The 245,398-nt window shown below is 40.9% G+C and overlaps 8 protein-coding genes and 1 long non-coding RNA gene across 28 annotated transcripts; 4 read left to right on the top strand and 5 right to left on the bottom strand.

The window, feature by feature from the left end:
* Positions 1 to 1,938: 1,938 nt before the first annotated feature.
* Positions 1,939 to 5,276, top strand: LOC119736402. The gene is made up of 2 exons (XM_038210422.1): positions 1,939 to 2,143; positions 3,150 to 5,276. The coding sequence occupies exons 1-2, from the start codon at positions 1,940 to 1,942 to the stop codon at positions 4,764 to 4,766; spliced, it is 1,821 nt and encodes a 606-aa protein (XP_038066350.1). The 5' UTR covers position 1,939; the 3' UTR covers positions 4,767 to 5,276.
* Positions 5,277 to 8,989: 3,713 nt separating this feature from the next.
* LOC119736924 lies at positions 8,990 to 12,114 on the top strand. Its single transcript, XM_038210951.1, has 3 exons — positions 8,990 to 9,275; positions 9,512 to 9,765; positions 10,432 to 12,114. The coding sequence occupies exons 1-3, from the start codon at positions 9,075 to 9,077 to the stop codon at positions 11,858 to 11,860; spliced, it is 1,884 nt and encodes a 627-aa protein (XP_038066879.1). The 5' UTR covers positions 8,990 to 9,074; the 3' UTR covers positions 11,861 to 12,114.
* Positions 12,115 to 14,910: 2,796 nt separating this feature from the next.
* Positions 14,911 to 18,271, top strand: LOC119736939. Its single transcript, XM_038210976.1, has 3 exons — positions 14,911 to 15,045; positions 15,476 to 15,700; positions 16,280 to 18,271. The coding sequence occupies exons 2-3, from the start codon at positions 15,497 to 15,499 to the stop codon at positions 17,924 to 17,926; spliced, it is 1,851 nt and encodes a 616-aa protein (XP_038066904.1). The 5' UTR covers positions 14,911 to 15,045; positions 15,476 to 15,496; the 3' UTR covers positions 17,927 to 18,271.
* A 4,574-nt stretch (positions 18,272 to 22,845) lies between these two features.
* On the bottom strand, positions 22,846 to 36,239 carry LOC119737614 (anoctamin-10-like). Its single transcript, XM_038212073.1, has 13 exons — positions 36,143 to 36,239; positions 33,255 to 33,551; positions 31,525 to 31,698; positions 30,715 to 30,843; positions 30,048 to 30,170; positions 28,944 to 29,516; positions 28,578 to 28,633; positions 28,192 to 28,266; positions 27,556 to 27,750; positions 27,018 to 27,209; positions 26,342 to 26,473; positions 25,806 to 25,922; positions 22,846 to 23,093 (listed from the first exon to the last, which is right to left on the bottom strand). Exons 2-13 carry the CDS (start codon positions 33,523 to 33,525, stop codon positions 22,989 to 22,991), a joined length of 2,142 nt encoding a protein of 713 aa, XP_038068001.1. The 5' UTR covers positions 33,526 to 33,551; positions 36,143 to 36,239; the 3' UTR covers positions 22,846 to 22,988.
* Positions 36,240 to 37,358: 1,119 nt separating this feature from the next.
* LOC119736608 lies at positions 37,359 to 46,273 on the top strand. Its single transcript, XM_038210624.1, has 11 exons — positions 37,359 to 37,543; positions 38,160 to 38,291; positions 38,844 to 38,997; positions 39,921 to 39,997; positions 40,565 to 40,674; positions 41,555 to 41,651; positions 42,589 to 42,671; positions 43,285 to 43,468; positions 44,353 to 45,360; positions 45,736 to 45,834; positions 46,065 to 46,273. Exons 1-11 carry the CDS (start codon positions 37,385 to 37,387, stop codon positions 46,197 to 46,199), a joined length of 2,238 nt encoding a protein of 745 aa, XP_038066552.1. The 5' UTR covers positions 37,359 to 37,384; the 3' UTR covers positions 46,200 to 46,273.
* A 2,015-nt stretch (positions 46,274 to 48,288) lies between these two features.
* Positions 48,289 to 98,887, bottom strand: LOC119737202 (maestro heat-like repeat-containing protein family member 1). 4 transcript variants are annotated; one of them, XM_038211382.1, is made up of 38 exons: positions 98,656 to 98,887; positions 97,084 to 97,229; positions 91,784 to 91,915; positions 91,476 to 91,532; positions 90,266 to 90,428; positions 88,241 to 88,339; positions 86,227 to 86,378; positions 85,735 to 85,875; positions 85,280 to 85,372; positions 84,557 to 84,746; positions 83,654 to 83,727; positions 82,710 to 82,841; positions 81,876 to 81,983; positions 80,976 to 81,161; positions 79,181 to 79,322; positions 78,988 to 79,046; positions 78,732 to 78,839; positions 77,847 to 77,966; positions 77,130 to 77,252; positions 76,164 to 76,181; positions 74,802 to 74,951; positions 73,121 to 73,323; positions 72,134 to 72,374; positions 71,225 to 71,335; positions 70,148 to 70,283; positions 69,512 to 69,624; positions 69,126 to 69,278; positions 68,217 to 68,371; positions 67,022 to 67,187; positions 65,477 to 65,691; positions 63,983 to 64,120; positions 63,066 to 63,180; positions 61,630 to 61,776; positions 60,709 to 60,897; positions 59,875 to 60,030; positions 58,679 to 58,813; positions 51,186 to 51,354; positions 48,289 to 50,781 (listed from the first exon to the last, which is right to left on the bottom strand). In XM_038211382.1, exons 1-38 carry the CDS (start codon positions 98,711 to 98,713, stop codon positions 50,699 to 50,701), a joined length of 5,076 nt encoding a protein of 1,691 aa, XP_038067310.1. In that variant the 5' UTR covers positions 98,714 to 98,887; the 3' UTR covers positions 48,289 to 50,698. The 4 variants fall into 4 exon arrangements, with proteins under 4 accessions (XP_038067310.1, XP_038067311.1, XP_038067312.1 ...); XM_038211383.1 differs by lacking the exon at positions 76,164 to 76,181 and having other exon boundaries at positions 98,656 to 98,886; XM_038211384.1 differs by lacking the exon at positions 91,476 to 91,532 and having other exon boundaries at positions 98,656 to 98,886.
* Positions 98,888 to 99,892: 1,005 nt separating this feature from the next.
* Positions 99,893 to 160,683, bottom strand: LOC119737766 (mucin-3A-like). Of its 6 annotated transcripts, XM_038212351.1 has the most exons (58): positions 160,408 to 160,682; positions 155,728 to 155,862; positions 154,974 to 155,351; positions 154,096 to 154,338; positions 152,694 to 152,948; positions 151,136 to 151,387; positions 150,232 to 150,483; positions 149,417 to 149,668; positions 148,031 to 148,282; positions 147,637 to 147,888; positions 147,249 to 147,500; positions 146,452 to 146,703; positions 145,781 to 146,032; positions 144,581 to 144,832; positions 143,491 to 143,742; positions 142,575 to 142,826; positions 141,574 to 141,825; positions 140,665 to 140,916; positions 138,845 to 139,096; positions 137,775 to 138,029; positions 136,853 to 137,104; positions 136,356 to 136,607; positions 135,413 to 135,664; positions 134,846 to 135,097; positions 133,763 to 134,014; positions 132,837 to 133,088; positions 132,049 to 132,300; positions 131,270 to 131,521; positions 129,830 to 130,081; positions 128,560 to 128,811; positions 127,669 to 127,920; positions 126,600 to 126,851; positions 125,264 to 125,515; positions 124,242 to 124,493; positions 123,598 to 123,849; positions 122,578 to 122,829; positions 121,411 to 121,665; positions 119,662 to 119,913; positions 118,837 to 118,950; positions 118,189 to 118,311; positions 117,911 to 118,033; positions 117,270 to 117,410; positions 116,054 to 116,176; positions 115,290 to 115,415; positions 114,494 to 114,628; positions 113,764 to 113,925; positions 112,733 to 112,888; positions 111,724 to 111,843; positions 110,861 to 111,106; positions 109,644 to 109,907; positions 108,525 to 108,779; positions 106,954 to 107,217; positions 106,105 to 106,380; positions 104,983 to 105,231; positions 104,318 to 104,410; positions 102,660 to 102,686; positions 101,714 to 101,827; positions 99,893 to 100,952 (listed from the first exon to the last, which is right to left on the bottom strand). In XM_038212351.1, exons 1-58 carry the CDS (start codon positions 160,466 to 160,468, stop codon positions 100,750 to 100,752), a joined length of 12,708 nt encoding a protein of 4,235 aa, XP_038068279.1. In that variant the 5' UTR covers positions 160,469 to 160,682; the 3' UTR covers positions 99,893 to 100,749. The 6 variants fall into 6 exon arrangements, with proteins under 6 accessions (XP_038068279.1, XP_038068280.1, XP_038068281.1 ...); XM_038212352.1 differs by lacking the exon at positions 104,318 to 104,410 and having other exon boundaries at positions 100,580 to 100,952; XM_038212353.1 differs by lacking the exon at positions 147,637 to 147,888 and having other exon boundaries at positions 100,580 to 100,952.
* Positions 160,684 to 174,090: 13,407 nt separating this feature from the next.
* LOC119737763 lies at positions 174,091 to 244,107 on the bottom strand. Of its 12 annotated transcripts, XM_038212338.1 has the most exons (56): positions 243,808 to 244,107; positions 238,062 to 238,181; positions 236,604 to 236,975; positions 235,168 to 235,410; positions 234,072 to 234,314; positions 232,666 to 232,923; positions 231,613 to 231,867; positions 230,527 to 230,781; positions 229,342 to 229,593; positions 228,281 to 228,535; positions 226,794 to 227,045; positions 226,411 to 226,665; positions 224,762 to 225,013; positions 224,051 to 224,305; positions 223,378 to 223,629; positions 221,196 to 221,450; positions 220,708 to 220,959; positions 219,991 to 220,245; positions 218,515 to 218,766; positions 217,268 to 217,522; positions 216,587 to 216,838; positions 215,623 to 215,877; positions 214,615 to 214,866; positions 213,167 to 213,421; positions 212,019 to 212,273; positions 210,628 to 210,882; positions 209,209 to 209,457; positions 208,169 to 208,423; positions 207,011 to 207,262; positions 206,349 to 206,462; positions 205,583 to 205,705; positions 204,720 to 204,839; positions 203,620 to 203,757; positions 203,021 to 203,143; positions 202,305 to 202,430; positions 201,589 to 201,723; positions 199,960 to 200,118; positions 199,229 to 199,291; positions 196,011 to 196,166; positions 195,387 to 195,506; positions 194,469 to 194,714; positions 192,901 to 193,161; positions 191,365 to 191,622; positions 190,510 to 190,770; positions 189,138 to 189,401; positions 188,376 to 188,630; positions 187,435 to 187,692; positions 186,461 to 186,718; positions 184,876 to 185,139; positions 184,113 to 184,364; positions 182,679 to 182,927; positions 181,025 to 181,108; positions 179,783 to 179,824; positions 179,366 to 179,476; positions 178,356 to 178,493; positions 174,091 to 175,564 (listed from the first exon to the last, which is right to left on the bottom strand). In XM_038212338.1, exons 1-56 carry the CDS (start codon positions 243,872 to 243,874, stop codon positions 175,365 to 175,367), a joined length of 11,913 nt encoding a protein of 3,970 aa, XP_038068266.1. In that variant the 5' UTR covers positions 243,875 to 244,107; the 3' UTR covers positions 174,091 to 175,364. The 12 variants fall into 12 exon arrangements, with proteins under 12 accessions (XP_038068266.1, XP_038068267.1, XP_038068272.1 ...); XM_038212339.1 differs by lacking the exon at positions 199,229 to 199,291; XM_038212344.1 differs by lacking the exons at positions 214,615 to 214,866; positions 215,623 to 215,877; positions 216,587 to 216,838; positions 217,268 to 217,522.
* Positions 175,902 to 177,284, bottom strand: LOC119737765. Its single transcript, XR_005272405.1, has 2 exons — positions 177,001 to 177,284; positions 175,902 to 176,809 (listed from the first exon to the last, which is right to left on the bottom strand). It is a non-coding gene; the product is annotated as an uncharacterized LOC119737765 (long non-coding RNA).
* Positions 244,108 to 245,398: the final 1,291 nt, after the last annotated feature.

The following is a 245,398-nucleotide window of genomic DNA, read 5'->3' as shown; positions in this document are numbered from 1 at the left end:
TTGGTAACATGAAATAACTTTAAAATATAACTATTAAATACAAGTAATATGAGAAGTTAAAAATAAATCTGGAAATTAAAAATGCTATAATAATGGAGGGTAATATATATGAATAAAAAAATGGGTAAATAAATATCTGCTAAATATGTAAATGAATTTAAATGAAAATAAAAAAGTAGCATAAATAAAATAATTCAGTAAGAAACACAATAAGTGATAAACAAGTAAGCAATGAAACATACAAACGAGTTGAAAAAAGCATCTTAACAAAGACAAGAACAATCAGATAAAACCATACAGAAAAAACATAACAGATACCGTACACATGCAAACAGACAAGCAAAGTTACAATTATACGAACAGTCTAATACATGTACAAACGTAACACACACACACACACACTAAAACATATTAACAAAAAACAAACAAACGACAAACAGCCCAACACCCCAACAAACAAACAAACAAACCAAAAGTTAATAAGAGAACTTTATACGAAAAAAAAATTAAATGATTCATGAAGGAAAGAAAACTGACTGGTATAATAGAAAACTGACTGGTATAATAGAAAACTGACTGGTATAATAGAAAACTGACTGGTATAATTTAATTAACATCACCAGATGCAAATTCTGTGAACACTTTCGACAGATTTAATGCCTTTTCATGCATACAGGTTTTAATGGATTTGGATGAATTCAATCATGAGCATATCTTTCCAACATTACTATTAAAACCGTAGACGTCTGTACTGGGCCGGGAATTTCCCTAAATGTGCAATAATTAAGATGACACTGGGGGAATTCCCTCGATGTGCAATACGGAAATTGAGTCGCAGAGGAGGTTGATCAGAACAAAGAAGTTCATTTTTGCACCAAATACCTGCGCGGTCACTCAGTGAGTACCAACAGGCTACACAGACCTTTTTTCAATTAAAAAAGGTGAGTAAACTGTGACTAATAGTACTCTTATGATACTTTTATTCGCAATATATGGATGTGAACTACATTATTCTTAAGAATCTTAACCCAAAAGTTTTATATGTAATAGCCTATATAGGCATGATAGGTGGAATAATGAAAGCATGAGTTGTGTTTCTCAAATGTTAAACCCGACTTGATGTCTAAAAAAAATTGGGATGCATTGTGTGATGGATGGCAAGCACAGAGTAGTACATATCGTCACCGTTTTCACGAAGGGGCGGGGCATGTCAAAATTGACATTTTTTTCGATTTCGAGTTTTTTCACTATTTTGCTTTAAAACATGGTACTTGAGCATTCTGACATGTTCCCGTAAGCAAAACATCATTAATTCCTGAATAACATTAATGACGTCAGGGGCAGGCATCTCGATAATGGCATTTTGCGATTTCACGAAGAGACGCGAACATGCCTGCCCCCGTGAACACGTACAAAACGTATTGCACGGAAAGTAGGTCAACGGAGATTTTCGGTTTCAGGAAGAGACGGGCATCTGTGTTACATTCTCAGCTACGCGCGCGTAATCAAACACGCGCCCCCTTCCCTATGGAAAAGCACATTAAACAAGAAGGGTGTTATGGAACAGTTGGATTTTCGATTTCACGAAGGGACGGGCATCTTTACTAATTAATTTCGGCTAATTAACCACTGTATTAATTATAAGTATTGGGTTCAAATTAAAGTTTACCTATCAAAGAATTACGTCAAGGTTTCCTTATTGCATAAAGTTGTTGCAAAGTAGTAGTTTTGCTGTTTTAAAAACGGAGAAACTTCTCTTGCGATTATCTCGAAAAAAAAATTTCTTCAAAATCCACATGCCCGTCCCTTCGTGAAACCGGTGACGATATATTTATACAATATTCAGATATTTCTGAAATTAACATTTAAAAAAATGTATGTATTATTAATTTGTTTCTATTATTAATAATTTTTGCAGTGATTACATTCAGAGATCACCATGGATGTACAGCCTGGACATTGCTGGCGTTGTGAGGAGAAAATTCTCCCAGAGCACACTGTGCCTTGCAGCCGATGCCCGATGGCCGTATACTGCTCCACTCAGTGCCAAGTAAAGGACAGCAATAGACACAGCACTGTGGAGTGCGAAATGTTCGAGGAGAAAATATGCAGCACCTGCGACAAACCTGGGAAAACACTGGTGGTAGGTTGCTGGTTGACATTTCATTTTTCTTTTTTGTAATAAAAAAAAAAGACCATGCAGGCAATAAAAGCTGGTCCCGAGCACCAATTCTATATGCTAAATCTAGACGTCCTTAGTGGTGCTAGCTGGAGTTACCCAGCTCTAAATTTTATCATTGGGTTGACAACCCAATGATAAAATTTAGGGATGGGTCAAAAACTCCAGGTATAGCGGTGCCATGTTTCAGCGCGCATGGGTTATTGGACTGGGCAGCAATTCACTACGAAGTGGGTACCCTTAACAAAACTCACCAACACTCCACAAAGGACGTCTTGGAAACTTTGTGTTAATTTCTGCTCGGGAAATTCCTAGAATCAAGTGTGCATTTGCATGCGTGCGTGACGTATGTCTGGTTTTTGCACGTATAGGCCTACTGCAGTTTTCTAAGCCACGTTTCTATACAGCTTGCAAGCAATCCTGTTAGTTTTGTTGGATTAAAAAAAAAATTGACTGCGTGGACAAAGCGATTGATTTTGCAGCAAAGAAACTGGGCCCAAGAAGGCTAAAAATCAGTTTGATCTTCATCGACTTGATTCAACCCAACTGTACGGTGGATCAGCACCTAGCGCCATGAATTGCACACGTATGGTACATTGCCTTACAGTTTTCAGAACAGCTATTTTGTTTCCACCGATGCGCATGGGCTGTTATGTCAAGCCCTGTTGCAATGTGAAATTTTCAAGATGCTTTGTGTGTGTGGTTCGTCAATCGAGTCAGGTTCGTACACGGTTCAAAGGATGTAGGCCGGTTCTCTTCACCAGCCTTCATCAAGTCTGTCACAAGTGTTGGTTGGTTGGTCAGTCAAATGGTCGGATGGTTGGTCGGTCGGTCTGTCGGTTGGTCAGTCAGTAAGTCAGACTGGATAGGTACAAAGAGGACATTAAGGGTCCTCTCGGATCGGCAAAAAGACATGAAAAGCTAAAACATGAAAAGCAAATTGTGTTAATGTTTTGTTCTGTTTCTGCAGTGTTCAGCATGCAACAATGCATGGTATTGCAATGCAGACTGTCAACGGCGTGACTTTCCATTGCACAAAACAACATGTCGGGAAGTTCTGTCCACCATCAAGGAAATATCGAAGTATCTGACCAGATTGGTAATAGGGTATGGCGATTATCCCGAATACTTTGGGAACACCATTGCGGTAGACTTCCTTCGACTTGGCAACAATGAATGGTCCGGAAAGAAAGTTGAGGAGCAACGGCGAGATAGGGACTACCGCGTCTTATCTGCTGGTTGCGGAGACCTGCGCAACACAGTGTTGACGGCTGCTTCCCTGCCCTCTGAGTACCAGGGAAAGCTTCATGTGACTCTTAATGATCTGGATCCATTTGTTCTTGCAAGGAACGTGCTGTTTCTCTTCATGTTGGTTCGTTTTGCAGACACTGACTACATTGCTTCTAGTTTGACGACCATCTGGTACTCACTCCATATTTCCAAGAGAGAGTTCGACTTGATCAAGACAAGCTTGGATGAACTCATTCAGATGAGTGCTCAGCAACTCAGTGATGCCACAAGAGGACTGGTGAGTGTCTTGGATGAAGAACTTAGATATCTTCGCCATGTTTGGAGAGGATGGCAATCACTGGAATGTCGAAGAGGCAATCCAGCCTCTATCAATCTCAGAAAACAAAGACAGAAAATGTTTGAGAACAGTGACAATTTTTTTAAGGTTGAACGCTCAGCATATTTGAGGTGTCTGAATGCAAATGATAGAAAGCAGATGGAAAAGTGGTTTGAGCATGGTCTGTTCCTACCTTGTGAGGCAAATCAAAGAGACATACCATTCGACAACCCTACACTTACTGCCCCAGAGGCAAGCAAGCTTATAGCACCCAACGGTTGCGTACAACTTCTGGAAAGATCTCCTGAGATGCCGAAAGAGGTCGACAAGTTACAATTCAAATACCTCATTAGTCCCAAAAGGATGCCCTTTGCAGTGTGGGACTGTTTGAGAGTAAGAGAGCACATCACCCCTGGATCCGACTCCTCTCCGATGGTGACGTACCACAAGTATGTGACAAACCTCCTCCAGAAAGGCAGGAGCCTCATCCGTCAAAAAAGGCTTCTCATCCATGTCTCCTTGGCCAACTATCTGGCCTTTCCTAAACATCATCAAACCCTGAAAATGCCCAGCTATGACCGAATCTTCACCTCCAACCTTGCTGACTATGATGGATTCGCTAAACTTCTTCAGATTTTCAAGCCACTGCTCAACGCCAGCAACAGCTACTCTGTCATCGTCACCGAGGTGATGGGATTCCGTGAAAATGCTGCACCTAACCCATGGGAACTTCAGAAAACAAAAGGAGAACAACACGAGACCTTGGATTACAGTGCCTTACACTGCTTTCTCCAGTATCTCCGTGCAGATATCATGGCAGGGGGGTTTCACATACCGGCACTCAAGGATGTACCATCGTTTGACAGTGTGAAGAAGTGTCAGGGCATGCGAATGCGCGACTTCCGGAAGGAACTGAACAAACTCGTTCCATTTCAGTATCGAGTGAATGAAAGGGACCTCACACTAGTGAACGCAGGTGGCAGAGCTGTAGAGTGGTTGCTTCCGAAGACTGAAAGTTAGACAGAAAATATACTTCACACACACACAAACTGTTTTGGAAGATCTAGGATTTTTTAAGAGGGAATTTGGACAAGCACTAGATGATGTTCGAGAGAGAAAACAGCTAGGCCTGAAGCAATGAAGTAAGATTTGAGAAACATTTTGATGTCATTTTAGGAATCTTAATTAAGGAAATTTGAAGTTGTTTCCAATGATATTTGAATAACTTAACATTTGTCAGATAGAAGGGGGGGGGCCGGGGCGATAGCCCAAACCAACCTCTTGGGGTAGCCCTAACCACCCCCCCCCTCCCGATCTGCCCTTGTGCTACTGTTTGCTGCATTGCATAAGGAATGTACTGCATTGTCGTCCATGTTCATAATGTTCAATACAAGTGAACGCACGTGTATATGCTCTGTATATTATGTTCGAGAGCCAACAGTCCAGAATCAATGAATTAAGATTTGCAAAACATTGTGATGTCATATCTGGAAACTTAGGATTTGCTTCTAGTAACATGTAAATAATTTAACATTGCAATGTTCATACAGAAAGGGAGTAGGGGAGGTGGGGGGGGGGGGGGGTGGAGCCCCAACCAACCCCCTTGGATTTGCCATTGCACTACTTTTGGTGCAGTTCAGATGAAGACTGTGTTGTATTATTATCCATGTTCATAATGCTCAATACATGTGAACCCACGACCTCCTGCTTACTATACTACAGACGAACCATCAAATATAAGTTGGTGAAGGGCAAACTCTAGCCCCATAAAAGTGGCCAATTTACTGGACTACCTCCGTAAATAAAGGCCACACTTGGAACATGTACCCGAACATGTAGAACTTTGTAAAATTTTGATTTTCACAATTAGGCTTTGTTTGTAGTTTATTTTTGCTTACGAAGCATACTGACTATATTTATAGGATAAAAAAAAAGTGCTGCATTTGTCAGACGTCTATTTTTCGTGTAATTTCCAGATTCGTTTGCACACAATTACGTATCAAAATTTCAACATGAAATTACACGTAAAATAGACATCTGAAAAAGGCAGCCCTTTTTTAAATATCCTATAAAGATGGCGAGTATGCTTCTAAAGCAAAATTCAATTACAAACAAAGCCTAAAAGTGAAAATCAAAATTTGACAAAGTTCTACATGTTTTTATACATGTTCCAAGTGTGGCCTTTATTTACCGAGGTATATCCAGTAAATTGGCCACATTTATGGGGCTAGGCAAAACCCAATATTGAATTTATATCTCCTTGCTCAGTGGCGCACCCAAGGGGTGGGGGGGGGGGGGGGGGCCCCTCGGGGGGCTTGAGCCCCCCCTCCCCCCAGGTTGTCAATTTTTTTAGGGGGGGGATTATTTTTTTTTAGTCCCACTATTTGACCTTGGTGATGTATGTGGCCTATTTTTCGAGTAGTATAAATAAATTTGGGGGTAAGTGGTGCCACCAACGTCAAAATAGTCCCCCCCCCAAAAAAAAAATTAAAAAATTGTGAGCCCCCCCCCCCAAAACCAAATGCTGGGTGCACCATTATTATCCTTGCTGCACAACTTGTAAATAATAACTGAGCAAATGCTGGCTAAGGCTTTAATTTGGACCTAGAATTGTCCTAAGGAAGTCGCAATGGTGGATTTTTCTTATTAGAAATAACTAGAAATAATAATAATTAGAAAGAATCCTTAACATTGGACACTGTATGCAGTCTCAACTTTCAGAAAAGTGATAAACAAACTAGCTGGAGTTACCCAGCCCTGAGTTTTATCATTGGGTTGTCTCCTAATAGACAACCCAATGATAAAACTCAGGGCTGGGTAACTCCAGCTATAAACAAACCAAACAAAACACCCCAAAATAACCAACATGCCCCTCCTGATTGTCAGCATGCAATAAACGGTATAATTCCTTGCAGAAAACAAATCACAACAACATCAGAATTTATCTTGGGACTCAAGGTAATGTGTAGTCTAAAACAACAAGTGTTGGCGAAATGAGACTTCAAAACATTTAAAGTCAGAAAAAGACCACGCATCAGGTACCTAAAATTAATACACCAAAATATTATATAGCTCCTTTTATTACCCTGTTAAAGGGAAGATACAACATTTGCAAACATCAAAAAAACAAAATGATCAACTTATCACAAAATACCTCACTGGGTTGTTAGGGAATGACAGTCTAAAGCATCCTGTAAAATCATGTCTCCTGGTGTGCTGACATTTTCAAGAAAATTTGTATTTTTCCAATATGCTGGTCGGCCGACCAGCGTTTGAGAAAACTGGCTTTTTTCAAAAACTGCTCCGAATTTTTCATAACAGTGTTCCGGCCGCATTTTCCTTGCAATTGATTACACACGTGAAGTGCCGTATAGTCTTCAATTGTGAAGTTGGCACTAAATTGGAATAAGAAGAGGGGTACACAAACCTGCCAGACTGATTCTCTGACCTTACAATCCTCAAAAGTCTATAAATTTCTCTGTTTCATCTTAAGTGGGTCAGGGAACCAGACTACAAGAACATGATTGGTTTTCTTGGTTTTTCCAGCATCTACAGGCCCAAAACGTGAAACAAGTCAGTTTAACAATATTTGCTAAAACAGACGAATCCTCCAAATCCATTTATTTCTGAAAATTGCAGCAAAAGCAAAGGCATGCACATCCCTTTAAATACAGTACGGTGTACATGCATGACCACTGTAACCGATGTATGAGTTTAGTGATTGATTGTGTAAATATTAGGACGTATACAAATGTTGCTTCTTCAAGCTTTTAGTCATAAATCCCCACTTACAAATTATTATGAGCTATAAAATGGAACAAATTATTTGTTCTTTTTTTAATTATTGACAATATATTTCTATATTGTAGGCAACATGTGTGACTAAAGTGAAAAACCTTGTTATTTAAAAGTAAACTAACAAATGTTCTCAAAATAATATTTTAAAAAAATGAAGAAAATTGGACGGTGTTGTAATTCTATAGAGTACAATAAGGCAAAAATATAAGCTTGTGTTAATCCAAAAAAAAAAAATTTCCGGTTTCTGGTATGGAGCTTGTCCAAAAAGTGGTGCGGCGACGCACCACTTCTTATAAGTTCTTATAAGTTGAGCACCTTCTGTAACTAATCTGTATATAAATTATCAATTAAAAGCCAATAAATGTATATATAGTGCACTGTACAGAATGGATTATTTGAATAATCATATTCTTTGAAGAAAAAAAATCCACTTTAATATTCCATGTGCGCTTCTACATTAGTTGTCATTTATCAATTCCTAAATGTAATTTGAAAAGTGATTCCAAACTCTATCAAATGAAATTGTGAGAACTCAAATTCTAGACGAGGTTAGCAAAGCTGGACCCCGAGAGTGCACAAAGTTGGAATGGATTTACTGGAAGTCTTTTTCGAGCATCTGGCGAACACACAACTGGGCTGGATTTAGCCTATTAAGAGGTAATCCAATTCAAAAGCACTGCCAGGATAGGCTCTCCACTGGCCAACAACAGTCTGTCAGTCAGTCGGGCTGTCTGTCTGTCCGTGAGGTACAAAGATGCAGGCTCAGGGAGGGACCACCAAAAATAAAATATAAACCAGTTGTGTACAGATTCAGCGCCCTCTCTTGAAGGAACTTATAGTTGATTCAACACAATGGGCTTATGATATTTAATGAACAGTTTGGTTATTAACTTACGAGTTAATCATTAATCCGCATTTGCTTGTACTGGGAATTCTCTAAATGTGCAATCAGATTGGGGAATTCCCTGGCTGGATGTGCAATACGATGATGTGCAATCTGCGAAATTAGTTCATACAAAGCAAGTTCATCAGAGCAAAGGCAGTTCATTTTTGCAGACCAAATAACACAGCAAGAATCACCAAACAATTCCTCTCACAAAAAGGTGAGTGAATTCTATACTCTTTGAAGATACACATGCACTTTGATTTGTAGTGGGACAGTGGACTACTTTTGTTTTGTTGATGCTAATAATATCTGTATTAATTTCAATACGATTTTGCACACACCCCTAGGGGGTGTGCAAAATTGTATTGAAATTGGAGGATTCAGGACTGCATGTTTAGGGATAGCTATGGCAATCACTAGTGCACCCCACGTATGTATGTTGGGGATTGTCACTTAAAGTTTGCCCGAGGGGTGGGGATTTTGTCACTTCAAAAGTGACAATCCCCACGTCTTGGGTGGGGCAGCTGGGGGGCGGGGAAACAATTGATAGGCGCATTACAGTTTAACAATTTTGATTTGTTTCTGTAATTGTGACCATTTATTGTTCATATTCTTTTTTGTAGTGACCAGTATACGCGTTCACCATGGATGTACAGCCTGGACATTGCTGGCGTTGTGAAAAAATTCTCCCAGAGCATACTGTGCCTTGCAGCCGATGCCCGATGGCCGTATACTGCTCCACACAGTGTCGAGACAGGGACAGTATCAGACACAGCGCTGTGGAGTGCGAAATGTTTGGGGAGAAACAGTGCAGTGCTTGCGGCAAAGCTGGGAAAACATTGCCGGTACGTACGTGCATGTGGACCATTTTAACCTTTTTTTCTTCCAATAACAAGACCAGGCAAGCCTTGTAGAATTGGTCACAGACTAGAGCAAAAATTCTATGCTAAATTGGTCGGTCTGTCAGTCGGTCGGTCAGTCAGACTGGATAGGTACAAAGAGGACTTTAAGTGGGTCCTCTTGGATCTGCAAAAATGACTAAAAATGAAAAGCTAATCACGTTTGTTTTCTGTTTCTGCAGTGTTCAGCGTGTAACAGTGCATGGTATTGCAATACAGACTGCCAACGGCGTGACTTTCCAGCACACTGGAAAAAATGTCGGGAAATTCTGACGTCCATCAAGCAAATAGCTTCGAAACTTAACAGATTGCAAGAATGGTTTAATTATGGGGATTATCCTGAATACTTTGGAAACACCATGGCAGTAGACTTCCTTCAACTTGACAACAATGAATGGTCCGGAAAGAACGTTGGAGATAAACAGCTAGATAAAAGGTGAGTCAAAAACGAAAGTGACCGAATTTGAAAAATATTTGTAATATATTTGGCTCACTCCATTTTATTAAAAAAAACATAGGGATAAAGTACATCTTATTGACTTTTAACTGTTAAAATTTCACGGAACTTATTCCCAAGTTATGTATATTTCAATTATAAAAATATCACAAAACTCGGCTGTCCACCACTGATCATTTACCGTTCTATGAACCCATTGAGTACATTGAAACATGGATGTCTCCCAACCTCCATAAAAGAACGAGAACTTGCAAAGGTAAAAATACAAAATAGCCATCAATATTTCAGGGAAAACATAATTTACTTGTTCGTCATATTCAAAAACACAAAATCTGACAGTAAATATAAGGTTTCAGTCTTGATTTCAATTTTTAACATCTCATTTATATTTAAATGCTTGTGTGTAATCTGTAATTCTCACTAAGCTTAATAGATTCCAATGGCATTCCAAAAATGGGTTCTTTTAGTAAAACATGTATAACTTCTGAAAATATAGATCAATTTCAGTAATTCTTTTTTGTCTTCAGATGAGTGGAAGAATATGCTCTTTAAAGACATGCTTGATTGGTGTATGAAATTCAATTGCCTTTTAAGAAAAACAAATCTTTATTCCGGCTCACTTTCTTTTTGACTCACCCTGTATAGAGAATATCATATCTTATCTGCTGGTTGCGGAGAGCTTCGCAACACAGTGTTGACGGCTGCTTCCCTACCCACCGAGTACCAGGGAAAGCTTCACGTGACTCTTAATGATCTGGATCCATTTGTGCTGGCACGGAACGTGTTGTTTCTCTTCATGTTGGTTCGCTTTGCAGACACTGACTACATCGCTTCCAGTTTGACGACCATCTGGTACTCACTCCATATTTCCAAGAGAGAGTATGACTTGATCAAGACAAGCTTGGATGAACTCATTCAGATGAGTGCTCAGCAACTCAGTGATGCCACACGAGGACTGGTGAGTGTCTTGGATGAAGAACTTAGATATCTGCGCGCTGTTTGGAGAGGATGGCAATCACTGGAATGTCGAAGAGACAATCGAGCCTCTATCAATCTCAGAAAACAAAGACAGAACATGTTCGAAAACAGCGACCCAATTGAGTATAAAGGTGAACGCTCAAGATATTTGAGGTGTCTGAATGCCAATGATAGAAAACAGATGGAAAAGTGGTTTGAGCATGGTCTGTTCCTACCTTGTGAGGCAAATCAAAGAGACATACCATTCGACAACCCTACACTTACTGCCCCGGAGGCAAGCAAGCTTATAGCACCCAACGGTTGCATACAACTTCTAGAAAGATCTCCTGAGATGCCGAAAGAGGTCGACAAGTTTCTATTCAAATACCTCATTACCCCATCGAGGAATCCTTTCATAGTATGGGACTGTTTGAGAGTAAGAGAGCACACCCCTGGATCCCACACCTCTCCGATGGTGATGTACCACAAGTATGTGACAAACCTCCTCCAGAAAGTCAAGAGCCTCATCCTTCAAGGGAGGCTCCTTATCCATGTTTCCTTGGCCAACTATCTGGACTTTCCTAAACATCATCAAACGTTGAACATGCCCAACTATGACCGAATCTTCACCTCCAACCTTGCCGACTTTTATGGATTTGCTAAACTCCTACAGATTTTCAAGCCACTGCTCAACGCCAGCAACAGCTTCTCTGTCCTTGTCACCGAAATTATGCAGTTCTATGCGAATGTTCCTGCAGCCAACCCAACCCAACTTCCAGAACCCCAAATTCAAAAATTGATTTGCGATTACTCCCAGGACTGGCAGACAACAGAAGCAGTGTGGGGCTGTCACATCTTCGAATATTACAACAGCACCCCTCACTTTCTACAGTATCTCCGTGCAGAAATCATGGCAGGGGGGTTTGGCATACCCGCACTCCAGGATGTACCATCATTTGAGAAAGTGAAGAAGCATCAGGGCTTGCGAATGCGCGACTTCCGGAAGGAACTGAACAAACTTGTTCCGTTTCAAAATCGATGTAATATAAGGGACCTCACAATGGCACATCCAGGTGTCAGAGCTGTAGAGTGGTTGCTTCCAAAGACTGAAAGTTAGATGGCAAAATGTACTTCACAAACACATTCTTTGCTTTGGAAGATCTAGGATTTTTCAAGGGGGAATTTGGACCCAAGTGATATTTACTTGCAATCGTGAACCCCATATTGTCCCACTTTTGTTTGTACTCTAACTTTTATGAAGACCTCCCATATTTTTTGTACACGATCGTCAAATGTGGACCTTTGGGAATTGTGGATCCTATTGTCCTCTATTGTTCAACGTCCCGGGCCCTTTTGAATGCTGAAAAAACTTGTACATGTACATACACTCTCTACATTATGTTCGAAGAGGCCTGAAGCCAGTGGCGTAGCCAGGAATTTTTCAGTGGGGGGGCGCTGGGGGGGGGGGCTGGAACATTTCATGGGGGGGGGGCGTCAAGCAGGGGCGTCAATCACTTCTCAAAAGTGGGGGAGGGGGGACATACCTTGATCATAACTGATGCAAGCGCGAAGCCCTTACGGCGTGGGGTTCGGGGCCCGCTTAAGGGCCCCGAAAAAAATTGGATTTTCGATGCTCTGTGGTGTGATCTGAGGCAATTTCTTACCACTTTAACCAATAATTATCTTAGCACAAAAGATAATAATTTAAACATAATTTTCGAGGTTTTCTCAGCTAAAGGCATAAGAAAATTTTGTGAACATTGTTTTTCGAGGTTGGAGTCATTGAATCAGCTACCAGAATTCTGAGCTATAGGCGTGGGGTTCGGGGCCCGCTTAAGGGCCCCGAAAAATTTTGGATTCTAAATGCTCTGTGGTGCTATCTGAGGCAATTTCTGACCACTTAAACCAATATTTTCTATGCAAAAGATACATTGTAGTACATAATAGGGCCCATGGCGTCATGTAGATCAATGATAATTTTTTTAGAAACTCAAAATCTCAGGGGGGGGGGGCGACTGGGGGGGGGGGGGGCGACAAGGTTTCATGGGGGGCGGTCGCTCCCCACCCCCCCCCCCCCCCCCCCACGCCCCCCCGGTGGCTACGCCACTGCCTGAAGCAATGTATGGAAATTTGCAAATAAACATTGTGATATCATTTCTGGAAAATTAATTAAGGAAATAAGAATTTTGTTTTCATTATTAAATATGTAAATAATTTGACATTTGTCAGATGGAAAGGGGGGAGGGTAGCCTCAACCAACCCCTTGGGGGTTTCCGTAACCACACACCCCCTTGGATCTGCCCTGGCACTACTGTTTGCTCCAGTGCATGAAGAATGTACTGCATTATTATCCGTGTTTAAACCTTGCCGCAAAACTTGTAAATTAACCGAGCAAATGCTGGCTTTGGATAGAAGTTTCCTAAGGAAGTCCCAACAGTGGGTTTTCTTATCAAAAGAATCCTTTCAATGGACTGTATATCATCTGTATGCAGTCTCAACTTTCAGAAAAGTGAAAAACAAACCAAACAAACCACCCAAAAAATAACATGCCCCTCCTGATTCCCAGAATGCATCGCAGTATTAAAACAGTATAATGTCACTTTTCAGAAAACAATCACAATATCAGAATTTATATTTGGACTCGAGGTAATGTTTAGCCTGAAACAACAAAACTTTGGCGAAATGAGACTTCAAAACATTTAGAGTCAGACAAAAGACCACATTTACAGAGATACCTTAAATTTATATACCAAAATATAGCTGCTTTTATTACCCTGTTAAATAAAACGTACGTATGACCACTGTAACCGATGTATGAGTTTTGTAAGTGACTGTGTAAATATTAGGACGTAAACAAATGTTGCTCTTTCAAGTTTTCAGTTATAAATCCCCACTTACAAATTATTATGAGCTATAAAATGGAACAAATTGTTTGGTTTTTTTTAATTATTTCTAAATGTAGGCAACATGTGTGACTAAAGCGAAAAACCTTGTTATTTAAAAGTAAACTAACAAATGTTTTCAAAATAATATTTTTAAAAGAAATTAAGAAAATTGGACGGTGTTGTAATTCTATAGAGTACAATTAGGCAAAAATATAAGCTCATGTTATTTAACATTTTAATCAAATCACAATATGAATCAATGTGTTTCATTGCCGGAGATCTCACATTTTGGGGGCAAATATGTTGTTCTGATCAGAAGCATTTTTGTCCATGAAACACAGCAAAGTAAATTTGTGATTTTTATAAACAATAGCTTAGGATTCTCGGTACCCCAAACCAATGGTTACCATTTAAGTGAAGTTTTGTTTTATATTTAGCAATGTTTCCTTGACATTGTAAATGTCGCTCAACTTATTGCTCAACTTCTGGTGGGGAAAAAAGGTTTCCGTTTTTTTTTTTTTAGTGTTCTATCAGTGTTCTTATACGTTTGGCACCTTCTGTAATAATCTGTAAATTAAAAGCCAATAAATGTATATACGAGTATTGTACAGATGGAATTGGAGTAATCATGTTTTCTGGCCTGCCCAACTATTCTTTGAACTTAAAAAATAATCCATCATAATATTCCATGCAGTTCTACATTTTGCTGTTTATCGTTTTCGAAATTGTGATTCCCGAGTCTATCAAAAGAATTTCTGAGAATTGCAAAATCTGAGAAATGGGGAAAAAGTTTGCAGGAAAGTTGCAGAAACAAGTCAAGGCGAGGTCAGCAAAACTGGTCCCAGAGTGCACAAAAGCCCCAATTATATTCAATTGATAGAATCAGTTGATCAGAATGTGTATTCACAGGAGCCTTTTTATGCATCTGGCATGTCAGGTATACTGGGCCAGATTTAGCTTATGATTGGGTAATCCTATACAATAGCACTGCCCGGTTCTCTTCATGGCCAACAACCAGGCTAATTTACAAGTGGCAGTCAGTCAGTCACGTGCTGGGACCAGCAAATATAAAATCTGAACCAGTTTTGTACTCGGGACACTGAGAATGATAAAAATAGGTCGACTGATAAGGCAAACGCAATACATGTAAAATTTACATCACCCCCACGCAAATTTTATGAACAAGCTAAAAAATAGTTGCTACACTTTGAATGCCCTCTCATGCATACATAATGGCATGTGGGCGCGGTGCTTGTAGGGGAAAGTCCCTGGATGTGCAATACACAGATGTGCAATCTGCTGTGAAGTTTCACTCACAAAGAAGGTTTGTCAGAACCAGGAGTGGGACGTTCACTTTTCAGCACCCAAATACCACAGTCAGCACCCTAACACAGACGTTCACCGTGACATAAAAAAGGTGAGTGAATTGTCACATATTTCTCTGAGGATATCGCAGTCGAACAGTGAACTACATTCTGTATTTTACTATACTGCGAAAATGATATTTGATATTTTTAATAACAGATTAGGGGTATGAAATAGCTTGGGAATAAACCCAAGCGCAAAGGACCTTCGATGACGCGAGCATTTGCATTTTGAACCTGACTTGATGTATTAAAAATTTGGGCTAAATTGTGAGATGGTTGGCCGCTGAGCACAGAGTACATATCAATTATATTCAATATTAGTAAAATAAATACAGATATTTTTCAAAATTAAAATTCAACAATTTGGTTTTAAGCTGGCGACTAGCTTGAGTAACTCCATGAAGCTCGTAATGCTCATTGGGAATTCGACATGAGCTGGAGTTACTCACGCTGGCTACCATATTGGGTTTTGTTTGGTAGTGACCAGTACATGTGACCACCATGGATGTACAGCCTGGACATTGCTGGCGTTGTGAGGAGAAAATTCTCCCAGAGCACACTGTGCCTTGCAGCCGATGCCCGATGGCCGTATACTGCTCCACACTGTGCCGAGACAAGGACAGCATCAGACACAGCGCTATGGAGTGCGAAATATACGGGGACAAAAAGTGCAGTGCTTGCGACAAACTTGGGAAATTACTGGAGGTAGGTCTGTATCTGTATCGGTATCATATAGTCGGCAAAGCATCCTGGGCGGGGAAACATCACACCAACTTGATGTGCATCTCGCGTGGGACTACGCCAAATTATATCACCCGGAATTTATTCTTTTCTATGTCCCAAATTTTTGTGAATTTCCTCCTTGAATAAGTTAAGTGACGTTGCACATGCTGCAGATGATGGCATTTCGTTCCAATCCTTAATAGTTCTTGGGAAGAAGCTGTTTTCGAATGCCCTGGTGCGAGTACGAATTTGCTTAAACTGCTGTGGGTTTGCTCTAGTTGCCCTTGCATTTGGAGTCAAGTAGTCTCTGCCGGTACATCAACTAGCCCCTTTATTTATTATCTTGTATATCATGATTAATCTGTTGGCTTTTCTTTGTGTCATGTCAGTTATAGTCAGTCAGTCCATTAAATAGGTACAAAGATAGACCCGTAAACACGGCGTTAATAATAACACCATGTTTACGGGTCTAGTACAAACAGGGAACTCTAGGCTGGTCCTATGGTACCTGCAAAAATGACTAAAACTTAAGAGCAAATCATGTTTGTTCTGTTTCTGCAGTGTTCAGCGTGTAACAGTGCGTGGTATTGCAATGCAGACTGCCAACGGCGTGACTTTCCATTGCACAAAACAACATGTCGGGGAATTCTTACTTCCATCAAGCAACTCTCTTCGAAGCTTTTCAGATTGAAAGGACAGTATGGTGATTTTCCCGAATACTTTGGGAACACTTTAGCAAGGGACTTCCTTCAACTTGACAACAACGAATGGTCCGGAAAGAGTGTTGAAGAGAAACTTGAGTTAGATAGGGACTATCATGTCTTATCTGCTGGTTGTGGAGACCTGCGCAGCACAGTGTTGACGGCTGCTTCCCTGCCAGCCGAGTACCAGGGAAAGCTTCACGTGACTCTTAATGATCGGGATCCATTTGTGCTGGCACGGAACGTGTTGTTTCTCTTCATGTTGGTTCGCTTTGCAGACACTGACTACATCTCTTCTAGTTTGACGACCATCTGGTACTCACTCCATATTTCAAAGAAAGAGTACGACTTGGTCAAGACAAGCTTGGATGAACTCATTCAGATGAGTGCTCAGCAACTCAGTGATGCCACAAGAGGACTGGTGAGTGTCTTGAATGAAGAACTTGGATATCTGGGCCATGTTTGGAGAGGATGGCAATCACTGGAATGTCGAAGAGGCAATCCAGCCTCTATCAATCTCAGACAACAAAGACAGGAAATGTTTGAAAACAGTGACCAAGAGTTGAAGGTTGAACGCTCAGTATATTTGACGTGTCTGAATGCGAATGATAGAAAACAGATGAAAAAGTGGTTTGCGCATGGTCTGTTTCTATCCTGTGAGGCCAATCAAAGAGACATACCATTCGACAACCCTACACTTACTGCCCAAGAGGCAAGTAAGCGTATAGCAGCCTATGGTTGTGTACAACTTCTACAAATATCTTCTGAGATGCCAAAATACCTTATTAGTTCCAAAAGGATGCCCTTTTCAGTATGGGACTGTTTGAGAGTAAGAGAGCACACTCCTGGATCCCACACCTCTCCGATGGTGATGTACCACAAGTACGTGACAAACCTCCTCCAGAAAGTCAAGAGTCTCATCCTTCAAGGAAGGCTCCTTAGCTATGTTTCCTTGGCCAACTGTCTGGACTTTCCTAATCATCATCAAGCCTTGAACATGCCCAGCTATGACCGAATCTTCACCTCCAACCTGGCTGACTTTCATGGATTTGCCAAGCTCCTTCAGATTTTCAAGCCACTGCTCAACACCAACAACAGCTTCTCTGTCATTGTCACCGAGATTGTGGGATTATATATAAATGTTCCGACGGCCGACCCATGGAAACTTCCAGAACCCCAATTTCAAAAAGTGATTTCCAATTACTCACGGGACTGGCCGACAACAAAAGCAGAATACCACTACATCTTCGAATATTACAACAGTACCCCTCCCTTTCTCCAGTTTCTCCGTGCAGATATCATGGCAGGGGAGTGTGGCACACCACCACTCCAAGACGCACCGTCGTTTGAGAGTGTGAAGAAGTGTCAGGGCATGCGAATGCGGGACTTCCGGAAGGAACTGAACAAACTTGTTCCGCTTCGGTGTCGATTGGATGTAAGGAACCTCTCATTAGTGAACGTAGGTTGCAGAGCTGTAGAGTGGTTGCTTCCAAAGACGGAAAGTTAGACAGCAAATTTACGTCACACACAAATTCTGCTTTGAAAGATCTATAGGATTTTTCATGAGTGAATCTGGACAATGTGTTAAAGTCAACACACGTACACTCTCTATATTATGTTCGTGAGCCAGCAGGCCTAAAGCAATGAATGGAGATTTGCATGACCTTTTGATGTCATTTCAGGAAACTTAATTAAGCAAATTTCGATTTGTTTAAACGTGTAATAATAGTAAAAAATACAACATTTATCAGATGGAAAGGGGCGCAGGGTAGGGAATATCCCAAATCCAACCCTTTGGGGTAGCCCTAACCACACCCCTGGATCGTGCACTACTCTTATGTTCCTGCATTGCGTGAGGAATGTACAACATTGTCATAAGATGCCCATAATGCTCAGTTAAGGAAAATACATGAGAAAGTGTAGATTCGTAATTTAAGAATTCTTGAGGCGCGAAGCACCAAGTGAATTCGTAAATTAAGAATCCACACTTGCGAGTGTATTCTTCGACTTAAACCATTGCGTCAAAAGAAGTAATGTCATTAACAGTCCAGTGAGTGGAGATGAAAAGACTTGCATATCTCGTGTCGAGTCGTGGCAATTTATAGGGTAATTTACAAGGGAGTTTATCGAGGCTCTTATAGGTAATCAAGCATTGTGGCGTGTTTAGCATGTGTATCGCCACACCCTTACAACCAAGTCATTTTGTGTGTAGACCTAATGTCAACATGAATAGTTCAGACGACGATTTTTTTCTGACTCAAAGTAGTTTTTGCAGTGAAGTGAGAATCTGACAGTGAAGATGCATTGGTAATTTTCGGAAGGAAACTTTTCATGCAGACGGAACTATTAATGCTCATTATGGAGAACAATTGTCCGTCACGTTCAAAGTGTGGATTCCGAATCCACACTTTGTGACCAGTGTAACAGATTTGTAGTTCCAAATCCATACTTTTACCAATAGTGTGACGTCATAGCAATAGTTTAAATACATGTGAACCCATGATGTCCTGTTATTGAAAATAACACTCTGAAAGAATCATAAAAAGGAACACTGTATACAGTTTCCTCTGTCAGAAAAGCGAAAAAGAAAAAAAGAAAAAAGAAAAAAGCAAACAAACAAACTAACAAACATGCCCCTCCCGATACCCAGAATGCATTGCAGTTAAACAATATGATGTCACTATGCCTCAAACCTTTCAGCCACTCAAATCTCAACATCAGAATTTGGACTCGAGGTAGGCCTATAGTCTAACTAAATTTTAATGAATTTTATCCTAAATGTATTAATCACTGTTATCCAATTAGTTTGGAGAGCCCCTCGACAGAAACTTGTTTCTTTTGGGTAATCCTGCGGGAGCTTTTTGGGTGTTGTTTTCTGTTATGTTTTCTGTTATGTTTACTACTCAGTGTTATTTGCACATGTAATTGTTTTGTCTGTAGTTCACTGGCAGTTTGTGATATCCCGGAAAATGAAATAAATAAATAAATAAATAACACAAAATGTGTTGGCAAAATGAGACTTCAAAAAGATTTAGAGTCAGAAAACGACGCACAGGTAGCTAGAATTAGTATACCAAAAAATATAGCTCCTTTATTACCCTGTTAAATTATACTTACTCTACATAACCACTGTAACAGATGTATGAGTTTAATAAGTAATAGTGTGTAAATATTAGAAAGCTTTCAGTTATGAATCCCTAACTTCCAAAAAATTATGAGTTATGGAACAAATTCAATGGTTCCTTTTTTAAAATTAATAACTATATCCCTAGCTGAACACTGTAGGCAACTTGTGTAACATAAATCCAAAAACTTTTTTTTGTTCAAAATATTTTTTTTTTCCAAAAAATGAAACAGACGAGATGTGTGTTGCATTGTAAAGAGTATAACAGGCAAAAATGTAAGCTAGTGTTATTTAACTTATTATCGATTCACAATACTAATCAATGTGAATTATTGAAAGATTTTTGAAACAATTTTAGCTAAAACAATTTAATTGAGCTGTCAAAAGTGTCAAATTGGAATGACAAGTATTAAGGCAGTAATATTCATATAAGATGTTGTTTGTCGAACGTGAAGGGTTTGTTTGGTCCAGCACAAAACTTTTCATTCTCACAAAATCATAATATATCCAATTTGACCTCATACTATTACTGTTAGTCAGTGTATACTGCAATCTACTTACTATAACTAATAACTAGTTAACCATTACTGTATCCGTTCACCTGGTTAATAGTTTAACTTTAAACCAGCCCTTGTTCTAGCCTTAATCTCCTTGCGTACGCAATCCTTGCATGACATAATTGCATGGCTGAGAGTTCAGACTGGTGTACAGACTAAAACAATTGTAGCAGAATGAAATAAACCCTGTACAAATGTATTTAACTAATAGTTAGATTAAATGCTTTTTAACATTTCATGAAAAATGCATAAACAAACCTTTGGACAAAAAAGGCCACTTCTTAAGAAAAAGGCAAGTAGTGTTAGCAGATTAAATACCCAATAAAGTATGTTACAAAAATAATACGTGAAAAGCCCATTTACCCAAGTAAAACAAATCCAGATTTATAAATTATCTATACCACACCCATAAATACCGTTTGCTCTAATTTGTATGATAATCTCTGAAAAATAGGGTTTAACTCAAAATACAATGTTAGCGAAACATTTCAACAATTATTTCTAGATGACCTACTAGATCTTGCCATTCTTCCAAGAATTGTTTTTCTCTCCAAACACGGCATTTAACAAAAAGTTGTTATTGAAGATACAATGAGTCTTGAATAAGGAAGTCTTAATTAATTTAAACTAATATTCATAGTACCAGTAATTAATATCAATACCTTACACCATATTAATAAAGTAATAATTATTTAACTTGAAAACAATATTAGAGAAAGTGTTTTGCTCCAATTTAAAAACTTTGAGGCACTTTGAGTAGAAAATTGGGAACAAAGCTTATTATTTCTAGTTACATGTACTGACTTTTAACATCAAACCCTGTAAATATAAACCCCACCTCACATTATCCTGAAAGACACTTTGAATGAAATAGTACAAAAGAATTGACCGAGGACATTTAAGGCAAGTATCCTGATGGTATAAAACATTTACCAGAATATGAAATGAAAGTATCAATTGATCCCAAATAAAGGCACTTCAGGGCAAGGGCGGATCCAGACCACAAGTTTGGGTTGGGGGCCCATAAAAAATATCGGTTCCCAAAAAGTGGGGTTCTAAAATATTTTTGGATTCTTGATGCTGTGGTGGGATCTGAGGCAATTTCTGACCACTTTAACCAATTTTTTTTCAGGAAAAGATGCTGGCGTACCCAGTGCCTGCCTTTATTGCGACGTCACTTAAAAAAAAAAATGGGCTTGTTTTTTTTTGGGGGGGGGGGGGGGGGGAGGGGGATGCCCCCCTACCCGATCTGCCCTTGCTTCAGGGACGTAACACTTTGTGTGCCCAAAACACAATACATGTAATACGAACAGGGTTGCTTATTGCTTGCACTAACAAAATCCTTGTTTTTTGTTCAGCTTCTTTTGGTTGTAAATACTTCTTTTTTTTTGCCTTTGTAATTTAAAACTCTCCTTTAATTTGAACATAGTTTCCAACTCAGAACAGGCCTGATTTCATGGTGATGCTTATTAATAGTAAGCAGAAAAGTTGAGTTTCCTGTAAGCTTGTTAAATTGCAAGGATAATTTCTGTGATTGCAGCACTTTTTCGAGCAAATGTTTCCTTTTGAGGTAAGCATTGTTTTGTGGCTTACTGCTTCCACCTTACTGTCTCTGTGCGATATATGGTGGCTCTGTAAGCAGATTGCTAAACGAAGACACGTCGTCTCTTCTAAGCAGTATTTCGTGCTTAGCAGCTTTGTGACTTTGGCTCATGTTCCCTTGAATGCTAACTTAAGCAAATAAGCCTATGAACTACGGCTCATAAAACATTAGTATTGCCTGTTGCATCATACTGTCCATTTTAGGCAGTGTTCCTGGTATGTGCGTACTTTGTGAAACATTATTTAATAAATCTAGTAAAAGATGTTTATAGTTTCAATGACTGGCAGTTTGTACGAAAGTGCAACATCAGCTGAAATGTTAATTTACAAACAATTGTACAAAAGTATAAAAATATATACGGTATTGTTTTTTTGTTCCAAATGTACTGTAGAAATGCTTTTTTTTTTAACAGTTTAGACCTGAAAATGAACACAATATGGGCAAGAAATCTATCTTCACAAACATCAGAATGTTATTTTGTATAGAAAAAGATACCAAACGGTTATTATGGAATGCAAATATGGTATGATTTGGAAACAAAATGTTCATTTACTGGACCTCAAACATCACTTTATCCTTGAGGTAATCTTTGCATTGTTTCATGCCATATCATACACTGGCTTATTTTTGTATCACAAAACCAAAACATTTTCCCAATATTGGGAGTCAAAATCTGTCTTTTAAGTTTGATACTTTACAATTTCTTCCTCGTCTTTGTGATCTCATTTTTACTGTCATTTTTTGTTGTAGTTACGAATAAAATTTGGAATGTTACTCCCATGAAAGAGAAATCTCCTCTTTATTATGTGTGTTTTCATTTTGTTAGTTCACTTCCCATCGTCCAGCTACACTCAACCAAAAAAGAAAGTCCCCCCTTCCAATACTTTTTTGAGCACCTCTCGCTCAAATAACGACTAATCAGTACAGAAATTCCTTAGCAATCCAGCCATACTCTTTATTTGGCGCAAAACAGTGATAGTGTGTACGAATTTATGCAAATTATGACAAATGATACCGAAAACAGTTGCACTTTTGTCCACATGCAAGTTGTGGTTCACACTCACCTTACACGTATCCAAAAGTGCAACTTTTTTTTCGGTACCATTTGTCATAAATTGCATAATTTTGTAAAAATTATCACTGTTTTGGGCCCAGTAGTTTTTAAATTAGACAAAAAAGTAGTAAGGAGGGACTTTTTTTGGTTGAGTGTATAATACTTCAAATACAAATGAACTGAAATGTCCCCTGTTTACATTGTGGGTATTCTGTTACCATGGTTACCGCATCAGGCAGTGGTTTCACCAACCTCTTCTACAGTGGTCATTTCCACGATCTTCTTTTCAGCCTCCAGTTGTTCGTTGTCCTTATCGGCGTTTCGTTTCTCGGCAAGCTTTAGTAATTAGGAAAAACAAAACAAAGGATGAATGTGATCTTTTGACAGACTCCCGAAGATGTGGGTGGGGAGGGGATGGGTGGGGTGGGGAGGGGATGGGTGGGGTGGGGATGGGTATGGGTGGGGTGGGATGAATAAGGTGGGGTAAGGAACAACAGAGTAAGGTTCTATGAGTTACATTTCCATGAAAAAAATTTAACCACTTTTGTAAGATAGTGTGCAATGAGTTGAATGATAGTGCCATCTAAGTCAAACGACATCAAACATTTTACGCGCCCTTTTCTCCGATGAAAATCTGGGTGAACATTTATAAGATTTCAAAAGATAGGTCACTGACATAGGGTTTACGAAAATTTCCAACTTTTTGAAGATGAATAATGAACTGTCCAACCAGTCTGGAAACAGAATGGACACTGAAATGGAATGAACACTAACGTATGAGACATTCGTGGCCAAGTTGTGGAAAGCCGAACCTTCAATGAACGGACATCTTTGTACATTAGAATGCTGCCATGATTAGATCCACAAACATGTCTGTTTTGGACTCCCAATATGAACAATTGGTGGCGCTGTACGGCCTACTCAGTGTGTGAAGGACGTTGTGCGTGCCCGCACCGGTTCACGTATATATGTCACGGAGTACACGCAACCAATTCTCATCTCAATAAGCACAAACATGTAACTTGTTTTGCATTGGCGCCAGGTGAACAGTGGCAATGGCGACCAAGTGTCCTCTCAATATCTCTCTTTGTAACCATCCATAGTGATTCATCAGTTGAGTTGTCAAATGTTCAGTATTGCAGTGTTTTTCATAGCAGCATTCTACTTTGTCTGAAATGTTCATGCTTGCGATTTGAAGTCTAAAATACTTACAACTCTTAAATCTCTCTGAAACAGATCGATGTATCAATAAGAATCAGAAACTAAAATTAGAGACCTGTAAAATTTAGAATATGTGACATAAGATGTTGGATATCAACAGGGGCGGATCCAATCCATTGTGTCAAAGCTACACAATGGGCCTTATTCACGAGTTGGCCATTTTTGTCGAGTTCCCTGAATGTATTTCATTAATTAAAGGGAAAATACAACGTTTGCAAACATCAAAAAATAAAACTACCAAATCATTTTGAAATACCTTGCTGGACTGTTAGTGAATGACAGTGTAAAGCATCCTGTAAAATCATGGCACCTGGTATACTGTCATTTTCAAGAAAAGTGCTATTTTTGTATCAATTTCCAACGCTGATCGGCCGATCAGCGTTGGAAAAAACTGGCTTTTTTCCAAATACTGGCCCCAATTGACCATCGCACTTGTTTGCAATCGATTACACACCTATGAACGGGTACAAGCCAGCTACACTGGTTCCCTGACCTTACAATTCCCCAATGTATGTAAACTGCTCTGTTTCTTCTTATATGGAGTCAGGGAACCAGACTACAGGAAAATGATTGTTTTTCTTGGTTTTTATAGCATTTTCGAACCCAAAACCTCAAAAAAGTCAGTGTAACTATATTTGCTATATATTTCCAACCCCCCAATTCCATCCATTTCTGAAAATTACATCAAAAGCAAATGATGTATATTCCCTTTAACTGTTGAATGGGGTGGCACCAGACTATTTATGCAGGCACAATGCAGCCTTATTTTACTGTCATTTATTTTTTAAATACGGCTTTAAACATTAGGGAATGTTTAATTACAAATTTTAAATTATTCATTGAAGCAGACTGGAATTTATTATATATTAACTTGCTTGCATTTCTCTTCGCAAGTTCCAAAAAGTAAGATTTTACTTAACTTTCAATTCAATATGGCCGACTTGTGAATAAGGCCCATCAAAGGTGGCAAGGGCCATTAGGCGATCGGCCAGGTTTTGGGAGTATACTCCAGGTTTCTAGTCATAGTGGTCATGATGTTGTCAGTAAAATATAATTGAGCATATTTTTTGATTAAATATATACACCATGTACATGTATTGTTGGTGTACCCTAACGTGGCGCGGCCCCCAACGTGGAGCACTTTGATTTTTCGCCCCTCGTGCCTTGTTACAGCAAAACTGTTACCTCAAATTTCACAAAAAGTGAAATTTCATCAAGCTCTTAACATTCCCGTTCATAAATCTTGAGTTTACCTACCCGCTACAAAGTTCTAGGGAAATTCTATTTTGGCGTGATTTTCCAATTTTTTTTTCGAAGTGCACAATGAACCCTTTTAAAATTTGGCCCCAAAATAAGAAAATTATTTCTGAAAAACTTGTAGTTGCGTATGTGAGTGGAGATAAAAAATAATTTATCAGAATTTATCAACTTTCTTAGACGTTAATGTGGGATTTTCCGAGATTTGTTCAAGTGCGCCACGTTAGGGAACACTCGACCCAATTTGTGCCCAATTTCCTGACGCCACCGTTTTTGAAATTCGGACTTAATTTCATGACACTAAAATTGTTCACAAAGGCTCAACAGCAAGCATTATTATAAAAGTAATACTACCAGTATTTAACTGAATAAATTTGAAGTTTTTCTACAAAGAGGTTTGGCAACACTGCATGAGGAAAGTCGGGGGAAACGTCGAAGTGCGCCACATTAGGGAACACCATTATATTACATACATGCACTAGTACTCCACACTGTGGGATAGATCAGCGGCTGATAAAGTTGTGTGACATAACCTGATATATCCTGAGTTTAGGATCAAGATTTACTCACCATTTGCAGGAACGCCTGTCTGGATTCAAACTCTTCGCGAGCCAGCTCTACTTCCATCCACTTTGGGAGATCAGGGATCAGGATTGCGATTGCAGCCTTCAGGCCCAGCAGAATGTGCTGGGGGAAAAAACACCCACAAATAACCCAGTCACAGTTTTGGAAGACTTCAATTAGGTTTTTTTAAAGTTTTTTTTTAGTCTTCCAACATAGATGCCAATTTTTTTTTTTTACTGAACTGCTTTTGATTGTATGGTCATTTTATATCTAAAAAAGTTGTTTTCTTTAGGCGTATGATATTGGTATCTGTGTCTTGAGGAAAGATACTTTACCACAATATTGTCTAGCTTGTTAGATTTAAAAAACTACTTTTCGGAATTTATTTTGATTGCATGGTCATTTTTTTTTTCTTCTCTCTTTTGAAATCTGTCTTCAATCACCTTTCTTTAAGCGCTTGATATTGCTACTTGCATGTTCCTAAGCAAGATAGTTTACCACAATGACAAATGTTCACAAATCTGCTTACAGAATCTGCTTACCTCAAATATGACAAACATCAGGATGTAGTGGGTGGTGGACATGTTGGGGAAGAAGGCCTTGACTTCAGGGGACATTGCCATCAGCGAAGTGTTAGTTAAAACTGCAATAATGCCCATGATCTCAAACACAACCTGTGAAAGAATAGAGGCCCAAACTTCACTAAGCACAGAAAATTCATGCTTAGCAGAAACAGGCAACCGGGCAAAATGTCATTGGATGTACATAGCCTGTCACTGGTCCCCACCTTTTTTATGTTTAGCACATATATTTTCTAAGCAGAAAAAAATGTTCTTAGCAAAAATCGGCTACCAGCTGAAATGTCATTGGATGTACATAGCCAGTGACTGGTCCTCACCTTTTTCATGCTTAGCACATAAATTTGCTAAGCAGAGGAAATATCTGCTAAGCAAAAATAGGCTATTGGTCGAAATGTCCTGGGATGCATAAGCTGTTACTGGTCCTCACTTTTTTTTTCACGCTTAGCACAAAACTTTTGAGAAATATTGTTTGCTTAGCGTAAAATTTGCCCGATGAAAAAAAAATTCATTTATTAACAAAACGAAACATTCCAAAGTGAGGAAATACCTTGTAACAAGCTTCAAGCTGAGATATCAGTTAATACAGATGTCTTTATAGAAGAATTGAAAACAAAATTGGAAAAAAATTCAATCATACCTGCCAAGTTCCAATATCTTCAGCTGACTGGCCAAATGGTCGCTGGCAGACGCGACTGATCTTGAAGGCGTCGGAGCGGATCTCAATGACGTTGTTGAACAAAGCCCACAGCGCGGCCAGAGGATAGACGGCGGAGAAGAGAAAGACGTAACCAAACTGAAGGAAAAGCTCCAGGTAGTCATCAAAAGTCCCCTGTGAAAGAAAGGTAAAAGTTAACCATGAACAAAGAAAATTGAGTAAAGCAGGATTCGAACCAGGGACCTCTGGAATATCTTTCCAATGCTCTACCAACTGCACTTACAAATTCTCCAACTAGTCATTAAATGTTCTCAATAACGAGCAAACTTAACCACTGTTTGATCGAACAAATAAAATTGACTTTAGCAGGATTCGAACCAGTGACCTCTGGTTAGTCAGCACTTTCCAATCCGCAGACAAACTGATATGCGAAAAAACTGTTTAAATTCACTTTGTGGGATCTGGTTGCATCCCCTCAACCCCCCCCCCCCCCCAAATTGTGCCCCACCCCTTTTCTTACAGGATAGACATCCATCTTGCTCTGCTCCTCAGCGAGTCCCTTCGCCGCTTCCACGTTGGCATCGTCGTCTTTCTTCTTCTCGGCTGCTTCCAGAATGTGGTCTCCCTTGCGCCAGAAGCGCAAGATGAGGTACGGCAGACCGGTCTCCAGAAACTGCTCGATGACTTGCTGCACGATCAGCAGGGTAGCCAGATACTGATAATGACAAACAAAAGACATTCATAAACATAAAACTTTGTTTATTTTATTTATTTGTTCGTTATTTTTATTCTAAATAATCCGCAAAGGGAAACCGATCAGGTCCATTATAATAACTTTTTCACAAAGTTGCACAAAGAAATTGACTGGAGCGGGGTTTGGACCTGCCACCTCCGGATTGCCGTTCCGGTGCTCTACCAAGTGAGCTACCCATGTAGTCGAATTCTTTGAAAAAAAATTATTTTCCTTTTCATTTTCTCTGGTAATGATACCAAAGATTCTTCACAAGGCACGATAGCTCAAAAGGCTGAGGAAACTTTATGGGAGACAAAGAAATGTTCAGTTTTAGACGTAGGAGGAACAACTTGGAAGGATATTGAAGGAGATAAAGTCGTATGTTTGAATTTTTCACTTCTGAAAAGAGTTTGAAAGTCTGACCTTTTTGAGTCGATCCATGTCCTGCTGGTAGAATGCAACGTAGAACAGGGCCATGAAACAGTTGGCAAAGTCAAACTGTTGAACAGAGGAAATTCAAGTTTAAATTACAAAGATCTTCAAAAGGCACGTTAAACTGATATATTTCTAGGGAATATTTCTAAATTTCTACAATTCAAATACTGATTTCTATTTTGTGAGATAAACACTCATCACCTCCCCCCCCCATTTTTTTTTTACAGTCACAGAAAATTGAATTGATCACATTTATGAGTTGATTGTCTTAAAGTGTTAAACACATCTCTGTCAGAAGAATTCACTAAATTTTGCCAAGTGAGTGATTTTTTTCATTAATTTAAAAGTAAAAGTTGTTTTTATTCTAAACTTACCACAATCAGCTTCATGATCAAGTTGTTCTCATAAGTTGAATTTAGGCGATGATTTTCTGTAAATGATAACAAACTGTTTTATTTTACAGTCACAAATGATTAATTTGTATGAAATAATTCTGTAAGAATTCATTTCTGTTCAAAACTGGTTTAGTTTCAAATAGTTTTATTGCTTGAGTTGCTAAACAAATTGAACTGAAGAAAAAGTTGTTTAATTTTTCAAATTTTTTAAAATTTCATAGTAAATGGTTTTTGGAAAAACAATTAATACCGGGGAGAGAATTTTCTGTGCTCGGTGGAAATATTGATACAAACAGAATTGAATCTCAAATCCTCAGAGAAATAGTTTTGAAACTGCCAACTCACCCCAGTCATTGAGGTACGACGCCAACTGCCGGTAGAATTTATTGATGAAGACAATGGCCACCGCGTAGATCGTGCTAGGCAGCAGGAAGACCAGACTACCCGGCATCTTGGTGATATCCATCCGCCCTTTAATGTAGTCCTCCAAAGTGAAGCTGGCAAGCATGATGCCAAACGCGAGGATCAGAAAGACGACAATCAAGGGCGCGGAGACGCCAAACTTCTTCAGGTTGCGCTTCCATTTCGGGTAGTGCGGCTCCTCGCGGCCCGTGATCCGGTTGCGATGTAGCGGCCCGTAGAACTCCGGCCGCGGTTCCTCGAATTTCACCATCCCGTAAGTGCCCCACGAGTAGGCCATCCCGGCGCACTTGCGCTTCCACGCCTCCAGGAAAAGGGTGGTCCAGATGAGGTTGAAGATCGCGAAGAGGGCGTAACCGTGGCTTGGTGGACCCAGGAACGTCGATAGGAGATATGATAGGAGACCTACTCCAGCCGGTAGCACCAAGGCAGCAGTGTAGAATCCAAGAAAGGAGAAGTAGATGGCCAGGGCTTCGCCAAAATACTCACGGATTCTCTCTGCATTTTCATATTTCAAAATGGGGAAAAAAATCAGTTTTTTCCCCTTCACATGTGATGTACATGTACTTCAAAAGTACTGCATACTTATGCCAATGTCGTGAAGCTGCTAAAGCATAGCAATTTGAAGGCAAAAATGTGCTCAGAATTTTTTTTAAAAAGGTTACCAGAAAAAATGACATGCAGTGTCTACTGCCTGTGGCTGGTTTTCAATCTATAAATTTGCCGGTCCGCTTAGTTCCTGCATGTAACTGGCCACATTTGTTTCAAATCTTTGTGGGAAAATAAATTCATAGCTTGCAAATACTGATTATTTACTAAGTAAATATGGCTTCATCCCCCCACCAAAAAAAAAAATAAAAAATAAAAACAATCTTAAAATGATTTTTCTTCTTTGCAGTTTCACATACAAGTATTCCTGTATCTCCAGAAAACTTTTTTTGACTTTCCAGAACTAAAATGCTGGGTTTGAAATTAGTCACATTTCCAAAAGGAAAAGGGACAAAGTTTTAAAAAACAATTCTGTCTTACCGATTGGCTGTCCATTCAGGCTATTGAAACTCTTGTACCATATCTTGGTGAGCGAGGAGAGTTCACTAGCAATGTGCAGCGGGTACAGATGGGTCACTATCTTGGCATCCATACACTTGGGAACTGCAACCAAAAACAACACCATCATCTACACACAGTACGTCGTATTATATATACACTTTATCTCTGACAGCCAGGCTACTGGGATTCAGATTGTGCAGAAATGCCTTAACCCTAACCCTCCTCAATCCTCCAAAATCCTTCTGGCGGTTTTGGAGGATTTTCAATGATTTGAGGCTGAATGGCACAAGTGTCGGTTGATTTTGGAGGATGAATTGTGTCAAGTTCGTATAATTTAGCCCTGTGTTATGCCCGATATCATCCGCACTGCTTCTGAATGTCATTGGCACTGCCTCAACCCATTAACAGTGATTGTTGGAGGATTTTGAAGGATTGAGGCGATGGTCACCCCTCCACTGAACAAATTCAAGAAATAACGGATGATGAGGATTGAGGCTGAATCCAATTTTTACTTGGAGGCTATAGAAGGATTTTGCAGGATTGAGGATGGTTCCTATTCAAAAGGGCCTAGGGGTTTAGCATTTTGTTCCTCAGATTAAACCAGTTACAGATTTCCATTCTGACATTCTTGCAGTCTTAGACTTACTGATTCGTTGCTTCTCGTACAGCACCAGGTTGTTAGTGCCTGGTATGTTGCTGGTGGTGGGGTTACGGATGTGCAGGAGTAAGTAATAGATGATGCGCTGGCAATCGCAAGTCGTCAAGAAATGCTGCTCTGTTAACATCAATACGAAAAAATTGTAAAAAGTTACAGGGCTGCAGTTTCAATCCTGGAAGAATCTTCTAATGACATAAATCATCTACAACCATTCTTGTATTGCAGAATCTTTGTATATCTTCTAGAAATCATAATTAAACGGAATGTACATCATTGGCTTTTGCTGTAAGTTACAGAAATGAACTATTTGAGGGGTAAGTATAATAGATCAAAATTATTACACTGACATGTTTGAGGTTTTGTGTTCGAAAATGCTGAGAAAAACCAAGAAAAACAAAAATGTTCAAGTAGTCTGGTTCCCTGACTCCACTAAAGATGAAATGGATAAATTTATAGATGCCAGAAAGTTGTAAGGTAAGACTGAAAAAAATTGTAAATTCGGAGAAGTAGTTGCAAGATAGTTAGGTTTTTCAGACGGTGGTCGGCCGACCACCGTTGGAAATTTGTACAAAAATACCACTTTTCTTGAAAATGACTTCACACCAGGTGCCATAATTTTGCAGGATGCTTAAGTAGTGTCATTTATCAACATCCTAGTAAGGTATTTCGTAAAAACGTGGTCGTTCTGTTTTTCGATGTGTGCAAATGTTGTATAGTCCCTTTAATATTACATTTCTTTTTTCAATTTTGTAATTATCAAGTTAGAATGTTGACAAGATATACTCATTCATTTCTTACCTTCGCAATCAAACTGTTCCGAGTGGACCCGAGTGAATTCGCGCACGGTGCCGTCCTTGCATTTCTTCTTCAGACAGGCTCTCTCGGCGCCCTCTAGCAAGCGTTCCCGCGACGCGCCAATCTCCAGGACCGTCCCTCCGCCGTTTTCGCTCACAGACTGCCTAGCTTTCAGACCTTGACATCGAATGTAGGTACATAAGATAAGAACATTCATCCTTAACTCCAAAGAAATTTTGCGCTTGGAAACTTCCTGAATCAAAACCAATGTTGCATTTTGTATACTTCAATCAACTGATCAATTAAACCCCAAAAGATACATCTGGTACCAGTCTCTGTTTCTATACATTCCCTTTATACATGCCACCAGTCTATGTTTTTCAAAAAGTTGGACATTTACCAGTCTAGTCTTAGGCTTCAAATTGAAATCACTTGGCTTCACTCTCAGGTGCGAAACGGTGAAGAAAGGTCTGCTTTCAAAATTGAATTGAGACCCCAAAATTGGCTGGTGAAATGCTGAGAACCTTATCTTTTAATATTTGCCTTGTTGAAATTTTTGAGAATTTTGTCGGCTAAAGAGTAGTAACCACTTAGCGCCGGGATTATTTTTCCGAAAATTTGGATTTTCACAAAAAGGCAACATTTTCCAGCCACTTTCTGATACACAGCTAAACACCACAAATACTGATTCGCAGCAGTCAATTCAACAGCATTTACACGATATATCTTGCCGAAACCTCATATGTTTCAATACTCCGCAGTGTGCACTGGAGTGTAAATTGCCGAACAGTAGGTCGTGCACAACGGCCAATTTAAGATCAAGACACTGTCTGCCTCCACAGACTTCACAGACTTTGTGTGAGCTTGTCTTACATACGCAGTGTGGACTTCCGAACAAAAGACGTCCACATAATGTAGGTAGCAGCGACGAAGTGTGGACTTGCCCACGTCCACACAGTGTTTCCCCATTTCTGGAAAACAGGTTTAGAGGCATTTTTGGGTTAGGTTTATCTGTAGCAGAATGAAGAGAAACACTAAAGGGAATCATTGAAAAAAAATTGGGTTGTAAGAGTTTTCACAGTTTGAGAAAAATGAGTTTTTCCACTGGTGTTCCTTAACTACACGAAAAGAAAGGAAAGTCCACACTAGGTATGTGAAACAAGTCTGTGTGTGTGTGTGTGTGTGTGTACAGGCATTACATTCACTGTGTGGACTTCCGAACAAAAGATGTCCACATAAACCAGGTAGAGGAGACACTGTGCGGACTTGGGCAAGTCCACACAGTGTTTCCCCATTTCTGGAAAACAGGTTTAGAGGCATTTTTGGGTTAGGTTTATCTGTAGTAGAATGAAGAGAAACACTAAAGGGAATCATAGAAAAAAAATTGGGTTGAAAGAGTTTTCACAGTTTGAGAAAGTCCACACTTGGTATGTAACGTAAACTTGGGTGTGTGTGTGTGTGTGTACAAAAGGCACGAGGGATTAGCGTGTTTAGACGTCACGCAGAGGCGAGTTGAGGCAATCTTGATGTTTTAACCCGTCAGCCGCGCCTGTGTATAAAAACAGCCAGTGTGTGTTATCAAGTCCTCCAATGCGAAAGTTGGTCTTGAATTTGTTTTGCATGATTTTCTGCACTCAGAGTCTCAGTCTGGGCTCAATCCTGTAACATCCTTAAAAAACACTTGTTGGATTTTGAACAGGTGGTAAGGTACGGGGGAAAAATGGCCAACTTACCCGCTCCGCCAGTCTCCGGTTGCGCCTCGATGCGCTCAATCAGCCACTTTCTTGTCTCCTCAGTCGTCTTCTCCGATATCTCCATGATAACCAGTGGCCTGAAGTGACCGCCCTGGTGTGTCAGGATATCGCCGTGGGGATCCTGGATGAAGTGGTGATGATGGTGGTGGTCTTCAGGCTCATCGTGGTGATGATCACCATCGCGGGGGTCAGCCTGGTGACTGTGGCCGTTGGCTTGGGCCACTGCTGCTTGGCGCTGGATGGCAGGCATGGTACTAGACTACAGAGCGTACATTACTCAAAATGAAAAGGAAAGACATAAGCTGAAAATTTGACTCACAATCAAATAAAAATGAAATTAAAATCATGACAAGTTCTTGCTCCTTTATGTGGCAATCTCGTGGAACGCATGCTTTACACTAATGGCTTATCCCACAGTAGCAAATGCAAACTCAGCAAAATAAGTTTCAATACTGGCCCACAACTTGGCGATCGTGTAGTGCCCCTGTTTAGTTTTGATCAAATTAGAGTCAAAGCTGTTTTTGAAATACTCAAAAATGTCCTTTTCAACCTAAAGCAGACTTCTCTCAATATAATGACACCTTTTTTTTTTTTACTTAGACATTTTCCGGTGACAAATTTTAGTTTGGCTCCAAGCCAACATTATCGTTGTAACTTTGTATTCACAGGATGGGAATCAGACCATTTTACAATTTCAGACTTTATTTCACTTTAAAAAAAATCCTCCAGAGCCACAAATCTGAAAAAGAAAATGTAAAAATACTCTGCAAAGTGCAATAAAATGTTTGAGACATGTTAAAATAATAAAAGAAAATATTCTTATTTTTTGGGGATGGGGGAAAAAACCTTAAAAATTTCGCAAGCAGGGATCGAACCTGGATCTATCTTCCGGCTCATGAGATCCGTTGCTTATCCACTAGGCCACTAATACATCTTATAATTTAATACATCTTATAATTCAGCCCTATCTTAGAGAGTACAGCGCTCTCTGTTGATAGGGATTGCCGCCGGCAATATATCCACTAGGCCTATCTTTTTAAAAAATGTTAGGCCCTAGGCCTATACCAGCCCTACTCCTAGAACTATGAGGCTCCACGTAGTGAGCCTCATAGTTCTGTCACGCCCCAACTATCGCATCGGTCCCAACTATAGTTGGGACTGTCCCAACTATAGTGCGGCAGTTGGGTCGGCCCAACTATAGTTAGGACTGGAGTTGCGCCGGATGCTTCATGCTTGATAGATCTTGTTGGATTAAATGTTCCGCGGCGCTGGCACCGTGTATTCGTCGTGTATGCATGCCGCAAGGCTGGCCGGTCACGTGGTACTACCTAGTTGGATGAGTTGTCCGGCTGCTGGGTTGATTGTCCAGCAACATTTTGCAAAATTCAAAGATTGCCATGGCCGGCCAACTAGTATAGATGGGCCCCACCCATAGCTAATGTCAAAGGTCCAAAGTAAAGTCGGACAGTATGTAACAGAGCTGTAGGGAATGTTTTATAGTCGCTGTCGTCGTACATCAATGTAAACTATAGTTGGGACCGCCAAATAAAAATATTGCGGTGGCCCAACTACAGATGGTCCCCACCCATAGATAATTTCATTGGTCCCAAGTAAGGTCAGATGTGTATTAGAGTTGTAGGGAATGTTTTATAATCGTACAACAATGTACACTATAGTTGGGACCGCAAAATAAAAAGATTGGAGTGGCCCAACTATAGATTCGCCCCATCAATAACTAATTTCAGTGGTCCCCAGTAAAGTCAGACGTGTATCAGAGCTGAAGGGAACGTTTTACAGTTGTACATCAATGTAAACTATAGTTGGGACACCGCAAAATAAAAAGATCGGAGTGGCCCAACTATAGATGGGCCAGCCCAACAATGGAACTTACAGTTGGGACCGTCCCAACTATAGTTGGGCCAGCCCAACTGTGGAACTACAGTTGGGACAGGCCCAACTATAGTTGGGACAGGCCCAACTATAGTTGGGACCGATGCGATAGTTGGGGCGTGACAGTTCTAGGAGTATACTAGCCCCATAAATGTGGCCTATTTACTGGACTGCCTCCGTAAACATAGGCCACACATCCACATGTACAAAAATCGTGTCGACGGAGCCAAATTTTGATTTTCACATTTAGGCTTAGTTTGTAGGGTTTTTTTGCTTTAGAAGCATACTCACCCTCTTTACAGGCTAATCAGAAAGTGCTGCCTTTTTCAGATGTCTAATTTTTGTGAAATTTCATGTTGAAATTTTGATACGCAAACGTGTAAAAATGAATCTGGAAATTTCACAAAAAATATACATCTGAAAAAGGCAGCACTTTCTGATTAGCCTATAAAGAGGGTGAGTATGCTTCTAAAGCAAAAAAAACCTACAAACTAAGCCTAAATGTGAAAATCAAAATTTGGCTCCGTCGACACGATTTTTGTACATGTGGATGTGTGGCCTATGTTTACGGAGGCAGTCCAGTAAATAGGCCACATTTATGGGGCTAGGAGTATACCAGCCCTAGGCCCTATTTTAGGGTATTATTACTATTTATAGGCCTATATTGTTTTTGGCGGCAATAACATATATCCCATGCAGAACAGTTGTCATAAAATGTTTTTAAAAAAATCATGCCTACAGAGAAATTATGTCATAAAGTTATTTCTGGCCAAAGCCCCCCCCCCCCCGCTCTAACTAACCCCGCCCCAACCACCGGCCACCGTCCGAGAGTGAAAGTTGTAACAATTACAAAAATGCAGGTAGATTTTAGACCCCTTGACAAAATAAAATCGTGCTTTCTTTAGAATGAATAACACAAAACCCGTTAACTTGTTAAGATTCTTGATAAAAAACTTCGAATCGTGTCTGCAAATTACCCAAAAAGTGCAGAAAAGGGCGAAACCACCATCCATACGCAACGACACAAAAGCAAGGCACACCTTCAAAATAATCACAGACCCGCCTACACAGTCATATCCTCATTATGATAAATAGTCATAAGTACAGTAACCAGACCTTAAAGTCTGCCTCCCTGACGCCATGCGTGAAAACCGCATAAAACCGGAAACGGGATACCAACTACAAACTTTAAACCCGCGAAAATTATCAGAAGTTTGACATCGTCGTCTGTACCACTGAAACTTTCAAAACTTTCACATTGAGGTAAATTAAAGACAAATTTAAAGGAGTATTTTTTTGAAGGATACTTGTTTTCAAATAGGTTTTTCTTTCGTTTGGTGAACGTTTTTGGAACTTATCATGAGCCAGAACGCTCAACTTAAGGCGGGGTTGCCGGTTTGCCGTTTGGGAACCAAATTTGAACTTCAGACTCGGAACGCGGAGGTCCACCTTATTCGATTGTTTCACCTTTTACGCTCCTTTCAGCTTTTTACATAAACAACGTAAAAATCTTCTCATTATACTAGCTAAATGACAATAGCTATGTCCATCTGTAAACAATCTTTCGGTGCATAAAAACTTTAAAAAGTGCTTAAAAAATGTTCGTAAATTTGGTTGCTGTTTTCTTATCTTTTGCGCAAGGCGCGCACGTCATTAATAACTCAGTGAATACAAAACTAAAAATGCGTGCGCAAAAAGTGATATTGAGTGCAGTTGTCTGGTGTTTTTATTTGCCAGTATGCCTATATAAAGAATATTGCATCCTGACGCCACTTTTTTCATCTTCATATATTATCAGTGAAGGTCGGTCATTACAAAAAAATGTTGAAAAGACATGAATCTCAGACTGAGAAACATTAACATTTCCAAATTTGTTAGAAAATACTTTGAAAATGCACTCGACTCTTCATAGATTTTGTACACAACCAAAGTAGAAGTGGCGTCTGGATGCTACCTTTTCCCTTTTCCCTTTTCAGTGCAAATAGTATGCAAAAACAAAAATTAGAAGAAAAGAAAATGCCAGAGAACAATACCTTGTATTCGTTCTTTCTTCTTGTTTGACAAAGGACATGTCTAACGTTAGTTCTTCATTTTTGTTTCATTCTCAGTGAACTTTACAAAGTTTACATAGTTTTTCCCCCCCCCCCCTACTTACATTTGTCATTTCCTCTAGTCTAGGTTCATGAAGGACCAAATAAACCCCCGAGTGACAAGGCATTATGGCCTCTAAATCAAGCGCATCCAGTATCTTCTTTGCATCTACACCCAACTTCAAGGATCTGTGCTCCGTCACACTTCAAGTTCAGGAAAATACCGAAGGAGGGATGACACCCAGTAAATATGTGGGCTCCCAGCCTCAAATTGTAAAATGCAGGCAAGTGTATATTTACATGTAGAGATTTTATCAACTTTTGGAGCTGTCCTCAAGATATTTTTCCTCTTTTTATATTGATCACTTAACTTTCATTTTTTTGGCAGATTTATTTTGATGTATATCTCTGGTATTCCTTCTAGTTTATTCTTCAAGTGGTACATGTATTTCTTTGATTGCATTTTCTTACATTGATGAAATAAATAACCAAAAAAAAGAGGAAAATATACACTAGTGTTGCTTATTTTGTTGATTTGAAAGAAGGAACCGTGTTCTTCACATCTGTAAAATTACTTTTATCTTTATGAACTGACACAGCAACGAATCACTAATGAAAAGAAAGTTTATGACAACGAAATATCCCAAATTTTGGCAACTTTTTGTGCATAAACTAATTGCAACATTGAGGTTTCTGCCTGATATGACATCACACTTTTGCTCATGAATATTGAAATTTGCATTAGCATCAAAACCAAAACGGCACCAAAATACCCTTGAAAATGGCAAAATGAACATTGAAAATAAGGTTAAAGGGACACAAAGGTGCATTTTCAAGGACTGCATTAAAAAAAAATTGCATTTCATGGGCCCTTTAAGAGAGTGATCATGTTTTTTGCAGAGAGTTGATATTCACTGAGCCAGGCGTTCTAGCTTCACCGTCCCTTCAGCAGGAGGGATACATCTACGCCGTCCTGCAGCAGTCGGTGTGGAAATCAGGTCGTCTGCAGGCTAGATGCCAAAAGATGGGACTCGTGGTAAGTTCGCAAGGAAAATCCAATCATGCATTTTATTGATACAACAAATTCTGGATCTCTGCCAGTACCTATAAAGTCTCTTGGTACCAATTTTATTAATTTCTTATAATGCTTTATTGGATGTTGTTCCGAAAAAGAAATAAAAAGTAAGAGATGCATTAAATTTAAATTGATGGTAGGGAAGGTAACAATTTCTGAAGACAAGATTTGAGAAATGATTAGAATTGTTTGGACTTTTGGGAAAATGTTTCACTAAAACGTAATAAATTCTTGAAAAAAGATTGTTCAAAAAACCTAGTTTAGACAGAGTTTTAGCTTTAAAAGACTATTTCAGATCCTCAATTACTAAAAAATTAAAATCAAATTAAATTGGGTTGATTTCTAATTTTCTTGACATTATTAGCTGTGGTGTTTAGAGAAAACTTTGAAAGTCCAAGTATTACTTTCACCTTTTCAAATTAATCAGGGAAAGTTTATATTTTTGAGTGCCGGCCAAAATACTGTATCTAGTAGTAATATTTTAATTTCCTTTGTGTGATTTTTTTTCCCCAGGTGAATAAACCAATGCGAGTCATAAGTCCCGTCTTCCAAGCCTGCTTAGCCTACACCATCAGGGCCAGAATGGCCCCACTGTGGAACAAAGCAGGCAACTGGTACATCCAAGGCAGAGATTTCCTGCTGAACTCTGGCAGGGTAGCGGCTGTAGGTAAGTACATCTCATTGTTGGAAAAAGCTCCAAATGTATCAGAAAAATCAAAGTTGTAAAATTTAAAATAGCAGTGCTAAATATTCATAAATTATAATCAACTTTGACTTTATTAAGTCAGTTTTGCTGAATTGTGACATTTCTGAGTTATCCTTTTCTGACTTAAACTTGAAATTAAATTATGAGTTAAACTTGATATTACTTGATTTATTGACTTTGCCTTTTAAATTATCAACTTGAAATTAATAACGTTATAACAAAATTATCAACTTTATTTTTAAAAAATCGGTGAATACCTGAACTGTATCAATTTAGACTCCTCTAGTGTGATATTTGAAAAAGGAAAATAGTGCATGTGTTGTAATTTCTCCTAACTTTGGTAGGGTGTCCGTATCTGTTATATGCAAATTATGAAAAAAGTGAAGTTTGGAAACTGCTGTAAAATTTCTAGTAATGATTTACAAAAAAGTAAACAAAATAGGTTAGATAAAAAAAGGTCTAAGTTGAAACGATATCAACAAATGAGTCTTATTGGTTGTGTGGAGTGCTGTGGCCTCGTGGTTAAGGGCACTGGATTCGTGGCCTGTGGGTAAAATTGCGGGTTATGGGTTCGAGTCCAGCCAGGGTCATGGTACGTGTGCCCTTGAGCAAGGCACTTTGTCACTCGTTGCTTCTCTCCACCCAGGAGTTAATGGGTACCTGTGAGGGCAGAGATGGTTATTGTGATTGAATAAGCTTGCTTGCACCTAACGGGCAGCATCGAGCTCAACACTCCCCAGGGAGCTGATATGGTATTTGGAATGTTTAATTGGCCCAATGATCAGGGGTAATAATAATACTGTAAACCCTGTGATTTTACTAATAAGAGCGTTCTTAAATGCCGATTATTATTGGTAAACCTGTATTGTTTGATGTTTCATTAGATTTGGAGCTGAACGTAACTGAAGCTGAGATTTGTCTTGTGCTGCGTCCCCTCATGGTGAAGCTACCACAGAGCTCAGTAAGTTTCTCCAGTGATTGTAAATTTCTGAAATAATTGTTTTAAATCTCAAGCTGGTTACACTAAGCTTTAAAATGTAAAAACCTTTAGCAGGGTTTCCAGCCACTCTGAAAATCAGGGGAAACTTCAAAAATGAGTTTCCAGGAGAAACTCAGGGAATTTGGGAAAAACACCCCAAAAATCAGGGAACAATCGGGGAATTTGACAGTGACCCAGAAGGGAAAGGTTTTCACCAGTTTGTACCATGTGTCCACGTTGTGTCCATTGACTGACTGGCTATGGTGGCATTTTAGAGTTTATGCAGTTTGAAGATTACCTCTCCAGACAGTAACAATTGGCTGAGCTGCACCACCTCTTGACTTCTAGCAACCTTGTTAAAGTGAAAATATTTCTAATGGAATTTGGAAATTTCTCAGAGAAATTTCAGGGGAAACTCAAGAAATTTTGTTTTTATAAAGAGTTGGGAACCCTGTATATAGAGTATGTCAGCTTTTCCTATTTTTTTTTGCTTTCATGCTTCTGAACTTATTTATTGCGCATTGTCTGTGTTTTAATTATTATTTCTAGCTGATTGATTTTGAAGTGTGCCAACCCATTCTGGACCAGTTCTTTCTCTCCGCGAACAACGTCATATCCGAGTACTCCATTGACAACAAGTGGTGTTATGTCTTGCCAAGGTAAGAAACAGCCCAACTGGGAATCGTTGGATCACTGCAAACATATTTGTGATTTTCCTGAAAAAAAAGATAGATATTTTGACTTTGTTCTTAACTTTTGATGGAATTTTGTATCCGTCAGCAAAAAAAAACACACACAAAAGTTATTGATCACAGCAACCTCCGTCTGTTGGATCAGATTCGAACCAGCCAGCCAACTCTGGCAAGCTCGGTGGTGGAGTACAGTGAAATCTCAATAAGTCAAACCTCAGGGTTATGGTCTCAAATTTAAAGTTAAGCAGAGTTTTGAGTTTGCAAATGGATTTTCTTTTCAAAAACAATTGACGGGAATAATTTCTTACTTGAGTTAGAAAGGTTTTCGAGTTTAATAGCAGGTTTTGACTTATCGAGCTTTTACTGAAGTTAAAGCGTCTGCACTAGTAAGCAGGAGGTTGTGGGTTCGAGTCCCACTTGTGAAGTTTCTCACAGGATGTCCAACAGCTCTGAATATACAAAAGTTATTCACAATATATTGCCCCCCCCCACCCCCCACCCCCCCCACCCGTCTGTGGAGTAGGCTACCAGCAGCAATCCGATCTGCTGATACCTTCAACATTTTTAAAACTTACTTGAAAACCCATCTTTCTAAGCATTACTATTGTATCACTTAAGTTAATTGTTAAGTTCTTAATTAGGCCTGCTTCTATGTTTTTAAACTTTTTTATCTGTATTTCTTAATAACCAGTGGATTTTTAATTGGACAGCGCTTTGTGATGTCTTTGTTACATGGAAAGCATTTTTTAAATTATTCATATTATTATTATTATACAGTGCTTGTGAAAGTATATTGTTGAAGGGCAATACCCGATATTGAAAGATTTTGTTCTCATTTTTGTTGTAGCCTCAAGAAAGGCAAAGTGGTTAGCATCAGTCATGAGATTCCATCCACCAGCCCCTTCAAGACTTACAAAGAAATCCGAAGATACTGGAAGAATGCGGTATGTCATCACACACGCAGTAATTGCCCAACAATCCTCATGCAAACTCCAACCATTTATACCCCTCATTATAACCCAAAACTTATCAGTTTTCTAAAGTTAAACCCATGGAGTAAAGCACGATTTGTCAACAGTGTCCAACTATCAGAAGAATAATTTTTTTTGGGTCTAATTATCTCTTCATCGGCAACTCAGGACTCTAGCCGGTTTTAAACGTACTGGCCAAGCACATGTTTATTCCCATTCATTATACCTTTCGGTCAAAAAGTCAGAACAAGTCAAACTTCCCAACGATTTTGTTCAATGATTTGACTTCATGTTTAGTGAAACACCCCTCTAGCTATGTTTATGGTATGTGCCTTACGCGAGTAGTACTAGAATTCTCCTGATATGGAGATTGGCGCAAGCGTGGCGTGTTCTGTGGCGCAGAATGCAGCGGTGCCGGTGTAGTGTGAATTTAGGACTATGAAATACGGAATCGTTGGCAGTATTGCGCATGCCTAAGTGAACATAATTAGGAGAGTGACTGGTCACATGTGAGGGTTCAACTAATAAAAGAGTAAAAGGAGTAAAAGAGATTTCATAGGAGTCCAAATTTCATGTGACACCGGAAAAAAAGCGTTTAAAACCAGTCGGTGTTTTATCAACCGTTTAAAACCACCCATGTGACAGGCTCTCCACCAATAGGAATAGGTGAGCTGTCTTAGGTATTTATGAATACTGTTTAATAAAAAATGGACAAATTAAAGGTCTATTAGATTGTGGGATAGGCATGGTCGGTGATTAAAAACTGGACTAATTAAAGAGAATAAACTAAATTGGGATTTTAACCTGCTGGTGCTGCCTCTCGATTGCCAGAAATCTGCATGAACAATTTAGCCCAAATCCTAGTATTAATTTTATATAAAAAAATTTACCTTTATTTGTGTATTGACAGTACGGCTACCGGCTTCCAGAAACTGATGTCGGAGTTCTCTACTACAACGTCTACTTCCCTGCCATTGGACCTACACTCTTCACGTATCCTTTATATGCTTCCTTCTGTAATAACCCAAAACATTCCTCCTGCCACAGCAACAGAAGATACCAGCATCCTTAAACACCTTGAGTTTTTATATTTGCATATCTAAAAACTATTTCCCTCGCTATTTATTCTGTATAGTTGTGCAAACAATTTGCCCATTATCATTCAGCCAAAACCAACACTACCTTTGAAAATGGAGCTTATTTATGGGCGCATGTGTTAAGAATTTGTTTTTTTTTATAAAAAAGAAATAAATGTCATGAATCTATTAAATATTGAGTTGATGTCATGGAACAGGTGAAAATATTTGTTCTGTAAATTGGAAACTATTTTTGAAAAATTTGCCTTTTGGGTATAAATTTAAAGTTCTGATATCAAGTTTTTACCGTTTACAGATCATGAGATGTAAATGTTGTATGTACTTCATTTTGTTATTAAATCAGTGCAAAATTACGAGGAAAAAACACTCAAATACTAAGTCTGTGCGATGCGATGTGAGGGTGCAGCCTAGCCTACACCAACTGGGGACTTAAGTAAGTCAACTAGTCAGACTTTCTTGTCTTTCTCTTTCTCTGTTGAAAAAAATTCTGTAACTTTCAAATAAACCAGCTACCCAGAGTTCTGCATTCGCAAGGACGAGCCCATACTACAAGCCCGCATCGACCCAGCCCCTATCCTGAATGCCTTCCTGACGGACTTACAGTACAAAGTCTCCTCAGTGTGCGGTACGGCCTTCGAGGTAACTCCTAAAGCCCAGTACATCAACACGGGACTGTTCCCGACAGGAAAGGAGGTAAGAAAAAACATTGCATCTTGATCAGAGTCAAAACTTTATACAGGGTGAGTAAAAAAAACCGAAACCCAAATATCGGGACCATTATTTTAGTGACGTTCTGCATGTAGCACTTTCAAAATATAGGATATGAAAGCCCAATTCATAAGCTTTCTTTTAGTGCAAGAATCATTCAAATCACTTATGTACTTTTCAAGTTACGGAATTTTAAACACAACCACCGTTTTAAGGTTCTGTCCACGAATCACAAAAAAGTTCAGTGTTCTTTCAGTAAAACGAAAACAAATCACATAGGGATGTATGTGAATTGTTTTCGTTTTGCTGAAAGAATGCACACCTTTTTTTGTGATCCGTGAACAACTTTAAAATGGTGGTTGTGTTTAAAATTCCGTAACTTGAAAAGTACATGAGTGATTTGAATGATTCTTGTACTGAAAGAAAGCTTAGGAATTGGACTTTCATATCCTAGCTTTTGAAAGTGCTACATGCAGAACTTTACTAAAACGTTAGTCCTGACATTTGGGTTTCAGGTTTTTTTTTACTCACCCTAAAGAGTCTTGACAAAATGAAATGAGAGAGGGCTCCATTTTTTTTTTTACAACAAACTATAATCAGGGACCAAACATTACTTTAGACTTGATAACTTGTGATTGACTTGTGACGGACAGCGATATGACAAAAATGTATGCACGGTCCTTTGGTAGGATGTAAATCCAATAAAACTGGACCCAATTTTACGGAGCTGCTAGGCAGAATATATTGCTTTAGGAAATTTATGGACTCAGCGAAATTACTTGAGAAACAGTCCAATTTGCACATCGTACACAATTTTTGCTTAACAAATGTTTTCTGTGCTATATAATTTTGTCATTTTCTGCCGTTAGGAAGCTAAGCTGTCCCAGTTGAACCTATCCAGCACACCCCCACCTACATCAGTGCGTCGCATCCCAAGCAGACCCATCTCCCTCCAAGGCTGCCCTGCTCCCAACAGTTTCACCCCTACTCCGTCCTTGTCCCAGCACACCCCGACTCCTAGCTACCGGTCGCCCACCTATCCCCTCTCTGGAACCGTGGGCGATTTCAACGCCTCCTTCTCCATCGCCGGTCGCGTGTCCATTCCCGCCGCGACCAACAGGGTTGCCCAAACGCCACAAACGGACGGCCAGTATGCTGCACATACAGGCTACACGTACCCAGGTCCTGTTTACAATAATGTAAACATTTTCAGCGTTTCAACTGCCTTGTCTCCACCAGCACGACAAACGTCCTTCAGACCAGTACTACCGAAGCAGGCTTTGAATAACTTTAGCTTCAGTGCCGCGAATATGTGGAATGACACAGCTTACTCCAACCCTGTCGTCAACAAGACGACATACAGTAGCATTCAATCAACCAATCAGTGCATTCCAGTGGCGACTATGATGGGCAGCAACCAATCAAATATGCAAATGCATCAACGTATAATTCCCAAGTTTGTACCTCAGCGTTCGCGGACGTCGCACAACATCCCTGCTTCCTCAACAAGTTCCCGATATGACGATCTCTCCCCGAGGATTGTACCATCGTTCCACCCCAGCAGGCAGGTCAACCAGCACCCTAAGACCCAAGTACGTCCATCAACTTTTACCGCATCCCTACAATGCACCTCTCTGGGTGCAGCAGGCCTGTCAACTCCCCCTCAGAAACCGCAGAACAGTCACCCAGACAGACCCAAGCCAACCAAGCCATCGTTTGCGCCGTCCTTTCCTCGCAAAGACTCCTCTCAAGCCGCTAAAGCACCCGCCGTCAAAAAGAAAGTACAGCAGACACTGGACGGTATTGTTGTAAAAGCTCCAAAACGTGCTGAACTACAGAAGCAAGACTGCGGCAAGACTGCAAAAAGAAAATCAAAGGTAACTTTTGTTATATATATCAGCAAGATTTGTGAGATTGTTTTTAAAATATGCCTCAATTTTTGTCGGAGCAGAACCTGTATGTACATATACTTCATGATACATTTTTAAAAGTGTCCATAATCAGTGGGTTTAAAAATTAATTTGACGTCGGATCCATTCGGTGAATCACAAGAAAAAAAAAAGTTTTAGAAGTTTTCAAAGATAACTTAAATCCCAAGTTTTGATTTTATTGTGACTTCAGTCATTTGGCTTAGTGCTGATCAAAACTCCTGCATGTACATGCATTTTATCACAGACAAAAAAAACAACAAATAGAATGTATAAAGATCCATCCCTGTGTTTGACGTTGACATGCTTGTTTTGTGTCTGTAGGATGACAACGGTAACGGCCCTCCAGCCAGCAAGAAGGCCAGGTCTAAACCTAAAGTACAGGAAGAGGTCAATGTACAGTCGCTTGCCATCAACGACCAAGTAAGTCCTTACAAAAATGTGCAGGAAAAAATTGAAATGTCAGAGATAGTTGTCATCAGTTGATGTAAAGATACTGTGGGAAAGCTAGATTTATTTTAAGAAATAAATATGATTTCTTTGGTTTAAAACTTGAAATCTGAAGAGATCAGTGTACATGATGTCTAGTTTTTGTTGTGAAATATTCTCAGATTTCTTTAAAAAACGGACTGACAATTCTTTTCTTCCAACAGCTATCCAAAGTGAATACCGTTACCCTGGCAACGTGGCTGAAAAACAAAGGAATTCCAGTCAAAGCCAAGGAGAAGAAATCCGACCTCATGCAGAAAGTGGCGAACTTCATCCACGCCAACTCCATTGAAGATTAGGACGACTCGCTTAGGAGTGCTGAATCGAGCGCGAGTTAACAGTGAGTGTTAAATGAGTCCAGTTCCATTAGGCCAAAAAAAAATAAGCCGGTCTCTGGTCAGTGCGCGCGTCGATTTTGATCATGCGCGTCGATGTTTTTTTTTCTTTTTTCATATTTTCCGCGGTAGCTACAGCAGCCCCCTCTGTTGCAGCACCGCCTCAAATTTTCGTACCAAGGAGCACCAATGAATGGGGAAGGGTACAAAGGCAAATGATGGAGGGCACCAAGGCAAATGATGGAAGACACCAATGTATATGAGGACAAAAATAAGCAAAATAATACCGACATTGTCTGTACATGGCGAGTAAATCACTCATGTACTTTTTGAGTTACAGAAAGGTGTGCGTTCTTACAGCAAAACAAAAACAATTCACACCATCCCTATGGGATTTGTTTTCATTTTGCTGAAAGAACACTTACCTTTTTGTGATCCATGGACAGAACTTTAAAACGGTGGTCGTGTTTAAAATTCCGTAACTTGAAAATTACATGGGTGATTGGAATGATTCTTGTACTAAAAGAAAGCTTATGAATTGGGCTTTCATATCCTAGATTTTGAAAGTGCTACATGCAGAACTTCACTAAAACAATGATCCCGACATTTGGTTTTTTTTTTTTTTACTCACTCTGTACAATCCAAGCTTGAAATTTTTTTTTTTTAAAGAAACCGCATCGCCGCATCCATTCCGGAACTTTGGTCTGACCAGAGACCAACAATTATGTTTTTTTGGCCTTACACATCTGTGTTGTAGTCGAGTCCATCACAAGTCCTCCAGTCCCAAATCAAGTCACAAGCTATTCAAATAAGTTGTGACAAAGGCACTCCGGTGTTGTCGTTTTCTCTTTAATTGTGACAGGACTAGTAATGGACTTTGTGATTTATTTGTGACCAGGCTTGTGATGGATTGGACTACAGCACTGCAATGAGGGGAAAATAACAGACCCTTTGCATAGAGCGCCCTCAGGGAGGACATGTCTCTGTTACTGCATTATACACATGTGTAGACACTTTGTAATTTCATTGTCACTGAATTTAAACAACAAAACCTGTCCTGAGTGTTGGCATTCCGTGCAAAAGTCTATCAACAACTGTTAATCAAAACAAATTATTTCATCTTAATATGGATGGAAATGATTGACTCCTAATTTTTTTTAAACTTCAACTGTGAAGAAAACGTCATTAGATATATGAGCAAGAGAAGTATTTTGATGTGTAGTCCCACTGTAGTGCAACTTTCCAAACGCCCAGATTTCTTTTTCCTCAATTCTTTCGTTCCTTAAAACTTTCTTCCCAATTTTTTTTGGATTTGCGCCATGGATTCTTCTTGAGTCATGTGTTACTGTTTTAAATAGGTTCCAAATTTTATACAAAAATCTTAAACGCAAGATTATTTTTTATGAACAATATTAATCAGTGATTAATTACACAGCACTGGAGTATATGAAGCAATGCATTGACCACACCAAGTTTCATGGACACATTTTTGTTCTATTGTTTATTTTTAATGCATGATCTTTTTTGGACATAGAAATCAGCACTAAGTAATGTTTTGACAGCAAATTATGTGACAATGCGGACAATGTACTAGTAAATGCACTTTGGGCAAAAGTATTTTAAGTTAAATTCACACCTTTTTTTTTTCAAGTGACAATTTACATGTATTATATGATTATTGTACGTCCAACAGCAGAGAAGCCAAATTTTATCAGCTGGCACATATTCTTAATTCGCAAAGCCCAGAATTAATTGACATTAATTAACTATGACATTGCGATGTAACTGAAATAATGTCCAACTTGTGCAAAATGTGATTTGTTTGATTTCTTGAACAAAATTTTATTGTTTGACTTAATAATGTAGTTATTATTTGGACAGATAAACTGTAAAGAAATTAGTATAAAAGAAACCCTAAAAGTTCCAATTTTGTCTAAAAACTTCTCTATTTAATAATGCTTTATATTTCAAGTTTTAACAAGTTTTGACCACTGCCTTTTGTTTCACGTTCTTAAGGAAAAGTAAGGTAGCTCTTAAATGCCACTTTCCTTTCCCATTTGATTCTGCCTAACACGGCTGCCCACCACTTATAGTTTTCTAACTGAAGAAGTTATAAACATGATCAAATGCCACATAATGCCACCTCTTCTATTTTTAATTACAAAGCTGCTTTGTCAAAATCAAAACAAGTTGAATTCTCATCAGAATGTTTTAATCATTTTTACATAATTTCATAGATTGCTTATCGCTTATTATGCAAGTTATAAAATCAAATTTCTTTTAACGTTCTACGATATAATTGAGATATCATATATTTGCATAATGTTGAGCAAAACAACTGTATTATATTGTTTGTCATAAACACAATTGTCAAATTATAAAATATTAAAATTTGAAGTGTTTTATGTTCCCATGTTCGGCAAAAGCAAAATAATTTGTTATCGTTTATTCCATGTTGTGTATCTTTAATTTAGTACAACAAAATTTAGAAATTCTCTATCCCAAAAAGGTATATCTTCTTTTAACAAATGGAATATATATTTTTCACCACCGCATTTAAAAATCAAACATATTCTGTGTAATATTTTCAAATGTTGACTGGTGTCATATTGAACAAGGAACTAAGGAATATTGTGCATTATAACACCTCAGCCACAGATTCTGCATCTTGATTGGCCGAGAGTGAGTCACATGGCATTCACTATTGTTACTTTTTTGCTGTGCACGGCCAAAAAGACTACACAACGGCTGAAACATTTATATGCATTAATCCTTGTTTTATATATAATACCAAGACACATTTTTAACTTTTTTATTGGAATCACTTTTCATTAAGTTCACTGATTGCACATTCACACATCGTAGTCATGTCCCCAAGGAATACACTACTGTGACACAGGCCTTGGCATCGAGGACACCCGACTATAGTACATCAAACTCCCTGCAGCTGAGGCTGCATCCACATTGCATGGCTACGGCTAGTCGTAGCACACGTGTCAATGGGAAGTGGCTTCATTTGCTTCCACAGCCACATGTATTATTGCAAGCCATAGCCATGTAATCCGGACGCAACATAGCTTAATCCCCATTTTGAAGAGTTCACGTTTAACATGTACTCCAATACGACGTCCGGTCAAAAATTTCTTCGATTTTCAATACGATTTAGGAATGTTAACATACTTAAGAAGTAAAATATAATATAAGAGAAAGATGTCATCTTTTGAGACAAAAACCATAAAACTAAAACTTCCCCACCACCCCAAAAAAGGAAAGTGAATCTGTCTAATTTTATCCCTCGTAATTTAGTATTTAAGTTTAAAAATGTTCAAGAAACATTTGCTTTTAAAGCAGACACACGTACAATGACCAAACACTACGATTACATGTTCACTGTGCAACACTGCGGCAGGTAGATACCATTAGTTTGCAACTGGATTCCCCTCGGGGGGAAGACACATAAATGACAGGGTTTTTTTAACCAATGAACGTTTCGTTTCTTCCCAGGAGAGAACCCTCGAACGTCGACAAAGTGACGTGGATTTGAGATTTGCTTGTCGGGTGTTTGTTCATGCACATGGGCCCCTGAACGTGTCTCAACCAAATTATTTTCTCATTTTGCTTAGTGTATTGCTGTTGATTACTTTATAGCAAAAAAATCACTCATTACTTTTTTGCTGTTTCTAATATTTAGTACTCTTTTCAAATTCCCGAAATATTGTTTTTCCAAATATCTATGTACATGAACAAAATTTAGAAATTTGACGATTGTTAATTTGAATGACCATGACAACTAAATAAACTTAGAAATGATGAATGAATCTTTACCATGGGTCATAAACCCTAACACATCCCTGCAGATATGTGCGATCACAAGACAGATTTGACCAGTTGGGCACGATTGACCGTCTGACCTTTGCCAGCCAGGTCAGAGTTCAAAGGTCATAAATTTGTACTCTGTGAGTAAGCCGACAGATTACATGTGATGACAATCGGAGCTTTGCCAGCTAGGTCAGAGTTCAAAGGTCATAAATTTGTACTCTGGGAGTAAGCCAACAGATTACACATGATTGAAAATCTGACCTTTGCCAGGCAGGTCAGAGTTCAAAGGTCATTAATGAGTATATTCAGGGAGCGAGTCAACAAGTACCACATGATTGACAATCTGACCTTTGCCAGGCAGGTCAGAGTTCAAAGGTCATTAATGAGTATATTCAGGGAGTGAGTCAACAAGTACCACGTGATTGACAATCTGACCTTTGCCAGGCAGGTCAGAGTTCAAAGGTCATTAATGAGTATATTCAGGGAGCGAGTCAACAAGTACCACGTGATTGACAATCTGACCTCTGCCAGACAGGTCAGAGTTCAAAGGTCATTAATAAGCATATTCAGGGAGTGAGTCAACAAGTACCACATGATTTACAATCTGACCTCTGCCAGACAGGTCAGAGTTCAAAGGTCACTGATTAGTACTCGGGGAGTAAGCTCATGGCTTCGGAGGCTTTTATCCTCACTGCTGCGTCCGGATCCTTCAACAGTAGGATAAGAGCTGTGGAGGTGAAGAGAGGAGAAAAAAAAGAAAAACATGAAATAGTGTCTAAAAAATGTCGCTCTAGAAATAGAGTCAATTCATTGTTGTTATAGGATAAATCTATACACCATTATCATGTTGTGGCCATCTTGATTTTTCCCCATTCAATTCAACGTAACCAAAGCGAGGCTGGAAGGATAAATAGTCTGGTTCCTTTTTGCACAAAAAAAATCATTCAGTACTGTTATTGGATACAGGGAACATGACTGAAATGGTGGCGGCATGATAAAGGTCTATAGGATAGCACTACTGGGCTCAGAATCGAGTCAGTGAGAAAATCGGTCAGTCGGTGAGATTAGTACACGGACACTTGGCTGGCCCTTTGAGACCAGCACAAAAAAGGGGCGGAGTGGTGTCCTTACCCCCACAGACGTGCTCCTTGGTGATGAGTGTGTGGCTAGCCTCGGGCAAGTTCCCCAGGAGGAAACCCACAAACATGGCCGCGTTGCCCCGGATGTCCGGCCACGAGCTCTTGAAGAAACCCACGTTGGCCATCACATAGAAGTTGACTTTCTGGAGGAAGTCCGAAATCTGACGGGGGGAAAAAAATGGACAGGAAAGATAATTTTCTGGAGAGAGAAAAAAAAAAAGCTGGGAGACATTACGTGGGAGTGAAGAAGCAGAAAATTGAACTAGCTTGCTCTCCGTGGACTTTTCAATTTCTTAATGAAATTGAAAACTAATCAAAGTAGTTGCTGATCCAGCACACTCCTGTTACCAAGCCAACAGAAGACGTCAACAATGTCAGTAACCTGCTAGTAACGAAAAGTAGTGGCTAAGCACAGAATATTCACTTAGCGAGAAAAAAATAACATGTTACCAGCCAATATTATCATGCAATGCATTCTGCTGGTGACTGGTAGTCCGCTGATGTTTTGCTGAGCAACCTTTTTGGGGACACTGTGGCTTGTCCACTCAGGGACTCCGGACTCTTATAAGAAAATAATTCAGAAAACTTGTGCAAACGGGCACTCAACTTTCTTTGGGGTGACAATTTAACAATGTACTTCTGTAAAAAAAAAAAAAAAAATACACAACGCACTTTATCACTCAATCACAGAATTAATGAAGCTTGCATAGTACTTGTTGCTAAATGCTTGCGTTCGCCGAAGCATAATGTAATTTACAAGAGATATCTTCAAGTTAACGTTAAAAAAAAAAATCAGCTTTCTGACGTCTTTGCCTCAACAACAATCGTTATAAAACTGAAAACTGGCAAAACAAAAGTCCAGATACAGCCTGCTTGCTTGATCTAAGTAAATCTGCTTGCTTGCCTTCGTTCACATTTTAAGGTAAGATTGCTTATATGCTTGCAATTTTATTTAAATAAATTTGATTAACAATGGTTGGTTAAAGGGAATGAACATCATTGGCTTTTGCTGTAATTTTCAGAAATGAACTATTTAAGGGGTTAGTATAATAGATCAAACATTGTTACACTGACATGTTTGAAGTTTTGTGTTCGAAAATGCTGGAAAAACCAAGAAAAACAAAAATGTTGAAGTAGTCTGGTTCCCTGACTCCACTACAGATAAAATGGATCAATTTATAGATTCAAGAACATGTACGCAATAGCAACCAAAATTTGGACTGAAAAAAAAGGGGTAAATTTGGAGCAGTAGTTGAAAATGGTTAGATTTTTCCAACGGTGGTCGGCCGACCACCGTTGGAAATGTATACAAAAATACCATTTTCTTGAAAATGACTTCACACCAGGTGCCATAATTTTACAGGATGCTTTAGACTGTCACTTACTAACATCCTAGTAAGGTATTTCGTTAAAACTTGGTAGTTTTATTTTTTGATGTTTGCAAATGTTATACTGTATATTCCCTTTAAGTCCATCAAGCCTTTGTCGTGAAGTGATGAAGAACCTCCAAAAATGAAACAAATGCTACAATCTTTTAACTAGATTGTTTTCATCGTTCAATTCTAATGGGGAATCATTTTGTGGAAAGTTTATTATCTTCAGTTGATTTTTTTTTTTCAACGATTGGAGTTTGGGTTTGGGAGATCTCTTGCATGGCATCAGTATATGCCAGGACAAACTGTTTGCATACCAGTTGTGACTTTCTTGAAAAGAGTTGACATGGCTGGGAGATTTGCAATCATTATTATAAATCTTTTCAAGCAGGATTCTAAAACAACTCGGTTGTCGACACTCAAAAAAAGAAAGCACCGGAGCTTAAACTTTACCAAATAATTGGGAGTAATGTTTTATTCGGTTTATATACTGAGTCCCCCACTACATGCAAGCAAATTGACCAAAAAAACCCCAAACCACTGGTTTTGAAGTAAGACATTCTGCACATGACTGTATGGAGTACTGGACACTCTCTCCAAGTCTATCCTATTGTGCACATTGGTATGATCCTTGCATGTGTACTGCTACCCATAGTCCCTATAACCATCTCAAAAGGAATAGTCTGTAATTTGTGCATTTTGTTCGTTTCAAGCAACAATAGTGCTCAAATTCTAAAGAAGGGTGCTGAACAGCTAACCTGATGAAGTTTCAGCTCAGCTTCAGCTATATATTTCGAGAAAAACAACATTCTAGGATCTCGATTTCAAATCAAAAGTTGCTGAATCATGTGTTGAATTGGGCCTGAATTCAGCGCCCGAAACACGTTCTCACTGAGCCGATTGCAGCTACGCGATGTCGCGCACCGATCCGACGAATTATAGCAACCGCGGGCGCGCGTGTGCGTCGTGCCAACGCTTGCACGCACTTCGCCTATTGAAAAAAACGGAAATTTCCAACGGTGCTTCTTAAGACGCACCGTTGGAAAGGCCTTCTTTCGTTGATTCTTTCAAAATGACAGCTTGCCAGAGAGAATAATTTCACTGGGAGTTTAGTCCCCTAACTATCTTTCAACCAAGTATGTTTTTCAACAATAAATATGCCAGTTATTTTTTGGATGGCTGCAAATGATGGACTCTGGCTTTAAGGTTTTAGTTCGCACTTCTAAACTGGCTAACATCCCTCTTTTCAGTCAGGGATGAATAGACAAGGAACTGTAGATTCCTTGCCAAGTCCACGTTAATAACTTTTCGATTTTAACCTTGCCTTTTACCATATTTTTTTATTTAATACTCCTTTTTTGTACAAAATGTTCACTTTGCATTTTTCAATTCGCTGCACAGATTTTTTTTTTTTATACATGGTGACGATTATGAATTTTTAATTGTTGCAAAAGTATAAAATATTTGTTTCATTTTATTTTTATTTTACTCTTATTTTAATATTATTAATATGTTTATTAGGCCCCCAAAAAAGTCTTCGGTTTCTGGTATGGAGCTTGCCCCAAAAGTGGTGTGGCAACCCTTTTTTTTAAATTTATTTTTTTTACTTTTTTTTCTTGAAATGTCGGCTGATGACTGCAAATGGTGCCCGACTAAATTTAGTGCAAAATGTATGGGAGAGAGGCCACATAAAGCTTATACTCGATCGTAACTCCATCTAAAAACACATTTAAATTGTGCAGTAGCAGGATTCCAGTCAAACCAGTTAGTTCGACGGTTTAAAGACATCATCATTTTTTTTAAAATTTTGCCGACGCGCGCGCGCATACCAGAAACCGGAGACTTTTTTGGGGGGGCTTTAGAATGTGCGTCTGAACTGGTAACAAGCTTACTTTGCTATCATTGTTTCAATAAGGAAAAATAAATTTGCATCCTCGGTTTGCATTCTCAAAATGCTAACGCACTTGCAGTTCAAGTCAATCAGTTAAATATGTGTTTGTTTTACTGCCCCTTCATTAGTGAGTACATAGATCCCATTTACAAAACGGAGATTTGATTTGGGACAAAATTGAGATTTGACCATGGGCGTCTCGAGAAGGTGGGGCAAGGGGGGGCGCTTGCCCCCCCCCCCCAAAAAAGGACAAAAAAAGAAGACGAGGTACAAAGTCACATTGATGTTAATTTAATGCATATTTAACAACATGGGCGTCTGCAGGGGTGTCAATGGGGGTGGGGTGGGCAAATGTACCCCCGCCCACCCTAAAAAAATGATGAATTGAGAATATGCTAGAGAAAGTACAAGGATTTTGGGAAATAATGTGCTTTGCCCCTCCCCCTAGAGAAAATCCTGGCGACGCCCATGGATTTGACTTGTACTTAACATTGATGTGTTTCATACTTTCATTAGAAACCCACCAGCATGGCCAATCCTACATTCAACGTCAGTTTGAATGTGAATGCAACAAAACATCAGAACCAACTCTGGCCGAGCAATTTGTCAACGTCGCAGCGCCCAATAACGTGACAACGACCCTGGTGTGGAGTTCGCCCGTAGTGATAGGTTTCATCGTGTCCCTGTCCGCCTTGACCTTGATCCTAATCTGGACCCTCAACCCGCTTTGTCTGGTCGCCATCTACCGCGCCATCAACATTCAACCCACCACCAAGATCTTCATGGCGTCTCTGATCATTGCTGATATCGGCGGCGGTTTGTTCGGCTTGATTCCCGTCACAGTCCTCCAAACTCTACGCTGTGAGGAATGTCTAAGCAGCGCCTATGTCATGCAGGATGTATTTGCGGCACTGAGTCTTCAGTCTCTGATGTTTCTAACTGCAGACCACTATTTTTCTATCGTTTGGTGCTTGCACTATCCTCGCTAAGCTTCTCGTTCTATCCAAGTGGTTCTTGGTCATCCTGACCGTCGCTTTGATTCACACATGCCGGCTCTCCCTTTGCACCTCTCAGCAACTGCAGATTGTCTTCTCTACCATCTTGATCCTGATTATGTTTGAACTGTGCGTGATTGTCATCATGTATCTCCACATTTTAGTGATCGCGCGACGCCACGCCCAACAGATCAGCACACAGGAGACAATAGTAACTGGGCAGAACCAGGGTCTGACCAAACACAAGATCAAGTCTTTAACCACCGTCATGATCGTTTTTGCTCTCTTCATCATCGGTTGGGGACCCGGCATGACTTTCATCATGTATAGCTACATCACAGGCACAACTTTTCAAGGCACCATACTACCCCACATCGTGGCTTTGCTCTACTATACAACAAACTGGATAGAGGTGGCTGTGTTTTGCGTCCGCAACCAAGATGTCAGAAGGACACTCTGCAAAGTCGTGGCAACTTTTTTCAACAAGCTACGGCTTAAGTGCTGTAATAGCACACCAGTTGTCCTAATCACTCCTACAAGATCGGAAGTAACAAGCCCCATGTAAATTAAAAGTGGATGGGTTGTATAGGTTCCGATTGCATAACGTCAAAGTGCCATGTGATCATCTGATGTGACCAGCCACCATTGCAGTAGGCAAGCGTTTGGTTAGCAATCACGTCGCACATTGTAAACTAGACAGTGGGGCTTTTTTTCGCGTAAAATAACCAGGAATTCTTTATCAAATGGCACAATGGTCACTACCTGAGCCGAGTACGGTTGTCAAAATTGTGCCGACCAAGCACTGGGTGCTACTACTGGGTGCTGGCTCCATGTTTTTTTTTCTCAGAGTTTTTGCCACCCATCACAGCTTTGAAGGCTTGCCTACTACCTACTGCAGGCAGCACTATACGACAATGGCAATGCTGACTTTGCAGTGGCCGGATGTAGGCTGGGTCACGTGGGTTAACGAGAGAGCCCTTAAAACATTAAAAATCCAAGTGTGGATTTCTTTTTAAGATTTGAGATTGTAAGGCTCAAAGGGAATACACAACATTTGCAAACATCAAAAAACAAAACTACCAAATTATGATGAAATACTGACTGGATTGTTAGTGAATCTAAAGCATCCTGTAAATCATGGCACCTGGCGTGCTGTCATTTTCAAGAAAATGACAATTTCCAACGCTGGTCAGCCGACCAGCATTGGAAAAAACTGGGTGTTTTTTTCAAATACTGTCCCCAATTTACCATATTTGTTAGTCTGCATTTTGTTTGCAATCGATTACACACCTATGAATGGGTACAAGCCATCTAGACTGGTTCCCTGACCTTACAATTCCCCATCTTAAGTGGGGTCAAGGAACCAGACTGCAGAAACATGATTGTTTTTCCAGCATCTCCGAACACAAAACTTGAAACAAGTCAGTGTAACAATATTTGCTATAAAATACAAACCCCCCAAATCCATCCATTTCTAAAAATTATGGCAAAAGCAAATGTTGAATATTCCCTTTAACTTACATTCCAACACAGACCTTAAACTGATGAAGGAAAACATGTCAAGCTTCGGAATTCCTTTCAAATTTTAACATTGGAGTTTCTCAATCTGGCAACAGTGTCACGAGCACCATTGTAATGTGAAAAAAAGTAGAAATACAGTGCACTCAAAAAATTAATATGTAAATTTGTGAATATTGAGAATAACAAAACAGGATACAAAAAAAGTGTGTTTGTTTTTTTTGTAGAATTGACTATAATATTGTTCTTGTACATTGGTAATTTGGGTGCAAAATTATTTTTCCACCAATGTCTTGAACCTTACCCTCCCAAATCAACCAAAATCAAACTGTTTGATGGGATCAGGGCTCCTGGAATCCAGCACTATTACCGTAATTTTCGGAATATAGGCCGCGCGGAGTATAAGCCGCAGCACGCAAAAATCTGCAAGTTAAAATTTGACGTCAGCATATTAGCCCACCGACGTATAAGCCGCACGGACCGCAGAGGTTTCAATTTTGTAAGGCCGCCAAATTCTTAAGTCAAAAAGCTCTGGACCAGTTCCATTTACACTACGAAAACTATAACAAGGGCCACAAAAGTTATATCAAAACATTTACGGTCGATACTCGAAACTACGAAATTGACGATGAGAAATAAACACCAATCACGAGTCAATCACGAGCCAATCACAAGTCATCACAAGTCAACCACAAGTCATCACAAGTCATCACAAGTCAATCACATATCAATCACAACTCACCCAGTCCATTGTGAACTCAAAAAGCTTTCAAAATAAATTGTGACCAATGCATTCTTTTGTAAATTATTCATCTTCTACTTCTTGTGATTAGACATGTGATTTACTTGCGACTGGACTTAAGACGAACTAGTAACTAGACTTGTGATTTACTTGTGACTGAATATGTGATTTACATGTGAATAATAGGGCTGTCCATTTTAGAATAATTCAGTATTCGATTCTACGTAACTGCATTCGACCGAATATTCGATTATTCAAAACTCGGCGGTCAAGTTCACTCATGCCAGCCGCAACTGCATGCATTACCTGTCAAAAGTTGCATGCAGAGCGCGCCGGTTACAATTTGCGTGGCAATCTATGTTAATCAATGGATTAAAAATGCTAAAAGGATGGGAACAATGAATCACTGTCAAAAAAAAGAAGAAGTTACTGTCAACATTAAAAAGTGGCATCTGACAACAAAGCGCAGCAACTTCACAGTTAATAACATCACAGTTGTGTGTGTACACACGTAGTTTTTTTTTTATCTGATACACCGTGCCCTCTGGAGACATGCACACAATAGGGAACAAAAGATTGTATATGTCTCCACAGGGCAATTTCTAAAGATGAATATGTCTCCACAAGGTTATCACGAAATGGATACATGGATTTTACCCAAAAGCTAGGAATTTCCAAGGTGGGTTGATCCGTCGCAAATGGAAGAGTTTTAGAAAAGGGATATTAAGTCTGAATTTCAGCCAAGGAAATTAATTCTGGTTAAAATAAGAGCATTTTAAAACTACACTTTCAAACTCGAAAACTTTACTACACAAGAACAAAGAAATGTCTCCACAAGGATACAGTATTTCAGTATGTGTGCTTTTGAATATTCGAACCAGCAAAATGCTATTTGAATATTTGGTTGTTGATCGAAAATATGAATATTCGGGACAGCCTTGGCGACTAAGGATTTGTCGGACTTACTATGACTTTGGAGAGATTGAACATAAACTCGCCGTAGTTCAGCGATCCCTCGTCCAGCAGGTGCTTCTGAAACATCTTGTTGAGGGACTCCGAGCCGATGAGGGGGCCGACCTCTCTCAGCGTAAACTTACAAGCCTGCGAATTACCACAAAAATACTGCAGGTAACACTTGCGCAACCCCCTGGTAAACTTTCTGTCCATGTTACGTACCTAACACTGTAAGCATAAATATCTTGTCAAATTGGCCTGGAAAGTCTTAATTTCTTTAAAAGCACAATCCTCAACAATGGGGTGGGAATGTACAAGTGAAAAATAGGACAAACAACTTGATGTTATTATCCTGCTTCATTTCCCAATCCCTTTCCCAAAAAATGACATCCTTGTGTAAAAATGTCTTTCTTATTAAAGGGAATATACAACATTTGCAAACATCAAAAAATAAAACTACCAAGTTTTTACGAAAAACCTTACTAGGATGTTGGTAAATGACAGTCTAAAGCATCCTGTAAAATTATGGCACCTGGTGTGAAGTCATTTTCAAGAAAATGGTATTTTCGTATACATTTCCAACGGTGGTAAAACCTAACTATTTTGCAACTACAGCTCCAACTTTACACTTTTTTCAGTCCAAATTTTGTTTGCTATTGGTTACATGTTCAGGAACGGGTGCAGGCCAGCTAGACTGGTTCCCTTACCTTACAATTTTCCGGCATCTATAAATTGATCCATTTTATCTTTAGTGGAGTCAAGGAACCAGACTACTTGAACATTTTTGTTTTTCTTGGTTTTTCTAGCATTTTCGAACACAAAACTTCAAACATGTCAGTTTAACAATATTTGATCTATTATACTAACCCCCTCAAATAGTTCATTTCTGAAAATTACAGCAAAAGCCAATGATGTACATTCCCTTTAACAAGGATTTGGCAGGTTTTTTTTAAGTATGGGCGTTTTTCCACAACCACATCCGGTACATTACATGTAGGTTAAAAGGTCAACAGCAAGGGCGCCCTCATAAGATTCTGAGAGAGCAAGGTATGGTAAAAATGTCCGCCACGAATGACTTTCTGCTGGCCGAAATTAATCCAAAAGCGGACGCACGGTAGAATGACCACAATGGAATGTTGACAATCACTCGCAGTGGCTTTCTCACAAAACTTTAAGTCCAGCAATGCGAACGTGATTTTAAAACTCACTTTCTTGACGTCTTCATCTTCGTCGTTGAGGTGGAGTAGGAGGCTGACAAAGTTGGTGTGGATCTGCTCCAGGAAGGGGGGCTTGGAGGGTCCGTCCCCAAACCGACTCAGGTTACCGAAGAGAGTGAAGGACACCGCTCTGACCGTGGCTCGATCCTGAAGGGCAGAGGGCAGTTAAACTGGTTCAATTAAACTGGTCTACCCAACTAGAGCAGTCATCAAGTTAAAGCTACAGTCCATCGTTTGCAGCTATCCAAAAAGTAACTGATGTAATTCTTGTTGAAAAACATACTTGGTTGAAAGATAGTGAGGGGACTAAACTCCCTGTGAAATTATTCTTTATGGCAAGCTGTCATTTTGAAGAAATCAACGAAAGAAGGCTTTTCCAACGATGCATCTTAAGATGCACCGTTGGAAATTTCCATTAGTGGTTCGTTTTGTTATTGGGTGAGGCGGCACAGGCGTTGACACAACACAAACGCACGCGCGGTTGCCATAATTTGTCACGGATCAGTGCGCCACAACGCGTTGCTGCATTCGGCTCAGTGAGAACGTGTCTCCGACACTGAATTCAGGCCCAATTCAAAACATGATTCAGCAACTTTTGATTTGAAATCGAGGTCCTAGATCGTTGTTTTTCTCAAAATATACAGCTGAGGCTGAGCTGAATTTTCATCAGGTTAGTTGTTCAGCACCCTTCTTTAGATTTTGAGCATTTTTGTTGCTTCAGACGAACAAAATGCACAAATTACAAATGATGGACTATACCTTTAAGAAAAGCAGCTAACTAAACTTGTTCTGAAAACTGGTTCAGAGATTGGTAGCAACTGTTACCTTTTCAAAGCAGGGCCTGATCCTGAGTGCAATGTTAACCAGGATGGGTCTGATGTTGGACTCGTCAATCTTGACCAGGATACGAGACAGGCCCGTCATAGACTCCAGGAGAATCTGATCGTCCGTGTCTTCCTTGTCGTCCATTCCGGCCATCATGGCCGACAGCACCGTGGTGCAATACTTCTGGGTCTGAACACCAAAAAGGAGAAAACCTCAGAATTATGGTGAAACTTCACTGTCACTCTTCCACTTTAGGGTCAATTAAAAATGTGCTGGATTTAATCCTAACCCTCCTTAATCTTCCTCAATCCTCCAGGCAGTTTTGGAGGATTTTGGAGGATTGAGGCTGAAATGGCAAAAAGGCGTTGATTGATTTAGGAGGATGCATTGCGTCCAGTTCGTAGGCAGTGTACCAAGCATTGTTTATGTTTAGCCATGCATAACTGAGCTATGCATTATCCTCGATATCATCCGCACTGCTTCTGAATGTCATCGGCACTGCCTCATCCCATTTACAGTGATTGTTGGAGGATTTTGAAGGATTGAGGCTGAATCCAAGTTTTACCTGGCAGCAATTGGAGGATTCTGCAGGATTGAGGATGGTTCCTAACCAACAGGGCCTAGGGGACTTTGGTTAATCAATGGGGCAGTTTATACTGTGCCCGTATATTCTGCATGGTAGAGCAATAAACCACTGAGCTTAGAAACATGAGCAATTTTTCCAAAATAACGAGCAATGAATCCGCTAATTTTTACTTGACAGCCCTGGACCCAATGTCGTGAACTGCTTAGCACAGAAATCAGCTAAGCACAAACAATATTTGCTTCACAAACACAGGTTACCAGCCATGATGCCACATGATATGCACTGCTTTTGACCGGTTCCCAACTCACTGGTGATCAGTATGTAGCATTTAATACCTGTTGCGGTCCCAGGCTGGCAACGTTGCCCATACCCCGGATGCACAGCATGCGCACGACGTGGCACGAGTCCACCATCCGACCCAGCAAGTTATTCATGATGTCCTCCACCAACTGCATGTCCCCGGCGCATTTCTGGTTCACCAACTACACGGCAAAAATAAAAAAATAAAAAAAATTGAAGATTAAACAACTTTTCACATTTAACTGTCCTTAGAGGGATATACGCTCCGTTCAGAAGTACCCCCTCACCAGCAAAGAAAGTACAGTTGGGGGTGACCGACCGACGCCATCTTGCCCAACTGCAATTTTGCCGCGATGCGCGGCCGTACCACTGCGTGTACATAGTACAAATCTCCTAGTGTACGTGCGTCACATGCAAGGAACGGTGCGCGTCAACCAGCTAAATGTCCCGCCCATGGGACGTCGTTGCTAGGTAAAAGGGCGCCCTCTTTCGTTGGCGCATGGAGCCCATAGGTGTTATGCAGTCTATGGAATATCCCCTTGCACAGCAAGGGTATATGATGTGTGCCGCAGATTGGGCGATTAATTATGCATAGCAAGACTGCGTCTTGACCTCGAGATTCTGACCATTCAGCGGGCGCCTTCTATCGGGTCACGATAACCCATTGTTGTATTACAAAAACATGGTAGCCAAATTGACCAATCGACAGCTTAGTCCACATTTCTGATTGAAATGACGTCACAATTTTTTATAGTTGACTCCGATTGGCTGGCGTGGGGGATAGCATACAATTTGCATGCTAGGATATATCAGACGTTCATTGTGAGGCTCTGTATATGTAATTGTTTGATACTCAGACTGGGGGTTATGCCCTTCCCCGAAATAGGAATTGTCTTCTTTTTTTTTTACCCTAAGTCCCTCGTGTATTCCAAATATTGTATTAAAATTGGGAGTTTGAGGACCGTTGGGGTTAATAATTAAACTAAAGGGGTGAACTCTATATTAAATCAATGCTGTTGTGTCTAACCACTTTCTGCATTTAGATTTGTTAAGATATATTAATTTAAAAAAACAAAAACAAAACAAAAACGGGGGGGGGGGGGGGGGGGGGCAGGAGAGTACCCCTAGTAAAATTGAGGTCTTTCAATCCGCATCCTAGCCCCCCTGTAAATAAACAACAAAACACAAAAAACAAACCACAAATAAATAACAAAACAAACAAACAAAACCACGGGGGTGGGGGGGGGGGGGGGTGGGGCAGGAGAGTACCCCTATAAAATTGAGGTCTTTCAATCCGCATCCTAGCCCCCCTGTAAATAAACAACAAAACACACCAAAAAACCACAAATAAATAACAAAAAAAACAAAAAAACAAAAAAACAAAAAAAATTAAAAATGAAAAACAAAAACAAAAATAGAAGATTAAACAATAGAAATGAAAAAAAAAGAAAATTGAAAAGCGCTTTCTTACTTCGGCTAAGAAAGCTGCAGTCACGACCCTCTGAGGCTCATACAGACTGGCTAGCGTTGGGATCAGACAGGAGACTATCTTGGAGATGTAGCCTGTCATGTGCTTGGCCATGCCCCTGTGGAAGAACATTGAGAAAGGAGGGATGAAATCTTATTGAATCACTCGGCAAATCGCAAGCCGAATCACAAGTCAAGGCACAAAATCTATCACAAGGCAAACCACGAGTCCAATCACAAAGTCTATCACAAGGCAAATCACAAGGCAAATCACAAGTCCATCACAAGTCAAATTTTGCACATCAGTTAACAAGTCCATTGCAAGTCAAATCACAAGTCAAATCACAAGTGAAAACACAAGTCCATCAAAAAGTCCCTTAAAAAGTCAAATAACAAATCAAGTAAACAGGTCCATCACAAGAGAAATAACAGTCCATCACAACGTCATATCAAAAGTCAAATCACAAGGCAACTCACAAGGCCAATTACAAGTCAAATCACAAGTCCATCACAAGATAGATCACAAGTCAGGTCATAAGGTCGTCACAAGTCAATCACAAGTCCATCACAAGTCAAATCACAAGTCCATCCCAAGTCTTATACTTCATCAATCACAAGTCAGAACACAAGTTCGTCACAAGTCAAATCACAAGTCTAATGATTCGTCAATCACAGGTCAAATCACAAGTCAGTCCAATAAAAAAAATTAAGGCCACAGCTAACGGGATGAACATCAACAAGGGAAGACCTTTGTCTCAGTTTATTCCAATACTTTGTGACTTGACTTGAAACCGAAGGGCCCGTGACTGACTTGCAAAGACTTCTGGTTTCCAACTTAAAACAGGTTTACTTGAGATCGTCATTTCTAAGTAAAATTACTGGCTCGATTAGATTTGGCAAAGTAACAAAATCTGAACTCACTGAGCCAGGATGGAGACCCCATCCTGGTACTTGTCGGTGTCCTGTAGCATGTCCCATACCCCCTCGCTCTCCAAGAACTGGATCAACTCTGACCCCTGACCTCGGAGGATCAGGGCCTTCAGAGCATTCACGGCAACCCTGTCAGGATAAACAAATAACAGTTCGATTCTTTGGACCCCGCTTGTGGAATTCCGTCAACTATGACATCAAAACAAATTCTTCAGAGACCTGCTTCAGAGTTCTTAGAAACACACTTTTTGATCTCCCAGAGTGTGGTATTGCTCCGGCAAAAATGTTGCAACCTGACGCCACTTTTTTCTTCATATATCATCTCAATGAAGGTCAGTCATTGCAAGAATGATGATAAGACATGAATCTGGGACTGAGAAACATTTCCAATTTTGTTAGGAACTACTTTCTTGACTTTCTTGAAATTTTCTTGACTCTCCATAGACTTTGTACACAGCCGCTGAAGTGGCGTCAGGTGGCAACATTTTTTCCATTGTTCCTTTTGTTTGTTTTTCTCATCGCCCCACTCCAACCAGCTGTTTTTATCTACAATTGTCCATCAATTTACCATGTGTTCATCTGTCTGTCTGTCAAGCTGTTTGTTCAACTGTTCCTGTATATGTTGGTTTGTCTGTCTTGCTTTAAACTCTTTTTCTTTCTTTTTTAATGTTTAGTGTCTCAATATATTGTGATTTACGTAAAGGCATGTCCCTACAAGCTTCAACTTCTCATAATCATACCTCCATTCAAATGTGATTTCTTCAAATAATATGTTTACCCTTATTTGGTTCGAAAGAAATGCCATTGAAATTGAAATTTGATTGAAATATTGGGTTTTGCCCATCACTTACATAATTATTTTTTAGTCTGTGATGTTGAGAGCTTAAAAGGAAAAAAAAAAGTTCGCTCGGGTGGGATGTGAATTTAGGACCTCAGCTGCAGTGACCGTTTAAAGGTACAGTCCATCATTTGCAGCTATCCAAGAAGTTACTGACATAATTATTATTGACAAGCTTACTTGGTTTAAAGATAGTAATGGCACTAAAACTCCCTGTGAAATTATTCTTTCTAGCAAGCTGTCATTTTGAAGAAATCAATCAAAGAAGGCCTTCCCAACGATGTGTTGGAAATTTCAGTAAGTAGTTTGTTTTTTTAATCGGCGGAACAACCGCAAGTGTTGACATGAGGCAAACACGCGCACGCTCATGTAGCTGCAATTTGCTCAATGAGAACGTGTCTGGGACGCTGAATTCAGGCCCAATTCAAAACATGACTCAGCAACTTTTGATTTAAAAATCAAGATCCTAGAATAGTGTTTTTCTCGAAATATACAGCATTCACTGAGCTGAAAGTTCATCAGGTCAGTTGTTCAGCACCCTTCTTTAGATTTTGAGCACTTGTGTTGCTTCAAACGAACATAATGCACAAATTACAAATGATGGACGCTACTTTTAAAAATAAAAAATGTACCCACTGGGTACTTACACGGAAGGCTTGATGGCAGCGTAGGCCTTGGTCATGGCTTTCTTGTCTTTCCCGCTTGCTCCGTCCTTCGTGACTGACTCCGGTGGGTTGGGGGGCCTGACCCCCACGCAGGAGCCCACGTAGATCAGCAAGGTGGCAAAGATGCGGTGAAACTGGTCACGCAGGGAAGCCTCTGTCTCTTCCACTGCAAGGATCTCAATCAAGGCATGGACGATCTGGAAGGAGGGGGGAGGAAGAGGCATGAAGTAAAATTTAAAATTAATGATTTTAAATGGAATATACATAATTTGCTTTTTCTGTAATTTTCGGAAATGGATGGATTGGGGGGGTTGGTAATATATAGCAAATATTGTTGCACTGACTTTTTGGGCGTTTTGGGTTCGTAGCTGCTATAAAAACTAAGAAAAACAATCATTTTCCTGTAGTCTGGTTCCCTGACTACATTTAAGATGAAACGGAGCAATTTACAGGCATGCAACTGGGAAATCACAAAAAAAGAGGAAATTCAAATTTTTTCCAGACTTTGTACAGTGTTTTTCTATTTTTAATGGCACACACGGGAAGTAAAAAAAGAGGAAATCAGCTGATCCGAGGAAAAGTTGCATGCCTGAATTTATAGATGTTGGGAAATCGTAAGGCTAGGGAACCAGTCTAGCTGGCTTGTACCTGTTCATAGGTGTGTAATCGATTGCAAACAAATGCGGACTAACTAAATATGGTCAATTGGGGCCAGTATTTGAAAAAAGCCAGGTTTTTTCCAATGCTGGTCGGCCGACCAGCGTTGGAAATTGATACGAAAATACCACTTTTGTTGAAAATGACAGTATACCAGGTGCCATGATTTTACAGGATGCTTTAGACTGTCATTCACTAACAGTCCAGCAAGGTTTTTCAAAAGAATTTGGTAGTTATATTTTTTGATGATTGCAAACGTTGTATTTTCCATTTAAAGGCACATATGATCATTTGCTTTTTTTGCATTTTGTTCTTTTCCAAAAACACCACCACTCAAAATACAAAGAGCAATGCAAAATCTAGCAATACAAAAGTTTTTCCAACTCGAACGAAACAACAAACGAAACAAAAAAAAAGGGCTCATGTTCTGTTATGGAATAATTAATTTACAAATTTCAAGTTATTTGCCGCCTGATTAAAGTTCAGTTCTTGCACAAACGACTGGTTCCTGCCTCCTGATCAGAATCAATATTTGGGACCGGGAGCCAGTCTACTGTTAATATGCAAATGTAACCTAACGTGAATTTTTGTTTCAGAAGGGTTGCCAATGCGCAAAATCTATTTTTATATAAAAACAAAATTCGAATTCAACATAAAAAATACAAAGAAAAAATTTGGTAGGAGAAAAAAAAATTGTTGAGACTTATGTGAGTGAAACATTGACAAGTCGAATTGATTCCAATATTTGGGATATTTATTACAATTTTTATAAGTCAAAAGTAGCTATTGTAACTGCCGATTTTGTCAGTTTTGTTGCCCTCTTGTGCAGACAGGGCGGGGGGGAGGGGGGCCTTAATAGATGGGTCTTACCGTCAGGGGAGAGACGTTTGCCGTCTTTGAGATGGTCTTCTTAGTCTTATGGTCGATCTTTTCTTCGTAGTGGACGTTCCTCGTCAGTGTATCCATGAAGCTGTCGAACAGATGCTTGAGTATGACGGGATCGCTGGCCAATGACTTCCAGCAGTCTTGTATGTGCCTGTGGGAGACAGATGGTTAAGTATATCATTTTTTTTCAAGAAACTGGAAAGGGTCCGGCATTTCATCAAATGGAGCTTAGCGGTTACACTTTAAAATAAAATCACCTCTTAAACTCCCCCCCCCCCATAAAAAAAATATCTTGGATCTCTTTAAAAGGAGAATTACATGATTTTGGTTCATTGTCAGAAACTAATCAAATCACTTCACTGTATTATTATTTTGACCCATTCCTCAAAAATATTTGCAAACATCAACAAATATAACTACCAAATTATTCTGAAAAACCTTGCTGGACTGTTAGTGAATGACAGTCTAAAGCATCCTGTAAAATCATGGCACCTGGTATACTGTCATTTTCAAGAAAAGTGGTATTTTAGTACGCTGGTCGGCCGACCAGCATTGGAAAAACTGGGGTTTTTTCCCAAGTACTGGCCCCAATTGACCATAATTAGTTAGTCCGCATTTGTTTGCAATCGATTACACACATATGAACGGGTACAAGCCGGGTAGACTGGTTCCCCGACCTTACAATTCCCCAACGTCTATAATATTGCTCCGTTTTATCTGAAATGGAGTCAGGGAACCCGACTACGGGAAACTGATGGTTTTTCTTGGTTTTTATAGCATCTACGAACCCAAAACGTCAAAAAAGTTAGTGTAACAATATTTGCTATATATTAGCAACCCTCCAAATGCATCCATTTATGAAAATTACAGCAAAAGCAAATGATGTATATTCCCTTTAATTTCAACCTTGTAACGGGATAAGGTACTGAAATGCTTTAATCAAAAAATTGTTGCTCCCAAGTCTTCTTTCAATTTCACATAAAATAACCTGATGAAGTAACTAAATTGCTCATTAAATGAAATCTTCAAGTTTTTGCAACAATGTGCAAGGAAGACATGCAGTTAATTCGTTCTGAACAGCCTAGACGTTTCTGTCATAATTTCAAAAACACAGAAGAAACGAAAAACAAAAACATAAAACAGTGAAAGATATAACCATGGAAGATAAAATCATCCTTACGCATCATAGGGCAGGGGATATTTCAGCAGAGTATCCACGACGTTGGAGAGGTGGTTGGACGCCAGTGTACGGACGGCTCGCAGGGTACCAGTACGCGTCTGCTGGTAACTAATGTTAATCAGCTTGAAATGAATAGCACCGATCATTTCATCCACCTAAAATAAAACCAAAAGACCAAACTGTGACAGATTTTGAGCAGAACTTGAAATTAGAGATTCTTTTATTGATTTTCAGTTTTACTCAAATTTGCGATCCTGAATATGCCTTAAATAAGGAAATAAATTAGTGCTTGACTGGTTTCAAACAAGTATTTTCTCCACATCAGGGCTCCTAGCCAGTTTTAAACGTACTTGTTTAATACCGGCCAAGCACATATTTATTCCCATTCATGAATACCTTTCGGTCAAAAAGTCAAAACAAGCCAAAAATTCACAAATTTCCAACAATTTTGTTCAACAAGTTCACGTCATGTTTTGTGAAACGCCCCTCTGCCCACGTCTATGGTATGTGCCTCGAGCGCGTACTGCTAAAAAATCTCCTGATATAGAAATTGGGGTGAACGCAGCGTGTACTGTCATCTGACAAAAACAAGGTCTTGTTTAGGCAGCTGGTCTGCACATTATCAATACTGTTTGTGGGGCGGGAACCAGCCTACCCTGCGAGAACGGAATTGTTGCCTGGCTGCCAATAATTCGATATTGTAAAGTAATATTTCAAAAACTAAACATCGGCCAATTTTTTCGGTTGATGTCTCATTCAAAAGTGCATCAATTTTGTATCGCTAGAAAAATAACAATTTAGAAAAGGACTTTATTTTTCGGATGAAACTAAACAAAATCACGGGGAACGCAACTTAAACAAAGACAGTGCATTCTGAAACACAAGTAGACATGAGTTGGATCAACTTACGTCAACTACAAGCTCCGTGCCTCTAGTCTTGAGCATGGTGTTGAGGACGACGCAAGCACCGCTAGAGCAATGGGATTGGACATCAAGGAGGCCCTCTATCAGCATATAGATGAAAGGTTTGAGCTGCTCTGAGGGGATTTTCTTGGCAAGGGCCTGGAAGAAAAAAGGAAGAAGGGAGAGGAAAAGTGGCGAGAAAGGTCAATGTGGTGAAACCACTGGAGCTATGCATCAGCACATTCAGGGGCATTATGTTGCTCTTGCTAATGAATATTTATGAGACTGACCTTGGGCCTACCTTAAAGAGGTCACTGACAGAGTTGCAGAGTATGGCGTCGGTCTTTGAAGCTCTGTATCATGAATATTCATGAGTGCCCCATTTGGCTTACCTTGGAGAGGTCATTGACTAGGCTGTAGAGTACATTAGGGTCAGTCTGTGCGGCTCTTTCCCTGATTACAGTCAGTGCTTCAATAACCGGATCCTGGAATGATGCAGTCTTGCCTGAAAAAAAGTAAAAAAATTATTTCGCTGTCGTAAAGTTTCTTGTTTCTTTAGTGATTCGTTGTTGTGTCAGTTCATGGCAGAAAACCAATGAGCAAACTTTTCTCGCAAATGTTTTCAATGGGCAAGTTTTTGGGTTCACAATTTCATAAAAAAACGCCTAATATGAACAGTGTCTTACTGAAATGACATCACGGCAACAGCGCCCTCAGCTGTCTGGAAAAGCATGGACCATTTTAAATGTTTAAAGAAGTGCACTTTTCAGTAAAATTAACCAAAAAGCGATGTCAGTTAGTTTTCGTACACTTAAGAGGATGTGAAAGTAGCACAAAATAAGTTCCTCAAAAATAGTCACTTCATGGGCCCTTTAAAGCACCCGCGGTAAGTAATTAGCATCACAGGATCTTTTTCACAATTCTGTGGGATTCTCATTTCTGTTGTTTCAAAATTTTAATTCAAATTTTCAAGGCCAAGGAAATAAAAGTTTTCATGAAAAAAAATTACGGAACGGATTGGTTGTTACCTTGATATAACAGATCGATGCGGAGGATAATCTGAATGGCTTGCACGGTGTTCTCTCTCACGGTGAGGTCCGGGTCCGAACAGCGGGGTACCAGTCGACCGATCAACGTCCCCATGTTGGTAAACGATCCGCTACCCTGTGTTTCAGAAACAGAGAATTTGAGACTTCTAAATGTCAAAAGACTTTACTAGTCTGTCCTCTCAGCAGTTGTTGGAGAAAAAAAGAACCTTGACAAACTCTAAGACAGTGCCCTGCAGTAAAGATGTGGAGTGCAAACAAATTAGGAGATTTTACTCATTGCACTTTTCTCTCGTTTGTTCAATCATTTTCATCTTAGGAATTGATCAGGGCAGAGTAAGAGATTGACCTGTGATGGCTTTGGTTGACTTGTGATAACATGTCATGACTTGTGATGATTGGTGACGATGGGTGATTGACTTGTTACGATTGGTGATTGATTTGTGACGATTGGTGATTGACTTGTGATGATTCGTGATTGATTTTTGACGATTGATGATTGACTTGTGATGATAGGTGATTGACTTGTGATGATTGGTGATTGACTTGTGATGCTTGGTGATTGACTTGTTACGATTGGTGATTGACTTGTGATGATTGGTGATTGACTTGTGATGCTTGGTGATTGACTTGTGATGATTGGTGATTGACTTGTGATGATTGGTGATTGACTTGTGATGATTGGTGATTGACTGGTGATGATTGGTGATTGACTTATGATGATTGGTGATTGACATATGATGATTGGTGATTGACTTGTGATGCTTGGTGATTGACTTGTGATGATTGACTTGTGATGATTGGTGATTGACTTGTGATGATTGGTGATTGACTTGTGACGATTAGTGATCGACTTGTAATGATTGGTAATTGACTTGTGATGATTGGTGATTGACTTATGATGATTAGTGATTGACTTGTGATGATTAGTGATTGACTTGTGATTATTGGTGATTGATTTGTGATGATTGGTGATTGACTAGTGGATTGACTTGCGATTGTCTCATGATGACTTGTGATTGACTACAAGTCATAATCAGAGTGACCAGAGGAACTTACTGCGCTCATGTCTGTCACATTATTCAGGTAGAATTTCAGCAAGATGAGCGTCGCGGTGACCGATCGTTGCCTCTCATGATCCTGCACCGACACCATCCATGGCTCTAGATGCTATTATCGAACAAATACAACAGACTGGGAGTTAGGCACTCTGTGACAACAAGAGTCTTGGAGGTCAAAAAGTATTGCTCTTATTAACCGTAAACCCCCTTGAGTGATTTACTAGGATCCTTCCTCACTCCTGCAAAATCCAACACCATATGGTATTGACTCAACACCCAAACTGTTGCACTCTGATCATGGTGGTATGCCTGACCCCATGTAAAGCAAAATCCGTTAACTAGTGCAGTACTCATTCAAATAGAATCAAACGAACCAAGCAGTTTGGTTTTGAAGGGTTGGGGTGGATAGGTTCTCTTACAGTCACAAACAGTCAAAAATCAATCCCCTGCCATGCCTTTTACACAGGCTAGTCACCAACAGTCAGATCATATTTCAAGCAAGCACTGTGACTTGTCAAACTCAGTCAACTGACACAAGCAGGCAAGTGGTAGGCACAGCTGGCTTATCAATCACCTACAGTCAAAGCATAGATGCATGAAGTTACATAAACAGTCACAGCCAGTCAATCCTGCTTTCTGTAGGCTGGAAGCTCTTAATAACTGTTGAAAATAGTCACTTGAATGATTTTGACTGCAAGGACTACTTGGCATAGAATGTATGTTTGCAAAGGATGGTTAAGGAGTGCATCAGAATTAGAAATTCATACATTAGAAACAGGAAAAACTGAATTTATTAAATGATCCTTTTGAAATTTTTTTTTACAACCTCGCATTGGTTGGATAAGAGTCAATGACGTCTTAATGACTACTCCTTGCATCTTAAAAAGTGGTATCAAGTTTTATTTACCTTGAAGACATTCAGGAATCCCTGCGGGGTCAGGTCCTTGCGTAGGATCTCCGACAGCAGATCATGCAGACTGCTGAACGACGTCTTGACCAGGGATTCGTTCTGTCGCACCTGCTCTTCCTTCACTTCTTCCTTGCCCTTGCCGGGTACCAGCAGCCCCACCGGTAACTTGAACATGCACTCCACGCTGACCTTGATCAGGTCGAAGGTGTCAGCGTCGTTCAGGTGGGGCTCCAGTTTACTGTCGCATTTAACATCAAGGAAGCAACAATACTATGATTTTCTTGAAAGGACTTCAGTTTTTATCATTATTTTATGTGAATTTTCTTCGTTTTCTTTAAGAGATACTGAGCACTGCTGCATGGCTACTCAAGATGTGCTTTTGTAACCTTTCCTTACTTTATACATGATTTATTTTTAAATCTCACAGATTTTAATGCCCCTTTAAATATGATCAAAAATAAATACTTTGACTTAAAGGTAGGAAATGTAATTTTTAAATCTTAATTTAAAATTTGTATTTTGTAAATGTTAATTTTGTATGGAAGTACATAAATACAAGTCACATGATTAAAAATCAAACTGAATGTTGGTACCACTTTTTCCAAAATTGCACTATCATCATTTGTTAAATAAACACCCACAAGGGTGGCATGGGTGGTAAGTGCGTGAAGCGCTCGCTCCGGCCCGGCTTGGACCACGTGTTGGTAGAGTTGTTTGTTGATTCTCCCCTGTACCACGTGAGTTTTTCTCTGGGAGCTCAGGTTTTCCTCCCTCTGCAAAAATCAACACTTTTGATCTCTGGGTGTGCTCCATGGTCAGACATGGGTCGCATGACGGCTGCCTAAGGCGCCTTTACAAGTTTACATGCATACGGTCGACCACAAAGCAGCTGCTTCCTTCACAATTCAGCTTCTCAGCTGCGAGTAAGGATGATTAGCCCACCCACTTTATTATCATTATTAAGGTGTTTTTTTTAAAGGATACACTAAGGTAGCACAGGACTGCATGGCAAGGCTCCTGGTCTCGTTATGTAACTCCTTAGTACTCTCTGTCTTCATGTAACTCAACATGTGGTTCAGTAGCTCCGTCTTCTTACTGAAGGAGTAGTTACGCTTGAGATGGTCTGGGTGGAGGGCCTTGCCGATCAGGTCTACCGCTCGGATGAGGTTCTGCTTGACTGCCGTGTCCTGGGGAGAAAGGGGAAAGTTCGGAGGATTCCACTTTCAAAGAAACCTTGGTTTCAACATTTGCTCTACAAACAGTACTTGTAAAGTCTGTCCAAGCCAATGGGCTTCATGCGCCAACAAAGAGGGCGCCCTTTTACCTAGCAACGACGTCCCATGGGCGGGACATTCAGCTGGTTGACACACAACGTTCCTTGTGTTTGACGCACGTACACCAGGGAATTTGTACTATGTACACGCAGTGGTACATGGTACGGCCGCGCGTCGCGGCAAAATTGCAGTTGGGCAAGATGGCGTCAGTCGGTCACCCCCAACTGTGCTTTCTTTGCCGGTGAGGGGGTACTTGTGAATGGAGCGGATACGATTTCCTGGGCATGAAACAACTGAAGATATTTGTATTCTTCCTGGATGGGATGCTAGTCCATCGCAGGTTAACCCTAAAGGGGCCGGGTTATTTTGACCATCTCTCAGCCGGGGGGGGGGGGGGGGGGGGGGGGGGGGGGGTGGATTCCCCCCCCCTAAGATCTCGGCCATCGAGTGACGAAAAATTTTGAAACTCGGCACATGCATAGAGCAACTCTTCCTAAACATACCCAAGAAATTTCATGACTATAGGTCAAAGGGTTTTGGATTTATGGCTAATTAATTATTCATATGTACGAATGGCAATTCTGCTCTGTCTACACGACGTATATGCAAAAATTCAGTTTTCACGGAAAATTTTTCGCTACGGGGCAACCCGTGGTCCGATTTTTATGTTTTTGGTATTAAAAGATGCGCAAGGCTCAAGGCTAAAAAGTCATAACAGCTCGGGTCGCGAAATTTTTTTTTTAGAGGCTATCAGGGAAAATGTTGAGGGGGGGGGGGGCCGGATTCCGCCCCCCCCCCCCCTCCGGCCCCTTTAGGGTTAATCCCCAGCTAATGCCGGTACCCATTTATACTCCTGGGCGGAGCGAGGCAACTGGGGGTGAAGTGGCTTGCCCAAGGACACAACATATGACCAGCAGCTGGATTCGAACCCCTGACCCTCTGATAATGAGTCACGATCCCCAACCACTAGGCCACACTCCCCACATCACCCTCAAAACCACTTCGATATTTGATGTTTCGACCATAGCAAAATAGATTTTGTTTTTTAAATTTCTATTTTGTCTAGAAATACACACATTATACAATTTTGGACGAGACACCGTCCCACAAAAAAAATGGACTTATGTTTTAGTTATGGATTAATTACCTTACAAATTTTGGCTTTATTTTCAACCGGACATTAACTAAGTTCCCACAGGGTAGACTGGTTCCTGACCCAAGTGAGAATTAATAATGTGAGGACTGGAACCAGCCTACTCCCAGTTGGGTGGGGGGGGGGGGTTCTACAACTCAAAACAAAAGCCTTCTTTCAGATGGCAGCAGACGCCGAAGCAAAGTTTTTTTTACTGGAAATGACTGACTCTGAATGTTTTTATTGTTCATTGCTTTACCTTGACATGTGCAAAGTGCGGGTTGATGTTCCTCAGGATGTTAGCCTCCACTCGAGACGCTATGATGTCGCTGGGAGCAAACAGTGTCAGGTAGCCATAGCAAAGCATGACGGTGCTCTTGATTCTCTCCACGTCCGCTTCAGTTTTATCCTGGAAAGGTGACCACAGAAATAAATGGCCAACTCAAGTTTTTAGATTAAAGCAGTCAACTGAACAGTGCGGTAGCAAACTTTGGAAGATATTAATATAGCTGGAAGAATTTAGTAAACAATACGTTAAAAAAAAGACTAAAAACAGCAAAATTACAGTAAACACAGCACACAATTGAGGAAGATAGATTAACAAGGACACCTTACCACAACACATATAACTAAACCTCTGGATTAGTGAAAAGGAGTAGTGATTTCACATGACCAAAAAAAAAACTGTGAGCTGTTCTTTGAAATGTGACCAGCTCCACAAAAAAGGGTATTAGGTCGCGCTGTGCATTATTGTGTAATGGCCCGCTCAGCGTTTCGTCAAAATGTGATTTTCATTTTTTGTCATGAATGACATCTTTAATATCTACAGTTTCAGGCTTCATTCACAGAAATGTTGATTTCCATGAACAAAGTGAAAAAAACCCAACCATTTTGTATGCATCGTTCTGTTGTTCTACAACAAAGCCTGCTATTTCAAAGCCTGTTTTCTCAGTTGTGTAATTTGAACTCCAATGAAGTAAATAATTTTTTGCGACATAATACCTTTTTTTTGTGGAGCCGGTCACAAATTTCATGAAGGTTTGATACCTTTCAAGTTTGGCGAATCATAACTTGGAAATCTTAATTCTTTAAGAATCACAACAATTAAATGGAAATTTCAGTTAAAAAAAACCACCAATATGGATATTACGGGCTACTTTGTTATTACAAAAATACAACAAATCATTGATGCAAATAACTGCAACAAAACTTAACTACACGGCATGTCTGAATTTGTGCCCAAAACAAATAAAGCTACACAACACTACTCCTCAAATTAATCGTGTTTTTAAGTTGAACAAAGACACTGACTTGGAGCGGGGTTTGAACCTGCGACCTCCGGATTGCCGTTCCGGTGCTCTACCAACTGAGCTGTTCAGCCGTATGTTGGCAGTTCCCAACTTTGTCAATGTCTTTGGGGCACTAGTCAGAAGGGTACTAGTCAAATTAAACTGACAACTCAACTACACCATTCAATATAAAATGCACTAGTGACTGTCGTAACGGTAACAAAAACGTGCCTGTGTTATTATGTGGAAAAGTGGCACTACTCTCAACACACTGTGTTTATTTTCACAGATTTGAAATCAAGACAAGCAAGGTGCACTGCTGAAGAACTTACTGAGAACAATCCCTGGCTCTTTGAGGAAATGATGAAGTGAGACGGACAAAGGACAAGAAAGATTTGAGAGATTAGAAATTTGAAAGGAAAAGAGCGATTTGGAATTTGAAAGGAAAACAAGCACAAAACAGCAACATTTGAAACTGGAGGTTCTGATGACTAACTGTCACACAAGTTCCAAATCTACGAAATTAACAAATATTTTAGCTTCTTTCTTAATCAAAATCAGATTTGAACCAAGCCCACCCCGGCAAGCTTAGTCATTGTTTGGTTGAGGCATCTGCACTTGTAATCAGGTCATGGGTTCGAGTCCCATCTGAGTAAGCTTGTGAATTTTTTTCTCAGAAATTCTCAGACAGAACTGAGTTAACGTTCTTGAAATTACATCATTGAAAGGTAAAAACCTACTATTTACAGCTTTTTGGCAACACAGGGTATTTAGTACTTTATATTCATAAACCAACAAAATTGTCATATTTATTCATTCCATTTTTTTCTCAGTTATCCTGGGTAGTTGATAAGTACCTCAGATGTGTTTGCCCAAGGTCCCTTTTTTTCTTTTCATTATATTTTGTTTTGGTAATTTATCATTATTTTTGTTATTATTATTTATTATTATTATTATTGGGAAGATTGACAACCACAACACCAATGGCCACTTAAGGTTATGAGAAACAAGAAAACAGATGGAAACAGGCAATTCAAGAGAGAAGTATCTGTTGATATCTCCATTTAAACTGAGATAGTTTACAAGAAAGGGGGAAAGCAAGATTCTGGCAGGGAGTTCCAAAAAGATGCAGTCGGAGGAAAGAACCTTGAGGAATACTTGGCTGTATACGCCCTTAGGAATAAAAAAAGTACATGGATTGAGAACTGCTTAGCAAATCATGTAAAGCGGGTATAAGTTCATGTTGGGGGAAGGTTTAGGCAAATCCTAGATTGAGATCTCCCCGAAACCACACCTACCTTGACCAGTCCGAAGAAACCGGTGGACTTGCGGGCCATGTCCATTTTGGTCACGCTCTCCAGTTTGGCCAGCGCAATGTCCAGGTGGGACGAGGCGCAGAATCCTAGACCATAGGCACAACCCTAAGGGGGAGACAGGGTGCAAGACATTGACCATCAATGTGAGCAGAGGCTAAATTTCATAGAGATGCCAAGCACAGAAATTTGCTAAGCACAGAAAATATATGCTTAGCAAAAACAGGTCACCAGCCAAAACTTCATGGGATGTGTTTTGATGTGACCGGTTCCCGACTGATTTCTGCTTAGCAGATTTATATGCTAAGCAATATTGCCTGCTTAGCAGATATGATATTGACCCCTGATCCTACAAAATGAGTCTTAAGGGCATTTTTTCCATTAGTTTTCACACGTATTTGATAACATATGGATATTATGTGGGTGAAGCGTTGACATTGCCTATGGACTTCCATTGTGCAAGAGTAGATCTGGCGACTTCTGACAAATTTTGTAGGGTGGGGTCACAAGTGTTATTTTTTTTTCCAAATTAGCCAATCAGAATCAGGATCTCAAGTAGCCGCAACCAATCACATCAATCGTCAGTATAATTTTCTCAGTACCTGTTAAAGACCTTTTACAAAACTTCAAGACGAGCGGTTTTGAGGTGGCCTAAGTTTCGCCGCTGCACGGAAATAAAAAGAACTTTGAGGAAAATCTTACTTCTCTCTCCAAGTGGTTGTTGTGACGGACCGATGAGAACATGATGTCCAGATGTTTCTGCACAAACTGCGTGTTTTTCACTTTTCTCATCACTACACCAAGACACTTGTACAAGAAGTTCTGGCGAAAGCAAAAAAAGAAGGAAAAAATGAAATTTTTCCTGTAACCTCCCAGATCATTCAAATCCACCAGTACAGAATATGAAATTGGAGATGAAACTGCTCAGACAAAAATGTACTCCATAATAAAAATCGAGATGTCATATGCAATGAAAATGCAGTTAAAGTGCAAACATATCAAATACTTTGTGGTCAAAAGGACCCATGTAAACCGGCCAAAAGAGCACAGCCAGATGACCTTGGACATAGAGATAAGAGCTCCCGGGCTCTGTGTATATACAGTAGCGCTGCCTATCACGTGTACAATAAACAGACCCTACGCACTGAACCATGAGCAACGGCAAACTTTATTGGAGATTAGATGAACAATTCTTTTGTAAATGAAAACATGCGAGCCTAAACCTCAACCGTGTGCAAGTACGTTGGCCGCCTGTATCGTATGCAGGCTCGGCAACAACAAAGACTTGTTTTTAAGACCACTTCAAAAAACAACGTTGTGCCGTCCGTGCGCCTAAATGTAATAAATTGAGAGCGTTAACGAGGTAAAAATCTATGCATTTCCACAGTTTTTCTTCTCTTTTTCCAGTTTATTTTGAAGGCCGGAAAAACCAGAATTTTGTGAGATAAAAAAAAAAAAAAAAAAGGAACTCAGGCTAAAACCGGGAAAGTTGCATCTCTGTGGCTTGCATCACTGTAGGAAGGTTACACACACAAAGCTAATAAAGTTAGGGTTGATGATCTAAAAGTAGACAGAAGCAAAGCTAACCTTTTCCTCAGGCATCTCTTGGTACAAAGGGATGTGATCTCCAAGGGCTGCTCCGATATCACAATGCCACTCCTCCTCCTCAACGACATCCAGAGTCTTAGACAGCAACTACACAAAGGAAAAACAAAATAGGTTGTCACAAAATTCCAAGAACATGCCAAACCTTAAACAAAGTAAGCTCTTCATAATCCAGTTCGACTGAAGAAGTCTTTTGGTCGTGAGCCATTTTAAAGGGAAGTCGGAATAAATGACATACCTTCAGGAGCAAATCTTCCCAGGATTTCTGGCTCCACTTGTCTTCGTCATCGAGATTTTCTGCAGCAAGAGACGAAACGAGTTTTGGTATGACACTATCCCTTATATCTACTACATCACGGTGAATTTAGCAAGCAGTCATCGAACCTTCCACCATGAAACTGCGAGTCAAGTGCTCCGCCCTCCGGCCTTACCTTCTATGTACTGAATGAGTTTGGGTATGACAGCATCCCACATGTCCACCACTGCGTCGTGAATGTTTGGCGACATCGCTAACATCAGCTTCAGGACGTGGATACCCCGCTTGCGTCCGTTGTCTGGTCGACCAGCCATGACCTAGAAAAACAAATCGAAGATTATTTCTAATTAACCCTTTAGTCACGGTCGCGCCTGAAACTGCCCGGCCTATTACTCATTGAAGCGCCCAAAAACTGCCCGAGCACTCTATAGGTTTATTGATTCTGCAGTGAATAAACACAATGTAATACAATGTAACACAGATGCTAGCTAATGGGTTATTCAATTGAATAAATGTACACAAAATCGGCTTTTCCGATTCAAATGAACTGTGATAAAGGCATTGCTTTTTAATTGTTCAGTTTGCAGAGTTGTAATGACTCGAGTCAATGACTCGACTTGAGTTTTTTTTGGTGACTCGACTCGACTCGAGTCCCTAAGGGTAAATGACTCGACTCGACTCGAGTCACTGCGAGCAAATGACTCGACTCGACTCGAGTCCCTCATCAGAAGACTCGACTCGACTCGAGCGAAGGCTAATAAGACTCGATCGAGTCCCAAAAATAAAAAGCGCAACTTTGCGAAAAGTATTTGCAATGGCTTACGGTGCAAAATGTATGCTCACTTTACTTTGCGAATAGCAGTCATGTACAAATATACAAGTGTCACAGACTCCCACCTCATGGTTCTAGAACGCACAAAATACTATCCAGGAACCAGATTTTCAAACACATTTTCTAATTCGCTGTTTCATCATTGGTTTTGGGCTATTTCTTATAAAGCTTTTGGATTATTGCGCTTGCTAAAGTTATGGCCTCCTTTTATAAATTTTGGTATACATAGTGTTCAAATAATCGTGACTCGAATTGACTCGAGCTAAATATTTGACTCGACTCGACTCGACTCGACCTTTTGACCTAATGACTCGACTCGATTCGAGTCACTTCTTTAAAATGACTCGACTCGAGTCACTTCTTTAAAATGACTCGACTCGACTCGAGTCACAAAAATCAGTGACTCGTTACAACTCTGTCAGTTTGATGCAAATTTGTTAAGGTAACGCGAACGTCACAATGAAACTTCAATTATTGACGTCATGAAGTTCACTTCACTTTCGCTTTCTCGAGAAGTATGAACAAGCCTTTACTGTGACAGGACTTGTGATAGGACTTGTAATGTACTCGTGACAGGACTTGTGACTAAACTACAACACTGGAATGTACTTCGCATCGTAAGTGTGAGCTAGTGCCTTCACCAAGTGTGTCCCTCACAATGGAGTAGGGTGTGCATTTACTGAAAAAAAAACACAGGTACCCGGGTACCCGTTAAAGACTCCCAACCCCAAAATCTAAATCTCGGAAGTTGTTTTTCACATTGTTCATTAACGTCCCCACGATAATACTACCACAATCGGTGCGTCAATACAGCAAGATACAAGTGCTCTTTATGTTTACGGTGTAAACTGCATTTTCGCAAGCGTCACAAGTGTGAATCTACTTTGTTTTCCATATGTCTAGCCTGGTTTTCAGTTTGAAAATTCCCCCAAAATGACATTCAAAATCTTTCTTTTTCATTTTATGAAAAGTTACTAATTATACAAAAATAATTTCATAATCTGGAACTGGTTCCTGACATAAGCGGTCGAGTAATCAGGTACCCAGTTCCGATAACCAACCCTACAATGCTCTCGTGAGTGATCGAATAGCGCCCTCTACCGTCCACACACGGGGTCCATTACGATAACCAACTTACCATTAGCCTAGCCACGAGAATGTTGGGTTTGGGCAGGCTGCTCAGTTCTTCGTACAGCAGCTTGTAGTCGTCCGTTTCTTCGTCGCGTTTCTTGGCTCCGATGAACGCGAGGCTCTGGCACAGCGTACCCATGGCGTCGGTGTACTGGGGCTGAACTATGAACTCTAACAGGAAGGGCCACAAAACCTGGGAAAGTAGGAACATTTTATTTTGGTGTTATTGTTATTTTAATTGTCCATTCAGTTTAGACAATAATAGCTTTTTGTCTTGCTATCTACTTTTTGTGCCATATGCTCCTACTGGCCCTGTAGTGACAAAAATGCAGACAAATTTTAAGTCGGTGCTTTTTGGCACAAATCTTTAATTTGAAGGTATGGTGTTTCAAAATCAAGGCTTTTCCTTGCTTTGGCTTTAGGAGATCTTAAGTCACGGACTTGAGAATGCTGGCTCAATATGGGTTTAAATCCCATTTTAGGAACATCAAAATCTTATGGTTTATTTGAAAATTTGAAATTGTAATAAAAAAAGCTGTGTAAAAAAAAACTTTGATTGAGCCCCGTTTGCTCGTTCCCAGGTTTGCAGCATTGCTAATGTAGCTAGCATCGTGACCTTGGGCATGATCCCTGGCTACATGGCATATATACAGGTTTATGGCTTCTGACTAGCGCCCTTGAACGAGGGCATTGACTATTGGAGAACCGCCAGCATGGGGCTGGATAGCTCAGTTGGCAGAGCACCGGAACGGCAAACCGGAGGTCGCAGGTTCAAACCCTGCTCCAGTCAATTCTTCATTCAACTTTGAAAAAAAAAAAAAAAGAATTGTAAGTGATTCTGGGTGTCGGAGATGAAACCAAAGCTGGAGAAGAAGCCGAAGTTTTGGAAATGGCATACGAGACTTACCGATTCCATGTCGACGACGGTGGTTGTAATGAGGTGTATGACGTTATCACACATGGCTCGCAATGCAGCACTGTTGACTGGATCGGGATCAACTTTTTCTTTTTTGCTCTGCAAAGTAAAGTGATAACAAAAATGGAACAAAAATTATATTCAAAGTTAGAGTAGATCTTTTGCAGCTATCCAAAGAGTAACTGAAAAAATAATTGTTGAAACGATTAAGCTTGATTTAAACGATTAAGCTTGATTTAAAAACAGTAATGGCACTAAACTCCCTATGAAATTATTCTTCCTAGCACGCCATCATCGTGAAGAAAACAATAAAAGAAGGCCATTTCTAAAAATGCGTCAAGCGACGCATTTTTGGAAATTTCCATTAGTAGTTGGTTTGTAATTCGACAAATCTGTGAATGGGTGCATGCAAGCGTTGGCACGACGCACACGCGCGCGGTTGCCGTTCAGAGTGTTCGGTTCAGTGTGTGACATCGTGTAACTGCAATTGGCTGAGAGCGTGTCCTGGATGCCGATTTCGGGGGCAATTCAAAACACGACTCGGCATCTTTAGATTTTGAGCACTTTTGTTGCTTCAAATGAAAAAATGCACAAATACAAATGACCAACCCTGCCTTTAACACCACAATACACACGTGTCAGTTTTTCAAAAGTTAACATTGGGTTCAGTTTACATTCACATTCAAAAACTGTTAGGATTGACTTTACCAAACTGAAATGTCCTTGCGGTATATGGGCTCCGTGCGCAAACATTAGAGAGGGCGCTTAGTTAAACCACTTTTGTGAACTAGAAAATGGCGGGAAAATTAAGGAATTAGAACTTACGGTTTGCACGACGTCATTGGGCTGCAGCGCACACTGCTTGACAACAAACTCTATCATGAGGTTACCGCCCTCCAATTCTAGGTAGCCATGGTGGGCCATCGCAATCACTACCTGGGCAAAGATCTTCTTCACCTGTTTATAACGATACCAAAAAAAACCCCAATTAATCAAAAGCAATCAACTAGTCTTTAAAAAAAAAAAAGTATGACTGACTGACTGACTGACTGACTTAGTCTACGAGTACAAATATTGTCCTGAACTGAAACATTTGGGTTCAGCTCAGCTGGACAAGCTGGATTTTCTTATATCTATTACTGGATTTTCTTAAATATTAAAAACAAAACGGTCCAAAGGGTTTCTTAAATCAATTCCACATAAATGTTATTAATTGTAATTTCTTTTAAATCTATCTGCATGTTAAAGTTCCACCTACCAAGAGGATTAACCCTAACCCCCAGGCACTTCTGGCTAGGAAGCATCCTCAATCCTGCAAAATCCTCCAATTGCCACAATGTAAAAACTGGATTCAGCTTCAATCCTCCAAAATCCATCAGTGGAGGGCCTGACCATTGCCACAATCCTTCAAAATCCTCCAACAATCACTGTTAATGGGTTGAGGTAGTGCCGATGACATTCAGAAGCAGTGCGGATGATATCAAGCATAATGCAGGGCTCAATTATGCATGACTGAACATAAACAATGCTGTGTGCAGCCTACGAACTCGACACCTACAAACTCGACACAATGCGTCCTCCAAAATCAGCCGACACTATTTTACCATTCGGCATCGATCTTCCGAAATCCAAAAATGCTTGGAGGATTTTGGAGGATTGAGGAGGATCAGGGTTAAGAAAGATCATAATTTGGTATATTTTAAGTCGTGTATTGCAACAAGTTTCACTATTTTATAAAAAGTAAGATAACGATGGAATGACAGACTAACCTTGTTGCTCTGATCTGCTAATATGATCCTCAGTCCTGACAGCACCAGAGACTTTTTGTTGTCCATATGAGGTCCTGCCATACGACAACAAAATTGACAATTTAGACCAATCAGTTCGACAAAAAAACAATATCCCAAGTTTTTGCTTGGTAATTTTCAAATCCAAACACGTTTGCTGTCCTCTTCTTTTACTTGTGGTTCCTTGGCTCAACTTGAGCAACACTCATGACTCTGTGCCACATGTCTTCTGATAATAAGAAATTGGCTGCCGTTTGTTAAAAAAAAGTTGTGACCTAAACTTGTCACAGACTTTGGATTGGCTACTCTCTTCTAATCTGTTGAAGCACAGTTTTACAACTCAAGAGCTAGGCTTCAACAATAACAACAGCCTGCTTCAACCTCCAACAATGGAAGCAAATACAGTGGAACGCTGCTATAACGAACATCGTGGGATCCACAGAAAGTGTTCGTAATAACAATCGTTCAGTATAGCGATTTTAAACTGTCGGTACCCTCTTTTGACCAATAGTGAAGTCACTGAACTGGCATTTCTCACATCCCGCCGCCGCACGAGGAGTTGTCACAAAACTTTAGCAACGGGTGGTTTTCCCTTTTATTCGCTCTTCACCAACACGATGTAACCATGGGTGGTTTGGATGTTCGGGAATTAAAAGTGGCCCAAACAGTGTTTAATACATGTACAACCGGTAGTTTTTTGTTAATCTGTTGACTTTTTGCAACAACGATGTTCGGTACGTTTTGTACATTAAAACTGGGAGCCAATTAGGAATATGTTCGGTATAGCCGAATGTTCGGTATAGCAGCGTTCCACTGTACACCTTTAATGTGATAAAAATCAAAGGCTGCGCAAACTGTGTTCGCAATATTGTCATTTGTTCCTACCATTAGAGTTAATGAGTTGCTTGAAGACTCCTAGTGTGCCGATGCGGATCCTTTCGTTGCCTTCTAGTTTCTGCAGGAGGTAGGCGACAACTCGATCTGAGAAGGAGCGAGCGACCACGGCAAAGCAGCGAAGCACCTCGTTGTGATTCTTCATCGTCAAGGGGTGGTTGAAATCAGGTGGGACGCACACCTACAAAACAGACGCAACCAAAGTTTCAGAGAGCACTTCTACAAATACTTTACTAGATTGTCTTTGAAGGACTTTGCAAAACAATCTCTTAAAATCAGCTCGGAAGAGGGTGGCACAGGTTAGGAATGGGGGATGGTGTATGGGATGGGGTTGGGGTGATGTTGAGATGGAGATGGGGGGTGGGGTGGGGATGGGAAGGGTGGGAATGGGGTGGGGTGGGGTTGGAATGGGGGTGGCGTAGGGTTGGAATGGGGTTGTGGTGCGGTTGTGATGGGGTGGGATGGGGTTGGGATGGGATGGGGGTGAGTGGGTTGGGACAGGGTGGGGTTGGGGATGGGGACAGTGTTGGGATGGGGATGGGGTTGGGACGGATGGGGGATGGGATATGGGATGAGATATAGGGTGGAGGATGGAGTAGGGGTGGCTGAGGTGGGGTGGGGACAGGGTTTGGGTGGGATAGGGGTGGGGAGAGAGACATGTCAATATGGTGGGTACCACACATCCCCTGGGTAGGGGTGTCTTCGTTGTCCTACCTGGGCATGTAGTGTGTTCAGTATCGTCTCCAGCTGAGCCTCAAGCATGGTGCTGCCATTAGCAACGGCCGACTCAAGAATCATACACAAACCCTTTCAGAAAAAAAACATAGGAGGAGTTAACAATAAATGGTAGAAAAACGACGTGGCGAATTCAACCTCAAGAATTGGGGCTTTTCAGATTCTGACAAATGCAGCGGTGGAGAAGTCCAGACAATGGCCCACCTGCTGACATGTGGTGGAGATACGTGCAATGTTGACGACCTCCGCGAGGGCAGTGATGTGGCAATAGCTGTGGCAAAGCGACGGCAGAACGTCGTCTGACACACGAGCGAACGAGTTAGAAAATCTATTTTGAATACAGTAAATCCTGACTCATATTTACAATAACTCTTCAACACTGCAAAATAAGGACAAGTGCCAAAAAGACAAAGAGAAAGAGAAATTGTAGAAACCTGAGTTATGAAGAATGGCTCTGGATGTTTCTTGTACATGTTCAGGATGGTGGGAATCAATTTAGGGACCTGCTCCTCTAAACGCTCCTGTAGGATGATCTTGGACATGTGGCCCAACGCCTCCACAACCATCAAACGAAGCTGCAAAAATACATACGAAAGGAATTATCATTATTTCAATGCACTGTTTTTATCATAATGTAGCCTGTGAGCCGAAGTATAGCGCCCTCAAGGGTGCTTGGGTATTGTACGTCATTTTTTCCTCTTGTTTCAACGTATTCGCGATTTGAATGATTCTTTTACTATAAAAAGAAAGCTTATTAATTGGGCTTACACATCCTAGATCTAAAAAGTGCTACATGCAGAACTTCTTTAATAAAAAAAACATAGAGGGCACCATTTGGGTCTCTTATTTTTTTAATCAACTGGTACTATTTATGACCTAAGGGAAGGAGTGGGTGGGGGGGGGGGGAGTTGCAAAATATTTCAAACCTTGGCTTCTTTTGACTGTTGCCAAGCGTTGAAAATGTGGTCAAAGGCAGTGAAGATCTGCGTGGAATAGGTTGCCTTGTTGATGGTGGAGTCGGGTGCATTCTCAATGTTGGCCACGTAGTCTTCGATACTCTCACTGAATCGAGCCAGTGCTGCAAAATGAAATGGAGGAAAGTCTTCAAATACATCCGTGTCAGTGGTGCTATGGGTCTGATGGCTATGCGGAAGAATCAAGGTGATGGATTTGGTGATATATTGTTGATGTACCCTAACGTGGCGTGGCCCCCAACATGGCGCACTTTGATTTTTCGCCTGTAGCGCCCAGCTAGAGCAAAAGTTTTAACTGAAATTTCACAGAAAGTGAAATTTCATCAAGTTCTAAACACTCCTGTTCATAAATCGCGAGTTTATTCACCCGTAAGAAATTTTGAAGAAAAATTTATTTTGGCGTGATTTTCCGATATTATTTGCAAGTGCAAAGTGAACCCTTTGAAAATGCCCCGAAAAATAAGAAAATAATTTTCTGACAAACATCTTGCTGGGTATGTAAGTAGAGATAATAATCATTTATCAGAATTTATCAAGTTTACAGAGATTCTTAAATGTTAAATGAAGATTTATTCAAGTGCACCACGTTAGGGAACACTCCGCCAATTTGTGCCCAATTTCCAGACGCCACCGTTTTTGAATTTTGGATTAAATTTTATGAAACTGAAATTGTTCACAGAGGTTAAATAGCAAGCATTAATAAGGTAAAAGTACTGGTATTTTACTGCATGAATTTGAGGTTTGTCAACAAAGAGGTTTGGCAACATTACACGAGGAAAGTCGGGTAAGCTTCGAAGTGCGCCACGTTAGGGAACACGACTATATGTCGAATAATAATAACCAGTTAACGTTGATAATCAGTTCTGTAGTTATTTTACAATTCAAGGCATGTCAGGAGGTTGGTTGACAAAAGCTGCTGGTTAGTTATAATTGCTAGCCGGTTTCTAGAGAAAATCTGATTGGGTGCATGTTGGTTGGTTGCAGTAAATTACTAGTTAGGCTAGTTAGTTTCTAGTCATCTACTGGTGGAGTTTGTTACTGGTTAATTTCACAGAGGTGCTAAGTACTGATCAATATGTTTCATAACAAAATACAGGTTAAAAACAAAAACATTGTGAAAATAATATTCTACATGAGACATGTTCTTGGCTAATTTTTCTCTTGCCACTTTAATGTGCTAAGCTCAGTCAATTTATGTGCTAAGCAAAAATCTGCCAAGAACCAGCCACAAGCAATATGTATTGCATGAGTTTTTGCCTGGTAACCTGCTTTCGCTAAGCAAATGTTTCTCTGCGCTTAGCAAATTTGTGAGGCGTTCTGGCAACATGAGACGGAACTGGGCACAGGCCTAGTGGAGAAAACTGCAAAAATTGAGCGAGGAAGATTTTTTTTCTCGATTTTCAGAACGATTCATATTTGTAATCTTTGATATGTCTACTACACGTTTGTTAAAGATAAAGTATAAAATATGTGGAATAGATGTGTTTTTAAGGAAAAACAATTCGCATCTTTCATTTTCACGAATACAAAACTCCAAACTTTAATCGCTTTTTCTCAGTATTTTACTTTTTTGACATGTCGATAAATGCGATCTTTAAACAGCCATAACTTGTCAACGGAAGGTCCAATTGAAGTTTAACAACCATATTGTAGGGAGATTTTTTTCTCTTTCTTAATAGACCATTATCATGTTGCGGCCATCTTGATTTTTTCCCCATTTAAATCAACGTAATCAAAGCGTGGCTTGAAGGAAAAATAGTCTGGTTCCATTTTGCACAAAAACCCTTTATCATTCAGTATTGTTATTGGATACAGGGAACATGACTGAAATGGTGGCAGCATGATAAAGGTCTTCATCTGCAAACCCTCATTTCTACCTCTGCCCAGTTCTGTCTCATGTTGCCAAAACGCCTCACATCTGTGTGCTTAGTAACTCTAGGAAACTTGTAACTCGTTCACAACTTACCGTGCACACAGACCCACTTCATGTTATCCTGTTTGGCCATGCCCAGCATTGGCAGCAGGGTTCCTAGGGTGGCTGTGAGAAATGGAACGAAGCCAAAACCTGGAGGACAGAAAAAACACAGACATCAACTTGATAGGGCTCTTTCAAATGACGTCATTTCCTACAGACCATCCGCACGTGGCCACGTGCATCGGCATTTTGAGCGTCAACTTGCATAACGTGCATCGGCTGCGTCGTATTTCGAACACATTTCAAGCAACAAGCGCGCGTGTTTGGAACATTTTCAACACTGTGCAATGCGTGCTGGATTTCGTAATGAGCCCTATTGGAACCAATATTTTGACAAGGCATACACTCAAAGAACCTTAAAACCCTCCCTCTCTGGCTGGCAATTTCAACAAGCACTATGAACTGATGCAAGACTGTACATTTCTCATATTTAATCAAATCGCCTGGTTGACTTTGAAAGATCTTGGAGAGTAAGAGTTAAAATTGTTATATAAAGTAGATTCTTAAGGATTTAGCACAATAAAAGAAAAAAAAATTCTTGTCCTTTGGTTGAAATCTTAACACTGCAAATAATGCCAACACATGCAAAACAATGCTATAACTCCTAGATTTTCCGATTTTGCAATTTTGGTGACCGTTATCGACAAATTTATCTGAAATAACAGCATTAGAAAGTCAAACCCTCACAGAAACAAAAAGTTATTTCACTTTCTACGTCCAGATTGTGGCCCGAAGTTCCACTACCAACAACAGACATGAATAGTGAATTTAGGGGAATAAATAGCTGATTAATTAATGCAAGGCTACGGTTTCAAAAAAAAACAATTTGCATCATAATTAGTTCATCTGCAGTAGATATGCAAGCCACACAGTGACTTTTTTAAAGCTTTTTCCATCATGTACAGCAGATGCAAATCGTATGATAATTATGTCAAACTAAATGAAACATTTATCTCTTTCCATTATTTCAATTATTAATATTTCAACTGTTAATATTTGAATCATAATCAGTTCATACATTATGTTAATTCTCAATCAAATGTTAACACTGATCTATATTTAATTATTAAAAGAATCTAGCACAAACTACAGCTATACATGTACGTAAGGGTAAATATGAACAATTGAATAAATAATGCAACAATCTGATCACAGAAATGTTGGATGAAAAATATGAACATGTGTACAAATACATGTATATATAATTCTGACAGACATCATGCATTTCAGTTAAGCACAAAATGTAGACCATGTAGCATTTGTTTACAAAGTTGGATGTTGTGGTTATTTGATGCCATCTTTCAGCAAACGGCTTTCTTCTGGTATGTATTTCTCTTGAAATATGAATGGTTTACACGTGTTGGCATAACACTCCATAAGCAGTAAGCACAGAACAAGTTGTTTACATTAGTGACGTAAACCTCCATACCAGTGGCGCGCTTGGGGGGGGGGGCTCACAATTTGTTTTATTTTGTTTTGAGAAATTAAAAAAAGAAATGTTGCCCAATTGTTTTTGCCGCAACTGATATTTCTTTTTTGGGGGGACGGACTATTTTGACGTTGGTGGCGCCATTTACACCCCTATTATACTACTTGAAAATAGGCCACATACATATCACCACGATCAAAGTAGGAGTTAACAAAAAATTGACCCCAAATTTTGTTTACAAAATTGACAACCTCTTGGGGGGGGAGGGGGCTCAAGCCCTCCGAGCCCCCCCCCCCCCCCCCCTCCCCCCTTTGGTGCGCCACTGCTCCATGGCCCACATCCACGCCATGAAATAGTGCTTAAGGTTAGCACAATTTCCTGCTATAATTAGGACAACTTTTCTGCCAACTGTTAAACAGCGCTACGAAATAAGGGCTCCATCGGAGGGGACACATTGCACGCACAGACAGGTTCACACACATACAACGTGAAGTTGGTACTTTGTTAACGATCAAAGGGGGACGGGTGCTTGTACAAGCAGTCTATAGACTGTATGCCTGAGCTTTTTCAGAATTTGATGAACTCACTGTTTGCCGTGGCCAGGTTCGCCATTGTCTGGACAACAAAGAAGTGCGGCAGGGTCCCCGGTTGGAACTTGCGGACCAGTTCCTCCATGACCTCATTGCAGTACTTGTGACCGAGAGCCACCAGGACCCCGCTGGCTGCGGTCTGCCATTCCGGCTGAACTTCCTAAAAACAAAATCGGGTCGAAAAAAAAAATTCAGACAGGTGCAAGATAAAAGTGGGAAAAATTCCAGTTATTAATTAACCCTAACTCCCAAGGCATTTTTGCTAGGATGCAACTTCAATTCTGCAAAATCCTCCAACTGCCTCCATGTAAAAATGTGCATACAGCCTCAATCCTGCAAAATCCTCTGTCATTTCTTGAATGTGATTCTTGGAGGGGTGACCACTGCCTCAATCCTGCAAAATCCTCCCGCAACCACTGTCAACATGTTGAGGCAGAGCCAGTGACACCCTGGAGCAGTGCGGAGGATTTTTAAGTATGATCTAGGCCTAAATGTATGTACGGCTGAGCATAAACAACAAGAGGTCCGGCCCAAGACCTTGACATGGTGCATCCTCCAAAATCAGCAACGCATTCTTGCCATATAGCCTCAATCCTGCAAAATCCTCCATTTTGTAAAGAGGATTTTGGGAGGATTTGGGAAGGTTAGGATTAATGCTTCTGCAGGGACACTCCACATTCATCACAGGCAACGAGCAATGTTCCCAAACTAGAACAGGTTGTTCCAAGATTGCTTTCCATTTGAACAAGCTTTTCATTGTGCAATTCCTCAGCCATATGACTGGAAGCCTAAATCGAGGTGGTACCTATAACAACAAAAAGAAACATGCCAACTGAAGACAGAAGGTATTGTTGCCGATGTGCTCAAACTGTGATAAGTTATCAGGCTGCTACCCATGGAAACAAACAGTACTCCCAGTAGAAGTATTCAAGCATTCTCTTGTTTTGCTACATTGAGATGTTTGTCAGGTTATACCTAACGGGTGACGTGAGGTTTTTGACGCTTGAAATGTGCGTTTCAAAGTCTGTTTTTCAGAAAATCACCAGTGCTGAACCATTTGCAAACCATAAACTTTGTTTTGGTGATTACGGCAAAAGTGGACATGCTTCCCAAATTCTGGCAAGCAGTGAAGAAAACATGAAGAAAAGTGCACAGTTCATGCATATAACCATATAACCAACCGCTACCAAATTTTAAGGGTTTTTACCCCCAAATTCTTTGTTGCTTTGTCTTTCCATAACATTGCCAGTTTCTCGATGGTATCCTGAAAGTATGATTACACACAAATAAAAACAATTAAAATTTCTGTAATGTTCTCTCTAATATATGTCTCCTTTCTCTTAAAATTTCAAATCCGCTGCTGGATATTACTTTATTGCTTTCCTTCGTAGAAAAAAAAGCGCTCCGCATCTTTTCAATCAACGTCAACTTTTGCATGGTAGTACATGTACGTTGCACAATTGTTGGGATATACGATCCCATTTGCCCACTTCTCCAAAGACACCGTCAGTTTACCTTGGTAGCAGTGAGTTCATCCGACGCCAGCTTGACCAGGTCTGGGATGAGAGGCAGCGGTACTCTGTCCAGGGTCTCCTTCAAGATGCGCTCCATGGTCTGCAGGATCACCACTCGATGGTCCCTCTGGAGCTGATAGAAAAAGGAGAAAAATAAGACTGCATCTAAATTATTTGGCTACGGCTTTGCAATTATATACGCACCTGTGGAAGCGGCTTAAGTCCTGTACCACAGCCACGTGTGTTATAGTATCCACGTTATTTGTACACGGTTAAAGAGGTTGTGGAATGCTCGAAGACATTTCCGTCATTTTTCAGGTATATGTAGCCTAAGGTGTGATGAAATAAAAACGACTATTGTTTCTGTCATGAAATAAGTACAAAAGGTACTTTTGAGAGCTGTTTTTCAAGTCCTGTCATGCCTGTTTCGACCAGAACGTGCAATTTGTGTAAAAGTCGTCGTTGCGGGCAGCAAACAAAACACAGTATCGTGACGTAATAAACAGGACTCCCGATGCAGAGTAGCATATACAAGTCCTGTTTATTACGTCACGATTTACTGTGTTTTGTTTGCTGCCCGCAACGACAACGTTTACACAAATTGCACGTTCGGGTTGAAACAGGACCTGAAATATAGCTCTCAAAAGTACTTTTTGTACTCATTTCATGACAGAAACAATAGTCGTTTTTATTTCATCACACCTTAGGCTACATATACCCGAAAAATTACGGAAATGTTTTCGAGCATTCCACAACCTCTTTAAATAGGTTCTCTCAAGACCAAGTCTACATCCAGGTATCGGAAAGTCAGCGTCGCCATTGTAGTAGGCAAAGATCATATGGCACACTGAACAGTACCATCAGTACAGCAAGTCTTCAAAGCTGTGATTGATGACAAAAACTGTGAGAAAAATGCGCTGCCAAAACTCAGTGCTGGGTTGGCTCGATTATGACTAACCCGAACTCCCTAGTGTCTTTTACTAAGTGCTGGCCAGAGTCTGCCAAAATCCATGACTGACCCTGCTTCACATAATGCTTTAGGACCAAATCCGCTGAAATCCACCACAAGACCACCACTACTATAAGGTGGATTTTGATGGACTTGGTACTCATGGCTTGCCTACCAAAATCCACAAAATGGGGGAACAGATTTTTGATGGATTTGGGAAGGTTAGGGTTAACGGTACAAGGCACAGGTAGTGACCATTTTGCCATTTTATAAACAATCTGCGGTTATTTCACATGAAATAAGCCCTGCTGTCTAGTTTACGATGCATGAAATGGTTGCTAACCAAACCCTTGCCCACTGCAATGATGGCCAATCACGGGCAAACCGGATGGTCACATGGTAATTTGAAATTTTACGATCGGAACCAATACATCGTAGCATGATCCTGCTGGTCATGTTAAGAGCACACGCGTCATATGTTTTAATAGGAAACCTCACCTCTCTCTACAAAATGAACCGATACTAGCATGTAACATGCAAAGTCTAAAAGCATTTCAGTAACAATCTAGAAAACGTTTCTGAACAGTTTTACTGTATTAAATACGAAATACAATAAACAACAATTCTTATTACTGACCCCCTTTTGAAAATATATTTGTTCCTCTGAAACTTTTACATCAACAAGGAAGTTTTTTGGAGGTCAGGGTGGATTTTACTGTTTACGGCAAATTTCACCTTTATTGCACATGGGTTTGTTTTTGCATTCAATAGGGGACGTTGAACAATAGAGGACATAGGGTCCCCAATTCCTGATGGTCCACGATTGATGATCGCGAACAAAACATTTGGGAGGTCTTAAGGTACAAACAAAAGAGGGACAATTGGGGGTCCACAATTGAAGGTGTTTACACACTTGTCTGACTTGGTGCTTATTTAAAGAAGGAAATCAATTTCTGATCATTTCAGTTATCGTTTAGTAATTCATTGGGCAGAAACATATTGTCAGGTAAACAATATCTGGGCAATTCCATGGTTACTCACGTTACATTTTTGATGTACTTTTGAGTTTTCATGGGCTGTAATTACCTTACTGAAAAGGTTTCATAACTGTTATCCCCATGGTAGATAGAGTAGACCTAGACCTACCTAAGCACCAAAGATGACATCCAGAAAAGTATGTTAAGTATGATAAACAAGTCGCACAAAATCGGTTACTAACGTTACGAAAATGTAAAGTGAGTAACCGATTTTGTTCGTCTTGTTCATCATACATAACACATTTTTCTGGATGTCATCTTTGGTGCTTAGGTAGGTCTAGGTCTACTCTATCTACCATGGGGATAACAGTTATTAAACCTTTTCAGTAAGGTAATTACAGCCCAAGGAAACTCAAAAGTACATCAAAAATGTAACGTGAGTAACTGTGGAATTGCCCATCTTCATATTCCATTCCACACTGTTTATATTACAGTAGCCCAACCCTACATGGGATCTACAGACATATGGTTTATTTTCACAGGTGTTTAGATTAACAACTTTTTTTTTTTTGAATTCAGACATTGGCTCTATGCCAAGTTGGCAATGACAAATAGATTGTGTTGCAAAATATTAAAATAAAATACCTAGAGTTTGGTTCAGGAGACAGCTACGTCTGGAGATAGGTTGGGGGAGTCAGGTTGGCATAGCGGTTCTTTCCTCGCCTTCCACCGCTGTGACCCGGGTTCGACTCCTGCCCAAGCCACATGTGGATTGGGTTTTCAGTCCTTACCTAATTCCGTGGGTTTTCCCCAGAATATTCTTCTTGGGTTTTCCTCCCACCTCTAAAACTGTAATTTCTTCTTGTTGTCTTCTCTCTACAGGTTTCTTCAGGCTTGCATGCTACAGTGCCTAGGGCACTTTTGAGGAATCCTTGGTTTCAGTACCAGATAATTAATAATAGTATAATAATACAATTTTGAATGTTAACATAATGAACCTCTCTGTACCTTTCACTGAATCATGTCTATAATTAGTTGAAAATTGTAACAAATTGAATGCTGCAGAGGAGAAATACAATGCCATCAAAAAAATTAACAAACTACAAACGTGCGTATCGCACCTTCTAATTTACATATAATTGACAAGCGGGCCCACTGAACCATTCATTTTGCTGAACTGTTCATTCAGACGATATTTATTGCATATGGGCTGATATATTTATGACTGCCTGGAACTTGGTGTAGGATTTCCGTACCAGCACGTATTACAAAAACCCAGGGTAGTGCAAAAGCCCAGCACATAAACATCTGCAAATATTTACGCTCCGACAATGCATATATACTATGGTCTGTGTAGACATGCGGGCAACTCTGCTGCAATGCGTTATTGGCCCGACCATCAGGGGTAATAATGATTACGTACCGTTTTGGCAGTTACATGTATGTCCGTTTTGTAGGCCCAGATGTTAATATTATTTATTATTTTATTCATTTGTGGGGTGAGTGTTGCCCCTCAATGTGTTTACGGGGCTCAATTTCCTGGCTCGTGATTGCTGGAGGATTGAGGCAGTGGTCACCACTCCAAGGACCACATTCAAGAAATAACGGGGGATTTTGTTTGAGGCTGTATGGAATTTTTACATGGCAGCAGTTGGAGGATTTTGCAGGATTGAGGCTGCATCCTAGCCCAAATGCCTAGGGAGTTAGAGATAATTTAATTTTAGAAATATGCTCCCCCCTCTTAAATTGAATAACACCACTACCAGAATACTCAGAGACAGTTCCACGTCTACGCTAGTTGTACCTAAGTGCAAAACTGATAGATATATGAAGTCTACAATTCCTGTCTTAGCTTAACTTTTGCAATTCTTAATTGTTTACAATGTAGGTGCAAGTGAGTACTTCTTATTAGACCATCTTCCCTGAATGATCTGTCTTCAATTTTGATTTTTTTTTTTAAGTTTATAAATCAGTTGTTTTAATATTGTGCTGTTTTGTGTTGTATATACATGATCCTATACTTTGTTGTAATTTTATGCTTCTATTCCTTTTAACTGCTATTTAACAATTTTTAATTCCTGTAAAGTGTAAACGTGGTTATATCAGCGACTCTTTTGTGGCTGCCTACCTCGTGTTTTTATATGAATAAACCAGAATAATAATAATAATAATAATTTGAAACCTTCCTACTGATATAACTGCCACAACTGTGAAAAAAAAAACACTTCCTCTCCCATAGCTTTTGTACAGATTAGTCACCATCTGCTAGAAGTAAACCACATAACTGTCAAAACCTATTGCAGGGGCTTGATAGATACGATGTCCTTGAATACTGCTACAACTTGTACTGCAATTCTATAGACCTTATGCATAGCAGCCATTGCCCTCTAAATAGAGGGCAATCCGGCAATGCCTTTTTTTTTGTCTGGGATTGAGTGAACCCTTTGCGCTTTCATTGTTACTGAATGAAATCATTCATTGCCAGACACTTAAAACCCACCGTATATTATCGTCAGTCAAGGCACAATACCTTCAGTTGACAATATTTCCAAAGGCTGCCAACTGTACCAATATCAGCCTAATTTACAAAAAAACGGATACAGACTGTCACTTGATAGATTTGGACAGATAGGTTATCTCTCCATGTTGTCACTGAGAGAGTTTGGGGGGTTGGGGGATTTAAAGGACCCTTCAAGCCAGACAATTAATCAATGTGCATCAATTATAATCAATTTTTTTTTTGTGGGGTGACTACGGTACCTCAAGTCAACCTAAAGTCTGTGAGAAAAATGTACACAAACCAGAAGTGGGCGTGGCCTATGGCCCAGTGTGGGATAGTCCATTGCTTCGACAGGGTGCCAAACACTTTTCAGAAACAAAATTCCCTGAGTGTTTCCGTGATATTTCCCTCGAGAAATTCCAAAATTCCATGAGTGTATATTTCACTTTAACGAGGTTGCTGGGAAGTCAAGAGATGGTTGCTGCACAAAAAAAATCCCCAGAATTTTCCCTGCCTGGAGAAATTGAAACTCTTTGTCAAGGTTTTTCCATGATTCCAGAGTGGCAGGGAACCCTGTGGTTACAGCAAACAGAGCCAGGAAGTGGGTCGAGAGAAGTGGGTCGAGAGGAGTGGGAGGGTGTCGGGGGGGGGGGGGGGGGGGGGGGGTAGTATCAAAAATGAAGACCCCTAAAACGAAGACCAAAGGCCGAAGACCCACTCAAAAACAAAGACTCACTCGAAAATGAAGACCGTTTTCGAGTGAGTCTTCGTTTTTAAGTGGGTCTTCGTTTTTGAGTGGTTCTTCAGTCTTCGTTTTAGGGGTCTTTGTTTTCGATACTACCGTCTGGGGATGGGGAATTTTCTCATTGACCTACCTTGCTGTGTTTCCGCAGGTAGTTGTGGCATGAATGCAGCACCAATCCCGGCTTCTTCTTGCCGATGTTGACCAGCGACGTGGCAATGATGGTCCGCACGCCCATATTCTTGTCGTAAGCTGTATCAATCATGGCCATCACCATGGCTGTTGTGGACAGAAAAATATTCACAACTAACATTAATTAGTTACATTTTTTTTAAAAAGCAGTTGATATTTGACTGTGAACTGGTCCCTGATTATCTTTCGGTATTGAAACAGCACGGCACTGAACATGAGCAGTGACTGTTTTTTGGGACTTAGACATTTTTATCGTGACGAATCTTGACCCAAAAATGTTCTTTTTTAACAACTGTTTTTTATAAAGAGTAATCAGAAAGACAGAATGGAACAATCCGAACTAATAATCATAGCGGATATTTTGCCGTCACCAGCAACATACCTCCTCATGCTATTTTGCCATGTGTTCGCTGTGATTGGCTGTTTTGATGGGAAAGAAAATGACGTCACGCTATTGTTATTACTTACGAGTAAACTAGTAATACATTACGGTGACAGTACATTAATGCATTTAAAGAAACGGCTGTCATCGAGCTACCACTAGTCTAGGTTCGAATCCACCAATGCCCATTTTTCATCCACTATTTTTCTTCTTCAAATTTAGAGTTGGGAAAGATTTCCGTACTAGGCCACCACTTTTTTCAAGCGCCAAGAAGTTGCATCCTTTATGGTTATTTCCTCCACTTTCCCTTCTCTACTTTCACCCTCTCCTTTCCTTTATTCCTATATATTAATCAGTCACTTACTTCATCGAGATTCGAACCTCGGACTCTTGTTTGAAACACAACACTTTTACCGCTAAACCGCACATGATCGCTTGTTCCAATGATCAATCTTTGGACGTATTTAAAGTTTCCATTGAAATAAACTAAATATTCACGAGAAATTAAATATTCATAATGACGTATTGCACATAATGACGTCATTGGCCGGCTCATGTGTTGTCATGGTTGTCGATGTCATGCATATAACGTATCGCTGTTTTCCAGACACTTCAATCAATGTGACCGGCTGCCTCCAACTTAGTTCTGCACGACGTGTGAATCCAAAATGTGCTCCAAAAACATTTTTTTCCAAATAAAATTTTGCATTAGGCCTACCGGAGCTTCCTGGAATAATCTTGGGTGAAATCTCAAACAAGGTGAGGTGAAAATTGATGTGTTTGGCGGCAGGCAAATGGTGGTCTAGTATGGAATTCTTCCCCAGTCATTGCAAAAATGTTGAAAAGACATGAATCTGGGACTGAGAAACATTTCCAATTTTGTAAAAAAATACTTAGAAAGTTTTCCTGAATCTCCATTGACTTAGTAGGCCTACAAAACCCCTGAGGGGGCGTCAGGATACAACATTATTTCCTTTATCAATGTCACTTGTGATACTTAAAAACATTATGTTAATAATATTACTTAAAGCCCCAATGGCAATGTTAAATCTCTCAGCAACAAAATATTAAAAGGGCAATAATAAATTATCACGAAATAGCTGCAGCTATCAAACCCTTTTTTTGTCTTACCGTCGATTTGGCCGCCCGTGCTGAATCCTTCATCTTCCCCAGGTAACGGCATGATCATGCAACACAGTGTCCCGGACACTTTGCTGGCTTACGGGAAATTTTTTATGCAAAGGACAACCACTTTTCGGGTCTTCTTTTTGCAGAATTTATCAACCACTGGCACTATTTAGCATGTTTAGTGACTACCGTACTCATGGTCAGCTGACAACACACTGATATGCATCGAGCGTGTGCGTAAAAAAGGCGTGCTCACGTACGTGCGTACACTTACTACGTAGTCTGGTCACGCGACCACTTGTAGGGTCAATTCCCAGGGCAAGCTGAAATTATTTGACGGCTGCTTTCAGAGACTAACATTGTCAGTCGCCAGTGTTTTTATTTGGGTATGGGATTATTACGTAATCGCCGAAACAAATGAAACTTTTCACCAATGAGCATTGACTATAGAGGCAATCTTGCTCTTTTTTGGGGCGGTGCTATTTACATTAACAATTTATATTTTATTGAGAAAAATGATGTCTGCTGGGTGGGGCATGAGTGGGGGGGGGAGGTAATTATACACAAAGAAATGCTGAATGTCATTTCACAAACTGGAAGAAAATTGTCTATGTAGGGAGCACTTTTTTAATGCCTATATACATGTACATGCAACCACATAAATGTAAGGCTTTGGAAAGATCCTCACAACTTGCAGTCGTTTAGGGGCATGTACCCTGCCCTTGGTTAGTCATTCACAAGTAATATACATGTACAGGGTTTTTGTATCATTTTCTGGAATACCCATTTTCTGTTTATTACGTTAACATTTTGGCTCAAGGTTCTTTTGTAAATTTGTATTTCTTTTGTCATTGACATTTGGAGTAAATCCCCACCCATCCCCTCCCCCCCCCCCCCCCCCACCAATCTTGCACGTGTCAAGGGCGGATCCAGTACACAATTTTCTGGGGGGGGGGCAAAAAAAAAGTTGGCCCCCCAATAAGTGGGTCGAAACAATTTTGGATTCTAAATGCTCTGGTTTGATCCTTGGCAATTTTTTTTGAAGGAAAAGATGGTGCACGCAGTGCCTGCCTTTATAGCAACGTCACTAAAAAAAAATCCGCCCTTTGCACGTTATCTTTAAAGTTTATCTAGGAGCCCAACTCCTAACACAAACACAAAATAAGAAACTTTTAGGAGTGGCACATCCATCAACAAACAACCACTCACTACAAAATCAAACTCGATCGACAAAAAGAAATTTTTGGAGAAACCGTTTTATTAAAAAATAATGCAGTCTACTTTCAAATTTATCGCAGTGATTACAAAAACTGTCACAAAATGATTGAATTAGACAGTTTGAATTTAAATGTATTTCTTGTGGTGAAAGTCATTGCGATCAATCTAATACAGATTTATGAGCACAATCAATTAACAATTTCATTTGAAAAATGCAATTGAAAATTCAACTTTAATCTCCAAAACGGTCAACTCGTTAATTTAGACTGCTAGGAGGCATACAATGCAACAACAAAAACAAAAAAGCACCAACGTATATGAAAGTGGCATTGTTGTTAGTTGAGGTCTCTACATTACGATGTTAAAAACAAAAATTCTCAAAATACATACACGTACATTTTGACATGACTCCTTTACGAAGGGACACAACTTTTTTTTAAAGCATAAAAATGCCACTTATCTCAAAACTCACGTACGATCTTGGTTAATTCTAAAGGAATAAAATAAAGCAGCATAACAATTTCTCAGGAGCTAAATATACATAGAAAAAGCCATTATAGATAAAAAATAATAATCATCGATAAAAATTGAGAGGTATTTATCACATGAACCTCCACCTGGTTTTTGTTTTTGTTTAATGGGGCAAAATAACCACTCATAACTTAGGGTAAAAAAAGAAATTTAGTCAAACTAGCCCCGTACGACGCCCATAAAATTCACTTTGCGTACCATAAATACAAAAACATCACCGACAGCAAAATATACAATTGCTAAAAAGGTTAAAAAATTTAGAATGTTAAAAAAGGGTTTCTACTTTTGTGAACATTAAATAAGCATTAAAAAAAGACAATTAAAGGGACTCCTCGAGCGAGGCTCGTTTTAGTAGACCAGGTTCCCCTTGTCGAACGCGTCTTTCCTGGTTGTCGTGCGGGGCACCAGTCGATTGACGGTAACCGCCAGGACGATGATGACAACCCCCAGCAGGGCCATCATGGCTCCCATCAGCCACATCTCCGAGTCGAAGGACGACTCGTGGGTGTGGTGGGGCTCCATCTCGTGGGACATGAACGGTTTAGCCGAGTCTGGAAAAGAGAAAAAGTCCAAATGTTTTAATTGGATAACTGTGAACAGTTGGATTCTGCAGAAATTCTGGGCAATTTCCATGGCAACGCTTCCTGAAGAATTTGTGTTTATTGTATCAGAACAAAATTCTTGTTTGCATATTTCTTGGGTTGGGATGATCGTTTGAAAACTTGAAAATTGTGAACCGATGAAATCGGTTTGTCCATCAAAAGATCGACACATACAGCGAATCTATGATACAGAATTCTTAATCAGAGTAAAATAAAGCACCCTGGAGTACTTGTTGACTTCTTTTAATGTTTTAACATTCCTTGTTCTAAACCATTACTTAAACCATTATTTTTTTTGTCAAACCATTTTCCATAACTAAAGGAATCCAAGGTTTGAACGTTTCTCATTAAATCCATTCTACAGTCTTCCTGATAGAAATTATGCTCCAAAATTTGCTTAGAAATTGTGCCACGGCCCAAGTTTACAAACTCCAAGCTTAAACTTCTTCGTTCATACCATTTAACTAACCCCTTAAGGACGGGGTGTAATGGGGACATTCCTCCACACATAGAGCAAGTGGCCCACATGACTGCACAGCCTTTGTGTGGTAGTGGGACTGCACAAAAGCAGCAGCTGTGGAACTACCCACTAGCCATGTGCCACCGCATACCACAGCAGGCAACTGCATTCCAATGAGGATTAGCGGCCGCGGCCATGACCGCTTCCCGTACGCATGGGGTTAACAAGATGAGTCTACATATTTACTTACCCATGACATATGTCTTCTTTTCGCACAGGACACCGGTGAAGTTGCTTGGGCACGCACAGTAGAAACCATCATCTTCTGGTATGCAGACACCGCCATTCATGCACATGCAAGCATCTGTGCCAAAAAAAAGAGGAAAGTTGGTTACCAGTGATCCCAGTCGAATTTGTCATTTTGCTAGACTCAAAGGGCCAGCCTATTGTCCTAAACAGATTCAATCAGTTTAGGACTACCAGACAGTCGGTGAAGCAATTGGTGGCAAAAAAAACTGAGAAAAACACTGAGCCAACATCCAGTGCTGGGCCAGCACGATTATGACAACCATATATAGACGGCACAGGTAGTTAACGTGAAAATAAGTCCCACTGCCTAGTTTGTAATGCACGACGTGGTTCTAACCAAATGCTTGCCTGCTGCAATGGCGGCCATTCATGGTGAACAATCGAATAATCGTGTGGTACTTTGATGTTTTATGATCAGACAGTATAAATGTCCGAAACTTTCAGGCTGGGCCTGGCCAACTTATACTGACCAACTAAAGCTGTCCAGCTGAAGCTGACCAGCTGACCATCTGTCAAACTTTTCGGTCCAGTTCGACTAGTCAATTAAGCCTTGTCTTGTGTTGTGTTTTTCTTTTTTATACCTAAACTCTCAGCCGTTTTGATGACCATTGTGAATACTTTTTTTTTAAAATCCATCACTTTGGTGGAACCAGTGGAAGATTTCTTGCACTTCGAACATTTTTAAATCATTTTTTGTTTCATCTTTTTGTTGTATTGATAGCAAAACAAATTTTTTTGAGTGGCGGGTATAAAGAAGTAATAATGAAGCTAATTGAAGTGCCGTTATTTCAGACCTTGCAAGTTATAAAGCAGCTGTTTTAAATAATTCATTCTAATAATTCACTGGTTTTTATGGACTTGACAAGTTCATAGTTTCATTCACATACCTTGGACATCTCTCTTGGCTCTTGTGTCTGTTGGGGGAAAATGATAAATACGAAATGGTTATTGAGGAAGTGTGAAAACAGTCGTAGTTTGTATGGTTAATTGTATTAAACAAAGAGAAAACACAGTATGTTGTTTCAAGAGCAATGAGCAAGTAAATAAAACCGAAATGAACAAAAAACGGGATCAACCACACATTTGAATAGACAAACTCGGGCACGTTATCACTGTACACTCACTCATGGGGCTTTAATTTTTTCAACCGAATGTTACATCTGTTGGAATTATACAACTGTTTAATGTTTACGTCCTAATGCTGGTGATGGGTATACGAGTTAGGCCTATAACTACTTGTTATGATTTTTACATGCATATAGTTTCAGCTCTGTACCCAGCTAAGTCTTGGGTCTGTGCACTCTGTGGTGCCAGTGGTTGTGTGTTTCGATCACTCAGTGGTGTTCCAAATGGTGGGCGTGTACGGGGCCCTCGTAGGAATTGATGTACAAGCATCGGTATTCGGCATAGTAATGAACGATGAATAACTGGAATGAATTAACATTTTCATGTGGCTGTGGCATAAATTCATACCAGCGAGTCAATTCTTGTGTTTTTGTTATTTTGAGTCGGAGTATAATGGCAACTCAATTAATTTCAGTACTGTCAATATTTAGTAGTTATTAAGTGAATGGGCTCCGTGCACAGGTACCCCCTCAACGTTGAGGAAGAGGGAGTCGTTAAAGACCACTTGGAGTGACAATGGATCGAAAGCATTGGCCAAGTTCGCTCAAGGACTGTAGTTGGCCAATGGTTAACTAACGTTTGCCCGAAACTCTGTCTAGTTGATGGTGGTTGACTACGCTGTAAAGTGGACTATTTGGAACCAGCCTACTGGGGTTGGTTGCTTCGCTGGTAACCAATAGCCGCGCGTATTCATAACGCAAGCAGAGAGCCAGGATCCAGAAGTTTTGCGACGACATTTTGACCAGCGTTTGACTAGAGACGTTCGCACGTTGCTTTCAGTGCGCAGGCGTAAGGTACGTCACAAATCAACCACTGGTCGACTAATGGTCCTTGCACGAACTTGGCCATTGCCGATGACGCCCGACGCTCACGCGAAGATAGTATGGCTTTATGCACATTCAGAATAAAATGAATGGTGCGTATTTCGCGCTTTACACAAGGGCGGATCCAGAGTGGTTATACTGGGGGAGGGGGGGGGAGGGGGGAGGGGGGAGGGGGGAGGGGGGAGGGGGGAGGGGGGAGGGGGGAGGGGGGAGGGGGGAGGGGGGGAGGGGGGGGGGGGGAGGGGGGGGGGAGGGGGGAGGGGGGAGGGGGGAGGGGGGGGGGAGGGGGGAGGGGGGAGGGGGGAGGGGGGAGGGGGGAGGGGGGAGGGGGGGGGGAGGGGAGGAGGGGGGGGAGTCAGAAGGGCTCATCAAGTGAAAATGGCCTTATTTGAGAGCATTTTGGTCACTGCTTGGGGGCGGAAACCCCTCTGCACCCCCTGGATCTGCCACTGATACGCAGAGGGACCAGTACGCGCACGCCACGTGTCCCGTCCACGGGCTCTAGAGTGTGGTAAATGATTACGCCTTCTCTTGTTCGCACACGGAGCCCATAAGGTCAGATTAAAACACACAAAAAAATAATAAATAAGACTCACTGATACACAGGTACTCTGATGGGTCAGGCCTGTAATAGCAGTCCTGGTTGGAAGGACAGGGGTCGCTAGCGCAAGGGTTAGCGGAATTATCACCTACAAAGACAGACCAAAACAAAATACGTAAAAAAAAAAGTTTGTTTTTGGATTTGTGAGTTTTGGTTCAAAACCCAGCGCCCACCCCAACCCCTGGCCTTCCAATCAACTGTCGGTGTCGTTTAGGTCAATTTTGGTTAGCCAATTAGAAAAAAAACTGTCCAGGTTTAACTGTCTGGATTGGACGGAACCAAAACACACCACAAACGTTGAGCCAACATTCAAGGTTATTTCCCGTGGTCGTCGTTTTGAGTCGATACGCATCCGCTGGCTGCATTCAAAAGAGTTAAGACATGTCTTAATTACATGGCTACGGCTTGCAATCACACATGGGAACATGGAAGCCGCTGTAGCCACTTCTCATAGACATGTGCGTTACTCCTGGCCCTAGCCAAGTAATACAGAAACAGCCTCGATGTTAACAAAGTGGACGAACAGTTTATATTTTGAAAGTAATCAATTCAACACCGACACTTTTAGTAACAAATGCCCGGGAGCCATGCAAAATTAGAGCAAACACAGACACACGGTTAGTGCCAAAAAAAATAAATAACAAAAATTTTAAAATGTACCTGATGTGACGGTCACAATGAAAGAGCACGTGGCTTCGTTCCCGGCGACGTCGGTGAAGACGTAGTTGACTAGGGAGCTGCCGAGAGTGAATAGATCTCCCGGCGCGCTGCTCCTAGATATGGAGACGGAGCCAGAGTTGTCGGCACCGACCGGCTCAGTCCAGGTCACGGCCACGCTGGTGCTGCCGCTGGGGAGAACCATGCTGGCGTTGACCGGGCAACCGGTGAACGTCGGCTGTTGGTCGTCCACTGTTGGAGTTATTGAAAAGGAGAAGCAATATAATTCCTTGAAATTCACCTCTTCTCCTACTAGCGTGGATCCAACTAGTGTTGATCCAACAGTTTCAACGTTTACAACATATTTCAGAATTTACTCATAGCACAAAGTTGTCAAGATGGACAAACTTGAGAAAATGACAGTGTTGCATAAATAAAAAGTTTAGGTTAAACTCTCAGAAAATCTGGGCCCAAGTTCATAGTACTAAAGGCAAAGGTAACGGAGTGCCCATCTCTCTTTCAAAACAATTCGCTCTTTTCACACTCCGCCACTGGGCATGCAGAGCCTCGATCTGGCAACTTTACACAATAAAAATAGCACGGGAATCACTGAACCAGCTATATTTATTGTGTAAAGTTGCCAGATCGAGGCTCTGCATGTCCATGGTGGAAGTGTGAAAAGAGCGAATTGGGCAAGACTCGAGCCAATGAAAAGCTGCTGTGGGAGGATCGCCCCACCTCCTCCACAGCGAGTGTTACATTCCCAGCATTGAATAATGCCGGTACCCATTTAACATCTGGGTTGAGAGGGGTAATTGAGGTAAAGCGCCTTACTCAAGGGCACAACACGCATGGCCACGGTGGTGCTTGAACCCACAATCTCGCAATCATGACTTCTAAGCTCTACAGCAAGAACACACGTGCCCACAGTACTATTAGTACTACTAGGCACTAAAAATTGCCAAGCACAGAATATATTTGCTTACCAAATATTTGCTAAGCAACGATAGTTTACCAGCCAAATGGTATGCTTTACATGGGGCTTGTGACTGGTTCTCGGCTCATTTCTGCTTAGCACATTAATTTCACTAAGCATTGTTTTCTATGGAAATTTGAGAGACTTACAGATGATATTGACGCTGAAGGTACAGAAGGCCTCATTGCCAGCGGCGTCTGTCGCCGTGTACATGGCTGTGGTCGAACCGACACCGAGGTCAATAGGGGATTGCAGACTACCGGTCACGGTGGGCGCGATACCGGAGTTGTCTGTAGCGGTGGGCTCAGACCAAGCAATGCTGGCCGTGGCGCCGGGTCCGTTTACGTAGGCAACGATGTCGTTGGGACAGTTGGTGAATTCTGGGTTAATGTTGTCGGTGGTTCCGCCACTGCCTCCGTTTCCACCTGCGCAAGCGTGAACCAAAACATTTTAATTAACTGCAAAATCCCAAATTTTGGCTAAACATTCTCGAATCTTTCCAAATCCATTAAAGTGCAAGAAAATCAAACCTGTGTAATAATTCACAGTGGCTAGGCCTTACCCTCATCAATTCTGTCCAACCAAACCTTATGCACACACAAGCGTTACATTTACACCCTCGACAAGTTTTTTGGCTATAGACCCCTTGCACATGTACCCCCTTCACTCAGTTCCAAAGAGACAGGTTGGAGGGCCTTGAACGCACTGCCACCTTATACTCGACAACATGCGAAGATAACAATTTGGCACATACCAAATAAAATCAATCGTGAATACTTTTTGCCACATGTGCATGAACTGGTGATCTCGTCTAATAACTTGGGTATCCTGTGATAACGATAACCCCAGGTACCCAAGTCAAGTCCTCGGGAGGTTTTCGTGTACAAACCTCATGGGACATTGAGAAAAAGTTTAAGTCCAAACAATATGAACAAAAGAGGGGAACAATAAGGGTCCGCAGAAGAGTAAGGATTCCCTTGATCAAGCGTCAGACTCGCCTGTGACCGTCACGGTGAAAGCGCAGGTGTCAAAGTTGCCCGAGATGTCGTAGAAGACGTAGGAGACGCGGGTAACGGTATCCTTGGGGAAGGAAGCCGGGGGTTGGTGCGACTTGGCCACGCCGGGCTCCCGTCCGCTGTTGTCCACGGCCGTGGGTTCCACCCAGGTGACTATGGCCGAGGTGGAACCTTGGTCGGGTTCAACCTGTCTGTTGGAGGGACAGCCGGAGATCTGCGGGGCTTCTTGGTCAGGCATGTTTCCACCTTGGGACAGAAAAACATGGGTTTTTTTAATGGTTATTCGCGGTTATCAGCCTTAAAGGTAGAGTCCATCATTTGTAATTTGTGCATTTTGTTCGTTTGAAGCAACAAAAGAGTTCAAAATCTAATGAAGGATACTGAGCAACTAACCTGATGAAGTTTCAGCTAAGCTTCAGCTGTACATTCCGAGAAAAACAGCATTCTAAGATCTCAATTTCAAATCAAAAGTTGCTGAATCATGTTTTGAATTGTTTTGAAGTGCAACTATACGCGACGTCGCGCACTGATCCGATGAATTATAACAACCGCGCGCGCGTGTGCGTCGTTCGAATACTTGTGCGCGCTGCGCTGAATAACAAAACGAACTACTAATTTAAATTTTCCTACGGTGCTTCTTAAGAATCACCGTTGGAAATGCCTTCTTTCGTTGATAACTTCAAAATGACAGCTTCCCAGAAAGAATAATTTCACAGGGAGTTTAGTCTCCTTACTATCTTTCAACCAAGTTAGTTTTTCAACAATAATTACGCCAGTTACTTTTCGGATGGCTGCAAATGATGGACTCTACCTTTAAGGTAAGTTCATACTCGGTGCAGAAAGAAACGTGTATTCTCAATTATGACATCACGATGAGAGTTCGCAAAGATCCCGACACATTTCAGCTGTGGCAATTTTTGCAGCAAATGTTTCCTCACGTTAAATTCACTTCACCTTCCAATTCGCTTCCAAGGGCGGATCCAGAACACACATTTTTTGGGGGCCCAAAAAAATTTTGGTCCCCAAAAAGTGGGTCCAAAAAATTACGGCGTGGGGTCCCAAAATTTGTTTGGATTCTAGAAAGTCTGTGATGCGATCTGAGGCTATTTCTGACCACTTAAACCAATTTTTGGGGGGGATAAGATTGTGGTGTGCCTGCCTTTATTGTGAAGTCACTTTGAGAAAAAAAAAATTGGGTTTGATTTGGGAGGGCCATGGCCCCCTTTATCCGCCCTTGTCTGCAAAAACAATATCAGCTAAAAACACAAGGACATTGGAAACAAACTTTGGACCACAAAATGGACATGCTTCGAAGACCAAAATTGCTGCATAACATTCAGTTACCCAACATTTCTTAATGTTGCAAGATTTTTTTTTTAAAAGCGAACAAATATAAATGAGTGTCATTCACAGAAACTGATTTGAAGGACCGTAACATAAACTTCTGGGTAAATTCCTAAATCCACAACAGTTTAAAACAAAAACCACCAGATTCTTTGCATTTGAAGTTAATAAAACAATATTTTCAAATGTATTTGGGTGTGAAAACTTACTGTTAACCATGACGACAAAAGTGCAATATGCGTCATTGCCAGACAGATCGGTGAAGGTGTAGGTGACGTCGGTGACTCCGACGGGGAAGCCGTCTCCGGGCTGATGGGTTGCCTGGACGGACACCTGACCGCCCGAGTTATCCACGGCCGTTGGGGCTGCCCACGTGACCTCAGTGCTGGTGGCTCCAGAATCAGCCGTGGCCGACGCACCCATTGGACAGTTGCTGATTTCCGGTGGGGTGTTGTCTGATGAAGCTGGATCGGGAAGAAAGAATTGGATTAAATGTTACGAATGCCAAATGTAATATTCAAGTCTTAAAGGTGGAATGTGCAATGATGGATTTGTGCATGGACTACAATGAGGACACTTTGAGGCGTGAAAGACGAGTAAAAGTTTCCCAATTGGAAACTGGCCGGTCGGAAACTGGCCGGTCAGTAGTTGGCCAGTCAGTAGTTGGCCAGTCAGTAGTTGGCCAGTCAGTAGTTGGCCAGTCAGTAGTTGGCCAGCCAGTAGTTGGCCAGCCAGTAGTTGGCCAGCCAGTAGTTGGCCAGCCAGTAGTTGGCCAGCCAGTAGTTGGCCAGCCAGTAGTTGGCCAGCCAGTAGTTGGCCAGCCAGTAGTTGGCCAGCCAGTAGTTGGCCAGCCAGTAGTTGGCCAGCCAGTAGTTGGCCAGCCAGTAGTTGGCCAGCCAGTAGTTGGCCAGCCAGTAGTTGGCCAGCCAGTAGTTGGCCAGTCAGTAGTTGGCCAGCCAGTACTCGGGCCAGCCAGTACTCGGGCCAGCCAGTACTCGGGCCAGCCAGTACTCGGGCCAGCCAGTACTCGGGCCAGCCAGTACTCGGGCCAGCCAGTACTCGGGCCAGCCAGTACTCGGGCCAGCCAGTACTCGGGCCAGCCAGTACTCGGGCCAGCCAGTACTCGGGCCAGCCAGTACTCGGGCCAGCCAGTACTCGGGCCAGCCAGTACTCGGGCCAGCCAGTACTCGGGCCAGCCGATAGTTGGGCCAGTCGATAGTTGCAGCCAGTCGATAGTTGCAGCCAGTCAGTGGGGCTAATCAGCATAGTTGGCCAATCAGTATAGTTTGGCCAGTTGGTAATTAGACATAAAGGAAAAGTCCACTTACCAACAACAGTGACCTTGAACGAGCATCTGTTTATGTTGCCAAAGGCGTCCGTGGCAGTAAAAGTGACCGTAGTCTCTCCGACATTGAAGCTATCGCCGGATGTCGCGGTCGCTTGCAGGTTGATAGGACCGACCGAGTCATCCGTCACGTCCGGATTTGTCCAGGTGGCCACCGCACCGCTGGCACCGAGTGGGGCCGTCACGACGATATCAGTGGGGCAGTTGGTGAGGGTTGGCGGTGTGTTATCAATGACCTGAATATTGTCTGTGGAAACAAAAGCGAAATAATTCCGTTATGATTCCGTTGGATGTACAATAGTTTTATATTGTTTGCTGTTCCCTGAGGGCCCACTATAGTCCTCTTTATGCCAATCTCCATGACCGACTCGATCATCGACTCGCTCACTGACTCGATGTCACTTGGGAAATAGACTTGCTCAAGTCTCGCTTTGGCTAAAAAAAATGACTCGAATATATACAGACCCCTGGTCTGAAGTCAGCTTTACAGGTCTAAAACCGCTAGTCTTGTTAAGAACTTGAAACTAGCTTGTGAAGAAAGCACAGTATAATTTACAATATGCTTTAAGCACAAAAAGGAACAGGAATTTGCTAAGCACAAAGTGACTATGCTTAGCAGACAACAGCATACCAAAATGTCATGCCTGCAGTCACCAGCTATATGATTGTGTTGCAATTGTCATAAATTCGGTTCAGTTATTGAAATTTACACTAAAACTGTAACCAGTTTTGCAAAGTAAAACACTTTCGTAAAATAAATTGTATAATACTTGTAGTAAAAAAAAAACTGGTATAATTGTATACTCGATAGTGTTGTAGTCCATTACAAGTCAGCTGGGCCCATTTTCACGGCGCTGCTAAGCACACAAATTTGCTTAGCACAAAAAATGTCTGGCTTATGAAAGCAGGCTATCAGCCAAAACTCCATGTGATTTTCATGCTAAGCAAACAACAGCTGAATACTAATCACAAGCAATATACATCACGTGGAGTTTTGGCTGGTAACCTGCTTTTATAAGCCAGACTTTTTGTGCTAAGCAAATTTTTGTGCTTAGCAGCGCCGTGAAATTGGCCTCTGGTCTTAAGACAAGTCACAAGCTGTTCCTGAACTGTGATGAAAGCATTTTGTTGTCGTAGTTCATCCCCAGTTACTTGTGACTGGACTTGTGATGGACTCAGCCCCGAGCTCTCAGAACTCACCACCAATATTGACGAAGAATATGCAACGGGCGTAGTTTTGGCTGGCATCGGCGAAGATGTACGTGACGGGCGTGACGCCGCGGCTGAACAGTGTGTCGGGCTGGTGGGAGGCATAGATCTGAGTGGCCACGCCAGACTCGTCCGTGGCCGTGGGTGGGGTCCAGGACACCGTCTGGCCGGCTTGGCCGCTGTCGCCAGCGTAGATAGACGCCGGGCAGTCGCTGATGGAAGGTGCAGTGGTGTCACCTGGAAGGAAACAAAATCATTTCATAGAAATATTTAAACAATTTTGCTATCAATTTGCTAATATTGGACACGAAAGGTTACTAGTTGATGTGGAAGTGTCTCCTAAGTACAAAAAAACCGAAAGCTTTTAAAGACTTGAAATTTGAAATTATCAATAAGTGTATGTTTGCGGTTGGTCTGTGTGACATGAAATCATTTTTTTTAGTTTATAATTTTGAAGAAAAAAGTCGGAAACTTTGGATAATATGCTCTGTCCTATATAAGGAGACAAACGGTGTTTCAAACTTTTTTCCTTCAAAACCACACTAAATCACAAAAATACAGTTTCATAATAATATCGCAAAACAAAAATCTGTTTAACAGAAATTAAAACAAAAACATTGTCAGAAATGAAAACAAAACGGGACACCCAAATGAGTTTTTAAGAACATTATTCCTTGGTTTCTGATGTGATTTAGGAAAAGCATTCTCAATTTTTTATTTTTTACAAAATTTGACATTCACATGAATGTTGACACTGTAGGTGGAAATGTTGACAGTTTCAAGTGATTTCAATTGTGCGAGATTTGAGGGTTTTTTAAGGGCTTGTCATTCACAAAGAAATGTAGGCTACTCACCGACACGTGATTCGCAAGTCTTGGACCCGAACCCAGATAAGCATTCACACATGAAGAACGTGTTGAAGGCAACGCAGTTGGCTCCGTTCTTGCATGGGTTGCTCAGGCACGGGCTGCTGACTACAAGAAATCAACAACAAAACACAACGTCCATGGTTATAAAGCCTTTCTTTTATAAAGTCTGGGATTTAAAATACCATTCACACATTAGAGCAACGGCGTCAATCACTTTTTAAAAGTGGGGGGGGGGACATACGTTGATCACAACTAATGCGAGCGCGAAGCCCTTGCAGCATGAATCATTTTGGATTCTAGATGCTCGGTGGTGCAATCTGAGGCAATTTCTGACCACTATAACCAATTTTTTTTGCAAAAGATCAAAATTTAAACACAATTTTTGAGTTTGTGGCATCACTGAATCAGGTAATCTGAGCTATAGAATCCGTAAATAGGCTATAACATTTATTCCGGGACGAAACAAAGTGGGAGGGGGGAGACAAACGATATATGATATATCCCCCTTAAAAATGGGGGGGGGGGGGACTTTTCCCTCCATCCCCACTGATTAATGCCCATGCATTAGATAATGAAATTTAAACCATTCTTCAAAGTAAACGATCTCAAGCTTGTTTTATTGAAAAATTTCTAACGAAAAAAAAACCCCAAAATGTTGGAAGGAGATCTACCAAGCTCCCATAGGAAAGCGCACATGTAAACAAAGCGTGACGTCATTATGTAACAGGTCCATTCATGAAAAGTGTCCCTATTCATGTCACTGAATATTCTTTTCCGGAGCATAATTTGCAAATCTGTGAATAATTTTTGGAAACAATAGAGCAGAGGATGAAATAAAGGTTGAAGAGATTTTCGAAGCACAGATGGTAGCGCTTGGTCAAATTTTGTACTAAAAGTTCAATAATGAAAACCGATTGTCCAGCATTATTTTTTTAGCAGTTTGTGCATCTACCTACACTGTCTGAGAGGGCATGAGGATTCTAATTCAACTTACTTGTAGTCTCGCAGTTGTGTCCCAAGTATCCGACGGGGCAAGCGCAGAAGTAGTCAACGTCGGAGTTCAAGCTGTGGAAAGCGTTGGAGCACTGAGCTCCTTGCCTGCACGGGGGTCTCTCACCAAGATTACAGATGTCCAGGGCTGGTGCACTTCCTGTAAGACAACAAAAAGTTTAGATTTATGTTTAGTGAAATCTAGGAGCAATTTCCTCCTCAAGAGATATTCTTCAGTGGCAAAACTCCCTTCTCTGCCATGCTCAGTTGCACCTTTTTCAGGTAAAGATGAAACTTGTTTGTGCATATTCTTTTGATTGGTCAAGCATATTTTATGCAAATTGCATGGACTAGCCAATTGGCACAAGGGGGAGTGGCCTAACAGTTGGGGTTTGCGACTCGTGATCAGAGGGTCAGGGCACGGATCCTACACACAAGGATAAACGACTGTTCCGAGCTCTAGTACAAAATGCACCGAGCAGACTTGCCTTAATTGGTTGGACGCGTGATGCAGATCGGCACAGTCCTGCAAATCTGAAAGCTGCTGCGCGCAGGGGTCTTTGTTGACAAGCATTCATAGTTTTTGCCACCTGTACGGGGCGTTATCACGCGTCTAACCATGAGTTTGGCCGAGTCGTTTATCCTTGTGTGTAGGATCAGTGGTCAGATATTCAAATCCAGCTGCTGGCAATATGTTATGTCCTTGCGCAAGCCGCTTTACTCCAACTTGCCCCTCCAACAAGAGTGTCAATTGGTACCACCACTAGTTGGAAAATAAACTGCGACATACTGGCATCCCATCCAGAGGGAATAGAAAATTTTCCCAGATGTTTCATGTCACAGAAACCGGATATTAACAACCGCACGATTTGTAAAGGCTTTGAACAGACTTTACCAACTTCACAAACAGGAAAACAAGAATCCTTCAAAGGCTTTTGTGAGTGAGACCGAAGTGCTATCTATACGTTGGTTTTTTTTTGTCTAATGAGATTTTTTTCTGTCAAATGTTTACAAGATGTTTTCAAAATAGCTCACCAGTAGGAGTATCGCAGTTGGTGCCGGTGAAACCGTTGGCGCAGACGCAGGAGTACTGCGGGATGAAGGAGTTACTGCCAGAGCCGCTGTTGAAGCCGTTGTAGCAAGCCGCTCCGTTGATGCAGGGGAAGGAACCACAGGCGTCCAACTGGGGAGCATTCACTGGAGGGAAAAAGATCGGCAGAATGAATTATCTTTCTTCAAATTTTGTATTAAAAACATAAAAAGATGTCTGGAAAATATGATACACAGCTGCTGCTAGAACTACAAACTTGCATTTCTTCAAATCTCACCAACTTTACGGAAAGAACATTGCAACCTGAAGCTACTTTTTTCTATTATATCATCTCAATGAAGGTCAGTCATTGCAAAAATGATGATAAGACATGAATCGGGGACTGAGAAACATTTCCAATTCTGTTAAGAAATACTTCGAAAATTTTTCTTGACTCTCCATAGACTTTGTACACAGCTGCTTGAAGTAGTGTCAGGTTGCAACATTCTTTCCGACTTTACCCCCGACTTTGTTTTTCCTCATACCCTAAACGGGCAGGTGTTGTTTTATCAAACACAAATGTTTTTGGTAGCCAGAGTTGAAAATTTGACATCTAGTGCAAAACCTCCATTTGATTTTTATGATAATCGGTGACAAATCATCTGAAAGACATCACTCTCCAAAGTTATACAGGCTTATCCTAAAAAAAAAAATTTGCCAATGATGTTGGTTTACCTTTCTGCGTGTTGCAGTTGGGTCCCACGTACTCGCTGGTGCACAGGCACATGTAGTGGTCGGCGTCCATGGTCAGGCAAGACGCTCCGTTCTTGCAGGGGAAGCTGTTGCATGGGTTAGGGTTCTCAGAGATCGCTGGAATAAATACAAAATTACAGACGTTAAATACGACTATCCAGGTTTGCGAAAACACCATGTGGGAATAATTTCTCAACTAAGATCAGAGAATGGTTCTGAAAAGAGCCAGAGGTATAAACTCATTATAGGAGAAGTATCCAGAGTTAGACAAACTTAAATCTAATTGACCTATCGCCGTTTGCGAGTAAGCCACACCCCTTAGACAACCCTATGGAGTTTTTGAACACTTAGTTTTGTTTGTCTCAGATTTTGTGCGTTCCGCGTCAATTTGCATATCATTTACTTTGACAATATATCACAAGCTGCGTTGATAAGATAAACCAATATCTTATAGCCATAGCCATACAGCTTATGGCCATAGGGTCTTATAGGACTACGACTTAGACTTACGCCAATGTCTACTAGCATAGCCATAGAGCTCATAGCCATAGACAGTATTCATTTTAGACAGTCTAAAACTGACGGAATCATTTTTTTTTACTTTATCAAAATTTACCTGCCTATTACTCTAACGACTGCTTAAACGCAATTTAAAGTGTAAAAACACTTTCAATATATGAAAATACCGAACAAACCAATGTCAACACACAATGAATCAATAGAATACCGAGCAACTAAAGTGACTAGTATTTACAAAGTAAGCAAAATGTAGCCTTACTTGTTTCACAGTTGAGTCCGATGAAGCCGTTGGGGCAGGTACATGTGTAGGCACCGCAGGCTCCCTGTACGTCACTGCACACACCGCCATTCTGGCATGGGTTGTTGGCGCACGCCGACGCAATGGCTGCAAGAACCAGGAGAAAGGTACGTTAGTCAAGTCCAATGATACCGTGCTTCAAGCCAACATGACGTACCGATCTCTACAAATGTTTTTGCTTAAGATATTCTGTAATAAAGTTAATGTAATTTCATCAGGAAGAAACCACAGATTTTTTGTTTTGTTTTACTGGCACTTTGAGCCTCTATAACCCCAACAGGCCTGAATCCTCAAAATTTTGATATGATTTTTCACGCACCTTAGGTGGTTAGGGTATAAAGATGCGACTTCAGGGTAACCCTTTCAAATACCAGCAAAAGAAAAGAAAACAAAGCTCCTTCTTTACCACTTGTCTTTACTGATCAGTTTCCGCATGATGGGCCACCACGGTTAGCAATTCTAAACTAGACAATAGGGCTTATTTAAACTGCAAACTCTTTATCAAATGACATTTATGGTCATTTGTGCCGTATACGGTTGACCCAGCACTGAGTGTTAGCTCCGCATTTTTCTCAGTTTTTGCCACCCATCACAGCTTCGAAGGCTTGCCTACTACCTATACAATCTTTGCCTACTACAATGGCGATGCCGACTTTTCCGTACCTGGATACAGGCTAGGTCAGTGAAAGCTCTAAATGGTTCTCGTATCTCATTTGACTACTTACGGATTTCACAGTTGAAGCCAGTGAAGCAGCCGCTGCATTGGCAGGTGTAGGAGTAGCAGGAGTCAGGCAGGGAAGAGCAGGCACCGCTGTTCAGACATGGGTTGGGGTTGCAGGCATCACGCTCTGAGACAAGGGAAGTGAACCAATCAGAGGGCGAGTGAATGACCACATGATGAGTAACTGACCAATCATAACAAACCATCTGATAGCAATTCATCAAATTACCAATCAGGTGGCAGGTGAGCAATTAGATAAACCAATCAAATGTAATGGACTAATCACATGTCTAGAAACTGACCAATCGCAGTCGACCATCCGATTGAAAGTGATCAAATTACCAATCAGGCAGGTGTCGGGCAACTATCAGAGCCAACCAATCAAATTGCAATTGACCAATCACATGCCAAGTAACCGACCAATCGCAATCAACAATCAGATGGGAAGCGATCCAGTTTCCAATCAGATGTCAGGTACACAACCAGAACAAACCAATAAAATTGCAACTGATGAATTACATGTCGAGTAACTGACCAATCACATGTCAAGTAACTGACCAATCACAATAAAGCAACAACTTTTTTTATGACAAATCAATTGTCTAACAACAAATCAAAATCTGGCATTAAGACTAATCGAACAATCATGTGTTAAGCAACAAATCCTAACAGCATTTTAAGAAACACTTTTTAATAGCCATATGCAATTCTTGCGTTACAATTTTTTACCAATTATAGCATATTATTACATTGCAATACCCTGAAGAATGCGTAAAAACGTTCAGTTCGATTGATGGGATGCTCCCAAGTCATGAATAATTCAATAGTTTCAATCGGGCCAGTATGTTCATTCATGAACAGTGATATCAAGAGCACTGTTGTTATTTAGTCAACCAGTTTACTTTAAAGCATTTTAAAGAACGGTTGTCGTCGAGCTACCACACAGTAGCCTAGTGGATAGCGTGATGAGCTATGGATACAAAGATTCCCGGTTCGAATCCACATCGTCGCTGCTCATTTTCATCAACTGTTTTTCTTCTCTGAATTTATCGTTTAGATAATTTGATTTAAAGGGAAAAAGGAAACAAAAGCTAAGTGTCTTGCAACAATTCAAAGGAAAACTGAATTATGCATGACATTGGAGCATCCAACCAATAGACACCAAAAATCGCATGCTGGGGCGGTTTGGGGCAGTACAGAAACTAAGAGATTCAACTTACGGATCTCGCAGCGAGCACCGGTGAAGCAACCGCTGCAGGAGCACCTGTACTGAGAGCAGGAGTAGAGAGCATTGGGAGTCAGCGAGGACGGTACACACAGACCTCCACTCTGGCAGGCATGGCTGTCACAAGCAGAGACCGCTGCAAAGGAAAAGACACAAATATTATAAGTCACATATCAATTTCAAGCCAATATAATTGCCGGGGTTGAAAGTGCTGTCGGACAGGCAATGACCGACCATTTTCTCATATTTGTCCCAACGAATTGCGTAATGTTAAATGCTTTCTGGGTGTTTATTGCAGCTCAAAATGTCGTTTCTGTCCGAGCAGCTTCTTTGTCCAATTTTGTACACTGTTTTTTCTGTCAATGCGGCATGTTTTTAATTGTGGATATGCTCTAGAATAGCGAATCTAGATTAATCAAGAAAACTTTCTAGGTACTTTTTCCTACGCACACAAAACATGAAAGGACATTACGCAGCTTGAAAAATCCTTGGTGAATCCCACATTTAAGTTTCTTGGGTTCTTGAGTGTGCACAATGATCAAGTACAGAGTTACCGTGGTCACCAGACAGGAAGGGCCCGTTGTGTGGCGTAAAAAAAAAAAAAATGAGGATTCGTATAATTTTTGGCTAACTTACGGACATCACAGTAGCGTCCGGTGAAGCATGGTGGGCACTGGCAGGTATACTCGATACAGCTGTCTGGGCTGGCCGTACACTGGGCTCCGTTGGCACACTGGTGGTTCTCACAACTGTCCACATCTATAGTAACGAAACCAAATTGAAATATCAGGAGTTTTCAATTTCAATGGCCTACAGGAATTGTGCGCAATCTGGATTGCTTAAATGTCAACACAGAAGAAAATAAAATCGATGTTCTATTTACAGTTTGATAAGAAGGAAAATTGTTCACTTACAGGTTTGGCAGTACTGTCCGATGTAGCAGGCAGGGCACTGGCACTCATACTGAGTACAGGTACCAGACAAGGCAGCGCATGCGGCTCCATTCTGGCAAGCGTTGGCCGCGCAAGCATCCACAGCTGTCAAAGAAAAACACAAATAAGAAATCATATCAAAATGCTTAAGACTTGGGTGCCAAGCATAAAAAACTTGCTTGCTTAGCATTGAAAGCATTTGCTCAGCATAGTAAAAAAGTTACTAGGCCTAGAAAAAAACTTGCTTAGCATAGAAAATATGTGCTTAGCACAGAAAACATTTGCTTAGCGTAGAAAATATTTGCTTAGCATTGACAATATTTGCTTAGCATTGAAAATACTTGCTCAGCACAGAAAATACTTGCTCAGCACAGAAAATACTTGCTCAGCATAGAAAATACTTGCTCAGCATAGAAAATACTTGCTCAGCATAGAAAATACTTGCTCAGCATAGAAAATATTTGCTCAGCACAGAAAATACTTGCTGAACATAGAAAACATTTGCTGAGCATAGAAAATATTTGCTTGTCAAAAACAGCTTACATGCCAAAATGTCATGTCGTGTATATTGCTTGCGACCGATTCTCAGCTAAATTTTTGCTTAACACAAACAAATATTTTCTGACTTACCAGCCTCGCATGTTTCTCCAGTAAAGCAGTCAGGGCAGATACAGGTGTATGTAGTCAGCGTGGTCGGGACGCAGGCAGCACCGTTCTGACAGGGCTCCGGCGAGCAGGGATTGGCTGAAAGAACAAATGTCAAAGGTCAAAAAGGAATCTTTCGAAGGGACAACAGATAAGTGATTTGCATTGTTTGATGTTGAAATGGATCAAAGTAGTCCAGTTTTGGGAGTCCGCTCTGTGCAGTGGTACTTCCCACCTCCTCTGCGACCCAGGTTCGAATCGCAGCAAAGCTCAAATGTGGATTGGATTTTTCAGTACCCGATTTTCTGGATTTCTTCAAGAAAATTTGGGGGTCTTCTCCAACCTCTGAATCATCTCTGTATTAAATCTGAAATCCTTTTTGGAAAAATGTTTTCAGTAAACCGAGTTCAATCACCTTTAGGTCTCATCTCACTGAAAGTCTTGGATTTCTCACTGCCAGGTTCAACCAATACGGGGCTCAATTCATTCCTTAATAGTCTTGAGATTCTGATTAACCTCCCCATAAACTTCTTGGAAGGAAGTTTTCGGCATTGTTCACAAACCGATTGTGGGAAAATGCTAATGAAGTTGTTCAAATCATTGAGAACACTGCAACTAATACCAATACAGTGGGCCTAAAGTGAAAACTTGTCCAAGACGTATCCCGCTTATTTTGAGATGAAAGGCCTGTTCCCCAGGCAACACTTTTACTTTTTCGCCCACTTAATTCCAACATCTTCAAATTATCTTTCAGTCTACTTGACTCAATCCCAATATGCTTTGTTATTTTAAGTCTTGCGAGAGAGTTACCTTCAACAACATCGACGTTGAAGATGCAATCTGCCATATTTCCGGCTTGGTCTTGGAATCTGTACTGCACGGTGGTCCGGCCGGCATTGAACAGCTCGCCCGGGTTCTTGGTGTGCATGACCAGGTTGACTCGGCCGGAATTGTCGCTGGCCGTGGGCGCGGTGAAGTAGACCGGTACCGGAGCTTTGCCCATCATGACGTGGAAGGTGATGTCTGTCTGGCAGGTGATGAGCATGGGGTTTTCCCTGTCCGCTGCGAGGATACAGGACGATAAAATCAGGTGAATTTTGAATCTTTGAAGGCTTCGCAAAATAAGCCACTTGCGTGTTAAATTTGAATAAAATCTGGAACGCTGACTTAATACAATGCTTTGCACGTTTTAACCTAGCATTCTCCCGACCAAAGAGACTGTTACTATATCGCGTGATTCGGGGCAAGCCTTATGCTAGCAACCCCCAGCTCCGGCATGGTCTGGTGTCTTTGTGCCATTCTCACCCATTGTGAACGATGTATTGGTGCTGAGCGTCTCTTACGTAACTATGCAAGAGCTTGCCCCGAATCATGTGATTAGCAACAGTGTCTTTGGTCTGGAGAATTCACAGTTAAAATGTGTCAAGCATTCTGAGCAAGTCATTGTACCAGACGTTTTTCAAATGTAAATCCCAAAGGGTATAGGTTACACGCAAGTGGCTTATTGGTTTATAGGCCATCAGCCTGGGGGTTTGGTCGGCATCAAATGAGGGGAATAATGGTCATTGTGATTTCTGGCAAGGTATGCACCCCTGTAGTTGGAAAATATGTTATAGCATTGCAGAGGTGGCAGCTTTTTGAGTGCTATCACTGTTTTTGAAACAATGGCAGCCAAAACATGCTTGTTACCACATACAAGTAATCCGGTTCCAGCATATTGGCGGCCAATTTGAAATTTTTTTTTAAAGTGATAACACCCAAAAAACTACCACCAGTCACACTACAAAGCTATCACACATTTTCCAATTTAAGATATGTATACCTTGCCAAAAATTGCTATGAACATTGCTCTTTTTGATCATTTGATACTGGTGGCCCAATTTTTGGACCGAAGCTGATAGACTATTAGTGAATCAGATGCAATGCCTTGTTTGAACAAATGTTTTCATTAAGATGTTTTTATTGTAGTAACTGATGCTTACAAATAATACCTATTCATTCATAACAAAACTGAGACAAGCCTAGAGCACTGTGAGATTAGGCCAAGGCTCTTCTGTGGAGGTAACTTCTCTTAAAAATAAAAAAAGGTTTCATTAGTTTGTAAGGACGCTCATAGCTGAAATTTTTGTAAGATCGTTTTCAAGATCATTTCAACTTGATCAGATATCAAACTGAATAGGCAATCTTGAAGCAAATTATATGAATGGAGATGAATCCACAAGAAAGAGAAAGATTGGATAAGTTAATTGAATAAAATCTGTCAATAGAAAAAAACACTCATAGTTGAAATTTTTGTAAGATCCTTTTCAAGATCATGAAACTTGCAATGCTAAAACAAATATGCATATAGATAAATCCACAAAAAAAAAATTGGTTAAAGTAATTGAAAAAAAAAATTCTATTAAAATAAAATAATGCAGAACATCAATTCATGTTCAATGTGTTTAAAATGTAACAGGAAACGACAATGCACTCCGTTTCAATATTAATTTGTAATTTGTCTTTCGTGTTATAGTTAGCTGTATATAGGATTCACTTTAAAAATTAAAAACAACTTACGTTCTTCAACTACACGGACGGTGAAGGTGGTGCTGACGGGGTTGCCAGCTGGGTCAGTGAAGGTGTAAGTGACGGGCGTGACGGATCCCGTCGGGAAGAAGGAACCGGGCTCATTGGTCCTGGTGCTGGAGAAGGTGCCGGAGTTATCGGTGGCCGTGGGCTCGGTCCAGCTGACCGTGGTGCCGGGGGACTGGAAGGGGACGGTGATTGTGATGTCCTCGGACATGGAGGTGATCATGGGTGGAATGGAATCAGCTACAAGGGGTGGAGGCGAGAAAAAGTGGCATTTGAAACAAGGTCTTCTGGAGGTTGCAGGTTCAAATCCCGCTATGGTCATCTTTACTCAACAATGTCACTTAAATACTGACAGTCTTGAAGTGGTCCCATTTAAGTTGTATGTTGGGTTACTTCCGACAGTACACCACTGTAGATTGAAAAGTCACACATTATTTATTTATTTTGTTTTTAAAAATACTTTATCCCAAGCTACATTCTTTGTACTTGCAAAGGTTAATTGTACAGTTACGGTGCCAGTTTGACAGGGCTGGTATAAAATGGAAAACAATTTTTACAGGACGCCTATTTTTTTTATAGAAGATCAAGAGAAATCTTCACAAGATGGATCCCGTGTCTTCAGAATTTCATTTCATCTAGAGAGACAAGAGACCGTTTATTTTTCGTTGCGCTACCCAAAGGGTCAGCATATTGTCCTCAACTTCCTAAAACCCAAAAGGATTTTCCATTCTAGCAAGAAAACACTCGCCTCTGTTTACCTATATTTGCATATCAGTGCACAAGCGCAGGTAAACGGAGGGGAGACATTTTCTGTAATGGAATTCCTAAAATCCAAAGGCGTTTTCCGATCCAGTATGAAAATCCACGCCTATGTTTACCTACGATTGCGCACTGATATGCAAATATAGGCAAACGGAGGCGAGTTGTTTTCTGTAATGGAATTCCTAAAATCCAAAGGCGTTTTCTGTTCCAGTATGAAAATCTACGCCTATGTTTACCTGCGATTGCGCGCTGATATGCAAATGTAGGCAAACAGGGCAAGCTGTTTTCTGTAATAGAATGAAATGTTTGGCTCAACGAGGCCAGCCTTGCTTCTCTTTTTTTTAACAAGAACAAGTTTGAAATAATGGGGAAAAACAAAATGATACTTACGCAGCTCAGTCACTTTGACGGTGAAAGTTGTCCTAGCTTCATTTCCAGAGGGATCGGTAAAGACGTAGGTAACCGGAGTCGTCCCAAGAGGGAAGAAGCTCCCAGGCTCCTGGGAGGTGGTGGGAGTGACCCTGCCAGAGTTGTCGGTAGCTGTCGGCGGGGACCAGTTGACATTGGAGCCCGTGGTGCCGAAAGGAACAAAGACTTCGATGTCCTCGGGGGAATCCACGATGCGAGGAATGATGCCGTCCGCTGGAATTTGAAATAAAAATTTTATCAAATGACATGGAGCAATACAAAAGTGAAATATTAGGGCAAAGAAAAAAATGCAAACAAACGATAGCAAAGTAGAAGTGGAGAGATGGTATGCGTATGGGAATGGCAACTTAACTTAAGTGGACAAAAAAAAGCTATGAAGAAAAGAGAATGGATGAAGAGGAAAGCTTTTGTTTAACACAAAATGATAAATAATTGGTTGATGATAGGTTGAACTGTTATAATCTTTTTAAATGTGTGGAAAGTGATAATCCAATGCAATTTGTACATTCATTTTGCTTTTTTTTTTACGTTTCTTCATTGGTCTATATTTTCTTCGTTTGTCCATACACTGGCCATCAAAATATTGGACAAAGCACTTGTTGATGTATTTTTCTATTCACCCGGTCTTCACAATTGTCCGTGACAACCAAATTTATTCTGCACTAAAATAAAAATATGCTCACAGAAGAAAGTTACCAAAATTCCCCACTTCAGTTCAAAAACATGTTGCCAACAATTGTATTTAAAGAATTAACCCCAACTCCCTAGCATGATTTATTAGGAACCATATCCACCCTGACAAATTCAGCACCATATAAGAAACTGCACAGGCATATTTCTGACTTTGTTTCTGGAGGTGTGCCGACCCAATGTAAAAGACTGTCAGTTTAGGGGTACTGTACCCATCCTGACAGATTCCAACAAAACATGCCGTTGGGGTTTGATGGGTCGAGTTCTGTTTAAAGAGTTTTCTGTACTTACGCAATTGAACCACGTTGACGTTGAAGGTCCGTTCGTAAATGTTTCCAGACGGGTCAGTGAAGGTGTAAGTGACCGGCGTGTTCCCGACGGGGAAGGTGCTTCCCGAGGGTCGAGAGGGAGTCTGCAAGGTAGATCCGGAGTTATCCGTGGAAGTCGGCTCGTCCCAGTTCACGACCGCCTCTTCCTCGCCGTAAGGCACCGTGATCGTAATGTCTGCCGGGAACCTGGTAACAGAAGGTGCCTCGTTGTCGGCTGTCAACAAAAAAAAGTTACATTATAATTTTGTGTATTTATAAAGCACACATATCCACTGGTATTGGTGCTCATGGCGCTACATGCCAATGAAACATTCCAAATACCATCTCAGATCCCTGAGGAGTATACAGTTGGATGACGCCATTTTGGCGCCAAGCAGCTAGAATCAACCACAGTAACCATCTCTGCCTTCACAGGTACCCATTTACTGTGGGGAGAAGCAATGAGTGACAAAGTGGCCAAGGGCACAATGACCCCAGGCTGGACTCAAACCCACAGCCTGCAGCATTACCCGCAGACCACAAATTCAATGCTCCAGACCACGAGGCCACTGCACGGCACTCCACGTTACGACAAAACAGATTAAAAATATCTTAAAATAAACTTACGCAGAACCACCACGTTGACGTCAAATGTCCGTGTGACGATGTTACCCGACGGGTCAGTGAAGGTGTACATGACAGGGGTTGTGCCTGGGGGGAAAGAGCTACCAGGCTGCCTGTTGGTTATGGTGTTGACCGTGCCGGAGTTGTCAGTAACCTGCGGCTGGGGCCAATTGACCGGGGTGTTGGTGGAGCCAAAGGGGACCGTCACGGTGATGTCCTCTGGGAATTCTTGGACGAATGGGTCTTCTTCGTCGGCTGTTGACAGAGGAATATAATGATCAGTAATTTGCATGACTATGGTCCCTTCCTGTCTGTCATTCAAACAAGTGGGCATTGACCAATCAGATCACATCTTTTGGTCAGGTGACAGTGCCACTGCCCAATTAGATTGCGACTTATGATCAGGTGGACATGTTAGCTTGGTTAGACTGGACACAAGCACTGTTTGAAATGTACACAAACGAAAAAGTGGGCGTGGCTTATGGCCAAATCAGCAGTGGTGTAACCACAAAAGGGGAAGTGATTTTTTTTTTTAACAATTTTAAGTGGTGTGAAAATAACGATACTTTTATACTTCAGTTGGTAAGATTATTCTCTTATATGATAAACAGAACCTACTGGGCCAACATATTATAAAAAAGCCGTCCATGACGTGAATAATTATTCCGTTTGTATAAAGCGCAGATATCACCCAATATTGATGCTCAATGTGCTACATCATTATAACCCTGCTCATTGGGCCAATGAAACATTCCAAAAACATTCTCAACTCCCTGGGGAATATACAACTCGATGCTGCCATTTTCGGGCGAAGCTGCTAAAATCAATCACAATAACCATCTCTGCCCTCACATGTACCCAATTTCATACTCCCGGGTGGGGAGAAGCAACGAGCGACAAAGTGCCTTGCCCAAGGGCACACACACCACAACCCCAGGCTGGACTTGAACCCGCAACATGCAGATTACCCGAATAATAACTGGAACAAACAATTTACAACAAGGTTGCTCTAGTTCAACACTTACGCATCATGACAACGTTGACGTTGAAAGTTTCGGTTCTCGTGTTGCCAGATGGATCAGTGAAGGTGTACATAACCGGGGTGGATCCGACGGGGAAGGTGCTACCAGAGGGAATGTTACTGCTCGGGATAGACGTTCCAGAGTTGTCACTTGACGTTGGCTCGTCCCAGGTGACCGGGGTACCCGTGCTGCCAAAGGGAACCATGACAGTGATGTCCGATGGGAAGGTGTTGATCATTGGTGCCATCTCGTCAGCTGTTGACAAAAAAAAAATTCAAAATTGTTGTTTATTTTGTTCTTTTACCACCTCATTGTGGAAAGTATAGTTGAATCTGGCGATCAGAATTGGAAGCTTTTACTGCAGTGATGTCATGCTCACGTCCATGCTGCACGCGTTCTTAAAGACGAGGCACACGTGCATTTTGGTATTCCTATTGGTTGAAGGAGCCTGGTGTGCCTGTGTATACTACCCGAGCGAAACTAGCGCAAGCCTGGCGCCACCACAGAAAATGGCTGCAGCCGGATTTGTCTGTGCGTGCCGGAACTTTCTTTTCAATTCCTACAAAATATCACAGTTTCAAACAAAATCAAAGTTGATATCTTGTTTTAATGGTCGAGTCTTGTTTTTCAAGTGGCTGCCACCTTTGGCCGTGAGTAAGGCCAAAAACATGGTTCTATTTTTATCTTTTTAACATTTTCGTCTCTAGCAGAGATGATCTCTAGCAGAAATGGCACAAGGAATGAGAAGACTTTGAAAGTTACCAATATGGGCAAAATGTTGACTAAAAAAACAATTTATGGCCATTGTACCCTGCACACAACGTTTGACAAAAGGTGCACGAGGTTGAAATAAAACTGAGGATGAATTTGGGCGATTCACAATGCAGTGCGCCACCAAGAGTTTGCCGTGGAGAGTCCATTTTTAAAGTTTACGGTCGACAAAACACGGCTCATTTGAATGAGTGTCAGTAGACAACTTGTTAATTTGTTATAGATTGAGGCATAGCATTCTGCCGTCTTACAAAAAACATGATATTAATAAAAAGAAAAGGGCAAACATATACTCCAATCATACGCTTACGAAACTACTGACCGGGAAAAACTAACAATTTCAAATGTCCCGCGCTGCGAATTTGTCGACCATCTCCCACAATGCAGTGGGAAAAATGAACTCTCTGTGGCAAACTCTTGGTGGTGCACTTCATTGTGAATCGCCCGAATTGAAAAACTTTTCAATATGGGTTAAAAAAAAGCAACTGCCAACTACATGTATGAGCAAGTTGTTTATGTTCCCCCGCCCACTCCTCCTTAAGTCAAAATAGAAAATAACCAAACTTACAGTCAACGATAACATTGACGTTGAAGTCCCTCATGACGGTATTTCCAGACGGATCGGTGAACGTGTACGTGACCGTGTTGGTTCCCGGTTGGAACGAACTGCCGGGCTGTCTGTTGGTGATGACGTTGACCGTTCCGGAGTTGTCGGTCACTACAGGGGCCGGCCAGTTCACTGGGATCTCAGAAGTGCCAAACGGAACCCTGATGGTGATGTCCTCGGGGAACTCTTGTACCATCGGTTCTTCGTTGTCGGCTGAGGGCAGGAGAGAACGAAATTATCTTATCTACATGATTTCTTAGAGCCAGGATTTGCTGTGGAAATTGGGTTGGTGCATGTGGTCCTTTTTTTTGCCTTTCTGCCTTGGTTCACATGGGGGTTAGGGTTCCTGTCCCTACCTGATTCCACGAGTTTCTCAAAATGTGTTTCTGGGATTTTTGTCCAACCTCTAAAAAAACCTAAACATGTCTTCATTGTTGCCTCTCTACAGGTTTCTTCAAGCTTGCAAGTTACGGTGCTTCAAGGAATCCTTGGTTTCATATAACACCAGAAAATAATTACAAAAACATTTCAAAATGATCAGGTATGTGCTTGTTTTCAAAATGTTCAAAACGGTGGAATCTTGACAAAATGCAAAGCACCATAAAACCAAAATTCCAATGACATTTTTGTTTGAAAATTCCCAGAATTGTCCAAAATCAGGAAACCAATGCCATTTTCTTTGTACTTGGACGTTTTGGGAAACAAGCCTAAACTAAACTAATAGTGGTTTGGCTCTTCCTCAAACCTTTCAAAAATTATTTTGAAGGATCGGAGCCCAAGTTTATGGAGCTGGTAAGCAGGATATATTGCTTCGCAAATTTTTGTGCTCAGCAAAAATGAGCCCAGAACCAGTCCTAAGCAATATGCATCACATTACATTTTGGCCGGTAACCCAAATTTGCTAAGCAGATAATTCCTGTGCTAAGGGTTCCCTGTTCCACAAAATTGGCCTCTGATTAGAGTACCATTTTAATCCCGGACCATTTCCAAAATTTCTTTCTCAAAGAATCCGTATGAATTGAAGTCTTACACAGCATGACGACGTTAACCATGAACGTCTGGGTGGCAAAGTTTCCGGACGGATCCGTGAAGGTGTAGGTGACGGGTGTGCTTCCGACTGGGAATGAGCTTCCGGAAGGAATGTTCACGGATTGCACGGACGACCCGGAGTTGTCCGTGGAGGTGGGCTCGTTCCAGTTGACGGGGATGCTGGAGGTACCAAACGGCACGACGAGGGTGATGTCGGACGGGAAACTTGTGACCACGGGACGAGAAGTGTCGGCTGTAGAAATAAGACGTTTGTTTCGATGATTTGCATTTGTTAAGTGTGCAACAACAAACAAACCTTTCTTTTAACCCCAATCGCCCTGAAATCCTTCAAAATCCTCTTTGCCAAAGTGGTGGAATTTGGAAGATTGAGGTTACATGGCAAAAGTGCTTTATTGATTTCGTAGGATGCACTTTGTCAAGGTCTTGGGCTGGACCTTGTGTTGTTTTGCTCAGCCATGCATATAAATATAGGCCTGGATTATGCTTGAAATCCTCCGTACTGCTTCAGGATGTCACTGGCCAAGCCCCGTTTGTCGACCCTGGTCAATGTTTTTTTTACAGATTTGAAAAGAGCCCAATCTCAGCATTACTGCTGTGAAAACCGCATGCTGGTACCATCTTTACTTCAAAAATTATGGAAGTCGGAAAACCAAGGGATGTGATTAAGTGATGTGATGAAGTGGCCCTATTTTGGCTTGAATCCCCAAATGATTTAGCTTGATCCCATCACAAACGTTCAAATTGGAAATGCAAAATATTTACAGGTTAATATTCACTGTGGGCAAATGGCCAACAATTGCACGAATTTTTCAATCTTTAAATGAATAGGAAAGAACGACTCAACAATAAAATACGTGAATAGTGCACTTACACAGCATAACGACGTTGACGTTGAACGTTCGGGTCACAATGTTGCCAGTCGGGTCGGTGAAGGTGTAAGTGACCGGGGTGGTTCCCACTGTAAACTCGCTGCCAGAGGGCTTGGAGGGCGTCTGGAAAGTGCCTCCAGAATTATCGGAAGACGTGGGCTCGTCCCAGGTGACGGGAGTACTGGTGGTTCCAAACGGCACGGTGACGGTGACGTCGGATGGGAAGGTCAGGATGTTCGGTACCTGATCGTCGGCTGTTGGGGGAAAAAGACAATGATAAATAAATAATTAAATAAAAAATGAATTTGTGGGGTTGATCATCCTTACTTGCAGCAGAAGCTGCATTTTGAAGGATGCAGCTACAACACTTCTTCATTCATTCATGACTTGATGAATTGGGCCCAACTGTCCCTGTCGAGCATAGTGTTGGAAAGAGATGGACCACTCAGACCAGTTTCTAGCTCGATGGATGTTTTCAGGGTCATGTTGGGACGACCTTTTCGTCGAGGGGCCTCAGGATTCCAGAGGAGAACTTGACTAGCTGGCTCATTATGTCGATAAACGTGACCGGCTAGCTAAAGGATCCAGCCCAGTAAATCGGTCCGAAATGCCAAGGCCGGCCAAATCATGATTTGCATGCCCTCAAATTCTTTGGTATAAGAGCATTTTGTGGGCCATGAACTTGAGGGTTTGTAAAAAAAGAAGGGTGGAAGTCGCGCCGAGGACTAGGAGCCCGTATTTCTGTGAAATTTGGATGAAATTGGGCCCTAAAAGTGCTCTATTTTGCAATGGAGTGTAGGCATTGTTTTTCAAAATGGCGATGGGCTTCACGACTGTTTTTAAGGGTGAATATCTTCGGATGGAAATTTCTCCCAAAAGTCAATGGATTAACCCCAAAAATTGAACAGAAAATGAAAGATGATGAATTTAGCTTTAATTTGATGCGTGTCTTGAACACTTCATAAAAGAAGCTGTTTACGTATTACTCGAGAGCTGGACACTCCATTATATAGCTAGAGGGGCGTTTCAAAACACAGAAAGTAAAATTGTTGACCCTCGGCTTCACCTCGGGTAATTATCAGCATTCCAGACTCCAACCAGTCTTAAACAAAGTGTTTAACACCTCCCAAGCACACATTTATTCCCTTAGTAATGAAGTTTCAGAAAGCCTTTGTGTACATGCCGACACACTGCATTCCGATTCCCTTTTAATCACAGTACAAGACAAATTTGATGAAATGAATATTTGAAACCATCTCGTGCTATACTCACGCAGGACATTGACGTTAACATTGAAGGATCTCGTGACGGTGTTTCCATTGGGGTCGGTGAACGTGTACGTGACGGGAGTGGTGCCGGGGGGAAACGAATCGCCCGGCGCCTTGTTGGAGTTGGTGTCAATGGTGCCCGAGTTGTCCGTAGACGTCGGTGGCAGCCAATTGACTGGAGTGCTGGTTGTACCGAAGGGGACCGTCACAGTGACGTCGTTGGGGAAGGACGTGATCACAGGTCGCTCGGTATCAGCTGCCAAGGAAAGAGAATTTAAATACAAAATGTTTGTCCGATTCAATGATTCCTTAATCTTTTGTACTCAAAATTACAATTTGTCACTTTTTCCTATGGTCCACTGTGGGCCAATACCCATGGGCGTTCGTTAAACCCTTCAAGTCTTCTGCACTTCCCAACCCGTACTTCTAATTTCTTTTGAGTCTGTGGAGTATGGATAAACACTTCAATTATTTCGTGGGGTTAAGCTCATGGCAAGCAGGCAGATGTGGGCATGCTTCACCGCTCTCCACAGTGCCGTTTTCTTTTTTCATGTGCAGCGACTCTCTGTACAACACAGTCACTATGACACTTCAAATCCTACACCTGAAACTGACCTGCATGATTTTTAAGGGTTTGACATATTGCTCTGAATATTGACTTCCCACTAGGATAATTGATGCACATTCGCTTCAGATTTGCTTAGCGAAAACAGGCAATGTACATCGCTTACAACTTGCTTGGCATGATTTTATGTTCAGCAGTTATTTTCTGTTAAAGAGGTTGTGGAATGCTCGAAGACATTTCCGTCATTTTTTTTGGGTATATGTAGCCTAAGGTGTGATGAAATAAAAACGACTATTGTTTCTGTCATGAAATGAGTACAAAAGGTACTTTTAAGAGCTGTTTTTCAAGTCCTGTCATGCCTGTTTTGACCCGAACGTGCAATCTGTGTAAAAGTCGTCGTTGCGGGCAGCAAACAAAACACAGTAAATCGTGACGTAATAAACAGGCCTCCCGATGCAGAGTAGCATAAACGAGTCCTGTTTATTACGTCACGATTTACTCTGTTTTGTTTGCTGCCCGCAACGACGACTTTTACACAAATTGCACGTTCGGGTCGAAACAGAACCTGAAAAATAGCTCTCAAAAGTACCCTTTGTACTCATTTCATGACAGAAACAATAGTCGCTTTTATTTCATCACACCTTAGGCTACATATACCCAAAAAATGACGGAAATGTCTTCGAGCATTCCACAACCTCTTTAATATCAGCTGTTCCTACAGAATACATCCAGTGGCATAGCCAGGGTTCTCATCCTGGAGGGTGGGGCTAGTGGGGGGGGGGGTTGGATGTTACACTGGATAAGGTCAGCAAGTTTTCTGGAATATTTAGAATTAACTGCCGACAGTTAAGCAGCACTATGTACCGACATAACACTTACCGAGCTCAACAACGTTGACAGTGAACGTCCGTTGGATATTGTTCCCAGTGGGATCGGTGAAGGTGTAGGTGACTGGGGTCATCCCGATGGGGAAGGTGCTTCCCGGTACCCTGGTGGGATTCTGGAAAGTGGTTCCGGAATTATCGGTAGAAGTCGGCTCGTCCCAAGTCACGATGGAGCCTGTGGCGCCGAAAGGCACTGTGACCGTGATGTCATTCGGGAAACTGGTGACCACTGGCGGAACACCGTCAGCTGTTTGAAGACAAAAATAAAAATGAGTTTTAACACATTGAATGAAAGCATTTACTTGAAAGAGTACACAGTAGATGATGCAGTGCAGGCAGTGAAGCTACTTTTGATGGCTGTGATCTAGCGACATACCCAGATGAGGCTACGGCTTGCAATTATATATATGCACTTATGGAAGCAGCTGAAGCCACTTCCCATAGGCATGTGTAATACTGTGAGCCATAGCCATAGCCAAGTAACTGAGATGCTTTCAAAATGCCAACTCGAGCCAGCGGCTGTTTCCTGATTTGTAATTGGGGTTTGCAGTATGTTAAGTATCACCATACAACAGCACAAAATAAAGAATGAAACCTAATACTTAGTTAAACAAAGACAATGACTGGAGTGGGGTCTGAACCTGCTACCTCTGGATTGCCGTTCCGGTGCTCTACCAACTGAGCTATCCAGCCCAATGTTGTCGGTTCCCCGTTTTGTCAATGTCTGTATTTCACTTTCATTCAGAATAAACTAGAAACGACAACCAAACTTACGTTGAACAATGACGTTGACGTCAAAAGACCTAATGACCGAATTTCCGTTCGGATCCGTGAAGGTGTAGGTGACCGGGGTGGTACCCGGGGGGAAGGAACTTCCGGGCTCCCGGTTAGTGAAGGTGTTGACGGTGCCCGAGTTGTCCGTGGACGTCGGGAAGGGCCAGTTGACGACGGCGGAGGTGGTGCCGAAGGGGACGGTCACAGTGATGTCGCTGGGGAAGGTGTCCACCTCTGGTTGCTCATTGTCAGCTGTGGAATATAACCAACAAAAAATTGTGTACATTTTTATTCAACTTTTGGCAGTTTTTGCTATAACAAAGACCCTAGACTAATTCGCTCTTTGCACGCTCCGCCATAAGCATGCAAAGCCTTGATCTGGCAACTTTACACAATAAATATAACCATCAGTGATTCCCGTGTCAGGGTTCAGTGATTCCAGTGTATACACGGGAATGACTGAACATGCTATATTAATTGTGTAAAAGTTGTAAAGATTGCAAAGGGCGAATAGCATTTTTAGATGGAACTGCATTTGCCCTCATGCTGCAGGTGTTCTTAAAAATGAGGGGTACACCCATTTCGGTCAAAAGACCTTGGACTACAAGGGTACTTACCAAAGCGGGAATTGCATGAGATTGGTTCCGCCTCGAAAAGTGGCTATCGCCAAATCAATCTATACTCAAAATTCTTCTGCAGACTCAATTGTGTTCATTTTAGTGATATTTTACCGACTGCATATTCCATATATTGCTCAATGCCTGTCCAAATCGCTCAACACAACTTACGCAGCATGATGACTGTCACTTCGAAAGTCCGCAGGACTATGTTGCCATTTGGGTCGTTGAAGGTGTAGGTGACCGGCGTGGTTCCGATGGGGAAGGTGCTTCCGGAAGGCTGGGAGGGATTCTGGAAAGAAGACCCGGAGTTATCCGTGGAGGTGGGCTCGTTCCAGGTGACCGGGGTGCTCTGCGTGCCGAAGGGAACGGTGACGGTCATGTCGGCGGGGAAGGTCAAGACCACTGGACCATCTTGATCAGCTGTCAAAACAAAAAATGTAATTGATTAACCTAAAGGGTTCTTGAAACAACTTTCTCTTAGGAACACATTTTGAGCAACTTTCTACTCTTAACTATTTGACATTCCTTTTTAGTTTATTTTTATGGAAAAGTGCAGTTCTTTAACTTTTTTCTAAAAATGTCCATGTTTTTCAAGACAACTGAGGGTGCTGTTGCTGTGACGTCATTGCAGGAAGGCACTGTTTAGTGCTTTCTGTCCAAATGGTGAACCCAAACATTTGCTCATTAAAAACACTTGTGAGAAATGTTTACTCATTGGCTTACTGCCTTGTAGTAATGACAGAACGAATCACTACAGTAAAGAAATATTACGCCAGTAAAGAAAATCCAAACTTCTGGCAACGTTTGGTGATGAAATAGCTGAAAACATAATTTGTACCAAAATAAATATTATCCAATTTAAGAAATCAAACTCAATCTGCATTTTCTGATCAAGAAAAGAAGTAACATGTAGTCGGACAGAAAAAACTGACACAGCACATTTCGATTAATAACATATTTGCAAAAAAAAAATGCATCCTCAGTTAGTGAAGAAATTAGCAAATATTTTCATGAAAGCCGATTATTTTTTTCTTCTGAGTTTCCTTTTGTGATTAGTTTCATTGCTAAAACATTAAGAAGCATGTTACACTTACGCAGAACCACCACGATGACGTTGAAGGATCGCATAATGTTGTTGCCGGCCGGGTCGGTGAAGGTGTAAGTGACCGGGGTTGTCCCAGGCGGGAACGAGGTTCCAGATGTGATATCCGAGGTGGCGACGGCAGAGCCAGCGTTGTCGATGTACGTGGGTTCCTGCCATGTCACCGGGATGCTGGCCGTTCCAAACGGCACTGTCCTGGTGATGTCGTTGGGGAAGGAGGTGATGATCGGAACTGAGGTATCCGCTGAAGGTTGACAAAAACAAAGGGCAATGTAATCTTGGCCATTTCTACTACATGGGGTGCTGTGGTCCAAAGGTTACAGTGTTCAAATCGTGTGCCGTGGTACGTGGGTTCAAATCCTGATACAGAACATGGTGCTTGTGCTCTTGAGCAAGGCACTTTACCATTTTTGTTTTGTCCTTCGGATGGGACGTAAAGCCGTAGATCCCATGTGTTGTGTAATGCACGTTAAAGAACCTAGTAACACTTATCACTAAGACCTGTCTTTAATAATAGACATAATTTCCAGCACCTTCAGTACCTCATTGTTCGTAGATATGTGTGCTATATAAGACTACGGGATAGCTCCACCCAAAATAGTTGTCATTGGAAAGCAACTCCGCCTCTGGAGCAAGTGTAACCTAAACGACACTCTTGGGGAACGCGCACTAGTACAACAGTAGGGCATTTGGTTTACTTCAATGTGGATTTTTCCCTCCTTTTTGTGAATTTCTAAAAGTTTTTAGCCATTAGTTTAAAATGCATATTTTATGGATTGAGATTGTCAACATCATGTGGAATTAATTTTATCAATATTTTTAACCATTGTAAGAAGCCTCTTGAGCATGGTGCTACATAATCTTTTATAATTATAACAACAGTTAAAGTAAACTTGGGAAAAAAAGTTGAGATTCTATCATTGCATATATTAGGAAACGTTTTCTCTGACGGGATAAACTTTCTAGACCAATCATTCGATACAAGTGCAGTTGGCAATTTCTGTTTTGATTTGACGATTTAATTTAATGGCAACAGGCTGCGACAAATATGAAGAACATATTGCTTCACACTTACGCAGCTCAATAACGGTGACAGTGAACTCCATCTCAACTCCGTTTCCGGTGGGATCCATGAATGTGTAGGTGACCGGCGTGGTTCCGACCAGGAAGGTGCTTCCGGAAGTTTTGCTGGGATTCTGGAAGGAGAAGCCAGAGTTGTCCGTGGACGTGGGCTCGTTCCAGGTGACGGTGGTTCCCGAGGTTCCGAAAGGCACCGTGACGGTGATGTCGGCTGGGAAACTGGTGATCACTGGCGGGACGCCGTCAGCTGTAGAACAGAATCAAGGTGTTAAGTTGCCATACACATTTAGCTTTTCTTCAAAACTTTAAAAGCATTGTATACCTAAAAACTGTTCGAGAGCCTCCAGGCAAGTCACTGAGCTTGCGCCGATGGGAGTTAAGCCCGCAACTTTTAGAAAACAATGCTGACCAGAACAGTACAAGGGTTACTGGAAACTGCTTGGCTTCGCTCTAAACTGCTTGGCTACGAGGCCCCTGGCAATTATGGTGGATGCATCTAACACACCAGGGCGAATTGTTTGCCGATGGAAAATGCCGTGTTGTTACTGACTGTAATACTTACGCATCACCACAACGTTGACGTTAAATGAGCGCTGGACGATATTCCCAGCCGGATCGGTGAAGGTGTAGATGACACCGGTGGAGCCCGGGATGAAGGAGCTTCCTGGGTTGATGTTGGAGTTGACGCTGACCGTGCCCGAGTTGTCGGTGGTTGTCGGCTCGGGCCAGTTGACCGGAGTGCTGGTTGTCCCAAAAGGAACCGTCACAGTGATGTCTTCGGGGAAGGTCTCGATCATTGGTGGTTCTTCGTCAGCTGTGGACAGAATTGAGTTTAAAATTGGTTCAGAATATAAGGCGCACTTAATTCGTGCGACTTCAGATATAACTTTCACTAATAGAAACGTCACCTTTGCACGGCGTGCTATGAGAGCAAGCAGGGTTTTGTTCCCGTGTGATACCTTTGATTAGGTACTCTGTGCTTTCATTGCAACTGAATTTAAGTAACAAAACTTGCCCACTGTCATGGCGCACCATGCAAAAAGTCTATTGCTTAACCCATTACCAGCAGTAGTGCACTACATTGGCGTATTCCCTGATGAGTTCCTTAAACTGCACAGTACAAGGGATGTTTGGAGATGTTTCTGGGGCTAATGGCTACATTTAAAAGCTCAAAGATCAAATTGTGCTAAATGATTACCGTTACCCAACAGGACTATAAAACACGCCTTATACTAAGCAACGTGGGGAGTAAACAGCTTGATGCTGCTTCCTAACAATCCCACTCTCTGTCCAAAACAATTTCTTTTTAGCTTCTCGATGGCGAGAAGCAACTTGTGATAAACTATCTTGCCAAGGGACACAAGCACTACTGGACAGGAATAATTATCAACAAAGTTTCCACAAAATCTTGATTACAATGACACTACAATACATTCAACATTTCTTTGTCAGAATTACTGTTTTGTTTTAAGCAAATATTTGTTAGTCACTGGTGAGATACTCACACTGCATAATGACATTGACGGTGAATGTCTGGGTGTAAGTGTTTCCCGACGGATCCGTGAAGGTGTAGGTGACCGGGGTGATTCCGAGCGGGAAGGTGCTTCCGGATGGCAAGGAGGCACTCTGAGTGGAAGTACCGGAATTATCCGTGGATGTCGGCTCGTCCCAAGTGGCCATGGCACTTGTGGTCCCAAAAGGAACCGTGATGGTTATGTCTGGCGGGAAACTGGTGACGACTGGACGGATATCATCACCTGAAAACATAAACCCAATATACCATAAGTCCAAAATTCTTTTGTCTGTTAACCAAATAAGAAATGACCCTTTATTCTAACTGGAGGTTTTCTCGATTAAGAACTGTACACGATCTTTGCCATCATAACGCTTCCATACTGCAATTTTTTCTCGGCGTTGAAGTCAACTAAAATTCTCAATTGGGCGCACTTCGTAAATTGGGTATGCTATTAACAATACAGAACTATGGGGATTTAATACTTACGCAGCTCAATAACTCGAACGTCAAATGACCGCATGACTGAGTTCCCATTTGGGTCGGTGAAGGTGTAGGTAACCGGCGTGGTGCCAACCGGGAAGCTGCTTCCGGACGGGAAGTTGGATGTCTGGGAAGAAGTTCCGGAGTCGTCTGTGGACGTGGGCTCTGGCCATGTGACTGGGGTGCTTTGCGTTCCGAACGGAACCGTGACGGTGACGTCGCCTGGGAACGTAGTTATCACTGGCGGCAAGCTGTCCGCTGTGACAAAATGCGAGTCAGACGACAAATTAAAAATGAATGCGGTGAACATTAAGTTGCCGTTAGTCACGGTCCGTTTTAGGATTTTTGGGCAATGTGATGTTGGATCTGTTCATGCACTTTTGACCTCTTGGCTTTTCTTACTTTGTTGGGGGTTTTTGCTGGTCACAAAGGGCCAGACTAGTGTCCTCTTTGTACTGACCGACTGTCACTAGTGACAGACTGGCCCCAGCTCTACTACAGGGCGAATAAAAAAAAGGAACCCTTTTAATTTTACTAAGAATGTAATTTGCTCTCTCCCCCCCCCCCCGTCTTATTTTTGAGTTTCACCAGTAGGAATAGGTTTTGTAATTGCAATTTTTCTAACAATTGTCATTCACATTGAAATAAAACACCCCCCCCCAAAATTAAAACATTCACCCAAATTTAGTGCAGGCATATAACTGGGAAGTCACAAATATAGAGGAAATTCAAAGCTTCAAAAGACTTAATAGACTTATTTTATAAATTCATAATGACATAAATGTGTAGCAGGGAAGGTAATCGGCCTATCCAAGTTGCATGCTTTTTAGTAATGAAATAATTCCTTTACAATTTTTTCAACTACTTGCAGCCCGACAAAATGAAGTTTTTTTTGTCAAGCAATTGCACTCTTTATTGCGATACTTACGCAGAACCACGACATTGACATCAAACGAGCGCATGACCGAGTTGCCATTGGGATCGGAGAAGGTGTAGGTGACCTCGGTGGTTTGGCCGGCTGGGAAGGAACTGCCAGGCTCCTTGTTGGTGTTGACGTTGACGGTGCCCGAGTTGTCCGTGGAGATCGGCGGGGACCAGTTGACCGGGGTGCTGCTGACTCCAAACGGGACTGTCACCGTGATGTCGCTTGGGAAACTGATGATAGATGGTTGCTCATTGTCCGCTGAGGAATTGTAACAAAAATCCATTCCACTTTTAAAACCGCAAGTAAAAATTTCAAGTGTTAGATTTTAACCCTCCTAGTCTTCTGCACTTCACAATTCTTCAGTTTTTTTTTTTTTTTATCAAAACCCCTTTTGCCTACAGAGTTAGCATCCACACTTCAAATTCCTTTGAAGTAATCTTCTGTTTAGTCCCAGCACAATTCGTTTGTCAAGCAGGCAGCTTCGGTTACGTTCATTGCTCTCCACAGTGCTTGTTTTATCTTGTGCAGTGACTCTCTGTGTGACACAGTTACTTTATTATCTTATATCCCTACACCCTAAATTGACCTGCAGGGTTTTCAACGGCCTCACACATTGCTCTGAATATTGACGTCTGCTTTAATAATTAAACTTATAAATAAAATAATGTTTTTGGTTATAAACTGAAGAATATTGTTTCTACCTATCTCCCATCGATAAATGGCCAATTGTGAAAAATTTATTTTAACAAACAAGTCAATCGTCCATTTTAAACACTAAAAAGAAAATCAGTCCAAATGCATTTAATGTTCCCTTTTTAATAATAAAATAAGTCCTTGTTTTTATTACTTGTGATTTGTTTAAAAGTAACGTTCATCAGAAGTACACACAACTAGTTATTGTAAAGTACATCACGGCTCAAATTTTACATAAAAATCCACAAGACAGTATACTAGTAGCTACAAAAATTCACACTCGAAGTTAAAAAATTCAGCGAAACAAAACACATCTAATTGCTTCTATATTTACTTTGACAGTTAAATATTGGCTATTGACAGAACAATTGTGAACTTACGTAGCTGGATGACGTTCACATCAAAACTCTGCATGACCACGTTTCCGAAGGGGTCAGTGAAAGTGTAGGTGACCGGAGTGGTTCCGATGGGAAAGACGCTTCCGGACGGACGGGTGGGATTCTGGGAGCTCGTTCCGGAGTTATCGGTGGAAGTCGGCTCGTCCCAGGTCACAACAGTTTGCATCGTTCCAAAGGGGACAGTGACCGTGACGTCCGACGGGAAACTGGTAACCACAGGTGGTTGTTCGTCATCTATTAAAAAAAAGATTATAAAATTAATTAATAAATTTAGAATATCGCATCAATTTCTCATCAATTTTGCCACGGTTTTCAAAGGTTTCAAAATCGGATCGTGCCATTTTTTCCCCAAGAGAACTGGTACCAAGTTTATGGAGCTGTCAAGCAAGAAATAGTGCTAAGTGAATTTAAATGTTAAGCAAAAATCAGCCGGGAACCAGTCACATGCAATGTACACAGCGTGACATTTTGGTTGGTGAACATATTCTGCTAAGCAATTATTTTCAATGCTTAACAAGTTTCTGCACTGGTCAACTCCATGAAAATGTCACGAGCAATTAGACAATTTTCTTTTAAAGTCATTACTTTTGGGGTTTTTTAAAGGGAATATACATCATTTGCTTTTGCTGTAATTTTCAGAGATGGATGGAATTGGGGGGTTGGAAATATAAAGCAAATATAGTTACACTGACTTTTTGGAGGTTTTGGGTTCGAAAATGCTATAAAAACCAAGAAAAACGATCATTTTCCTGTAGTCTGGTTCCCTGACTCCATATAAGAAGAAACAGAGCAGTTTACATACATTGGGGAATTGTAAGGTCAGGGAACCAGTCTAGCTGGCTCGTACCCGTTCATAGGTTTGTAATCGATTGCAAACAAGTACAATGGTCAATTGGGGCCAGTATTTGAAAAAAAGCCAGTTGTTTCCAACGCTGATCGGCCGATCAGCGTTGGAAATTTATACAAAAATACCACTTTTCTTGAAAATGACAGTATACCAGGTGCCATAATTTTACAGGATGCTTTAGACTGTCATTTACCAACATCCTATTAAGGTATTTCGCAAAAACTTGGTAGTTTTATTTTTCGATGTTTGCAAATGTTGTATATTCCCTTTAATCAAAATGAATTTATGCAATTTTTATTTGACAATATTGGTAGTAAAGTCCATCCATGGGAGAAGATCTGGCCATTGCCACATGACATAAATAAAAAATTATTGTAAAAATTATTGTTTTGTATGAAAATTCCCTAAAACTGTGACCGCATCATCGCACGAAATGAGAACCATGGGCAATTTTTCACTTTTAACAAACGGAACAGAACTGCAAATGTATCTGCTGGGTTTCACATTTCTGGCATGATTTTAAAACTTATCTACTGATTGAAAGATATGAGTTTTTGCATTCTACACGTACGTCTTTATGCTCTAAAATTAGTAGTGTTTTATATTGTGTGCAATTGTAACGTTGTGATGTAATGGCTGTATTTTTTTCTGTGTATTGTCGTGTATTTTTAATATTTTATATTTTTAGAGACGACAACTTGTAATTTCCAGTTTGCGATTTTAATAAAGTTTTTATCTATCTATCTAATTTGCTTTGTCACTTTTTTTTATATCGCTCAGTTTTAACATCTAAACATGTCCAGATTATCGCAAGGAAACAGTTGAATATTCCCATTCATTTCCATTGTGTAAGCTCAGTTAAAAAAATATTACTCAGATAAGCTTTGGCGACTTGTGATTGCTTTGTTAGGTTGGGTTACGATTGGTTTCGTTCCCGATGCCATTCAATACCTACCAGCAACCATAACGTTGACATTGAAAGTCTGCGTGACGATGTTCCCAGACGGATCGGTGAACGTGTAAGTCACGGCCGTTGTGCCCGGCTGGAAAGTGCTCCCCGGTTCCCTGTTGGTGGTGACGCTGACCGTGCCCGAGTTATCGGTAGCCGTGGGCACCGGCCAATTGACGACGGAGCCGGTGCTTCCGAAGGGAATGGTGACGCTGATGTCGTTGGGGAAGGTTTGGATAACTGGGCGCTCGTCGTCAGCTACGGGTAGAAGAGAACCCAGGAATTGAGAAATTACAAAAAAAAATCTTTTTTCAAAAGTCTGGAAATAAATTAGGGAATTATTATAATATAACATTTAATAAACAAATTCCTTTTTTGGTGAGAATAAACATTCAGTAAACACCCATTCGCTCTTTTCACACTCCGCCATTGGGCATGCAGAGCCTCGATCTGGGAACTTTACACAACAAAAAAAGCCGGTTCAGTGATCTGAACCCCCGACACGGGAATCACTGAACCGGCTATATTTATTGTGTAAAGTTGCCAGATCGACGCTCTGCATGCCCATGGTGGAAGTGTGAAAAGAGCGAATTTCAGGCTTCACTTCTAGTGTTGTTCCAAACAAAAATAACAATAGACCGGTGAATTTTTGGACCGGTGAATTATCCGTTGACTAGACTCTGGCATTAGTCTCTATGACTGAACTATTCTATTGATAGTCACTTCTGTTTGAAAACTTTACAGGTACTTAAACAAATCTTTCCCGCAATGAAGTTATCAGTAAAGGCGAGCCAAGCAGCTGACAATGAAAATTTCCCAAGAACATGCTCGCGACACATGCAGAGCTTTTTTAGGGGAGAACGTGAATTATTCTACCCGGAACTTGTCCTGGGTACCAATTGAGATGGGTCTTACCCAGCTGGATGACGTTCACGTTCAGAGTCCTGGTGACGAAGTTTCCAGACGGGTCGGTGAAGGTGTAAGTAACCGGCGTGTTGCCCAACGGGAATGAGCTTCCTGATGGGATGGGGGTCGTCTGGCTCGAGGTACCGGAATTATCCGTGGATGTTGGCTGGTCCCAGGTGACGACTGACTCTGTAGTTCCGAACGGAACGGTGAGAGTGATGTCGGAGGGGAAACTGGTGATCGCTGGTGGAGTGCGGTCAGCTGTTGAAGATATAAATCACAAGTATTTACCGTTAAAATCATGAAAATAGCTTTATTTGGGGGCGGAAATCAGTGGCTCGTGAAATTCTGTTAACCCATTTCCTTCTAGAGCAATGACGGTAGTAGCCTGCTGATATGCAATTTGAACTGAAGCCTCCAATAAAATAACTACTAGTAGGTCGGGAAGTTCTGACATGACAACTGCAAGACTTGGCAGAGATTTGGATTGATTTGGACTAATGGAAGAAACTGACATGTTTTTGACGGCTTACAAAGAAATGTGGCAAATCTGAGATTTTGTTTCTCCTTGAAGTCCAAGATTAGCTAAGAAACCAGGTGCGGATCCGGGGGTGGGTTACAAGTCAACCCAAAAAAAACGCTCTGCTCTGACACCCCCCCCCCCCCAAAAAATATAACAATTATAGTAATAATAAAAAAAGATGACAATCAATATTAGGTTTTGCCCTTCACTGATGAATAAATACTGTCTACTCGGTGTGTTATCTCCCGAGTGTCAGTTAGAAATAATCGCTCGGGTGGGACTCAAACCCACGACCTCTCGCTTTCTAGTGCAGACATCTTACCACTCGACAACCGAGCTTGCAAAATTGGACATTCTGCCTGTTCTCAACAATCGGACATAAAAGCAACTGATGGGGCCGAAAACCCCCCTTGCAAAAATTCCTGGATCCACCCCAGGAAAGGTCTAGTTTTAAAGATGTTGCTGTCGGCAGCTATCTAATACTTACGCAGAGCAACAACAGTGACGTCAAACGACCGTATCACCGAGTTTCCGTTGGGGTCGGAAAATGTGTAAGCCACCGGAGTTGTGCCGATTGGGAAGGAACTTCCGGGTTCCCTGTTGGAAACCACGCTGACTGTGCCCGAGTTATCGCTGGATGTCGGCACGGGCCAGTTGACAGGAGTGTTTTCGGTTCCGAAAGGAACGGTCACCGTGACGTCGTTGGGGAAAGTCAGGACAGTTGGCTGCTCGTTGTCAGCTGTGGAATGGATAAAGAAAAAATAAACAAGGTCTCAGTCTCGCTTGGCAAATTCAGAAAAATATATCAACAATCCTGAAATACTTTGATGCTGTAAATATTCAAAACTTTTCAACAAGTACTTTTTAGTTTTTCTTACATTCAGAGAATATACATAAGATGGAATTTTGCGTCAGGGTGACTGTAAATCAAATTAGGTTTTGCCCTTCAACGACGTATAAAAACTGTATACTCGGTGCGTTACCTCCCGAGTGAAAGTAGGAAAAAAAAAATCTTATTAATAGTTAATGCAGTTCCCGCTGCTATGTACATCAGATTCAAACCGGCCAGCTGATCCCGTTAGTTCAGTGGTGGAGTGATAAGACATCTGCACTAGAAAGCAGGAGGTCGTGGGTTCGAGTCCCACCCAAGTGATTTTGTTCCAACTTTCACTCGGGAGGTAACACACCGAGTATACAGCGTTTATACATCGGTGACGAGCAAAACCTAATTTGATTTCACAGAGTATAGTTTTGTTAAAAATTGCCAAAATTAAAGCCTCCTTGAAAAGCACTTGATCACAATATTTACGCTTGCAACTGCAAGTCCATTTTCTTTTTTCCTTTTTTAGCAATTGAAATCAAGAGAAAAATTTATTGCATTTAAAAAATGATTTATCACTTACCCAGCTCAATAACGTTGACATTGAAGGTCTGTTCAACGGAGTTTCCGGATGAATCGGTGAAGGTGTAAGTAACCGGGGTGTTTCCGATCGGGAAAGAGCTCCCAGAAGGCCTGGAAGGATTCTGGAAGGAACTTCCTGAGTTATCTGTAGACGTGGGCTCGTCCCAGGTCACAACGGTGTCGGTCGTTCCAAAGGGCACAGTGACGGTGACGTCCGATGGGAAACTGGTGATATCTGGGGGCTGCTCATCGGCTGTGGAACAAACAAAATCAGAATGTCGGACATATTACAAATCAATTACATTTTTTGGATATCAATAAGACTAACAAAAGAATTTTAGTTCTTCCCGTGTTCGAGTTAGCGGCAAATTGCACTAGATATTTTGAATGCATGCAAAATTACACCACTTTCGTATCTAAAATTTAACAAACTAAATGTCTGATATTTTTATTGAATAGAAATGTTTTGCCACAAGGTGGGGGAAAAATTACATTTTTTTTTTACTTTTTGATATGGAACTGAAATTTGAAGGCCTTAAAGTATGCCATCATCGACGTTTTTATTTTAAATTGATTGTGTTTAGTGGTGTCGCTAATTTTCTTTGTTTTCAGAGATTCTATATTGTAAAATTTACCTTAAATGTTGATGTTAAATTCTGTTGATTACTTATACACCATTTTTTCTGATTTTTTCCTATTTTCTTTCTGTTCATATTTAAAAAACATAATTGTGTATAATTCAAGTAATTAATTTATTATTTTTAAGTGTATTTTGAAAGAATGTTAACATGAACATATTTTATGATGGAATTGGCATTATACAAATGAATAAATTATCATCATTGCATTAAAACTCAATGAAAATGTAAATCATGCCATATTCGTTTACACAACTGGTTTGCCAATTTTTGGCCAATTTATGATCCACTAAGCACTGCTCCTATATCACCTGGATAATTTGCGGTATTAAAATAGTTATGGTTACTATTCCAAAAATTGGAGAATTGGCATGAAAAACCTGCTAGAGTGGTCATTTTGCTTGTCAACAAGCCACAGGCATGAGAAAGGTGAAAAGTCTATTTTTCACTTACCCAAAGGCACGACATTGACATTGAAGGAACGAATGACCAAATTTCCGGAGGGATCGGTGAACGTGTAAGTCACGGTAGTCGTGCCTGCCTGAAAAGAGCTTCCGGGCTCCCTGTTGGAGATGACATTCACGGTGCCCGAGTTGTCGGTTGCTGTGGGCACGGGCCAGTTGACGATGGAGCTATCGGTGCCAAAGGGAACAGTCACGGTTATGTCGTTGGGGAAGGTCTGGATTTCGGGTATCTGGTCGTCAGCTATAAGATAAAATTTAAGAAACGGACTTTGATTTTATGCTTCTTAACAACTTAAGACAAGATAAAAAAAAAATAACCTAAGAAAGAGTAGATCCTTTGACAAACCTCAAGTTTTCTATTTTTATTTAACAGTTGAGGAAAAAATAGGTTAACCCATGCATGATCCATATTTTTTATAAGATGGATTTTTCATCAAGGAGATGTACATTATACAGGGCGAGTAAAAAACATGAAACCCAAATGTCGGGACCATTGTTTTAGTGAAGTTCTGCATGTAGCACTTTCAAATTCAAGGATATAAAAGCCCAATTCATAAGCTTTTTTTTTAGTACAAGAATCATTCAGATCACTTATGTACTTTTCAAGTTAAAGAATTTTAAACACAACCACCGTTTTAAGGTTCTGTCCACGGATCACAAACAATTTCAGTGTTCTTTCAGCAAAACGAAAACAAATCACATAGGGATGTGTGCGAATTGTTTTTGTTTTGCTGAAAGAATGCACACCTTTTTCTTGTGATCCGTGAACAGAACTTTAAAACGGTGGTTGTGTTTAAAACTTGGTAACTTGAAAAGTACATGAGTGATTTTGAATGATTCTTATACTAAAAGAAAGCTTATAAATTGGGCTTTCATATCCTAGAATTTGAAAGTGCTACATGCAGAGCTTCACTAAAACAATAGTCCCGACATTTTGGTTTTTTTACTCACCCTGTATAATGGGCTCATTAAAAAATATGTGAACGAAGGGCAAAACATAATATAAAAATATTTCAGGTGTAAAATGTGGACGTGTTTTAAAACATATGGATGTGACATGTGCACGCGTTTAAATCCAACATTAACCTTGCATTATCTTTTTCTTCAAACTAATAGGAAAACAAAAATTGGCTTTCTACAAGCCCGTACCCAATACTCCTTCTGCAAGGGAACACTAAGTTACACATACCCAGTTCAATCACGTTCACGTTGAAGGATCGCCTGATCAGGTTCCCAGTTGGGTCAGTGAAGGTGTAGACGACTGCCGTGTTCCCAATTGGGAATGTGCTCCCAGACGGGGTGTTAGTCGTCTGGCTAGAGGTACCAGAATTATCTGTGGACGTCGGCTCGTTCCAAGTGACGACGGTCCCCGAAGTTCCGAAGGGAACAGTAACAGTGATGTCTGACGGGAAACTGGTAACCGATGGTGGTACCCCGTCGGCTGTTGAAAGGAAAAAAAATATGAGAATTTAATTTAATCTTTTGAGTCAAACAAATATGATTTCAAGCTTTGACCAGCAGCATCGTTTAATTTTGGTCTAAATCCAAATTGAAATAGTCGGGCAGATTGGTGCACAATATGATGGAATTGTTCATTTGCTGATAAAAGCATGAAATTTGGCGCACAGTCAGAGTATGTCATGGGAACGATATTTGGCTTTGGAGCCAACGCAGATTTGTCCTTGACAGATTAGGTTTGAACATTCTCTTTTGGATTTTGCGTGGCGGTGTTATTGGAAACGAACAAACTGCATGAAAAGCAAATAATCCTATATGCCTTTAAGCACTACATGTATGATTTTAACAATGCTGCAAACGTTCCAAAGGTTAGCGCTTTGTAGAAGGCGAAACTTCACTTACCCAGAACCACGACGTTCACGTTGAATGTACGCATCACAGAATTTCCAGTAGGGTCAGTGAACGTGTAAGTGACGGGAGTTGAGCCTGCTGGGAAATCGCTTCCCGGCTCCCTGTTGGAAGTGACGCTGACTGTGCCCGAATTGTCGGTTGAGGTCGGCACGGGCCAATTGACCGAAGTGCTGTCGGTTCCAAAGGGAACGGTGACCGTAATGTCGTTGGGGAAGGTTTGAATGGTGGGTTGCTGGTCGTCGGCTGTAAGATGGAAAGTAACAAACTTGGTGTTACCTCAGGTTACCTCAACAAATTCAGACAAAGTAAATCCTTCAGAAGGCAACAATCCTAGAGCCATTACACATTTTGTGTCATCGGCTGTAAGATGGAAAGTAACGAACTTGGTGTTACCTCAGGTTACCTCAACTGTAGGTTACCTCAGGTTACCTCAACTGTAGGTTACCTCAACAAATTCAGACAAGTAAAACCTTCAGAAGGCAACAATCCTTGAGCCATTACACATTTTCTTGCTCTATTTTTTTTTACAACTGAAGCAAAACGTGACCATAATCTTCAATTCGCATGTTTTCTTCATTGTGTCCAAACCATCTGCAAATTTTGTCATATTTCTTTTTTGGTAATCACTTAACATCAATGAGACAAGTGTCAACCTTAGCACATAAACTGTATGTACGTGAAAGTGCCAACTACCTTTTGGTAAAAAAAAAAAAAATATACAATTATCCTTTTTTTTCACATCATTTTTTAACGTTCAGTTCTTTAACTCTACACAAATTTATACTTACGTAGCTCAATCACGTTGACATTGAAACTGCGAATGACGAAGTTTCCAGTTGGGTCAGTGAAGGTGTAGGTAACAGGCATGCTTCCGACAGGGAAGGTGCTTCCCGAGGGTCGAGAGGGATTCTGGAAGGAACTTCCGGAGTTATCCGTGGAAGTGGGCTCGTTCCAGTTGACGACCGCATTGGTCGTTCCAAAGGGAACAGTGACGGTGACATCCGATGGGAAACTGGTGACCATTGGTGGTTCGTCGTCAGCTGATCAAAGTAAAAGAAGCGTTTTTGCTATTATGATCATTCCTTTCAATCTTTGAAAATAAAATTTTGCTGTGTTCAAATTTTTCATAAATTTGAACACAGGTGTACTTTGTCCACAATAATTCTCGGTACTTACGCAGGGTAACAACGTTGACTGTGAATGTACGCATCACAGAATTGCCAGCAGGGTCAGTAAAGGTGTAAGTCACCGGGGATGAGCCTGCTGGGAAAGTGCTTCCCGGTTCCCTGTTGGAAGTGATGCTCACGGTGCCCGAGTTGTCTGTTCCCGTGGGCACGGGCCAGTTGACAGTGGAGCTATCGGTGCCAAAGGGAACAGTCACGGTGATGTCGCTGGGGAAGGTCTGGATCTCAGGTGGCTCCTCATCAGCTGCGAGTTCAAAATAAAAGGAAGTTTACAAGAACAGTTGCGACAAAGCAATGAAGTGAAGGAATAATGATCATTCCTTAAAATCTTTGAAATGAAATTTTACTGTAGAGGTACTTTGTCCACAATAATTCTCGGTACTTACCCAGGGCAACAACGTTGACTGTGAATGTACGCATCACAGAATTTCCAGCAGGGTCGGTAAAAGTGTAAGTCACTGGGGTTGAGCCTGCTGGGAAATTGCTTCCCGGTGCCCTGTTGGAAGTGACACTGACTGTGCCAGAGTTGTCTGTTCCCGTGGGCACAGGCCAGTTGACGGTGGAGCTATCGGTGCCAAAGGGAACCGTCACGGTGATGTCGTTGGGGAAGGTCTGGATCTCGGGTGGCTCCTCATCAGCTGCAAGTTAAAAAATGAAAGAAAGTTTACCAGAACTGTTACAACAAAGCATTACGAAAAAAGGAAACTGACCTTGTTTAACTGCAAATTGATTAAATCAAACAAAGAAAATAAATGAAGCCAATTTGAATGAGGCATTCAGCAGTGTAGAAGCAGTCTATTGTCAGCCCATCACAAGCTATCTGCTCCTTTTGTGACTGGACTTACGATAACTTAGGACTGGACTTTGCGATTACCTGCGACTGGACTTGCGATTACCTGCGACTGGGCATGCGATTACCTGCGACTGGGCATGCGATTACCTGCGACTGGGCATGCGATTACCTGCGATTGGACCTGCGACTGGACCTGCAATTACTTGCGACTGGACCTGCAATTACTTGCGACTGGACCTGCAATTACTTGCGACTGGACCTGCAATTACTTGCGACTGGACCTGCAATTACTTGCGACTGGACCTGCAATTACTTGCGACTGGACCTGCAATTACTTGCGACTGGACTTGCAATTACTTGCGACTGGACTTGCAATTACTTGCGACTGGACTTGCAATTACTTGCGACTGGACTTGCAATTACTTGCGACTGGACTTGCAATTACTTGCGACTGGACTTGCAATTACTTGCGACTGGACTTGCAATTACTTGCGACTGGACTTGCAATTACTTGCGACTGGACTTGCAATTACTTGCGACTGGACTTGCAATTACTTGCGACTGGACTTGGATTACTTGCGACTGGACTTGGATTACTTGCGACTGGACTTGGATTACTTGCGACTGGACTTGGATTACTTGCGACTGGACTTGGATTACTTGCGACTGGACTTGGATTACTTGCGACTGGACTTGGATTACTTGCGACTGGACTTGGATTACTTGTGATTGGACTTGCGACTGGACTTGCGACTGGACTTGCGACTTGACTTGCGACTTGACTTGCGACTTGACTTGCGATTACTTGCGATTACTTGCAACTGGACTTGCAATTGGACTCGCAATAACTTGCAGCTGGACTTGCGATTACTTGGTACTGGACTTACGTACTTATGATTCATTACAAGTATTTTAAACTTGCATTTGGGGGTCATGTCAAAACAAATTTTACAAATCTCTTATGGATGTTCATACTCACGCGACATAATCACAGTAACGTCAAATGAACGCATCACTGAATTTCCAGCCTGGTCAACAAACGTGTACGTCACGGGCGTTGTCCCAACTGGGAATGTGCTCCCAGATGGGAGGTTGGAATTTTGGGAGGAGGTACCACTGTTATCCGTTGATGTCGGCTCGTTCCAGGTGACTGTGGCGCTCGGGGTACCGAAGGGCACCGTGATGGTCACGGGCGATGGAAAACTGGTCACCGTTGGTGGTATGTCATCCTCTGCAGATGACACAAAATATTGCCCATTCAAGCTTGATATGAGGGTATCAGTTTACAGGCATATAGGATCACTTGCTGTGCATGTATTTTGATTTTGTCCAATAATAACGCACTCAAAATCCAAGGAAGATTTGTTCAAAACCCAACCTGTTGAAGCTTCAGCTCAGTAGACATTACAATTCTGGAGAAAACAGTGAAAAATCATGCACAAGCTTTTGATCACGAAACATGATGTTTGTCCGTAGCACTCTATTTCCAAAAATCAGGTAATTGACTGATCGCCGGAAATGACCTACATTTGTTGATTTCTTCTAAATGACAGCAAGTCAGACAGAACAATTTCACGAGGTTATTAGAACTAGTTATGATCTGTAATCCAATAATTCAGTTTGTTACTTTTGGGATAAATACGAATTATATTTTGTGCTGTTTAAGGCATTTATTTTAAGTGACTTATTAAGTCCAGTAAAAACATTGTGATTTTTTAGCACATTCTGCTACGAAAGTTAAAAAGGATTCTAGATTCACCAACACTGAAGTACAGGAGATATCTGGATACTCACGAGCAACAATGACATTGACAGTTAAAGTCCGCATGACCAAATTTCCAGTAGGGTCGGTGAATGTGTAGGTCACTTCGGTTTCGCCGGGGGGGAATGAGCTTCCCGGCTGCCTGGTGCTGACAGTGTTGACTGTTCCGGAGTTATCGGTGGACGTTGGAGCATTCCAGTTCACGGCCGTGCTGGTCGTTCCAAAGGGGACAGTCACTGTGATGTCACCGGGGAAGGTTTGGATCACGGGCGGTTCGTTGTCAGCTGTGGGACGACAAAGAAACTGGTCACAATTTGTCATCGTTAACACGATGTGTCACAAACTGACACTCAGTTGTGCTGAGTGTTCTGTAAAATGCGCGCACTGCACGTGCGCGCATTTTACAGAAGCAAGATATTTTGGGTTTCACTAACTGACATCCTCCACAGTGCGGCATTTTTAGAGAGCACCCGTACATTTTCGGTTTCACGAACTGACACTGACCTTAATTTCACCAATTTAATGGTTTTTAATTAAATTTTCGTGTAAGCACACAAGTATTACGGATGGATTATATTCATGTAAAACCTTTCAAACCGTTTTTCTCCGTTCTGTATTGCTGCATCATGCTTGGGTGTCAGTTCGTGAAAACGAAAATCCTCCCATTTTGTATCAGTGTCTGAGGTGCGCTTGCACTAAAAGGTCTCCGTTCATGAAACTGAAATTCTTGAATACGTGGTTTTTACGAGCCGACACCCACTTGAACGGAGTGTCCGTTCGTGGTGCCGGTGACGAATTACGAATACGACACTGAATATTGAACACTACAACGAACACAACGTTTGAAACCAATTGCATTTGCTACAGTGAAAAAAGTACAGGATTGTGAATTACAACAATGAAAAAGATTTGCGTGTTTTAAAAATCAACACTTACGCAACATAATGACAGTCACGGTGAACATCGAGTTGACCGAGTTCCCGTTTGGATCCGAGAAGGTGTAAGTGACTGGCGTGGCTCCGACGGCAAAGGTGCTTCCGGATGGGATGTTTGCAGTCTGGCTGGAGGTACCGGAATTATCCGTAGATGTCGGCTCATTCCAAGTGACGACTGCGCTTGTGGTTCCAAAGGGAACGGTGATTGTCACATCTGATGGGAAACTGGTGATCACTGGAGGCACTTCGTCAGCTTTTGAAAGAGACAAAAAAAGAGACAAATTTGTTTTAGATTGATATTATCAGCCTGAAACAATACAGTTGACTCTCGTTAATACAAACACTGTCAATACAAATTCTGGCTATAGCAAACATAAAGCCTTGGTCCCGACTGTGCATTTATGTGCACAATGACTGGGACTGACGCTCCTGTTTAAATTCTGATATAACAATTATTTTGGCTAGGGCCGGCTGAGTTTGTATTAACCAGAGTGGACTGTATTTATCAGTTTCAAATCGTGTTCTGTAATGTACAAATTGATACCAGACTACATAAATCAAATTCATACTAATCAAATTCATACCAATCAAATTCATAAAAATTAAAATTGTAAGATAACAATTTTCAGGGATTTGAAACAAGCACTTAGCAAGTGTAGAATCAGTGCATAACAGCCTACTATTTAGAATTTTGATTTACTTGGATAACTTGACATTTATTTTGGAAATTTTAATTTTGGGGGGAAAAAAATTATTTGGCAGAGAATGTGAGGACAATGTCACAAACAATTCAAGCTTTTGAACCTGAAAATTTCGAACAGCCACCAATATCAGAGTCTAAGGATATTCTTTTTGCCGACCAGTAACTTTTGCTCAACATTGAGGACAAGCTTATTGTTCTCTAACTAACCAATTCACTGATGTTTTGGACTTTCAATGCTGACTGGACTTGGCAAGTTAAGTTTGTCTGTTTGTTTTTAAGCTCTGGCAGGAGCTTCTATACGTCACTTGGTGGTCGGTCTGTCTGTCCCCGGAAAAGTGACCAAAATATGCCCCCGAACTTTCCCATAAAAAGATAACTACCAAATTTTAATATAAAAAAAAAAGCAAACCAAATAAATTTAATACTTAACAAAAATAGTTTGTAACAATTTGGACAGATGTTATGAAAAGTTTGTAAATGGATGCAAAATATGTGTAGAAATGTTATTGTCGCATGGTATTTAACACAACATCCTATGGTGTCCCATATGTGCCATTGGCATCACATTTTTGGGCGTCCCATTAATCAGGGGTGTGAGTGACCACTGATAAAAATAGCTGAAAAAAAGGTGTTAAAAAGCTGAACCTTGGAAATCTCCTACAATTTTGTGCACAGCAATTGAGGAGAAAAAAATGCTGAAATCCAAAATAAAAAAAGCTGAAATCAGCCAAGATTTCACTCCCCCGCCATATGTAAGCTCTGGCAGGGATCATCTTGATATATTTCATGCAAGACTTTCGTGCAGGATGGCCAGAGCATATTGTGCACCCGCACTTATTTCATCGTCTTCACTTACATTCTTCAACAATGGTGACTGTGAACGTTGTCCTGGCTGTGTTGCCGTTGGCATCAGCGAAGGAGTAGGTGATATCCGTCACGGTACCCGTAGCAAAGAAGCTTCCAGGATCTCTAGTTCTGCTGGTAAACACCGTGCCTAGATTGTCTGTTGCAGTGGGCTCAGTCCAGGTGACAGTGGTTCCAGCTGAGCCGAAGGGTACCGTCACGACGATGTTTTCAGATGTCGTCTGGATCACTGGCGGCTCCATGTCAACTATGAGAATACCAAAAAAAGAGTTTAAAAAAAAAAGATACCATTCAGATCTTCGTAGCAATGGGGGCGGGGCTATTTTATGTAAATAAGACTGTATCAATTGGAACAAACTGTTTAGCTCCATGCTTGGATGATCACCGCACATATAGCACGTATGTATTCAACTGTGAGCCATGAACCTTTCTCAACTGCTGATTGGTTCCTAGGAAAGCGCTGATGTTTGTTCACGTACCGCGTGGCGCGTATGTTTGCAACCGTTGAGCGAGCCATTGAAGCTTTTCTCAATCACTGATTGGTTCTGTATGAAAGAGCGCTGATGCTTGTTCACATACCGCATGCTCGACGCGCATGTTTCCACAATTTTTTGCAATGCGAGTCTTGTTATTACATGGGTCAATATTGGTCAAGACCCCCATTGATTTGTTCAGAGTATGCCAGGAGGTGAGGAAGAAAATTTTGACCATCTGTGACCTCATAAATAGCAGGAGGGATAATAATTTCAATGTGTGATGAATGTTATTTCATCGCCATGGTGATCAGTAAATTATCAGAATTTTCAAAAAGGATACGATTGGTAGAGATAAGAACAAGGTGGCAATTCTTGATAGTCTTGTCCGAGCCCAGGTGTCTTGCCAATGGTATTGACTTGATTCAGAATAACCAAAATTGATTCACAAGATCGAATTGAGGCAGTGTCCAAGGGCAAGCTTCATGGCAGAAAAGTCCTGGGCCCAATTTCTTGGCTCTGCTAACCACAAAATTCCGCACTTACGACCACATATTTAGTGCTAACTGCGCTAGCAGAAACATTCTGTGCTAACCCGTCGGTGCGGAATCCTTAGTTACTGGATATATGCACACAGAAGCAAAATTTCCTTGCTAACGGCTAACGCATGAAATACGTTTACCGTAAGCGCAGAATTTTTTGCCATAGTAAGCAGGGATTTTTTGGTAACAGTCAGAGCCAAGAAATTGGGCCCAGCTAACTCCTCCAAGTTAGAAGCGTGCCTATTGCTTTGCTTACAGTCTCCATCAAATAGACAACACCTCCATTAGCAAAAACTGTGCGCTTGAAATCAAGCAACTGAGTCCAGTGACATGAATCAGGAAATCTGCGACATTCTGTACTTTTACGATTCCAACTTACCCAAAGTGACCGTGATCGTGAAGGTACACGTGTTCTCATTTCCAAACCGATCCACGTAGAGGTAGGACACCTGGGTGGAGCCCTGGGGGAACAGATCTCCCGGCTCGTGGGACGCTGTGGTGGTGAATGTGCTGGCATCTGTGACCGTCGGCAATGTCCAAACGGCCTGGATGCCTTCGGGAACAGTCGTCGTAAGGTCCATGTTTGGCGGACAGTTGCTGACCTCAGGCGGCACATTATCCACTATTTAAAACAAAAAATCTTGTTTAACATTTAAGAAAAGAGCCATCCAATACTCCAATTCTCTTGCAGTTGATTTTGAAATGATATTTGCCTTCAATTGTTTAACTTATATTCTAGGTTTTAACAACAAAAACCTTAAAAGAAAAAAACATACAGAAGTCTAAGAGTATGGAAGGTTAATAATAAATAACAGGTTCTTATAGCGCTTTTAACCAAGATCAAAGCGCTTAACATTATTATTACCCCTGATCATTGGGCCAATGAAACATCCCAAATACCATCTCAGCTCCCTGTTGATTATATAGGCCTACAGCTCGATGCAGCCCGTTAGGCGCAAGGAAGCTAATTCAATCACAGTAACCATCTCTGCCCTCACAGGTGCCCATTTACTCCTGGGTGTAGAGAAGCAATGAGTGACAAAGTGCCTTGCCTAAGGGCACATGCACCATGACCCCGGGCTGGACTCGAACCCACAACCTGCAGCTTTACCCACTGACCACGAATCCAGTGCCCTTAACCACGAGGCCACAGCACTCCACGTGATCTATCAAAAAGGGCCTCCACTACACCACCAAATTGCAAGCATTTGAGTTTAGAAACTAGATGTAAAAGACGATCTGACGCCCTGGACTTACCCATTAAGAAGTTCACAGAGAACCCTTCAAAATTCAGATTTTTGTCGGTGATGAAATACAGGAAGGCGACGTCAGTGTTCGGTATGATCGTTTCGGCAGGCAGTTGGGTGCCGTCAAAGAATGCCACATCGGGTCCCACCGTATCGCTGCCGAGGAGTAGGGCAAAGTCGACGGTCAGACCCTTGCCAATGTACAACTCATCCTTGTCCGATTCGATGCTGAACGGGGCGTTGAAGGTGAATTTGATGCCGTTGGCGCCCGGTATGTACAACAGATAGAGGGCGCGGTACCGGTTCGGGTAGACGTTGGGCCACTCTTTGCTGGTGAACGTACCGCTCTGGCAACTACTACCAAAGCAGGTGTACACCTCCTGATTGTCTGAAACACGGGGAAAAAAACAAACAAACAAAATCATCAGTTTTGAAAAAAAATTAAAATAGCCTGTCGCAAGTCAATCACAATATTTTTAAACATGGAACAGATCAAGAACAGTTATTATAAAGGAATATGTCTTTGTCATAATAATTTAGCTTGGGACTTTACTTTTTTTAAACCACATAATGGTCAGTTTTTATTTGCATAATTTTTTTTGGGGGGTAGGGGTTGAGAAAGGTCCTTATGCCCTTTAGACATGCCACTGACTAAATGAACTCGACCTTGCAAGTTGCACAATTACAAGGTCATACGGTCAAAATCTGCAAGGCTTGTTCTAGCTCAAAATCCAATTTAATTCCCCCCAACAAGTTTTTCCTACCAGGTCCAATAGCGCAGTTGTAACTGTCTCGGAATGGAAGGTTGCATTCACAGATATAGCCATCAGGACTGGTTGCGTCGACTGGTCTGTTGTAGCAATTCTCCCCGTTGAGGCACTGATTCGTAGCACACATTTCTGCACAGAAAATGAGGGAAAATGAAACTTTTAGGCCCACAATGAAAAAAAAAACACACTTTAAATTGGTTGTAACAAATTCACTTATTTAGCTGTTTTTTGATTCATTAATAGAGGGTAAGCACAACATTATCCCGGAGTAAAATTATATGCGAGTTTTGACCTCAGTACAGTGAGGTCAAGTTGTCAATCTCTCGATAGCCTCAGCTGACGTCATGTACTGCATGGACCTTATTGTTTAAGCTGTCTCTTACTAGTCAAGAGTTAAACTGGAAAAAATGTTGCAACCTGACACAACTTCAGCTGCGTACAAAGTCTATGGAGAGTCAAGCACACTTTTTAAAAGTATTTCCTAACAGAATTGGAAATGTTTCTCAGTCCCAGATTCATGTTTTATTATTTTTGCAATGACTGACCTTCATTGAGATGCTATATGAAGGAATAAAGTGGCAGCGTCAGACAAGTTGCAACATTTTTTCCGATAAACTAACATTTTGCCTCCGCTGCAGGGATAGGGGAACAAATTTCTTAAAAGGCAAGCTAATCATGAAGACTAGAGACTAGAGTAGACCCGTGAAAATGGCGTGTAAACACGCCACGTTCACGTCTAGAGAGACATGAGAGAAATGTCCCCGTTCTGCGCTTTTTTTTTATTTGAGGGGAGGAACCAACACATTTTTTCACCGTTTTCGGTAACAAAGGTATCTTTTTGCGCAGCATTATGACACAAATGAAAAAAAAAGACTTATTTTTCCACAATCTATACAGTTCTCACGTAAAAAGTGATTGAATCCATGGAAAAGGTCAAGTCAGACGAGCAGACGACAGTCTCATAAACTAAAAGAATTATGGAAAACGCCCAGGTCAGAATCCGCCGGATTAAGAATACATAGACTTAACTTGAGTCTCTCCAGGACTTTAGTACGCCACACACAGGGCGCCTTCGCCGGTATTTCACGGGGGGGGGGGGGGGGGGGGGGGGGGGGGGATGCACATAGACCAACTTTATCATCAAATGATGTTGTAAATCAGGCATAGGTTCAACATGAGCGCACTACATTATGGGCATTTTTTTTTCTCAAGAAATGCTTTCAGCGGAAGTATACAATCGTTTGGATAATTCAAAGTCTTTTATTCACCATTTCAATATCTGCCATAACCGTCAAATGCCTGCCATATCGTAAACTTGCAGGATTGAGATTTTTCCAATCTGGCAAAGTTGAGACTTTCGAAGATGTAGGGGGCCTAGGCCTGTAGCTAAGTTGTTTGTCATGGATCTCGTACGAAATAAGTTACCGAAAATAATACCAAACGCAGGAAATATTCCCGTATCTGGCTTTCACTTGTCACCCTGTGCACAAACCGTATGAGACTGGTCTGAAAATTTCTAAGTGTTTTATCAGTAAATACTTCAATATTTTCCCCGCTAAATTTGACTTTTAAGGACATTTTTTAAACTTTCTGATGGCTGATATATCAATGAAGGGCAAAATTGTGATGGCCAGATATGGGAATCTTTCCTAAACGCATTCCAAACTATCATGCAATGGGTTAACTATTTAAACAATAACTCAGCGAATTTTCCCCTATTTATAGGCCACGTCTTAAAGATATGTCCATGAATGTTATCAAAACTGCGCAACTGTTTTTAACGAAAACAAAATATGGCACATATACAAATTGAAACGGATAAATTTCACCTTCTACCCGTGACATTTAAACAAAAAACTGGTAATGGTATAGATCATGATCCCGTTCCACATTTTTTAGAGAACGAAAAGACACTTTTATGTTTTGGGACTTGCCAAAATAGCTACCATGCAGCAGATAACGGTAACTTGATAGTTTTTTTGTTCGCTTTGGTACCGGTACATACTGAATATCAACTTCAGGGTTCTGTTCCTTGGTCTATGGTTAAATTGTGAAGAGAGCCGATTTTTTTTTTATTGGGAAAATCATGGGGTAAAATGACGGTGCCTGAACTGCTTTGAAAAGAATTCCATACTGGCCCACCACTCAGAGCTCCTGCACAAAGTCTATGGGCCATGACTGAAAATTATAGAGTATTATCAAAGATTGTTTGCACTCCTCAATAGTATTTCTTCATCAGATTTACAACTTTAGGTACTTTTCCGGTCATATTAACGAATACGAGTGTCGGCCCAGTATGGAATTCTTTCCCCAAGAGACTTCAACTGACCACACCCTAGAAATGTATACGGTCACAAAAAATAAGACCACGGGCGCGCCCGGCTTTTCTGAACGCTGATCACTTTCACACCATATCCTCGAGTCGTACTACAGTTCTTGAAGGACGCGCATTGTCCGTCCTATACTGAAGAATTACATAACACAACTGAATGGAAATCTAGCTTTCTAAAGGCACCCACGCTACTTAGATCGCCCACGGTGGATGCTTATTATAGGCTTTTGAATGATGGTCACTGGACGGCCAGACTATATATGGGTCGCACTAAACAGCGTCAACACAGCGTCAACACAGCGTCAACACATGACAGAAGCGTCAACACACCGTCAACACATCCAAAACACATTCTGAATTGACAAAAAGGGCATATAATTGTGAAACATACAATAAAAGAGAATTTCCATTGGATTGAGTTTCCATTTCGTTGTTAAAAATATCGTATTTTCACGCGAAAAAAATAACTTGCACGGCCGTTGTCCGCCATCTTGACTTCGCACAAAGCTTGGACTACACCATTTCAAGTAGGGGTGTGTAGGTAATGACATTATCTTGTCATAAACAACAGAGGGCGCCTTGCTGCAGACTAGACAGAGGGATACCAGATCTGTGTGAGGACTAAGGATCGGAGGAGTGGTAGATCATTATTTTGTGAGTTGTGTTTATGTTTTGGTCTTTGCAGATATTTTTAACACTGGCGACCCCGGCCGCGTCCCTCTCTGTTGGTTTATTGTACAACGCTATCACCCTTTAGAATAATGGTATGGTCCGCGCTGCCACTGAGGCAACATGGCGGGTGTTCGGCAGCCGATTTCGGAGCGGCACGGAGAGCCAATTTCGGAGCGGCACGGAGAGCCAATTTTCTTGAACTAAAAATCGCGATTTTCAGACGTTTAACCTATTGATTTTAAGCACAAATCTTGTTTCTGTCCATACTGTATGGGTTACATACTGCTTTTGTAAATTTTAATGCATTTTGGATGTGTTGACGCTGTGTTGACGCTTTGGAGTGTGTTGACGCTGTGTTGACGCTGTTTAGTATGACCGGACTATAGTACTAGGGTTACATGTATGCTAACGCGGGACCATCGATTAGGTCCCTTGGATGACCAACGTGTTCAATGAATTTATTAGTCAGGATGGGGGGGGGGGGGGGGTCCGGAGGGTATTCAAGGGGGCATTTAAAAACCAGGCCATTCACAGCTTCTAAAACCCTGCTTTCAGCATCCCGTGCGCTTCTTTAAATTACTGATTTCAAGGGACAGGATTTACTTCAGGCGATAATTAGGTCTCTTTTTGTAGGCCACACCTTTTTTTCGGGGGTCAATAATACACCTGAATGAACTTAGCTTTAATAGTCCCACGTGAACCTCAATACTTAAACAGTGAAGATTACTACAGGATAAACTGAATGATAAAATGCAGAGGGAATCTTGACACTCGACTTTTTTGGGGAAAACTATGTTGATTTTTCTTTATTTATACTCGACATTCGGTCCTTGGCATTTATCGCTTAAACATTTATGGGAAAATTTTGCAACCTGACGCCACTTTTTCTTCACATATCATCTCAATGAAGCTTCATTCATTGCGAAAATGGTTATAAGACATGAATCTGGGACCAAGAAATATTTCCAATTTTGCTAAGAAATACTTAGAAAATTTGTCTCGACTCTCCATAGACTTTGTACCCAATTGCGGAAGTGGCGTCAGGGGAATCGCGTCAGGTTGCAACATTTTTTCCTAATGTTATTTAATAACATTTTAATGTTTCGTGACAAAAAAACCCTCACGACCACGCCATTCAATTGGCGGCATTAAAGTGCATTTCCGAAGACTGTTACGTAGTTACAAATTACGAGAAATCTTTGATCCCCGGTTTGCCGTCAAGAAAACCAGGTTGTTCTTTAAATTCAAACAACGGGAACTTCCGGAGCGATCGTGGCGGATTGAAACGCCTCGCCACCAAAATGATGATAACTTATTTGTCGACCTAAAACTAATTGTCGGCTGTTGCAATTTGCATGTCAATACGATACAATATATATATGAGCTAAGAAATACGTTATACGCAATAAATCAAATATGAACAAGCCACTTGTCATGCTCGTTAACAAGGATGCCAATCAAGTATGTACTCGTACTAGTTCTTAAGTACGTGCAATTGTCAGTAAGGTTGCAAACTAAGTATTACAACATGAAAAACACTTAGAATAAGATAAAAGGATACAAACAAAATAACAATTTTGATTTTGCCAAAGGTACAATGCAGAGTTCAGTTTTTATTAAGTGTTTTCTTTTCTACTACCATCTACATTTTGTCAACGTTTAAATTCTACCTTGCGACATCGTCTGTCCTGCAAGGAGCGTTATCACAGCCGTCAGAAGTAGCACCCCCATGCTGTCGGCTTCTTTTATCTCCCGCTGATGGATGCGGGCTCTTGGAAGAGAGAGATGGGCCGATATCCACTCCTTCACACAGCCTTCTCGAGGAGTGACTCGCGTCTTCACTACAACCCCGAAACACCACTCACGCCCTGTCCCGAATAAAAAGCATCTTTTTTCAATTCTGTATTGTGTCGTTTCGCGATGCTATTGGTCAAGAAGTGTCAACGCCCAGGTACTTGTTGGACTTTTTTTTAAGGTGCTCGAGTGCTTCCTCACAGACGCGTGGAGATTCAAGCCGAGCATGCGCACACGGGGACGCATTGCATAAAGACTAGTTATTGTCCGGAGCTTTCAAAACGACATCATCCAGCACGGACTAGTGGCGGTTTTGGCGTGAATGTCCGAACACTCTATGCAAAGTACACGATTGTTCAGATGCAGCGAAGAAGACAATCGATATTATGTCATTCAATTCATGGAGGGCTAGCTCAGACATCGGCTTACCGCCACAGCACTGATAGCCAAGAATGTTTTCAGCATTCCTATATACAGGGCAGCAGGGCTTAATGTTCGCACCTGCATGGGGCTATTTGATTTAGATTTAGACAAAGCGTAAGGTTGCCATTCTGGACAAATCAATAAGAGAAAACAAGAGCGAGTGCAAAATAAGCTCTGGTTGTGTTGCAAGAAGGATCTCCTGCCAGGACTTAAAAATGACAGAAATTACCTTCTAAGCACACTTATCGAAGGTTGCAGTGATTTTTGATAACAGTGTCGGATAATGTAAGGATATAGTACCTCTAAGGTCCCGGTCTAATTGCACGAGGACTATTTTCCTGTCTGTTCATTTTTTTTAGTGACCTGCTGCTTAATAGACAAACATACAAACAAACACAAAGATTTGGGATTGGCGTCATTTCCACGAGGAACCATCAAACGGCCTTGTTTCTATATCACATTTCACTTTCGCATTAGAAGTGCGACAAATTAAAAGTTTGAGGTCTCAAACGCGTCTTGACGGTCTTGTTTATATTAGTTGGTATATCATGAAGAAGATCAGCTGCAAACCCGCAACGGCAGATTTGCTGTTTTGCATCTCTTTAACCACGCAGATAAGTAAAATAATTGTTATTTTGTTATGCAAAAAGTAAATTTGAGTCATGAGTTAAAGGATCGGCCACTTTTCCCAACTTCACACGCTGCGGTCGCATCGCGCCCAAAACAAAAATGGACGGAGAACAACGTGAGGGAAGCATTGGTAAACGCGTCATTAAACAGACAGGCCAGGTTCAAAATAGCCCGATTTACAGGGGAGGCACCCTGGTACTTCTTTCAGCTTGTTGTCTGTTGAGGAGGCGGGGAATAAAAGACCCCAAAGCACGGACTCCAGTTTTGTTCCGGACAAAGCGGCAATCCCCTGCTCCGAACGGGGGTAATGGACCGATCCAGTAAGCCCCGCCCACTGCGCACGTGGGCAAATTACCACGTGCTCCTCTCCAATGCCACACTGCATTTTCCTGCCGCGCGCATCATACGCGCGTGCACGCATGTCGGACTTCTGTGCACGCACGTCGGACATAAATCACGGCTGTGATTGGTCAGTACATCATGGGGCGGTGCTTACTGGATCGGTCCATTGTGAGTGGATTCACTCCTTGATTCAAAATCTGCGTTGCTGTTCAATGCACCATAATAGAACCGTTCCATTTAATCAGTAATTCCTTTGCAATCAAGCCATACTCTTTGTTTGGCCCAAAACAGGGATAATGTGTACGAATTTATGTAATTTATTACAAAGGGTACCAACAACAGTGGCACTTTTGTATACGCGCAATTAAGCAAGTTGCGGTTCACACTCACTTTGCACGTATACAAAAGTGCAACTTTTTTCGGTACCATTTGTCACAAATTGCATAATGTACACTTTATCACTGGTTTGGGCCAAACAAAGAGTATGGCTGGATAGCTAAGGAATTTCTGTACGGCTCACTAGTAATTTGAGCAAGATTTGCCCAGTAGTTTTTGAGTTATAGACAAATAGTATAAGGGGGGGGGCTTTCTTTTTTGGTTGAGTGCGTGTGAGGCCGAGGAAGCCTTGATTTCACGATTCGTCGTTACTCTCGGACAGCGGCGTGCATCAGTGTGTAAGCAAATGCTATGAATACGGCTGAGTGGATTTCAAGATCATTTTTAAAGAAAGACAAACCATGAGAATCCAAATTGTGTACGCCACTTAACACTCTAGTCGAAGAGTGGCGTAATAGTGGAGGGGTAAAAAAAAAATCGACTGATATGATCCCTTTTAATTGCACAAAGGAAGTTGCCCCTGCTTTCACTGAAAGAGATCCTTAGTACATGGTAGTCTGAGTATCACCCGTTATCCACGGAGCCAAGTCTCCTGTACAACGTCTGATATGTCTAGACATGCAGATATATGCAAGCCGCGCGCCAGCCAATCGGAGTCGGTTTAACGAAAGCGTGACGTCTTTCATTCCCAAATCAGGACTAATGGTTTAATTGGTCAATTCGAATGCAGTGTTTTGTAATACAACAACAGCCGGGCGCATATCGCGTAACATGACACAAAGCGCGTGACACATTTTTTTTTTATCCATGTCTATGACACGCAACGGGTGAATGACCGAAGACCCGATATAGAGAGCGCCCGCTGATTGGTCAAAATCTAGAGGGCAAGATGCGGTTGTCTTGCATAAATTAATCAGCTAATCTGTTCATAAATTATGGAATAGATAGACTAAGTGCATGGCTGAACATAATTGAACCATGTTTAAAGTCTTTTATAGCATTAGAGATGTAAAGGCCTATAGCCGTGTGTTACACATGTACCTATTTTCAACCCAGGATCCAAACTATTTAAAAAAAAAAAAAGAAGGAAAGAAGTCCATGGAGGGCCGGATGTAACTTCTCGCATAAAACTAGAGCTTTTGAAGATTTTTGTCGACCAATCCGTGTCTCGGATGGAACAAGTGGAACTTCATTACAACATGTATAAACCTAATGATCTGGCAGGGATGATATTCAATATTGATCGATTTCACGAAGACTTCTTGGAACACGACCAGAGCTTATTGTGCACTCCACATATTATTCTTCTTCGATTATTTATTCCGGCGCTTCACTATAAATATTCCCCCGATCCCCAATGGTGAAATCATTTTAGCTACACGCCATTTATACCTGGACAGTCAGGTTGGCGCAGTGGTTTCGTTCCCCGCCTTCCACCTCTGTGGCCCGGGTTCGATTCCTGCCCTGGTCCACATGTGGATTGGGTTTTCAGTCCCTACCTGATTCCGTGGTTTCCCTCACAATATTCTTCTGGGGTTTTCCTCCCACCTATCAAACTGTAATTTCTTCTTATTGTCTCGTCTCTACAGCTTTCTTCAGGCTTGCGACACTTTTGAGGAATCCTTGCTTACATTTCCAGGAATAAAAAAAACTAGAGATGTGTTTGTGGACAAACACAAGCTGTTTCGGATATTCAAAATACTCTGTGCACGTGATGAACAATCAGTGACGTCACTAAAAATGTCATCTATAACAGCACATTATTCGTACATGTCAAGTTATAACCAAATCGAATATATAGGTCTGTAAATATAGGCCTATGAAGAACAAAATGCCCCTTTAAGGGACGTCACATGACATTTGATGATGACATCACATGAATTTTCATCTATAACCCATCTCGGCATTGGTACGATCACGAATTTCTTCTAGGACCATCTTTGGGTGGTAGTCTAAGTGTGTACCAGGTCTAATGTCGATCGCATAATTTACAAAAGTGCCAAAGTAGAGTGTTTCAAAACGTGTACAAACCCTATGGGGAAAAATGCATCTTTAATGTGATGTAACCCAACACCTGATGACGTCACGATCGCGCATTTCTTCTAGGACCATCTTTGGGTGGTGGTCTAAAATTGTATCAAGACTGAGGTCGATCGGATTTACGAAGGTGCCAAAGTGGAGTGTTTTAAAACGTGTACAAAACATATGGGGAAAAACGCATCTTTAATGTGACGTAACCGAACACCTGATGACGCCACGATCACAAATTTTCTTCTTGGACCATCTGTGGGTGGTGGTCTAAGTGTGTACCAAGTGTAACGTCGATCGGATTTACGAAAGTGCCGAAATGGAGCATTTTAATACATGTACAAACCCTATGGGGAAAAATGCATCTTTAATGTGACGTAACCCGACACTTGATGACGTCACGATCACGAATTTCGTCTAGAACCATCTGTGGGTGGTGGTGTAAGTATGAATTAAGTTTAAAGTCGATCGGATTTACGAAGATGCCAAACTGGTGTGTTTTAAAACGTGTACAAAACATATGGGGAAAAATGCATCTTTAATTTGATGTAACCTGACACCTGATGACGTCATGATCACAAATTTCTTCTAGGACCATCTGTGGGTGGTGGTCTAAGTATGTACCAAGTCTGAAATCAATCGGATTTAAAAAAGTGGCAAAGTGGATTGGTAGAAGAAACGTGTGTTAAACCTATGGAGAAAAAGTCTGAAAAAGGAGAGGGGGGTAAAAAAAAAAAAAAAAAAAAAAAAGAAAAAAAAAAATCTTAACGAAAACAAGAGCTGTTTCGGTGTGTTACCGAAACAGCTAATAATTGCTTGCAGAGAATCTGAGGAAACAATGCATTTACAGACCTGTGAACGTGAATGATTATCAAATTGACTCGGGCGTTAGAGTTTTCGTATATACTTATGAACGAAGTAGCAATCACCTGAGAAGTTGACACTGGAAGGGTGGTATCAATTACAGACGAATTGAAAGTCAAAACAAGGTAAACATAATTTTGTGGCGTTCGCGTGCCAAACATTTCATTCTTATAATCGGCTCACTTCTATGTAGACCGGTGATTGTGGAACTTAATGCAGATACCATAAAAGTTAAGTTGATGCTCCGGCGATAAAGAAAGATGGACTTTCTGCTATGAAAAGAACTAAGGTACAATCCCTCCACACTAATATAAAAAGGACAATATTCGTCATTGTTTCTGTTTCCAATTTTCGAATGTGAACAATTTTAAAAATGAAGTTTTCCAATGCTGAACCGGACAACAAACATCATCATTTGGCCCGTTGCCCACACATTGCAGTGGAGTAGGGGTCATTCTTTCAAATAAATTGATGTGTATATCCGTCTTTTGAAAGTCTAATTGGACAGCTTTTCCCGATTGTGTTTGTCTACAGGGAATAGCAACCATAGCCTTCTTGGAGCATAAGTGCTTTGAACTCCCCTCTGAGAAGCTTCTGTCTCATTGATCAAATCAGGGTCATCGTAGCCAAGAGGTACAGGTTATTCACTGTATCGGTCGACGAACCTAGATCGATATTCCTGTTTTGTCCTCCCACTTAAAGCACCTTGTTATTTTTTTTGTAAAAGAGTTGGACTTGCCTTAAAGGCCTATAGAATTATTTGCATACATGTGTCCCAAAAGTAACCTGTAAAATGATTAACTTAAAAAAAAGCTTATACTTTGATAAAGATTGTACTGGTTCTAAACACCCCCTTAAATTATTCCGTCTGGCTTGCTGTCATTTAGAAGAAATCAAGATATGTGGGTGATTTCCAACGATCAGTCAATTGACCGAGTTTTGGAAATAAGGAGTGATATTAACGAAATCGTTTTTCATGAACAAAATGATTGCGAATTTTTTTTTCGCTGTAATATCCACTGAGCTGAAACTTCACAAGGTTGGATTTCGAACTTTTCTTCTTTGGATTTGGAGTGGTGTTATTATTGGAAACAAAAAGCATGAAAAGCAAATTTAAAAAAAGGTAGCACCACACATAATGTACTGACTGGAAAGCCAATTTCATAAGCGGTACTCATGAAAATAACTACTGAAATTGCTCAATCCGTTCAAACAATATCACCATTTAAACACAATGACCCTAAAACCTGTTTCGGAAATAAAGTTTATTGTCACACAATACTTGTTTCAACAACCGTCAACATCTGTAGTTCACAATATCTTTTCAACAACCCTGGTTAGGCAAACAATATGATTGATAAAATCCAATTCTTCCTTTTTAAAGACGGGCCTTCAAAAGGACTTTGTTAAATATTTTCAAATTTTAAACTTATTATTTATTGAAAGTGATGTTTGAAGGCAGTTATTGTGATGACGATTCTTGAAATCGCATTTTTGGACGAAAGAGGTTTTAGGGTCATTGTGTTTAAATGGTGATATTCTTTGAACAAATTGAGCAATTTCATTATTTTTTTTCATCTAAAAGGAGCCAATGAAATTGGCTTTTCAGTCATTCAATGTTTGGTGCTACATTTGAATATGAAATATATTTTTTTGTGATTTGAGTTCCGCTTTTTTTTCTTGACTCACCCTATAGTCCTATATGCCTTTTACGGCGATCGTGCTTACCAGAGCCTACCACAGCTTGTATTTCTACTTTTGAGCCACTTTCTAGTAATGTATCCTAGCTTTGCACAATAGTCTTAGGAATCCTAAGTTAATATATAAGAATCTGCATCAGATTAAGGGACTCCTTTAAGAAATCGTCTCGCATCTAATCTTCCCTAGAGATGTTATTTTCAAATGAGTATTGACTGGTGGGTTAATTAATTCAGTAAATCAAAGTCAATAGAAAGATATCCGTCTTATTCTACCCCATACACCGTTCTTTTGATGTATATACTCATCCCGCCAGTTGGCAAATTTGAGTTTGGATTGTATCCCAGTAGCTGGAAAATACTTGGATCGATTTATCCTTCGTAATGACATGTAATCGCATGACCAGTCTGGGATTCCAATCTTATTAGTGATGTTTTGCTGGACATCGTTTATAATGGTCACACCACCGAGTCGCGACAAAGCGAGACAAAATCCCGTAGATGGACACTATTTTGAGGCGGGCATCCGGTCTCTTCTCATCAAATTGGAGGAAGAATTGATGGTAAACCTCCTGAACGGGGAGGAACGTAGATCAACGGGGAGGAACGGGGAGGATAAAAGCGGAGCTGACGCATATCATGTTGCACTCCGGATTTCCGCTGGGGCATAATGTGTTTTTTTTTCTTGTGAAATACTCCCAAAAGGTTGGTCGATAATTGGCTAAGAATCTGATCTTAACAGATCTTAACTTGAACCACTTTGTCAATGTTTTGATATTGCATCCAAAGTATTTCCGTAATTTGTTAGAAAGGATCACCGTATTGTACATTTTAGATATCTCCTGCACGCACACACACTGGTGCACATTTTAGTTCTAAATGACATGGACGTTTCATTGCCATTTTTGCCTTTTTAGATTTAACATCATTTCCTCATAATGGACGGACAGTCCAAAACGTCGATATGAAACTCTCCTCAACAAATCTTTTAGAACTAGTTTTTCAGTATAGATAGACCATTTTTTTCACATGGTATTATCCAGAAAACTTCATTACTGTTAAACTACGGGTGCGTATCTCATTTAAACCGTGGATCAGACCTCCATGGCTAAGAGCAGGGATGGGCCTATGGAGACCGCTTTTCAAAGGGGTGCAAAATTCAAAAGGACACTGGAAATTTGTCATCAGTCTTTCATTTTGATTTTGGTTAGGGCCTAGGGGGTTATATACATCGGTGTCTATTCTTTGTACACCAAGGGACCTCGGTACTTGGCAGAGTTGCTTGGAGGCGACATGTATTGTCACCCAAAGAAAGCAGTCTAGCTGAGGTTATTCCCCACACCATACTCAGAAAATTAAGTTACGTAACAGTCCTAGATTTGTTTTGTCACTGTGCGGCTCCGTAAATGTGTGACTATCTCGTGTGGTTGGGTGACTATATGTTTGAATAACGTTAACACAGTGGCGATATAGGCCTTTATAGGCACTTTACTTGTTTTGGCCGCTCTTGTTTGGTATTGGGACAAACATGGTGACGCATTTGTTTTAGTGAACATTTCGAGAACTTGTATGTAGACTTAAATTTCCCGGAGTGGAAAAAACTTTCCAACTCCTTGTCTTTGAATTGAGTAAAAATAATGGTCCTCCTTTTATGTTTTTCATTTTTAGAAGTGCACCTCTTCATTATTATTATTACCTTCGCCAAGGAGGTTAGTTTTCATCGGATTTTGTTGGTTGGTTGGTTGGTTTATCTGTTAACAAAAACACTCAAAAAGTAATGGACGGATTTGCATGAATGTTTTTAGGGGTGGTCCTTGGTATACAGGTACAAATTGATTCATTTTGGAAGTGATCCGAATCTGGGTCTGCATCCAGGATTTGTTGTAAAAGGATTCTTCACCATTTATTCAAGTATTTCTTTTGGGTGTTTACTGGCAACACGGCAGGGAATTATTTAGCCTTGGTGGGGGTTCGTTCTCTCTGAGTGATTTCTAGTTTAAAATGTTAATGCTGTTTTGTGAAGGAGACTAGAAAAAGCTGTCGCTGTGATGTCACTACTAGCACCCGGAATGTACGGCCGTCATGTACAGATTATGCACTAAATGTGGGCATTACAGTTGATAGAACCGTATATGATGGAAATGGAAAAACAAATATGATATTTGTAACAGTTTTTCATGTCCCGTTAAACAGAGCTGACCAATGGAATTCGAAGGCGGAATTCTACATTCGAAAATAACAAAACTAGGCCTAACAAACAAAGAAAAAATTCAAGCATAACCAAGCTATTAGAGACTTTGATTTTCTACTTTTAAAGTAATTTCCCGTGTACAGTAGTGAGCCGAATGAGCTCAATTAAACCAATTGAATATTTTTGGCGCGAAATTTATATATTTGTAGATCAAAAGACGAAAATGGAGAATAACTATTTTGCAACGGATATAAACGCACATATGAAAATCACCATAGCAATGTTCCCCCAGCTAAAATACCATGGCCGCATCGAACGCAGATAAAATGGTTTTCTTCTGTTTTGCCCTTTTTTATCGTCTTATCTTTGTATTAAAGCCGACCAATTCTGGCAGAGGTGTGCTGAGACTGAATAGGATTAAGGAGTCCGCTATTGAGAGATTATGTCACCGAGATTGTTGGGAGAGCAAGGATTTAATGAAGGACAGCTTTCAAACACTGTTCTTTCAACCGATTGCAACCTTTAATCTTTAAACCGTTAGATCTTATAGGCCATATTTCTCACTTTAAGGTTTAAAAAGCAAGCAGCACTGTGATAACAGGGAGGGAATACCGCTCAGGGGGAAAATAGCCAGTTGTTCGAAAACAAATACATGTAAACATTAAAAAAATACTTTGAAATAGAGAAATTGTACGTTCTAACATTAAAATCAAAAGGTCTTCCAAATCGCTGCGTAACGAGAGAATAGAGGTTTTATAGCATGCATTATAAACCCAAATATCATCGCTGAATCGTTCAAGATAAAAAGTCACCTTGAAGAAAAGCGGATTGCTTACGCTTTTTAAACCAAGCGAATGGAGTTTTGACTCTCTCGGGGAGAATATTTATCAAAATAAACCCCTCACAGAATAAAGCCACACATTGTAGAAGGTATAATGACGTTTTTCTCGTCCATTCACGGTAGCGCGGGCCTTCTAGGTATAATGGCGTCATTTATACTAAAAACGGGGACAGGAAAACACATTGACACCCGAGACAGTGCCTCTTCACATTCGCTTATTTCTTACTTATTGCACATTATCTTTAATTTGCACAGGTGTTTTGAAGGCTGATCTGTTCTTTAGTGAGCGAGTATTTCAGTGGCGCCTTATTCATGCGCATTTTTTTTTTTTTTTTTAGAAAATCCGAGAAACAGCGCGCATTGGGAGGGGTACATTGCCTCATGGTGGCGCTTTAAACGCCCATTTCTTCAATTATGTCTGCTCTATTCTAGTAACAAACAGCTTAAAATGGTATTTCACAAAGTTTCTTAATTCTACCAGTGCATTATAGCAAACTATAATTTGCATATGAGAATGAAGCCAACATTTCGCAACGAAGATGTCATTTTTTGATGATTCTCTGTGTCTTCCTCGGTCAACCCAGAAGGCAGGATGCAAGCAGTGCCAAAAAGTTATTTCCCATAGGCTTCAAGTTGTCCCCTGGAAAACAGCCGGATCAAAAAAAGCAGAAATGGAACACCGGTTAACTTACTGATCCCCTGTTTCAAGGACTTTTTGGGAAAAACCTATCAGGTCTCTTCGTGTGAAAACGTACGCTGAAAAAATTGGCCTGGGTTCATTTTAAGGGTGAAAACTGCAACTACCCAAAATTGGGTTGTCCTTTATATATACCCAATTGTTTGGGTTAAAATTTCTGTTAAATTCAACCAAAACTTGTGGTTATACCAAGCTAAATTTAATGTGGTCTTGTATCACAAGTTTTGGTTGAATTTAACAGAAACTCTAACCCAAACAATTGGGTAAAGAACAACCCATTTTAGGTAACTATGGTTGCAATTTTCACCCTTGCTTGAGTTAAATTTACCTGGGCAATTTTACAGTGTGGTAAAGCACGTTTACTCTTATTTGCACACTGAGATCTAGGGGCCCAACCCACAAATTTACAATTGTAAAACTTTGAAGAAGGCCAGATTACCACATTTTTTGGCACAGTGCCATCGGAAGACTTCCACGACGTCACGAAAGGTCAAATTATTTGAGGGTACTTCATCCAACCACCGTGGCGTGGGTTCATAAATTTTGTTCAACCCCATCCCACTGAACTGCACTTTTTAAGACATACTTCATGTACTTTGCCAAACATTGTAGAGAATGCCAGCCACCTAGCGAAAAGAAATTTGTTTTTCAAAAGTAAAGTACGAGGGCGAGTTACCGTTTATCGAGCAATCGGGCCCACCCCACCGTCACAAACGACTATAATAAGAAGGTAGGAATGTGGCGTGGTGTTCCTCAATAGAATGCCAGCCAAAGGGGGTTTTATTGTAGGAATTTAAATTACCTCCGACTATTGTGTATCGGTCTGTCTCTTTTCAAAGAGACCCCACAACCATCAGAACGAGCCTTCGCTTAAGGTTATTTTCGTAAGCCTTTTGACTGGGTTACATAAGGCTGATTTGCACTGGTATGTAAATTAAGTCTGCTTTTTTATGAAGCTCGTTATGAGAGTAAAGAAAAGAGCGGCTCTGTATCGATTTTTGTCGGTTCCTTGGACACTCGACCACGGATGACTCGACGGGGCAAGTTGAATGAAATAATGGCGGTAGACAAACCAGCACCTTTTTAATGGAAACGCTCATGGGAGTCGAGTTTAATGTGCACGGCGGGGTCTGGATAAAGTCACTGAGTTCAGACCATGGCTCAGACCAGTGAGCAGCTTTCAACAAGGGAAGTACAGCCAAGATGGCGGCAAGGGCGGATCCAGAACAAAAATTGGGGGGGGGGGGGCAAAAAAAAATTTGGTCCCCCCAAAAAGTGGGTCAAAAAAATTACGGCGTGGGGTTCGGGGCTCGCTGAAGGGCCTCGAAAAATTTTGGATTCTAGATGCTCTGTGGTGCGATCTGAGGCAATTTCTGACCACTTTAACCAATTTTTTTTTGAGGAAAAGATGGTGGTGTACTCATTGCCTGCCTTTATTGCGATGTCACATAAAAAAAAAATGGTTTCGTTTTTTTGGGGGGGGGGGGGCATGGCCCCCTTTGCCCCCCCCCCCCCCCCCTGCTTAACTGATGAGAGAGAGATCTGAAATTTGTCGGGCCCGTTTCGGCTCTTTGCGCTTGGAATACTTCAACAAGATGGGAAAAACTTCAAATATCTAGCAAGCTAAAATTAGGGTTAGAAATTGAGAATTTCGCGAGAGTTGCCCCCAAGGCCTCCAACTCCACTGAATTCATAAAGACCACGCCCCAATGCAAACCTTCCTTCAATTTCAATCATTTCATGAAAGTGATACGATATAAAAAGGGGAAAGCTTGACACTGTTTTACATTTTATCAATACAAAAAAGGGCACTTAACTCTTAAATGAAGGTCTACATTGTGCTTGGGGGGGGGGGGTTATAGCTTCTGGTGTTTTTAGGATTCTTTGTGCCAAATTGAAAATTGGCATACAAATGAAAAAGTTGAGTACAATAGGCCTAAAGGGCACAAATTAAAGGGATCATGACATGACTGTTACTTTGGAATTTATTTTGTGTAACTTTCTACTTCTGTTAAATATATGCAACTATTTGACGTCCTTTTCGGTTAAGTTTATTGAAAGTACCCGTCTTTAACTTTAAACTTTTAAAAGTGTCCATGCTTTTCTCGACAACTGAGGGCGCTGTTGATGCGATGTCGTTTTCAGGAAGACGTTTCAAAATCATGGCCCCCCCCAAAAAATTCATTGAAAACATTTAGCCTACGAGAAAGGTTTGCTTATTAGCTTACTCATTATCATGCACTGACAGAACAACGAATTGCCAAAGACAAGAAACTTCGTGACGCAATTATTGATCCAAACTTCTGGCAAAGTTTGGTACAAAAACAGCTGTAAACATTGAGGTTTCTGCCTGAAATGACGTCATCGTCATTTGCTCATGAATATGTAAATTTTCATTTAGCACAAAAAACCAACAAAGCACCAAAATACCCTTGAAAATAGCAACATAAAAATACAGGTTATATGCAACACAAAAGTTCAAGAATTGCTTAAAAAAATACATTACATGGGCCCTTTAAAGTCAAACGATAGTTCAAGTGATTGCTTAAATTGGTCAAATTCGTGCACCATTTAAAAAAATGTGAATACTCAAACAAAATGACACCAGGAATAGAGCGCCACTAGTTAGCTTACTACAGGGCGTCCTGAACTAAAAATTGTACATGTTAACCCCTTCATGTAAACCCATGCAGATGTTTACACCATCTTCAAGGTAATATATTTAGCTTGAGAATACCGTTTATTTTATTGAGATTGCTTTTGTAAATCCAAAGATATGTTTGAATAACGGCACAGCCAAGAAACCCATTTTGTGCCACTTTCTGTGAAGCAGTTAAAATCAGTATAGTCCTAGTCTAAAGCCAAATTGCTTTACTGTTAGTGATTTTATCATTTTTAAGCAGTGTGCAATATTTATTTATATTTAATTGAGCTTTTTCGTTGAAGTTTTAAAGAAGTGAACCTGTCTGTACTATTAAATTCTTTCAACATAAGAACAAAACCCTATTAATGGAATGTTTGTCTTACACCCATAGGGATAATATCTTATCAAAAGACCCATACTGACATTGTCTGATCTTTGAAGCACTCGCTTCCTAAAAGTGGCACAGATTTTTTTTTTTTTTTTTGGCTTTGCGGTTATTCGAACATATCTCTGGATTTACAAAAGCAATCTTAATAAGAAAAACCCGGTATTCTCAAGCTAACCTTGAAGATCGTGTAAACATTTGCAGCAAATTCCGGTTGTAAATTGGCAAAAATGGCGGGGTTTACATGCACCATTATTTTCCGAACACCCTGTATAGTTCGCATTCATGCAAAGTCGACCTTGCAGCGTTAGGCTTTATGTAACAAACAACAGAAGATAAATCGCAGAAGAGGAAATCACTATGGGGTCTCATATTGGCCACAAAAACAAACAAACAAGGACCAAAGGACAGGCCTGGGACAGCTAGGCCTATTGTACTTTTACGGTATCCGCATTCAAAGAAACACAAAAATGCGAGGTCATTTTATGGACATCAGACACAATTTGGGGTGTCGGTTGTTTTATTGATTTCCACGCCAGACCGATTTCATTCGGTACAAAAGCTGTTTACAAATTGTCTCCTCAATCATATCTAAATCTACACATAATTTTACAGATGGCTAACTTGAAATATAGACCTCACAAACTTAAATTTGATTGAAATTCATACAATTGATATTTTTTTTTAATCTCAAAACTACTTTTATATAGAAAATGTCATAATAGTTCTTACATAATTTTATTAAAAAATGACCATGCGATATAAAGCAGGCTTCTTGGGTCTGAATTCTGATTGATTTCTGATCAACTTTATTAGTTAGCAGATTGTAATTGCGTCTGATCCATTTGCAGGTCTAAACAATTAGTCTTTTTCCATTTAACAAATTATCTGCTTATGTGTAGTATCTAGCAACTGAGCTACACCTCATGTTTGGTTTTGCAATGATATCCAGATTAAAAATACAGACTTTTAACTGATTACAATCAAAATCAAACTTTGATTAATTAATACAAATTACTGCCACCTTTTTTTTAGGATAAGAATCTATTGCATAGATGACCAGCATGCTGCCATATTGCAATGCATCCAAATAGGCTAACGGGATAAACCCAAAATATGCGTCAAATTTCTCTGAAGCATTTAGTGTTACATGTTTCCCAACTTTAGATGTGCATAAAGGACTTGATTAAAAACTACACTTTATGGTTAAATACAAAAAAAACACTTAAGTGAATACAGGGCTGAAATTAAAGATACAGGCTACATGGGAATAATGAGGCTATGGCTAACAGTAACCAAGTGTCTATGGGAAGGGCTTTCAGCCGCTTCCATTAGCACATGTGTAGTTGAAAGCCGCAGCTGCAGCCGCATCCTACTTACTTGGCTATGGCTTAAAATTGCACACACACTATGGTAGCGGCTACAGCCGCTTCCCATAGACTCGTGTGTAATATCAAGCCATAGCCAAGTAATTTGGGCACAGCCTTAGACATGGCTTAATCCTCTTCCTGAAAATTCTCCTTCGGATAATCACATATTTCACAGAAACTTTGTAAAAACTGTTCTAAAATATACAAATAAAAGCTGCATTAAGAGATTTAGAGGCTAAAAACTACACAATTTTATAACACTATTAATAAAAAAAATATTATAGAAGGATTAAAAATTTAAAAAAATATGTTGTTAAGTTTATTCATGGCTGGAAGCCGCAACTTGGACAGCAGGGACCCTTTTCAAAACACAAATTGGGTGGTTTTACTGCACAAGTGTCGCCTCGTCTATGCGGAACTTTTGGTTACCGGTGAAGCGGCGGGGGGCCAGGCGGCAGATGGTAGCAGCCAGAATGATGACGATGGTTCCCAAGATGGCCATGGAGCCTCCTACGATCAGCTGCATCGGTGAGGTCCACTCAGGACGGGGGGCCAGGTCATGCCCGGGATCTGACATAGATTTGGCTGCAGAGAGGTAAACAACAGACAAAAAATATATATAAAATGGGGAGTTTCAAGTCTGACTGTGGAGTTAATTGCCTTAACTCAGTGTTTAAGTGAAGTCGTAACAAGTCCATCACAAGTCCATCACTAGTCCATCACAAGTCCATCACAAGTCCATCACAAGTCCATCACAAGTCCATCACAAGTTTGCCACAAGGCATCCAATCCCAATTCATGTTATGAGTTATCACCCTCCCTCCCAAAAAAAGTGACAAAGGCATTCAAGTGTGACTTTTCATCCACTTTTACTCGGGTGAAAGGACCTGTAAACCGACTTGTAAGTTACAAATGACAGGAATATGGATTTGATTACAAATAGACGTAATGAAAAGAATACCACAAGACATTCAAACGATTACATTGAGTTGTTGTCTAAAGCAAGCACCCTTTTAAGCCAAAATAAACCGGTTCCCATAACCTATTTTATGCTTCAACCACAAGAAGTTAAACAGATTTTTTTTTCACATCGACCCCAAATATAAAAAAACCAAACTAACATATTTTAGAGTACAGTTTGTGCACAAGATGGATTAGCAAAGAACCTTCATGGGGAAAAAAACCTTGAATGTCCCACTGAGTTTTCGAACGGGCATGAACACTTAACTTCCTTTAACAAAGCTTTTAATTGTAAAGAAATATTGAACTGGACTGTTATTGCTTAAGAAACATTCCTGTCCTTTTATTCCCAAGGTAAAAAGATTTCAGCTCAATGCATACTCTCGGCTTTCTCAACGACCCTTCTCAATGGAAGTGCACTCCAAATCGTGTCAACATGGATTTACAAGAAATCTTCACACGGCCGAAAAATGTCCTCAACTTCAATATTTTTGAAAGAGTTTTTTTTCTTCTGAATGTCCTTCATTGCTTTTGTAGATTCAAATTGTACGGATTATGGAGTATTAAGAGGCTTATCCAGATTTAGTACCACACAAAATAATTTGTTTATGGGAATGTGGCACGATTAAATTTTTTTTTTTGGTATTTACTACTGTGAACGACCCCCATGTCTGAAAACACAAGGCATAAATCCTCGCTCATGCCGATTTTTTTTTAAAGAGAAACGTGAGGATTTGAAGTTGCAAGATTTTGTAAAGTATCAAGGTGTTTTTTTTTTGTTATTGTGATAATTGCAGCCTACATTATTTGAGCAGATGAGCCCTAGACAAATGCAAAGAAAAATCTGACCTTCAAACCCAAAAGTTATTTCTATTTGTGGCAGGGCCAAATTTATCTTGTATAGTTTTCATGTATGTAGTGTATAGTAAATAGGAGTAGCTCCCCTTAGAAACAGAAAATCATTTTAGTTGAAGTTTAGATGTCCCCCCCCCCCTTTGTTGGTAGTGTGTCCCCCTGTTTGTTTACTTAAGCCCACATGTTCCCCCTATAAAAGCTGCCACATATTCTTTGTATCATTTTGTGATTTGTAAGATGAAATATATCAAAGTTTTTTTTTTTATTGTTCTATTCATTCCTGTACCCAGGTTATCTTGAGTTTTATCTTCAAGGAATCGTCGACCCCGATTGGCTGATCCATGGTAACAACAGAGCGGTGTTACCTCATGTTGAATGGTCAATACTACATGACACGTATTGCAAATCCACTGTCAGATGCGCATGTTTTTAAAAAAAATTATAATGGAATAATTGCACCTTGTACACCCTTATAAGGTGCTACATAATGGGTCTCATCTCTCTTATAAACTTTATTTACCTTTCTTTAAAAATAGACATATCTCCAGCGCCTTGAGTACCTAATAGTTGGTAGATACGTGCGCTATATAAGACTCCGATATTATTATTATTAAATCATGACCACAGCATGCGAGTCATTCTGTGAATTTAGTTTCAAAGTGTGCCATTTTGCCTATCTCTGTTTCCTTGTACGCATTTTGTAATTTTCCATCCAAACATCATTAAGAATGACTACCAATGATTTTTTTATTTGTTGGGGAGGTAATTTGCTATTGGAGGACGACTGCATTAAGGAGGTTGAGTCAAAAAAGCGAAACCCAAACCCCCAAAATAATATTTCATATTTAAAAAAATATGTAATGACTGGAAAGCCAATTTCATAAGCTACTTTTAGATGAAAAAATACTGAAATTGCTCAATCCGTTCAAAGAATATCACCATTTAAACGCAATGACCCTCAAACCTCCTTTGTCCAAAATTGCGATTTCAAGAATCGTTGTAACAAATAATTGTCTTCAAACATCACCAACGATAAAACCTCAGTTTAAAAGTTAAAAATAACCAACAAAGTTCTTTTGAAGGCCCGTCTTTTCAAAAAAGTGGATTTTATCAATCAAATTGTTTGCCCTACCAGGGTTGTTAATAAAGATATAATGTACTACAGTTGTTGAAACAAGTATTCTGTTTCATTTTCTTGTTGTTCCAAACAGTAAGGATACACAATAAAAAATTTTTTGACGAAACAGGTTTTAGGGTCATTGCGTTTAAATGGTGATATTCTTTGAACAGATTGAGCAATTTCAGTAATTATTTTTTCATATAAAAGTAGCTTATGAAATTGGCTTTCCAGTCATTATTATTTTTGGTGCTACATATCTTTTTAAATATGAAATATAGTTTTGGGGGTTTGGGTTCCGCTTTTTTTGACTCACCCTGAATCAGATCCCACAGATGTCCTTGGCAAATGAACAGATATGAAAAAAAAAATATGCGAGATCTGCAATAAAAAGGGTTCTAGAACCAAAGTCAGCCAAAAGTTGGTAAGAAAATTTGCGCTCACCTCTCTTGCAGTGGTAGCCTTCCCAGCCGGGGTTGCAGACGCACTGGTAGGTGAGCTGGTTTGTTGCCGTCAAGGACTCCACGCAGGTGCCGTTGTTAGCGCAAGGGTTGGGCTCGCACACTCCTTTGATTGTCAAAGCTGAAACATCAAACATATAAAAACAAAATTCTTATGAATTGTTATAACTTGCTTAATGTTCACATGCATGTGAGTACATAAGTTACAAAAATATTCAATGTTGGCCAAGGTATTATGATACACGATACTGTGGGGTAAGTTTTACAAAGGCTCAGTAAATTTGTAGGCTAAGCATATGTTACTGGGAAACCATTCATAAAACTACACTTATGTTTGTGGACAAACACAGAGCTGTTTGGGCAACTTTTTTTGTGATGTGACATTTTCAAGTACAAGTTCCATTCAGGCAAGATGTGTAGTTATCTTTATAATAAATGAAGGCATATAAATATGTGATAACTTTCTCATAGGGCTTTGAATTATGATGTCACATGTAACGTGATGATGTCATGACGTCACATCGATGTTCATCTATAATCATCTATAAAACCTGCGCTAGAGGCCGCTCTAACATTTTATGACATCACCGTTAATTTTAAAAATAATTTTAAAAACTTTCTAAAAACAAAAAAATCTTAACAAAAACAAAAGCTGCTTCGGCAAATGTGCCAAAACAGCCAAAAATGTACATCACATTATTTTTTCAATGGTATTTTTTTAAATTTGTTTGTTTGTTCCCTGCCAATTATGTGGTAAGCTGCAATGAAATCGTTCTGGATTTCGCCATAAGCTCCGCCCAACATTCGATCCATTCACCATTTCTCACTGTGCTTGTGGCTGAGTTTGACCGAGCCTACTGATGGTCACCTGACCAAAAGTTGTGATCCTATTGGTCAAAGCCTCCTCCTTGATTGCAGGCAACAAAGGATCATTGTCAGCCAAGTTCTAACTTTCACTCAGGCATTAAGGAAATAATGGGTCAAAACTGGTACCTTGTTCGCAGAGCATTCCCTGGTAACCCTCCGGGCAAGCGCAGGTCATGCCACTTTCCTTGTCGCCAACGCAAACGCCGCCGTTCTCGCACTTGCAATCAACTGTGGGGACTAGAAAATATGAAATAAACTTGAACTTTACCGTTTCTTTGTAATGCCATAAGTTTGCATTTTGTTACAAATCGTACATACCTGAAAAATATATTCGAATGGAATAGGAGAAAGGGTTGGCCCTGGCCCCCCCCCCCCCCCCCCCCCCCCCACCAAAACAAAAATCCCAACAGACCCAGCTTCCTGACATTTTTGATGTGAGGGCAACAACAATATTTCTTCTGTTTTCTGTGGCCTTATGGTTGCCATGGTAACAAGACTGCATACAACTATATTCAAATTGAAACTATTCAATTTCGAATTTACCCGCTGCGATTTCTTCAACGTCACGCCTTCGTCGTGCGTCGCCTGCATGAATAAACACAAAATCAACAGTTAATGAAATACCGGCAAATATCTATATCTATTAAAACACTGCAAAACGTACTACAGAAGTAATGCATAATTGAACAAAACTGATTATTTTTTTACAAAAGGGCCGGTGACCATTCAGAATGACTATGTGTCATACATATTCATGATCGTGAGCCGAGTTCTCATTGGTCAATTAACCATCATGTGTCAGCTGCTAGTTTTGCTGTTTACCAAAAAAAAAGGCACGCAGGGTTTTCAAGCACAGGTTAAATACACATGTGTAGTAGACTATCGCATTGGTTACCAGTGCGCTAGTCTCCTATGCATGCGCTTTAAAGAAGCAATCGTGGAACTAGCGTACAGGGGAACTCGCGTGCGCGAACATCGCCCTAGCAGCATGCAGCAACTATGGAAAGATGGGGCATATGAACATGTTGCCGAGAAAACTTATGCGTAACTTCATGAAATTTTTGTGAATTGGCTAGGTAAGAGGTGTAGTAAAAAAAAATAAAACATGCTTGAGTTTTGGTAGCCAGTCAATATAAGCCCCGAGCTGTTTGAAGTTGACAGACTAGTTCCCATACCTTGGGGAGCTAATATCAACCAACTACACTTGACCAAAAAAGAAAGTCCCCCTTATTACTTTGTTGTCTAACTCAAAAACTACTGGGCACATCTTGCTCAAATTACGACTGATCAGTACAGAAATTCCTAAGCAATCCAGCTCTACTCTTTGTTTGGCCCAAAACAGTGATGATGTGTACACAATTATGCAATTTATGACAAATGGTAGCGAAAAAAAGTTGCACTATTGCATACGTGCAAGGTGAGTGTGAACCACAACTTGCACGTACACAGAAGTGCAACTTTTTTTTGGTACCATTTGTCATAAATTGCATAAATTTGTACACATTATCACTGTTTCGGGCCAAACAAAGAGTATGGCTGGATTGCTAAGGAATTTCTGTACTGATTAGTTGTTATTTGAGCGAGACGTTCTCACTAGTTTTTGAGTAAGACAAACAAGTATTGGAAGGGGGGGGGGCCTTTCTTTTTGGTCGAGTGTATCAACCCTCCAACCATGTTTGATTTGTGTATTCAGAGTTCAGAAATTTTAAGCATTTTAATGACAAGGGCCAGATTGATTCAGTCGATAGTTTTTTTGTTGCTCTTTAATTGAAATGAAACACTTACCCAGGCACAAGTACTCGTTGTCACGATAGTAACAGCTCTGGGTATCAGGGCATGGATTGCTGTTACATGGGTTTGCAGTTGCAGCTGTGCGACAAAAGAAGAAAAGTAACGGCAGAGGTTAATCTCACAAATAGTTGCGTGAAACTGTTTTTGTATTTGTATCCTTACTACTTCAAATCTATCAAATCTATCAAATCTATTTTTTTAGAAGGAATCAGGAGTACAGACCGGGCTTTATGGTCCCATTTTATTTACATGTATACAAATTGTTTGATTTGGTCTAGCTAGCGGGGATGGGGCTGTTGTTTTCTGTTCTGTTCTGTACATATGGTTCAGGCTTTTTAATCACTATTGTGTTTAGTTATCCATTCTAGAGTCTTTAAATAATCACATTTTTAATTTAATTAAAATTCCTATTTTATTTATATAAATTGTTTGATTTGGTCAGGCTTGTGGGAGGGGTTAATTGTTGTTTTCCATTTTGTCCAGGGGTGTCTACTTGTCAGGCTTTTTAATTACTATAGTGTTATGTTATCCAATTTTAGTTTTAAATAACCAAATTTTAAATTTAATTTATATTCCTTTTATTTATATTAATAGTTTGACTGTAAAGTGCCAGGGAGCATTTTTGAAATGGATTCGGCGCTATAGAAATTTCCATTATTATTATTATTATTACATTTGTTATAAATTGGATGTTGTAGTTACTGTCTTAAACAACCTTCAATAATTCTTTTTTTTTTTCAAATGGTATAATTTCAGGCGGAATGATTTCACAGGGTATTTGGAACCAGTCCTATCTTCACTTTGAGCTAGGATTTTCTCGTTAAATCGTTAGGTATGCTTCCTAGTGTTTGCGAATGTTCCTACATGCTTTTACAGGTGCTGATCCAGAGTTGTTTTTTTTTAAAGTTTTAACGCCAAAAATAATTACAGTTGAATCTCGTTAGTACAAACTCTGTTAATACAAAATTCTGGTTATAACAAACATAAAGCCTTAGGCCAAAAAAAAAAAGTCTCCGGTTTCTGGTATGCGCGCGTGTCGCCATAGCCATGCGCGTCGGCAAAATGAAAAAGGTTTTTTTTTCAATGAAAGATGATGTCTCAAAACCGCCAAACTCACTGGTTTGAGTGGAATCCTGCTGCTGCACAATTTTAACGTATTTTTATATGGGGTTATGATCGAGAATAAGCTTTATGTGGCCTCTCTGGTCTCCCATAATATTTGCACTAAGTTTAGTCGGGCACCATTTGCAGTCATCAGCCGACATTTGAAGCAAAAAAACAGGTAAAAAAAACAGGGCCTTAGTCCCGACTGTGCATTTATGTGAACAATGAATGGGACTGATGTTCCTCTTAATACAAAATTCTGATATAACAACCAATTTGGCTAGGTCCGAACGAGTTTGTATTAACGAGACTCGACTGTAATAACAATTATAGTAATAATAATAACCTATGTATCAGCCTGTCCGTAAAAATGGCACCAAAAAAAATCTGACGCCCCCCCCTGCAAAAATCCCCTGATCCGCCCTTGCTTTAAATGCTTTATATTCACGGAAACAAAAAGGTAAATACTAAGGCGTGTTTTTTTACACAATTTTGTGTGTTTTGTGAACAACAAAAGGTGTTCGTCACAAAAGATGGAACCTACCATTGACTGTTACGGTGAATGTGCATCTGGCCTCGTTTCCAGAGTTGTCGGTGAACGTGTAAGTGACCGTTGTGGAGCCGAGGTTGAAGGAACTGCCGGGCTGCGCAGTGGTCACACGGTTGACCGCTAGGCCGGAGTTATCGGTAGCCGTCGGCTCGGTCCAGCTGACCACGGCACTGGTGGCATCAGTGGCTGCCGTAGTTACTTGGTTGCTGGGGCAGCCCGAGATAACTGGTGCAGTTTGGTCGCCTAAAAAAACACAGGGGGAATTAACATCAAGGAAATGCTAACCAGTTCGCGTCGGAGGACGTGATAACGCGCACTGGCTGTTTTTATACACAGGCACGCCTGACGGGTTAAGATGTCAAGCGTGCCTGGACTCGCCTCCGGGTGACGTCTAAACACGATAATCCCTTGTGTCTTTTGTACACACACACAAAGTTCTTGAAGTCTGTGGAGGCGAACCATGCGTTGATCTTGAATTGGCTGCTGTGTACGACTTATTGTTCTACAATTTACCCTCCGTTGTACACCCCGAGTGTTGAAAAATATGAGGTTTTGGCAAGAAATATCGTACAAATACTGTTGAAACGACTCTTGCGAATCAGTATTTGTGGCGTTTGGCTGTGTATCAGAAGTTGGCTGATATAGTTTGCCTTTTTCAAAAATTCGAAATTTTCGGCAAAAATAATCCTGCCCAATTTGGTTAACCGGAGAACGTCAATTGGCAAAAGGTTGAGACATTTAACAAATGTTTACTGCTGTGATGTGGGAGGAGCCATTTTTAACACCCAAAAATGGCGAACCATGCCAATATTAAGAGTAAAACAGATGCGTGGATGCAACTTACTATGCAAGAATTAATTAAATCACCGCAACCTTTGATAACTGCAGGCTTTCTTGCCTGACATGAGACTAAGCGGTTGCATTTCTCAGTCGTGCGGGAGTCGTGCGGGAAAGCCCTACCTATCTGTTTTACAGACTGAAAACGTGGCCGTTCTAGACCAAACGGGCTGAAGCCAATGCTAAATGTGATGTTTTTGTAAGGCTAGGATATGGCTATCCATGAAATGCATTTCCGATTTGTTATATTGATCAACTTGATTTCAGTCGTCCATTTAAAAAAAAAAAAAAAAATATTTGTGACATAACCGTCTGAAAATAATGGGTGATGCTGTCGAATATGTACAAATGAATCCAGAAAAACAAGTGCAAGTTGACGTGAATTCACTGTTGAATGTTTTAACAGACTTTTACAAAATTGTTAGTGAATCAAAGATCCAAGTTTGAAGAAGTTTACTCAAACTTTCGAGAGGCCTCAACCACCAGGTGAAAAGTAACAGTGGCTGGTAATCTCCTCAAAACCACCTTGTGGACTTTGAAGCATTTGGGTGGCTTTGGGTCAAAAGGCGAACACAAACACCTTCGTTTTACCTGAAACTGTCACAAGGAAAGAGCACATTGCGTCATTGCCAGATGTATCGGTGAACGTGTAAGTGACGGTCGTGGAGCCAGCGTTGAAGACGGTGTTTGGTGTGTGACTCCGGACGACGTTGACGGGCTGTCCGTCGTTGTCCGTTGCCGTTGGCTCAACCCACGATACCACGGCGTTGTTTGGTCCTTGTGCCACGACGCCATTCGGACAGCCGCTGATTACGGGCGGGGTTTGATCGCCAGTTGTGCTTGCTGTGTACACAAATAAAATAGATGACAACAAAGCAACAAGTTAGCGGAAAAATTCCTTAAACCCATTCCTTAGAATGCACAGTATGATCGAGGCATTGAAAAAAAAAAGACTTGGCCAAATTTTGGCAGGATCCTACATTTGGATTTCTGAAGGATTATATTCTAATGAGAAAAGACGAAGGGCGTTTTATGGTGAAACTTTCAAGACGACCATCTCCATCCTTCAAAATTTGTGTAATTGATACTTTTTTTTAAAAGAAATCCAAGATTATCTGTCCAAGAATGTATTTTGTCATTCAAATTTTTCTTAATAAACGGCTCCATTTTTATATTAAAAAAAGATATAACACCAAATTTATTTCCACAGGGAATTGATAGCATTAGACATTTTGAAGATAATGCCTGGAAAAATTCACATCTACTTTGGGTCTAACTTTTCTTCAATTCAAATGGACTATCACATCGACGACGAGTATTTATTTTCTGCACGCCAATAATAACTACAGTCTACCTGTGACAGTGATGGTGAAACGGCACTGGTCAAAGTTGCCCGAATTATCAAAGAAGGTGTAGACGACATTTGTGACGGTGTTGACATTGAAAGTAGCCGGGGGTGTGTGGGACCGACTGATGCCTGGTACCAGACCGCTGTTGTCTGTCGCAGTGGGCTCCACCCATGAAACGGTGGCGGTGGTCTGTCCGGCATCGGGCGCCACTGTCCTGGACGTAGGACATCCCGAGATCACTGGGGCTACATTGTCCGTTGCAGTTGGACCTTAAAAAAAGAACATTTATTATTATAATAATAAAGTGGTGCTAATGTAACCATGGAAAGTGACACACTATGGGGAACTCGCACTAAAACTACTACAACTAAACTAAACTCAGGATTTTTGAAGGGGAAAGTCGCGAAGAAATTGAATTAATAGAGACAAAGGACACAATTCTTGATTTCAAACCAAAAAGGACCAAAAAAAGAATTTATTTACAAGAACTTCAAATCAAAATCAATAACTCGAGCAGAAAAACACTTTCACAGGGCAAGGCGCACCCAAGAAAAATCAAGGGGAAAGAGAGAAAGCTAAAATACACAGTCCTCTCTCTACTGCCGCTGGTCTGCTACTGATCATGAGGGGTCTGTGGTCTTACAGGGGCAGGTGGCAGGGCACATGGTCTTGGGGGAAGGGGACCAATGGCATGAGTCTAATTTACATACAATGTGGACTTGTTACTGGGGAAAGTTCATCAGGGGGAAACACTACTATATGAAAGGGTAGGGGACATCTAATAAAAAACGCTGGATTTCCTCAGGGGGCTACTCCTATAGATGCTAAATCACTACAAAAATACATTGGAAAAATACAAGTTAAATTTGGCCCTGCCACACTAACATAGCCCTTTATATCACAATTATTATCCGTTGTCTTCAGGCCAGTGAAATAAAATAGAGCCTCCACTCTCAGGATGCACCCCTGTATTGAAATTCCCATAGACACCAGCGCTAAATGCCCATACTTCAAAATTCTGTTTAAAATCCTCAGAACTCTCACAGGTACTTAAGCTGCACAGATTAATGATGATCAATGTGTCATCTTTCATTTTCTTTTCATTTCTTGGTGGGTTGACAATTGACTGTTTGAGAAATTCTCACCCAAAGAAGACTACCCATATTTTCCCCAAAGCGGAAAAGTAGCCATCTTGACAAGCGATCCCTCAACAACATGGCAAAACAGCGCCACTTTCGAGCCCAATTGCATCCAAAACGCTCAGAACAGGAAGCCCCAAGTCCGGGCCAGAGGTTCATTGCAATTTCTCTTCAATTCCCCAATTTTATTCCTCTAAGAGCTTGAATATAGGATATTTTAAGGGTATGGCTCCTATTCATGAGCTCGGTGGATGGGTTTAGGCCTATTTACAGGTGTGCCCCCCTCACATGTTCCCATTTATACTCAAGGGTGGAGAGAGGCAATTGTAGTAAAGTGTCTTACTTAAGAACACAGGCATCATGTGCCCTGTCTGAGACATATTTTACTGCTAGCAAAGCAAAGCAACATAATCTCTCTCTCTCTCTCAAAAAAGTCAAAGTTTCTACTCACTCGAGACTTTGACGACAAATTCGCACCGCGCTTCGTTGCCGAAGGGGTCGGTGAATGTGTACGTGACAGGAGTGTTACCAAAGGCGAACGAGTCACCAGAATTGTGGGTGGACGTTCTGCTCACGGTGCCGCCGGAGTTGTCCGTGGCGGTCGGGACGGTCCACGTCACCGCAACCGTTGTGGCACCCTGGGCCAGCGTGGCCGAAGCACCCGTGGGGCAGTTGGAAATGGCCGGGGGTGTGTTGTCTGTGACTGTACCTATGAAATATTGAAAAAATCTTTCTTTAAAAACAAACTTTACAGAATTAAGCCATAAACCTCATGAGGAAGCCATTTTCGATCATGTTCCCTGACTCTTTCTACACGCAAGTTACAAAAATGAAGAGTTTACCTCGCTTTCAATTTAATATGGCTGACTGGTGAATAAAGTCCATTAGTCTCTGTACCGCAAAAAAAAACTGCCCTGCCTGTTACTCCATGTAACGCCCTTCAAACCCCTAATGTACGTTTTTTTTGGTATCATAAGTGAATTAATACAATGTAATGAAATGTAGTACATGTGCAAGTGCTAATGGGCCAATGCTGTTCGTAAATTTGGATAAAAATTCATTAATGATATGAATGTGGTCTGGCAAAGTTTAATAATGACTTAATTTCTTTGAGGACCACGGAAATGCTGTGCTACGCACCATAATATACAAAGGTATGTTACCGATAAATCTGCTCTGAAAAAGTTTTTGATCAGAAATGCATGAGCAAGAGGGAACGATCCAATAAGCTCAGCCTAATAGTGTTTTGACCAATCACAGCCACGATAAAAGTTTGACATGCGTGCAGTGCATGTGGCCTGCATGTGGTGCGCATGTGGCGTGCATGTGCCTGATCACGCGCGCGGCTGGAACTTGCAAAGTGGCATATTGCCGAGGGGCACATGTTGTTGCCCCGCATGTGCCAAATTCTGACTAAATTGTTACCTTGGTTCACTGTTACAGTGAACGCGCATCTGGCCTCGTTTCCAGAGTTGTCGGTGAACGTGTAAGTGACCGTTGTGGTGCCGAGGTTGAAGGAACTGCCGGGTTGATTAGTAGTCACACGGTTGACCGCTAGGCCGGAGTTATCGGTAGCCGTTGGCTCGGTCCAGCTGACCACAGCACTGGTTGCGCCCACGGCTGCTGTCACGGCTCTGTTGCTTGGGCAGTTGCTGATGACCGGTTGAATGTTGTCCACTGTACCTGAACGCGTAGAAGATCGACAAAATTGGCTTACGGGCTACTACAATAAGTGCAGGGTAAAACAGAAATTCTAACTTGGGCCGACACATGAATTGGGTTGTCAGTCCTTCAGCGTTTTGTCTCGTTTACCTCTCATCATTTTGGGAATATTTTAATTTCAGCCTTTTTTGCTTATGACTCTTCTTAACTGAGAGGAACGATGTGGTTATCGCTTTTAAAGATTTTTTTTCTTCTTTACACAGGCCAAAACAAATTTCTCCAAAGATTTGAATCAAATAAAAAAAGTTTGACATTTGCAACAGTTTGAAGCCACTGCATTGAAAGATTGAATTGCTACATTGTCCAATTAAACCCATTTAGATTGACCTGAATTGCTTTTCAATTGTAAATCTCCTTCACAAAACCAGTCAGAAGCCACACAACCGATCTTTTTTAATGATAAAGCCTATAATACATAGAATATTGTTGACAATTTGGAACCAAAATTATGAATAACTCTCAGATTTTGTCCAATTCCAAAATTCTATGCGTCATTGGAAACCTTGTCCTTTCTAATGAGCTAAAATTCCGACTTTTTTTTTGCAAACATTGGTCCAAGTGACTGGTTTTTGTGCTGGAGGGTCACAATTGATTCTTTTCCCCCGACTCACGATTGGGTGATATTTTCTGAGGTTGTGTTTTACCTGTCACTGTCACAACAAAGGCACAGATGGCTTGGTTGCCCGTTGTATCGGTGAAGGTGTAGGTGACGGTGGTGGACCCGAGATTGAAGACGGTGTTTGGTGAGTGACTCCGGACGACGTTGACGGGCTGTCCGTCATTGTCTGTCGCCGTGGGCTCTACCCACGTCACCACGGCATTGTTGGTCCCGACTGCCGAGGCGCCAGCAGGACAACCGCTGATGACGGGCTGGGTTCTGTCAGTGCCTGGGTCGCTTGCTGTTGACAAAATAAACGTCAACGGTAAACATCACCACCAAGGTCGTCGTAACATTGAGAAATAGCACGTTGCGTTGTGTTGCCTTAAAACGAGACAAAATACAGTAGCCCTCTACAACTTGCACGTTCCGGTTCATTGGCGTAAAAACACAAGGTACGCAGGACTTATTTTATTCTGGACGTCCGCAAAGCCGTAGCGTCTTGGCATGAGCATCAAACGTCATTGGCGGAGCATTTGAATGTCTCTCCCAGTGGTCTATGCCAACTTTCAGTGGTCTATGCCAACCTTTTTAATCATTGAGGGGGTATTTGTTTTTCAAATTCTGTTTCAATTTGCATAACATTTGTTCCCATCAAGAGCAAATATAAAACAAAAACGGCAAGTCACTGTATTACATCAAGGAACAATCTTTAGAAGCAGAAGGTTATAATTACATACATGTACAAAGAATGCAACATAGCATTGAAATTTTAAAAAAAAAATTTCAAAAAAAGGACGAAATTTACATGTTACTGTAATCAGGAAGTCGCAATTGTCAAAGTTGCCAAAGTTGTCGTAGAAAATGTAGGAGACCCGGGTGACGGTGTTGGCCGGGAAAGTGGCCGGCGGGGTGTGCGACTTGGCGACATTGGGTACCTCGCCGCTGTTGTCCACCGCGGTGGGCTCAATCCAGGTCACAGTGGCCACATTGGAGGAAGCGTCGGGTGCTACTGTCTGGGGCGCGGGGCAACCAGAGATGACGGGGGCTTGCATGTCAGTGCCGCTGAAGGCTGAAGAGAACAAAAAAAATGGATTTCTTTTACTGGCTAATTTAGCGATGTCAGTATGAACTCAAAGTTTGCCACGTGACAATACATGTAAAGGGCGAGTCAAAAAAAGCGAAACTCAAATGTCGAGACCATTGTTTTAGTAAAATTCTGCAGGTAGCCCTTTTCAAAATCTAGGATATGAAAGCCCAATTCATAAGCTTTCTTTTAGTGCAAGAATCATTCAAATCACTCATGTACTTTTCAAGTTACGGAATTTTAAACACAACCACCATTTTAAAGTTCTGTCCACGGATCACAAGAAGGTAAGTGTTCTTTCAGCAAAACGAAAACAAATCACATAGGGATGTGTGTGAATGGTTTTCGTTTTGCTGAAAGAACGCACACTTTTTTGTGATCTGTGGACAGAACCTTAAAACGGTGGTCGTGTTCAAAATTCCGTAACTTGAAAAGTACATGAGTGATTTGAATGATTTTTATACTAAAAGAAAGGTAATGAATTGGGCTTTCATATCCTAGATTTTCAAAGTGCTACATGCAAAACTTCACTAAAACAATGGTCCCGATATTTGGGTTTCGCTTTTTCGACTCACCCTGTATATCTGACATATCAGTTATTTTTGAGAAGAATCCATTGTTAAATCTTCATTTTGAATCAGTGCGAAAAAAATTTCTGCCAAAATGAATTATTGACATATACATCCAGCGATTACCATAAAACCTGCAATAAAGTTGGCTAATGCACAGCAACTATAAGTAGTAGAGTTTACGCAACACTAACACCATTTTGAAACTTCGAAATGTCAGTGCAAGGAATCCCACATCAATTAAATCACAGTTTGAAGCATATTCCTTTGTCTTGGTGATTTTAAAATACGAAGGCACTGCTGACAAATTTTAGTGGGAAAGTTGACAAAATTTGGTCTAACTGTGTACCACAACTCCTATGGCTGACTTCTCAAAAAACTGGATGTCAATACTAAGGGGGGGGGGGGGGAGGGGAAACCCCAAAACTGGTGCTACACCTACAACAAAGATGGTTTATAAGTAGTGAGTATTAGACTTATTCAATTCCTTCAGGAAAAAAAATAGAATGCATGAAAATACATACGTGAGACCATGACGACAAACTCGCAGCGAGCCTCATTGCCAGAGGGATCGGTGAACGTGTATCTGACTTGGGTGTTGCCAACGGTGAACAAGTCCCCAGAATTGTGGGTGGATGTTCTGCTCACGGTGCCGCCGGAGTTATCCGTGGCGGTCGGGACGGTCCACGTCACCGTGACGGTTGTCGCGCCCTGGGCCAGCGAGCCCGCAGCAGTCATCGGGCAGTTGGAAATGAATGGCGGTGTGTTGTCTGTGACTGTACCACCTTGTTTGGCAAAGAAACAAACCAAAAAAGTGAAACTACAAGTACATTTTTTGGTTGCACCACGCAACATGAAATCAGTTTGAATGATTCTGAAAAGCATCGATGGAAAATAAACGTTTTGGCCAGTATGCTCCGGTTGCCTCTGGAAGACAGATTGAAAGACAACAGATCTGAAACGTAATACAGGCTGGATCTTACTTTCTTCATAATATAAAGAATGATTTTTAATCCAGTATTTTTCTTAACAATTCTGGTGCGACCGGGAAGGTGAAATGATGGACAATTTTAGTCAAAATCTCCTTGACCTAAATTTGAGGAAATTTAATAATGAAAAAGTGATAAAATGTCTCTCCATGAAATAAGTTTAAATTGTGAACGTTACGATCATTTCATCCCTTGCACTTTAACATCCTGAACAACTGAACAGTTTAAAGTCTAATTTGATTTTTGAATTAAGAGGGTTAAATAATAGGAAAAAATGGGAGTAAAATAGAAAAACGAAAAAACAGTAGCAAATAATTGTTTAAAAAATAAGAATGCCACATTTCAAGCGATTGAGAAATGTGTTAACATTTAACCATAACCCAAACTTACTGTTGACTGTTACGGTGAATGTGCATCTGGCCTCGTTTCCAGAGTTGTCGGTGAACGTGTAAGTGACCGCTGTGGTGCCGAGGTTGAAGGAACTGCCGGATGGATTAGTGGTCACACGGTTGACTGCTAGGCCAGAGTTATCGGTAGCTGTTGGCTCGGTCCAGCTGACCACAGCACTGGTGGCGCCAGGGGTGGCCGTAACGGCCCGGTTTGCGGGGCAGTTGCTGATGACCGGATCAATGTTGTCAACGATGGTACCTGAATTGGATAAAAATAAAAAACGCAGGCTTGATATTCGATAATCTCTGCTGATGATTCCTCAAGCTTGCCTAGTCAGCTGGACCCAATAGTTTGTTTAGGACATTGCTTATACTCAGTGAGTCAGTAAGTGACTCAGTAAAGTCAGTCAGTGATTTGGTGAGTCAGTCGAAGACACAGTGAGTCAGTGAGTCAAACAGTGACTCGGGGAGTCAGTCAGTGACTCAGTGGGTCAGTCAGTGAGTCAGTGAGTGACTCTGTGACTCATTGAGTCAGTCAAAGACTCAGCAAGTCCGTCAGTGACTCAGTGAATCAGTCAGTGACTCAGTGGGTCAGTCAGTGACTCAGTGTGAGTCAGTCAGGGACTCAGTGGGTAAGTCAGTGACTCAGTGAGTCAGTCAGTGACTCAGTGGGTCAGTGACTCAGTGGGTCAGTCAGTGACTCAGTGTGAGTCTGTCAGGGACTCAGTGGGTCAGTCAGTGACTCAATGAGTCAGTCAAAGACTCAGTGAGTCAGTCAAAGACTCACTGAGTCAGTCAAAGACTCACTGAGTCAGTCAAAGACTCACTGAGTCAGTCAAAGACTCAGTGAATCAGTGAGTCAATCAGTGAGTGACTCGGTGAGTCAGTGAGTGACTCGGTGAGTGACTCGGTGACTCAGTCAGTGACTCGCTGAGTTAGTCAATAACTTGGTGAGTCAGTCAATAACTCAGTAATCAGTCAATAAATCGGCGAGTCAGAGAACAGAAAGCTGGCCCATCAGGTAAAGCAAACAGCACTCCTCTGATAACGGTAAGAGCACACTGCAATCATGCTGTCATAGTGGCAAACAACTTTCTTGCCGCTGATTCAAGCTTCTAACATAATGAATCAATCTCCGTCGGAACAAAATACAGCACAAGTAATCAACATTTGGTAAATTTATTTCACCAAATGAGATAAAAAAAAAAGTGGCTAAAAGAGAAGGCAAGTTAAAATCTTAAGTTGGACTTTGCCCTTCACCAATGAAATTCCAACAAAACATTGTATACTCAGTGCAATTTTGGGGCCTGTGAAAAAAAAACAAATATAACAATCTTACTTGGATGGGACTCAAACCCACAACCTCCGGCTTACTAGTTCAGTCATTTTACTAATCGACTATCAAGCTTGCTGACTTTGGATCTGATATAGTAATGGGTGCCACAAAGAATCGCTATTTGTATGATGACATTTTTGTCAAAGAGACATGCATCACAATTGCATATATTGGGTTGAAATTAACATTGCAAATTTTTACCTGGGTTCACTGTTACGGTGAATGTGCACCTGGCCTCGTTTCCAGAGTTGTCGGTGAACGTGTAAATAACCGCTGTGGAGCCGAGGTTGAAGGAACTGCCGGGTGGCGCTGTGGACACACGGTTGACCGCTAGGCCGGAGTTATCCGTTGCAGTCGGCTCAGTCCAGCTGACCACGGCACTGGTGGCACCAGGGGCGGCCGTAACGGCCCGGTTTGCGGGGCAGTTGCTGATGACCGGTATAGTGTTGTCGACAACGGTATCTGAGTTGGATTAAAAATAGGATCAATATTCAGTTGTTTAGAAAAATTGCTTAAAAGAACAACAAAAGAAATACAAGTCTAACCTAAATAATGTTTGTTATTGTTTTAAGTCATTTTATGTAATACAAATTAATGCCCAAATCAGTGACAAACAATGCAGAACTTGACCTGAATATGTGTCTATGTTAAGGAGAATACACGAGAAAGTGTGGATTCGTAATTTAAGAATTCACGAGGCGCGAAGCGCCGAGTGAATTCGTAAATTAAGAATCCACACTTGCGAGTGTATTCTTCGACTTAAACCATTGCGTCAAAAGAAGTATTGGCATTAACAGTGAGTGGAGATGAAAAGACTTGGGATAAATGTTGCAACCTAACGCCACTTCCGCGATTGTGTACAAAGTCTATGGAGAGTCAAGAATTTTTTTTAAAGTATTTCCTAACAAAATTGGAAATATTTCTCAGTCCCAGATTCATGTCTATCATCATTTTTGCAATGAATGCCCTTCATTGAGATGATATATGGAGAAAAAAAAGTGGCGTCAGGTTGCAACATTTGTCCCGGCTCCTTCCGTCGACAAATTGATAGTTCAGACGATGATTTCTTTCTGACTCGAAGTAGGTTTTGCAGTGACGGCGGAGAATCTGACAGGGAAGATGCATTGGTAATTTCGGAAGGAAATTTTCACGCATACTGTCCTATTAATGCTCATTATTGAGAACAATTGTCTGACCTGTTCAAAGTGTGGATTCGTAATTCCGAATCCACACTTTACTAAAGATTCTTCGTTCCGAATCCACACTTTGTGACCAGCGTAACAGATTCGTAGTTCCGAATCCACACTTTTAACAATAGTGTGACGTCATAGCAATGGTTTAAATGTAATGTTCTTAAAAAACCTGCTGTCATGTTCATTTACATACAACTAGGATGTGTTTCTGTGCACACACTTCTAACAATGCCTGTTGAATAGCTGTAAATTTCTCAAGCCATATGCTATCAAAACAAAAACGTCTACTGTTGCAAACAGCCAAAGAGCCGAACAGTTTTGGGGAAACAAAAATCACAAGCAAGTCCTAACAATTCTAATATTCCCTTTTCTTAAAATTGTCTGCAATTTATTTTCAATGAGAATTTACTTGTAGGTTATACAAAAACAAAGCCCTGTACGTTTTTTCAAATTCTCATTGATGTTAGTCTGTAAACAGGAGTTGCAAATTTGAATAATTTCAAATTTCTTTAAAAAAAAAAAAATTGGTTTAAAAGTTTTAAGCGAAATTAGTTCCCATGGCAACCAACGACTTACTGGTAACCGTGACGAAGAATGTGCAGGTGGCATAGTTCATGCTGCTGTCGGAAAACACGTAGGTGACGGGCGTCGTGCCGGCGGGGAAGTTGAATCCGGAGTTGTGAGAGCTGAAGATCAGGAACGCCGTGCCGGAGTTGTCGGTGGCCGTGGGGGTCGTCCAGGTGACCACGCTGCTGCTGCCTAATGCGATGTTTCGCGTGACGGAGTCGGGGCAGTTATCGATGACGGGGTCGATGTTGTCTCCTGATTGAAAAGGAAATTTGGTTTACTTGAAAAAAAATTTTTGGAGGGGGAGTAATGTTTGGAAAAGAGCTGCTGGTCTGTTTGTTCATCTGTTCCTTCTGTCAGGGTTCTCCCCAGGATTTTTTTCCGAACCTGTGGGGGAGTTTTGTCATGAATCAACAACTTGTAAAGCCACGGTGTGGGGTTTGGAGCCCGCTTAAGGGCCCGGTTCGTAGCCCGCTTAAGGATCCCGAAAAATATTTAACTTTAGAAGCTCTCTGATGCATTTTAGAGTAAACCTGGAGGTTTTTAAGGTAGATTTTCACTTACAATTGAGAGATTTCTATATTTTTTTACTTGAAAACAAAGAATCAACATGTCACAAACATTACAACTTCCTGAACTGGAAAAGTATGGATTACAATTAAGATTCAAATTAAGAAATAAGGCAAAGAAAAATAGTTTCTGCTTCCAATTACATGCCTTTCAAAAATAGGGTCGGTAGGTCGAAAATAATTTTGATTTTGCCACATTTTTTTGGGTGCTGATTGAATGGAGCATAGAGCAAGAAATCGTGCACATTTGGTGCCTTGTTTATTAACATTCGCACCAGGAAAGTTATCGAGACTACCATCAGAAGTGATCAAAACTAGATAAAAATTCTTAAAAGACTTTTTTTGTGCGACAACTTACCAACTGGGATTTCACAAGTCGAGCCTGCGTAACCAGTAGTGCACTGGCACACGTAGTAAGTGTTGAATGGTTGGCACTGGGCGCCATTCCTGCATGGGTTACTGTTACATGGATTAGTGCCTGCAAGATTAAAAAAAATATTCAAATTTAACGTTTAAAATATCCAAATTATCAAAACAGACAGATTTCCAAAAAGACGTTTTGTATTGAAACATTTTTTTTTTATCCATGTTTTTTGCAAGATCCAAAATATTGGAATGGAAATTTGTTCCCTTTCCATTCTTTTCTAATCTGAGCCCAATTTCATTGCTAAGCAGAAAAAAAAATTGCTTAGCAAATTTGTGTGCTAAGCAAAAATCGGCTGGGAACCAATCACAAGTGATAAAAACACCACATGACATTTTGGCTGGTGACCCATTTCTGCTGAGCAGATATCTTTCGCGCTAAGCAAATATTGCTTAAATAAATAAATAATGCTTAGCAAATTTGTGTGCTAAGCAAAAATCAGCCGGGAACCAATCACAAGTGATAAAAACACTACATGACATTTTGGCTGGTAACCCGTTTCTGCTAAGCAGATATCTTTTGCGCTAAGCAGATTTCCGGGCAAGGACATGTACTTACTGACTGTCTCGCAGTTGTGTCCGATGAATCCGATCGGGCAGTTGCAGATGTAATCGACGTCGTTGTCGTAGCTGTGGAAGGCGTTGGAACAGGAAGCTCCTTGCTCACAAGGGGGCCTGTCTGGCAGCGAGCAGATATCCAACGAAGGATTGTCAACTGGAAACAAAGCAAAAAAGAAACTAGAGCTACGTCCGTTTGATGAACAGAACCCAGGCTTTTCCGCATTTTTAAAGATCCATGTAAAAAATTTACTTTAAAAAATGAACTTAGTCTATTTTTTGGCATTAGAAGAACATTTAAATAGTTTTAATATTAATACAACGTCAGGTGATGACGTCATCATGACAACACTTCAGATTTTGGATATTAATAATAATATCTACCTACCCACCAAGTTTCAAGACGATCAGACTGACCCTTGAATGTGATTTAAAACAAAAAAAGTGTGTGACATCATCATGATGTCACACTTTTTTGTGTGCACAAAAGTATGACCTTACATACCTATTACAAAAAGAATTTTGAAATTAGCTTGTTCCGTTTATGAGATATGGCTTAAAGGTCCAAATATTCAAACATCTATATAAAATCACAAGATTACGTTATGGCAGGGCCAAAATGTAATTGTAAATGTTCATTATAATAATAATAATATTACCCTGGATTGGACATTTGGGAGACATCCCCATAGACTTGTGCACATAATTTTTCAAACTTAAACGTGCCCTAACCCAATATTCCCTTGTCCTTTTTCCATGAATTTCGGTATGTTTACTAATTAAAACCACGAGCAACAAATATAATCTAATGACAACAGTAAAATTGTGCTTCTAAGGGGGGGGGGGGCTGTGAAATTAGGGAGACATGAAAATGTCTCCCTAATATTAGTTATCCCGCGAGCGCGAGTGAAACACGGAATAATGTAGTGTGTCTGTGTCCCACATACCACAAGGCCGAAGGCCGAGTGGTATGTGGGACACAGACGCACTACATTTTCCGTGTTCCACAAGCGTGAGCGTGATAACGAATTTATCTTCAAGCAAACTTGACGCGCAGCAAAGTTGTACCATCGCTTTACACGAAACATTCAGCGGTTAAGCGCATGCAGCTGGAATGTCGCTCGCATCTTGGAACAGCGCAATACGCAAGATGCGATATGGACCGTGCAATACAGCCTCATATCACACTGTTGTTGCCATGGATCGACCGTTTGCTTGAAGATAATGACCGATGTCTCCCATTGTGCGAAGAAATTACGATAACATGTCTCCATAGATGGTACCATTTCACGTAAAATAATAATAATAATAAGCATTTAAGAACGCTCTTATTAGTAAACTAAATCACAGCGTTTACAGTATTATTATTACCCCTTATTTATTATTATTCCAAATACCATCTCCGCTCCCTGGAGAGTATACAGCTTGATGCTGCTTATTCAATCACAATAACCACCTCTGCCCTCACAGGTACCCATTTACTCCTAGGTGGAGAGAAGCAATGAGTGACAAAGCGCCTTGCTCAAGGGCACATGCACCATGACCCCGGCTGGACTCGAACCCACAACCCGCAGCTTTACCCACAGACCAAGAATCCAGTGCCCTTAACCACGACGCCACAGCACTCCATCCACAACAGTATTATACAGTATTAGTGTATTTATAGGAGTAGCCCCCTTAGAAAAAAAAATCATTTCAGTTTAAGTTTAGATGTCCCCCACCTTTCTTGGTAGTGCATCCCCCTGTTTGTTTACTTAAGTCCACGAGTCCCCATATACAAGCTGCCACATGGCCAAGCCACACTGAGTTTCAGCCAGCAGACCGGCAGTGTACAGGTCTCAGTATTTCATTATAAGTTCAAGCTCCTCCTAACCGGAGTGGTGTAACCCGCTTGGATTTTTTTCTGCCGGTCGAGTCAGTGGTGAGTTTACCTTTGTAAAATATTTTCCTCTTTTCATTTAGGCGAAATAAAAAAAGACATGTTCAGCATCCCCGCCCGCTTCCTTTTTGGAGGCCGCCTCTTTTTTCTTCTTTTTTTTTAACCGAAAAAAAACCGATAATTTTCAACAGTGACATCTTTATGGCCTCTTCATCTGTTGCATCTAGCCCATATAAAGCTCTATTGTCATTTCCTGAGTCCAATGGCGCCCATTTAGAAAAAAAGAAAAACTGGAAAAAGCCCAGTCGCGTGGCCATTTTGGAGGGGGAAAAAAGGGCCTCCCACTTCCTTTTTTTCAAAAAGGCAGGACGCTCAACATGACTTTTTTTATTTCGCCTTATTCTGTATAATTGTTTTCAGTAAATAATCTTTAGTGCCTTGAAAGTTTGTTTAGTTCACATAGTAAAAGTTGACTCTGGTCAGTCTAGATCTTGAGAACTTCCAGTTTTGAAGTTTAGATGTGGTCCTTAATTTTTTACCTTACTTCATTTGATGATGGTGAAGGTTTGGTTTTGATTTATTTTTTGAAGAAAAACTTCTTAGTTCCTCTTCAGTTTTTTAAAATTTTAATCCTTTGCGTTGTCAACAGGGATTTGGCCTTATTTACTGGTTGAGAGTTCATTGGGTTGTACATTTTCTTAGTATTAGAGGTTTTCTTAAATTTTTGACCATGTGCTTTGCTTTTTTTTATTGAATTTTCTTTGTACCTATCCTGATTCACATGGCCTGTGTACTTTTTCTTGTGCCACTGGACTTGTTTATTACTGGTCAAATCCTAGAGTTAGGGGATTAGTGTCTCCAACTTCCTTTTTTAGGTTTTATTCTTTGCTTTTAGTTTCTTTTTTCTTTTGGCTTAAGGCCATAGTATGTCAGTTTTCCAGGTTACAACGTCACCCGCATTTTTACCTATAACACATCCCGGTGTACCTACATACCAAGTCTTAACCCAATCAGACTTACAATTCTCTAGATATAGGGTCTTAAAGTTTGCACATTAAAGAAGACATCACCTGACCCATGATGATGTCATCATGATGTCACTCTTCGGTATACAAACTCACTATGGGGTCTTTACATAGGGTAAGTTTCATTAGAAATACGACTTTACAAGTTTGTTAATAGGTCAAAAGTGCTACAGTCAATAAAATATGTACAAAGTACATGGGATTTGGATTAGAACAAAAATAAAGAAAAATGGAATGTTGTGCCAAAGTGATGTAAATTGGTAATTAGGTTTTGCCCTTCACCGACGTATAAACACTGTATACTCAGTGTGTTACCTCCCGTTTGAAGGTTGGATAAAATCGCTTCAAGGATGGGACTGGGACCCACGACATCCTGCTCTATATTTTGTAAGAAGCAAACCAATGTTAATAACCAATCTTCTGCATATGCTGTTGTAGCAAAAATCATGACTTTTTTTGCTTTAAAAAAAAAAAGTCAAATTCTTCATCACAAACACAGGTTTACAGTCCTAAGTAAAATGCAAAGGCTTGAACAGAAAATATGGTTTTCAAAAATAAACAATATTAAAAAATGGAAAATGCATATTAAAATGAACAGAAACCAATTTGGCATTAAAATTTCAATGAGCGTAAAGCCCAAGTAAAAATGGCTTTTTTCATTATCTTCATTAACCAAAGCATCCTGGTGTGGTTTTTAATCCTAACCCTCCCCAATCCTCCGAAATCCTTCAGGCAGTTTTTGAGGATTTTGGAGGATTGACGCCAAAAAGTGTCGGTTGATTCTGGAGGGTGAATTGTGTCGCGTTTGTTGGCTGTAACCAGCGTTTTTATGTACGTTATGCTCAAAATCATCCGAACTGCTTCTGAATGTCATCAACAAATTCAAGAAATTGGGAGGATTGAGGCTGAATCAAATTTGTACATGGTGGCAAATGGAGGATCGAGGGTGGTCCCTAGCCAAAAGGGCCTAGGGAGTTGGGATGAACGAAATAAGCATTTTATAGGGCCATTACAGCCCGAACGTTTCCCAGTTTTTGATTTCTTACCGGTGGTGATGGCACAGTTGGCTCCGGTGAAGCCGTTAGCACACTTGCAGCTGTACTGCGAGACCAGGATGTTTGCCGAGTTGCTGTTGTAACTGTTGTAACAGGTAGCACCGTTCTGACAGGGGTTATCAGTGCACCTATCCAAGGATGGCACACCGACTGCAATACAAATAAGCACCAGATGAATGAGTTACCAGAGTTGCGTGTTACAGAGTTTATTGGCATGCTGACCAGTGGTAAACAAAATTTTGCTGGGGGACCACGAAAAAATTTCTCAACCCTTACCACCCCAACTCCATCAAAATCCCCCCCCCCCCATTTTGGGGGACTTGGTCCAGAAGGCCTGGCGTGACTAAGTATTGATGGAGTATGATGGACTTGGGCCTAATAGCCTGAAGCAGTGCTTGGGGTATCCGATTGATTTTGCCTAGCTTCCTGTTCTGCTATTGTGATAAAAGCCATGTGTAGCAAGTCCATGAATGTCATCCAGTGCATCAGTGATGGATTCCATTATGTCATGTACAGTTTTGTATTGGACGCAGTGATTGATGGATATTGATGGACTTGGTCCAATTCCTAGTAAAAGGCGCTAGGGAGTTTAGGGCTAAACTTTGTACTCTTGCATCCTGAACAAGTGAATGGACTTCATAAAGGAATTGGACAGTTGAAATAGCCAAGCTAGAATCATGTAATCGTTATTACTAAAGGTCAAAGGAATACATGTATGTGTAAAATTTCTCATGCTCTACGGGCCACTCTATGAACAACAGAGGGCGCTTTTACCACTTTCGAGAGCCCTGTGGATGGAACACACCGAGTGTGCGTACTCGTTCGTACACGTACAGCGCGAAATACGCACGACTAATTTTACTCTGAATGTGCTCCAAGCCGCAGCATCTTTGTGTGAGTTTCCGGCAACGTCGGCAGTGCATTGGAATGCCTCTCCCAGTGGTCTCCCCCAACTCTCCCTTTGTCACCGTTGAGGGGGTACTTGTGCTCGGAGCTCATAGTGTCCAAAGTGTTACATTTTCATCTTCGAACTGTGCAAGTTTTCGTTCAAGTATCATTAAAAATTACTCTAGAACTAGCCTACCGAAGTCTGTCACATCACTGGTTACCAATAGCTATGCACATCATAATGCACAGCAGGGAACCAGGATTTAGAAATTTCATGATGACATTTGACTATTTGCTGACTGGAGACATTCGAACAATGCTTTTTGTGCAAGGGCACGAATTACATCACAAATTTTCCCCTAGTAGGCCATCAACCTCGGTCCAAAATTTTGGTCACCGGTATCCAATGAGGGGAATAATCATCATAGCGATTTTTGGCAAGGTTTACGCCTCCAGAGTTGGAAAATATGTGACAGCATTGCAGCGGTGGCAGCTTTTTGGGTGTTATCACCCTTTTTTTACAAAATGTCCATCAAAATGCTTGTTACCACTCTAGGGGCGGTATACCTTGCGCATGCACACTATAATCATTTATGCCCTGATTTGATACTGACTAAACCCCCAGGCTGATGGCCTATAGTCAACTTATGGACCTCAAACAAACTTGAATTTTGATTGAATTTGCCAGAAAGCCTGTGTGTTTAAAGACGGCTGAATTATCCTGTATCTCACCTCTCGTAGACTGGCAGTTCTGACCGACGTAGCTAGGAGCGCAGAGGCAAATGTAGTTGGTTGAATCCATTGTGAGACAGCTAGCGCCGTTCAGACATGGGAAGCTGTTACAAGGGTTGGGATTAACAATCACAGCTAAAAAAAAAGGGGAAATTTAGACAAAATTATAACATGGAGAATACTTTTGTTTGTAAAATTGAAGAAAGAAAGTGGCTGGAGTGGGGTTTGAACCTTTGACCTCTGGATTGCCGTTCCAGTGCTTTACCAACCGAGCTATCCAGGGCTATATTTATCCCAAGTTTCCCTTTGTGGTTCATTAATGGTTTATCTGAAAGTTCCTTTTGTCATTTATTTGGAAAAAAGGGGGAGGGAATTGTTAAATTGAGTAACTGTCAGTAGGCTAAACTTTTTAGTTCTCTGCAGGTTTCTCTAAAGATGATTCTCAAAGTTTTCCACAAAAAAATCTATAAGTCTGGAACTTTTAAGAAACCCTGTCTGTCTGTCAATCAAATTGTGCTCACTGACCAATTACATCACGACTTGTGGTCAGGTGACCACGGGAGCACGATCACTCTTGGTAACAAGCACTGTGAGAACTGTACCCAACCAAATGGGGGCGGGGCTTATGGCAAATATTCAGGAATAGTCCGTTTCCCTTTTACTGTAATTATATCACAAACAAAAACATTTGTATACGATGATAGAGAAATAATTACGGATTTCGCAGTTGACACCAATGTGAGTGTTGGGGCATGAGCAGGCGTACGACGAGCACGTGCCCTGAATGACGCTGCAGACTCCACCATTCTGACAAGGGTTCTGCTCACACGGTGAGCTGATCGCTGCAGATAGAAAAATATTGAAACAAAACTTGAGCACTGGTGTTTAATTATATCATTCTATTAATAAAAAGAAGATGGTATATGGAACATGAATAAATATGATAATAATAATAATAATAATAACGGAGTCTTATATAGCGCACGTATCTACCAACAATTAGGTACTCAAGGCGCTGGAAATTATGTCTATTATTAAAGAAAGGAAAATAAAGTATATGAGAAATATGAGACCCATTATGTAGCACCTTATAAGGGTTGACAAGGGACATGATAATTTTCTAAATGGCTTCAATATAAAGGAACAACTAAGCTAGCAAAGTTACTACTAGATACGAACAAATTATCTGCAAAACCAGACAAACAAAATTAACAGATTTGTTAGCTGGTAACCAATTTTTTACTTTGAAATTGTACATTTTACGGAAAAATGCAATGAGAACCAATTAAAGCAATGCATATCATATGGCGGTTTGGCTAGTAACCCAGTGTTTACCTACTAAGTAAAGAAAATATGTGCATTTAACAACTCTTCAATTTTTATTTGGTTTCAGGAAAATTACGGCATGGATAAAAAGTGAAATTGGACTTACGGATTTCACAGTTGTAGCCACTAAAGCAGCCGTTGCACTGGCAAGTGTAGGAGTAGCAATTGTCGGACAGGACAGAGCAATCAGCACCATTGAGACAAGGGTTGGGATTGCAAGCGTCACGCTCTGAAAAAATGACATCAGAAACAAATTGGTTCATGTAATTTGACAAAGTAAGATAGTACAGGATAAATGTTGTGCCCTCCGGTAAAATGATTTCAAAACTGAAAAATGGTCAGAGCATGGGGGGGGGGTGGGAGAGGAAATATCCCCCACTTTTTGAAAGGCGGGGGCGTTGGATCATGCTCCCGTGCCCCCCCCCTTTTATTTTAGTCAAAAGTTGATGAATGTCTTTATATGTCTTCGCCAGTATGAAAAGGAAAGAAAGTAGTATCCAGACGCCACTTCGGCGGTTGTGTACAAAGTCTATGGAGAGTCAAGAATTTTTTTTAAAGTATTTCCCAACAAAACTGGAACTGTTTCTCAGGCCCAAATTCATGTCTTATTAACTTTTTTGCAATGACTGACCTTAATTGAGATTATATATGAAGGAAAAAGTGGCATCAGGTTGCAACATTCTTTCCTTTGAAAGCACTACTTACGGACTTCGCATCTTTCACCGCTAAAGCAGCCGGTGCAGGAACACGTGTACTCAGAGCAGGCGTAGATGTTGTTAGGATTGGAGGCTGGGACGCAGACTCCTCCGTTCCCGCAGTTGTGAGTGGCACACGCAGAAATTGCTGTTGGAGAATAAAGTGAGAATCTTTATGAGATTTTTCACAATTATAAACCGACAAGACGGAACAATTTAACAAAGAGAATGGACAATTATTGAGAACTGAAAGTGTTTTAACGTATAAATTTGTAAACAACCAACTACGTGAATCGTTACACAACCTCTTTCAATTCAATAGATCCATTCATGATTATAATACTAGGTCCTCATCCAAATTACATATACCTCAAGTCAGAACAACTCTTTCTCAACATACCATTTCTTTCTCTGGACGAAAAACTGGAACTTTCTTTCACCGTCTATAACTAATTGCCCTTCAAGTAATACATTCAAATATAAACTAAAAACATTCCTACTTAATTCTCAGAACACCTTATTCATCATTAAGTTGATTTAGCCGCTATTGATGTGTTGCTTATTGTCGTGTCTACTTTGTTTAATGTTACATATTAGACTATTGTTATTATTTCTAAATTCTATAATTAGTGTTGTTTGTCTTGTTTTGTCTTGCATTGTACATCCACCACAAGCATCGGCTTTTTAGGATGATGCTTCCACAGAGGGGAAATAAATGTTTACTGAATTGAATTGAACTGAATTGAGTTAAAATCTGAAATGGAATTTCAACAACATCTCTTTAAGATCAGATGTCAACAAACAAACATAAAAAAGGGGAAGTTTTTTTTTCTTCAGAATAAACTAAACGGCAAATAACATAATGCCTCAAACTATTAAAGTCTGTGGCCCAGTTGAAAAAAAATATTTCAACCAGTTCATACTTCGTGCAAATATGAATCGAATTTAATGTCACAAAACTTTCACAGCAATATATTTCCCAGAATTGATACGCGTTTCACTTTTGTGAATTTGCACTGTGAGAACTTTACGTGTTGTCACACGTTTGCATTTTGCCAAGTGTGAGAGGCTGATTTGACAATGAGGAGAGGGCGTTTCCTTCTAACTTACGGATGTCGCAGAAACGTCCAGCAAAGCACGGCGGGCACTGGCAGGTATACTCAACGCAGTTATCGCTGCTCACGCAGACCGCGCCATTGGCACATTGGTTGTTCTCACAGCTGTCCACATCTGTTCAAAGAATAGAAGACAATTGAACACAAAATGCATTGCCCTGTTGAAAGTAAAAGATCAACTTATCAAGATAGCTATTGCGTTAAAAATTATGATTTGTTGTTTTTGTTGCTTATGGGCTCCGTGCGCCAACAAAGAGGGCGCCCTTTTACCTAGCAACGACGTCCCATGGGCGGGACATTTAGCTGGTTGACGCGCACCGTTCCTTGTGTGTGACGCACGTACACCAGGGGAATTGTGTTATGTACACGCAGTGGTACATGCTACGGCCGCGCGTCGCGGCAAAATTGCAGTCAGGCAAGATGGCGTTGGTCGGTCCCCCCCCCAACTGTGCTTTCTTTGCCGGTGAGGGGGTACTTGTGAACGGGGCAGATTGGTTGTTTTACTGAATCTTGAAGATAGAATAAGTCAAAATTTTTATAAACTGCTCTTTGTATTTACAATTTCCAAATATTCTCCCTTCCATTTTGCTTTTGTAGACATGAAACGTGCATAAAATATTAGAGTACAGTTTTGTGGCACTACGTTACTCCTTACACATGAACTCAATATTGGTCAATCATGGCTAATCTATGGACAAATATGATTTTTAAGAAACTTTTTTCAATCTTGGATGTACAACATTTTTTATTAATCCTTTCTCTAAAATTGAAAACAAATGACTTGATCAATTCGAAGTGCACATTTCCATTCCTGCCAAAATATAATGTTTTTTAAAAGAAAAAAATACTTGAACTTACTGCGTTCGCAGAATTGTCCAGTGAAGCAGGTCGAGCACAGGCAGTCATACTGAGTACAGGAGCCCGACAGTGCCCCACAGACCGCACCATTCTGGCAAGTGTTGCCATCACAGGCATTCACAGCTGATGATTCAACCAAGAAAATATACAAATAAATTCGGTGATTAAAAAAAAAAGTGGTTTGGCGCAAGTAAAATATACATAGCAATAAATATATTGAAAAGCGAAGCAGGTTGGCATAGTGTCTTCTTTCCTCGCCTTCCACTTCTATGGCCTAGGTTCGGCTCCTACCCTAGTCAACATGTGGATTGAGTTTTTAGACCCTACCCAATTCCATGTGGTTTCCCCCCCCCCCCCCAGAATGTTCTTTGGGGTTTTCCTCCCACCTCTAAATTTATTGAAAAGCGAATCAGGTCGGCACAGCGGCTTTTTTCCTCGCGTTCGACTCCTACCTTGGTCCACATGTGGATTGAGTTTTCAGTCTCTACCTGATTCCATGCCCTGTTCCCCAGAATATTCTGGGGTTTTCCTTCCACTTCTAAATATATTTAAAAGCGAATAAGGTCGGCACAGCGGCTTTTTTCCTCGCGTTCGACTGCTATGGCCCAGCAAACTCTCCAAACAGCATCGAGTATAAAAAAGCTCATGACATTTAATAAACCATAAAACTGCCATTTTCAAGAACTTAACTCAAACGACCAACAGCACACTTTCATGTGTTGGTTCGCTTGCAACATATTTCGCTCTCCTTAAGAAAAATACTCACATTGTTCGCAACGATCGCCGGAGAAACATTCGGTACACAAGCAACGGTAGGACGTCAGTGTTTCTGCGATACATGCTCCACCATTCAAACAGGGCTGGGACAGACAGGGATTGGCTGAAATTGAACACAAAAAATTAAAATCCATAAATATGTGTAAACCAGATTCTATAAAATGAATAACAATTCTCCAATTTTTTAGTTCAATGTTAGTTTTTATAGAATGTTGAAAATGGAGGAAATTAAAATTGGAAAACTATTACGCGCATGTTAATGGCCTGAAGATGTCAAAATTGTTGAATATTAGATGTGCTGTTTTTATTTGTAGATTTTGTGCTTTCAGATATTAATGTGTTTTGTGATAATTTGTGTTTGATATTATTGTATAATATTAATTTTGTGTTATATTTTGTATATACAATATTTTGTACAGCAGTATTTCTGATGTTTAAATCTTTATAATACTAATGTTGATTTTTATGTCTATTTTTAATAATCAAGGTTTTTTTGAACTTAACTTTTGAAAAATATTTTAAGTGCCTTGGAGCATGTTTCATTTTACGGATGGGCTCTATTTAAGTCCCAACATATTATTGTTATTAACTGCCCACAAATGTATTTTTTAATTTGTATATGGTTATCTTTCTTTCTATTGAATGATGTACCTTCATTGACGATGACCGTGAATATGCAATTGGCGAAGTTGCCGGCCTCGTCCTCGAAACGGAAAGTGACTCCGGTTTCGCCAGCTGAAAAGAGATCCCCGGAGTTGTGGGAGTTAAAGACCAAGTTGACAACGCCTGTGTTGTCCGTCGCTACCGGCTCGGTAAACTGGACGGCAATCGGCCCGGTTCCCGTCAGGATGGTTCGGGTGATGCCTGCAGGGCAGTTCACGACCACAGGATCAACGGTATCCACTGCCGAGAAAAAAGAAAAGAGGAATTTTTAAGAAGTGAAAATTGCTCAGAAATGAAAGCATGTATTAACGAGAAATCATGTGATATTACTTAGACACAACGACATGGATTGGAGCTCACAAATTCCCAATTGATTTGTTGCTTGGTGCTTGGAGAAAAGAAAACGTACATCATACTTCTTTGGCCACATTGTGCTTTATATGAAACTAGTGTAATTCACCAATCGTTTGAAAGTGCACTGGTAACCATAATGTAAAGATTGGCTATTATGCGTGGGTACCGGGTAATACATCTGCAGTGGTGTTGTCCGGGTACTTGTGAAAGACTGCAAGTTATCACAAGTTATCACAAGTTGTCACAAGTTGTCACAAGTTGTCACAAGTTGTCACAAGTTCATACAAGTTCATCACAAGTTCATCACAAGTTCATCACAAGTTCATCACAAGTTCATCACAAGTCCATCACAAGTCCATCACAAGTCCATCACATGTAATCACAGGTAATCACAGGTAATCACAAGTAATCACAAGTAATCACAAGTAATCACAAGCTGTCACAAGCTGTTCACAAGTCCATCACAAGTCCATCACAAGTCCATCACAAGTCCATCACAAGCTATCACAAGTTCATCACAAGTCCATCACAAGTAACCCAGTACAACACCAAATCATAAGCAGTTCAACTGAACCGTAACAACAGCATTCCTTTGGTGTTGTTTATCCCCTTGTACTTGTGATTGGGCTTGTAAACTATCTTGTGATAAACTTGTGACCAGACTTATGACTTATTACGATGGATCACAAGTGCATCGCAAGTCCGATCACAAGCAAATCACAAGTCCTTTCAAAAGTATCATGAGTCAGGCTCGCAATCTAGAAACTAGAGACAAAAACATAACCTCCTTACCGGCAATAATTGTGACAGTGAACAGGCACCTCACTTCGTTTCCAGACGGGTCCATCAGAGTGTACATGACGGTCGTTTCGCCGACGGGGAAAAAATCCCCAGGCTGGAAGTTTCTCTGGGAGATGATGACCTGCTGTCCCGTGTTGTCGACGGCGGTGGGCTCGTTCCACGTCACGGTCTTGCCGCTGAACCCAAATTGGACCTGATCGACGATGTTGCTCGGGCAGGTCTGAAGGACTGGGGGGATGGTGTCGACTGTGATCAAGACAAAAAAATACTTGTAAAGATTGCCCATATTGGGTTTGGCCATGGGCCTTGTCACATTTGGTTTGTTGACGTTCCTCAATGCTTGTGGCCTAATTTGACCAAGCTATGACTTCGGAGCAAAACTTGAAAACAAACTTTGCTCAAATTAAGGCAGTAGTATTAAAGGCATGGTACATCATTTGTCATTTGTGCATTTTTTTTTTCGTTTGAAGCAATGAAAGTGCTCAAAATCTAAGGATGTGTGCTTCACAACTAACCTAATGAAGTTTTAGCTCTATGAATGTTGTATATTCCTAAAAAAAAACCACTATTCTAGGATCTCGATTTCAATTCAAAAGTTTATATAAGACTCGGTGAAAGGATGTAAAAACATTGACTCAAAATAAGCCCTTTATAATAGTCAGTATTACCCCAAAAAGAGCAATGATCTTGTCAGAATCGAAACATCAGGTCTAACTTTTACGTTTTGCTTATTTCAGGTCAATCTAATCTGTGAGCCATTCAAAGCCATATTTAATTTATAAAAATTAAAAAAATTAAAAACGTGTGAATGTTTTTTAAATTTGTACTTCTTGAAGTGTTTGCAATATTGTATATAGATTTTGTTTTGTAGGTTTTTATTCTTATTGTAAAATGTTTCATCATCATTATTATCATTCGATATATATTTTTTATTCAGTCTTTTTACAAGGCCTGTAATTGGGAGGTTATTCGCTGTTAACTAAACAAATAAAATAAATCAATAAATAAATCAATAAATTATGTCCATGTACCTTCCACAATATTGACGAGGAAACTGCAAGTGTTCTCGTTTCCGGCGGCGTCCCTGTATCGGTAGGTTACAGTGGTCTGCCCAGTCGGCAGGAAGGTGTTGGGATTGTTGGTAGTCTCGACTAGACTGAAGGCCCCCGAGTTGTCCGTGACCGTCGGGAGCGCCCAGGTGATGACGGCTCCACCGGCGCCAAACTGAACAATTTCGTTGATGCTGGGTGGGCATCTGACCTCAGGTGGCACGTCGTCAGCTGCAGTAAATAAAGGATAAAAGATACACCCTTTAAACAAAAATCATAAGATCATCACGGTTCACCCATGTAAACAAGGAGCTTGGAAATGTTGCACAGGAAGCAGAGCGGTGCGGAGTGTCATGGCCGAGCGGTTAAGAGCACCAGACTTGATCTCCGTGGTGTTTCAGATCAGGAGAGTGTGGGTTCGAGTCTCGGTCTTGACACTCGTGTCCTTAAGCAAGACACTTTATTGCTTCGTCCTTTGGATGGGACGTAAAGCTGTAGGTCCTCTGCATTGTGTAACGCACGTAAAAGAACCCAGTCACACTTATCGCTAAGAGAAGGGGTTTGCCCGGTGTTTCTGGCAGTGGCTGCTTAATGCGCCGCAGCACCTTGTAAACCCTTATAAGGTGCTTCCATCCGCCACGCATCTTGCTTCAAATGCATGATGAATTACACATATCTCTTTTGTCTTTTTCATAAACCAACTTTGACAGACTAGGGGCTATTTTACTGTGCTGCAAACTTTGTACCGGTTGTGAAATGCATATATTATTATTCATGGTTTATTAAAAAACATTTTCCATCGCAGCCAAAGGCTGAATTAGGGAAAAACAATACATTTGTTCAATTTACATAAAAAGTAGAATAGTCTTAGTATAAAACGACCAACAATTAGCACACAGCGTTAGACACCAAAAAAATTAAGAAGAGCGAGCCAACAATACAATTATGAATATATGTAGTTATACGTTCAGTTAAAAAAAAGGTTATTAGTAAAAAGAGATATCAAAAAATTAAAAAAAAATGAAAATACTGGAAGAGTAGGACTAAACACTTTAGTACAATGAATTTCATTGCTTTGCAGTGCTGCAAAATGGTCATTGACAAAATAAATAGATATCTATTGAGTTGTGTTCAAAAGATTGATCAGATGTGGCACAGGACTGTTCTTAAATCTAGAGGTATTGCACTTGAGTTCAGTTAATTTTGTTGAGTTCCTCAGATTGTAGCCAGATGTTGACCTTGTTTGCGGACCTAGACTCTCAAGTTTTGAGTTCTTGAGAGATTTCGCAAATGCAATGCTCAATTGTTCTCGTCTATGCTCAAGTGTGTCTAGTTTGCAGACTTGTAGAGTATCACAGTATTTATATTGCTCAATATAAATAACTTAACAGTATTACAAACCTAGTTCTGTCACAGTCACAGTGAACATGCACAAGGCCTGGTTGCCAGCTGCGTCGGTGAAGGAATAGGTCACTTGGGTCTGCGAGTTGGCGTTAAAGAAGTCTCCAGAGGTGTGCGTCTGGGTGGGCGTGAAGGCGCCGGAGTTGTCGGTGACAACCGGCTCTTCCCAAGTTGCAGTGGCTCCTGGGGTCTGGAAGGGCACATTGATGGAAATGGCCGGTGGGCAAGAGACGACCACTGGATCCACATTATCACCTAAAAGAAAACGAAGAAAATCTTTCCTGTTAGCTAACATGAATGTGCTAAAAAAAATCCAAAACTTCAAAACGGTCAGTTCCACCCCAAAACAATTTCACATGCCCTTTAAGTGAAAAAAAACTTCTGCAACTCTGTCCGGGTTTCGGAGGATCAGGTTGAAAATGCGAAAACTCGTTTTCTTCTTTAATCTCCCTACTTAATTTTACTAAGTAGAAGACCATGTCCCTATTAGGTTTTGCCCTTCACCGAGTATAAACACTGTTTACTCAGTGTGTTACCTCCTGGGTGAAAGTTGGAAAAAAATCACTCTGGTGGGGACTCAAACCCACGACCTCCTGCTTTCTAGTGCAGATGTCTTACCACTCGACCACCGAACTTATACGGGATTGGTTGGCTGGTTCGAAGACCATGTCCTTCAAAAACTATCACTCACTCTGATTCACATAATGCTTAAGGACCAAATCCATTGAAATCCACCACTGATGCGGGTGGGTTTTAATGGACTTGGTAAAGTCAGGGTTTAGACAAAAACGTGTGCCGATCTTGCACTTGTCACGTATTTAAAAACTGTAAGGCACGTTCTAAACGCCGTGCTACTGCCACGCAAAACTTCATGAAAATGAGTGAGGCAATAGCTCGTCTGCAGCACGGTAGTTGTCAAATGCATAATGCATCTTGAGTAATGGGTCAGGTTAAAGCCGTTCTTATGAACTTCTGAAAAATAGAATTAGCTGTTGCAAGCTGCTTACCAACCAAAAGGACCATATGGTATAAATGCAAAAAAATAGTAAGTGGCCCGACGTTTCGACCCTAGCAGAGTCTTTCTCAAAGGCTAAAAAAAAACAAAAACAAAAACATCACACTTATGAACTTCTATGAACTTTCAGCATGATCAAAATAGCCGCACCAATTTCACTCCCCGCGATGCGGACCGAGAGAGTGAATTGTGAGCATGTGCATTACTAAATTGTTTGCCCCAACTCCGAATTGAATCAAGTTTGGCACAGCACTGGCATGATGTTTAGAGCAGTGCCGTGCCACTGCCATTCGGAATGACGACAGCACATCGTCGTGCCGAATTTTTAAAAAAAAAGGCAAATTAATTCTAGAACAGGCCTAAGGATCACACTCACCAAGTTCAATCACCCTGACGATAAATGAACAGATAGCCTCGTTTCCAGCTGCGTCAGTGAACGTGTACATCACCACGGTTTCGATTCCGGTTGCAAAAAAGGAACCGGAGGCGCGGTTCTGGGTCGTACCAACATTACCGGAGTTGTCGGAGACAATAGGCTCGTTCCAAGTGACGACCGTGCCACTCGTCAGGAAGGGAACAAATTCGGTGATGTCCGTTGGGCATTGGGTCACAACAGGACGGGTTGTGTCCCCTGCGGATTCAGAACAATCATCAAATTATCGAAATACGTTATGAACAACGGAAAGTAATATTCAAAGATGTATTAATTCTCGATCATTAGCCCTAACTACACAAGTATTTCATAAATACTTTAAAATCCAACACTTTGCTAAAGAACTGTAACAGATTTGTTGTAATTAATCTGAGAAAGTAATGGCAAAGCCCAACACAGTATCGACTACTGGGCTCTTTCCAACAAAATACTGCAGAAAACAAATGTGGCTTATTTCTAGAAAGATAAGAGTTACAAAAATGATATAAAAATTGTAATATTTGACATGTCGATGCATAAGATTTTTTTAAAACATTTTCAAAGTCATCAAGTATCATTTGCTTTTCATACATTTTGCTCATTGCCAATAATAACACCACTCGATATCCAAGAAGAATGTTCAAAACCAAATCTGTTGAAGTTTCAGCTCAGTGGATATTACACTTTAAAAAAAAAAAAAACCCAAAACATGCACAACCTTTTGATCACAAAACACAATTTTGTCAATAGCACTATATATTCCAAAAATCAATCAATTGACTGATTGTTGACATCACCTACACTTCTTGATTTCTTCAAAACAAAAGCAAGCCAGACAGAAAAATTTCACGGGGTGTTTAGTACCAGTACGACCTTTCATGCAAGATTTTTTTATGATAACTTCGAAGTTACGTTTGGGTTAAATCCAACTAAATGCATGTAAACAAAATTCTCAAAAATTACTGAAACAAATTGAAAGAAATAATACATCGACTTATCTTTCCGGGTGGTTAACAATTCTGCAGTTCAGTCATAATGATGGATTAAGCAATTCTTTTCGAAAAATGAATTCCATTTTTATTCGTTTCGAGGGTAGAAAATATAGGACCCACCTAGCTCCGTCACAGTCACAGTGAACACACAGAAATTCTCGTTCCCGGCCGCATCCCTGAACGTGTAGCGAACCTCAGTCTGAGTGTTGGCGCCAAAGAAGTCTCCAGAATTGTGCGTCTGGGTTGTCGTGAAGGCTCCGGAGTTGTCAACCGCGATTGGCTCGGTCCAGGTGATGGCAGTACCGGTGCTCTGGAAGGGAACGCTCACGGCCATGCTGTCTGGACAACTGGTGACTTCAGGGGGGATTGAGTCTCCTAAACAGTGACAGCAAATAATGAAAAGTGAGAAGTAAACTTGAATCCTCGATCCTGATTGGTCGATCCATGGCAACAAGCCATGGCAACAAGCTATATATAACCATGTAGCACAGCCACGGTCCATACCGCACTCCGCGTGTTGCACTATTCCAAGATGCGCGCACCATTCCGTACAAACACGCACGTGTATAGGATAAGCGCTGAAGTTTGTGTACAGCATGCGTTTCATCTTTATTGTGCGTCAAGTTTGCTTGAAGATAAATTTGTTATCACGCTTGCGCTCGTGGAACACGGAAAATGAAGTGCGTCTGTGTCCCACATACGACTCGGCCTTCGGCCTCGTGGTATGTGGGACACAGACGCACTACATTATTCCGTGTTCCACTCGCGCTCGCAAGATAACTAATAATAAACAATCGCTTGTAATGTAAAAGCGTCTTGATTTTGTGTGAAAAATTTGTTGCAAGTGTTGATCTTCAAAAACTAAAAAAAAATTACAATTCCAGTAGTAACAAATGGATTTTCCATTTTTGTTTTTAATTTGTTATAATTTTCCATTCTTTTGCTATAGATGTTTGCTCTAGTATGCCTAGTATTTGTTTGTTTAAAGCTGCTCTCAGGTTGACTTTTATGCTTGTGCCGCGACGGATCTAGCCTCGATAAAGGCGATTGTCGATAGTGTTCATAAGATATCTAGCCCTTCGCTATGCACTGTGCGAAGCGCAAAAAGCAATCTCATGTGGCTACAATATGCAAATCAGTTGGCGAAGAAGGAACATTCGTTCTACAACATATGCATATTGTAGCCGCGTGAGGTCGCTGTTCATGGGGCTAGCGCATAACGTGCGGCTAGTGTTGATGTTTTAATTGTAGCTAGATGCCTTGACCAGGGCTAATTCCATCACAATGCAAGCAACTCGCAGGACAACCTGAGACTGGCTTTATTAGAACTTAACATTTGGTTGAACTCTTAATTATTTGATATTTAAATTTCTTGATGTGACTTCTGTCTTTTTTTTTAAAAGGGCAAGTGATTACATTTATCAGATTTACTTGTGCCGTCTCAGTATTTGAAAATGCTGCTTGTTACATTATTTTTAATTTACCAGAACAAAAATAGAGAAAACTGTGACAAGATCAACATATGAATAAAAAAACCTTAAAAGAAGTGGGAAAAAAAGTCTACATACCTATCTGAATGACTCTCACGACAAACATACACTCATTTTCGTTGTTAGCTGCGTCACGGAACGTGTAGGTGACTGTTTCCTCGCCAACTACGAAGAATGATCCCGAGGCGCGCGTCTGAATGGTGTCAAAAGCGCCGGAGTTGTCGGTAACAGTTGGCTCGGTCCACGTTACCGTGGTGCCGGTGCTCAGGAAGGGAACAAACTCGGTTATGTCATTAGGACAGACGGCCACAACGGGTGGAATATTATCACCTGCGGGGAAACCATATTTTGTTAATTTGCAGCCGTGCATTTTAAACACTTCTTGCGTGGAAGCAGTTGATATTTTAAATATGCGGTGCTGGCTGGCCGTTGGGGGAAGGAAACTGCAGTTATCGATAGGGGGCACCCTTTTGTAGGCTTTCCTATTTGGTTAATGTTGCAACCCCTCCCTGCCTATCCGGTTCGTTAGTGTGACGTCATCTGAATTCAACCATACGTACTTCACACAGTGTAGCATAGCACGAAAGGAACCAGAAGTTAACGCAACTCGAGCGTTTATCCAATGGGCGCTAGTTATCAGCGGTGCGCGAGCGTGCATGACGTTTTTTCTAAAGAACCGGATACCACGCCAACTGCAGCGTACCAGCCTTCCCTGTTAATGTTTCCACAGGCAGTACCACTAGAGAGCTTAGTTTTTATGTTCACCCAGATGTAGGGACTAGAGTGTAAAAAGGTAAACTTTGATTTTCTGGCAAATGTTGAAAACAGGAAAAGCAAAGAACAAAATCTTCTTAGCCATTTTCCGCCGAAAACCTTCATAATCCAATAGAACCCAACAAAACCCAACAGAACCCAACAAAACCAAACAGGACCAAACAGAATCCCACAGAACCAAACAGAATCCCACAAAACCAAACAGAATCCAACAGGAGCAAACAGAATCTAACAACATTACAGCATCTGACTACATTATCCATTTGATGCTGTCTGATAAAATGTCCTAGTTTAAAAAAACAAAACAATTACCTTGTTCAATAACAGTCACAGTGAATATACAGAAGGCCTCATTGCCAGCAGCATCCCTGAATGTGTACTGAACCTGGGTCTGTGTGTTGGCGTTAAAGAAGTCACCAGAATTATGCGTCTGTTCTGTCGTGAAGGCTCCAGAGTTGTCGGTGACTGTGGGCTCGATCCAAGTCACAACGTTTCCAGCGCTCTGGAATGGCACAGTGATTGACATGCTCTCCGGACAAACCACCGTCATTGGCGATTCATTATCACCTTATTGAACAAACAAAAACAAAAATTTTGAAAATGAGTAACGGAGACTTGGGAAGGATTTTTTTTTCAGATTTTCTTGAAATAGAACCAGTAAAACTATCGTACTCTCCTCATCTTCTGGACAACAAAAACCAAAGAGAGAAAGGGTAAAATCCATCTCTTTTTCTATTTTTTAGTCAATATAAATTTGCCTCACTTCAAATTATTTCATAAAAAAAAAAAACTCAAGAAAATTCTTCGTTCTCATTTTTAAAAGCTTTAATTTCTGGGTCTATGCAGTTATTGGGAAATGGAAGGCACGTTGACCGTATGATTTGGTGATAACTGGATATGGATTGAGAAGATCTGTGGAACTAGAGTGGAGAGTTCTTGGAAGATGGTATTTGGTGATTAATTCTTGGAGGTTAAGTGGGGCTAATCCATGTATGCATTTGTAAATCAGAACCAATAATTTGAAAGTTATCCAAGATTTAGCTGGCAACCAATGCAGCTGATGTAAAACTGATAAAATTGGTGTGCGTTTTGGAGAGGCAAAGGAAAAGTCAATGCTAGCATTCATGGTGTATAATTCTTGTATTTCCAATAGAAATCATGTTTGAGGAAGAGTAGATTAATCTCACGGTTTTTATTCTCACTCCCCAAACATTCTTTTCTAGGCCAACGGGCCCGTGGTTTGGTATTTTATAAATCAGTTCAAAAAGGCACTTACCAAGCTGAATGACCCTGACAATGAATGTGCACGTGGCTTCGAGGTTGGCCGCATCCCGGAATGTGTAAGTGACCGGAGTGTCGCCAACCGTGAAGAACGATCCCGAGGCGCGAGTTTGGATGGTTTCAAAATTGCCCGAGTTGTCCGACACGACCGGCTCGGACCAACTGACGGTGGTGCCGCTGGTGAGGAACGGCACAAACTGGGTCTGGTCCGACGGACAGGAAGTTATCGTAGGGGGGACAGAATCACCTAGGAGAAATTAAACATTAACATTGAACAGTTATTTCTTGAATAACAAAAGTTAGCCACCAACAGTCAAATCGTATTTCAGTGTTGATGCTCCATATCTTCCATCAACAGACAATAGCAGGTGACTGGTAGGCACAGCTGGCTGATCAATTTCCTACAGTCAAAGCTTGCCTACATCAGGTTTCATAACAACCACAGCCAGTCAATCCTGCTTTATGAAGGCAGGGAGCGCTCAACTGTTAAAAACAGTCACTTGATTTATTTTGACTGCTGGGCTGTTAAAACTCTTTCAGAACACTGAAAATGCCCACAATAGAAAAAAATAATCAGTTTCTTTTTAAATAAAAAAAAACATGGTAAAATTGTTCAGAAAAAAATCAGATTTGTTGAAAAGCAGAGACTGAAAATCATTAAGCACTTGCAACTTACCTAGCTGTGTCACTGTAATGGTGAACACACAGACGGCAAAGTTGCCGGCAGCGTCGGTGAATGTGTACTGAACCTGGGTCTGCATGTTGACGTTAAAGAAGTCTCCAGAATTGTGCGTCTGCGTCGTCGTGAAGGCTCCAGAGTTGTCGGTGACTGTGGGCTCGTTCCATGATACCGCGGTTCCGGTGCTTTGAAAGGGAACCTCCAGGGCCCTGTTCTCTGGGCAGACGCTGACAACGGGTCGGTCAGTATCCCCTGTGAACAAAGGCAAATCATTGTAAGTGCTCGCTGAAACATTCAAAGTTCAAAGAGATATATTTCAGTGAAATCTAGTGCAGATAGAAGCACAACAACTAAGTAAAATAGAACCATTCACCGGTTGACTTCATTATACGGTACCATTTCTCACATCATCCGATGTCACCAGAACAGTGTGCGGGCAGCACTCCGATTTCCCCGTGCGAAATATTTATGTTAACCAATCAGATCCACAAAAGGAAGTCACATGTTTCAAAACTGATGGCATGCCATTTTGTCATGTGACTGTTCATCATGTGACTGATCATCATGTGACGGAATCGTGCATATGTGCGGTTTTACGTTGCGGACTCCACAACAGTGGGGAAAACAAAATACCGGTGATCTGGTGAGGTTGGTGAACTGATAAAATTGGAAAGGCGTACATGGTGATATAGTTTCAAATCTTCAGTTTTAAAAGTAAGCTCTATGGCATTTCTCTTCTCCTCTTGAAAGTTAGCAACTGTGTATTGCAGAGTCAAGCCCAGAGTAAGCCTGATTCATCATATTTGTCTTCTAAATTGTTTTGTCTAAAGATTTCTTTATTTTGTTCCTACTGTGTGTTTAAAGAGCAATTTCCATGTTTACTTTTCATTATTATCAACTGTCAGTTAGTGTTTTATCCATCTTTTTTGGTGCTTGCGCTGTTGAATGTTGTCCAAATAAACAAAAAATACAACAAACAAAATGTTGCTTTACATTATTTTGAATGGTTCTAACAATGTATTGGGAATGTATGTATTGGGAATTTTTAACTGAAAAAATTAACTCCATCTGCTACTCGTTGTAGATCAACTACTACCTACAAACTTGTGTCAGCTATTTTATTGTACAATGTTACACAAATCTTTTTCACTTGGGCAAATGTTAATGACGTTTCCCGAAACAGAAAGGATGAAGTACATTCTTTTTCAAATCAAATGGAATAAAAACAGAAAAAAAATCTGTACCTTGCTGAATGACTCTCACGACAAATGTACACTCTTCTTCGTTGTTAGCTGCGTCACGGAACGTGTAGGTGACCGTTTCCTCGCCAACTGGGAAGAATGATCCCGAGGCGCGCGTCTGAATGGTGTCAAAAGCGCCGGAGTTGTCTGAAACGATTGGCTCGGTCCACGTTACTGTGGTACCAGTGCTCAGAAAGGGAACAAACTGGGTGATGTCTTGGGGACAGGAGGTCACAACAGGGCGTTGGTTATCACCTTTAAATAAAAGGAATTTGGAGTTTAAAATTACTTCTTTGTGTATTCATATTCAATTTTCATTGAAAGATAAATATTATCTAGGGCCAGTTCATTGTTCTGCCAAGCATGGCAGATAACATATTTGCTGAGCAATAATGGGTTACCAGCCAATAAATCATGTGGTGTATATTACACTTGCCTGGTACCCTGCTGATTTTTGCTAAGTAAACATTTTGCCGAGTATCTTCTTTTGCATACCTGCGACAAGATACATGGAAAAGCTGACATACAGTGCACGCATGATCCAACAAACTGACGAATAGCATACAAATGTGAGAAGAACAACCGACTATTAGAGATTTTGTAACTTGAACTGACAAATACGTTTACGATCAAATAAAAACATATTGCACAACTCCATGTAGTTTATTTTACTTTTAAGGAAATGCATTCTGCATGTAGCGTGCAATATTATTTTGTGCAAAGTGAATTTAGTCTTAAAAAGCACCGTTCACATGACATTTTTGACAACAACAGTAGAACATCATTCGTTGGTACTTTGAACGCACACCTTACATTAGCTGGTTACCAGTGAAATTCCGTGTTCGTCACTATGTCAAATTATGGATTTGTTATTCAGACAGATTCACCACAGGAGGGGCTCCGAATCTCAAAATCCAGACAAGAATGAAGAATTTTGGCATAAATACTTGAAAGAGCAATCTTCAAAACAAAACAAAATGACAAAATCTCAAAATTGCCAAAACAGTTGATTCGCCAATTTGTCAGCTCTGCGACGATTTGTTCAGCAATTAAATTCAGAAATTTGTATTATTTCCCTTAGCACCTCAATCCGTCAGAATATTTGTGAGGAATCTCTCTGAATCCTCAACTATGCATGAACGAAATGCCACAGGCAAAATTATTTAGCTTTTAACAGTGTCCAGTTCCAAGCAATGAAATAGTTGCCATAGTTTCTAACTTTCTGAAAATTGCATATTTTTCAAAAATCTGATAATTATCTGAAGATCTGCCAGGATTAAGATTAAAACACATTAAATCAATGTAAATAGCTTTACATCAAATCTATCGTAAGTTATTCATGGCTGGCTGCTACCTTCCTCAATCCTACAAAATCCACTACTGTGTATTAAATCAATGGCACACTCTTTAACCCTACCAAGTTTCAAGTGGAATCAAGTCTCCTGGTGCATTTTGAAGGTTTGGGTAAAAATAACTTACCTTGTTCAATTACGGTAATGGTGAACATACAGACGGCCTCGTTACCGGCGGCATCCGTGAAGGTGTACCTAACTTCGGTCTGCGTGTTGGCGTTAAAGAAGTCACCGGAATTATGCGTCTGTTGCGTAGTGAAGGCTCCAGAGTTATCGGTGACTGTGGGCTCGGTCCAAGTCACAACGTTTCCAGCGCTCTGGAATGGCACAGTGATGGCCTCATTTGGGGGACAGACCACGATAACTGGTCGCTCGCTGTCGCCTTAAAAAGAGACAAAACCGAGAGTAGTCTTTAAAATTATTTGGGGTCAAAGATCGACTACAAATAATGATTATGTAGTTGAATTTCTTCATTGACTAACCATTTATTGAAACATTAACCACATGTGTTGTTTGTGAAGGAGGTAGACCCAGTACAAGTTTCAGCTTATTTTGCGACCCCCACACTGTTATTCTAACTTCGGTTATGGACAATTCCAGTTTTATGAAAGGAAACGTAAAGTTCATCACAGATCCAATTAACCATGATATCTAAGTAGTGATTCAGAAAAATCTCCTTGACATTTACTAGATGATGGATGCAAAAGACTTCAAAAAACATTTTCAGGTGCAAACTTTACAAAGCTAAAAGATTGTCACCGCAAATCAAAAAAATAAATGTATCCGCATTAAATAGGATAAATACTATTTTTCCATGTGTAATTTTTTTAAGTTCAAACCTTACCAAGCTGAATGACCCTGACAGTGAATGAACAAGTGGCTTCGTTGTTGGCCGCATCCCGGAATGTGTAAGTGACTGGAGTGTCGCCAACCGTGAAGAATGATCCCGAGGCACGGGTTTGGATGGTTTCAAAATTGCCCGAGTTGTCCGACACGACCGGTTCGGTCCAACTGACGGTGGTGCCGCCGGTGAGGAACGGCACAAACTGGGTCTGGTCCGACGGACAGGAAGTTATCACGGGTCGAGAAGTATCACCTGAGGGGAAGAAAGTAACGCCAAAAATATTGGTTATTTCAAGTGAATAATGAATAAAGAAATTAAAAATATGGCAACAATTAAACCAAACCGTCCTTAATCCTCACTGCATCAGTGGAGGGGCAAAGTATTGAGGCTGTACGGCAAAAACGGTGTCAGTTGATTTTGGAGCTTGAACCAAGTCGAGGTCTAGGCTGTACCTTTTTTTTTGGGAATTTCAGAAGCTGATAACTAACCTTGTGATGTTATAGTCACAGTGAACAAACAGAAGGCCTCGTTGCCAGCAACATCCCTGAATGTGTACTGAACCTGGGTCTGTGTGTTGGTAGCAAAGAACTCTCCAGAACTGTGCGTCTGTTGCGTCGTGAAGGCTCCGGAGTTGTCAGTGACTGTGGGCTCGTTCCAAGAGACTATCGTTCCGGTGCTCAGGAAGGGGACAGACATGGCGATGTTTTGCGGGCAAACAGTGACCATTGGTACTTCGTTATCGCCTTTTGAATTTAAAAAAAAATCATAAAGGGCTGTATTAGACTAAACGTTATGCAGTAAAGACGTTAGCAGCATGTATACTAACTGGATACGACCTGCAAGCCAACTATGATGCCCTGCTGGTTTGTGATCGCCCAAAAGGTGGTAACATGACTGGAGTGGTTTAATTTACTGCGCTGAATGAAGATCTAGAGATGACATTGAAAGATACATCCCTGCAATATTTTTGATTCCAAAAAGGTATCTAAATATTTCTCAGTAAACAAGTTTATGTTCATTCAATACTGCGCTGCGCTGCCCCAGGTCCGATGTCAGCCTTTGTAGTCATGTGGTTGCTAAGGCAAAGCGTCTGCCGTTGTTAATAGTCCCGTGGATATGTGAAAAAAATGTGAACTTTTGCATAAAAGCGTGAAATTTGGCGCTGAGAGAAAATGATTTAGATGTGGAGCCATCCCATAATTTACCCTTTTAGGGGCGTGGCATCCATTTTAAAAAAAGGGGGGCGCGACTCATCATGCCCGCAGTAAAAAAGGTTGTTCCCACTTAAGTCACAAAAGCAGTAAACTTCACAAAGACATAATTATATAGATAATAAGTGTTTTCCAGATTCGGAGCCGCCACAAAGGCACATTTTGGAGGCGTGGCAGCCATTTAAAAAAAGGGGGGTAATTATTTTGCCCACCTTTGGAAAAATTGTGCCCACATTTTATGAATGAAGGAAACTTTTCACACAGGTTTATATTCATGAGAAAAAAAATCCAGATGTGGAGCCATCTCGAACACACCTTTTTAGGGGCGTGGCAACCATATAAGAAAAAAAGGGGACAGGGTTTGCATTATGCCCACCATGGAAATTTTTTCCCACCTTCATAGAGAAATGAAACTTCCCACAATAATTACCCCCTTCCTTTTTGAAATGGCTGCCAAGCCCCCAAAGAGGTGCTTTTATGGTGGCTCCGCATCTGGAAAACACTTATAATCTATGGATGCCACGCCCCAAAAAGGGTAAATTTGCGATGGCTCCACATATAAATCATTTTCTCTCTATATGAACATCTGTGCCAAATTTCACGTTTTTATGCAAAAGTGCACAATTCATCGATATTGTGTCACATATCCGCTGGACTATAAGCAAAGCTGATCCGATTACGTACTGAGACGCTATCAGCCATGTGGTTGCGAAGGGCGATTTCTAAAGGTTACGCAACACTTTATTTTGAATGAAACTACATGTACACACACATGTTCACGTTGGCGGGCGAAATCTTTGAAACTCAGTTTCTCCCGTTTGGAACACTGTATCTTCATGCAACTGTCAGGGTTTATTTCCCTTATAATGATCCAATTATGTGCTAAAAATCGTTGTGATATGTTCTTTACTTTTCGTTGAAATTGGAAAAATAGGCCTGGCTACGTGCATATTTGAAAGCTGTAACACTGGCATTAGCAATGTCTGTCAATCTTTTCAAGCCTCACAAATATTAATAAGGTTCCTATCCATTATGGTGTGCAGTAAAAATTTGCGTAAAAGTCTCCTTCACGAGTCATTAATTGATAAATATCACCCTTTTTGCCGGCTTCCATTGGTCGATACCGAGACCCACGCCAAGTCACGCCGAGTGACGCTAATGAATATGCGATCATCCATTGTGCGGCCGGGCCAAAATCGGTCAACCGTAGCGCCCACGATACTATAGGCAAACCATACACTTGGGTTTGGTCGCTAAAATTCGTCGCTGAAATTTTCCTTAGAGATGATTCAATGTGTAACACAAGCGTTAGCAAGAACAGATTAAGCTGAAATTCGGAATGTACTAAGATGATATGCGTGTTCAACTACTTGTAAATAACAACTTTCGTAAATTCCTAGAAACTGATATAAATACATAGATTTGGGGACGTTTATGTACATACATACAGTCTACATACCTTGCTGAATGACTCTCACGACAAACGAACACTCATTTTCGTTGTTTGCTGCGTCACGGAATGTGTAGATGACTGTTTCCTCGCCAACTGGGAAGAATGATCCCGAGGCGCGTGTCTGAATGGTGTCAAAAGCGCCGGAGTTGTCTGAAACGATTGGCTCGGTCCACGTTACTGTGGTACCGGTGCTCAGAAAGGGAACAAACTGGGTGATGTCTTGGGGACAGGAGGTCACAACAGGGCGTTGGTTATCACCTTTAAATAAAAGGAATTTGGAGATTAACATAATTAATACTTCTTTGTGTAAAGCATATTCAATTTTCATTGAATGATAAATATTATCTAGGGCCAGTTCATGCTGCTGCCAAGCATGGCAGATAACAAATTTGCTTAGCAAAAATGGGTTACCAGCCAATAAATCCTTATGGTGTACATTGCGTTTGACTGGTACTCTGCTAATTTTGCCGATTAAAAATTTTGCAAAGTACTTTTTTTTTGGTCCAAGTGACAAGATGCATGAAAAAGCTTAGAAGAAGGGTAGTTAACTCAATGAATACATTTGTTCATTATTTTCATGAACACCTCAATAGCACGCTCCTTAAACCTACCAAGTTTCAAGTGGAATCAAGTCTCCTGGTGCATTTTGAAGGTAAGGGTTGGGGTAAAAATAACTTACCTTGTTCAATTACAGTTATGGTGAACGTACAGATGGCCTCATTGCTGGCTGCATCCGTGAATGTGTATCTAACTTCGGTCTGCGTGTTGGCGTTAAAGAAGTCACCGGAATTATGCGTCTGTTGCGTATTGAAAGCTCCAGAGTTGTCGGTGACTGTGGGCTCGGTCCAAGTCACAACGTTTCCAGCGCTCTGGAACGGCACAGTGATGGCTTGGTTTGCGGGACAGACCGAGACAACTGGGCGCTCGGTGTCGACTTAAAAAGAGACAAAACCAAGAGCAGTCTTTAAAATTATTTAAGGTCAAAGATAGACTTCAAATATTCTGTAATGGGACAAATGATTGTCATCGAGTTTCTTCATTGACTAACCATTTATTGAAACATTAACTACATATGTATACTGTGACCCCAATACTGTCATTCTAACTTCGGTTACGGACAATTCAAGTGTTATGAAAGAAAACGTAATGTAAATGACGTAGCCAATTAACCATGATATCTCAGTAGTGATTCAGAAATATAATCCAAAACTCCTAGTCTGCAATCTCCTTGACCATTTCCAGATGATGGATGTATAAGATTTGAAAAAAAAAATTTTCAGGCTTCTATAATTAAAGCTAAATGATTGTCACCACGAATGGACAAAATATCTTTACTAGGATGAATACAATTTTTCCTCATGTAAAATATATATTATGTTCATAACCTTACCGAGCTGAATGACCCTGACAGTGAATGTACACGTGGCTTCGAGGTTGGCCGCATCCCGGAATGTGTAAGTGACCGGCGTGTCTCCAACCGTGAAGAACGATCCCGAGGCACGGGTTTGGATGGTTTCAAAATTGCCCGAGTTGTCCGACACGACCGGCTCAGTCCAACTGACTGTGGTGCCGCTGGTGAGGAACGGCACAAACTGGGTCTGGTCCGACGGACAGGAGGTAATCACAGGTGGAGAAGTATCACCTGAGGGGAAGATAGTAACGCCAAAATATTGGTTATTAAGGGAACAAATGCGTGTTTGGGAGGTTTTAATTACTCGGTTTAAGACCACTTGGTGTCTGGGTGCTATCAGACTCCAAGCGGTTTTAAAGAGAGTGATAAATACTGACCAAGCACATATTTATTCTATTAATAAATACCTTTTTTCGGTCAAAAAAATATAAACTTTTCGGTCAAAACCTCCAATTTTGTTAGACAAGCTCACTTCATGTTTTGCGAAACACCCCTCTAGCTAAATAATGGAGTGTCCAGCTTGCGAGTAAGATGTAAACAACTCCTTTTGTGGAGATTGGCGCGCGCATACTGCGCAATATCGCGCAGAATGCACTTGGGGCGTTGTGTTGTGAATTGGACTTTAAAATACTGACTCACTGGTAGTATTGCTCATGTCTACGTGAGGATTGTGAACGTTCAACCAATAAAACGGTAAGAGGCACTGGATTTTCAGGAGTCCAAATTTCATTCGACACTGGAAAAGTGTTTAAGACAAGCTGGCCATGTCTTTATCATCCATTTAAGACCGGCCACGTGACGGGTTATCAACCAATAGGAATGGGTAAACTGTCTTAGGTATTTATGATTTTAAGTTAATAATGAATAAAGAAATGAAAAATATTTCCAACAATTAACCCAAACCGTCCCAAATCCACAAGAATCCTCACTATATCAATGGAGGGGCAAAGGAATGAGGCTTTATGATGGCAAAAACTGCGTCAGTTGATTTTGGAGGATGCACTGTGTCAAGGTCTACGCTGTACCTTGTGTTGTTTATGCTCAGCCACGCATACATTTTTACACAAGGAATATCTGGGCCTTAACAGCTAGAAACATTATTGATTAATAGAGACTACCGATGGCTTGTTAGGCCGAGATAATAGGTGAAATCATCAGCACTGCTTCTGGATATTATCGGCACTCCCTCAACGCATTAACAGTGATTGTTGGAGGATTTTGCAGGAGTGAGGCACTGGTCACCCCCTCCAATGAACAAATTCAAGAAATAATGGACGATTTTGGAGGATTGAGGCTGTATCTAATTTTAACATGGTGGCAGTTGGAGGATTTCGAAGGAATGGGGTGCAACCTATCAAAAAGGCCCAGGGGTCAGGGTTCTAACCCTGACCCCCTAAGGGCTCTTCGGGGGTCACGTACCAAATACATGTACTACAGAATTCTTCATCTTCTTTGTAATGTCAAAAGGCATTTTGAACAAGGCACCTTAAAACATTTTGCAACTTTCAACAACCATATACCAAACCAAGACAGCTCTAGTTATCTTTATCAAAACCATTTTTGGAATTTTGTCAAAATATTTTGAGAATTCTGACTTTATGGTGAAATTCTGACAGCAATGCTAATACCTTGTGATGTTATAGTCACAGTGAACAAACAGAAGGCCTCGTTGCCAGCAGCATCTCTGAATGTGTACTGAACCTGGGTCTGTGTGTTGGTAGCAAAGAACTCTCCAGAACTGTGCGTCTGTTGCGTCGTGAAGGCTCCGGAGTTGTCGGTGACTGTGGGCTCATTCCAAGAGACTATCGTTCCGGTGCTCAGGAAGGGGACAGACATGGCGATGTTTTGCGGGCAAACAGTGACCATTGGTACTTCGTTATCCCCTTTTGAATTAAAAAAAAAGGTTATAAAGGGCTGTATTAGACTAAACTTTATGCAGTAACGAAGTAATTGTTCATTCAATACAAATCAACAAACCTTAAAAGAAGTCGGGGGAAAAAAGTGTACATACCTTGCTGAATGACTCTCACGACAAACATACACTCGTTTTCATTGTTAGCTGCGTCACGGAACGTGTAGGTGACCGTTTCCTCGCCAACTGGGAAGAATGATCCCGAGGCGCGCGTCTGAATGGTGTCAAAAGCGCCGGAGTTGTCTGAAACGATTGGCTCGGTCCACGTTACCGTGGTACCGGTGCTCAGAAAGGGAACAAACTGGGTGATGTCTTGGGGACAGGAGGTCACAACAGGGCGTTCGTTATCACCTGTAGAAATCAGTAGCAGTTTTTAAATTTCGGGTTATTATGAATCATCAAATTTCCCTTTTTCTTTCATCAATAATTTATCGGGAGGGGATAAAAACATTTATTTTTCATTTGCAAGCCCACAAAGTTATGCCTTTAGGGTTTAAAGGGAATGTACAACATTTGCTTCTGCTGCAATTTTCAGAAAAAAATACATTTGGAGGATTAGTGTGTTATAGCAAATATTGTTAAACTGACTCGTGTCACGTTTTGGGCTTGTTTATGCTGGAAAAACCAAGAAAACAAATCATTTTCTTGTAGTCTGGTTCCCCGACCCCACTGAAGATGAAACGGAGAAACGTAAAGACTTCGGGGAATTGTAAGGTCAAAGAAACACTCTAGCATTCACAGGTGTGTAATCTATTGCAAAGAAAATGTGGAATAACTAAATATGAAAAAATAGGGGCAGTTTTGAAAAAAAAGCCAGTTTTTTCCAATGATGGTCAGCCGACCAGCGTTGGAAAAATAAAGTTTTTCTTGAAAATGTCAGCACACCAGGAGCCACAATATTACAGGATGCTTTAGACTGTCAATCCCTAATCATTTCGTTTTTTGATTTTTGCAAATGTTGTTTCTTCCCTTTAATAACTACACAATTGTATAACTGCTGTAATTCAACAAGACCAGGTTTGCCAAAATGTCATGCTGAAACTAAATTTGCAGTGAAAGGTATTATTTGTAATCGGTGACTCAGTCGGTCAGTCTGTGACTGAGTCAGTCACTGAGTCAGTCAGTGGGTACAGCAAGAAAATAATTAGTTCTGATATAACTGTCATAAATTGTGGGGAAAAAAATCCCCTTCCTCTCCCATGGAATATGTACAGGCTGGTCACCAACTGCCAGAACCTCTATGGTAATAGCAAAGTATATTTCTTCTGTTATGTGTGATGATTATGTTGTTGATTGCCAAGCGCGCAGTCGATATGGATTCAAGCGCAACAGTGCTAACAGCGCTAGCAGCAAAATTTATGCGCTAACCCTGTATGCACAGAATCCTTAGTGACGGGATGTACGCATGCGCAGAAGGCAACCGTGAAATACGCTTACCGTAAACACGGTATTTTCTGCTATAGTGAGCAGAGATTTTTCGCTAACAGTAAAGCAGAGCCAAGAAGTTGGGCTCTGGTCTCTCTCGGACTGGAAAAATATGATGGTTGTATGAGTAATAGAAATGGAATAGGGCAAAAAAAATTTACCTTGTTGAATAACGGTCACCGTGAAAGTACAGGTGGCCTCGTTGCCGGCTGCATCCGTGAATGTGTACCTGACGTCGGTCTGCGTGTTGGCGTTAAAGAAGTCACCGGAATTATGCGTCTGTTGCGTATTGAAGGCCCCGGAGTTGTCGGTGACTGTGGGCTCGGTCCAAGTCACGATGTTCCCAGCGCTTTGGAAGGGCACAGTGATGGCTTGGTTTGCGGGACAGACCGAGACAACTGGGCGCTCAGAGTCACCTAAAAAAAGCAAAATTCGACAAAAATGCTTTCAAATTGACTTCCTTGCCTTTGGCCGGCAATTCATTCACTCAAATTTTCCTTCCTTTTCTGGTTACTGTTGATGATTGAATTTTCCTTTTAGGCGTAATTGGTAAATATAAATAACATCAAAATGGAAATTTCAATTAACCATAATGTGATCATCATTTCAAAACATTGGTGTTCAATAAATTTGGTTAGTATTTGTGCAAGTCTCTCTGGCTTCTGCACTTCGCAACCCTTGAAGTTTTGCAAAACCACTTTTGCCCGTAAAGTTAGCAATTCAAATTTCAATAAGGAAAATCTTGTGTGGAGTTGGATAACATATCAAATCCCTGCCCTATTCTTCGCGTGGTTAAGCTCAGGGCAAACAGAGTCTCTGTTTGGCCATCAGCCTCGGTCCATAATTTTGGTTTCAAATGAGGGGAATAATTGTCATAGCGATTTTGGCAAGGTATACACCTCCAGAGTTGGAAAATATTGATAGCATTGCAGCGGTGGCAGCTTTTTGGGTGTTATCACCCTTTTTTCAAAAAGTCCATCAAAATACTTGTTACCACTCTAGGGGCGGTATACCTTGTGCATGCACACAATAATCATTTATGCCCTGCTTCGATACTGACCAAACCCCCAGGCTGATCTCCGTTACTTGAACACTTCATAACCCTTCTCCTAAAACTGACCTGCAGGGTTTAAAAGGGTTTTACGTATTGCTCTGAATGTTGACTTCCAACTAGGAGGCTTCAAGGGTTTTTCAAACAGAAAATTGTATTATGAAACCTTACCAAGTTGAATGACCCTGACAGTGAATGTGCACGTGGCTTCGAGGTTGGCCGCATCCCGGAATGTGTAAGTGACCGGAGTGTCGCCAACCGTGAAGAACGATCCCGAGGCACGAGTTTGGATGGTTTCAAAATTGCCCGAGTTGTCCGACACGACTGGCTCAGACCAACTGACGGTGGTGCCGCTGGTGAGGAACGGCACAAACTGGGTCTGGTCCGACGGACAAGAGGTAATCACAGGTGGAGAAGTATCACCTGAGGGGAAGAAAAAATGTATTTGCATATCTTTTTGATGCATTTCCCTGAACTCCTTTCTGTTTTGGGTTTTTTACTGATTTGTTTTTCCGCACCATGTTTTTCTAAAATAAAATGGTATTTTAGTGACTGCCATGACCACGACTCCAGCAGAAGCAACCCCTGCAAAAAATATTAGGCTCTATTGCAAGAGAAAAAAACACAAATATTCTAAAATATTCTAAAATTCCTACATTAATCCATGTTATTTCAGTCTTTATGAATTGAGTTTTTATATTGAGGGAACCAAATTTAGTCGCTTTTAGACACTTTTATTTTATGAAAGCTACAGAGAAATTAAGGTTTGGGTCTATGCAAAATAGTCAAACTTTTTAATACTTATATGAAATGTTTAAAAATGGCAATATTCCAAAAAGAAAATTCACACTCATTGAGGGCGTCCTAATTTTGAATCTGATTGTCTTATGAGGACATCACTTATATACATCCGTGGGGAATTTTATCAGCTGCATTTTGATACCCCGCTTGCTACCAATGACTATAAATTGTCCGAGGGGTGACAACGGTTTAATTGTGAACAACGATGCAGTTTGAAAACTTGCAATTTAAAAGATACGCAAGGAGAAATGGCAATTCACTGCCAAAACGAACGCTGAATATCGATTGCGTATCTCTTAAATTGCGATTTTCAAACTGCATCGGTGTTCATAAATCGTCTTTGGTAGCAAGCAGGGTAACACAATGAAGCTGATAAAAATCCCCTAGTGTATATAAACGAAGTCCTCACGAGACGATTAGTTTCAAAATAATGAAACCTTCCAATGAGTCTTGACTTTAATTTTTGGCTGTGTTTATATAAAAAAAGAGATCAATATTTAATTTTAAAATTCTAGCAATTTTCTTCTGATTTTCCCAAGTTTTTTGGACATTTACCTTGTGATGTCACCGTCACGGTGAATGAACACCGATTTTCATTGCCCGCAGCATCGGTGAAAACGTACAAGACATCAGTCTGCGTATTTACATTGAAAAAATCACCGGATGTGTGAGTCTGCGTTAAAGAAAAGGATCCGGAGTTGTCTGTCACCACTGGTTCGTTCCAGAACACGGACGAGCCGGCGCTACCAAATGCAACACTAATCGCCTGGTTTTCTGGGCATGAGACGATCACTGGCGGCACAGTATCACCTGTTGAAATCAAATAAAATGAGCATATTTAGTAGAGGAACATAAGTTTCTATCGGATCAATTATGGGCCTAACAGTCCTCTGTCTGACTTTTGGGAAATTCCAGTGTTAAGTAATGTCATGATGGATCTTTTTAAGAGCTCAGTGAATAAACCCGAAAACATTTTTTGCAAATGTTGTACGTCCATCATCTAGTACTGGCCAAGGAGATTAAAGACTAGGAGTTTTTGGATCATTTCTGTGTGTCATTTATTATATACTGGCTCTGTCGTGGACATTACACTTCATTTCGTGACACCAGAATTGCCCGTTTCTGAAATAAGACATCGTTTTGTCTATTTGTTAAAGCTTCTTTTGAATTGTTTGAACTTAAAAAGCCTTGAATATTTCGAAACCGGAAAAATGAAGGATTTTAGTGAACAGAATTGATATTCCTGTGGTTGAAAAATGAACTCACAATTGAGGAATTTCAAATTACATGTGTAACGGCACTGAAGGTTCAGCACTTTTGAAGTGTGGGAACTTCAAACAAAACACTCTAAGCTTGGATGCTAGTTCAAAATTTATCCGACTGTATATCAGGCCCTGTAGATAAGAAAAAATGGAGCCCACGTTCACCTTATTTACATTTCTGACAATACCTGTGACCAAGTAAAACCCAGCAGCCATGGTCACATGACCAAAAGTACTGATCTGATTGGTCAATGCAAGTACTGATTGATTGATTGACAGGAAGGCATAATTGGGACCAATCTTTGAGGACAAAAAGAACCTAAACCAGAATTCTAAAAAAATTGTGTGCAACTTGGGGAAGTCAAGCTGAAAAACTCACTCTGCTGGAAGATGCGAACGTTGAACTCGCACATTGCCTCGTTGCCGCTGGCGTCCCTAAACGTGTACATGACGACCGTGCTGGAACCCGTTTGAAAGAAGGCACCCGAAATGTGCGTTTGAGTCGTCGTAACTGACCCGGAGTTATCTGTCGCCGTTGGCTCATTCCAGGTGACCGTGACACCGGTGCTCTGGAATGGCACAAACCTTGTAATGTCGTCGGGGCAGAAAGTCACAACGGGGAGAGTGTTGTCACCTAGGATGAGGGTCAAGGGTCAAGTAGTGGACAAATTATGAGCTTTTTAGAAATCAGTGATTTTGTCCACGTTTTATCACAAGGTACATTTTCAAAACTGCTGGCATTCACGTCTTTCAAGTCTTTCAAGTTTACCATGTCGTACAGGTTTTGTGATCAAAGTCTCATGAAGTATAAAACTAAAAATATTAGGATTACAGTGAAATCTCGACAAGTCAAACCTCAAGGGAACAGGTTCAAAACTTGACTTACGCAGAGTTTTGAGTTAAGCAGGGTTTTATATCATTGTTATACCACTGAAGGCAATGGATTCTTTGTTTTGACCAAACGGTTGTTTTGAGTTATCAGAGTTTGACTTCAGAGATTTCACTGATCAAAAAGAAAACAAGATTTGGACACGGATCGAGGGCATAAATATTAACCCTAGCTCCCTAGCGTTTTTTACTAGGAACTGGACCAAGTCCATCCAAATCCATCAATCACTGTGCTTCCAACAAAAACCGAGCATGACATAATGGAATCCACCACGGACACACTGGTTGACATTCATGGACTTGCTACACATGGCTTTATCACAAAAGCAGTACAGGAAGCTAGGCAAAATCAATCGGGTACCCCAAGCAGTGGGGCAAGCACTGCTTCAGGCCTTCAGGCCCGAGTCCATCATACTCCATCAATATTTAGCCACGCCAGGCCTTCTGGACCAAGTCCCCCAAAATCCACCAAAGTGGCGGGGGGGGGGGGGGGGAGGGATTTTGATGGAGTTGGGGTGGCTAGGGTTAAACAGGCGATACTTACTGAGCGCAATAACAGTGACGTCAAACGTGCACTCTGCAAAGTTGCCGTTAGCGTCAGTCCATCTGTACAGGACGGTGGTCGTTTGTCCAACGTTGAACGAACTGCCCGGTGCCGGATTGCGTATGGTGAGGGTCGGCGTCCCAACATTATCGGTGGCCGTTGGTTCAGTCCAGGTGACGGGAATGGACGTTGAGCCAAAGGGTGCCGTCCTAGTGAAGGACTGGGGGCAGTTGGTGATCGTCGGCACAGTGTTGTCAACTGAGCAAGCAAACGACATGTTCAACAATTATTTCCAACAAAAAAAGTAATAATAATAATGGGTATATAGGCCTATAAAGTGCACGTATCCATCATTATTGGTGCTCAAGGCGCTACATCATTATTTCCCTGCTCACTGGGCCAATGAAACATTCCAAAGACAATCTCAGCTCCCTGGGGAGTATTCAGCTCGATGCTACCAATTTGGCACAGAGAAGCTAAAATCAACCACAATAACCATCTCTGCCCTCACAGGCACCCATTTACTCCTGGGTGGAGAGAAGCAATGTGTGATAAAGTGCCTTGCCCAAGGGCACGCGCACTATAGCCGCAGGCGTGATTCGAACCCACAACCCGCAGAATTACCCCCCGGATCCGCCCTTGGTTAGGGTTGAAGCAGCCTTTATCTTTCTAATTGTGAAGGAAAAAATCGTCCAAGCCTCGTGGCAAATTTTAAACGTTCCAGGAGGGCTAGGGTAAAACATTTTTGATGGACCTGAAAGAACCAGCTTATTTTCCTCTGACTAAGTCACTGAAAATAAACATTTTCCAAAACCAAGACAAGTGGGCCCAGCTCCACTGTAAAGCAAGTACAATATTTTCCTTTTTTTTTTTAAAGCACAGCGTGTCTCACAGGAAAACGTTTAGTATTTAACAAATAAAAAATAGGACATTAGACGCATATAGTATAGTATTGCTTCTCACGCATTTTGTACTTTTCCAATAATAACACCACTCAAAATCCAAAGAAGAATAAAAACATAACCTGTTGAAGTTTCAGCTCTGTGGATATTACACTGTTTTGAAGAACAGTGAACAACCATGCACGACTGTTTGATCACGAAACCTAATTTTGTCAATAGCACTCTTGATATCCAACTTATATCAGTCAAGTGACTGATCGTTGGATGTTACCTACATTTCTCAATTTCTTCTAAATGACAGCAAACAAGTTCTCCCTGGACTGATTTCACAGGGTGTTTAGTACAAGTACGCTCTTTAATCCAAATAAGCTTTTTTAAATAATATAATACTGTTGATTACTTTTAGGATAAATGCAAATGATCCTTTACGCCTTCAAGACTCAAGTAAAGTCTCTGAAACCAGCAAATTCTCGGTGAAGATATTCTTTGAACATGCAAACTTACCAAACTGGATCGTCACATCAAATATGCAGCGATTAACATTTCCCGAAGCGTCAGTGAAGGTGTAGGTGACGGTAGTGGTACCGACTGGGAACGTGGCACCGGGAGAATGAGTGGACGTCGTAGAGACTTGGGAGATATCCGTCGCGGTTGGGGCCGTCCAGAAGGCCTGACCTCCAGCCGTAGAGGACGTCGTCACGGAGAAGCTGCTCGGGCATCCAGAGACAACCGGGGGTGTGTTATCCGCTGAAATCAAAGTTTGAACATATTGACTTTCTAAAATGAAACCGTTTTTTTTTCTTCAAAAATGAAGTATGATGAATTTCTTTGAATGAGCTTCAAGATCTGGTTGAAAAGCCATGACTAATTTTGAGACCTTTGGAATGTAATCCTCAAAAACCCGGGGATTTTGAAGAGTTCTGGAAACAAGGTGATCGAAAACAAGGTGATCCGCGGATCACTGTTTTCGCTCCATCCATGTTAAGCATATTTGAACAGTGACCTCTAATGACCCATACTTGACCTTTGACCTCAGCAATCCAATGAAGAATTGTGTCTTCCCACCCAAGGGTCATTGCACCCAAGTTTTATCAAAATCCAAGAAAAGCATGTAGAAGTTACCACATGTGGAATACACCAATTGTGCACCAGCTGTATGCAAATGATGTGACTACACCAAACATACACCCCAAAATCTTAGCCATAATGAACATACACCAAAAGTACACCACATTAAGTTTGGTTCTCAAAGCAAAACATTTTTTTCAAAAACTTAACCCAAACTTTAGCATATAGGCTGGCATACAGTGTCCCCAAAAACTTTGTTTAGGCGACACAAAAATACTGGTTTAATATTTGCATTTGAAAACACAATGATTACAAGCATGTTGGTATTTGTACCACAGCAAACTAAAATAAGAACATGCCGTGAGCAATCATTTGTGCGGTTCAAACGGAGCTGAGACCTTGGTTAAACCGAAAATTTATCACATTTGTACAATCTTGCATTTTTAAATTGTCCTCATTTGCTCAAAAATATGGCATAGTTAAAAAAGCAACAACAACAAAACTTAACAAATTTGTAATATTCCAAACTTACAAAACTGCACTGTCACGCTGAAGCTACACTGGGCAAAGTTGCCAAATTCATCGGTGAAGGTGTACGTGACTTGGGTCGTCGTGATCGGGAACACGTCTCCAGGGTTGTGAGTGGACGAAGTGGCCACCTGCGAGGCATCGGTGGCAGTAGGTGCATTCCAGAAGACCTGGGCTCCGGCCAAACTGGTGGTCGTCACTGCCTGGTTGTTGGGACAGTTGCTGATGACCGGCACGTCATTGTCCACTGGAAAACAAAAACACAAATCAAACGCAACTTATGACACTGACTGAAGGCCAAGCACCGTCGATATTAGGATTTTCAATAATTGATATATCGGAAATCCAATATCGAGAGTTTTCGATATCGATTGTCCCATGTAAAAGTAAACGACCGTGAAGATGGCGTGCCAGTCTGAAGGAACTGCTGGATTATAACGTCACTAATTGTTAGTAACATCTTCGCAAATTTCTTATTGGATCTGTCAAAAAGAACTTTCAGGAACATAAAGATGACACTTTGATTTAAAACAATTCTAAAATCCCAATTATCTACAGGCTTGTCCAGAACGGGCGTTTTCTTTTGAGGTTTTACACTGGAGAGACCGCAAATTTCAGCGAACGTAGAACACAAAGCAACATCACTTGGCATTTCACGATGTTTTTATTTTGAGTCGCCAGCACAAGTATGTACAGTGGAACGTCCCTATAACAAATATCATGGGATCCACAGAAATTGCTCGTAATAGCGATTATGTAATTTCACAGTTTTTAATAATAGCCATTTGTCGCTCTTCTGTTGACATTTCCAACAACAATGTTTGGTACACCTTATACACAAAAATTGGGAGCCAAGGCTGATGTTCGGTATAGCCGAATGTTTGGTATAGCGGTGTTCGGTATAGCGACGTTCCACTGTACTGGTTCGTGCGCGAAGTTCACTGCTACTACTCCTGCTGCTGCTGCACTTGACCATCAGTGGGTCGAAGTGACCTCCAATCTCCCTGTTCAAGGGACCAGCGCTCGGTTGGTGACAGCTGCGCTAAGTCCCCATGACTTATATATCCTGAATGTGCCAAAGCTAAGCCACTGTGTTTTCCTATGAGTATCAGGTTTCGTCGCGGCGCGCAAATGTGTTCGAATTTCTCCTTCGATGGGCTCCCAGACTTATCCCCGCCCCCAACGACTATGGATACATTCACAATGGATGGACTGAGAACCAGTCTAGCAGCATTTGTGATACGAATGCTTTTGGCTTCGTCTTTAAGAAATACTAGGTCCCTGATTATATTTTTTTTCCAATCTTGTTACAATGGGCAGGCTTTTCAGATATAATGTTGTTTCTTGAATGGATAGAGTTCCTGGACAAAATACCCTGCAGGGTTAGCATCAATTTATCTAATAAATTGCATAGATTTATATTTGTGTCTGCCAACTCACCCATTTGATATCTAATGGAGAAGCCGCTAAACTCCAAATTCTTATCTGTGATGAAGTACATCCAAACGGCGTCCGTATTATCGATGGTGAAACCGTCTGGTGTGGCGAAGCCCTCAAAGAAACGCACGTCGGCCGTGTCAATGCTGTTCAGCGCGGAGAAGTCGACTGAGAGGCCTCTGCCCACGTACAGCTCGTCTTTGTCGGTCTCGATCCCGAAGACCTCGTCAAAGGTGAACGAGATCCCGTTGGCGCCGGGGATGTAGAGCAAGTAGAGAGCCCGGTAGCGGTTCGGGTAGGCCTGGGGGTAATTCAAGCTCTGAAAGAGCCCTGAGGTACAGGTAGGGCCGTAACAGGTGAAAACCTCTTGGTTGTCTGTCGGACAGGGGAACGAAAATTGAAATAGTCAACCACTGGTACAACTAAATAAACATATGGCAAAGGGTGGAAATATCAAAGTTGCAATAAAAATGATTTTTATAAGTTCCTTTTAAAAAATCTTTTTGACAATCTTCAAAAGTCACTATAAAGTTCAATTTTCAACCCATGTAAATTTTACTTATAAAATAAGGTCAATTGCACAGACTGCTTGCAAGACTCGAAGTGAATGCAGATAAGAATCCACCATTTCTTCTTCAGCTCTTTGTCAAAACCTCGCATAAAAAAAAATTAAAAATAAAAATCCCTCCAAGCTGTGCCAATGTAACTGTTGTCCTTGTTCTCCCAATGACCATTCCTGGCCAAGTTAAAAAATAAAAACCCCAATGCAACAATTCAGAGATCTTCACTACCCTAGTTTGGCTAAGGCCAAAAAAAAAAGTCTCCGGTTTCTGGTATGCGCGCGTCGCCGTAGCCATGCGCGTCGGTAAAATGAAAAAGTTTTTTTTCGATGAAAGATGATGTCTCAAAACCGCCAAACTCACTGGTTTGACTGGAATCCTGCTGCTGCACAATTTTAACGTGTTTTTAGATTGGGTTATGGTCGAGAATAAGCTTTATGTGGCCTCGCTGGACTCCCATATATTTGCACTAAGTTTAGTCGGGCACAATTTGCAGTCATCAGCCGACATTTGAAGCAAAAAAAATCAGGTAAAAAAAAAAAAAAGCCGCGTCGCCGCACCACTTTTTGGGCAAGCTCCATACCAGAAACCGGAGACTTTTTTGGGGGCCTAAACTATAGAATGGATAAAAATCTATACAACTCATGTGCCAAATGTAAATTTACATGCAGATACTAAACAATTTTACACTAAATTTAATTGTGTTAATGATGTGTAAACTTTTCTCCATTCTGGCATATATATATATATATATACCACTCTTTTCACCACAAATCAGAAGTACATGTACGTAAAATGCTGAAGTTACAGTGTGAAATTTGAGAAATCGGTTCAAGGATATTCAGCTGATTTGCAGGATAGGAACATTGTCTGCAGTTTGTTGAGTGGATCACAAGCTCACCTGGACCCGTGGCACAATTGTAGTTGTCTCTGAAGGGAAGGTTGCACTCACAGACGTAGCCCTCGGCGCTATTTCGGGTGAAGCATTTTTCTCCATTTTGGCACAAATTCGTGGCACACTCTGGATCAAAGGTCAAGAAAATGATATTTGTATTTGGTTATTCGACGAAAACGCCAACATGTGTCATACCTAATTTTGGAAAAAGGGGTAATTTGCTCCAAAGTGACTTAGGCATTCTCAAGTAAAGGAATGGGAGTTGCTGAAAAAATTCTAAGTCCAAACCAACTACCCTGTTGCCAGCTATGCGGATACGGAGTGGGTGTGCAGTGGAGCATGACGTGTGTAGGCCTAGTAGTACATACAGCTAGGTAGCGCTGAGAAGGTTTATTGAGGGCAATCACCGTGACTCCGTAGCCGGCTACAGGGTGCATAGATTGAGTGGCGGGATGTTCTGCAATTGTGCCCTCAGACTTTACTTCTCTTTTCAAAACAATCCTCCAGCAGGGCTGTGAATAAGCCAATTGTGAGTTAAATTTGAATAAAATCTAGATCGCTGACTTTATCCAATGCTTAGGTGCATGTTTTAACTTTGCATTCTCCCGACCAATGGGACTGTTACTAAATCACGTGATTCGGGGCAAGCCTTATACTAGCAACCCCAGCTCCGGCATGGTCTGGTGTCTTTGTGCCATTCTCACCCATTGTAGACAATGTATTGGTGCTGAGCATCTCTTATGTAACTATGCAAGAGCTTGCCCCGAATCGTGTGATTAGCAACAGTGTCTTTGGTAATCCTTATCTTTAGAACACCTCTATTTTTATGAGGTCCAGTACCAAAGTGACTTTTGCAGGCTAAAGCAGTCTTGTTTCTTCAGATAAACTCATGTTAGTTGTAATTTTGAAAGCACTTTCAAAGAAAATGTGACTTTTCTCCCTTTCTTTGCAGTTCGCCATCTGTTTTTTTTTAAACATATTTTGTGTTTGTCATTGTCTTTAACCCCTCATAATTCAAAGCCCTGCCCTCTTTCTACAAAATTAAACCTGCTGATATTCAAGAAGGTGTCATTGCCAACTGTTCAAATGTGTCAAGGGAAATATCAGAATGTCACTTTTGAGTGTAATTTAGTCTTTAACCTTATATAGGAATGGGGTCCTAAAGGTAAGGATTACCCTGTCTTTGGCCTGGAGATTTCAAAGTTAACCCTAAAAGGGCGGGGGGGAGGTGTGGGGGGGGGGGCGGTTATGACTTTTTAGCCTCGAGCCTTGGGCATCTTTTGATACCAAAAACATAAAAATCGGACCACGGGTTGCCGCGCAGCTACAAATTTTCCCATACTTAATTTTCTTAATTTTCCCATATACGTCGTGTACACAGAGCAGAATTGCCATTCGTACATATGAATAATTAATTAGCCATAATTCCAAAACCCTTAGTTCTTTAGTCATGAAATTTCGAGGGAATGTTCATGGTGAGTTGCTCTATGCATGTACCGAGTTTCAAAACTTTTCGTCTCTCGATGGCCGATATCTTAGGGAGGATGGGCGGAATCCCCCCCCCCCCCCCCCCCCCCCCCCCGGCTGAGAGATGTTCAAAATAACCCGGCCCTTTTTGGGTTAAAATGTGACAAGCATTCTGAGCAAGTCAGTGTACCACTACCAGATGTTATTCAAATGTAAATCCCAAAGGGTACTCGCAAATGGCTTATCCCATGATTATTTAGAAAGAGCACATGATCATCCAGCGCCCATCCACCGATCGCGCCCAACCTATATCGATAATATAAACGCCCACCATGCAACTTTAAACGCCCACCATGCAACTTTAAAAACGCCCGCTCTCTCTTGATGGGAGCTTTCGTCATCACCGTACCTTAGCACGATCTGCTGCTTTTGTCTTGCGGTCAAACCATCAAACATGTCATGCATGTCAAATAGCACAACACGGGCGCAGCCATATTGACTTACGAAGAGCGCCCTCTGTTGGCACTAAAAACTTTCGTCCAATGACAGTGTTCATGTTGCCGAAATCGTCTCCAAATGTTATTGTTCGCAGTTATGCAATGTTTTCAAATTTTATAAAAAAAAAAAGAATAAAAAGTAATGAGTTAAAACCTTAGTTACGAAGACATAGACCACTTAAAATCAAGTCTGCCCGTTTCGTGTTTGGCTCTTGGTGGCGCTGTTTAAGTTGGGGTTTTTTTTAGCGGTAATATAATAATTAATATCACCGGGTGCAGACCTGCAAATTGACTCCCATAGACTTCTGTGATAATTACACCTGCTTCCATTTTTTTTTTTAAATACTTAGAACTCTACCATGTGTTTGACAAATCCATCAAATGAAAGCTTACTTTATAATCTTTCACTTTCTGTTCAATTTTGTTTCCGTTATCTTGTAACTTTTGGGAGAAAATTTCATCCAAAGATGCATCACCCCGAAAAGTTGTCATGTTACCCGTCGCCATTTTGAAAAAAATGATGCCTACACTCCTTTGCAAAAAGAACATATCATAGGGTGCAAAGTTTTGACAACTTTTACAGAAATATGAGCTCACCCTCCTGTGTATCCACAACCCTTCGGCAAGATTACCATATGCGAAGTTCACTAATTTTCCTCTGTATTGACTAACAAGCCCCCAGATAGCAATTTCATGTCATCAAAGTCAATTTGAGCAGTGAGAAAATACAAACATTTTCTTAGAAAACACTTAGAATTTTTCAGTCCAATCTCATAGGATTTGTACACAGAGTGTTGAGTGAACTTCGTATATGGAAATCTTTCCCAAACCTTCAAGTTCATTGCCCACAAAATGCTCTAACATGAACAGCAAAGCTGTAGTCTTCAATTGTGAAGTTAGCGCTCAACTAGAAGAAGAGCAAGTTTGATGGTGCGTATAAATTGCGATTTTGCCCGTGTCGGCAATTCTGGACCCATTTTGACACCCATATGATTAGACATCATCCAACCACCACAGACAGAATGTTCAAGAGAAAGGGCCAGGATATTTGCTTTAGCGCAGCTCCGACTAAATAAGCAGTCGACTTAAACGCCCATTGGCTGCCGAGTACATTGTATTATGTAAACGAGAGATGAGGTCTCTTATTACGTAACGGTTTATTGATAGAGTATTCAGTTTTCTTGTCAACAGGAATATGCGCCCGCGGGCCTACTCGATATTCCAACAAAAATGTCTTACCTTAGAGCATAAAATGCCACCAATAATCAGTAACAAATATCGAAGTCCTGCGCATGTAATCAGTTACAAGAATGTTGCAACCTGGCGCCACCTTTTTTTCTTCACGCATCATCTCAATAAAGGTCAGTCACTGCAAAAATGTTGAATCTGAATCTGAAACATTTCTGATTTCGTTTTATACGAAATACTTTTTTTTCTCATAGTAGGCCTACACAACCGCATAATTGAAGTGGGGTCTTGATACTAGATTCTGTACATGTCTTCTCAACATTTTTGCCATGATTGGCCTTCATTGAGATAATACAATGCATTTGATGAAAAAAAGTGGCATGAGGATGCAACATTCTTTCCAAATCACACCATCATCGCAAATATGAATCGAGTGATTTTGTACAATATAGACCCAGTAGCAGCGATCTTAGAGGGCAATGTCTTTGTTTTGCTGGGATATGCGTGAGTGAAAGTGATACGTTGATGCCGTAGATAGATTTGGCGAATTCGGTTACTGCCCGCAACAGTTGGTCGAAACGTCGAATCGGATTAACAGTCCATAACCTACAGATTATTCGCTTGATGTAAGACCTAAGCCAAATCAATAACTTTAAACGTACGGAGAGTGCCCGATCAGTGGCGGCGGAACGGTTTTCAACCGGGGGGGAGGCATCACCGAAAAGGGGCACTTGCTCAGTAAACGCATCTTAACTTTCGTCGTTGCACAGCATGTTTTTGGCAAATCCGTGCTGAAATGCCTACACTTTTTTTCACCGGACACTTGGCCCTAGTAAAATCACATAGTTGGGGGGGGGGGGGGGGGGGGGGGGCTGGTACCATCTTCCAAAGTAGGGAGCGCTCTCCAAAACAGGCCATTATGCAAACTACGCATTATGTGCCCATTTTCAGGGCGCATTATGAGGGTTTTGGGGCTTTGTTTTCACATTCCTCGTTTATATCGGAACTCTCCATACCATTTTGGGAAATGGTTACTGAACAAATTATCCGAAATTTTAGGGCCAGTTTAGTTTTCATCACGAGGGGGCACATTTATGCTCGAGGGGTCACATTTATATGTGCGAAAAAGGGGCAGTTGGGTAAATCTGGGGGCAAGTGCCCTCTGTCCACCCCCCCCCCCCTCCCCCGTTCCGCCGCCCCTGTATGTACCCGATAGGTAGGACAGAACAAATGGAAAGATTCTCAAATCTGGCAATCACTAACTTTTCTCTGACCTACCGGTATCAGCCATCAAATATAGATATTGTCATAAAAAGTTAAATTTAGCACTCCGGGAAAATATTGAAGTATTTACTGAGAAAACACTTGGACCTTTTCAGACCAGTCTCATGCGGATTGTGCACAGGATGACAAGTGATGGCCAGATAGGCCCGGCCCGTGGGAATATTTCAAAAGGGATTACGTTTGTGGCTGCTGTCCTAAATGTCAGTGCTCTTCGCCGAAGCAGGTCGTTTCGTACCCAAGTCGTTTCGTACCCAAGTCGTTTCGTACCCAAGTCGTTTCGTACCCAGTCAATTATGATGCACAAAGGAGATTAAGCCAGTCATGCAAACACGGAAAATACATACACAGACAAGCTAGATCAAATCGGTGAATTAACTTGCAAAAATGTTCTTTCTCCATCGGTGTTTTCTTGGCATTTTTACGATGTCTTTCTCAGCATTTTTACGATGTCGAATCCGACCAGTTGACAGAACGCTGAGCACGTGCCTGCGCCTGCATAGCCATGCTAGCGCTATCGATCGCATAGCTGTGCACAGACTAGTTACCGCATTTCATCATTGGCCCCTGCGCGGCGCGGCGGGAACCAGTCGTCGCCGCATTGCGCTTATTACGCACGTGATTATAGACATCGAATTGCGAAGTACATGTAGTTGAATCGCGCAGTGAATTTGTAAAAATAACGGAGTTTTCTTTTGAAAAAACAGCGAATGTAAGTAAGAAAACAATAAATACAAGCATTTTTTGATGCAAAAGGGTTGTTGAGAGGTACTTTGTAAAGACAGACAAGACATAAGATTTTTATTTTTATTTATTCAATCATTTTTTATTTATTTTTTTTTGAATTGCCGATACAATTTTTATGGTCGCAGCCTAAAAATAGGGTCGGTCGGGTAACCGGAAGCAGAACTATTCTTTTTTTTTTGGCCTAATTATAAAAAGTACAATTCGAAAAACTGAAAAGCAACCAAAGAAAATCACGTAGAAGACAAACATGAATCCTGTGTGCAAAACGACCTGGGTACGAAACGACCTGGGTACGAAATAACCTGGGTACGAAACGACTTGGGTACGAAACGACCGACATTCCTCTTCGCGCATATTCTGGAGAAATTTTAAAAGTGCTACGTAGCCTACATGACTTAATGTGGGGTGAGAATTTACAGATTACAAACTTATAGAAATAATGAACTAACGAGACAGATAATATCTGTTGTTATAAAGGTGTGCTTTTAAGTTGCGAAGAAAATTCCTGTGTTGTGGTTATGTAACCATTTCAAAGCGCACTTAACCGAGCACCGAGCACTCAACTAACTAACCTTGAGCCAGAGTCTGATGTGCCACGAGAACCATGGAGATTACTACTGTAATCAGTGTTCGCTCCATGGTGGAACGGTGACGAAATCCACCCACGGCGTGCAAAGAAAGTTCCCCCGTCAGATATCAGAGCAGTTCCCGCTTGTGAAGATATCTTTCCAGGGAGTTGAATGGGAACCACCTCTCTCTCCAATTGGCAGACCCCGAATGAACGCGTGACATACAGATGGAAGCAGTGTCACATCAGCACAAGACACGCCCAAACACCCGGCATCTTCATTGGTCAAAACCGCATGACTGAGGAGAAAGTTCCGTAACCCAACGGACCGTAAGACTCAGCTCAGATAAAGCTTTGTCCTTGAATATAAAGGAGTACAATCCTCGCTCTTTGTCCTCCTATTGTTACGCTAATGTTGCCACCGCGTACCCCCTGGGCGAACATCCCAGCTCAGTCCTAGAAAAAGTCTTAGTGCTTGCACTATGGATTTGCCTTTTGTTACGAGTTTCAGATGATCCCGTGAAAAATAGACGTTACGTATGTTGCATTGTGACCGCACTGGTAAGATGAATTATTCATCCTGGTGAGTGAATATGTGCATGGCTCGTTGAGATTCAAGACATTTCTTTTGGTACACTCTGTGACTTAACGAACGGGACACTGAACAAATGCACAGTTTTAAACTAAGTTATACCAACTGTTGTCACTGACAAAGAACATAGCTATATAGTGACGATAGCGTTGCAAGAATTAATGTATGTTGCGGCTCAGTTTTAACTACATTGTACATGTTTATACATTGCATGACTGAAAAGATTCAATACCACTTTGTTGGGATTTGTTAAAATCAACCCAATAGCTAAATTCTCTCTCTGTATAAAATCCGGTGGAATTTTGCCGTTGGTGGGCAAGTGTTTGCGCCCCACATGTATCCATTCGATGTTGCTTCCGTTTTGTATTGTTTTTTTTTATAAGTCTCAAGGTTTTCATTAAAAAAAAATAATAAAATACGCGAACAGAAATGCTGCGTTCCTCGTTGAGAAATAATATATTGAATAAACTACCAAACATTTGATCATACCATAAAAAGGGGTTGGTTTGGTACGGTGGCCCACAACTGTCACGGCAAAAGCAAAAGCGCCACGGCAAGCGCAACAGCGCTGCGGCAAGCGCAACAGCGCCGCGGCAAGCGCAACAGCGCCACGGCAAGCGCAACAGCGCCACGGCAAAAGAAAAAGCGCCACGGCAAAACAAAAAGCGCCGCGGCAAAAGAAAAAGCGCCACGGCAAAACAAAAAGCGCCACGGCAAAACAAAAAGCGCCACGGCAAAACAAAAAGCGCCGCGGCAAGCGCAAAAGCGCCACGGCAAGCGCAAACGCGCCACGGCAAGCGCAAAAGCGCCACGGCGAAAGCAAAAGCGCCACGGCGAAGGCAAAAGTGCCACGGGTTTATTGGGAAGGGGCGTAATCATACATGCCGCTACTACATCAAAAAATAAAATGGGAAGGAGAATAGCCGCCACCAGGAATTCTTATTAAGCACAGAATTTAATTCTTTGAGAAGTGATTTTATGGCTGAGAAAATAGCAAGGCCAA

Source organism: Patiria miniata, unplaced genomic scaffold, assembly GCF_015706575.1.
Source record: "Patiria miniata isolate m_02_andy unplaced genomic scaffold, ASM1570657v1 HiC_scaffold_3, whole genome shotgun sequence".
NCBI lineage: Eukaryota > Metazoa > Echinodermata > Asteroidea > Valvatida > Asterinidae > Patiria > Patiria miniata.
The sequence above is the reverse complement of the archived record's forward strand: the minus strand, read 5'-3'. Positions and strand labels throughout refer to the sequence as shown.

Coding starts and splice junctions, on each gene's coding strand:
- LOC119737202 (XM_038211382.1), bottom strand. CDS start 98,713: ATGATCATGCCGTTACCTGGGGAAGATGAAGGATTCAGCACGGGCGGC. Junction 69,625..70,147: donor CATCGATCTGTTATATCAAG/GTAACAACCAAT, acceptor ACTTTTTTTCAG/GCAAGACTGCATCATTCCAG. Junction 50,782..51,185: donor CAAGGAGCACGTCTGTGGGG/GTAAGGACACCA, acceptor TCACCTCCACAG/CTCTTATCCTACTGTTGAAG.
- LOC119737766 (XM_038212351.1), bottom strand. CDS start 160,468: ATGGGGGTGCTACTTCTGACGGCTGTGATAACGCTCCTTGCAGGACAG. Junction 125,516..126,599: donor CGTCAATGTTATCGTTGACT/GTAAGTTTGGTT, acceptor TTTTGTCAACAG/CTGACGAGATGGCACCAATG. Junction 104,411..104,982: donor CATTGTGACCGTCACATCAG/GTACATTTTAAA, acceptor CTGTCTTTGTAG/GTGATAATTCCGCTAACCCT.
- LOC119737614 (XM_038212073.1), bottom strand. CDS start 33,525: ATGCCTGCCATCCAGCGCCAAGCAGCAGTGGCCCAAGCCAACGGCCAC. Junction 30,171..30,714: donor GTACGAGAAGCAACGAATCA/GTAAGTCTAAGA, acceptor TTTTGGTTGCAG/TTCCCAAGTGTATGGATGCC. Junction 25,923..26,341: donor TGATGTTTGTCATATTTGAG/GTAAGCAGATTC, acceptor TTTTTCCCCCAG/CACATTCTGCTGGGCCTGAA.
- LOC119737763 (XM_038212338.1), bottom strand. CDS start 243,874: ATGGAGCGAACACTGATTACAGTAGTAATCTCCATGGTTCTCGTGGCA. Junction 232,924..234,071: donor TGATGTGACGATCCAGTTTG/GTAAGTTTGCAT, acceptor TTGCTTGCTCAG/TTGACAACACTGTGCCGACG. Junction 217,523..218,514: donor CGTGAGAGTCATTCAGCAAG/GTACAGATTTTT, acceptor CTTTGTTCACAG/GGGATACTGACCGACCCGTT.
- LOC119736924 (XM_038210951.1), top strand. CDS start 9,075: ATGGATGTACAGCCTGGACATTGCTGGCGTTGTGAAAAAATTCTCCCA. Junction 9,276..9,511: donor AAGCTGGGAAAACATTGCCG/GTACGTACGTGC, acceptor CTGTTTCTGCAG/TGTTCAGCGTGTAACAGTGC. Junction 9,766..10,431: donor GATAAACAGCTAGATAAAAG/GTGAGTCAAAAA, acceptor CACCCTGTATAG/AGAATATCATATCTTATCTG.
- LOC119736939 (XM_038210976.1), top strand. CDS start 15,497: ATGGATGTACAGCCTGGACATTGCTGGCGTTGTGAGGAGAAAATTCTC. Junction 15,701..16,279: donor AACTTGGGAAATTACTGGAG/GTAGGTCTGTAT, acceptor CTGTTTCTGCAG/TGTTCAGCGTGTAACAGTGC.
- LOC119736402 (XM_038210422.1), top strand. CDS start 1,940: ATGGATGTACAGCCTGGACATTGCTGGCGTTGTGAGGAGAAAATTCTC. Junction 2,144..3,149: donor AACCTGGGAAAACACTGGTG/GTAGGTTGCTGG, acceptor CTGTTTCTGCAG/TGTTCAGCATGCAACAATGC.
- LOC119736608 (XM_038210624.1), top strand. CDS start 37,385: ATGGCCTCTAAATCAAGCGCATCCAGTATCTTCTTTGCATCTACACCC. Junction 39,998..40,564: donor TGAAGCTACCACAGAGCTCA/GTAAGTTTCTCC, acceptor TATTATTTCTAG/CTGATTGATTTTGAAGTGTG. Junction 41,652..42,588: donor GAAGATACTGGAAGAATGCG/GTATGTCATCAC, acceptor GTGTATTGACAG/TACGGCTACCGGCTTCCAGA.